This window comes from Perissodus microlepis, chromosome 1, assembly GCF_051167445.1.
Source record: "Perissodus microlepis isolate ML-2025 ecotype Zambia chromosome 1, ASM5116744v1, whole genome shotgun sequence".
Classification (NCBI taxonomy): domain Eukaryota; kingdom Metazoa; phylum Chordata; class Actinopteri; order Cichliformes; family Cichlidae; genus Perissodus; species Perissodus microlepis.
In genome coordinates, this window is record NC_140461.1 from 9,571,495 (window position 1) to 9,795,304 (window position 223,810).

The 223,810-nt window shown below is 40.9% G+C and overlaps 2 protein-coding genes across 4 annotated transcripts; one reads left to right on the forward strand and one right to left on the reverse strand.

The window, feature by feature from the left end:
- The first annotated feature begins 56,438 nt into the window (after positions 1-56,438).
- fto (FTO alpha-ketoglutarate dependent dioxygenase) lies at positions 56,439-170,161 on the forward strand. 3 transcript variants are annotated; one of them, XM_084929311.1, is made up of 11 exons: positions 56,444-56,674; positions 76,877-76,954; positions 77,157-78,192; positions 80,693-80,818; positions 84,351-84,430; positions 86,139-86,282; positions 92,385-92,504; positions 108,466-108,590; positions 112,984-113,070; positions 167,962-168,102; positions 168,718-170,161. In XM_084929311.1, exons 1-11 carry the CDS (start codon positions 56,555-56,557, stop codon positions 168,722-168,724), a joined length of 2,064 nt encoding a protein of 687 aa, XP_084785437.1. In that variant the 5' UTR covers positions 56,444-56,554; the 3' UTR covers positions 168,725-170,161. The 3 variants fall into 3 exon arrangements, with proteins under 3 accessions (XP_084785429.1, XP_084785437.1, XP_084785448.1); XM_084929322.1 differs by lacking the exon at positions 112,984-113,070 and having other exon boundaries at positions 56,448-56,674; XM_084929303.1 differs by lacking the exons at positions 112,984-113,070; positions 167,962-168,102; positions 168,718-170,161 and adding an exon at positions 147,749-148,103 and having other exon boundaries at positions 56,439-56,674.
- Positions 170,162-209,230: 39,069 nt separating this feature from the next.
- On the reverse strand, positions 209,231-214,667 carry irx3a (iroquois homeobox 3a). Its single transcript, XM_084929333.1, has 2 exons — positions 214,127-214,667; positions 209,231-213,563 (listed from the first exon to the last, which is right to left on the reverse strand). The coding sequence occupies exons 1-2, from the start codon at positions 214,343-214,345 to the stop codon at positions 212,514-212,516; spliced, it is 1,269 nt and encodes a 422-aa protein (XP_084785459.1). The 5' UTR covers positions 214,346-214,667; the 3' UTR covers positions 209,231-212,513.
- Between the last annotated feature and the right edge of the window lie 9,143 nt (positions 214,668-223,810).

Genomic DNA, 223,810 nt, shown 5'->3' on the forward strand with positions numbered 1-223,810 from the left:
ACAAATATTACAGTCTTCTATTTATGGTGACTTGAATTCAAAAAAGACATGATGAATTTCAGACAAATACTGCAATGTGAAGAAAATGAAATAAGTTTAATTTAAACATTTGCGAATAATACATCTTAAAAGTCATTGTCTGTAATGTGGATGATAATTTATGTGATAATTTCTGTACTCTAAGTAAAAAAATAAAATTATATATATATATATATATATATATATATATATATATATATGTGTGTGTGTGTGTGTGTGTGTGTGTGTGTGTGTGTGTGTGTGTGTGTGTGTTTTATTTACAAAAAAAGCATGTAAAACAGGCACTTTTATGATAGAGACATTGTAATTTATTTTGTGAATAACTTGTTGGATGAAAACATTTGTTTTCCAACCCGTCTTCTCATAATTTTTGGTAAGTGTCATATAAATAAGGTGAAATGGACCAATTGGAAGCCAAACTCTGTTATATTTTCAACTGACATCAACGAGTTTTCTCATTCAGTTGAAAAATAAGAAGCAGCAAATAGCCTAACATTATCTAATACATATACAATTACTGACTAATGTCAACCTCTATCACCCCATGTTTCAATTTATCTTCTTCTTCATCTCTCAGTGTTATGTTTTAAGAAAGTGTTATGTTTTATTCCGCCCACATTTTACCTTTTTACTGTAAGTCTGTTCATATACTGTTAATATTATTGTTATGTGAGGAAAAAGTAGATGCTGATGGAATCAGGTTATTAGACGTTAAACACTTTTTGAATCATATACAGTGGAAACAGTAAAGCAGTGATTATTCAGGGGTTACATGTTGCAGAATTTTGAAATGATTTACCTTTTTTTGATATGAATTTTTCCTGCAATAAACTATGTATGATTATTTTTCTTTTATTATTTAAGAGTATATGTTCCAACTCCCATTTTAAACTTTTAAGAACAAATCCCCAAGATTTTTACTTTATATATAATTTTCCATATTAAAGAGGTTAAATGAACCTCTGATAGAGGTTCAGCTCTTTTAAAAAACAATGTTTGTATGTGCGTCTAATAGCCAACTTTCTAATGACTATTTTCTCCCTACCTATTTCTTTTTTGTGTATGACATTTAAAGTTTTAACATATTTTTCACTTTGAATAAGCTACCTTTTAGATTAAACAAATATTAGTGGATCCATGGATCTAGCATTTTAAATAAACATCAAAATACACACTGCGCTGTTGCATTACTTTAACCTTTCGGTGTACTGCATAACAAATTCCCCTGGAGGCAAGATGGATCCAAGCCATGTGTCACACATTTTTTAAACTTTTGACCATGCTTCATTGACAGTTTACTCTCTTGATTGATTGATTTCTTAATAATTACCGCTAATTATTTTTCTGGGTGAGAGGGGGGAAAAAACTAATTTAATGCATGGGTGATTGCACTAATTGGGAGAAATGACATTGTCCAAGTTTCAGAGTAAATACAAATTATTGACTCTGTTATTGTTATCTGATTGTATATTGTCCCAAGTACACTTCACTGTCAAAGGTAATTAGTGTACTGCTTCTTTATGGGGCAGCCAACAAGGCAAGGTCACAATCACTACTTTGGCATGTACAAATCAAAGACCACCTCAAAACAAATAAGTTTATGCCTGCTTTGCCTTCATTGACATTGGGATAAACTGTGTGACCCCAACAAGGGTGCAAATATCCACACCACTGCTCCTGTAATGAGTTTTTTGTCTTTGCCATTGATTCTTTATCTAATCAATTATTGTGACCTTGTTTGGTCAAACAAATATACTAATGAATGTAATTAAAATGAGGAGATTGGATTACCTAATTAAATATGTGACCTGTTGGAGCTGGATTTGCTTTTATATTGAAATTTTTTGTTTAGCTGAAATGGCCAGAGTCAAATAGCATACCCTCAGTAGCATTCACTTTTTTTTCCTTAAGATATATTTGAGCAGGCACTTAAACAGATTCTAAGTTTGCCAGGAGATATACAGCAAATCTGGAGCGTGCATTTGAATAGGAAGCATCATATTGGCATCAGATCCCTTTATATACATTTGCCAAGTAGATCAGTGATGTAATGGGATATTTCTCTGTCTGATTGTTCCTGTCTAAAAGATTTATATAGTATATAGTGGTTTCAGCAGAATTTTCCAGCTGTGCACTTTTAGATGGAGCCAGAATTTAAATTTAAGATGAAATATGTTCCCTTCTGTCAGTCCATATCTTTAGAGAATTTTAGGCCCGCTGATTCAGATCTACAATTTAGTTTAAATGACAGTTAAAAATTACAATTGGCAGTCCCTAGTGAAACCTGACTTGACAGCACATAGATAAAAAAAAGTGAAAACAGATGACTCCACATCCAGATAATATGTAATAACAATGTTAGTTTGAATAAAGAAAGCCAAATCTAGATTCAAATGTAATATTCATTTTAGAAATATGAACGACTGGGGAGTAAAGGTTAAAAAAAAGAAAAAAAAAAGACAACATCAACCAAATCCTTCATATAGCAATAGTCTTTCCTTATCCCTGAGGCTATGGCCTGGCTAAAACCTCAATGCAGCAATTATTTGCTGTAATGACTGCAGTTGAAATAAGCCTGGAGATTTTATTAAACCAAATGAGAGAATCATCTGTGTATTATCACCTTGTGATTGACAGTGACAAGTGTTGGGCAGGCTCGGATGTGAGCATGATGAAGAAGCTCTCGGCAAAGCTCTCGATAATGTTACCCCTGATAAAGTTGCCTGGAAAACCTCAGCCAACATACGGGGAGGGAAAGCTCCACGCATATTAATTCCAATTGTCAGATCCCTCCAGTATGTGCGGGGGGGGTTCTAGTCTGGCTGGCAGCCCTGGCTGCCCCTCTATTCACTGACTGGCATTTTACACAACTAATGAAAAAGAAATCCATTGTGCTGATCATATGCATAGATTTCATTCTATAATAATGATGAAATAGAAATATTCATAATAAAAGTAAAGGTCACTCACTGCTGTGGCTAAGCTTCCTAAGCTGCAACCTTTGCAAGAGCAGTTGTTAGGTTCCAGTGATAAAATAGGAAAGAAAATGGAGAGACGTCAAGTTTTAACCATACAGAAGCCAATATGTGAAACCCTGTGACCAATCCAATCTGCTGCGAACTGTACCACTACTGTACCATGTGTTTATCTCTCTCTCCAAAACAACACTGCTGATGTCTTCGGATTGAACTAACAGGCCTGTTTCTTCAGTGTCCAGTGGCAAGGTTAAAAGTCAGATGCACAGTTCTGATTTACATTGTTCTCTCTCTGGAGTGAAGTTTGACAGCTAGTGTATACACACTGCGGATTTGTCTGTCTAGTTAATAAAACACAGGGAAATATTAACAGCCACCTTTCCTCTCTGCAGTACACTCATCCTCCATATGTAGGTCATCTGAGCTCCTACAGGTATATGAGCAGTGGAGCACAGGGGTGGAAGACAAGCATGTCTCTCCTGTGAAGGACATTCACAAGATTATTATCACCCGCTACCACTTCCTCGCTGAGCCTGTCTTCATATGCATCATACATTGGCATTTATTAGTGCCATGCTCTAAGTACAGGCCATGTTATTGAATTTGAATATCAGCTCCTAGCCACATTCACAGGCCTTGGAAATATATTATATTAAGATGAAGCAATCTCATTTAATAACACACAACTAATAAAAGGAGAACAGATTGGAAATTAAATTTATGAATATTGCTTGGCAGCAGGAGAGATAAAAAAAAAAGCCAAGTTGGTCTGTCATATGCAGATATTTCTTTAGCTGTAAGCACAGGTATTGGAAATTTTCTGAGACACCCCCCCCCCCCCCCCCCCCGCCCCCTCCCCACAACCCATGAGTAACATGTTGAGAAGCCAGCAGCCATTGTATATGAACATGTTTTCTGTTCTTCAGTTTTTGTCTTTGTTTAAAAGTAGAACTACAGGCTACCTTGACCTAACTGGATGGAAGAAGTTTGGACAAATTTTGCCGGATGGTGTGTTACACGTGATCTTGTGTAGCATTAAGTCTCCTAAGTTTTGGTTATCATTATTTTTACCCTTGTTAAATTGTGTGAGCATCTTATGGTTAAAGAGGATTCTTTTAAGCCAGTGACAAAATGTATAAAAAAGGACATGGCCAGCAAGTACAAAAGCCTTTTTCCCTTTTTTCTCTAAAATGTTGAAAAACTGTCTTTCTTCCAAGAGCAGTCGTATCAGTCTGTGCCAGAGCCTGGTAGCTCAAATTATAAAATGTCAGTTCTTCACTTTAAAGACTGCGCTTCAAATGAGCCCATAATTTTTTCCCTCTTCTGTCATTTATGGGCAACATTCTGTTGGTCAGTGTTTCAGTGCTGCGTATGTGTGCACGTGCATATATCCAGCAGCATTTTGCCAAGACATCCGACAAGCCCGGTCCATCTGTGTGTAAATGTTGACTCCCAGCGGAGCTGTGACTGTCACTTTTGTCAGCCTAGTGCCAGGCATTGATCGCTACATATATCTTGCTCTGTAGGCTACTTCCAAAACTTCATCAACAGATGCAGCTGCAGAATTGATTAGCAGCGAGTCAATGACCAAATCTCTTAGAAAACATTTTTATTTATGTGTGTGTTTATGTGGATAGCTTAGAGGGCCATTAGTGGGATTACCTTTGAGGCTTGGCTGAACAACAGATGTTCAAGGATAACTCAATCAATTTGACTTACAAGAGGCCGCAGTTGCCGGAAACAAGTGATAGGATTTTGTGTGTGTGTGTGTGTTGGGGGGGAACTTGGGGTGAGCAAAAACAGTTCACTGTGGTAATGAGCAGGTGCAGTACGCCCATTTTTGAGAGTGAGATCATTGACAGGTTTTCTAAGATTACAGCACAAACTTACCAAAATGAATACCTCGCTAAAAATCTTACAAAAGGTTATTTCTTAAACAAGCTCTGTCTTCTTTGACTGCATGCTGTTATTTATAGATATAGGTAAATACACAAATAAATATAAATTCCTAATTTTTATTAAAGTAAGTAAATGTTTAAGACAATAATGTGTTTGGCTTTATGCTAAAAAAAAAAACCTTATTATTGCTGTCATTTATTATAAGAAATATATAAAGTACAAAATATATGTATTAATTAAATATGAGCCCAAACAAAACTATAAATAAGTAAAACATTTTCAATATAAGGAGCACCAGCCTCCAGGAAGTTTTAATTTGTGTGGAATATTGCATATAATTATACGAGCATCTATACCGAATTCAAATGAATGTTTGATATGGATATTTCTTATTATATTTAAATAATCTCAGTTCGGCACAAAATTGATTATTTCTCAGAGAAGATCGGGTTCTTTCATTCTTTTCAATTTTCCCGTTTCCTCTCATGAATCAAATGGTGAATAAATGTGTTGCAGAGACTCACGATCTGCCTTTCAAGTCCATGCTTATGCTTCCTTATCTGCAAACTTATTAAAATTAAGTCGGAACACAAAATGGTATTTAAAAAGTTTAAGTGAAACAATTTGCATTGGGAGTGTGTGAAAATGCTAATGCATTCTTTCACTAAGCCTCACAATCACTGTCATCCACTTTGAGCTCTGATTGTTTTCCACATGGATGGCTTCATTCATTATTGCAAAATTATAAACATAAAGAATATCTCTGTATTAATATTTCTGCTTTTTGTAAAAGCTCAATCAACCATAATGTCCTCATTTTTTCTCTGTGAACCTCATTTTATATTATCTCACTACTCAAGGAATGGATGTCCCAAAAGGGATTTATTTCATTTATCAGGATTATTGAATTAAATTAAACGAGACACTTACCCCAAGCCAAACAGTGGTACCTTATCCACTTAAAAGGTAGGCCTGCTCTTCACTGCTATTTAGGCAAACACATTAGGCAGCAAATACCTTTTGTTGGCTTAGCTTATGTTACTGCATAATTCATTTGTTCATTAAGCAAAAGTGTTGAAAGTGCTTGAGGTAAGTGGAAATGGTCTAGTATTGAATGGATCTTTAATTAAGGTACTCTACAATGACAGCTACACAACTGACGACATATGCATCATACTTGTTTACAAGCAGAATTAGTAGGGAAACAGACAATAACTTTAAAACAATGGAAAAGAGTTAGATGGGCTGAATAGGTAAATACACATGTTAACTTTAAAAGAGTATTGATCTGTGCATATGGACAGTATAAGGTGCATGTGCGTCTAGATCAATTTCACAAGCTATCGTTTAATTTTTTAAAAGCTTTTTTGTGTCATTTTTATTACAAAATATTTACCTCAGAAAGGCAAATATCTAAAAGCTGAAGAGTCTGGAGAGGCGTTCAAGAAGCCTCCTGTCATACTTGTGTTCAGCAGCAGATGGCAGGCTGTTTCCACTGATGGACTAGATCCTGACGCGAGCACATGCTGAACTTGTGTACCCTGCTGTTGGTTTCCCAGACCTCACTGCTCTTGCCTGTGAAATGCATTCCCATTAAAAAGGCATTTCTAAAGCCAACGCCAGTGCTATAACAATCATCTCCCCAAAGCCAAACCTCCACACCCGGGAGCACGGCACTGCCACACAGGCAGACATGTGGCGGCTGCCACAAACAAAGGCCCTTGCTCTCCTCCCTATTCCTCTTCCCTAAGTCTCCACATGGTTACAGGCCGGCCTGCCAGGGCCAATTACACCCACAGCCCAGTGTGTGAGGTCTCACAGAGACCCCAATCACCACTAACAAGATCAAGGCTAACTCTCTATCACATCACACACACTACAAACACATACACCTGCATATGTGTGTGCAAACACTCTGACGCCTTCGCCTAACCCAGCCTCTCCCTCATTCTCTTCTCTCTTTGGCATGGTCTGAAATTATAACACATTTTGAGTGGCTGTGGAAAGTATATAGCTTTTTTTTTAAGAGCAACAGAAATAACAGGGTGACAATCACTGTGTCAGACGTGGCTGTCTCATTTTACTGTATGTCACCAAGTTCAAGACTTTGTCTTGGTGTCAGTGTAGCATAAATACATCGACATGCTCCACTACACATATCCAGTGCATGAAACATTTGCAATATATTAAGACTCAAATGGTTAGCTAAAACCAGAAATAGTCAACCAAAGTCATGCATACACAGTAGACCTTAATTTTAGATATGTTTGCTCCCGTAGAAGTTTTCTTTTGTCTTTTTTTGTTTTTTAAATGCACCACATTTCTCCTTTGTACTATTTCTGTTGGGTCTGTGTCACATTTTCCTCAAACAGGACTGATATCTGATATTGTTTTGTCACTGTTGATTACAAGGGCATACATTTTACCCTTCTTATCAGACCTGGCGGATGTGGACAGGGTGGATGGGTGACAGAGAGAGAAACTGTGGCCCTGTACCCTGATACAGCCATCAATACCCATGAGGCCGTGTGTCATGCAGCAAGCTGCCTGAACAAAGGTTCACATACCTCCTATGATAGGCTATCTTAGTGAGAGCCCATGCTTCGTGTCCTCACACCAAGCACTGATGTGGCAGCTTGCTAAATAATTTGTGCTTCTTTACCGGGGTCATTGGATAGAGAATCTGGCTCTTGAATAATTAATTGAGACATAGTCTAAGCGGCCGACTTCTGTTTCTTCCTAGTTTCAGCCAGATTGTCTGCCACTGTCTCTGCATTCGTACTGACTTGCTGTCTAATTCATCTGGATCGAAACCTCCATCATAATCATGCTGTAGGCAGACTGGTGTCAGGAGTATCTTGTCCTGAGCATGACCCATTCTTGAAAAAGAAAGCCACACACAGCCGCAGAATCTATTTTAATTTTGTGGATAAAAATAAAACAACAGCCTATTACCACCACAGCTTTGTTTAGCTGCATAATTGCTTTTCATTATTCAATGCACAATTGATACCCACAGCGTAGGTTGAAAGAGGCACAGTTGTTGGAGTAAGGCTGGAAATTAGATCTTTTATTGATACCGCTGTGTCTCAGATCTGATTCTTACAAATGCTGAGTGATAAAACTGGAGCCTGATTGTCTGTCTGTCTTTGTGAATACTAATGACACTCTTCGGGCAGACTGATAGTAGCCTAGAGGGTGGTGAAGCTGGCGTGTTACTGGACAGCTCTCAATCAAGTGAGATGTCATAAAGGGTAAACTGCTACAGAAATGATAGCTCTCATTTTAAGGGAGGTTTTAACATTTTGGGGAAATAAGCTTGTTTGCTTTTCTGCAAAAAAAAAAAAAAATTATGACTCATGTCTGTAAGAAAATATAAGATGACTACAGCAGCCATTTAATTAAGATTAACACAAGGACTGGAAACAAAAGGGGAATGAGTTGAACTGGCTCTGTGAAGTAGTTGCTGGCCCCAGTAACTCATAGTTTTTAACTCATAAATGTAAAGTGCCAAAGATAAAAATACATACAAAAGGAAGAAAACCATAACAAATGTATTTGCAGCATAAAAGTGAAAGCACTCCGTATATACAAACAAAATACTCTGTAATTATTCGATTTTTTAGTAGAATTACTAAATTTAATAAGTTCACAAAATACCTCCGTTTTCAAATTTTCACACATTTTAGTAAGGCACACACAACACAATAATGAACGAATAAATAAATAACTTTTGTCACCACTGAAGTTTCCTCAAAAAAGGAATTAATGTTTGCAGATAACAGTTTTTCTTTGAATAAATAATGCAGTGTGACTAAAAAAAATAAAAATTAGACAGCTTTTTAAAAAATGCTCCAAAATGCCCCGAGGGTATCAGCATTGAGCGTGCCTGACCCCAGCGAGAATCTCACTTCGAAATCAGAAATTTCATTCGCATACTGGGAGTGTCATTATTGGGAAATCAGACACCAATGAGGCATAGCTTCACTATTTTGACCTCCAGAACCAAGAGTCTTGTGCATGGATTCCTGAAATACTTTCCCATCACAGCAAATCACACTTAGCTACTCTATCTGTTACTGTGCTCATCACTAATAGTGTCCCATATATATATGTATATATATATATATATATATATATATATATATACTTATAAATTGTCTTTGATTTACTTTCATATATTGTCCTTTTTCTGTTGTTTTGTGGTGTATGACCAAGGCTTGTACCTCGGGATAATTCCACAACACGGCTGTCATGGTGTGTGTCCTTCCAGAGCAAGCATGAGAGATAGGGCTATAAGTCTAAGATGTACGGTAAAAAGGACAGTAAGAGATAGAGCTCTTTAGAAAAATACACCAAGACAGGAAGAATGACACTTAGCCCTTAATCATCTCTGTGTCTGCAGGGATTCCCTGTACTTTTGTGTCTATTGCAGATAATGGTCTTTCCTTACTTGACAGCATGTCTTTGCCGAGCTGGAGCTCTGTAACCAATGCTTAAGTGTATCAGGGTGACAAAGCGTTGCTAGATTCGGTGGTGTCACAGCTCATCATGTAGTGACATTGCTGACAGCTGTGGTGTTAAGACAGGGAGGCTGTTGAATGGAGTTAGAATAGATTCTAGTGTACTAGACCCAACTTCCATAACAATGCCTTCCCCAAGGATCATGCTGCAATATGCAGTCCAACAACACCAGCTGGAACCACTGGAAGACAGGGAGGGGAAGTAATGGAAATCTGGGAGTGCAAACCGAAATGCTGCTTCAGTTATTGGAACACATGGGTGCTTGTGTTTCAGGATAAAAACCAGAGGCAAAAAGAGTACAAGAATGACAATGTTTTTTGTGGGATTGAGCTCTCACGCGCTAGAGTGGCTAGAGGGCTGTCCAAATATACTGGCTCCTTCCTCCGAAAAACTAAGGAAATAGTCTTAGCCTTCAGATATAACCACACCATCTTGAACGTGTCCAATCCCATCAGTTCTTTTCTATGAGACTGTCAGAGAAGACAAGTCCTTGCCAGGTTCTCTGCTAGTTTTAAGCGACTTCCTGTTTGCTGAAAACGGTACCGACAAATTGTATAATGACAAATGGTGGCCCAAACGTCGTGGGAGCATGTCGTCTCGGGACCTCAAACTCAGTTGCAACTAATTTTGCCTCAACCCCAAAACAAGCAGAACAACATGACAATGATCAGGCTTTGTCTGTTTCTATGCAAAAATGGTCTGTGAGGTTTGGCTTGAAGTGAAGAGAGCTATACTTAGACTTATCCGCTTTCAGCTGGACTGTGAAAAGTTTTTTTGAATAAGTGTGTTCAACATTACACACGAAAAAGTGCATTTTCTTCTGTCTTTTTACATGTAGCTCATTTTACCCAAGTTGCAGGCCGAGTGTTCAGTTTAGTACCATGATGCGCTTGAGAGACTTTCCTTCTAACTGGATTTCAGTGTTTAGGCTGCTGATCGAGACCCTGGATTAGATTACTGTCATCCTCTATCAGATGTTAAAACTGAAAGAATCCAAATGTTATAGAGTCATGTTGTGAGTCATCTTTATGTCCACACTTATTAAACTATATAGTCCCGCCTGTGATTTAGGATATGCTGGTGTCTTTCACCTCCTTGTGTCTGGTTATCCTGCCTCTTAAAAATGTAAGAATGGGGGAAATAAAGCTCTAGTAAGTGTTGGGGGAAAGGCTTTACAAAAGGTATCTTTATGCAATAATCACCTGATCTTATTTCATGCACAAAGTAGAACTAAAACTCTGGTTATGTTGCTGAGATACAAAGAGTTAATGCCTCCTGCTTCCAACTTAATTAGCGTTGGGTTTTAATGCATCACTTTGTAACTTTTTACAGTAATAACTGATAACCTTTTCACTTAAGTGCTGTCTTGCTAGGTTGCTGAGTATTGAGATCAGTCTTGTTTCCCTGTTTTTAGAGGACATTGTCATTAATTGTTAACTAATCAGAGTGAAGATGATGTCCCAGATTTTCAGATTTATCATATGTTGTATTTTGTCTTGCTTGCTGACTTGTTAACAATGATGCACACTCAAGAATCATCTTGTTTTGTAGAACAGAACTTTAGTGGTACTCCTTATACCACCTCATCACATATGAGAGGTAGTATCTATCATAGCATAACTTCAACTTAAATGTTGCCTCATCAACAGCCCTTTTCATTTTTATCGCTCTTTGTTGAATTACTTCCTTCATTCTTATAAAGCAGCAATACAACACTATTTAGCTCACAGCACAAAGTCCTTCATATCACCAAATGGCCATCTTTAGAAGCTGCAATTGTTTAAATGAGGATCTGTAATGCTGACCGTGTGCTTATGTTTGGCTGCTCACAGTGCCACTGAACTGTAATAAATGTTGTGGTAATCTATTTCATCCCCTGACCATTAGCAGGCTGTGAACACTCTCTAATACCAGTCTAGGCCTCATTTTCCAGGCCTCTGATCGCACCAAGTAGTGGGCACTTAATTCCCTCAATGAAATGGGGCTAGTGATTACCCAGGCAGAGATTTAATATATCACAGAAAATTAGGTTGATTTTAATAAATTACCCATCCCACAGAATAGCAACATATGCTCCCAGCAGAGAGGTGGAGAGGTGAAGGGAGGGTGGCGGTTCTCTGGTGCCAGAGCCAGTTGTTTTAACAGTTAACATGTATTAAAGAATAGCAGAGGAGGAGATGGGTGGGTCAGCTATGGGGTGTCCCATACCTAAATAAGGGATGTTAGCACTTCCTAGTTGCTTCATGACTTTGGAGTCCTTGTAAACAAGGCCAATTAAAGCTTCTGGTTTTATCTTCAGGCTTCTCATTGGACTCCATCAACCTCCAGATCTAAACGATCTATATTTATAGCTTCCTGGACCTCCCAAAAAGCCACTGGCCCTTCCATTGGCAAACAGCAACTTGTCACACAATGCCTGAGTAAATAAAATATGACTTAGTACATTTTCACCATGTAGCACAGGGTGTATTTTACTTTTATGGCAGCATATTTTGCTCATGATGGAGGGTGAGCGCGAGAGAAGTCGAAATGCCTCTATAAATCATTCCTTGCGTTCTACCTCAAAAATAGTGCTCACATGATGAATGCGAGTTTACTGGAAGCATTTTAACTTTGAACAATGAGTCTGTGTGTGTGCGTCTGTGTGTGACAAATCTGGAAGCATTTTATGGTCAGCCGCAGAGGCCTCTGTGATTGGACAAGATATGTCACTCCTGGTCTTAAAAGGCTTTGCACAACTGCGAGGGCATCCGCGAGTCATCCCGACATTTGTGGGATGAGAAATTCCACGGATTCACCACACAGTTCATTTCTATCCAAACTGCTTATTCTATCCGCAGGCCCTTACAGGCACATGATTCAGCTCGGTAATTTGTGAATGTGGTACATAATCAATATCCTTGGATTTCTGAAGCTTCATACTGACTAATCTTAAAATGGATTTGTCATTGTTACTGGAAGATATTGTAGCTCTGAATCACATCACTAACTCTCTAATGTGTGTATGTTATTGTGAGCCAGGCACTCAGGGAACTACAGCTTCTCAACGGTGAACCTCATCATTTCGCTGTCTGAATGAACTGAACAGGATAGAATATTTTCTTGTGGCATATTTTGTGCTTTCACTAGTCCATTTATTCATTATGTTTTGTAAAGACTTTGATTTTACCTCTAGTGGCCATTTATCTACACTTTTAAGGTCAGTGCTTTCCCTTTTGCTCTCTCTTCTACTCATCTAGGATGACTCACGGGTTGTGCTTATGGTATTTGCTTCTTTTGTCTCCTCAAGAAAAACGTAATTTTGATATATATAAATTAGCAACTTAAATGGCCAACTTCACAGTTAATTCATGGGGCAACATTAACATTTATTTGACTATATATCTTGAATACATGTAATATGTGTTGACATATGTGTTGCTATTTGATGAATTCAAGATCAGCAAACCAATTTCTGGCTCTTACAAGACAAATTAGCTTGTTGCTAATTGTATTTGGCTATTGTTGACAATATGACTTTCCTGTTTCTTATGTGAGGGCATGAAATGAAAGTTTTGGACCAAAACAATAACACAGTTTCTTTGTAAGAAATACCTTTTTACATTGCTTATGATCCATCCATAAATCCTTCCATCCATCCATCCATCCAGCAAAAGGTGGAGTAGACAGGTCAAATCTATCAAAGTGCTAACACAGACAGACAGAAAACTCTTCATAATCTGCATGTATCCAACGGTGTTAATTAACCATTGCACCACCATGTTGTCCTTGTTAACATAATGATATATAAAATATATTAATTAAACAGCTGTTAAACAGTATTCCAGTGTCCAGGGATGTTGTTGGGGCAAAGGTATATGCTTAAACGTTTGTTAACATATTGGAGTAAGGCTTAGTGTAATATACTAAAACGAGTACAGCAAGAGGACATGAGGAAAATACCAAAGATATCATAGCGCTGTAAGATGAATTTTACACATTTAATTCAAAATTGTAGAAACATATTATGAATTGAAGACATGATGAATTATAGATGTGAAAATGACATCAAACAAGTTTCATTTCTTAAATTAAAACTCACTCGCTAGTAATATATTTACACATTCTTGCTAGTGGATGTTTGGGTTTTGTCATAAGCTCTGTGAAACGCAGGGCTTCCAGAATTCGTCATATCACCACATTGCTGCTTCTGTATTTCTCAAACCCATTCCAAACACTCCCCCACTTCCCATTCAAGATAAATATGAAACCAAAAGGAGAAATTCATGCTTGGAGCAAGAGAACTAATCTCCCTCCTGCCTGTTTCACTTCTCTGTGTTTAATTGATAGAAATTGCATGCATCAAAGAAAACGCACACTGAGATTTAATGGGCATAAAATGGACATTAGCATTTTAAAGAGATGGATTAACACATTAATCCGGGCAATTTTCATCCAGCACTTCCAATGAGATCGTCACAGCACACAGGCTCCTAATGGGGCTTAACTGGCTTTTTGCTTTAGTGCTGCTCTTAGGGATAACACCAAAACTTTTAGTTTTTGGAGAAGGGGGAACTGAAGGGGCTTAATTTGTGTGACGGATCTTTCAGAAGTGAGCTTTTACTTCTAAGCGAACAGACGTCCGCATGACACATTACACAAGTTGCAACAGTGCCATGGGTGCACTCTTGTTGTGCGAGGGGAGACGAGAGACGTGAGTTTTAGATGGGGAAATTGCCCGTGCCTAAAAAGCAGTCATCAAAGGACTTGCTGTTGGATGAACATCATGGAGTTGACTTTTCATCCATGCTGAACATATGTGGTTTCGGTCAGGGAGGCACACTGGATTGTTTAGCACAACAACTATACGTACAATAGAAATAAGTATATGATTTTGCCACTATGTGGTCTTGTTTTATGATCAAACGATGTACAATGTGTGCAACATCCAGCCATATGAAACATATTTGGGATGATTTTCTGTGAATCATATCTACAGATGTGCAATGATTGGAAGTTCTCACACCCGACCCCAAAGGTAGAAGCTGTACTTTACAGCCACGGATTGTTTTTGACATGCAGCTTGTCAAACCATGTGGCTGCTAGCTGGCCCCAAAGGAGTGCTGGCTAGGTTTCACGTGCGAGGGGACAAACTTGTAAAGGATGATGAGTGCACGTGTCCCAAGCTTTTCCTTCACACACATGAATATGAAACATGTTGACACACACGTTGCACCAACACAAGCCATCATCAGTGGCACAAATCTTCCGTGGTGGTGTTTAGACTACACCAAGCTCTCTTGATGCAGTGTGTCCTCTACAGTGCTACGTGCTTTCATTTCCATCCCCATACGGCTGCTCCACCCTTTTGTTCAAGTCATTTACACCACAGTTTATGCACACAGAACATGTAAGCCCGCTGTACCTTCATGCAAAGAGAATGTAATGTAGGTCATCAAACAGAGCCGAGTGGGAGACAGTTGTTGTTTGTGAGCAGTGAGGAAGCCTCCAGAGTAAAGAACTGATGTGAAAGGAAGGGTGTAAAAAAAAAAAAACAAGCCAAAAGAGAAAAATACAATGAAGCAAACAAAAGCTTCTTCGACAAACTGTTAAAATGTAGAGTGCATCTGTTTTGGGTGTTGTCACTAGTGGATAGAGGTATGGAAATGCAGGAACACTGCTTTCTCTCATTCGCTTTCCACCTGTCTCATGCTCTCTGGTGAATAGTTTATGCTACGCACCTTCTATCCACCTCTCCTGTACTTTCCGTCCCATTATCACTCTAACATGAGATTGCACTCAACACAATGTTGGAATTTTTGATAACATGAATAGTGAAACTGAAACACTGTTCTGAATTAATAAACAACACAGTCTGGAGCTTTTAGAGAGGAATCTACCCTTTTCCTGCCTTTTTGCTATGTTATTAATAAAATAACTTTTTCATTCCCTGCCTGTTATCCAGTACCATCTGAGTACTATTAGAGAAAGCTCTCAGCTTCCTGGACGGGAATCAGGGATGGGTGTTTCCTAAAACATGCCCTGACAGGATGCTGTGATTTGAGTAACCCCTGAGTCCGCAACACAGATAACACGGAAAAGACAGACTACCCTCACTCAAGGCAATGTCTTCCCCGTTCTCTCAGCTACCTTTGTGCAAAAGTCTGCACGCACAAGTGCTGTCCTATGAATGTTTGAATTGCACTCTGGCCTATACTGGGACCAGAGAAGATAGATGGCACTCTCATCTAGTGAGAAATCATTTACATGCAATGAACACATACAGAATCCCATAAGTGTATGGCAGGTCTATAGAGCTTTTATCCATAATTTCTCAGTTTCCCAAATACACTTAATTTCATCCACCTTTCATTTCCCCCACATGTTTAGCAGAGACCCCTTTGACCTCCTCTGTGAAAGATAATGCGCACATTCCTGTGGCTACCACTCTGTCACAGTTGGCAGTTTCTTGCCAGACAATAAAACACACAAATATTGTATCCAACATGTCAACAACACCATAAACTCCGATAACCTTTTAACCTCACTCACAATAAGCTATTTTTGTTATCACCTTTTCCAAGCACTCATCAAGGACTCCTGTTATGCAACCCCAATAACATTTAAACCTCAAAATGGAAATGTTTCACATAGGAAGAGGCCTACATGGATTTGATCGCTGAGAGAAAGAACACTCATAAATATACAGCAAAATGGTCACCCAGGGGCAAAATACAGGCTGCGTTTGAAACGCAATCAGAGAAATCTTCTTCTCTCTGTCCTTTGAGAATAATTACACTTACTGTATCTGCTGCTCAGTCTGATTCGTGTTAGCAGTTTGAAAGACAGCCAAGGCACTTGGATGAAAAGGACAGAAATTTATTGCACAATGCTTGTCTTTTCATTTGCCTTGGCCAGGCTTTCGACAGCCTCAAAAAGCTGGTAAGCTTGGATACTTTGAACAGCGTGATAAGGATCAGCTCAAGCGAGACAGACGTTAGACTAAGAAGAATCCAATTTTACATAAGGACTTTCAAAGAAGTGCGACATCTGTAATTGAAAATAGAGTACCCCGATAAAGTGATCAAAGAGGAGCACTTGCAAAGTTAATAAAAATAAATAAAGCTTAAAGTGCATTTCTCTTTACTGACAGAAAGGGTTTAAAGATGATGCTGTTTCATCCGTAACGCTGAGACCTGCTTTTTAATAAGGATCATAATGAGGGGTTCCCTATCTCAAAAAAAAAAAAGGAAAAAAAAGACCAGGAACAGGACAGAATTTGTTTAGGACATCCGCTCTGTTCGATGTGTACGTGTTCACGTGTATGGCTGTGAGTGCACGGAATAGATCCATTCATTCCTGATGTGGCTCTCAGCAGTTGACAGCTCTGCCAACCGTTGTCATTTTCTGGCAGGCAGATTACTCTTGGGGTGGCATTTTCACAGTTGTCAAGTGAGGATTTAATGGCCAATTATCCTCAGATAAATATATCTCTGCTGAGGAGAGGGAGCCATCGTGTGAGTGGGAGACTATTGCTTCTAATTGTGAGCTAAAGAAAGACGAAAACATGTCTGGTCAAAGCCTCCGGAGACTGGCCGACATCCTATATCCCCGCACTGCCACTTCATCATTACCCAAGATGGCAGTTGGATCCCTTAAAATAAAATCCACTGTACTGTAAATCATGTGTTATGCTTACAGCACAAAGTACACTGTCGTTGTTAAACAGGGTGTCGCCATCCTCACTTTGACCACAGCCTCGCTGTCGATTGCTTTTTCGTTTTTTTTGTCACACTGGTGTTCAAGACAGAGAAGGAAATTGCTCACTGAGGATACTGCTCAGGGCAGGATGATGACTGAAAAATGGGAATGATGGGTTTATAGAAGGAAAACATAGGAAATCAAATTTAGCACCTTACTGCTGAGATGCAGAGGCAACATTGAGGGAAACACCAAGCAGATTTTTCTAAAACATCAAAGTGAGATTGACGGGGGTTTTTTACATCATGCTATGTTTTTATTAAGAAACCAAACCCTGTTTAGACTAATATACTTTTAATTCTTTGTGAGAATTTTGTTTTTGGGACCATTTTAAGACAAGAATGTGTAGTTATTGGCTAGCACTGGCAAGCTCGGCTAGAAAAGCGCATCAGGCAGGCAGAGATGGCTGCTAATTAGTGTTAAGTGACCTGCTAAATCGCTTTTCCAACTTTATTATTTCTTAGTTAGCTGCTTTCCTTTGTAACAGCGTGTGGAATTCTGGGTAACACTGGGAATTTTGGAGCCAGTCTCCTTTGGAGGGACTGCAACTTTTTGGGCATTTCTACTTAGCCTAATCAGCCCTTGAGGTTGCCACCTGGTAGGACTTAGTCTCTGTAGTCAGTAAGTGTAGCTAATTAGCATATTTGACAAAGTGTTTCCTACCAATGAAATAAAACTTTAGGCACTTACAGGCCTTTTAAAAAGAACTTTGGCAGGTGACTGGATGAAGCCTTTTTAATGCCACACATTTGCAGTCAGTAGTCTGCTGATTGGTCTAAACCAGTTATGGCTTGGCTACAAGGACAGTTTGAGCCTGTCAAGATCGATCACCTTCTGATAATAATACCATAAATCTTGCAAGAATCTAGCTGCCAGGCAAGGTAAGGTCAAAGCACCCTAACAATAATTTTAAAGCCATTTAGTGGAACCAAAATAAAAGACATAAGACTTGTAACTTTCTTAATCCCATTCTTCACTGAGATCTGCATCAGTGACTCCGAAAGGGTCATGCTTATATTGGTTTTGACTTATGAACTGAGAAAAGTTTTTTCTTCTTTCTTTTTTTTTTTTTGAGAGAGAGGTGGCAGTGACAGAAACAGGCTGGTTGCAGGCTCCAGTATTACACAGACACAAGTCTCTGTTGCTGGCAGGTTAGCGGCGTGTGGATGTCAATGGGGATCGTGGCTAACAGGCTGAGAGGCCTGCACTGACGCCACCTCAGGTTAATGACGGTGACAGTCTCAATCGCCAGGCTGGTGGAGAAGATTTAATGCTTCCCCTTTGGCACCAGGAAGTGCTGATAATGATGGTGGGTGGCATGGAGCGTGTCCCTTCTGACACCAGCAATGATTTAAACTTCAGCAGTTGTGAGCAAGTTCGTATTCACACATACACACTCATAGAAACAGAAGGACTTCCAGTTATTCTGTCCAAACTATGCCCCACCTAACCTATTGTCATTTTTTATCATTAGAAAGAAAATCCTTGACAACTGATTAATTAATCAGGTCTGAATTAACATCATAAGTCAGGTCTTGGAACTTTGGTCAGTTGGGTGAAACCTGTAACAAAATATATTAACTGTGTAAGACCACGTACTCTTTTCTTTCTTATGCACCATGTTCTTTAAACATACTATCTGTACGAATGCCTTATTGAATGGTTCTGCAACATAAAACTAGATTGTACACACTGGCACTGTAGAGAACCAACAGCAACAATATCCCAGATTCTATTGTGACGGCTCTTTTGTATAGATTTAATAGGAGTAACTGGCTTTGTGACAGCAGTCTTGAATTTTTGTGCAGCCTTTTGGTGGTAACAAGCTACATTGCTAACCAGCTATCAGATACAACCATGTGCAGTGACCTGTGCTACACATGTCACAATCTAAGCTTGTCAAACCAGGAACCAGACATATTCTATGCATATAGCTCATTATTTTTGGATTGTTACATGCAATTCAGTGGTGTTTAAAAAAAAAAGGCTAATTACAAGTCATCTTTAGGTTGTCACATTGCATGTCAATATAAAGTAAAATTTGACTTATTAAGGGACTTTTCTGTCAATTATTGAACATTGCCTGGCACTGTTATGCTAACATTAGCTAAAGGTACTGTCATTCATTAAGCATGATATTTTGAACTCTCAGTGGTGTGATCGATCCTAATGGCCACTCCCAAAACACTCCCAGAGAAAGCACACTCAAGAAAAGATAAATAGTATTTCTATGAACGTGACATCATGCAATGATGACATATTTACCTCTAAAAGTATCACCCAGCCTGAAACACTCTGGCACAGGTGATGTGTGAGCTCATCCTACCTGCTGATGCAAAGTAACCAGAGTGCAAATGATCAAAATTAAACTGAACGTTTTCCCTCTCTGTTGCTACATTGTTCACACTTACCATCACTACTTCAGCTCTTTAAATCGAGCCTTTCCTTGTCGTTCCCTGCTATTCTCCGTTTCCTCATCTTTCCTGCCTCCACTCTTTATATTTACATTATCGTCATTGACATTGTAATGATTGGTGTGATTATGCATGCAGACGGGGCTGTGAACGGGTGTGTTGACACGGTGTTGACAGGCTGGCACGGTCACATCTCTCCCACTGTCTCAGGTGGGAGCTCTGGTTATGCACAGTCTTCATTTAGATTCGATTACAGTGATGCACGCCTTATGGGTGTCACTTCTCTTCCGCTTCACAATTTAAGGAGAGAGAATGGGCAGTAATTGTGCTACCTGGGTGCTGAAGCCCTGGTGGCAAATCAAGCAGCGGGTGCGTAGTGGCATATTGTCTGGCTGCTGTTCCCCAGCTCATTTATTTGCCTCCAGTTGTCAACGTGGGAATATCACTGTGTGCAAATTAGCTAGCTGGGCCTTCAAGGAGCCACACTCCCTCATCCCGCCCACTCTGCCCGAGTGATGCCTGTTATGTCCAATTACACACTCAGTAGCCATGATTAGCGCATTTAACTAGCAGCACCAGCTTGAGCACCCATGCACACGCACTCATAAAGGAAACGTACGCGTATGGCACAAACTGACACGCAAAAGATACACAGCCTCATTCGCATCTGCTTCATTACCCACAATCCCGCTCACAGCAAGTATGGTGTAGTGTCTCCTCTGGGTTTTCATCTTCCTTAAGCTTCCTAGGGGCCCTCATGATGTGCACCACAAAGCTGAGAGAAGCTATCCACTCATAAGTGAAAAGCTATATAGATAAAATACATTTTACATACCTTGTCATGCACATTTGCTTATCTTAAAGGCAATGCAGATGAGCACAGATGTCACACTTACAAACAATACTATTATGTGACACATGCCACTTTGACACATATTCCCAAAGTAAGGGAATCTGCTGGGAACATAAAGATCACAGTTTATTCTCTAGTCAACAGAGTGAATTCTCATCTTACCTTCTCCAAAGCCTTTGGGTATTGCATATTGCAAATAGCCTACAGCAGTGCAGTTATGTGGAACAGAATAGAAAAGCACGCTGGTTTTGGTTGGTTAAAAATGAAACGTGAGCTCTGTAGCGTTTACTGTCGTACAGTTGTTGTTATTTCAGTCTGTAGATATTTGCGGCACATCCCTCGACATGGTCCGACCAAAGAAGCAGCATTACTCAGGCTCTGGCCACATGTGAGCCGCACATTACGACAAGCTACGCTGGCCTCTGACCACCCCTGCTCTTAAACTGCGCTGAAAACAAAAGGAGATGGAGGGTTCAAAGTGGTGTCTGTTTTGTGTGTAGTCATGGTGGCCATGGTTGGATGCTTTCATCATATCTCTCAGTGATGCCACAGTGCCTGGAGGGGGTGATGTCACCACAAGGTCAATGTCAAATATGAAAGAGGTAGTCACGGCTGCCAAGGACTTGTGGGGAGAGACAAATTTAACCAGAAGTGTCCTGAGATTGGAGGGAACCAGGCACCATGTGGCACATTTGCCTATGCGCCTCCACATCAGGCCTGCATACTGTCAGCCAACTGTAGGCCTCAAGGTCTGGGGATGCAGATAGTCAACCACATGCTTCCGTTTATGTCTCTGTCACTCTTTGTCTCTTCTCTCGGTCTATCTGGAACGCAGTCAAATGGACAAAGCGCGCTGCGAACAAAGAGAGCATTGGTATCCTCAGTACGACGCTTACTGCTCGGAGCAGCTGTGGAAATGTCAAACAGGGCTGAGATGAGAGAAGTGTTGCGAGTGGGATGAAACTGCTGACACCTCATTTCCTTTCATTCCCAGTTCTGAAGCTACTTTTGTCACAGAATGTTTTATATATGTGTAGGCCCTATCTCTCGTCACTTGTGCTTTTCACCCGACATCAACCATAGAAACACAACACATGCTATCACGCGAACGGCTCCTTGTGAGCCATTTGTTCTGCCGTGGCAGCGTGCTCTTTGTTTGAACCTATACCGTCTGTTTCTCTCAAAATTTACTTTTCAGAGGGAGTACAGAGGGAGACGCTGTTATTCAGACTGGCTGAAGGTTTTTCTGCGCAAGTGTGTTGTGATTGCTGTCTCTACTATCACTATTCTTTTCTTCCTGAAATGTAAATCTCATGTTTTAAAGATTCCTTTAATGGGAATCAAAGTCTAAATATTTCAATACAGCTATTTTATTATTCAGGAGACTCATAGGCATTTCCAGCCATCTGACTGTGAGAAATCCATGTGCCTCACGTCTTAGCGGTGCAGGTACATGGCTTCAGCTGGCAATATTACAAGGATTAGCATGACATATGAAATATTTAGTGGATTTCTTCTCCCCTCCCTCTAAAACCTAATAAATCAAATGACTGCCAAATGTCATTAAAGTGATGGTCTTTGACTGGGTAGGAGTGAGTCCCTTTTCATATTCAAATTTGGGGTGGAAGAAATGAAAGAGCAGAAAGGTTACTTGGCTTTAGCTGACAACCCCCAGTGCCCCTGATGCTGGTGGGTGAAGACTTGAAGAAGGGCAGATGGAAGGAGGAAGACGGAGTTGCGGGGCACTGTGACAGAGAAAGTATTGTCTGATGTGCCAGCCGGGCGTCATTGTGGCATTGGTCTCCTGTTGGTGCAGGCAGGGTGTCTGGCCTGCTGTTTTGATTAGTCTGAGATTTTCTTTTTTTTCCCACTTTCCTTCTCTTTTTTTGGGCGAGGTGTCACCTCGCAGCGGATCACAGGCAGGGGCTAGTGAGACAACCAGCTGTCTCTGTCACCAACTGTCACTGGCATTGTCTGTCCTTCCTTACTGGCTGAACAGATGACGGACATTTGAATGGCAGGCACCATTCTGCTCCCCCTCACATCTTCCCCAAACCCAGCATACAGAGGAATCATCGATATTCATCCCCTCGCCCACTCTCAGCCTCCCTTTCTGTGTTTTCAGTCATTCATATGTAAACTCGGAGATAAAACATATGGTGCTAATTTGCAACAAATCAACAGTGACCCAGGCTGACTCTGTACTCCGGATATTCAGTGAGAGTTACTAGACGCCCAGCACCTGTCTGTGTTTGAAGCTTTGCCTTATTCATTACCAAAGTGTGTTGGCAAAGAGTGTCAACAAAGGCACAGCAGGCCTATAATGTGTATTCTTCCCACAAGGTGACATCATGATGTAAATTATCAAAGAAAACTGATTTTGTGTAACACGCCGAGGCTGTCGTAATTCCATTGGCACTGGTCTCACGAGACGATTTGAAAAGAAAATTATAATAGATACACAAGACACAGTTTGTTATCTTAACTCCAAAGGGAAATCAGCTTCAAAATCAACGTGAACTCAATGAATGGCAGCTGTCCTCACGTCGACACCTAATCAGGAATGACAACACTGATCTAAGATGGATACAACGAGCCAAACAAACTTTGATTTCATTCTGCTTACATCACTGGAACCACTCGTAAGGTCACAACATAAGGTATCAGATTGGGAGACATCATGAAAAACACAGCTATGTTAAAAGGAAACAGCGTTGACAAAGTTAATATCCATTATGCATCAAATTGATAATGTTAATTTTGAATAAGTCAGAGGTGTGAAATATTCATGTGGAGCTGTCCAAAGTTTTTTTAAGTTCCTTTTCTCTCCTCCTTCTTCTTCTCTTCATGTTGACTTGACTTTCTTCTCCATTAATTATCATGCCCAGGAGGTTTTTCAGTGAGAGGAGCAGCCATCAGGCTGAATCATCTTGACAAGGCGGCATGGCCCAATTACACCAGTGCTCCGCAGGGCTTTGATGTGGCGGAAAAGCAGAGAGATAGGGGCAAATTGCACAGCCATATTATGGTAATGATCTGATTTAATCCTGCCACTAAACTTTATGTAGCTTGTTTAAAGAAGATGCTAACGCTAATTACAGAGGTGCACAGAGGTGCAGGGTGGGATCGGGTGGAGAAGGCTGAGCCGAGGGGCTTGTGGCTGTGGTGCTGCTGCCGGGGCTGGTGGGAGTTTTCCGTCTACAAAGTGCAGCTCATAAATGTTGTAAATGAAAATGAGACAAAGTAGACTTATTTCTGTTTAATTATAGATCCAGCACAGGTGAAAAGGTCAGGAGTACAGGGGGGCATGTGTGTAAGCTCGAAACCTGTTGGGCTACTGTTGTTAATTAACACATCTGAGGATGGGAGGTAGAGTAGTTTTGAGAGAACGGGAAAGAGAATGAGACAAGAGGAAAGGAGGAAAAGGGGAGGGGGTTGTAGAGGGGTGTTACAAGGAACGCACGATAATATCAGCCTGTAATTAACTTGTCAGTTCAATTACAGCCCTTCAGATTGGAATTGTCTTGGGTTATGGCGCCGGGCCCTGTCTGTATGGTTAATTAGTCTGACGAGTAGCCACCGTGCTCCTCTCCGCTCTCCGCACTGTCACGCCTGCAGCAACTTGGTTTATTGTTCCTGATGATTGACTAGCATGGAGCGAAGAGGGGATCAAACTTAAGAGAAGGAGCATGACTGATCAGCAGTCAGAGGTAAGCAGACTCTATACTTTCCCCTATTATATTTTAATGGCTGCTCTTACTTTAAACTCTTTGCTTTCTTTTTTTCATCAGTTATTAATGTCTGCGGAAAATGTATTATGACTCAGAATGTATCTGAAATAAGCTCAAGTTGATGTTATCTTCAAACAGGGGGAGAGACATGAGCGGCAGCATCACTGCTGGCTGGTTAAACCTCACCACCGCTGGCTTGTCCAATAGAAAAGGTTTGACTAACCTTTATGTGAACTCACCTGTAAACCACCCACAAATGCAGATGACATTAAAGGAAAAACTATAAAAAAAATCAAATCAAAAGAAAAATAAAGCATTACTAATGGAGCCATATTGAAGTTTTCTTAAGATGTTTTTCTTATTTGTCAGACCACAAGCCATTAGTGCCAGTGGAGATATGAAAGCGAATAAAAATATCACACTGACAAATTGCAGACTAGAGAGCAGCCACAAAGCATCCTTGTAGGAACACACTTATCTTTGATACTGTCTGTTATATTCATAAGGTAAACCATGTATATATCAATAGCCAGAAAAAAGTAAACATAATTATCTGTTTGCATTATACTGAGAGGGGGGATCAAAGATATTTGGCATTCTTAGATACGTTTTTAAACTTTTTAAATCCAAGTGAAGTGCTATAAATATACATTAGAAAAGATAGTTCCAGTGTCTGGTTTGGTTTGTCCTCTGTGTTACCTCTCCTTCTCAGAAAAGATGAGGACATCTCCTGGGATGCTGAAGGCCTCTTTGTAAAGATTCATCACTTACACAGGCAGTTGTGTGTACTATCACAGCTCATGGTGTAACTCTTTGAAATCTCAATCTTATGCAGAACTTGCACTTGTGAAGGACTTGTGAAGATGTGTCAGGCATTTTGACACAGGTATAATCCGCACTGGGCCAGAGTGGATTGGTGTATTTTGTCAGAGTCTCAGAGGAAACTTTGACAGTTTTTCCTCCACAAGATACTAAATGCATTCATTTATTTCAAGAAACATATCCACAAAGATGCTTAAATTACAGTGCTCAAATAGTCAAATTCAATTACTGTGCATTTGTGTCTATTTGATTAGCCATTTAGCTGTGTAGTGGGATTCATTTTTAGCAGACGTGCTAATGTGCATTCCACCGCACGATGGTATGCATAGACCAAATGCCAACTGGGTGAGAAGTGGGGCTGATCGAGAAAGGGAGCAGTGTGCAAAATCATCAACGGTGACAAAGGTTTTCATTGTTATAAACACTCAGTTTTAACAGCTGTACAAGCAAGTAGCGTAAAGATCAGCTGTTCTACATATATTTTTTTTAATTTTCCCTGGTAACAGTAAACAGCTACAACATTTAGATGATGGTCTGCAACACTGTGTATAGGCTCAACATAAGATCAACTCCATGCAAATGTCTTTCTTAGTAAAGCAACAATAATTTCACAGGTATCTTTTTTAAACATATTGAATAATGGAAATGAATTCTTACTGTTTTGCAATAACAACAAATTACTACCTTTAACTTGAATGCCCAGTGGCATAAAGCCCATGGTGGCTGTAGCTCAGGAGGAACATCAAGGTTGCTGGTTCTCTGGCTGCTCCTCTTTAAACTAACAAAGTGACAAACAAACTCCGCTGTCAACAAGTGGCATGTTGACAGAGTAATGCAGACACACCAGGGCACGAGTATGAGTGTAGACCAGGGGTCCCCAATCCCAGTCCACGAGGGCCGGTGTCCCTGCAGGTTTTAGATGTGTCCTTGATCCATCACAGCTGATTTAAATGGATAAATTACCTTCTCAACATGTCTTGAAGTTCTCCAGAGGCCTGGTAATGAACTAATCATGTGATTCAGGTGTGTTAATTCAGGGTGAGATCTAAAACCTGCAGGGACACCGGCCCTCGTGGACTGGGATTGGGGACCCCTGGTGTAGACAATGGCATAGGCCAGGGGTAGGCGACTCCATATCTCGAGTGCCGGTGTCCTGCAGGTTTCAGATGTGTCCTTGATCAATCACAGCTGATTTAAATGGCTAAATGACCTCCTCGGCATTTCTTGAAGTTCTCCAGAGGCCTGGTAATAAAGTAATCATTTGATTCAGGTGTGTAACCCAGGGTGAGATCTAAAAGCTGCAGGATGCTGGCACTCGAGGCCTGGAGTTGCCTACACCTGGCATAGGCTATGCCATAAGCTCTGCAGAGATTTAGCACCAGGCCTAAATCAAGCTTAAGAGTATGATGTTGTCAGGGCTCTTTGGAGGCCATACCATCTGCTATAATGCTTTTTTTATCTTGTTGCTCAAGCTGCTTCTTTGTAACTCTACTTGTGTGACTGTATATCTGTGTCTACGGTGCCGCTGCAGGGGAGGCGCACCTGAGCAGCATCCGCAATCACGCCTTACCAGCTTAAAGTTTGAGCTAGCTCCTGAGCTCTTGTTATTGTTGTAGAAGTGTTCAGCTGCCAGCTGTAAAGCTGCAGCTGTGCGTGTAACGTGACAGGAACCGGTAAATAAAAGAATAAAGATGTTGGAATGCATGGAAATGTCATTCGGTCTGCCGTGGTTCTAATATAATCTGGAATCAATGGATAAGGAAATAAAAAAAAATTTAAGTGCCAAAAAACTTTGTGCACTGTATATATTTTAGACTAATAAATTCAACAAAAAGAACAGTGACTGACAAAGATACTGCATTCAAGAATTATACTCTGAACTGCGGTAAATCAAATATGTCTTTATAATACAAATTTGGAGTGACCTTGATATGTATATGTAAGAGCCTGTTCTGAAGTATTGGTAGCATGACTAAAATGACCATTAAAGGGAGAACATTAGTTCTTAAATCCAATTCAAACAGCTGACACATGATTACACATTTCACCATACTTCATCAGTTTGAACTCTCTGCAAAAGATTTACAGATTAATAGACTGCAGTCACTGTGGAGTTGCTGGTGATAAAAAAATAGCAGTTACACCCTTGTACAAAAACATTGTTTTTCTGTGAGCATCTGCCATAAGAATATGTCATCCGCTTGAGGTTATGCTGTCCCAGTCACTGAAGAAGTCTTGGCGATGAGGGGCAGGGGTGGTGGTTGCAGAAAGTCATGATGAGGCTTCCTCTCTGCCTTGTTCTCCTACATGTATCTGTCAGCTTGTGGCCTTCAGAAGTCAAGCCCAGAAGGCCCTCTGGGGCTCGTTCTATCTGACACTGTCATTACTGGACAACATACAAATGTTGTGGTTTACAAGACTGAAAACAAAAAGGAATTGTGTTTCTTTTTCTCATTTCAGAGCGGCAGAGAGTGTGATTGTGCACATAAGAGAAGTGATCCATTAAAAAATGGCTGACCTATTAATCAAATCTGGCAACAGCGAGTGAATGAAGAAAGGCTTGTTGAGTCTCAAATCCAAGAAAGGATTTATGATTTTACTGCCTGCCATTGCACAGTATGTTTAAAGAGTTCATGGTTTTTCTTTTTGACGATTCTTTTCTACTTTTTTGTTTTATTTGTTTATATCTGTCTCTGCCTTACATTAAAAAAAAAAAAAAAAGCAAGATCGATTTGATAGAGTGATGATAATCAGATTGGTCTGGTTCTGATATAGTAGCATTCATCCATATGAATCCACCTCACCATAAATGACATCACCAATGTGGAATGCACATTTCATGGATAAGTTGGCATGCAAAACCTCTGTTGCAAGAAGGCTAAATTCAAATGAGCTCTGTTATCAAGCTTCTCCATGGTGACTTGCCACTGGCTGTACTGCTAGCATGGCCATTATCCAATAGTGCAAAGCCTTTGATCAGTTATAACCAATACTGTGGCAGCATCACGGGCCAAACTGAGGTTTGTACCATTCTTTTCCATTTTGCAACTTGTTTACAAGATACCGAGGAGCCTCTTCCCTCTTTGTAGCTGTCAGTCTGTTTAATTATCATTGACAGCACAGTTTGGCCCACAACACTTGGGACATGTCTTCAAAATGTGATGAAGACAACACATTGGAAAATTCTGAAACTGCAAGGGGCTGGGTTAAAAGCCAAAATTAGTCTGACAATTACTTTGTGTTACAGTGCTGTTAAGCCCACGCACAAAAACAAAAGGTACTCAACTGATTAAAGTATTACCCTTTTTTCTACTCCCTGGAAGGATCAAACATAGACGTTCAGCCAGTTTCTTTTAGTGCTGCCATAAAAGTGTCCATTCCCACAAAGACATGTGAGGGGATGATGTGAGAGCTGGAGAAGCACAGTCCCTCATACTGTTTGAAGACCACAGCATCATTATGTGCATGAACCAAATGTGAGCTGCACATGAAATAGTCAATGGCATTTGACCCCCTTTCCATTGGTCCAGTACCTTTAGACGTATTGTCTCGATTAGGACTTGAATGCATTGCTTTTAAATAAAATATTACAATACAAATAGTTAAGGAATGAATCTGGATAAAAATCTTGTTCAAAGATAAGTCTGTTCTCATGTCTTGCTCGTGTAATAGTGTAGTGTACTCATATCAAAAAGTTATCCTAAAGAGAGTAAAAGACAATCATAAAGTTGTCACAGTTCACAAACTGTGCAGAGCTTCTTTATGAGATGACGCCACAAATACCAAATCTGTCTGTTATTGCAAGTGACATTGTCATTATGCACTGACACAGCATCCCTGCTCTAGTGGGGCATAAAAATGTCCTACTAAACCAGCAACATAAACATGCTGATAAATTACATTTATATGCCATCAAGCTGCGACATTTGCTGACACCAAAAATGTTTCTCCAGATCTGCAGAGGCGATGGTTCTCATTATCCAGCTGAGGAGTGAGCACCGCTGAGTTGTTAATGAAAAATACACAGACAGTGACCTTTGTAAAGTCTCCCTGCAAATGACAGAGTTAACAAACTCCAGTCAGGGAGCAGTGAAAACTAGAAGCAGAAGGAGATGGCCTTGCTGCTCAGGATATACTGAAAGAATTCAACATTTAATCTGTCTGAATCGTCAGGTTATCGTGTTGGATGGACGATGATGGGGTCAGAAAGGTCACAGTGGTTGCTAACTCATGTGTCTGCTCCAGAAATCACAGCTGCAGAGGGGAAAGAAAAAAACAACAAAAAGAAAAAAAACCCTCAGGCCTGAGTTCTGCCCAGGCACCGGGGGAGTTGGAACAAGTCAAAAGACGACAGTTTGATTCCACAACGAGTGTGCAGGAATTTCTATAATAGCTAATGTCTTAATTAGCCCATAAGAAATAATAGAGCCCAGGACTAAAACGCAGCCCGCCAAATCATGACAAAATGGCAGTAATGGTTCACTTGGATTCCTAAAAAACATGCAACTCATTAAGCATTAGGGTAACAGGCTAATTTCCTATTTTGCAGACAAGGTTTTATAGGGCAAAATCAAATGCAAAATGTTATTAAACATAGGTGTGTCCAGCAGACAGCACATAAAAATGATATTTTGTTTCCTTTTATGTATCCAGATATGCAAGCTAGTATTCTTGTGGTATTATTGTACAACTGTAAAGGCGCATTGGAAAACAATTAGAGGATTTACTGCCAAGTATCAAATTAAACCGCCTGTGACCTCTGGGTTCACTCAGTCGTTTTCATAAATCCTTGCTTGGACTGATTTATTGAAAGACCTTAAGACGGGTTACCAGACGAACTGTGAATTTGCTGAGTTGATGATGGCACTGTGTTTTATATACCCCAGCCTATTAGGCTCCTTTGGAGCTTAGCTGATCACTGCTGATGAAAGGGTCAACACAATGACAGTTGCAATATGAGATGCAATCAGCCTTGGGGCCATTAATGCTGAGGTAATCATCCTTTATAGTGGTACCAGTTTATAAAAGATGAACACAGCATTGCCAGCAGACGGTGAAAAAGGATTATTTTGAATGCACTCAACTCTAACAAGACATGGGTGGAACTCACAATACCAGAATAGTATGGATCATGTCAGATGTGTCCTTAATCGCATACAGTACCCTAAAATTGCTTTAAAGCTGTCTTTGTGCTGTCTAGTTTTAATCAAATCCATCCATCTGAAGAACCGAGACACTTCAATAAAACGCTAAACATTATTTTTAAATCCTAGCTGACACATCCTGAGCACCAGTACTGCCTCAGAAAGTTTCACTTTGTTGAGTTGTTCTTTGCTTCACGGCAGGTGCCCTTTCTCACGCTCTTACTGAGACCATATGGGCCGTCCAGCCTCAGCCTCAGCCTGCAACAGGCTCACTGTTTGCCAAAGCCCTGTCACACCTGAGTACAGAAGATCAAAGAGCCCTGCAGTGCCTACAACCACACAGCTGCTGCACGTGCCAAACTTCCTTCTCTGCTCCACCAGCTTTGCTTTCAGCACATGTGTTTTCAAGGTTGACCACTAATCCTCCATTTATGTGCATTATTCAGTCTCTAGAATTTACTGGAGTGACAGCTCTGGAAACTCTCACTTATGTCATTGTGTCTTCGCTGGTGTTATCCCCTCATGTCAGTTTAATTTTCAGGCTCTTTGTCTGTTTGTTTTTGTTTGTTTGTTTCGCCTTAACTGTGGAAAGCCACATTTTGGGAGTACCATTGAAGCGAGAGCTTCTGCCATCTCCCTCGGCCAAACCATAACCAGTAAGGCATAATTGTCGTTGGGGTTTCCACTTGTAAAACAATGGCTTTGGCCTGTGATAGAGGCAGTTTTTCATACCAGCCAGCTGCAGAGAAGAGTGTTTTCTGTTTAGCACTGAATTAAAACTCCAAATTGGGACTGTCATTAGAGAATTCCACAGGGACTGCTAACGATGCAAAATGCTTACTTAAACCAAAGTGAGAGGAACCTCGGGGCCAAATAAATATTCTAGATACAGCCTCGTATCTGAGCAACAAACAAACAAATTAAAAATATCACCATCTGATTAAAAAGAAAGGGAAAGGATATTGATTAGCACTTGGCTTGCAGACTTTTTTTTTTAATTATGTCTAACACGTATGGAGGGACAACTTGAAAATAAGCTCATATTTTCTGTCCTCATCCAGCAAACAGTTTTTATGTGATCTTATTGACTTCTGCAGATGCAGGCAATCCCAGTTTACTTTTTTGTTGCCAGGACTGATTTGGAGAAAAAAACAATCACCAGATGTCCCTTTAATGCTCTAAGCCACATTAATTTCCACTGGGAAATCCTTCTTTGTCCTTTTACATCAAGTGAAATGGGGATTTATTTGTACTTTTCTATCCCCTAAATGAAACTAGCCCAAAAGAATATTATCAACTGTGTATGTAGCTCTAAATTAAGCATACTGTGCTTTGTCTTATGTTGTAGTAATGTGAGAGTAGTTTACATTGCAGTGTTTCTACTAGAAGGAATAGATACCTGATAACAGTGTGAAGATTGGATGCTAGCATTTTAAACATTTTTGACATCTGCACTTAAACACAGCAAAAATATATCCTCATATATCCTAAGGACATGAGATAATCAGCTTCATGTATTCATGTACAGACACTCTAAAGAAATGAACTTTTTCATATAATCCAAACATATTCATTGCAGTGGCAATGGTAAGACTGTTTATGTAACTGTGTAACGGAGAAATACTCCAACTACAACAATAGTGTACTTATTGTCACATGTAAAATGTGGAAACAATGACAATCCTCACTCGATCTGTGCCCAGTATTTTTTATCAGATGCGGATGTACGTTTTGAATAAACTACGGTTCACTGAAAAAAGCCGCTTGCTCGAATAACTGATATTCACTGTACCATTACCGAGATGCAAGCAAGGCCACGCTTTTATTTTATGATGCAGATGTTTATCAGAAATGAGTCACAGCTCCTTGGCACTAAAAAGCTGCACTGTGATGTACCGCCGTTATTGTCTGACTGCCAGATGCGGCAGTCTCAATTTAATGATTTCATGACAACTGTTAAATCTCGGTGAAGCCGCAGTGTTAGCATATCCCCGAGGTCAGACGTGGACCACCGCTCCAGAGTTTTCCGTAAAAAGTCGCATTCAAGATGTTGCAGTTTACTCTTGAAACAAGATATCTACTATTTGAATGAAATAATGCCTAACTGTGATTTACTTGCCCACAGCCCTGACAGTAGGATGTTTAGGATGGACTGATTTGGAAAAGGACTGGTTGTGGAGAAAGTAATAGACTATATGGTATGAATGCCATTCTTTGGATTAAAATTAAAAACTTCAGGTTAGACTAAGTGTCACAGCAGTATTGCCTTTTTTAAAACAATTTAATTATCTTGCCCTTACTTGTAAGAAAACCCAGTTGAAAACATATGCTCCTCACCGACTTACAGCTGATCACTTAAAGGCTTCAAAGAATAGTTCTTCAACAGTTTTGAAAAATAACTAAAAAGCAGCATGGTCACTTTTCCGGGCCATTATTGGCAAGCCGTGCTGAGCCTGCTAAATCAAATGATGTACTATAAATCTGTGGGGTGCATATATTCTAGAGCACGTATCAATTCAAATACCACAAACCTGGCTGACAGATAGTGTTTAAAAAAATTAATGCTGCTTGTAAAACATGGAGATGAAAAATGAGCATATGGTATGTTTTTTGTGGCGTCTTAATTAAACATTCTTGACCCAAACCCGAAGAGAGAAAAAAAGATTTAAATCTCTTGTTGCTTTAATTTAAAGACATGTAATGCAGTAATTTTAACCGTGGATTTTACATTCCCAAAACGAGCCTTTATTGCCCTTTTTTATGAAAATAATGTTCAGATACATTGCAATATCTGGAACCACAAGCAGGCCTTCAAATACTGGATGGGTGTCAGCCCAACAAAATTCCAAACTAGTATTCTTACAGCGCTGTTTTCCATCAAAAACTCATGCAGATGTTTAGAGTGAAAAGCAACTTTTTCAAGAACTGAGGATAAGTAAGCAAAACCAGTGCTGCTGAGAATGTTAGCGGACATGAATTGTATGTGTTATCAAATGACATACTGCTTGTGTTCCTAAGAGATGTGGCTTGTCAGCTAAGCTGTGAAAGGGTGGGAAGGGATGTACCAATAGGAACCAGAAGGTTTAGGGGTCATTTGTAAAGTAGTGACAACACGCCACTCACCAAATCAGCTTTAGTCTCTCTAATGTAAAAATTAACCATTCTCTTTATGCCGACCACAGCGGATTTGAGAGTTGCTGGGCTACACGGCTGTGCGCTGCTTCCTTCATAATTCAATAAAGATCAGTTTCACTACAGAGAGCACTGGCGTCAAGGAAGGGAAATCTTTAGAGCGAATACAAAGCAGAATGAAGTGCAAATGCTGAAGCTCGCCGAAAGGTTTCGATTTTGGTTGTCATGCGCTCCGTGTTAGGCTGGGGTTGCGAGCATTTGGTCCGTCGCCTAATGTGTTCGTGTTGGCACTCTTCTTCTCACCCGAATGGGTGCCAGATGTCTTTTTTTCTGATCTGAAGGGCTTGAATCACAGTGGTTCGGCAGGCCCTTACGCTGCTCCAGCAACCACCAGCAATGTACACGCTAACTGGCACCATTTAATGAGTCACAATTGCTTCAAAGTGAAATTACATCCATTTAAACCTGTCTTACACATCACACAAAGAAAAAAGTGTCTACCTTCAATTTATAGCTGAATGAAAACCACAAAGACAAAAATGGGACATGTGCTAGTTATTATGGATCCATTCTATTCTCAATGATGAGAGCAGCATGTACAAAATGGGAGAGGGAGGGGTGGCATAATCTCTGCCCGACATATTTGTATGATACCAGACTTTGAAATGGAAAAATCAAAGCAAAGCTTTTTGGAACAAAAGTGAACTCTCTTGCTGTCTCTTCACGACCAGGCATGGACTATAATCATCATTTTAGCTATTGGTTCAGGCCATCAAAGGCTGTGTGCTCCATTACTATATCATAGGTGATCATAGGAAAGTTAGAAGACATGTTCGGTGAATAAAAGCAGGCTAGGAAAAAGTACAGTCTGAGCTGCTGACAGAGTACAAAGAGGGCAGATTGTTTTGGCATGTAAAACCTAGGTTCACATATAAGTGAATATAGGGCTATAAAGACTTAATACAACACTGGGGAGTTATGGAAAAAGTCGGTGCACGGCCTATACTTTGAGACGCAGGGCTACCATGTCCCAACAGCTGTCCACAGCTGTGTGGGTGGCTGAAACAGTGGCAATGGCACTCACACTGACATTGGATTTATCCAGCGTGCTTGTCGGAGCCAGAACACAGAAATATACAGCTATGGTACTGTCAATGGCCAACATGCTTGGGTGTGTGTGCGGTGGCAGGCCATTGAGCCAGTGTCAAAGACATTTCCCAGAGGCAGACAACAACACGCTATGAGAATTTCTATTATTAACAACACCAGAGCTAACATGTGAGGAGACCAGCTGGTTCAGGGAGAACCAATGAAATAATTCAATAAACACCAAAATGCATCGTAAAAATGAAACAAAAAGACTCAACAGTGTCTATCTTTAGCCATCTAATTTTGGTGCCCCCACCAACAATGTACGGCTTTGACACAAATAACATTTCGTGCTCTCAACAAAGCTATCTCAGTTCAGTTTGACCATGTGGCTCCTCTCTGACAAAGGAAACAGGCTAATAAATGTGCTGCTATGCCTTTGATACGACTTATGGTTTCTTAAGTCTTGCCGCACTCTCATGTCAAGCAGTTTGGCAAATGAGCTGACTCGAAGTCTGTAGCTGAACCTTAATGTCTTCCACCCCTCTAGTGTGCAGTGCGGCCTCAAACACCCTGGAAAAGAAGAGAAAGAGCAGGGGGAAGTAACACCTGGTTCCCTGGAGCCCCATTGAGGAAGTTGGATGGGAATAGTCTGTGCGGTGCCACCCCGAATGGCCCGTGTGCCGCTCGGCTGCAGGATGAGGGATGTTGAAGTGTGTTACCAGAACAACCAGCTGAGCAGATGATCTGAGGCAAGAAGCACTTAGCACTGACATTTAAACATCTAGGTGAGAGGTGGGGTAACATGGGGGAATGGGTTTGTGTGTGTCTGAAAGACTGTGTTTTGATTGTGTGTCAGGACTAGCAGGGTGAAATCAGGTAACCTGTCACTAATAAATCGTTGCGTCCCAAGCATATGCTTTACAGACAGCCCATCTTTCTCTGGCAGTTGTTGTAAAACTATCAGCCACAAGAAGAAAAGTCCAGCCAACACGTTTTCTGAAACACACGCATATGACATGCAAGTTGAAATATTTGATCATGAAGGTGGTACCATTACACACACATGGAAGCACACGCTGGACTTGGCGCATCAACTTCACAAGACGTGCTCCTCTCCCACTGCGTTAAAAGTGGAACCACACAGAGCTGCGGCCCCTATCTGCACATCTGGAGGCGCTGCTGCAGGAGGCCGCGGTCTCCTCCTCCTGCACAGTCCTCATAATCCTCAACCCTTATTATGAATCCCATCTCACTGTGTCCGTAATTATTCCACACATGCTTATGCAACAAAGCAGTAGCCAAGCCAAATGACAAACAGACCAAAGCTATAAATTAAGACCTATTTCTTATTTTAATGGCTTGAACTCTCATAATGTTTGCCACTAATTCTGTGCTGCAAAAAGTGGCAACAGTGCACTTTTCTCTGTGCATCACTCATTAACACGAAGTATCTAAGCAACACAGCAAATATAGCGTGCGGTGAGAATGGAAGAAAAAAAAAACATTAGTTGCCCCTTTGTGAATCAATTTCTCCAGGCTTTAAAGTCACAGCAATATTGTTTTAATTAGTGTCGTGAATCTTCATGCACAGAATCAGTCATCTCACTTAAGACCAAAATTTAGAATATGAGCCAAAAGAAAAACATTTCTTTGGGTAAGTGGCACTATAAATCCCTATCAAGTGTCAAGCACTTTCTCAATTATGTTCAATCACAGAACACCACATAAATCCTCCAAATCTCTCTATTATACCAGCTCAGTTCATGGTATCATGCATAGATTCTGCTGTAAAAAGGAGAATTTACCCTGTCAGATAAGAATGTTGTAAGTCTAAACCTATCTTTCTTTAAAAAAAAGAAAAAGAAACAAAGAAAGAAATCACTTGAAAATCTGTACCAGTTTATCTCTTTATAACAAAAACGTGAGAAAAGTTCTTTCCCAGCCCAAGGCTTGCCATTGAGCCATACCTTGCACTCACTTAATCAAGCAGGCATGTGGCATGATGTGGCAACTGCCTGGGTGTATAAGTACATGTCTTGTGGTTTACTCTGGTTTAAGACAGGATGGATGTGGCACTAGTGGCAGCCTGTCTCAACTTGTTCCTGGTTTGTTTGTTTTGACAGTCAGCTAAGACCCCATGGGCAGGCCCTCTCATTGCCTGGGTTGATCCAAAAACATAAAACATTGATTTTATTATTTTAGAGAAAGAAATAGAGGCCACATTATCCTCATATGGAATCCTTAATATGGAAAGATGTTGCCCAGAGAAATGTATTTCAAAAAATGTCATTTAATTTGTTTTACTTTTTTTTTATCCCCATCCTTCTGGCTTTTTAGAAAAGAACCGAGACACTTCACGGCACACCATATGTATGAGCATTAATCAAATGTTCATGGGCCTTGCCTTTAGTACCCATTTCACAATATAACAAATGTTCCTCCGAGCAGCACATCTGTAGAGGATGTCAATAAAGGACTTTGAAATGTACACCAACGCCAACACTCAGTAGACAAGAAAAGGGGGCTTTGAAACAGCTCCTACTTGAGGTGCTCACTGAAAGGAAGACCAGCGGGGTATTGAAAAGGCGTCCGTTTCCCCAACTTTTTTCTATATGTAAATCCACATTCCCCTCGGGTTCCGTTTCTCAGCGAGGTATCTATATATGGAGCCACTTTATTATGGACAAATCCTCTTTAATGTTCTTGTCGGTGGAAGAACAGCTGGAGCAGAGATAAAAATGAGGAAGCAATCTGCACCAGCTGTTGAAGTATTAATACAAAAATTAACTACTGTGTGTTGGTTAATTGCTTTCTGCTTAATGTGCTTTCAAAAGCCTTGATTCCTCTTTTCTGTTACACAATTGCAACTGCGGCGGGATATCAAGAGGCCTGTGAAATTAAAGATTCCATTTAAAGGAGCAGCCCTCCTTACCCCCATTCTTCTCACGGCTCAGCGGTCATAATGGACTCATGTGTTGAATAACCAAAATGGTCACATTAGACACCTGCTACTGTGGTCTTGGTAGATACAGATAGGGAACTCTTTCAGACTGCAGCAAACACAAGTGCCGCTCATCCGTCAAGAGCTCATGCAAACATTTCCATAAGTGAGACTGTAAGTTTATCATGCTCCACTCTGTCCCATTCCAGCAATCACACGCCCACACAGCCGGCTGAGTGACGACGAGTGATTTCAAACAGCACAGCTGGTATATTCGCTTTAACTGCCATGCGTTTTATTTGCATTATTATCTGTTGCCACCTCACTCCTCAGATCCACACTGACTGAGGCCACATGGAAGCAATTTAGAACGACGTGTCCCTTTACAGAAAACAAAGGGAATTTTTTTTTTCTCGGTTTAAGGAGTCACAGCTCTCCTCCTCTGGGGCCCATACATGCACGGGTCGTCTCTCCAGCACATTTAATTCCATGCTGTAAAAACATTAATCAGAGCCAGATGAAGTGGGGAGAAATCTAAAGTGTTACGGTTTTATGGATAATTTGAGGTTATTTATGCAGGATAAATAAGAAAATAATGAGCCCCAGTCAGAAGTGCAGAGGACAGTGTTTGTTGTTTGGACATTCATTTGCTACAATTACTCCACTAATTAATTAGTCTGATAGATAGATAGATAGATAGATAGATAGATAGATAGATAGATAGATAGATAGATAGATAGATAGATAGATAGATAGATAGATAGATAGATAGATAGATAGATAGATAGATAGATAGATAGATAGATAGATAGATAGATAGATAGATAGAGATTTTGACAAATAGAAAACTATCTTAACTCAATTTCTTTTCCCGTTGTTGTCCATTAGATGGCTTACTTGTACCACAAACTCCCAGCATATCTGAGGGGCTCATAGTTCATGATTAGGCTGACGTGGTCCACGTCTTCCAGGAAAACAATGTTGGATTACAGAGCAGTGTGACATATGAGAGGTCAGAAAGAGGGCTGCCGCTGCAGAGCAAGAAGCCAACAGACAATGAAGTGGCAAGCCAATTTAATACACATTATTTCACTTCCAAACCCCAATATCTAAAAAAAAATCAGAAAGCACAATTAATGAACAGCTCTTATGCTTTGAAACATTTGTTAATACATGCGAGGATGTGCAGCAATCAATAAAAAAGTACTGTTTTTACCATTTTCACTTGGAATAAAAATTTGCAAAGAAGAAAAGACAAATAAGATTTTTTAAAAGTGCATTAAGCAATATTAAAGAATGCGAGTTCAGGTATGGGACAATCCATGAGTAGTCCTGTTGGAAGGATACAGGAACATAGAAGAGGAAGGCAGGGGTAGATAAATAAACTGAATAAAAATCAATTTTGTATATTCATCCCAATAGGATGATTATAGAGATGATAAGAGAGCACAGAAGCATAACCTCATCATCCAGCCAAAGTTATATATGGAAAATTCCCCTCCTCCTCTCTGCTTTGATATTGCATGTGTTGTGAACATGGAGTCTGTTTCTCTGTTCAAGCAGCACCACCTCGAACTGTCATTAAAGCGCATGTCCTCAGGTGGAAAATGACTTCTGTGGGGGAGCTTCTCCAATGATAACATGGATTTGCTCTAAAATACGTTGCTTTTCTCAGAGCATCATGAATAAGTAAACGTTTACGAAAAACCTTTTGCATTTTCACCATCGTTCTTAATGCTTTTGCTTTCAAGATGCATATTGGGGCATGCATAAAACATCCTCCTCCTCCCCCCTTTTGCTGCCACAATGAACGATGGAAGAAACTTGTGCACACCAAAACCTCTTCATCGCAAAAAGAAAACAGATGAACAAACACAACAAGTAAGTCTAAAAGTGTCCTAGGCGTAACGCCTAGGCCAAAAATTACATGTCTCTACCTTTCCATTTAGCCATGCGTGCATGGCTACGGGGCTTCAGTAGAGTTTACTTTGGTTAAATGAACTTCATGTGATCTTTCAATTCATCCGGTTGTCACTGTTGCGTTGGAAAACAGGCTTTAATTTTGGCTCTGGCATTGATAAGTTTTTCACTTAGCATTGAGAGGATTAAATCAATTATGTTGATTCTGTATTTACTGCTTGCATGCCCACAGTCGTTTGTAATTAGCTTATTGCTTTTGATCTGATGTAATGTGATGAAATGCCTGGAAGCAGCTCTGGGAGCCTGCTTGGCTGGAGCGACTGGGGTGGGCGCCACTTCCAGGTCCCCACTGAAGCACATCCGATTGTCAAGGCAAGCAGGGAGGTGGGGACTGGGGGACCTGGGCGACTCGCGTGAGCAGCCGCAGACAGAGAGGCAGGGGGATCGGTGTCTGAGAGGAGGGAGGGACCACCCGCTGAGAAGGCAGCATCCTCCAACCCTCATTACCCTCAGAGGCCTTTCCTTCACATGCATGTGTAATTACACCCCACCCTGCCCCACCCCACTCCCACGAAACCTCTCACAACACCTGATACCCACAGGTAGAGCACCACAGGGGGGCCTTTGCAATGATAGGCCTCCAAGGCCTGAGGGCCCGCTTAGAGTGACTACCATTCAAGTCTGGCCACCCACATCAATCAAAGACCCATAACACAGAGACTGATCATCTGTTTTGGAAAGAAAGGGCTGTTTATTCATGGAAAGCTAATTGTTGTTTCTAGCCACTGTAGTGCATCCAAGACTGTGCTACAAAGCACAAAGGATGCAGGATTGGATTTTAAAAAGTCCAATATATTTGAAGTTGCCTGAAGGATTGGATGTTGCCTGACAGTTTAGTAACAGGCAATCCTTTTTAAGATAATTCTGTCAACCTTCTGGTGAGCAGACGGATGAAGTCTTTGGCTTAAATAATACAAGAATAGGCTGGACCGCAGTTAAATGCAGTTTCAAGTGCTGCCCATCTTTCCTCAAAAGAGAACAGCTCCAACATGACTTCCATTCAAAGTACCCCGATAGAACCCCTCCTAAAGCTCCCCTTCACTTCCCCCTTTTCTTTCTTTTTTTTTTCAGAAACTGGTAAAACAGAGCAATGGTGCTCTGCAGACTGTTCTGTTTATGAAAGAGGTCAGGGTGCCACATATGGCCAGCGTGTTAAAATACACATGGCTCCTGCCGCGGCTGCTAAAAATGTATTGCGGCTGTCTGTACATGCAGGAATAAAATAAACTCTGAATGTTTCAGCAAGCAGTGCTGAGAATTTAATGATTGAGTATTTGAAACTATGGTCAGATTTGTACATGAAAAAGCAGGGAAAAAAACACACGTCCAAAGATATTGGGTTAGACGTCAGCAATATACAGAGTTGTTTGACTTGGCAGGAGGGGACGCACAGATTTGCCTGGGATAAGTGTGTGTCACACGCCATCTGAGAGGATAGCAGGGCCGCAGTAAGCCGTAGGAAACTAGCGGTGAAACTAAACACATGCAATGACAGCCACAGGCAGTTAATGTGAGCCAAGGAGTCTTAACTCCCAAAAGACTGGCCTGAGGCGAGAGAGAGCAGGGCTACTGATAAGTGGAATAAAGAGCAGAAAATATGAATACCATCTCCTTCAAAGCAAACCATTATACACCACTAAATTCTGATTATTTTCAGGAGGATTCTGGTGCTTATTTCTCTTGGCTGCATGAAGCTCTTCTTTGGCTCTGCAACAGATTTGTGGCTCTATATTTCACCTCACCAGCAAATATACTCTGTGCTAAATAAGACAGAGGTTAGCGAATACGCTGCAGATTGTGTGAGCATTAAAAGCAATGCTTCTTGTGGGTTTTGGGATCATCACACCATCAATAAAGCCTACTCTGGCACCAAAGGCAAACTGTCTAAAACAGAAGTGTACAACTTCTGCAGGCGCCAGCAAATGTGGAGAGAAGGTCATCAAGAGATCATGGCATGTTGCGGGGTGTTGTTCTTGTTTTTATGGCAATAACTCCTTGAGAGTGGGTGCAACATTTGAAATTTGTTAGATAGCTAGTTTGATTCCAGCAACAGGCAATTTATTTGTCACTGAAGACATGCAGTGAGCACCTACCTGCTCCAGCTGGCAGCCACTTCCAGAACACCAAATACATATTCCTAATGAGATTATGCGATTAAAGTGTTCATTATTTTATAAAAATATTAAACCAGTAAAACTGCGCAGACAGAAAAAAACAAAGGCTCTGACAGTATTTGAGGCGCCACTAAGTGTGAGCAGAAGTTCAAGGGGGCATCGCTGGGTGCAGTGCTGGGTGTTGCTCCCTGACGCCCTGTCTTTACGAGATCAAGTCTGGTTTTGCGTAATCTGCTGTGACCTGTGGCAGGATGACTGTGTCCATCTCTCAGCGCTGTGATCCTTCCTTACACCTAGCAGTTGTGGGCAATAACCAACTATAATTCCATCTCCTGCTGGGCAATGAAAAACCTCCCCCACTGCTCTTTGTTTTTTTCCAGTTGCAAGGTCATGTGCTAAGCAAAGCATTGTGGGAAGAGAGGGGTGACCGAGGTGGTGGAGGAGGAGGAAAAGTTTAGGGGTGTGGGGGCTTGCTCATAAAAAAAAGAATAAAAACATGTGTAATGAGAAAACATGTGGTGTGTAACTATTGGAAGTCATCAACAACAGAAAATACTAATTAAAGTGCAGGATGAGGAAAAAAAAACTGAAGCTGTCTTTTCGTGGCTGGGAGACCACTGTCATCATGTCTCAGGAATTAGGCAAACATATGCTGGTCTGCTGCTGTTGAAACCGAGGCGCCTCGCTCAGGCTGCGGTTTGGGAACATGAAAGGCTTTGTGGGATGAGCAGGAGGACTGGCCCTAATTCAGGGCCTCATTGCCAGGGAAGCTGGCAGCAAACTCCGATTGTGGGACAGGGAAAAGAATTTGGTTACATATTCCAGCAAGGACCGCAGCTCCAAACAAACCGAAGCAACAGGCTGCTGAGCAAACCATTCTGTCCACATTCGAACCCCCTTTCTTTCTGCTGCTCTGGGGGGCGGGGGGGGGGGGGGGGGGGGGGGGACTCTCTCCCACCTGACTGAACCTCAGAGGAAGCTGAGGAGGTCAAACGTGGAGAACAGGAATGTATTAGGTCAGGCCCAAAGCTGAACTTGAAGCTCTGCTGTCCTGCTGAGATCCAGTCCCATGCAGGGTTCAGGATGCTGGCAGCAGACTCTCTTATTTGGATTGAGTGTTTGGAAAACAAAGCTGCCTTTGTGCTGTTTTATTGCAACCAATTAACTCCTAAACTCGATAGCTATCTCTCAGAGGATGCACAGAGGTCAGCCTGACATGTGCACGGGAAGCAGTGAAAGGGCAACAGTTAACAGGTCCTAATAATCCCCCGACTGCAGCTTTCACTGGCTTGAACGCAGCATGCCTTCAGTGTAACCTGATCATTTTAGCAAATTGGATAAAACACTTTTGCTTCTATCTTTTCACAGCCGTTGCAGTGTGTATCCACAGGGCAAGCCCATCTTGATTGCTTTCCAATAAGGAGACATTTTCTGGCATTTTCAGACAGGCAGGGATTAGATTAATCATGTCTCCGTTCAGGGTACATATGATTATGGTTGACTGTTTACAAGTTTTCTCAGATGTGCTCTCTGTGCCAGGACATGGTGGTAGAGCCTGAAACTCATTCACGCATGTGGTGGTCTTGTTTTAGACCGAGCAGCAGTGAAAAATCATTCACTTTTTGACAGTGGAAAATACAGATGTGAGGCAACATTGGATTTGCACCTCCTTGTTAGAATTTATTTAACTTCTTGGAGTTCCAGCTGGTATGTTAAAGTGATTTATTACCAAGCGGTGATTTGAAATGTTATTGGTTAAGTCCAAGCAGGTTAACGCAAATGCAAAAATAGATTGCTTTCATCGACGTCTACGTTCTTTTGCTTGCCAAGAGAGCACGCTTTAGTGACAATATCATGCCCAACCAGTGGGAGGCAGCACAGACTGGAGGATAATGCGCACGCACGCGCACACGCACGCACGCACGGGCATACACACATGGGCACACATGCACTGACTTGCATGCATGTGTACAGAGAGAGTGAGTCACTGTCACTGGAGCTTTTGAAGGTGACCATATCACACATCTGGGCTGCAGCCCCAAATGGCCGGTGGCGGAGGAGAGGACCAGGATCGTGGCCAGAGCCAGAAGAGCAGTGACATGTGGCATGCAGAGGGGAGAGCAGACCGCATTCAATTTCTGCCTGTAATCCTCCGCCTGGGAGAAATGTTTGGTTATGGTTAAAGGCACTGTTGTTCCACATTTTCATCCACTTCTAATTACAACATAGCTGAGGCTCAGTGGCAGCCAGCGTAACTGTTATTGTTGTTGTTCCTGTTTGTTGACATTACATACTCCTCCTCCACAACATGCTTGTCACACACACACATTCAGTCACATGCGATCGTGACCAAGTCATTTACACCCATGTGTAACACCACTGCATGTGCACGCACACACACGCGCGCACACGCAGGAGCACCCGTGCTGTATTTACAGACTCTAAAACTCTCAGACACAAACACACATGCTACACATGCAGATTTCACAGACACACACACAAAGAAACACACATCCGTCCACAAAGTTATCAACATAGCTGAGTGGTAACCATTGCTGAGCCCAATATAGAGACACAAATCTGTTTGGTGCCACTGGGAGATTAGTAGAAACCACACCAAAAACCAAAAAACACTATGTAGACATTTTGGTGGACAGGGTATCACAACTTGTACATGTGTGAGAGAAGTTCAGTGTGGTCAAAGGACGTGTGAGTCAGTTATATGCCACATACTAACTGTACAATACAAATGAGTTACCGCCAACTAATATGCAACAGATACAAAGGAAGCTGAGTGGTTTAGTGTGATAATTTAACAATATTACACACATAAAATCTTCCGTATGAAGATTTCTTAAAAACTGCTTGAACCACTTTAAAAACATTTGGTTTAACAGTAACAGAAAAAGAGTAAAAAAAAAAAATGTGAATATGGCCAAAATAATTGGAAAGTGTTGCCTAAGTGTATCCATTATACACATTATACGCAACAACAAATCGATGTCTTGATGACGCTGACATGACAAAAGCTGTGAGCTAAATACACACTGCACAGTACACACCACAATTTCTCAGCCTGTAATTTAATGTTTGCAATTAAAAACTCCTGTGCTGTCTCTCATAATGCATTGCCTTTAAATCAAGAGTTTCCTTCTGCGACAGACTTGTGTCTCCCAGAGCAATTTGCCATTCCAAACCACAGTCTGCAATCCCCACGTTGTTTTCACTCCCAATCACACGCTTTATCTCCAATTGCTGACTAATTACCAAGAGCTGAGGGTTATGGGAAAGGCCCCAAGAATGACAGCCTGATGCTTTTGTGGTTCAGCATTTTGTATTGCTCTTCTTTTTCTTTTTACTGTCTGTCAATTTATCGTGTGTGAAACTGGGGTCAGACATCAGATAGGTCAAGTTGGGGTCAATTTAGTGTCATTTTAATCATAAGTAATTGTAAATGTGCAAAAAACCCTGAAATATTTACAAAATGTACAAATGCAAAAATCTGTAGAGTCTGAAAAAAAAATCATTTAACGCTGCATATTAGTAGCTGGTTTTATATGATATTATTAACTCCAAAATTTGGTCTCACTGTCAAGGACACGTAAGCACAGCATTATTCATTTCCATCAGTAGAGGCAATCTTAAATCAAATCATTCACAGTGGTGAAAGTTAGCTCACAAAAAATTCATTGTTAATTTAAAACACTTGTAAATTTGTCTAAATGTGGGCACTGGTGGTCAGATTGTGCTTTTAGCTTGACTCGTAGTGCTTTATTTTGTAAGATAGCCAATGCAATAATGTAGCAATGAGTCAAAATGTGGCATACACATGTACAGTTAAGCAGTTTTCCACAAGAACTGCATTCTTGTCAGGGTGGAGATCGCTTCCGTTTTAACTCAGAAACAAGGAATCTCTTAAAAATGAAACAGATGAGGTGAAGCGTCATTGATTGGCATTATAAATCATTCTTTTTTTCTCTGCAATGGCGTGGATAAAGTAATCTGATGACATGCCACGCTGACGTTGATGTGCGTGCGAAACACCTGAGGTGACTGACTCATATAGAGACACTGTGCAGTGTGACATGTACGATTCTCCGGAGAGGAAGGAGAAGAAAAAAAGAGGGGGCGCTTAATGCCTCTGTTCACTATGAAGCAGTGAATTATGGAGACAGGGTGTGTCATCTCATTCTCTGCTCCTTTCATCATAATCACCCCCACTATGTTCAGAGAAAAGCTCACTGGAGGCCATCAGCCCTGAACCGCAGCTCAGAACATCACACAAAGATCTACCTACAGTGTGTGCTATTTTAGCGATTCACTATAAAGTCAGCTTAGCTAACATCTTAAAGTTGGAGGAATGTACAGTGACTAAAATGTACGGTAGAAGTGGCTGCATTAACGTACACGTGTGAGTTTCTGACCACTGAAGTAGAGACGTGCCTCCTCTGCCGTGCAGCTGTTATTTTCTGCACTAACTGAAGACTGACAGGCAGTGCACAAAAACACACACTAAAATGCTAAAAACACACATCAAAGAAAAGTGTGAGAACTACCTCACATTTTTGGAAATATATAATAATTAAAAGCATTAACGTAGATGTAAGTTAAATGTAAAAATGCTTGGTGTAAAGAATTTTTTCAAAATCTGATCAAAAGTGAAATGAAAATTAAAGTAATGCTCTTAGAGTACTGTTTTTTTTTAAAGCATTGTGTTAAGAGGAAGTGTGCAGCTTTACATTTGAAAATAATACCATTCAAAATACAACAATAACAGAAGATTACGTTTTTAGGTTGTGTCACTATTTTTTTGAAAATATATCCAAAATGCATGGATAGGTACAGTGTTTATGCATTAAAAGATATTGATAATTAGAAGCAAAAATATGGTACTCAAAATGCAGTAGAATGACTTGGGTCAAGTGGACAGTATTAAATACAACAGCGTTATTACTGAAAAAAGTGTGAATTTATTTTTCAAGTTTGCAAGGTGGAGCTAATTTCTAAATGCTATAAATGTTGTTAATTTTATAACAGAATCCAAGTGTTTGTTGTAAGACACGCATCTTAAATGTAACTAGTAAGTTCAGACTGCAGATAAATGCAGGGTACGTATAGTCGTGGATTGAAGCATATAAGTAGCAGAAGGGACAAAGTAAATATTGTAAAGAGAACTGTACTGCTCCGATCCAGCCATCAAGTAAAGACTGTTTTTCCAATTTTCTGTGTGTGGCACTACCCTTATCAGCAAGTTCTGCCCAAAACTTGGCTACCGTCCCTTACAAAATTGTTGCCTGCTTTTAACATAATTATATTTCTGTTGCTTTGATTCTAGTCCGACGTAATAAAACACTTCTAACCCAAACCCCAAAATCTATCCTCAACTACAATTAAAGTTAAAAGTGCAGTTGTTTTATGATAAGAGCTGCAGGGTCTGTAGCCACCAAGCCTTATACCACCTGCTTCTGATTGGCTAGTGGCATGTTATTTTCCCCTCACACATAACCCAGCATGCACAGGGGTTTATTTATTAGGAATAAAAAAAAAAGAAGTCACTAATCTGTGCTCGGTTCAGACAGCGGCCTTCCCCTACACACCAACGCACACACATCTGTGTACCAGCTGAGCAGGGAGCAGTCCCACTGTTAGGCTTTCACATATCAAAGAGCCTGGGGTACTTTGGCACTGCCGGGATAGTTGTTCTTTTTTACAAAAGACAAACAAGCAAAGAGCTTGGGATGCGGTCCAGAGCCGCCTTTGACACAGTGTTGAAATGGGGATTTGGCTCAGTGACACGTATGATCTAAACGTGTAAAAAAGCTGCGGCCTTCTTTTTTTTAGCATTACCATTTGCATGTCCGCAGCCTATAGCAAGGCACCGTACGTTCTTTATTAATCTGCTTTAACCATACACCACAAAACAACATAATTTGCAGATTTCTTCAATGACTTTAAACTTCGGCCTGAGGCTGATTTGTGTTAGAGGTGCATGGAAAGTATTACCTCAACTTGTTGAGCAGAGCGTGTGTGTTTCTTCTGTAATGCGTGCTAAACAGATTTTCAGAAGTCAGGACATCACCCCTAACACTGTGACATCATCAAAGCATCTGTAACTATACATGCAGTGCAAGATGATCATTTGACAGGCGCTCTAAATTATTCCAGATTCATTAGAAGTGCCCCGAGATACTAAGGTTCCAAAAAATACTTTTTTCTTGAAGTATTTCATCAGCGAAAACATGGTGGCAGTAATGAAAATTAGAATATAAACAGCGATGATGAAGCTGAAGGCAATCTTTTTTCCTGTTAAAATGATCTTGAAAGACATCATGTGTAACACTTAGAAACAAATCACAGACATACAATCCGTGTACCGCAGCACAAATACAGAACACTACTTTCAGCAAATGGAAATGAGGTCCATTTGGGATCAAAGCCTCTAATGGGTTTTGGATAACCAGAAGCTGCTGTCAGTTTCTGGCCAAACCAAACAGACATGCAAACACATGTGGCACTGCATCCAAAAGACTTTCAATACTGCTCAGCGTATTATAGCTACATTAGTCTAATCTGCATCTTTCCCCTCCACAAACTTACAAACCTACTGATGAACATCTCTGTCAGAACAGTTGACTTCATGGAAAAAGGACAGCTTTCAGTCTTTTTTAAATTGCTTTACTGAGTGTAAGCAGTATTTTAACAGTTTGTGTATTTTGTGGACATGCTAGCTTTTTTAGGACATACATACAGCTCAGTGTGTCTTGATCTCTGCACGTTTCGCCATGATATATAAAAATACAAGACAAAAACTAAAGGAGAAGCAATCTGCAAAAGGCAAAACATAAAATATACCAAATTCTCCATTTAATCCTTGAAGGCAGTCTCGGGAAAGAAATATAAACTGCATGTGTTCTACCATAAACCACCTTGTCATTCATTTTGATGTGCAGTAATTAAACATGAAGGCGACCTAAGAAGCTCTGTATAAAGAAGGTTGGGTGTGATTTAAACTTTTCAACAGTGTTAAATGTACCTGTCAGCATCAGCACGCTCCATATTTTAGAAACCAGGAGAAATGTGCGTGGATAAATAAACACGTTTCACTGTTCATATCAGTGGTCAGGCTTGTGGGGTTGGGTATCCTTTGGGCTGTCAGATGAATACTTGATTACTTGAATCAGTCTCACATTCATCAGTGTCACATTTATTAGTAACAAATGGTTGGAATAATTCAATGAAAACAGAGTACAATACAATAGATCTTTATTAACCCACAAGGAATTTTGATTTACACATGAAAAGACCCTTAGCTGCAATATGTGTGCTGAGTGCGTTTTAACGAACGCTGTCGTATGTGCACCGTATGTGCGTCCTGTACTGAATCCAGAGACCAGTCACAGAACGAGACCTAAACCTGGTAACACTGACTCAAGGGGAAAACATGCACATTAAAGACCAGAAAAGCCCTAATAAAAAGCCTCTAATATAAAACAGTCCCCATCAAAGAGAGCTCTCTCAATATTTGTTGAACTCTTACATATCATATTAATGCCATTTCAGCCATTGTTCACCCTGGCTGTGTTTGATCTGCAGGGCTGCTATAACTCTGGGCTAAGTGGAGTGCTAATGAGAGGAGTTGGCACTTTATAAACACTGTCAAGAGCAGGTGGAGCAAAGGGGTCATGCTGGGCCATTGCGTCCACCTCAGCTGGTCCTACTCAGAGCGACTTATTTTTGTAGGTCTTGGAGCATTTTGACAAATCAGCATATTTCAGGCAGATGTCTTTGTTAAAAGTTAAGTCCAGTGTGGGTCATTGTATCATCATGAACAAATGTGGGATTAATCTACAGAATGGTACTGAGCTATAGGCCAGAGGCTTCTCCAGGGGACAGGTTATGTCTCCAGCTACAAAAGAGATTCCCTCCTGGTGATACGTGAGGCAAGGACACACACAGAGGATGTATGCTTCCGTATAGGGTTTTTATAACATCTTTCAGCTTGACAATGTGCGTGAGATTTAAACAGGGGCTCTTTTGTATGTCAAAACCTCATTTTTAATGGGGTTCTTATAAAAGTGCTCAGTGATCATGGTATTCAAATCACAGCAATAGAAAAGCGCTTCCTCATTTTGGGGTCTGGAAGAGATCCCAGGCAAGGAGGTGTACCACATCTTAAACTAGAGCTGCACGCTCTTTGTGTTTGCTAACCAAAGGGCTCTTTCCTGTGGTGCTGTATGATCATTTATTGAGGCTTAATCAACATGTATTGAATGGTGTATGTACTTTTTGAACCATTTTAAAATCCCCTCTGTGCACTTTAAGCCTCGGCCACAGGGTTGCAAGGGTTTTAACGATTCCTGTCGGTCAAGAAAAGTTCCTGCACTGCTTTTCATACTGGAAACATTGCTCTATTTTCTTTGGAAAGTTAGCTATAGCATATTAACCAAACAGCAGGTGGTACGTAAGTAATTCTGTACCTTTAAGTTTTGCTTTAAACTTCACATATTTTACATCAATGGCTTGCTTCAGGCATTACAATACTTTTTATTATTTTACTTTAATAAGTAAAGAACAGAAAATCATGAAATCAAAAGTGAAAAAAATAACAAGTACAAGTAAAATAATTATATTTCAACAAATTAAAAAAAATAAGCACAGTGCAGCTTACTAACCTTATTTTTTAATCGTTTCAGACAATATGATCTTTCTACAATCAGTGGCCACCACATTACTTACATGGTGCTAGTGCAAACTTGAACTCCTTTTTGAACCCCCTTCAAACCATCCATAGATTCAGTAAGGTGCTTGGAACATTCCTCCCAGATTTTGGTCCATGCTGGCATGATAGCATCATGCAGTTGCTCCAGATTTGTCAATTATTCCACCACACTCCAAAGGTACTGTATTATATTGAGATTTTGGTGGTTTCATGTTGTTTACACCAAATTCCGACAGGCAACATTTTCCAATCTTCTTTTGTCCACTTTTGCTGAGCCTGTACAAATTGTAGCCTGAGTTTCTTGCTCCTAGCTGAAAGGAGTGGCCTTTTACTACTATAGTCTCCTTTAAGGTTTTATGTGCTGTACATGCTAAGATGTCCTTATGCACAGCTTTTTTGAAGGGAATGGTTATTTGAGATACTATTGCCCTCCTATCATCTCAAAGCAGTCTAGCCATTCTTCTCTGACCTCTGATATCAACAAGGCTTTTTCTCCCAGAGAACTACCACTCACTGGATATTTTTTTTTAAATCTTTTTTGGACCCTTCTCTGTAAACCGTAGAGATGGTTGTCTTGAAAACATCCAAATCAGCAGCTCATGAAACACTCAGACAAGCTTGTGTGGCACTAACAAATATGTTACATTTAAAGTCACTTAAATCACCTTTCTTGCCCATTCGATTGCTCAGTTTGAGCAGGTCATCTTGACCATGTCTACATGCCTAAATGCATTTACTTGCGGGCAAGTGACTGGCTAATTAGATATTTGCATTAATGAGCAGTTGACTAGATAAACCAGCTGGTGTACGTGCAAAATGCTCTGGCTTCAGACTGCTCTAAACACTAGATTTCTGAGTGGCTTTTTTTCTTCTCTTACATCTTCAAAATGTCAAAGAAAGGGAATATCCTTAATCGGATCGCCCCTTCGCACATTTGTTGTTGAAACATTCTCTTTGCAAAGGGGTAGTCAATCAGAAAAAAGCTGTCTTAAAGAAAAGGAAGTATAAAGAGATGGGTCACAGTATGTGGTTTATTTCAAATGCTGAATAATTCAAAGTCCAGGAACAAACATATACAGCTGACCCCTATTTACATACTAATCTGGCAACTATCTTAAAACTTGACAATGGCAATTGCCAACGTGGCCCTTTTTACAGTGTGAACATTTAAAGTTTTTATTTTTATTTTTTTTTATACAAGACAAATAACAGAACCATTAGTATAAGAATGAATGGTGGCTCTGGTGGAAATGTAACCACTGCACATTACAGACTTTGGAAAATCTACACAGAATTTTTCCCTTGCTATTTAGAGACACTTTTTATGTCCTGTAACTAATAGGCCACCGGGTGTTAGCCACACAGGTACCCTGGTGCTACAAAGAGACTGTACAGGAGTGATGTGGGGGTGGTTCAAAGAAACCAGTCAAAAGCGGTGGAGTATCTGGAATGGAAAAAGTCAGCAAAAAAAAAAGAAGAAAAAAAATGCCCTACTCAGAACAAGGATATAATCATTTGTAGGAATCCAGCACATAACCTAAATAATACATTTCAGGTTTTGATATAACTATTACTGCCTGTGAAAAGCTCTTTGATGTAAATTGAAACCACTGGGCAGCAATCTGCTTTACAGCACTGACAAATAACAGTTTCCTAAGGCTAAGGTTAGCAAGCGGAGAAGGCACATATTTGCTCCATATGTTCATTCGATATAAATAAAAATCAAAAATGAGCTTGTCTTCATGGAGGCAGAACAATGCTGAGGACAGTCCCTAGTTGAAGTTGTGGTGAGTGAAAAATGTTGTTTACAATTTTTAAAAGTACCTTCAGCAGAGGTCCTGTGTGGTGCAGGACAATGCTTGACTGTGTTGTTTTCATTTTTTCCAGTAGTTTGCTTCCTCTCTTTCACACAGTAACCACAACTTGATAACGCAATAATAAAATCTAGGCGGGCCATCAAATCTCCTGCAACGGAAAAATATTATTACTCAGAAAGAGGCATGTCCATTGTATTTCTGATTTTTTCAGGGCATACAATAGTTTGAAGTCAGGGGAAGAGATGATTGCAGGGCTGTGGGCTCTGGTTTTAATACAGGCCCACCACAATAGTCTCTGTCTTTAGTACATTCTGGCATTGCATTGTCCTCATCGTTTATTCATCCTCAGCTTTTTTAGATGTTAGTTTTATCACAAAGAGAAAAGCTTGTTGAAGGGTCATCCGGAGCTGATGCAATGCATAATAACAGAAAACATACCCCCATTGTGAGTGCAAACACATTGGCCAGATCAGTAAAGAGGGGTATATGATGATAGAAGAAGTTCAAAGCGTTTTCCCCCCTTCATTCCACATGATACCACATCAAAGAGTGTACAGTGGTGATCTTGCCTTATGTTGAACCCCACAGGTCAGACATAAGTGGAGGGGTGTCTGCTTTAGAGCCTGATTCTTTGTAGAACAAATGACAGGCATTGTTGAGGAAGGTAATTGGCTTGTCTTTTTGTTAAGAGTCTGTACATTATGATTGCTCACAGATCCTAAAACCTGACCACCAAACTAAAAAAGCCAGAGAAATTTCCACTCTGTCTAAATCACAACGACTGATATTGAGAACATGTGAATGATAGTAAAGACATGTCCTGGTCCAGAACAACTGAAGGTACGTCCAAATTAGTGTGAATGCCCTGAGGTGGACACCAAAAAGTGATCTTCATTCAACAAAAAAATATTCATCACTTATGTTTTGAAAGTGAACAGTGCCAGTAAGAGACATTTTTTAAGTGTACAAAAATATGACATTATGTAATGTTTGCATGTCCTTTCTAGCCGTGATCTGCTATTAAACTACATGCTCAGAAATGAAAACCTCAACTATTTAGATGAGTTGAGTATTTATTGAGTTACACCTGCACATGCTCTTATTTACAAAGGGCACTTGTTAAACTTGCCGACCATGAGATAGCGGTTAGTCAGGATATCAGCTAAAATTGAAACTGTAAGGCTAACTTTGGGCAGAATCCTTATAAACAGATTTGCTGCTGATACGGTTACTGTTGTTTCCATGTTCTGCCTTGGCCTCTGTAACTATACAGGTTATTGTGCAGCCAGTATTTGACTTTAACCTCTTCAGCCATTTTCAAATATTCTTGCAGTGATAATTGGTCATTGGTAGAGTACAGTCGCTGTTTGAGCCATCTAACAGTCAGTAATCAAAGAATTATATTATTATTTGTGTTGGGGTGACAATAAACACCTATGAGTCCGAGGCCTGGTTCTTGGCTGGAAAGGTTTGGATTGCCAACTCCATGCTGGGGAGAGGTCACTGCCCCAAGTGGAGGCTTTCAGATATGTCAGAAAACTGTGTTTGAGTTATGGGAGAGTTGAGTGAGAGATTGGCAGCTGGATTGACGCTGAATTTGCAGATGCTATTCCACTCTATCATCGTGAGGAGAGATGATCAATCTACATTTTTACCCTCACCTATAGCCATAAATGATGGGCAATCACAAAAAAATAAGATCACATAGTCAAGTGGCTTCCTGTGAATAATGTCTAGGTGATAAGTTTAGTCACTCTTCTACATGGAAAGGAACCAGTTGAGGTTGTTTGGGCATCTGACAAGAAAGCCTTTTGGACGTCTCCTAGGCGAGTTGTTTTGTGCATGTTCAATGTAGGGCAAACGTAGAACACGCTGGAGAGATTATGTAATTTGGCTGGCTTGGAAATGCCTCAGTAGCCCCCTGTAAAAGCTGGATGCAGTGGCTATGAAGAGGGAGGTCTGGGCATCTCTCCTTGGATTGCTGCCTTCAATATTCAGATCCAGATGGATGGAAAAAAACAAACACAAATGCATTTTATGTTCACTTGTGCAGGAGTCACCTGAAATCAGTGTGTCCAGAAGGAAAGACAAAAATGGCAGAGCAGAGTACGTTTTGAGTACTGGAAAAATGCATACTACTTTGAATGTGTTGCAAGTTGAGTAAGTATGGTATCAAGTATTGCTAAGCATTTGCAAAGGCATGTTACTATAAAGCTAGTAGTAAAAGCCCCAAAATGCTTAATGGGACTACATGTTGCCCCCACTTAAATGGACAAAGTTGGATATTTAATGTTACAGAAACCCAGAGATGAATCGGTTCCTTGTATCTTACATAGCAAAGTTTAGATTACTTTTTTCTTTGGGATGGTTTTTGTTAACTTTGGTGCTATCTTTGTGATATTACTTAAGTAGCAAAACAAAGATCTTCTGTATATCCTCATTAAGAACTCTGAGAAGTGTGGTAAGGACTTAAATTGCAAGTCACAAATGCATAACAACAGTAGTACAGATTGCAACTTTCAGAGTGTTACTAATGTTTACATGCACTGATGCCATCTTGGATTGTTAAGTCAGGGTTAGTGGGGAGAGTCTACCTTTCCAAGACACGATGAGCCATTCCAGGAAGTAGGGAATTCTGATTTTTGATGTCAATTTGAACAATTCCACAGTTTTGAGACTAAAAGTCATATCTGTCTTTTATATACAGTCTTTGGGCCCCCCCTCAACTACAAAACTGCAGCCTATTGTGTTCAGAAATTGGTAGAAACAAGACATAAGGTGTTTATTTGTGATTTTCGCACTCACTGACAGGCAGAACTTTAAGAGCAAGCTACTCCTGACCCTAGGTGTCAACACAGTGGATCTCACCATATGATATACCTTTAATAAACAACTTGATAGGGTGCACCATACGCATGGAGTATAATTCTTGAGTCACAATGAATTTGTGAAGCCAACAGTAACAAAAAAAGCTTCTCTGGGAATTATTGGGCAAGGCATGGGGGTCTGTCTGCCATTAATAGCCCTATACATTATGTTCATTCAAAGAGCCAAAAGAGCTGACAAAGTGAGCCAAAAATGTCAAGCAGAAAAGCTTTACTTTTTTAAAATGTAAACCATAAAGATGACTGACAGTGGGAATTAGTGAATGATAGTTTGACACATAAAAGGGACATAGTTTAATGATGGAATGGGGTGATGGAGGTTGGATGTAGGCAGGTTTTGACATTGTAAGATCTAAAAGAAATTATTTACAGTGCCGTAAGATTTTTTTTTCCATGCAAGTAGCTATAAAAAAAACAAAAGACTCTAGTCTGACATATCATATACATGCATGCACATGGATCTAGTTTTCGCAAAATGGTTCCAAGGATATTTTTCAGACATTTTCCCCATTACAGGACCAGGCCATAGAAGAGGAAATGTAGGTTATAAATAGGAATCAAAAGAACTCCCCCACCGATTATTAGTAAGGGATGCCAGAGAGTGTGGCATCTTTGAAAGTGGGAGAGCTTTTGAGTATTTTACAAGACAGGTGAAAGAAACATGTGTGTTAAATCATCGTACCCGGTTCACTTGGGTCAGCTCTACCATAAAAGAAAAGAGATTACAAAGGAAACTAATGAAGACACTGATCAAAGTCTGTAATGGTAATATGTAGCAGGTGTTTCAGACCTTTGCAATCCGCCCCTGCACTGCCCTCCCGCCGCCAAAGCCACTTCATCCGTGAAACTTTCTCATGTATTTCACGTGTGCTTTGATAGGAACAATGGACAGAACATATTTCAGCACTATTCAAACTATGTTACGAGAAATCTGGTTCAACTCTTGAAAGGCAACTGTGGGTGATATACAAAGGCAGCCACACAGACGCTGTGCGTTTACGGTGCACTTTCATGATTGCTGGCGAGTTGAAAAGGGCTGACGTGGTAAAAGGCCCCCACCGGCAGGAAAGAAAGCACCTGGATTTGAGACGCATGCAAGAGTTGAAAGAAAGTTGGCTAGACTTGAAGTGGAGCCCGTTCAAAGCATGATTGCTATTTTTACACGTATCGACGATGAAAGTGGCACTGTGCTTGATTCAAAAAATGAGGAAAGTACATGCAATAGCCTTAATAAAGACCTTAAGATTCTGTTGAGACTTTTAAATAATGATATCAATAATAGAAAAAACTCGGTAAGCAATAAATTCATTAAAAACGACATTTCGACGCTAGTGCAAGCAATACTACTACTAAAAATTGCCGAATAGGTCTGTGACTTTTGCTTTCGCTTTAAATTATGTCTCTCACATTTTTCCTCTAAATGCCACAGCCATTTTAGGGGCTTAAAACACCGATTTAAAAGCCATACTGACCGACCTATGTGCAATATATAGATCTGTACCTGCGCCACACCTGCGTAGTGCAAAGTCTTGAGCGTGCCGAATCTACTTCCGCCGCAAGCTCACGCTCGAGCTGGGAATTGTAGTTCTAAATGTTACGCTTTTAAAATCTCCCCCAACAATTTCTCCATGGAAACTCATTTTAAACTGGAGAAATTGAAGACTGGCGTCTCGTAGAAATGAAATACACGGCTTCACTTGCAGACGCTCTTCCTGGCACGAAAATAGCGGGATATGCAGTTTATTCGTGCACTACAACGACCGACGTCGCCCCTAATGAAAGCGAGGCAGTGTAAACACAACTCCAGGAACATGAAAAGATCGGGTGACAGTGAGGGGGAGAAGAGAAGAAAGGTATTGATAGCGTTTTTCTCCGTTAGGTCTGGCATATTTCTAAGCCCTGTCGCTCTTTGAATATCTAATGCTCCGTATGTGATGCTGCTGGCTGCATTTTGAAGGCTAGAAAGCCGGGAATGTCAGCGCATACTTCACCTTGCCTGTTTCCTTTATTGTGTTTTCCATTTTTTTCCCCCACCAGTCTGCCACAATGAAGAATTACAGTTACGTTAAAATGGTGTTTTGCCACGTAGAGACACTGCCGATGAGAAAATAGAGGTTGCAGAGTAACGCCTCGACAGCATCCTACATCAAGTTGAAATACGATATGAATTACAGCAGGCTACACAATTATGAAAAAATAGTGGACATTGCAACTAGTTTAATGCATAGATATCTTTTTTTTTTAAATTAAAACAAACAAAAGACAGAGTCGAGGCTCAAGTTGGGATGTTATTCTGGTGTGAAGAATAAACAATGAATCACTTGTATGGCAGCAGCAGCTGTGCAGCTCAGTGTAACAGTAAAAACAAAAGGTAAAGTTAGTGTGAAGTGTAGCCGGGATTTGGCATGCTGCCAGGCCAGCAGTCTCCAGCTGCTTCAGGCTTTACTACAGATGCAGTGGATAATGGTTTGTGCTCTGACATACAGTAGAAATGATAACCTATTGGCTAATGTTGCCACTGCTGTTGTGAAAGAACAACCTGTGCTAATGTGCCAGCTGTAGAACCTGATACTGAAAAAAATAGGATTTAAATAAGGGTCACATGATGTGAGCAGAGATGGGTACCTATGTGTTGTGTGTGCTGATGTGTCGAGCTTTGTAAAAGCTGGAACTTTGCAGTTTGTGGACACTCTAATGGAAGAGAGGAAACTGCTGTGCACTAGGCATCCAGGGCTGCTTCATCACAGTCATTTCTCTTAGCATCTGCCTATCTGCCTGTCTGTTTCTTCTCATATCTCCAGACTTGGACGCCGTCTGCTGTGGCGCATGTGTTTGGATCATGTTAGACAGCAGTGAAACTATGTAGGACGTGGTTCCTCCTGTTTATGAAAGCAGCCATGGCAGCCAGATGAGCGGCTCAGAGAGAGAACTCATTCTAGTTGGCCCTCAGGCAGTCAGGCAGTACTGCACAGACCTAATGGCTTAGCTGTCTTTCTCCTTAGATAAATAAAAGGATGAGTGAGAGAATTAGTAACTGCAAAATTTCTTTAAAACTGTACAGCGGCCAAAGCGAAAGCTGCGTGCGTTTTGAACGGTTTTCACAATATCACTGGTTGTATAAAGACACAGTTATTATGTTAACTAATACCTTGGATATGATGGTTGTCTTATCTAGTAAATGAGTGTGTCTGCAATGGTGCCCAAAGTGAGAGATGCACTGTGATGGGTGCACTGTTATTCCGAGTTGTGGAATGCAAGCCCCAACAGATTAGTGCCAAATGAATACACAGTCTCCTCAGAAAATCCCATCACAACAAGTCAGTATAGCATAGACAGGTGGGTTGCCATGGCTTCTTTCTATATATCTTTTTTTAAATGAAAGAGAACATTTGTCTGAGTCCCCGAGGGGAATTAACCCCACCTAGTCACACCAATTCACATTTATGTCATTTATTTAGGTTTTTCATCATTCAGGCTAGTGAACACACTCACTCATCAGATTTCATTTTGTTTGTATCAGAATTTTTTTTTTTATAGATTTGTACTTTGTCTTAGGTTGTCAAGTAGCTACAATTTCTTGAATTTTCTCGTTATACTAATGTTTAACCTCTAGTACGCTAATGAATTTAAAACTTTTAAGTATGTTTTATCAGTGTTGTCATCACAGGATAAATTTCCACTCATGCCCTGGCAAGTGTGAAAACAGCACCGACCCTGTCCCTTAACCCGATGTTCTAATGTTGTCTTTGATGCAAGCTTGCCATTTGGACAGCGATGACAAGTATTAAGTGCTGTGGTGAAACAGGAAGTGTGTCTGTGTGCGTGAGCAGCAGGCTAAGTAATGTTCACACAGGGTCACCAGATGTTGTGAGGTCCTGGGCTCAAACCAGCCCATTGCTTAGATCAGCCTCATTGGTTTGTTCTGGTTGTGGCACCTAGTGCAAGCTGTTTAGGGTATTTAATTTCTAAACACCCATTAAAATGGTTTGTGTTTCCCTTGGCGATTCTGTTAAATTAACATCTACTGAAGTAAAAGCTGATTATGTGGCCACACATCCAGACATGGTTAATCAATTTTCCCCCACAAAATGTTAGCTGGTGAATTAGTGTAAAGGAAACGATTTATGGCAACTAATGCCGACGTCCTGTCATGTCAAGCCTGGTGTTTTAGCAAGAGGGGGTGTCAGATTCAGCGCATTCAGCAGCTTTGCGCTCTGCCGGCCATCTTTTTCTCCCTCTAAACCCAAGCTACATGCTGCTTGCTCTATTAATGAGCCAATAATGGAGAAATAGTGTTAGGTACTGACATAAAACATGGGTATGGATACCTAAGGCAGGGTAGCACATAAGCTCCAGCAGAGCTAGATTTACACCTAGGTCCTGTGTAGAATGGTAGAAAGGGGAACACTCAGTATGGGGGCTCTCACTGCTTCATCAGACCCCCGCTGGTCGAGCTGTGGAAAAGCCAAGGCCCAGAAAAATACGGCTGTGGCAGATAATGATACCATTACACTAATGGAGCTGGCAAATGAAGGAGAACCCAGATGCCTGCTTTATTACCAGAGGGGGTCATTTCCTCCCTGCATTCCTAATGGCCTGAGCACACAGTATTGATCAGGCTATCATGCCGCTAATCCCCTACAGAATTACTTATCGCTGGCTAGGTGTCGATCTGCCACATGCCCTGTGCTGGCCTTGCCGTTGGGCGGCTGCTGCATGTCCAGCAGGGACCCACTGGACCGTTCACCCAATCATGATTTAGGGGCAAGTAGGGATGGCGTCTGGGAGGTCTTCAACGATGGACTGGTTAATTCAATGTGTGTAAAAAAGAGGCAAATGAACCTAACAGCTTTCGTTTAATTAAGGAGCAGGCAGTGATGTGGCTCCACCCTCTTTATGGCCCCACTGGACACTGTGTAAAGCTGTAAGGTTGGGTGTTGTTCTCAGTAATTTGGTTGTGCAGTAAATAAAAACAGGGCTGCAGCAGCAGCAGGATATGTTCGCCTGGTTTGATTATAAAGATGTCTGCGTACTTAACTTTGTTTTAAGAAGTCTGTGTGCAAATGTGTTTCATTTGGCCAAAGACTTTCCGACTTCTGGTTCTGATTAGTGTGAAAAAAGAAATTTCAATTATTAATGACATTCATTGGTCGAATATGACTGCGAATGGTGAAGCCAGGGTCCATAAACATCAGAAATAAATAGGATGGTCAGGGCTCTTTGCCCAGAGCTTGACCTGTCATATACACGGTCTCTTTATCAGGGCCCTGTGTGTGTTAACATCCTCAGGCCATTGTAAGTGTGGCATCCTAGCATTAGCAGACCCCTCTTGTCACCTCTGGCCTTGGCTAATCAAAGTGTTTACCTTAAGGGTGCGCATTTAGCATTGCTCGTTAGGACTTCTCCAGTAGCCATAAAGAGGTATTTATATATTTCCATCTAGAATAACCTGTCGTAGCTAGGGAAACTAGCTATTGATCCAGGTATTTAGTCATTTCTTTCTGCGTGCCCCATCAATATTGTGCAAACATTCATCCAGGCGTCCATTTGAGAGTTGACCTAAGCCCTGGCCTCCATATTTTGCTCCCATTGGAGTTCAGTGATATACTATTATGAAAAGTAAAATCAATGAATGAATATGAAGTTTGGTGTGTAATATAGCGCAGGCTGGCGGCCCCAGGTCTTTCATTGATCAACTGCGTGAGTGTTGGAGGGGTCTGATTAGACTGCTGCTGAGCTTTTCTTCTACATGTCTTTACACTGTTTTGCCTATTTGATCTTTGCTCATATATTTGTTTGGAGATGTTACAGATCATCATTTTTTTTATTTTTATTAAATCAGCCCACATAGAACTGTTCCAAGGATTTATGTCATTATGTGTACTAAAGTTAACCTAAGATAACACACAAATTAAAAATATTGCTGTTGTGTTATTGATTTAGTTTAAATATTGTTTCACTTTAGTCAATTTAACAAATCATTTTTGAGCTTATTTGCTACTTTCTTATTGTTATTGATGACGATTATGACCACAGTAATGTGTATGTGGTAGAATGTTAGATTTTACAGATTGTGCATGAATGCTTACAAGTGCAGATATTCTAAGAATGGCTTAACAAGTTTCTGTTTATTACAAATGAAAAAGTTGATTAGCATATCATGATCATCGTGAAAAACCCTGATTAATTTTACTTCATTTCACCTTTCATCCATTCTATAATAGTAGTCTTTGTTGAATAAACAGCATGATGATGCATGATGTCTACATTTGGCTTGCATGTGGAAGGATATCAGCTTTTATGGTCCACCGGTACTGTGCCAAGGTATGTGTTTAAATGACTTGATGGGGACTCCTATATATGGTAGAAATTACAGTTTGGTGTTGCTTGAAATTGCAATCCTGCAGTCATACTGAAAGAAGCATTTGCAGAGGTTTCTTCTAACCACTAGCTGCAACCTGCTCATCCAGATTAGTTAGTTGCTACTTGCTGCTAGGTGGTCATAATGTTGTTGTCCTGAACTGTGTACTTCTTTTACATGTGGTTCTAATCAAAATTAATAGAACAGTTAATAGTCCACAACTAAGTTTTCTTATAAGATGTATAAATCAAAACCAAAAGCTTCTTCAATAGCAAGAACAGACTAGACAAATGTTGAAAAGAGGCTTGCATTATAATGACTTATAGTGACCGACCAAAAGAAGAACTTTATCTGGAGTTTGGAAGGTTTTTGGTTTAAAAAAATGTGACTTTCTTGCTGTCATTTCTGGGTGTGCTGCTTCTTTGCTTTTGTCTTCTCACCCTTTATGAGAATAGTATGATAGGAATGATGTCAGGCTTAGGGGTTCTGTTTTCTGTCTTGTTAAATTAACAAAGATTTTTACACTGGCAAATAGCGGGCTCAGATTTATCCTTCCAGCAACTGGGAACCAAGCAGAGGGGTGATGATTGAGGATTATGCAAGGCTAATAGGTGTTTTTCCAACGACAGAATATTTTGTGCCCCAAAGTTTGGAACAACAAGTCAAAATTGAACTTTTTTTTTAAAAAGCCCAACTTCGCAGCTCTGCTGTGGGAACATTAATGGGAGTGAGCCATATGTTGACTATATTTAAATGGCCTAAAAGTATAATAGGCAGCCTATTAAGACATGAGGACTCTTTACAGCATTGCACAAAATATTTATTTCTTCTTAACAGAACAGGAGAATATTTTATGTATTGACTTGGTTGTGTGTTTTTATTTTATCCCTATTTCATGATGACATTTGGATGTTTTTATATTCTATAAAGCTTTGACAGAAGCCACTGTTTTAACTATAGTACTGTATACCTATATATTGACTCAGTCATTAGGAAAAGAAAACTGTTAGACTGTTAGAACTGAAAAAAATGTAATGGTGTATTACAGCTATTTGTCATACATATTGTTTGGAAAGTTGATGAGCTGATGTGTTACACCCATATGTATATATACCAATGCTTTGCTTGCTCTGCTATCTTTAGCATTTATAACGTAGACGTTTTTTTTCTCCTATGGATCCTGTAAGTAGGATTGTCCAAACAGCTCACAACAACTTTGGTGCCTGTCACCCCCTACCGATCACCTCATATTAGTGTTGAGGCATTAGCCAAAGATGTCATCATATTCGAAAACAAGGCTGAGATGTGGATCATGCAAACTGGCCGACTTGGTCAGCCGTCAGTTTCAATGAGATTACATCAACTGTGACCTGCACAAGTAGGGTTCACCTGTCAAGCATGTGGCCTGTCACAAAAGAGACATAGAATAATCAGTTCAATCAATAGATGTTGGAGGCTCATCGGGCTGATGCTGAATAAACATGGGGATGACCCTCTCAACTCATACACAGAGGCTAGAGCCTCCTGGGGGTTCATTAGCCACCCGAGGCTATGATCCAAGTGAGTTGTTATTCTTTGTTTCTGTTTGTTTGGCATTCTGGTGTGTGTGTGTTTGTGCACTTGTACGAATGTGCACTAGGTGTGGGTAGGTGGTTTGGGGTTGGGCGTATCTTTGAATAAATATTGTCTAATAATCATCTCTGTGTGTCGTGGCTGCCCTTGGTGTAACTGCTCGGAGAACATAAGACACAAGGAATCAATAAGCACCATGGAGGCTGGAAAGATTAGCAATTGCGAATATAATAATGCCTCCTTCTGTCTGCACTTATTCAGTCTTCAGTGAAAAACATGAGTAATAATCAATGTTACCCAGAATACGTCCTATTGGTACTGGGTGTTACTAACTTTAGCTAACGCCATTAAAAACTGTTTCCCTGTGCAACGCCACCTGCATAGGACAGAGCAGTCTTCATGCTGTTTATTTGTGAATTTATTTTCCTTTACAGTGACTCACCTTTCCAATAAAGTACAAGTACCTACTGCTGGAGTGGTTGCACCACATCTGGTTTCAATGGAAAGTCCAAAACCCTTCATTCACAAAAGCTGCAGGAGACCAGGTTCACAAGGTGCTGTAAATACTAACTGTTAATTTGTACATCATAAGTTCTTTTCCATAAACGTGAGCAATGAAAGTGTGTTAAAATACCTGGCATTTCGCTTGTTTCTTTGTAGAAGCTCAACATAGGAAGTGCCTCCTACAACTAAAGGCAGATTTCAGCTTTATTCATGTAGTCAGCTGGAGCTGCAGTTAGTCTCCTCTGCTAACCATCTTAAATGGAATACCCTTAGTTATTTTCTGCTTGTACCCAACATAATGATATGTAGTCATTTAGTGTTACTATGGGAAGAGTTTGATGGGAACGATGTCAGGCTTAGGCGTTCTGTTTTCTGTCTTGTTAAATTATCAGACGGTGATAATTTTACGGTGGCAGTTAAAAGTTAAAACAGAAAAAGACAAATTAATTTTTGTGAAAACACACAAATGGCTTTAAAAAGAACTTTTCCATCCTTAGTACATTAGGTTTAGCGCTTCCACCAGAGGATGTTAGTAACTAGAGCAACTTGCAGTCTGGAGTAGCTGTCTGAGTTATCCTGCATTTGCTTTCATGGAGCACTTTGTATTGGTCATTCCAGCATTTACTTGGCATCAAGTCTTTGAGAAGTGTTTGCTCACTTCAGGTGGTCTGTTCATGTCTCAGTGATTCTTTCTCTGAACCCCCGTGTGTTTTTTCTTCATCAGTCTAACTTTTCCTTGCATATGCGAGGGAGCCAACGACAGCTTGACTGGCATGCTGTCAGGCAGGTGATGCCTTTCCAATGGTGGAGCATCAGCCCTTTACTGAGTGCTTGTATGCGTGAGTGTGTGTGTGTGTAGAAAAAGCGGGGGTGTTGTCAGGACGTGACCGGCACACTTTGCATGTTCTTCTCGAGACAGGTGCTTCTGGGCGAGCACTGGTGCATGACAGTTGCCTTTCATCGCTGTCTTCTCTACACTTAACCCCTGACCGGCCCTCCCTTCTTCCTCTAGCTCCTCATCCTCTTCTCTTCTTTCCTCCCTCCCTCTCTCCACCACGTCTGACCTCTTCTCACGGCGCCTCCCTCGGCCGTCCTGAGTGATGGACTGCGAAGGCTAGTAGGCGGCTTGCGCTTTGCATGTGGTGGTGGTGGTGTGCTGCGGCAGGCTTATCACAAGCCTAACACTGTCAGGCCTCGGAAATCCAGCTGTCCAGACCAAACTGCGCACACTCATTTCCACACACTTACACCCACACCGCAACTTTTTGTTCAACAGTCTGTAATTCCATCCACTGGTGCTGTCAAGCACTTGATCAAACGTGCATAAAGAAAGGAGCCCCTTGGCTGAATCCCATCCTATCTCTTCCTATCATAATGTAGGCAGATCTTCCCTCCTCTGCCTGTTTCTTCAACTCTGTTTATTCAGATGAGCCTGACTGGGGGGCAGCGGGTCACATCCACTTGGCTGGCTAAAATGGTCCTGAATCGAGAGTTGTCTCCAGTGAGATGAAGGGAGAAAAAAAACACAAGAAGGGGTTAGGGAGGGCTGCCGAGCGGTCATGTCAGGGCTGTTTTCGGGGTTGTTTGTGTGTGTGCGTGTGCGTGCATGTGTGTGTGCATGTGGCATGGCAGAAGTAGGGGTTAGGGAGTTTGAGGGTTCAGTTGTCAACCCCTGTGTCATGCTTGCCCTGGCCCTGTTATGTAGAGGGCATCTACTGTCATTTGTTTCAGGACTGTCTGAAGTGGAGTGAGCCGCAGAAGCATAAAAAGTAGTCAGCAGAGTGTAAGCTCTCAGGTGCCTCGACGTACCACACTTTAATTTAAAAGTACAAACTCAAACACTGTAGGTGCTAATCCCTTATTAATTTGACATGCCAAAGTTTGTCTTATCCAGTTTGTCTTTTAGAGATTTGTTTTGGGGTTGCACTTTGAACCTCTGTTATTCCTGCATACATTGAAGATGGGGACTGATCCTGATGTTTTCTGTAGCACATAGTTACTGTTATATATATTTTTTTGTCTCTTTGTTCTTTGAGCTTTATCATGTTAAGTGAAGTAGGTGGATTAAAGTCATTCTCAAAGCCAACTTTGGAGACGACATACACTAGAAAGACTTTCGTTTTTGTTTTGTTTTTTAACAGTTATTTTGTACTTACAAGTTTTTGAAGTTCATCCCAGTGAGTGCGTGTGTGTATGTGTGTGTGTGCTTGTGTATCTGTGTTTGCATTTTAGGTGCATGTGTGCGTTTCATCTGACATGCATCTCCCACATTCTTCCCACTATGGGGAAAAAAGCAAATGGTTAAGACTCTTTAAATTTGTTGTTTGAGTGTCAGCGAAGACATGAGCACTGCGCACGCCATGAGCTTAATCCAACAACAGCCTGCCTGCCATACTGTACACCCGCTATCTGCGAGTGAGTGGACCCCTTCCGCGCAACCATTGTCATATATAGGGGGCATTGTCACATATGAGATGGACTCATGTAAATGTGGTGACAAGCTAGTGTCTCGGCTGACTGACAGCACAGAGGGATTGGGCTAATCTGAGTGACTGATTTGAGGCATGCGGCAGCTCGGCTGTCCCCATAACTCCTGAGAAATAGACAGCTTCAGCAGAGTTATCTGTGTTTGTAAGTCCTTCTGCTGCACTGGGATGACAATAGGGATTAGTGCCAAGGTTCTTTAAACTGTTTTTTTTTTTTTCTTTTTTCTTTTTTGTGTGTGGGGGGGGGCTCTTATCGGTGTCTCGGCAGGATGCTGCCGCAGCCAGTTTTCCTTGACTGTCAATTAAAGAGGGGATCATTAACTTCAAGGGTATAAATGTTCTAACACTGGTATTACGTTGGAAAGCTAAGTCGCTGACAGATGTTCCAACTTTAATTCTCCACTTGTTTTTTTGTCCTTTAATTAATTTATGTATCACTATTCGGGTTTTAAATATTTTTTCTCCCTGTCTGCTCTTTGTTAGCCTGTAATCTCAGTTACCATGGTAGCCGCAAAGACGATTGGGCCTTGTCACTCGCCTGTGTTTCTTATGAGGTTCAATCGGCTAATGTATTCAATATCATCCAAACTGAAAGGTAAACAGTATCTAATGGTGCATGTGTTCCTGCACTGCCTCAATACAACCTGAAGTCGCTGGGGGGGAGGAGAACGGTACGTCTGTGCCTAGTTCTCAGGCTTTTCAGGAGGACCCAACTATTTAGAATGGTGCTCGATTAAAAACAAGAAGATCACATCCTGTATCTCTGTACATGTGCGGTTCTTTGGGAGGTAAAGGAAAGCAGTGTAATACTTTGGGGTTATCTTTTGGAGGCTTTTATGGCATTTTTGAATCATGAGTACGACAGCTGTGGTTGAGATTTTCAGCCAATGCGCTGCAGTGGGATGTAGTGAAGGTATATTGTAGGTTGCTGCATGGAGGAAGAAAGAAAACTAGGGGATACGTTAAGGGAAATGGGAAAGAGAGAGGTGACAGAGACTGCTAATGGGCAAACTCTCTTTATCCACTGCCAGTGCCATCACCGGCACTACCCTGTTCTTTTATGACAGCTCTTTTCCTTTGTTCTCCACGTCGGCCCACTCACTGCTGGGGATTCATGACAAGTTTTCACGGGCTGATCAAACGCTGCGGTGACACCTGATTAGGATATAGCGCGTGTTTACAGTCGTGCATGGCGAGGACACCCCCAGCCCCCACCCCCGTTCTCAGACAACAACGGAGACTTCACCTTGACTAATTAAATTTGCACCTGCAATGCCAGCTGTGACAGCCACTGGAGGGCTACATTTATTTATGTCACTCCTTGCATACTTCCTGTGACGTTTAGGAGGCTGAGTTTGCACTAGCTCCTCTGTTGACTTGCACTGTGGTTTACTTCAATAGCCATCTTTATTGTGGCTGTATCTGCCCAGATGTTTGGTAAGGCGGGTTTGTCCTCCGTTTTGGAGGATAGGCGATTGTACCTGGAGCTGTGGCTAGTGGAGATGTGGGGGTGAAATGTGTAAAGTCATAAAATGTTAACGTATGCAAAGGTGTGAAATCCCTCTGACATATAATAATAATAAAAAAAATACTTGCACATTTTGGCAGCATTATTTTAACATTAACAACTTCCAGATATATTTCTGTAAATTTAGATACCACGTTTAATCATGTGGCAAAACAAATATATGGCAGTGTCATGTAGTGTTTGCTGGCATTCTGTGATTTTCTAATTTTAAAAAGACTGAGTGCTGCCTGGTAATTGAATCTGTTTTGTCTCTTCTGTTCCTTATATCTCATTTTAAATGGTTTTTGGGTGGCTTGTTTAAAGTAATGTGATTTGTGTGTTCCTGGATGAAAAAATACTTATTTAATCATGCAGCAGTGTGCATACATACCATATGTGTGCCTGTAGTGATGATCTGAGTGCGTGCGTGTTTATCTATCTAAATCAGTGTTGAGAGTGCAAAAGGCCACAGCTGAAGTGAGCAGAACATCAGTCACCCAGTAGCAGGAGACAGGAGGCTGATAATGTGTGGCTTTGCCCCCTCCTCTCTCCCTTTCTCTCTGTCTCTCTTTATTTCACCCCCCACAACTCTATTCTGCCTCCCCAGCCTCAAATTGACCAGGCTCGACTGCTGGTCATGCTGTATTACATGGGTTAGATGAAGTAATTATTTCTAGGCCACTGACTACAAGCAAGATTAATAGTTTTTGAAACGGCCATAATGGAGGGCTGACCTGCCATGACATAAGCATTATTTCAAGCTCACCTCCACTCTCATCCCTCTCACCTCTGGGCACCGGCAGAGTGTGATTTATACCTGGGCTAATGAGGGGAGGGAACCTTGGAGCCCGGAGCCAACGGCCTACTAGTGTAGTGTTAAGGCATGTTCCCCCAAATGTATGGGCAGTGTGGTCATCTGAGGAAGGGTGGAACAGTGATTGGTTTTTCAACAAATTAAACCATGTGATTAAAATACACTTTTTGCATTCAATTATTTCTTTTATTTTATTTTTTCATGAAACTTTAATAATTTGGGTTGTTCTCTGGAAAGCATTGGGCCTCACTGAGATCTTAATTAAAGAACAAATTATTTGCTATTGATGCTGAAGCCCTTTGACCTGTGATTAATTGGTGTGTCCCCCCCCAACTCTTGATGATCAGCAGCCTGAAAGATCACAGAACCTGGAAAGTTGTCACTAGGTGGCAGTTGGACATCATATTATCAGATGCACTCTCCTCTTCCTTCCACCACCCTCTTCCTCCCTCACTTCCTCCCTCCCCTCTGGGCTAAGTACACCTCAGATGTCAGGGTGTTTTATTTTTATTGGATGAGGGCAGTGTGTAATGCATTCACCTCCGTTCCAGCCAGCTGTTAAATGCCCCGGAACATGGTCTGTTCAGGCTCCGCCCCGTTAACCCCTCTGATTGCCTGTAATAATTAGCAGAAGTGAACAGTAACTATGACACCTAGTGAGGGTTTGGAACAGCTTGTGACTCCTTGATAGAATAGAATTCAACTTTATTGTCATTGCACATGTCACAGGTACAAGGCAACGAAATGCAGTTTGCATCCATCCAGAAGTGCTTTAGCCATGATATAGATGTATTACAAATATATATTAGCAATAATATAGATATGTGAGTATATTACAGAAATGGGTCTATTATGGTATGTTATAATGTACTATAATACACACGTGAAAAGGCTTCAGTGACTTGGGTCTGGCCCAGCGTGCCAACATCCCTTTCGACTTGGTGTGTGTGTCTTTTAAGCTTTAATATTAACCCTTAACTTTAAACACATGCATGCAGTGTGGCATCAGCAATTACATTTTCAAATGGCTGGGTTTGTAAACCTCCAGGATGTTAATCTGTCACTATTCAGGCTACTGGGAAGAGTGAAAAGAGGATTAAGCTATTCAATTCCTGGTAGAATATTTTCCTTTGTTCAGAATGAGTGAAAGAAAAATAAATAAAGAAATAAGGTGGTTTCTCAAGCAAGACAAGTGCTGTCTGCTACATTTCAGGATTTGGCTAATGCCATTATAGCAAACTTATCTGTCCCAGCATTCCAGGAAGACCGACAGACTGTTGTGTAAACAGCCACAAATGATATTCAGCCCATAATTCAATATTAATCTGATAATGCCAGTTTATCTGGGTCAGAAAGTACATTAGAAAGAATTAGACCTGTCCTAGATGTTCTGGTCACATCTGTTTAGAGGCATATGTTTTTCTAGTGGCTTAGATGGTTGTCAGGATTTAAACTTGGGTCATGCGCCTAGCTTGTTAATAATACCGTAATAAAAAATCTGTATTAACATATAGGTCACCGAATAATTGTTAAGGTTATCCTAGTTTTGTTGCATATATATGATAGTGGAAAGATGTTTTCCAGTTATTGATGTGTTGCGTGTGAACATGGCATACAGCTAAGTTGGAATAATAATCTTGAGTTGTTTTTGTCAACCAGCATACTGTATTAAATCTTATGGTTAGCATAAGGTTATAATATACCACATCATAATTGTCACAGCTGTCAACCGATCAGGCACAGCACCCCAGTCTTAGCCCCTCGTTTACCCTTTACTTCCTGCCTCTTGGGTCTTATTGCACATCATCTTTATCCCAGATGAAGTACTAGACTCCGTAGTGTCAGGAGATGATCTAATATGGAACCAAAAGGACACAGAGCTGGGAAATCATCGTCATTTGAAGAGGTTGCTTGTCACAGGATGGGTTTGATCAGCCCGTGCTGCGGTACACAGAGCCGGGTCTTTGCACTGTCTAACAGTGGTACTGGATTAGAGACACAAGCCACTTCGACTGTGATCAGTCACTCACACATGAAGACACGCGGCAGGACTGAAATCCTCCTCGCACACTTCATCCAGATCATGTACAGGCTTCTTCGTCAAGCCTACTGTGTGGAAATGAGAAGCACTGCTGTTGACAGTGATGGTACATGTCTGTTTTTGTAAAAATACATTTTTGGTGGCTTCATTTTACAACTAATGTTATCTACATTAATAAAGGTACTTCCGCAGAGAGGGAGCTACAACACCAGGTTGTGTTTGTCTATGCAGCTGCCTGACCTGCCTGAATCCTACTGAGGTGATGCTAGTGTGTGTGAAGAGTCTGGGTTTACACCCTTTAGACACTGTGTATTGCTAAGTGCTATTGAATTGTTTACTGTCACAAATCACAAACCTTTCAATGACCAGGTGCGTCCACCGTCCACCCACTCATCTGTCCATCAGCTGCTCCGCCCTGAGCGATGTGTTGGTCTGCTGGGCTCTGAGGACCGTAGCACTGGTCTTTGGAGCTGGGGATTTTAAACGCTCCACCTGATTATTGATTCTTCTGCCTCGCCGAGCCAGCCAAGCTTGAGAGAAATGTAGAGAAAGAAAGAAAGCAAGCAAGCTGCAAAGGGGAAGGGCAGTCTGGTGGCCTTGGTCCTTTGGTCTTCAGGTCTGTCCTTGACACTGCCTATGGGACAGGCCTGGAGGACACCTCTTGTCCTCACTGTAAGCCCCTACCAGCCCCTCCAGCTAACTGGCCCTCCCTGTGGGGCATGCTGCACTTTGCACAGCCATATTGACTTTTTGGAAGGGAAGGAAAAGTGTGGTTGGATGGTGAGAGTGTAAGAGGGAGGGAGGGGGAAATGGGAAAATCGAGGGAGCTTTCTAAAGCAGTGACTTCTCCTTGACTGCACCTCTAGACGCGACAACCCTGTTAGAACAACTCAGTGGCCCTGGTGCCCCGCTGAAAACTGCTAATCACAGTCTTTCAATCAATGCTCTCCTGCCTCTCTTCTCTTCCTCCCTCCATCCCTCTCCCTTCCTCATTTTCTCACTCTTTCCCCTGACTTTCCCTTGACTGAACTGGACCCAGCCTGAATACCGAGGGACTGTGTCTGCATTAAAACTGGCCATTCCACATGGAAAACAGCTGACCTCATGAAAGCATGTTGTAATTTGAAGGTGAAAACTAAAAAGCTTTCTCGATCGACATAATCTTAATGGAAACATTAAGGCCCAGCCACAAACCAACAATGAAGGCAAAAAGGCAAATGGCCCTCGCGTACCGGTGGAGCTAGCCAATTCATAGACATGGCACATGGTCTCTTTTGACTGTAAGGCTGCTAGTTAGAATCCTGGTGAGTGTTTAAAACTGAAAATGCCCTTGAACCAGACTTTTTTTTTAAACCCTCAGTTACCCCAGTGGGAGAACAGAGAAACTGTTTTATTGTCTACCAGAAAACTTTAGATGTACTGAGCAGCTCCTCTGTGTAAAAATCTGTGGGTATGCAAGTGTGAAGCAGCTAGTATGTTTCTGATAAAGAGCATGCTCAGTCAATCTTTCCCGGACAAATAAAAAAAGGTTATGTAAGGCATGCATCGACAGATCTCTTAAATCCCCATCCTCTCTTTCTCTTCTTCCCTCTCCTCTCCTCTCCAGATCTGACACTTGCTAAAGGTCACAGAAACATCTTTTTTCCCCTTTGAGGTGTAGATAAGTGTGAAATAGATGTTGACACCACAGACACATTGAAAAGCACTTAAACAGAGTGGCTATGTGCCAACCTTTCTAAGTCTGGCTTTGTGCATTTGTAAATACTTTTGAATGATTGATCTCTGACACACGTGTACGCATACTCTCCACCTGAAAGAATTACACGTACCTTGGGATCTTTGGAAGAGTAACTTTAGGTAAGTATGTGAGTGTGAAAGTATACACATGGCTTGCACAGTTAGCCTAGAACAGGACTTTTGATGTTAAATGTTTATACCTAGTGTGTGTTGCTGTACCTTATCTCATACATGTGGCATTTTTCAAATGTGACTGGGTTCCAGTAGAGGTGGTCATATTGTGTGTGTGTGTGTGTGTGTGTGTGTGTGTGTGTGTGTGTGTGTGTGTGTGTGTAAGTGTGTACATCTAATTAATGACTGGCAGTGGTCCCCCACAGCTCTGGTAATGTGCTTAGATCAGTGTTATAAACAGGGCGTGAAAGGTCTGCCCAGCGCCAGCCTTTTAAATGACTGGCCTCTTGTTCAGGTAGATGGATGGAAATGTTCTAATATTAATGATCACGTCCCCTGCTGACCTGTCGCGAGGTGAAATGATCAACGCAGCCTTCAGCTTCCAACGGCAATTAATGGGCCAGAGCCGATCTGTCTGCCATTTGTCATCACTTACTCCACCTGTGCACCCCCGCCGAACACGTGCTAAACATGTCTGTCAATATATACAGAATGTTCACTTCACTGATTTGAAAAAATATGCAATGGTTAATGACATAGCATTTGTTCTCAGTTATTTCTGGACCATTATTTTTCTTCTCCTTAATTTGTTTCTAACCAGAAATGAGAAAACAAAACCAGAAAAAAAAACCCCCAAAAGAAGTCTGATGACTTCAGCATGTCTCAATCCTTTGTTGTGTATCACTGATTATGTTCTTAATAAGTTACTTTGAAGAGACTGTCTTGCATAAAACATGATTTGCAAACGTAAGCTAGACCCACATGTCAAACTGAATCTGTAAACGCATCTCAGGATAATACACATTACCCAGTAAAATTTACATATTAACAAGAAAGTAGCTGAAAGTCTGTTTATTTGAGATATTTCTGGCAGCATCCTTCTTACTGACCTTTAACTCTCACAGTCCAATTCATATTCATAGGCCAGTCCTCAGCAGGAGTATGGAGACAAGGGGTTACACATTACCAATGCCCTCGCTCTGAGGTCAGCTCCCACACATTCCAGTTACCCATTTACCAGTCTGCCCAGTTAGCCATCACATTAAGTCACCAAACTTCGAGCTGGTGTTCATAAAATAAATGAATACCACAAGTGGCTGTAAACAAAATGTCAGAATGGGGGGGATTTTTTTTCCCCCTGAATTTTGTTTTTATAGCATGCATGATGAAAACAAGAGATGAAAACAAGAGAGGTCATTTTTGTCGCTGTAACTGCTGATGGAGCTTCTTTTTTCATTAATGTATTTGCAGCATGGACTTTTTTAAAATAGACATTGTCTTAAAAAGGCATAAAATATGCTTAAACTGAAATAATAAACTATAGCCAGAAGCACAAAAATAGAACCTCTGTGTTTATGTGTGTGTGTGCATCACCTCGAAAATTCTTACCTGTCAGTGACTCATTTTTTTTGTGATGGCACCTAGGTGGCATGTTAGATTTAGTCACTATCACATATCTAAAGATGGTGTAGTCCCTGACCTGCACAGAGCTTTGTTAAACAAACTGTGCTACAATTAGCCAAAAGGTCCTTTTTGATTGTATTCAACAGTTACAATTATCTGTATATTTGTGCTTAAGCTTTGCCAATTCAAAGCTTTACTAAAGACCTCTACAGCTTTTATATGCATCACACATGCAAACACAAATGTCTTGGTGGAGTAGGCACTCCCTGGCCTTCTCTGTGCCCTGTGTCGCTTCACACGAGCTCCCTACATTCTTCGATCCGGTGCCAAATGGATCTGGGCGGAAACGCCTTTCATGTACATGGGTAGGCTGTCTGTTTGAGTCTGACGTTTTATAGCCGACTTGTCAAAGTTGTTGATTCACCATCACTTTTGCAGAAAGGGAACAGTTCTGAAATGGGTGTCTCACAAGTACCGGGAGAACACTGTCTAAACACAGTGCTCTATTATAGAGCTATCTCTCATCACGTCATCCTTGGGTTGCAGAAGGATTGCTTGAGATCCATGGTTTTCTGTTTTAATATTGAAATTCGTGCATTGATAGTAGTACTGCCCTCCTTTGGCTGGTATTAAAGAGTTTGCATATGTTCTTACTGTGCCTGCACCGATTCTTTGTGGTACATGTATGCTAGGTTATCTGGTGATCTATACTGGCTCTACACATGAACGTTAGCCTGAATAGTTGACTGTTACGCTGTGTTAGCCCAGTGATAAACTAGCAACCTGACCTGGGTGAACCCTTCGTCTTGTCCTTTTATAGCTGAGATAGACACCAGTTCACTGTAACTGTAAATTTGATAAGTAGCTGAGAAAATAGATGAATGGATAGAGCCAAGAAGAATTTCTGTGAACATATCTCAAACAGGGGGACACATACTGGAACATTTTACTAAACACTGGTGCTTTTACATATCTGTAGTTTATGATGCATCAGCCAAATCTAGACAAGCCCAGTGGAACTCATCTGCCCTCTGTCAGCATTTGTAGATACAGTGCTTTCCAGTGGACCATCGGGGACAGAAAAGAGGCTGGAGGTGTTTTTATCCTTGCAGCAGTGGAGTTATCTCACTATTTTGAGCTATTGATGCTAAGCGCTGGACATTAATCTACTCTGTGAAGATCGCTTTGAAGAAAGTGTCCGTTGAAGTGTCACAGATGGGAAATAAATGAAATTAATAAATATATGGTACACAGTTTGATATCTCTTATAGGCCAAGATCAAAGCAAACCAATTGAGTTCTATTCTACCTAATATGTTTTGCTGTGATAAACAGTCCGGCTGAGGGAATAATCCCATCAAGGAAGGGAGAGATTAAAAAAAGGAAAGAAAAAAAAATCAGATATATCACTCAGTACAGACGGTTGGCACGGCTACCGTGAAGCATCCGTGTTATTATGGAATTGGTAATCTCGTTTCTTGGGTCTGAGTGGAAACGCAGACCTTTTTTTCCCGTGATTTTCCTTCTTGAATCAGGTGCAGACACAGAAAAGGGAAGACAGACACAGCGGTTCTCTGATACTGTGAGAGTCCATCTGCTTCAGAGGGCTCTGGTAACTTCTTGTCTTTCGTTTTTTCTCTGGAATTTCTGAGTATCTTGATGTATTTGACACGTGTGTGACAGACCTGGTTATGTGTGATTGGGCTTGAGGCATGGTGCTCACTACCACAGCTACATGTTTTTCAGAAAAGGCCATGCGCTGTGTGTGTATAAGAGCCACTTTTGCACTTGTGTACACATTGGTGGTTTTGCACTATGAATGAAGCAAAGTGTAATGTATTACTTACATGCGCACATATAAAACAGACGGATGCCACTATATGGATGTGTACAGTAGAGTCTCACAGCAGCAGTCAAATAAATACACACACACAGGTACACAGCGGCATCCGCACACAACAATAGCCCAGAGCCTCACCTTGATATCTTCAGTTTCTGTCATAAGTTAGAATTTGACACCAATGAATGTGTGTCAGGTTGTCAATTTCTTCCAGCAGCCTTTGAATGCAGTCTGGCCATGAATAGTGCATGTTGTTTTGTTTTTTACATTCCAACTGTCTGCAAGTCTGTTTTTGTTTGTTCCAGAATAACTTGGAAGGCCTGTACACTCATGCGCATCCTTTAAGAAAACTTTCAGCAGGTGTTGTGTTGTTTAGCCTTAGGTAAAGTTTCAGCCCTGAAGGTAAATTCACCAAACTGCGTTAGATCAGATGCCCTCCCATTTCTTCCACCTCTGTGATTGTGTTCTGTTTCCTCCCTGCTGTCTTTAATACGCATTCTTCTTCCACTTGACCTCCTTATGATCCATACCCTTTTTGAGTCTGGACATAAATCTTTTTATAACTGCAGTTTATTGTTATGACTGGGACATTTTATTTAGCTCTAAAAGTCAGGGCAAGTTTCTGTTTTTTACGTCAGTACCTGTGTTCCTTATAAAGTCTTTGGCATTAGTAGTGGAGAAGTAATGTGAGACTCGTGCTGTAAATGTCTCAGAAATATACACCTGGCTGGTTTTTCAACAATTACAACTGCTTGGTTGTTGATGCACAAGTCATTCATGCAAAGGTTTGAAAGATGTAAAAAAGACAATAGCATGATGGGTACATTTCAGCTTCCTGCTGCAGAGAAGCCATATAGAGACTGTGTGTGTGTGTGTGTGTGTGTGTGTGTGTGTGTGTGTACATGGATGCACCTGCGGGGAATGAATGATGATGTACTGTGCACGCATGCAGGTACACGTACCTTCAAACAAGCGCATATGGAAGCAGAAGAAGAGGCAGGTTGGGGAGACTGTTGTGAAATTTATTTGGGTGTATATTTTTTATAAGAGTTGCCATTGGATTTACAGGTCAGAATGGAATGTGGCCCAATGAAAGGTACTTTGATCCATCCTCCGAGCTGACTGTTTTATTGGAGGAGCTCTGTATGGCGCAGGACATCTTTTATAAGGTTGTGAGGAACCCACCGGCAGCCTTCGCAAAATCATAAAAATGTGAGAAGTCAATGAAAATAACCGGTGACCGGTCATACCTCAGCCAGTTTTGAAAGGATCATTTGTTCAAATGCATTAATTAAAATGGGCTGCATAGCTTGTGGTTTGGTTTGAAGTGATCATGATTAGATTTTGGTTTCCTATTACCTTATACTGTATATCTAAATGATGGATTTGTTAGATTTGCTGATTTATAGTTTTTAGTTTTATGTGTTTATCGCTTATTTTATTTGTGTAAATTTTTGTCCTCAAACGACGTGCAAGCTGTCTCAGAAAAGCTGCATGCTGAGTATATTTGAAGGTTCAGGCCGCTTAGACATTAAATATAAAAATGACAGCAAAACAAAATGAGGCAACCATACTTGCAGCTACTTATCAGTCTGTTTTACTGTGTTGTTTTTTTACAGAGGCGGAGGCTACTGCAGGAGTTGGGAGACCAGAAGATCCCCTTTCTGGCACCCTCAGATCGAGGTTTTCAGCAGCTGGTAAGGCCTACTTCTAGATACTGTTAATGATATTTAGACCTTAACTTTAGCAGGACTGCAAAAACATGTCTTCTAACTGCTGCTCTCAAAGTTATTTTTTTTTCTCAGACAAACATGCTTGAAATATAATTCTATTTTTATGTCGTATGTTTCTGCATGTCATGGTCAGCATGTTATGACAACACTGAATTGTGTTTCCTAGTGGGACACCAGTTACTCTGGTCTCGTGCTAAGGAAATCATGCTCACTGCCTGCTGAGCTCCATAGCCGGGTGCAGGCAGCTCTGCTCACCCTCAGAAGGAAGGGATGCCTCCTAAAGGATCTGGTTCGTGTTCGTGACCGAGATGTGTTCACCGCTGTGTCACGTGCCCTGCTGGGCGAACCGGGCCATACATATCGCTATCTGGACACACGGCTCTTTGCCATCCCCTGGCACAGTGAGGACATAGATGTCAAAGGACAAAACTGTTGTGACCCAGATCTGAGAGCTGCCTGCAAGGCATTGTGGGAACTTAACACCTTTTTCTGCACTGATGTGTCTCAGCTGAAAGAAGGAGACAGGCTAACACAATGGGCGAAGGGAGAGGCAGAAGCCAAACAAGGTGAAGAGGGGGACACAGAGTCTAAACACAGTGAAGACTCTAAAAATAGTGAAGGAGGGGACTCAGAGTCCAGGCAGAGTGAGGAGGGGGACACAGAATCCAAGCACAGCGAAGAGTGGGACATTGAGTCAAAACACAGTGAGGAAGGCTGCTCTGGGTCTAAACAGGAAGGGGAGTGGGAGACTGAGTTCAAACACAGCACCGAGGAGGGAGAGTCTTCCCAAGTAAAGCCAGGTGAAACCAGTTTTGCAGCAGCTTCAGAGCATGCTGAAGGAAAATGTCCTGACTGGGGAGTGAAGGCCAGTGGTGGCACAGAGACTGAACCTGTGGGACTAAAGGCCCAGGAGAAACCTGTGGCCGAACTAAAGCACAGCCTATCAGATTACCACATTCAGGACAGAGAGGAGCACGAGAGTGGCCAGGGCTGTTCTCAACCTAGTCCTCCACAGGTATGCAGCGGTCCAGTAAAGTTCAATGTCACCTTACTCAATTACATGGACCCAGCCGCAATGAGCCAACTCAAAGAGGAGCCGTACTATGGCATGGGGAAAATGGCAGTAGGGTGGCACCACGATGAGAACCTGATCACTCATTCGCCAGTGGCTGTTTACAGCTATAGCTGTCATGATGACAAAGGTAAGGATCAAAGTTAAAATGGTATTTGTCATAACTGTGCTCAGTGGCTTGAACTGCAGTTCAGATTTATAAAATTAACACTTCAGAGGCTTTTACTTAATACTTCAAAACTCTTATCCAAAGTTATCACGATAATCTTTCACATTTTTGGCTTAAAATTAAGATTCCTTTTTCTCTTTCACTTCAATATCCATCTCATTACTTTATCTCAGTTGCTTTATGGTGGATCAGATGCAGCTAACCTTGTGTGTTATGGCCCTACAGCAGCACTGTAGCAGCTGTAGACATGGCCTCTGGTGAAGCAACCATCAGATCCATCTATGCGATAGTGTCAGAGCATTATCAAATGTCATCACCAGTTCACTGCTGACAGCCTTATCACCGACAGTGCATCGGGAGATCACAGACGTTTGGATCCGAGCTCTTAAACGCATGCTCAATAGCTTAGTCAAACAAACAAGGCTTATCACATGTGCTGCATCTCATCTAAATCATTTCCTCAAGAAATGATCGATGTGCAATTATCTGATATGGAATAATGAGCCCTGCTTTGATAAGTGATAAGTGTTTCCTAGACTGTACTGTATGAATACGATGTCTCCTAATTATGGAATGCAAACCCTTTCAAGAGCTGATAGCGTTTGCTGGTGGAGTTGAAGGCAAATCTCATTGAGAAAAGAACTTTGCTTTCTAGTGTATGAATAAAAAATCAAACAAAAAAAAAAAAACCCATGGAAGGCAATAGTGAGTATTACTCCATATTTTATGTTTTTATAAGTACTTGTTTTCAGTTTTAAAATAGTTTTTTGTACATAATACAGTAAAATGCAAAATCCTTATTTTTTATCATATGGATCACATTAATGACTGATGTCTTTATTCATCTCACTTTTTAGAAACCCAACAAACCAGAAGAGTGCTTTTTAGCATAAATTATAAGTAGTGCAGTCAGTCATTAGATCATGACTTGCACTCTCTAAATAGTGGAATGAGAGCAAACTGTGTTTTCTTGTTGCAGATGGAGCTAAAGGTACAGCTGTAGTCCAGCAAAAAAAAAGTACTGTTGAAGGTGGGAGCTTTGCAGTTTTAAGAGCCTTTGTCTCTGTCTTAAAACTGTAATTTTAAAGTGTCACGCAGGTGCACTGCTAACTTCTCCCACCACACAGCTGGGCTTTCTTCATTGTTGTTTCTTAACCAGAAACACATGCTCAAGAGGTTGGTTTTAATGATATTTTTTTGGGCCATTTCAATTTTGACCTTGCGAACACAAGCTTGAAACACTGTGGCGCAACACCTTTCTGTGCTTGGCAGCTGTCTTTCTAGTTTCAAGTGACCCCCACATCTCCAGACTTAGAACTGAAAGGCTGATCATAGCTCTACAGATGTATTTTTAAGTGGATGGCTCTGAGAACTCCCAGAACCGGTGGATTAAAAAGGTACCTATTCCAGAGAAGACAGAAACGCGGCACATTAGGCAGCTTAGATGTACAGATATAAAACATTTTGCATGACGCATTCATTTTCTCACTTCAACTGCCTTTTTTTTTTTTGCTTGGACTAAAGAAATGTAGAGTTGGTCTTTTTATACCTGCACAGATCCAAAGGAATCTGCTACAATTGAGTGTTTTCCGGCACAGTGGATGATCTTCCACCATTCCTAAGGCCTTGGGGAGAGCTGTCATTAGCTGGCTCTCAGAGCACAATGGCTGGAAATTAAGTTACTATTTATCCGTGCTGAGCAAAGGAAAAGGCAGCTGTGGGGCAGAGAGGCCCAGAAAGAGTTTAGTATTGATTTTGCTGAAGGGTGTTGGCCAGCCAAGCCAAATCTTGTTTTCTTAGTATGCCATGTAAGAGTGGAAGGAGAGAGAGGGACAGGGGAGGCGCTTGCAGCGAATAGGTTCAGAAACAGGAATATCATAGGATACATACTGTCCAATAACACACTCACACACTCACTAAACAACATCAGGGGCTTTTATCCAACTATTTCCTCTTGCACAGCATAATGATAGCATAAAGAATTTGTGCTAACAGCCAATATGACCACAGCAACACGTATCATCTTTGCTTGGCTGCTAAGTGATTCTTACTTTCTGTAGACAAAGGCTTACATCTTATAGCCATTGTTTGGGTGGTATTGATTTAATCATTGCACTCTTTTTTAATGTGTTAAGCCTTTCTTTAATTTAATTTCATTTAATTTTATTTTCTGGCTACATCATTGGTGATAGATGGCCACTGCTGTAGTATGCTATAGCAGTTTTTCACTGCATTACCTGGATATACAGGCAAAGATGTGACAAAAGAGTTATATATTTTTTAAATAGCTTCATAACAAACATGTAATTCCATAAATATTTAAGAGATTTAAATTTAAGGATGCTGCAGTTTTACAATCACTTAAGTCACACTGGGTTAAACTGTCAACCCAAAGCCCCAAATGTGAATATAAATGCAAAATGCAAATGTTACAGTGTGCTGGGCTCTGTTTGACTGACAGGTGAGAGCAGTGAGGGAAGCAGCAGTGATAAGGCCTGCTGGAGGATTGGGCTCAAGGTAGCCTGGGACATCCACACACCTGGCCTGATGCTGCCGCTGGAGTCTGGAGACTGCTATTACATGAGAGGTACAGACGTTTGTACATAAACGCACTCGGAGCTACACACATGCACATGTAAACATGTTGCTCGCACAGCTTAACCGCATTCGCCACTATGTCTGACTTTGGAGGGAGGAACACTTTCATTACCCCATGTTTTAGTGTTACTTGTCCCCAATGACCCATACCAGCAGGATGCACTTCACTCTCACTTTCATGCTCTGTCCTTTTCTTCTAATTCTCTCTGCAGGAAAAACAGAGCTGAGACATGCGTGTTCATGCGTGTGTATGTGCAGAGAGGTTACTTGGCTTGAAAAGCGAGCTTTAAGGTTCCATGAAATTGTGTGCATTAGAGAGGTTAAGAAACCCAAATGTTATTTTTTGAAGTCCTGTGACCCATTCCTGACTATGTCTCTATGGGGAGAACAGACAGCAAGCCACAGGGGTGTAAATCATAGCTTAATGCTTTTGGCTGCAGCAGACACCTCCACCCTCCTCTTTTTGGTCCCACGGGTCTTTCCAAGCTTTCTCATATTTTCTGAGCTCAAGGACATTTATCCACATCACAACAGAGCTTGTGTTCAGCTGGACAAGAAGTTAGCGCCCCTTATAAAATGGCGGATTTATTATTTTATAGAGGCACTTTGCTTTCTTAAGTATATAAAGATACAGTTTTAAGGTGGTCCTTATTTCATCTGCATGATGTATTACCATACTTTGTGTATTTTAAATAAGTGACTAATTCATGTAGTTTGGAACTAAGAGTAGAGAAAATAAATAATTTACGGATATACATCAGAACATACTTAACTACAACACTGTGCTCAACATTTACATCAAATAAATATAGGTATTTAGATGCTGTCATTCACTCTTTTCTATATTTTTTTTAATACTTCACCAAATGTCTGGAAAAATTTTTTTGTTTTTTAATTGAAAGATTACCATCTCCCTACACCCGCAGAACAAGGTGGTATAAATAACTTACTTATGTACTGCACATATGTCACAAATCAGATTTACAACTAATTACAAACGAAGTAAAGCAGCTCTTACTTTTATGTTGTTGTTTTTTTTAAAACAGCGTGCTTTGATAATAATATTGTTGTTCGTAAGCCTTTAGGCCTCCAATTTCACAATTCTATAGTGGGGGTAAAAAAGGAAAAAGAAAAAGCACTGTAAAATATTTTCTCCAAACTGGTCAAGGCAGATGGCATTCCTCCCTGAGTCTGAGTTTTCTTCCTATTAAAAGGGAGTTTTTTTCTTCTCACTTTCACAAATACTTGCTCTAAGGGTGATGACAACTGTTGTGGATTGCTTTTATATAAATAAAATAAAAATCTAGTTTTTACTCTATCTGCCCCTTCACATCTTTATAAAACAACTGTTTCTAAAACAGGTGTTTTATAAACTAGTTATTCAGTGGTAAAGTGTAGTTACTGTTTGCCACTACCTTGATAATAGAAAGGTGTTTTCTATAGCTGCACGCACATATGTACCACATGTGTCTGATTTTCCAGTTTAAAGTTGAATCAGATTACCTGTCTACTGTATCAATGTAATTTTAGAACATCGTCAGTCTTTTCAAATGGACCACTAAAAAGTAAGCAATAGGAAGGTTTTAATGAATTCCTGACATTGACTCTTTGAAGATGCTATGTTTTCATCTGAGAGCAACGATGTCTGTACCTAATATTCAGTCTGACAGGGCTTGAAGCCGACCTCTTTTAGCTGGATAAGATTTACAATAGAACAGTCAGTTTCAGGCCAGCTATGATAATAGAGTGATGGGCTGTTGTGCAGACCATTCTAATGGGACTTGACTGTCGCGGATCAGTGGGGATTTATGCTCCACTTGGTGAGTACGCCCTTGAGAGGCCAACTGCTGCACGACGATAGCAGCTCACAGAGTCCTCGGCAGTCTGTGGCTTTGTCGGCCTACCTGATTTAAATGCTTGGCACAATGCACAAACACAGCCATATGGAGAAAAAACCCCAAACAAACTTAAAATTATTTCGTTCTTCAATAGAAAAGATTTGTTTTATATACAGTACACAATTTTGTGTCCTAAAATACTCATAGAAGTTTTCCTGCACAACATTATTTTTACATACTAAAATCCTAAAACTAAACCAATCGCGAGACAAACAAGTCTTGTAAGACATGCAACACACACACAAACTCTATATTTTGTCACAGAATCTTAAGTTTTTCATGATTTTTTTGGGTGGCAACCGACACATGTACGAATAAAAAACTGGATGTTTCACCTCACCATGTCAAGCACACTCGTGTACACACAGGCAGAGTGGCCAGTGTTAAACCAAGTGTTAAGATATATTGTACCAGTGTTTTGGTGACATACACCGTATGATAAGTAGTTTTGTGGTATTAAAAGAAAACTACAATGGTGTATAACCACAGACACCGTAATGTATTTTCAGCACCATTTGTCGGCGGCTGGCCCTTTTGAACTGCTAATGTCTGAGCTGCTGGAGGCAAATTGAATCACCATCATTTCCACCCAAATGGAATTTCAGTGGTTAAAAAAGAACAATGCAAGTCTTGACACCGGGCCTGTTCAATAATCTGATTTCCAGCTCCCAATGCACAGGGGGACTGGAGAAAAGACTTGACCCAATATATTTAAAAGCCTGCTTCCTGGAAAAGGAGGACAAGTGGCAGCAGGCACAGGGGTTGAAAGAAAGATAAATATTTATTACAGTTATTGAGTTTGCCTCTACTCCCTCCTGATCCCACTGACGCATCAGACGCGCCAAGAAAAGAGCAGATTGATGGAGATAATTTGTTATTGGATATAAACAGTTTTAAAGACGCAGAGTAATTCTGCCCAGAGACCTAATCCTTCACAATCTCATCAGGGTGAAGAAAACACCGGCAAGTTGTTTTGTTTGTCACCATCTTTTTTTTTCTCCCACCAAACAATAATATCTTCCTCCCAAAGCATTTGGCTGTTTGACTTTCAAATCACAGGCATTAGCCGGTGTACTCTTGCTCAAGGCGGGTGTAAATATGCACATGTGCTGTGAATGACAGCTCTGTCATGGCTAAATTAATTATTGTTATGAGGCAAATAATGGCAGAGCTGAGAAACATCTATACACACAAAGAAACACATGGAGGGATACACAAGAAACAGCAGTAAGGCCTCTTTGTAAAGCTTGTGTGATATTGGACAAATGTTTGTTGGTATGGCTCTTCCATCTTGACAGATTGAGCTCGATCTGGTTTTGTTTGGTAATTAAAATTATACTACAATGCTGCTCACTCTATTTGATTCGTCGGTACTGGACCAAGCGCAATCTGTCTGAGAGTATAAGATGATGTAGTTGTCATGTTTCTAACTCTCCTTCTTTCCTGTGTTTTCTGTCATAATCTTTTCCTTTTATGCTCCTTTCTATTCTTTATTTTAATTATTAAAAAACACAACATCAGTATGGGATGAAAATTCAGTTCCGGTGTGAGCTCTTGTTTACTCTTCGCTGCTCTTTTGATAACTGTGTGTTTTGATAGTTTTCTCTTAACTGTATTTACCAGATGACCTGAACAGTACCCACCAGCACTGTGTCCTAGCTGGAGACACGGCACGCTTCAGCTCCACACACAGAGTGGCTGAGGTGAGAAGTCAGAGAACAGATTAAACTCTGAATCGCTTCGTAAAATGCTGTATGGTCTACCGACAGCCTCCTTTGGAATTAATAAGGAATGCTGCTATGCTGTTTTATTGAAAGACTCTGTAAAAAGTTAATAAGTAAATAATATTCAACATTGTATGCTGAAGAACTTTGTTGTCCTCTTACGACCCTTTTACTGAGAAATAAAACAGAAAAACGAATGGTCTTTCTCTGCAGGGTATGACGATGTAAGTAAAGCCACTGCAATATATCCAAACATACTACAAAATGTTTTAAAAAAAAATTATCAGACTGCTAAGGAAAAATGTGCATTCCCTGGCTGGTTAGTGAGTGGTTGCTAGTAGTTACTAGTTGAAATTGGTCTCAAAGATGCAATGCTGCACCAAAAACCTTTATGCAATTCGTTGTTGTTTGCTGCAGTCCTGATTGGTGTGGAAACTTGGAAAAGTAGAAGGCAAAACAGAAAACACAGATTGTTTACTGCAATTACAACATTTCAAGTAGATCAAATTTACTTTGAAAGCAAATGGTCTTCGGTGCAACACCGTCTTTGAAACAGCCAGCAACCTTCTGTTACAGCCACAGTAGTGAAAACGGTGAATGTGGCGTGATAGGAATTATAGTTACAGTATTCAGTGAACTTGCAGGTGTTTTTTGCCATTTAAATGGTTGCTTCAAAGACAGGGATCAGGTCTGTGATTGCTTGCAATAAGTTACCATCTTCCAGGCAACTTTTGTGTGTCATGACTGATAAATTGGCAATACTCTGTCTGCTATCAGTCTGTCATCACTTTGCGAGTGAATGGGTTCACGTTACATGCAATCTGTTTGTGATAGCAAGGCGATTAACTGTGATTAAAACTGTGGCAAAAATAACAAATCTCTTACTGTCTGTTTCAAATCTGTCTACATGTGCAGAAATTAACATTAAAGAGAAATTCACAAGAACTACTTACAGTCCAGCCAAAGCCTTTTTAAACAGAAATTCTTCTGCAAATAGTGATGCAGTCGTGCAGGATGAGGTGGGGTGGTGAACATACATAAAATAATGTTAATTTCCTCTGATTCCACAGAGACGTTAGGCTAGTATGTTAGCATGTTAAACCACCTGCCTGACATTGTGTAGGTCCTACTCGTGCTGTCAAAGCACCTATTGCCCATTAGAGAACCAACATCTAGGAAACAGGTTTTCCTTGGCCCAGGATGCCCATAGGATATCCTTTGGGTTTTATAGGTTGGGGTCATGGAATGTGCATGTTCCAGCGAAGCCCATGGACTTACTTGTATTAGGATGTGATCAGTTTTTAGGTCATACCAATGCCTTGGGTTCTTACTGATGTTTCTCAAGCTGTTGAGCAATCCAGCTAGGGCAAATTGTCAAGCTGGGGGAGGCTGCATGCCATTAGAAAATGCCCTTGGCATTGGGATGTGTACTTGTTCTGCAACTCTCTGTAGGTGCTTCATTTAGAAGCAGTGTCCTTATGAATTTTCCCAACAGAACAGAACATTGCAAATAGTTTACCTGTTCTGTCTGTGGTTTTAATATTAGCAAGTAGACAGCTTATTAGTTGGGTAGTTTGACCAGTATATGCATATTTTCTAGGCATGCACCTAGGTTAAATGTATTGAATTTCTCACAAGCGCTGCATTTACGCTCTGTTTGTAACACAGTCTGTGTTGTTCCGATCAGTGTTCCAGTGGAACCCTGACCTACATCCAGTCACGTTGCCAGGAGGCCCTGTCCAACCTGCACACTGACCCCGACACAGGATCCCATAGGCTTGTGGCTCTGCTGCCGGCAACGCTACAGGACTGTGAGGAGATTCACAATGAGGTGGGGAGATGGTGGTGTGTGTTCACATGAATGTGCATATGTATGTACACGTGTGTCTGTGATATGTGTGTTATGCACATTGGACCATTCTTCGATTTTATTTGCGTTTTTTACATGTAGTTTTAATAGCATTGTTAAGCTAGTGTAGATGAGCTGTATGCACCACATCTGAATCAGTTTTATAAATCTGACTTCACTTTTAGGGCCTTCTGAGACTACTTAATGTGAATATTTGCCAAGAGTTTAGACAATAGGATTCCAGTCTTAAGTTTTAAAGACTATTCCTTTACTTTTTTTAAGAGTTCATGGCCCTCCTAGCACAATATGAATTGTTCCATCTGGTCACAAAAAAACAATTAAGAACCATCTGCAAATATGACAGGAATTTTCAAGACAGTATCACGGAAAGTATTGTGGAAATACAATGAAACCATTATTCATGATTAATAACAGTTTGTTTATTTATTTATTTTGCTTTTGCATTGTATAGACTTGTGCACCTGTGGATAGAGTCTGGTGAACATACATTTACTGAAGCCCTTTGGTTGACCTTGTGTTCTTTGATGGGACAATCACCCTACGTAACTTTACGGTATCAGTGCGTTATATCTTTCCATGTCAGTCTCCCAATGAGCCAAATGATGTCAAAAACATGACAACAAAAACTCTTAAAATCTGAAATGAAAAGCAAATATGACAAAGAGGAAAATCGTGTGCTTTAAACCTTTTTTAAACATTTTAATCCTGGTGGATTCTGGTTGATTCTATTTTATCTGCATTATGAGACTTGTGTACCATACTGGAAGTAATCTGATAGCAGGTTAAACATCTGTACATGGCAGGATGGACGCTTGCCAGCTTACCACCTTCTACGTACCTTGTTGTCTCTGCTCAGGGAAATGGTTGCAATATGAAATCCAGGTTGTTTTCATTTGTCCCGGCCTGTGATGGATCGTACAGCAATAGCCTCTCCATATGTTTTTCTAAAAGATGGAGTCAGGCCCCTCTCCACTCCTTAACCCCTTTTTATACAGAACAATGAGTGATGCTGGCTTGGGATATGGAGGGATAGAGGGAGGTCAAAAAAGAGGAACACGAGTGGCTGTCTGCAGAGCCACCAGCATACTGTGTTCACTTGCTGCAGGCCAGCAGTTAATATATCACTTCACGTCTCCCTCTTTACACCCTTTGGCCCAAAGTTCACATCCAAGCTGACACTAGCACCCAGACCCCTTAGCAGGATACCATGACAGATGAGTCTGACGTAAGGTTGTTTAAAGGTTGTAGACAATATTAATTATTCAGCAGAGCCAAACAATAGCGCTGTCTGGTTTGGGAGAACTGCTGTGCTAGTTGAGTTAGCAACTGCTAGTTTCTTGCTTGTGGCACAGGATTACTAAACATTGGTTTATTCAGGAAAACAGCGCACTATTTATAAAAGAGCAGGTGTGTGTGTGAGTATTTAAGTAAGGAGGGGTACTCTCGGGGGCTCAAGCCTACCCTACCTGGCATTCTCAATGATCGATGTGGCCATTTGTTTGGAGTTGCCCACGAGAGCAGAACACCCACTTAAATGATGTATTGTTGGTGGAGTTATTTATGATCGCGGCCCAGTTTGGCTCTTGGTGGGTGCATATTGCGCAGGTCGTGTTTGACATGGGCGACTGAGGAGTGAACAAGCCTGAGACACGCAGGCAGCCTGACCTGAGCTGTGCCTTATGGGCCTTTCCTTAAAAAGTGCTAAACAGCAAGCTAGCACTGGCTGACATTCCAGGGATATTGTGCAATGTGGTGCAAGGAGGTGGAGGTTGACATTTGTCACAGGGTGTGGGCCCGGTTTGACGAAGATGAAGTAGAGCATCTGCCATCGCTGTCAGCATTTGGGGGTCAGTCGGGATAGCTAATTGAAGTAAAAATTGAATGGAGACAGAGATGGAAATAAAGAAAAATTTCCCACCTGTGTGTTTGGTCCCTCTCACTGTCTCCTTTTAATCTCACCTCCTGTTTTAGGTGGCGGAGGTAGGCTAACACAGCATCACCGCACCTTCCCCATGTGCAGGTTTGGCTTTGAAATGCTAATCCCAGACGCAAATGTCTTGTCTCATTTAAAGCCACTGTGTCACTTCCCAGGTGGGTGTGTGACAGAGTGCCCTGAGGGACCCCCTCTAATGATGCTATTCCCCCCACAGTAAATATTGATGGGGGGTGGGGAGGTTCCCACAAGCTTTGGCAGAAAGTGAACTGTACGGAAGTAGTTGTGTGTGACCTTCTGATGTTCTGTTTTCATGGCCAAAATGTCTCCACAGGCTGCTTCAGTGTTGGCTTTACTTTGAAACACCTTTCTTAAAAGGGCTTACAATGAGAATGTCAAAGTAATCTTATTAATAAGTACTCAAATCATTTTTTTGTAACAGATCAGTTTATTGTGGTTTGTACTTTTTATCCCTGCTGTTATTTTTACTTGCATTACTGCTTGTTAACATTGTTTCTAATTATTCATCGTATTGGTTGATTTAATGGGTTTCTCTGTGCTTTGGTTTTATTAAAAAAATACTACATTGATAAAATAAATCTATCCATAAAAGGCAACATTTTTGACCATTTCTGAATTTTGCAATGCCATGATTTAGGCTTTAGCTTTTGTTTTATTTTTTGAGTATATCATGTATTCGTTTAAAACCCTGCTTTCAAAAAATTTGGGACAGTGTGTAAAATGTCAATTAAAAGAATCGTTTGTTAATTTAAGCCCCGTACTTAACTGAAAATTTACAAAGGTTTCAAACTGAATTTCTATGATCAAGTGTATTACGATTTACCAGGTTGGACAAATCGTCTCTTTCAGGCCTTCAAGTTGTACAAAAATGCTGCGACCAGACGATTAACATGAACAGATTTTAGGTTTTGAAGATGACTATTTCTTTTATCTTTAGTCTGAGAGGAAAAAAGTGACAAACACTATTTTGAAGATAGAATGTTATGAGAAAAAGCCTCTATAATTTATGAGTAGTCATTTTAGAAAACCTGACCATTCCTAAGGTTTTTTTTTTTCTACCTGTAGGGTGAAAGTAAAACATATATGGCAATCTGTCCGTTATAACCTAGATTGTGTGCGACTACTCTGGCAAATGTGTGATGAGTGTAAATTGCGTTCCTAGTTGCTCACCGGTAACCAGGCTTATATGTGAGGAGATCAGGAAAGGTAAACAGAGGACGGCAGAGTGGGATCGATCACACTCTCATCAGTTCTCACCTCAGGGCCCAGCCCAGAAATTGATTAGACCTGCTCAGGGACTACCGTGAAGGTGTGGAAAAAAAAATGTACCTCATTAAATCGGGGGGAAAAAGGGGCTACTTGGCTTTAACTCCAGAGTTGCCATGGTGGGAGGCCGGTCAACTAATGTGCAGCTAATGTGTAGTTGGTGTGTCCATCACCTGGACAGATGACAGCGACTGCCTCAGGGGAGTCACTAACTCCCCTCTCACTCCCCCACGCCATCTCATAGAAAAACTAGGCCTAACAACCACTCTCTCTTTCGCACACACTTTCGATCTGTCTACCTGAATAGGTGGCATTTAGTCATAGTTCCCTACTTGGTAACTCTCAGCTGGGTAGCTAGCCTCCAAATGCCACATAGCCAGCACTCCTCAGTAGCTTTAGATGGCGTGCTTTGTGGCTTCCACTGGCCTGCGCAGCGGGGGACTGGCTGCCATGTCAGCTCAAAGTGGAGACACAGGTTGGTTTCTTCTCACTAAAGGACAGGCAGACAATCAGAGGGATAGAAGGATGGACAGACTGTGTGAAAAGGACGTCCGATATCGGCTCGTGTGGCTTTGTTGTGTGTTTGAGCTGTAGTGATCGAAGGGGAGTGGATTTGGATTGTGTTGAAGGGACCATAAAGGATGACATTTCTTTGAAGGGTGGGTTGTATGGAGTGACTGAGAGGCTGCTGAGCAGTGCCACTGGCTGTGTATTCTCCCTGACATGCCCCAGTCCTTGCATGTCATCCCCACTGTGATCAGAGCCTTTTTCCAGGACAGAATCCTCTCAAGTTGTTTGTGTAAATAATTTTCGCCCTTTGTTTTTGGGCGACTGTATGGAAGATGTCTTGCCTCATTTTGCAGAGCAGTAACCACTAAAAAATGTCACCAATTGCAGGATGTTTTAAGTTCAGTGTTCAAACTTTTCAGTGGCTCTTATTAGAAGAGTTCAGGATATTGGGAACTTAATTTGAGTTCAAAACTATTAATTTTTTTTTGTTGTTGTAAAAACAAACTCAGTTTAGTGAAACATCCTTTAGAATCCATGTTAATGCTGCTACTGCTAATAAAGTTAGTTTAATGTAAGAGTCATGTGACTCTTGGTCACATGACTCTTACGAAGCTTCGTAATTTAAAGTGTTTGTTGAATTGCTGCACTCAAAGATGGGAAAATCTAAGAGTTTCAAGAGTGAAAAATTAGAACTAAAGATTGAAGATAATCAACGTTCCTTTTTCACGACAGCTGTAAATCCTTATATAAAGTTACTATAAATGTTGGATTGTGGAAGTTATATGGATTCCAACACTGTGAGGTGTGAAGACAGGACAGGGAAGTTCTTGCTGAATCTATACTTGCTTTTGCCTGTGATACACTTGCAGGTTTAACAATGCAGTACAAGTATAATTCATACTTCTTGATTCTAATTGCAAATATACTTTGAGACAAAACTTTATGCCATATTTTCTGACAGTCTTTTGCTCAGTTGCAGGCCTGTTCAAACTTTTGTGCTAGAGAGAAAGTTACAGTGGATGTTGCTCAAAATAAAACTCAAACTGAAGACGGGTCTCCGTGACTTTTTAGTCAGTGCAGCGTAGTTATATATATGAACGTAATTTGTCAAAGTTGGATGACAATTTTGGATCACCCAAATTATAGTTTTATTTCATGGGAGCGCTCCGCTGGAATAAATGTGTTTTAAACTTGTTTCGGTGACTGTTCATAGCTGTAAACGAGCTCTGCTTGCCTAATGCTCTGTTAGAAGAACAATAAACAAACTACTTTTCAGAAAAGGAACAATGGCTCTCGTCGTGCTATTTTATATGCGTTTCCATTGTATGAAACTACGTTTTGTGTTGTACAGTTGTCTACGTCAACATGAAATGGAGCTTGCATTGTTTTCAGTGGATGATGCTTTGTAGAATGTTTTGGGGGAGGGAAGCTCAGCGTCTCACATTTACGTTGGTGGCAGTTGGGGCAATCTTTGACATTCACATTTACGTTGGCGATTGTATACGCATTAACAAAGACGCTCACGCATTTATGCAGACAGATACTTGCAAGGGCACAAATGCATTGATGCGCATACAGTTCAGGTACGAACACACAAACACGGAAAGACACACTTGGAAATAGAAAGGCTACACCTGGCTACGTGAAGCATCCGTGCGAGGATTAAATCAGCACTTCAAAAGAGCAGGAAACAAAAACACTCCCAGCGGAGGAGAGGGGAGCGGCTTGGCAGTAAAGACTGTCATCTCCAGACGGAGCAGGAGAGGAGGGGATGGAGGGAAGAGAATGAGGAAAGGAAGGAGAGGGCGGAGTTTTCAGGTGTGCTCAATGGAAGGTGTGTGTGTGGGTGTGTGGGTGTGTGAGCAGACATACAGTAGGCTTGTTTGTGTCTAAATTGTTTTGAGGGTGTGATTGTACTTAAAGACATGACCAATGTTTGTACTATTTGTGGTAGGATGTTTATTTATCTACGTGTCAAAAATGAGTGAATGTGCTTTGAAACTATTTCGTGACAAACAGAATGTGCAACAATTCAAAGATGGAATTAGCAAGTATGATTTCAAGGGAATGTGTCATTTTCTTCCAGTGCAAAATCATGTCCAATTTATTTTCTTACAAGGGACTAAGAATTTTTTTTTGTATTTGTAAAAGCATTCATATAATTTCACACTCTGACAAGTAAATGTATCTAAACAGAAAAGTCAGTGTTCTACTTAGAGATGTACTTAGATTATATATGCATTCCTTTCCCTGTTCTTTTCACTATGTAAATATCAGATGAAAGTTGTCTCTCTGAACAACGTTTTTTGTTTTACGTGTATTTGTGTGTGAAGGTGGAGTTTGAGTGGCTGCGGCAGTACTGGTTTCAGGGCCAGCGTTATGCTCGGTTCTGCAGCTGGTGGACCAGACCGATGGAGCAGCTGGAGAAGGACTGGAAGCTCATGGAGACCATGGTGAGACTGCTCGGACACACTGCTAGTCACATGACAGCTTTGCTTTCTGGTTTCCCGACTTTTACTGCATTTGGCATCAACTCATTGTCACACAGATTACTTACTAAGACTTTGATGGTTATATAAAATCTATCTCAATTTAAGTTTGTAGGCTGTTTACCATAAAATCTTTTTGTGTGAGTTTAGCTTTCTAGGTTTTACACTCATGATATTTCTTTTCTGGGACATAGATGAAAACAGTTAGTAGGTTTAGTTTAAGTATTTCCCTTATATTAAAAATATGTTATAATGTATATTAAAACACTACTACTATTGCTTTATAGGTAATACCCTCAAAATATAGGAATACAAATAAAAATGAGAGCATTTATCCAAAATATGAGGAGTTTCTTTGCTAGTGTAGTAAGGCTGTCACACAAAAATAAGTCTTTCAACTAAATGCTCAACACGCCTCTACTTGTGCTTCTTACACAAACTACACAAGTGATCTGCTGTCCAATAATACCCCTCACCAGAGAGGGTGTGTTTAAAATTACATGGTATATTGTCTATCTTCTTACCATGCCACACTATTAAGGATGTGTCAAGTGTTTAATCGTAGCCTCACAGAATTTTTATGGGAGCGGAACGTGGGTGCGTAGCTATTAGTTAGACACCACTGTAAAGGAATCACTTAGTAATGTCAGACTCATAATTAAGTCACCTTAGTCACAGCTCTGTTCTGTAAATTCTCTGTGTGCCGCAGACATACTCACACTGTAGACACACAGCGCGGAAAGCCACACAGTCATATGCTTGGTCTCGCTTTTGGTATACCCCCACAAGTTCTATGCAGTCCCACTCTCATAGCTGGATTTCAAAGAGTGCGTGCACATGTATGTATATGTGTGTGTGTGTTTAACACCCAGACACCAGAAGCAGCAGGGGGCACTCTTGTATCACTGTAGCAGCATCGCAGGGAACGAGAGAGCTGTGCTCCTCTTTTCCTCTGTGCTCTCCCTCGCTCTCTGTCTCTTTATGTCTCTCACCCACTCCTGCTGTCTCTGGGAGCTCTCTGTCTCTGTCAGTGTCGAGCGCTGAGCAGTAATCACATCTAATGCTCAGGCGGGGATAAAGACTGGAGCTGGAGGAGAACAGTGCCGCTGCTGCTCAGCTCTAGTCATAGTCTCTCTTTCCTCCTCTCTCTCACACAGTTGAACAGCCTGGCAGAGGGTGGGTGGGGGTGTTAGTAGACAGGGGCTAAACTCATCTAGAGCTTTACCTCCGTGCCCAGATGAAGTGTGTGATTTGGACCTGTGTTTAGAAAAGGGCATCAGTGAAATGTGAGGTCTTTCTCCCTCTCTGTTCCTGTGTCTCTATGTCTCTCTAATGGGCAAGTGAACCATGTCCACTATGCATTTTAGAAAAAAATATGTGTGACCAAATATGGATTTCCGCCATGTCGTTGGAACTTAATGTCAGATTTTATGCAATGCGGGGAAAAAAAAAGTAAACCAGTTGTTTTTAGAAAAATATATAAAGCTAAATCAACAAAATGCAATAATTAAAATAAGGTAATAATACACGTGTAACAATAAATGCATGGGTATTTTAAATATCACAAATTACATTAACACGAGTTTATTAGAACATTAATTTTACAGATTAAATTCTTTGGCACCAAATTGAATTAATCACAGTGTCACATCACACAAAAGCAAGTATGTCTTCTGCAGGAATGCATATTGAACCCGTGCAAAAAATAATACACTAGTGAATGCATAAAGGTAATGATTCACTATTGTGATGAAAGACAACATTATTGCTCTTGCCAGCAATATTTACATACATGCATCGACCTCTGATATGCTGATGAAAAGCACTTTATAGATGTGACTTATAGATTTTCCTTTCGGTGGTTTTGAAAGCTGTGGCTTTTCTGCCATTAGATTAAAACACATTTCTCTAAATTACTTAGAGTTATTTAAATTATGTGGGTTCCCCTCACATTTCTTTATTGCATATATTTTACACTTTGAAGCTGGCAATTGACAGCATAGTATAATTTAGTGAAATACAAGTGACCTACTGTGTGCAGACGCTGTTTACCATGTATTTACTTAGATTTTTCTCTTGCCTGCAGAGTATATATTAATACAGGATTATTTTTGTCAAATTTGATATTACCATGGGTGTTTTAGAATAGCAAATATATGTCTCTTTAAATAGGGTTTATAAAATGACACTGTGTTGTTTTATACACTGTGCTGAGCAATAAAGCAGCGCATTGTTTTATCCTGCTAAAACAGCAATACAAACAGCCAGCCTTCCCCTCTTTATTGTCATATTTAGCACACACTGTCGTGGGATGCGCTGGGCTATGTATGTGTTTGTTAGTCTGTATGAAGAATATTGCAATATGGGGTGACTAGCTCCTGTTTATGGATACTGTCTCTCCCTGGGGCTCCCTCTCTGCTCCTCAGCCTGTTGTCATGCAAATGCTCATCCTTCCATTTGAATGACATTCTGATAAAATACATAAATAAATAAATAAAGACCCGAAACAAAACAAGTCCACTCTTTTTGGTGCCTCATGAATTCACGTGGTTCCTTGATAGAAACAAAGAATCCGCCTCTTCTAGCATGGCTATGTGAATGAACGGCAAAACTATATTATGTGTGTATGTTGGAAGGTGTGGCTGTACGTAAGGTAAAAGGTTGTTTCGGCAGCATGGAAGAAGGGCATTAACTTAAAGGTTTTACATTCCCCTGTGATCCAGGGTGCCGAAGTCCGTTTAGACCTGGCTCGCAGCCTTGTGTTCCCCCAGGACTCTGCTATCATGGCTATCATACAATAGTGACATTTCCTTAAACTAGCAACAATGAATAGCTTCCATCTGAGTGACAATAGACAGAGAGTCTTGGCTTTATGCAGAATATTTTAAATACCGGTGTGGTATTTTTTATCTTTTCTCTTTTCACTGTGGGGGAGAAGCGACAGCGAGCCCACGAGCATATCTTTTTTCCCTGTCCTGTGTGCGTGTGTGTGTGTGTGTGTGTGTGTGTGTGTGTTTGCGTGTATGTGTGAGCCATTGATGTTAATGTATGCACTCGGCATGACTTTAATTGATTTAGCAGCTCTGCTTGCACAGTACAGCTTTTTCCCTAATTTGTCACTTTCCTGACTTCTGTGGCTGCTCATCTCACAACTTCAAAAGCCACCGGATGCAAAGAGATTTCAATGCACTCCGTCTTTTTTCTCTCTCTCTCCCTTTCTTTCTTTCTCTTGTTCTCTCTCGCTCCCGCTACCTTGCTGTATTTCTCTCTTTCTCACACTTTCTCCCTCATTTGACAGAAGAACGAGCCTTGTAGATGGAAATCTTTTCAACACATATCAAGGAAATTAATCTGCTTTCATAATAAACGGGATCCATTCAGTTGAATACATTTGTATACTTCAAGATGTACAAAACAGGAAGTGGTATCGGGGCCATGTCTTCCTCTGCACCGTTCACCCAGCCTGTCAGTCCCTGTTTTTCAATGGTTTGGTCACACACATACAGTACGTGCATATATATATATACTCTCTTTTTTTCCCTCCCTGTGTCACAAAATTTGCTTTCTTTGATTTATAATGGAGGCTGGCTTTTGCATGCATGTGTATGCTTATGAGCTGAGATGCGCTTGGCGACCATTTCTTTTTCTCCCCTCACTGTAATAGCAGTCTTTGGAAACAATCTGGGCAGCCGAGGAGGGCTGCACTGCAATCATACAGAACCTGGCCTGGTCGCCATCAGTAGCTGATTAGGTTATTGAGCAAACGTGCTGAGGAGGGGTTGGAGAATGAGGGATGCGGGAGAGGGGGAGGTAGAAAAAAAAAACTGCTGGTAGTGTGTGTGCGTGCGGGGGGAGCAAGAGTGGAGGGGTCAATGTAAATGTTATTGCTGTGTGAGCTCATTTGATCAAAGTCCTGGAAAGGTTAAGCGAATCCAATCTGGTTTTGTATGGCAGAGTGGAGACACAGGCGCTAGGGAAGAAACCCCCAGGACGGAGAATGGATTATCATATTGGCGCTGAAGTAGCAGGGGCCTCCGACGGACAGTTTACTCTGCCCGTAATGCGTTTAGACAGCAATTGGCCTTAATAACCTTTATTGACTTCAGCGGGTCAGTGCCAAGAATCTAATTATCAAAGTGTATCAATTTCATTGGAGTTTAGAGTTGCACCGCTCAAAATAATTATTTTAAGGTCGGCCCGGGGCAATTAATCCCCTCTCCACTTATTTGATGGCTTTGTAAAACATTATAAATGTTATGGTTTCTGTTGTGCGTTACGCTGTAAATAATTTTAGGGAGCAATTTTTTGTAATGCATTATTTGGAGAGCTTGCCGTGTTGGTCCAGGTGAGAGAAAAAGGCAGTATATTTTAAAAAGCTAGGGGCTAAAGCTGAATCACGTTGCAGATGTTTACCAGCAGTAATTTTTCTCTTTTGCTTGCCGCTTAACTTGCACAGTTAGGCAGAGTTTTATATCCACTTTATATGCACACATGGAACCCAGATTAATTATAAGTGTGAACTAAGCAGTAAACTGCTTAAAGACCATTTTTATTGCTCATTATGAAGCCATTTATTATCTCTTACATTAAATCACACTGGGTTTATGCATCATATTGTTTTGCATTTAAAGCTCCACACTACGTAAATAGGCTTATACTTTTATTATATTCAATTCTGTGCGGTTCTTACGCACAGATAGAGCGTGTGCGAAATGTGTGTCTGCGTGTATGGCTTCAGATTTATTTGTATGTTTCTGTCCGCGTGTCTGTGTGTGTGGGGGGTGCAGTGTGGCCGCAGTGTGTGCGAAGGAAGTAAATGTGCAGCTGCACAGTAGTTTATCCTTCATTGACAGTCAATATGTGCTGTTACCTGGATAGTAGCAGCTGTTTCTCCTTATCGCACAACATAGAGTAGAGGCCTAATCCACACGTTCATAATTGCTTGGCGTTGTTTACCTGCAGCTGTATATAAGCTTGCTTGCTTTGCCCTATTTAAAATGGAGCTGTATAAAAAAGAAATTACTCAGAGATTATTGTTATTATTCATTTAAAGAGGAAATATATGGCTGATAATACATTTTACATCATGCAGCAGCTTGTGTTTGGAAATATAAAATGAAAAGAAGCAGGAAGACACACATGGAGAGAGTGAGGAAAAAGAGTGGGGAGAAATGTAGCGGTGGAAAGGTATTTTGCAATTCTCTTTGAAGTCCCTATTCAACAGGGTAAGCTGAATTTTCGGCAGTGCCTGATAGTGTTTCTGCGTAAATGCTTAAACCCCTTTAGAGAATTTTCATGGGCAGATACGCGGTGGCTTGAAGGGAGCGTTTATGTTACCTGGAGCCAATGCAGCCCGCAGCTTTGTACCTAAAGATGTACAGTAGTATTGAATGGAATCCCACAGAGGTTTGTCTATGACAGAATCTCGCTGCAGCATCGCTGTAAGCCGAAGCGGGGAAAAAAAGAGCTTTGAACAGGTTTAACCTTGTCAGTCTTTTGCTAGGCTCATACACTCGCATTTATATACATGAACACAGACACTGAAGGACAAAAAACACTAGGACAGACATTGATATACACACATACTTAACAATACGCCGGTGTCCATTTAGAAAAGTTTTAAAAAAGCTTTGTGGTGATATCCGAAATGGCGACTATTGCTACAGTTTTTTATTTTTTATTCCTGAATATATTTCAAAGTTGCTATTATTTAATGCAATATTCAGATATTTTTAATGTTATGTAGAAGAATAAAAGTGGCAAACACACAGGTGTGGTAAAATGTCTGCATGGAGCTGCAATCTTGTTGTCAAAGTTCATAGTGTTTCACAACATATTAGTGTGTGACAGCGAACCAAACCTGAATGCAGCTCACTGTTTGATGAATTCCAGTTTAAACTGATTATGAGTCCTCATTTATATGCGTAATTATTTCCCCAAAATAGGATATAGGTAGCTCATTGTAGTCTTCTTGAGGTGGGAAGAGGTGTTGCCTTTTCCTTCATAAAGCTGACCTGAGTAAACTTGCTTCAGGAATGTGGATGACTAAAATTGGAATTTATTACAAGGACTTGTACGTGACAATGTGGAAGCTGCACATGAAACAATGGCTTTTTTTTTTTTGGTCATTGTACCGTTGACTGTCAGCAACAGTATTGTGCACGCCCCATCTTTACAATGCGGGGATGGAGAGTTTTATTGACAGCAGTTTGGATAATTTATTTTGTTTGTCTGTGAATTGTGGTGTTGACAGTGTTTTTACTGTATCAGTGGGCTCTGAAGGCGGCTTGTCTCGTCTTCTTAGAAAACAAATGAGCACTTTACAGAGACTGATCTGCCTTATCCGCTTAGCAGCTCCCTCAATCCCCACATTTATTTATTTACTTATTTATTTACTTTCTTATTCATTTACTTACCTCTGTATGGATTTGGTTTGATTTCTCTCCTTCTACTCATAGCCACCCCCTCCTCTTCCTCTCTTCATCCTCGGCCCTGATCAGCAAGATAAGCCTTCAGAGGAGGGGAGATAACATCCATTAAAGTGGTAAAGAGGAATTATGGGGCAGCCCAGATTAATCACTGCTCAGCTTAATCGCATTCAGTGCGGACGCTGGGGTTGGCTGCAGGGCCCAGCTTCATGTGTCATACCAACAGAGCGAGAGAGAGGGCGAGGGAGAGATGCAGCGAGGGACTGTGTATTTGTTGAAAAGTGCCTTGATGGGAAAGAAAGTTTAAAAAGATGAAAGAGAGATTTCAGAGCATCTCACTGAAACCCCCAATCTGTTATAGACATCACTACTAACTAGGACCTGACATAAAATTATTGCACTTTGATCCAGGTGTAATTGTTTACTCTTGCAGGCAATCATGTCAAAATGGTTTAGTAAAAGATATTGGCACAAACACAAGAAAACACTCTGATTTGTAAAAAGCAAAGAAAAAAAATTGTTCAATTTATGTCGTTTTAGGAAAATATTAATCTTTTTGAATATTGAATATATGAAGACAGCTTGTACAATCTTCGCCGCACTCAGAAATAGCAGTATGCATATTGCAATGTGGCGCCGAGCTCTGTAAGCCGCAGAGAACAAAAATAGAGTTCTCATACTCTGAACTTTGTGCACACACTTTTAATAAAATCATTTAAATCTTAATCTAGATCCTCATCAGGTCATGTGGTTGATATCCTTATTATTGTTTATCTACACGTCAGCTCAAATTCATTTCACATTTATTTGTACAGTCTCTAATCAGAGTCTCAGGGGGCTTTATATCGCCCACACATTGTGAAACAATAAATGAAACCAATTAATGAAAATGAAAATGGCCCACCCCAACTATGGATCCTCAATGTGAACAATGAAAAAAAATCCCCTAATACCCTAACTAAGAACAAAAATGGAAACTAAAGTCTTTAGGTTATGACATAGCAGTCTGTTATTTGTTATTATGACACACAAGCGGGGTCAAAAACTACGGAATTAAGCTGATATACACTGTTCATGCAATAAATTTAAAAAGTTTCAGATAACAGTATTTTTTTTCATCTCCAAAGCAAGCTTAAATGTAAAGGATCAGAGGTGGTGGAAATTTAATCCATGATCACTTCCTTTGTTTAAGTGTGCAACTACTACAGGAAGATAACAAGTATTTAATACCTTGGTACCTTGCTAATTCTTCAAAATCACTGGAGCAGCCATCATGTTTGGAGCAGCAATCTGGGTTTTAAAATACACAGTCCTGTTTAAAAACAATATGTGTGGAGAGGGTGGAGAGAATGATATGATTCTGGTGGGAAGACGCTGTAAAATTGCCTGATTCGCTTGAAGAAACGCAAAGAAAAGGAGAAAAGATGGGAAAAGATTGTGGATGATAATTGTATAATTTTTTGGGGGGGAGTGAAGATGGAGGTGGTTTAGGGAAGTGGAACAAGGGGGAAAAATAAGACAGGTTGGTTGTGACTTTTCCTGATGTCTGAGGAAGAAAGTTATAAAGGTAAACAGTGAAGTTGGTATCAGGATCTGTGATTTAAAGTAAATCAGACAAATGAAAAGCTGATGCTGGAAACTGGAAAAGGCCACGTATGTCCTGGGAGCATTTTGGGAAGTGCTTTACTGTGCACCTTTCAAAACTGCCATGTTCAGTATGAAGAGGATATCCTAGTAGAGAAAACCTGAGATGTGTGTTTTTGTATTAAACAGCCTAAAAGTGTACTGGTGGTAACAGGTAGCTTTTTTTAATGTGATTTAACTATCGATCCTGTTTTACATTCATTGGCCATCCTCTTAGGTAACACTAATCTTCCACCCTGCTACCCTTCCCTTGCAGATAGAGTGATCTGATGGGTGGTGTTAAATGGGTGAGATGTAGGACAGTGTAATTAAAGCTAGTCCTTTAGTAGGCCCTGCCTCGCTCTGCTGGGAGTGCCCGATATAGCACTCATTAATTCCTATTTGTGTGTAATGAGAGGGTCATGTTGGATGTAATAAATGGCTCTTTTATTTGGGTGAGAGCGGCAGGGTGGCATCTCCTCCCGGCTAACTGTCTCATAAACACCCTTTAGCCACTCTAATCAGCCTCCCTGGGTGAGGAGTAATCACACATACACATACACGCATAACACAATGGGAGGGAAGATATACTAAATATGCAAAAAAAGAAAATTAAGCATGTTTAGAATGTATTTTTTAAAATGCATATTAGAAGTAATTTTTGCATATTCATTTTCCAAAACAAAAAATAATAGCGCAATTTAAACATTGTAGAAGTTTGGCAGTTTTAAAAGGACTTCTTTAGCTATAAATGACCATAGCAATAATCAGAAAAAACACATATTAGATCCAGTCTGTATTTTTTTTTTCCCTTTTCACTGCTGCCAGCTGATGGCAATGCATTTGAAAGAACAGATTGTTTTAAAAAGTCCTCTGGGGCTGTTTTCAAATGCTGATCAAAAGGTTCAACACACAACATGTGCAGTAATGGTTGGCCGCTGATCAGCGAGGGCCACTTTGTTGAAAGATTAAACCAAAAATACAACCAAAAAGCAAACACAAATGTCATAAAAAAGAAGTTTGAACTTGACTGCCTTTTGATATCTGAATACAATGTAAAATAGATTTTCGATTCATGGCAATAATTAGGAACACGATAGGTGCATTTTTAATTCCCTTTACTTAATTAGATGATATCAGTGTAGTCCACAGTTTTTAAGAGCATAGGTGCTTTATTGAACATAAATTGTTGAATGTAAAAGCTCCTACGGTGTCTTTGACTTCCCTGCCAGCTTGAAGTAGACAGAATCTTATAGAGTATGCAAGTCCATAATCTACTTATATGTCGCTGCTCTATGTGTTTGGCATTTTCGATTACTGTATAGCCATGTGGTATGTATAGAATTGTTTAAGGCATGTGCAGTACCACTCTTATGTATAAGAATGAAGCAGAATACATACAGACAGGTTATTTACAGACAGTGATGCAAAAGTGAATTTATTGATTACCCATTACTTTGAAGAAAAAAAAAAAAACTGGCATGTGTAAAACTAACTTTCCTTCATGGCTGATACTATACAGACCTAACACTTAAATTGTATTTTATGGCCTATAATTTTGTAGATCTTAATCTGTTCTACTTAAGATACAGTCATTGTTTCACTATACATCTACCAGTAATTCAAATTTGATGTCAGACTGGACATATAAGAAGCCCTGTCAGGCAGATTCAGAAACTGAAGAATCACTAGTGTTCAGACTTCTCTTACTCAATCAAAACTTTGTTAGCAGAACATTTCAGCCCCTGCAGGCATATCCCCCCTCTCAAACAAAATTCTTCTATGTGAGCGTGTTTAGATGGATGGAAATCCTTTTTATTGGTTTAGCATTTTTGAAGACTTGAAGTATGGTGCTGTGTGTAACGCTGTTACTTCAGGGCTTAGAAAGGCTGGCTTTGGCCCCAGTCAGCAAAAAGCTTTTTACTGGCAGGAGAGTGAGGTGCCGATCACAATCTGCTATCTAGCTAGAATCTAGACTCAGCTTTCATATACTGAAAGAGAGAAAGGGGGTTTCAACAGAACAGAAGGTGCTTGAGTGTCACGCTCATCGCAAATATCTCTGTCCAGCTCTGTCTTCATTGTCCTGAATTAGTCAAAGCGCCTCTCAAAGCTTTCTTGTGATGGATGGATTATGCGTTCTAGCCAGGCCGCTGTGCCGTTTTCACAAGTGCGTGTGTAGCCCCTGCCACAGTGTGCTGGAGAGCTCATTCAGACTAAGAACTATGTGGTTTAGCCATTAAGGCCAACTGGACGGACACTCCTTACCATGGGTCAAAGACAAAAGCCTTGCAAAAAAAACCCCCCAAAAAACAGGCCGGTGAATTTTTATGTGATATTTGTGGGCCCATTGGGCTACAACTTGACAACAGATTTGCTTTTCTTCTTGCCACCAAAAGAGATCTCCACAAAAGCCCGAGAGTTCTGCTTCATTTGACCCTGTGCAAAGCATATGTCCTTCCATCCTGCTTGTATTCTGTCCATAAGATGGACTGCCGTGGGCCCATAGAAAGCATCCCTGCCCACTTGACTGTGTTACAATGCCTTCAAACAAAACCACTTGTCAGGGGTCTTCCCTTTTTGGGACTGTCTCTATTCCCACTCACCCTTTGTCACTTCAGACATGCTACTCTGATGTTTCAGACACATTTTTCTAATGTTTTACACTCCATATAATCTGCTGTGTGTAGCAAACCCCATTTTACTGGCTGCTATAATTGATGGTAGCTGCGACCTTGCAAAGGTCAATCTGGCAGAAAGGCCTAGGTTTCTGTCACCACGGAGATTGCGAGAACACACACACACAAAGCGGGAAATATCTTGTTTTATCAAAAAAATAAATCTTGTTAAGGTTTCAATTGAATGTTTTAGAGATCTTGGCATAGAAAATAAATTGCAGTAGTCATAATGTGTACTGTATAGAAAACAAAAGGTGCAATATATCAGTCTTTTTATTGTTATAGGTCTGCAAAAGGATTTAAAATAATTTATTGGGAGTAAATTTAAAGCCTTGAATCTGCCAGTGTGAATGTTTCAATTGTATAAACTGTTAACAGTTGCTCAGATGATTTAAAAAGACATAAATATACAAAATAAAGATTTCCTTAAATTATTCTTGAGTGAACATTTTCATAAAGCATTTCTCATTTTATTCACTAGCAACCCCGATCAACAGTGTTGACACCCTTCATTCTTCTCTCTCACTCTCACACAAGCGCGCACGCACACACACACACACACACACACACACACACACACACACACACACACACACACAGACACACACTATCAACCAATCTTATGTAATGGAAACTGAGTAAATTTCATTTCAGGTATGCCTCAATTTTGAGCCATCTGTAATCGTGTGATGGTAGGCACAAACCAAGGAAAAAAAACATACACACACATACTAACGCACACACACACACACAGTTTTTATGACTTTGAATGTGATGTCACAGGAAAGTGAATGTGGTCTGGGCTTATTTCTTCCTTGGCTAATATAATTTTTCCACCGGTGGAGAGTCCCCTCCAGTGCAAAGTAACTCGCTGGTGGCATGCAGCAAACATACACAGATCCCTTGTCCAGACTGGAGCGAGCCCTACCAGGATCACAGCTCCCCAGTTGTTTACATCTGAGACCAGAAACTATCCATTCCTGTGAGCAAGGTGCTCAATGCCTTTTTCCACCAGCGGTCAAAGTGATATTGGTTTCTTGTATTAGAGTAGGGAGGGAGATGAAAGCAGCTAAGGGTCTGTCATACTCTCATTGCTAGGGCCTATGAAATCAGGTGTCAGAGCAGCTGAACTTAAACTGTCACAAAAGTCCATGGAGTGTCTGGAGATGTGGAGAAAAGGGTTGAATCTTAAAACCTGATATATTTGCTAATGTGTTAACCATGCAACGGGAGTGCTACGCTGGATTTGGTGGGGGAAGGGGACAGTAAAAATTAAACAGCTGAGCGAAAAGGAAGTGTGTGTGTGTGTGTGTGTGTGCTTGTGTGAGCCCTTGATGTTAATGCATTTTTTAAAATAACTTGCGTCAAAGTGATGAGGCTTGCAAGAGAAACTGACAATAAAAAAAAGAAACACCTTTTTATGAACAAGGGAAGAGGACAATATCTGAAAGAAGACAAATGAGTGAGAACAGAAGAGAACACGTAACATACAGCCGCGAGAAGGAGAAATGTTGGCATATAGCAACATTTATATTATGAATTTTGACTTTAAACTTTCTTGTTGTTGTGTGTGTGTGTGTGAAAAGGTAGATCTTTGTCCTTTATACAATATTAGTATGTTTCTCAAGTATATTCCCCTGGCACTATTATCAGTTGTAAGTCAGTTGTTTTCAGAATTAAAACTAGCAGACCTCTGACTCATTGTCCTGTTGAACAGAAACATTTAGCTTTGCAAGAGTTTCACAACTTTCTGTTAATTATCAATAAAAATATTACTTTTTTTCACCCAGCCATACTCTTCCTCTTATCAAATTTAGTGTTATTAATACCTATGGCCAATTTAGAATTGACAATAACCTATCCTAATCTTGTACCCGGAGAGAACCCGGAATACCAACAGTAGGAACATGCAAACTCCACCAGCCAGGCGTTGGATTCAAACCCAGACTGCACCGCCTTTATTTTTTCATTATTTTCCTAATTTTCACGTGGAGTATTCAAATATTAGTCACTCAATAAAAAAGCCTTTGAAATGATAGAAATACTATTTAATAGAGACTGGATCTTGTTTAAAGTCCACAGTGATGGCTTAACAGTCACAACCAGTAGGATTACTAGTTATCTCCATTCTTGCCTCCATATGGGCACAGTGAGATGTTGGCAAACAGAAACACTGGGGAGTCTGCTGGCTTTTTGCTGGGCTGTTACACATGCTAGTGGCAAGGAGACCTATGGGGAGGTTGCCAGTATGACAGAGGTGCAGTTAGGCTGGGAGGCACTGTTGTGGCAAATTAACACCAGCCAACAGCCAAATTTCTGGAATGTTTAGTGTTACTTGTGAGTTTGTTTACCTCCTTCCTATTTTAGGTATCTAGTCATCATCTAGATGGTGTTCTCGTCTAGAATTCACCTCTGTCTTTTAAACAAGTTAATAAGGGAGCTCATTTTGGAATTGAAGCATTTGTGGCCTGCAGACATGAAAGGTTCCCTAAAAGAGAGTGCCAGTGAGCTTAAGAGTACTTGGCGTACCCGGAAAGTCCTGGGATAAAGTCAGCTAAGGCATTTTCATTGGGTGTTAAGAGTTTCTCAGACACTCTGGTGGTCAGCTAGTAGGTCTGGTTTATGGAGTGCAAACTTTCAGTTGTGCATGCATCTTTTTTTTTAACCTTCTTGCCTTTCAGCTTCTTAGCTCTTATGTGACCACTCACAGCTCCTCTGTTGCATTATAAAGGATCTAAATCATATTGCTCTATGTGCAGCAACAATCTTCCTATTGTATTATTCTATGTTGAATGAGTGACATGCCCTTATGTGATAGACTAGACAGATGCTTGTTGGTGTTAAGATACAGTCCTGGCTCGAGGTGTTAGTGAGCTGCCCCAGGCTGCCCTCCAGCCAGCCTTCGCTTGGAACACTATCATCACTCTAGCTCTCCACTAACCAAAATATCACCTCAGCTTGGCTGCATGTTTGTTTATCTTCCCCACCTCTGCACAGGCCCGGAAATGTTTATGCCTAACTTTAGTAAAATAGACAGGGTTGAATATGGGGTCTGGGGACCAATGAAAAGAGTACCAAGGAACGTCTTGTCCTCTCATTCACCTTGTAATGTGGCCTGGGTCAGGGGGACATCTGTGGTCAGCGTCAGGCTGAGAGAGGTGTAGACTGAGGACAGCTACTGTCATCGAGGGGTAAATACAAGAAAAGAGGGGGCTGATTAGTCCTAACACAGACCCAGAGATAAAGGACTGTGATCTGGCTGAGTCTGACTGAGGTTGGGCTTGACCAGTAAACAACCAGCAGGGTGTCTAAATGGCCCGGGGATCAGCCTGGGGCTAAACCTGAAGGCCTCTCTCAGCACTGGGTCTTCTAAACACTAGATCATACATGCACACAGTTATCCATGCAAACAGACACTCACCGATTTTTGTGGGGAAGAGGCTTGTTAACACAGATTTAAATTATAAGAGGGACACCTCTACTCACAAAAATCTACACTGTACTCACAAAAATTTGTAGAGAACAAATGGAAGCTTTCGATACACACTCATAAATATATACACACCCCAACTAAAGCAGAGGTTGTTTAGGTAGTGTTTAGTGGAATTATTGAGTTGGGTGAAAAAAACAAAGATTCACTTGAGTAAAGTGTATGCAACATAATTTAGCATTTTGAAAATAATGTGGCTACGATAGGCTGGACTTGTCCAGGGTGTACCCTGCCTGTGGCCCTATGAAAGCTCCAACCCCTGGCAGTTGGAAGCAGAAAAGGATGGATGGATGTGCAGTCTTTCCCTGTTATTCATTTTGATCCAAAGTCAGCTTTGGGAAGAGTTGAAGCAAGCTTAGAAGCACCTTAGAGCAAGTTTCAGATCAACTGTGAATCACTTCTCTTCAGCGTTGTGCTACACGGCCAGCATGGCAATGTGATGTCTACCAGCTGAGATGGTGATACAGTCTGAATACACTTTCTGGCACTTTCTTAGCCTGTCACTCATCCCAGGAGGACAGGGTTTGATCCAAACTGAAAGGCACAGTTTCCATAGGGAGTACAGCCGGCCCTGCCTCCTCCTGGTCACCTTAATCTTTGGTGTCTCCTCCGAGTCAGGTATAATCAGTCACACACCACCACATGTTTTGACACCTGTCCTGTGTGCTGTAGAGAAAGTAAGCATATTACTGCTCTCCTTTGGAAACACACACACACAGAGACAATCAAACGTATCTTCACATGAATTAAGACAGACAGGTGTATTGTCAGAAAGGGATTAAAAAACAGGGTGAGGGGAAGAAATGAAGGTTCCCTTACATAGTGGGTTTTTTGAAAAGAAGGTTGGATGACTGGGGAAGCGAGTGACTGTTAATGGGAAGAAATGAACGTGCTTGACTGGTGGATGTGACAGGAAGAGACTGTTCTTAACAAGGCGTCAGAGTCAGTCAGAGTTACAGATCCATCACTTCTCAGAGGCTTGGCAAAGGAGGGGGGAGACATTTAAGGATATTCAGAGAGGGAGAGAGTCTGTGAAGGGTAGAGAAGAAGAGGGAGACGGTGAGGGGAAAGAGGGATTTGAGTGTGGCTGACAGCACTGCATTTAATTTGGGCTGCCAGATCCTTTTTCATTTGACTCCTTCTCAACCAGCTTAGAGGCTGCGGAGGACTTGGAGGCGAAGGTTTGCAGGGATGTCTCCGATTAGCACTGATGTGCCACGTCACACTTTAAGCCAGCCTGTAATTCATGTTCAACAGGGGGATACTCACACATTACACTGTGCTGTGCAGGACGTGATTAATTGACTCACACTCTAATATTGGGTGTAATTTGCCCATCCTCTGATGTGAAACTGACTTTATACTAGACTTACTGCATGCTGTCATCCTAGGGATGGTATAATTGAGTCTTGGCTCAGAGCTGTGCAATTTCTAAACTAAGGATAGAAGCACAAGCATGCCAGGATTCACTTCAGGTCTTTCTACCCAATTTTGCAGTTTTCTGTTTAGTATTTAGGGTAGAATTTAATAGAGTAAATCACTGTAGTGGGGTTTAAACAACCACTGTTATTTAAGGCACTTTTTAATGGTGCTTCTCTACCTGTCCACTTTCTACTGAAGTTTTCACATTTCTACTGAAGTTTCACATATTTCCATTCAGTTCTATTTTGAACCACCTATTTCCACTTCTGCTGCTGTTTTTTATCCAGACTATGCTTTTCCTGGCTGCAGTGGAGGAGGAAGACCAAGCAGAAGAAGGAAGGAGGGAGATGGCAGAGATCCTGCTGTCTGCTTTGACAGACAGACACCAGCAAAGACAGACATGGAGAGACAGGTAACGCAATATACCACCAACTTTGTTACTTCCATTGATCTTCAAAAAAACAAACATCTGTTGATATGTAGTCTATCAGTTATGAGTCCCTATTTAAAATGGAAATGCCATCACACTCCAATAATAAAGTTTATTCATTTTCTAAACTGATTTGATCAAATATAAGTAATGCATGCATGTTGCTGTGATTTCCTCAAGATTACACAAACCAAGGTAGAAACCAAACATAATATCTCATTTCACCTCATTTCACTTGCAAACCCTGAGCTATTATTATAGCTCGTGTAGTGTTGTTGCAGTAGTAAAATGTGTCAATATCTAGTTCTCAGTTAAGAGATTTATTAACTGTGATCACATCATCAAACAAAATAAAAACGAGTTGCAAAAGGTGACACATCAGGCCTACATTGCTTCAATGTGCATTGATCATTCATTTTCAGTGAATCGGTGTGAATTCCAGAGATATGCAATGGTGTGGTTGGTGTTGGTTTGAGGTCCTCGGGCCTGGCAGTTATCACAGTTATCACAATGACACATGTGTCTTGGATAGACCCAATCACTTCCTTCCCTCCAGATAAAGAAGGAGAGCACAGGGGTTAGAACGTTGGTCATCCATTCAGATAAAGAAGGGCCTCACACATGCATCAGTGTTGTTTTAGCTGTTTGTTTTAGCCATTTATTCTCTCCGCCAGCACATACACAGACACATACAAACACTACATATACACACGACCGCTACATTCACATTTGCTATACTCTTTATTGTCTCTTTCAATAGTTTTGACCTCAGAGTTGCATGCGGACAAGAACCCATATGTGAGAATAGACATTTCACTAAACCTTAGAGAAAGCAAAGCGGCAGGAAGATAATTCAAAGGCTACAAATCCATTTTCTTTTGAAAACTTCATGTTAAATTCCTGCTGTTCTTACGCCCTCATATTTCTAAGGCACTCTATTCTTCTATTCTATGTTTTGCATTGTCCCCTCTAGTTGACCCTTAGATTTGTCCCATCCAGATGAGTCTTGTAAACAGGCTGTTTCCACACACCTTGCTTTGCTGTGTCAACGCCCAGTGCCTCACAACTCTGATGTAGGGCCTGCTCTGATAGTGCATTCCAGCAGCATGTGCTGAAAGCTAGAAACCATCTCGCCACCCCCACCCTCAAGTGAACATCAGAACTGTCCCCTACCATCGCAGTTCTCCCGCACCACCCACAATGTGATGTTACCACCAGCTAACAATGTCTGACCCTACATTTTGCTCAGCCCACCCTAAGATGCTGACAACCAGCATCACTGGCTGAGACAGGAAATGCTCAGCCCTTGTCGGCAGAGCAGACAGACGTTTACTCTATCAGCAGTGAAAGACTGATTAGATTAGTTTTGGTGGAAGGCACATGTCCCACACAATATGTTTGAACTCCAGCTGCTCCTGATACCTCTTCTTCCCCTTACACACATTCTATGTCTATCCCTAAACTACACCACCCTCTCTTACAAAAAAGCCAGGGGTCATGCTGTCAAGTGGCTGTCAACAGATAGCATTTTCACAAAACTAAACACATAGCTATGCGCAATGTTAAGTGGGAAGTACTGGTATTGATAAGCAATTTGATGAGGGTCGGGGATTGTTAGACTTTGTTGAGCATGAAAAAGTTTTAATTTCTTTATGCATACTACTAAGAGGCAAAGTCGTTATTTTGAATTAAAGAAGCACTTTATTACAGAAGACGCAGAGTGAGGGAATTGTAGTGCACTCCAGTCAGATGTATTCAAACCATCATTTATTTTCATAAAAGCATTCACTAAAATAGGACTAAAATTAATTTGCTGATTCATTTTGTTGCTTTTTTATATTTAGCATTCTAATTAGGTTTCCACACAATATTCAACAGGCAAGCTTTCATCATAACACTGCCTTTTGTTTCCATGGTTTCCATTCAGCACATAATACTTGCAAAAAATATAATGGAAAAAGGAACAAAAAAAAAAAATCATGATTGATGACTTTTGCTAGAGGCCCATAAACATAAACAAGCAGCGCTGATTGATTAAGTTTCTCACTGACTTTTGTTTCTAAAACACCAGTTAAAGTAGCATTCTTTGCTGTGGAACTTCGGCCTACCAGCTGCCATTGTCTGCCTGCGAGCCATTTTTAGTACAAGCAAGAAGGAAAGAAAGAGGAATTGGAGCCGGTGACCAGTGGTTCTTCACCATTGACTTATAGGCACTCAGAGTGAGTGATGCCTGCTCTCACCGTGCTAGTGGAAGCAGTCCATTCATTCACTCTGAGCCAACGAAGTTATGAGAGCTTTTTTATTCTTATGAGCTTTTCTGGTAACTGGGTTTTCCTGATGCACATGGTGAATTCTTTGATAGATGCTGCCCTCCATGTCCCTTTGGTAAATGCCCCGTGAGTACCCTGGAAATAGATGGATTATTATATGGGTGGGTGACTGTGCCGCAGAGCAGTTCAGTATGCCACACAGGAAGTGCAGATTGAAGAGCAAGACGCAACCTCTAGGGAGCAGCTCCATTAGGATAGAAAATGGCACATCCCAGTGGCACCAGGAAGGTTTTTGGTTTAACAAAGGTAATGAAGTATCCACACTGGAAGTACATACACAGAAAATTCTTCAGCCTGCAGTCTTCTGCAGTATATTTAGAGAATTGTTTTGTTTTATCTTGCTGTCAATGCTCATGCTGCATTTTTAGACGCTGTCTTCAGTCTGTGTGCTTACAGTGTGGCTACTGTTGAATATCCTGGATGAGGTGACCTCATGCTGACCTTGCAAAACCTAGAGGTCACTGCTCTGGGCATTAGAAAAAATAACAACAACAACAACAAAAAGCTTTGTCACAGCCAGCAAGAAAATACTGAAGGGAACAGCTGCGAGTTTTGTACTGACCATGCAAACTGCTGTAGGCTTTGTAAGGTCATTATATGATAATGAAAATCATTACAGAATTACATGGGGGTTTAGGACATGAGAGCAGTAGGGAGGGGAGGGGAGGGCCACATTGGGTTTGATAAATGGACTGTGAAGGTGCCCATCTGGCCCTCTCTATGGCTTTTTCTTCCTGCTCTTTTATCCATTCTTATCCTTTACTACCCCTCTTTCATTCCCCTTCTATGTTCTCCAGTGGGCCAATGTAAAAGCGAGAAGGCCTGAAGTGAAAGATTAACAGAGTGAAAACCTAACTCACCTCTGTGGAGTAGAAAAGAGGAGGGTAGACAGACGGAGGTGTTTATGATCCAAAGCAGGGTTTGTGCCTGACTTGGCAACCCTGTCTTCCCATCTCTGAGTGTGGGCCAGTAGGAGAGTAGGCAGTCATTGACCTTTGGCACTGGAAACAGTTGGACAGCTCAGGATGTGTGAACAGGGTGTAGTTTGGAGGCACTGGGGTGGTAATACATTACAAGGTTTAAAATAGGCCTCTTTATTTATGCTACAGTTGCTGTTCTCCTCGGATTATAGAATGGAGGACTACAAAGACTGAACAAATTTGTTACTGAATCCTTGAAACTGCTGCAAATTAGCAGCATTTTGGATTCATACCAAATGAGAATAAGCAATGACGGACATACACTATCTTACACTGCAAAGATTGCTGTGATAATGGACTACATAAATAAATGCGTACAACTAGGTTTTCTCTCTTTTAAACAATAGATTTTTTTATGTTAAAGTTAGAGAATATCTAGTTTCTTGTATGTTTAGTAACGTTCTTTATATTTAGTTTCTACCTTAGTTCAAAAATAAACTAATTCACAGTTTAAAAATAATTTTTGTCCTGTTGTAATTGTGTTCTAGTGACCTCTTGAAAAGGAGCTTATAACACTGTACAGGTTGGGATGGATGTCATTATCATAGCTGTACAATCAGAATTTGTGGCGTAATACATCTGTAGTCCGTGTTTACTACTTTTCTCCAGTGTGCTGAAAGTTAGTGAGGTCTTTATCCTAAGACAAAGGAAACATCAGCTGACATGGCAAGCAGAGTTAAAAGGGCAGAGAAGGAGGTCCACGTGTTCACAGCTGCACTCATCACTCAGCTGTCCAGTTTGACCCATGACCCCGTAGGGTTGTCTCCCAGCCTCTATCGGCTTTATGTTTCCTGCCATTGTCATCCACTGTTGTCCTCACCTGGACAGGCCGCTTCTGCACAAAAGGTCCAGTCTGTCATCAAACCCACGGGTCACTCAGGGCCAGCAGGGGCTAGAGAGCTGAAGTTGAAGCTGTGCCCAGCCAGGGATGACCCCAACAGTCTTGTCAGCTACCAGTTGCACCCCTGTAGAGATGCATAGTGACACAGAGAAAGGAGAGAGACCTTCCTCGGCTGGCACTTCATTCTCAGAGTGGTGACATTTCTTTTGTGTTGTCTCTGACAGACCCCGCCCTGATTCCCGTGCTGGGGCGAGAGAGGGAGCTCGGAGACAATGGAGGTCCCTTTGTACCAGATGGGAGTTGGAAAGATTGTCAGTATCGTGTCCATGATAAAGACAAACAGGTCTACTAAAAGTTTTAGAAGTGGTGGCACCACACTGGGATTGCTCATGACATAGATAACTCACTCAAGTGTTTACAGACACAAATTCCCATCCATCTATCAAATCTGCCATGTGTCCATGTGTTATTGTTCTAAAAAATTTGTCATTACATGACTTTTTCATTTGACTTCACAGCCACATGTCTATGATGTGCATGATTTTGGAAAACAGAGATTGTAGGGTGCAGTGCAGAAAAGGTGGCATCAGATCTTAAATAAATAGGTTTAATTAGCGGTGCGGTGGTGATGTTTCTACTGGCATTAAACCAGTGGTCTGGTTTGGGGCAGGTCAGCCCGGGCATGTTGTCAACTGTGCCTGCGTGATGTAAGTTGCAACTCGAGGTGACAGGTTAATCAGATCTCCCAGACAACAGCCCCACATTTACATCTTCATCACTCTCACAACAGTGGTCCTGTTTTGCAAACAGAACAGACAGGGCTGGCCCAGTTTGTTTTCCTTGGCACGTGTTACAAGCCAGTAGTTTTGCTGGGTGCATACTTGTATCTCCTTACCCTAAGGGTTTCTTTCCTGCAGTGGTGGGTAAACACCTGTGTGTGGTGGGCTGAACTCCCAACCCGCAGCCGTGTTCTGTACCTTTGTCTGTGTGCCTTTTTCTTTGTACCACCTACTTTTGCCGTCATCTACATCGCTGTGTTTACTTTATTCTGGGCACTGAGGGAGAAAACAAATAAGGACATGTCATCTGCCTCTTTTATCGCCGGCCAGCCTGTAATTAGCGCAAGCGCAGTGGTTTGCCTAAGACTCTGTCATCTAATTTGTCTGTCTTTATCTAAAACATGTCTGTGTGGTCCCTTAGACCAGTTACGTTCGTGCAGCGAGATTGTCTGCGGCCTGGGTGTTTGTGAGGTGTGTGTTTGTGTGCGCTTGATTGTAAATTATGAGTTCTTCTCTCATGCACCCACCCCTGTTAAGCAATCAGTCAGTTATGCATGACATGTCCTGACCTCAGCAGAACCTCACAGCTGCTGTTTCCGTAGTAATCGTCCTCCCATCTTAGTTTGCTCCCAGGCTAGAAAGTACATCAGAGTATGCCTTATTCTTGCATTAATTTGTTTTGAACGAGATGACAGGTGATTGTATTTATTTACCTTCTACTTACGGCATAAACAAATTTTACCCATGTAAATATGCACTTATCTCTATGCTGCCTGTTTCTCATGCGAGTTAGTAATTAGTTGTTAAGGTACATGCTTTCACTCGTTCTGTGGTTTGCTGTGGGAACAGAAGGCTCACATCAGCAGCAGTCAGTATCGCACTCATACTCTCTTTTGTTAAATTTCTCTGCTTATCCTTGACTTGATTCACAAATGAAAACAGTATTTTCATAATTATGCCTTTCACAGTACGAACTTGGCAAAGAAATGCGGCATAGAAAGCGGGAAAGAGAGAGTTGAAAATGTCATTAAAAGTCCCACAGCCATTTAAACACACTTGTTGCACAGACAGCTGCCCATTAAAAGCTGCCTTTTTAATATGGAAACAAGATTTGTGTTTGGAATAGACAGTGTGGTAAGGGGTGGGGTAGTTTTGGGCCTGTTTTACTGGTAGTCAGGAAAACCAGGACATTCTTTCTGGTCAAACCCAACATCCCATAGAGCTGATAGAGCATGATTGGGTGAGGATGTGTGGCATGCATGTGAAACAAACATTGAGAACATAACATTATGAGAAGATGGAAGTTGTGCTCACAGAAATCACAGTTTTTACTGTGTATCTGCTCTAAATCGAGTTTGTTTTTGAGTACTGTGAAGGTGCTTATTTGGCCCTCTGTACGAACCAGTTTTATTTAAATCAATACGTTAGTTGAAACTGTACCACTGGGAACCATGATAAAGAATAATGGGATGTGGAGGCCTCATTTAACACACAGACAATCTGTTTAACAGATGCTTCTAAGATTTCATTGTGTTTTGGATTTTGTTTATTACAGGCACTTTTTTTTGGGAGGTTAATTACTTTTGTGCTGCTGTTTAATGCTGGAGTCACAGAGCTAACTGCAGCAATGTATGCAGTATTTAAATACACACATATGTAGATTTTACATGTGTGCACACCACATGCTCCATCCTTTCCCTTTTTCCCTGATCCCATCTACCATAACCACCCCACCTGGGGAGCCCTCCAGCCCTCCCACTCCTTATACACACATCTTTCTCCCCTTCTCTGTTAATTATAACCTACACTGCTGGAACACTTCATTTCATAGCAAGCATATTGTCTCTTCAAGGCTGGCAGGCAGGTCATAAATTATCCTGAAGGTGAGGATGGAAGTTGGAGGAGATAGTTATGAAAATTTCATCTGTCTGCCGTAGCGGCCGCAGCTGCTCCTGTCACTAGCCGTGTGCTGGAGGAATTACACCGGGTCAGCTTGTGTGTGTGTATGTGTGTTGGTGTGTTCTTCAGTTTGTGCATATGCATAGGAACATTACCACGTGTGAGCAGTTACAACGTGCACATATATATATGGCACTAATGCATGCACGTCTTTGTCCCTGTGTTTGTGTGTGTGTGTTGCGTGGCAAATGTGTACAGCAGGTTGGCCAGGTAGGACCTGCCTGTCAGTGAGTGGAACATCTCTGGCGTTTCTGTCACCCCAGGGCCCCCAGCTTTGCCCCGAAGCAGGGAGGCTAGAAGGGGGGACAAGCCAGGAGGGCCGTCCCCAAGCTGTCTGTGTTCATTACTGCTACAAAGACGGGACGTGGCCGGCAGGTGGCCAGACCTTTAGTCCTTACCTACTGTGATCATCTGCTGCTCCACTTTTTTGCATGTCTAGGTGGGTGGGTGTGCAAGCCACTATGCATGCTTGAATGAAAAGATTCAGAAGAAACCTGTAACTTGTGAATTCGATTAGAGATGTGCATTTTGTGTTTGACCTATGAAATTGTGTTTGTGTATCTGTGAAAGCACATGGCTAAATGCACGTGCTTACGTATCTACACGTGTACATAAATCGTGCTTACATATCTACAAGTGTACATAAATCATGCTTCTGGAAAATGGGAAGCTGTGCTGCTTTGACACTTTCTTTACGCAGCATAGAGCGCCTCTCTCTCGACAGACAGCGTCTCAAAGTGGCAATTAGTAAGAAAAGAAAAGAAAAACACTGTACAATCCCCTCCATCCCCGCCTATGTCAATCTGCAGTTTCCTGCAAAAATTCTATTAGGGCCAAAGTCCATAGCTGTTAATTACAATTCTAACTAGCTTGCCTCCTGACGAATGGAAGGCTTCAGCAGTGATGTTGGATAAAAGGGATATCAGCGATTTCACTTCCCTGTACAAAGGCAGCTTCTGAAATGGGTCATCAATCCCATAGTGATAAATGTCTTGTGGAGTAATGGCTCTCTTATCAGCTGCGGATTACTGGAGATATTTGTAATTAGTGTAGCCACACAAGTCCCCAACAGATGTTTTTGAGGGGGCACAATATTAAAGCCTTGGTTTAGTGCTAAATGGGAACTTTCTGAAAATAATAGGGATAGTTAGAGCTATTGTATTGTAGCAGGCATAGGTGATTCTCAAGAACTGAGTCAGTGGGAATCTGTGTATGTGCTCTGCTGCACAAAGACATACATTACACACAAATGTGTGAAACCACGTGTATACACATTCACGCACACACTCATGAGCTGTTAAGTACACAGCCTGGGGTCCATCCTTCAGATACTGTGCTCAGTAGTCACATGACTGTGGGAGCCACAGGGCTCCTCTTCTCCTCCTGTTCCTCCTCCTTCTCCTCCAGCCCTAGAGGTAGCCACTGCTACGCCAGGGGGAGTGAACGATTCACTTTTAACTTCCATTTCTCCTGTTTTGGGTCGAGATTCACTTGCTGCCCTGAAGTTTTTTTTCTTCTTCCTCCTCTTCCAGCTCTCATGAAATCACAATGTGATGTATTCAGCCTGAGGTGTAGCTCTATTCACAATGCAGTTTGACACTACCAAGCCTTGCTCCCTTCTGTTTTCACAATGTATGTGTACAGATGGCCTACTGACAAGTCTGTACCACTAATAAAACTGTCCTCGCTGTAGTTGACAGATACTCTAGAAAGCCTTTTAATATACACTTGAAAGAAAGGACTCCTGTATTTTGTAGTTATCTGTCTCCTCCTTCTGTCTGTATATTAAAATATAGACATTATAGAGAGCCCGTACAAGTACAGCAACCGTTCAGGCCTGTTTTCTGTTGCCAAAATATATCCTTATGAACCCAGCCACAGACCTATACACACACATATACAGCCTGCACGCCACTGACAGACGTGTAAGCAGATGCAGCCAGAACTGGTAATGGCAGGTGATTATAAGTGGCACACGTGCCAAACTAATTAAACCCCTGGGTTGACAGCAGCATTTGGTAGCACTAGCATTCTGGCATGCTGGCATTAGAATAATTGTAGCAGCAGCACATTTCACCTGCGAGACTGCAGCTAACAGCATCATTTATTTTACAGCAGCCTGCACCGGATGTTTCAACAGAGGCTCGAGTTTCCCTGCTTTACGTTTGACATGTATGGCAACCCCTGCTGCAGATGGGACAGCTTTTCTTAATGCTAGTTGGAGCATATTTGCTCAAGGGTATATGGTATTTATATTTTACATAGTCTTTAAGTGCAAAACAGAAATGAATGAGATGCAAGTACGTCAACACATATTAGAGATGGTATGAATGAAATCAAACTTGGCCCTTAACTACAGCATCTATGGCCTGTCACATATTTTTTTACTTCTTTTTTTTTTTTTTTACCATATGCATTTATTTGGAATAGGCAGCACAACTGTATAACTGCACAGATGAGGCCTACACTTACTTGTTTTTTAGGTTTCAAACAGAGAACAGAGTGAAATATAGGCATATATAGGCAAGCTATATCTGTGGATCAAAACTGTTAATGGCACTTCTCGTGCTAAACACACCCTCATGTACCACAATGCTGAACTGACGTCACACCATTTACCCATAAGGTCATCCTTCTTATAGGGAAACACAAGGTCCATAACAGAAAAAATACTTCTCCTCAGTTTTCAGTTTCTCTTATGAGTTAAGCAAGAGCCCAACACATGTTTTTACATGTGAAGAAAAAATACTCAATTCAAAAAATCTGTGTTAAATTACGGGAATCTTTATTAAATGCTTCAGAGCCCTGACTCTCAGTGGTACCTGTAACAAAAAGATGTCAGACATACATGTATTAATTTGGTTATCAAAGGAGTTGTAAGGGGTAAAAGACATCAAATGAAAAAGTTTTAAAATATCAAGCTAAGAAATATAGAAGTGATTTGAAAGACGGCAAATTTGTCCAGTCAGGCAGGCTGACCTACCTCTGCATGTCTCCCATTCAAGACACACTACAGCAGGCAGGCAGGAAGGAGACAAGGACAGGAGGATGAATGTCTTAGATTGTTGGGTTCTCAGGTCATCACTTCTCCAGCTGGAGGGCTGGAGCTGTAAGTCTTTCTCACAGAGGTCAGGGCTGTGTCAGGAGGCCAGAAACCGCAACAGGAGGCACACCTGCACACGCTCTGTGCATCTCTGTGTGTACATTTCTGTCTCGCAGGCACATACCTGAATAGTTGAGTAAGAATTTAAGAATACTTTCAGTTCTGTGGAAACTGCGCTGTGTGTTAATGAATTGACTGATTCATCTGACCGCCTTGTTGAGCAGGTGTGGCTAGGCCAGGTGTATACTGCATCACCAGGTGTCTGTGTGTGTTTACGCTCAAGGTGAGAGGTAAACTGATATTGTAACGGTTAGCGTACTTTAGCGAGTTGGGTTATGCAAGGTATTTAAGCATGTATTGTTCGATTTATGGTTTGCAGAGTTGCATATCACAGACTTTCATCTCTACCAAGCCCACATCCAGCTATGCACTAATATTTGCATGTTGTAAATCGCAATGGTGACAAATAGGGTGCATTCCGCTCCTACGCATTTTCCCCAGAGGTTTTGCTGTCGTGTCCACTTGCACGTAATTGCTTCTTTGCCTTACTGCACATATATCACTTGCTGAAACATCACTTACTTTTTTCAGGTTTTATTGCAGCGCCCAGACTGTGTTCACTCTCGAAAGCTACTGTGTTAAGCTTGTTGTAGAAGAAGTGAAAAATCAGCTCTTTGAAGGCACAACGAAGTGGCCGATGGCAGCTGATAGCTGGAGCTTAGTGGATCCTCATTATGTGCTGTAGCAAGCTGATTAAAACATTTGATTTGTTCTTAGTGTGTGTGTAAGTGTGAACTCAGATGCCTGTGTGCATCTCGTGCATGAGCAAGTGTGTTTGTGCGTGCGCGTGCGTGGAAGTGTAGCCCTTCAGGCTGCTGCGGTGTGTTATCTGTTTTTTCAACCTTGTCATACTAATTACAATCCATATTTACTTACATTCTCTTTTTGTTTTCTGCCCTTGATAGGCATCTGTGAGTGCCTCTTTCTAGGCTGTTCTCATTAACAAACTGATGATGTGTGAAAGGTCTATCTTGTGATGATAGAGGGAGCTTTTCCCAAAAAAAAGGTCATGATACGAATGTTGTCAGCTTTTCGCAATCACAATGAATAATTTCCTATTATCAGCGATGTTGTGTGGTTTTGCCAGTGAATTTTGGTTGGGGAATACATTGCAAAGTCTATTTTTAAAAATAATTTTAATACAAGGTTCCTGATCTGGAGATTGCTATCTAAAGTCTTGTATATGTTTTTATTTTTTATTTATTTTTTCGTCTTGGGCTGTTGAGAGATTCAAAATGACGCACTCAGAGAATTTGAACATTACTCTCGGCTTATATGGTTTCTGCTGCTCTGTCTAAATACATTTTCTGAGCTGCAATATTTGCACTGGCTTTCAATAAACTAGGGGATTAGCAGAATAGCAGAATGCGTTACTTAAATTAAAGAAGTATTTCTGCTCTTTTGTTTCTCACCTGTGTCGACCCTTGTCAACTTACTGATCACATTCACTGCATGGGTCGCTCACTGCACATCACCCTAAACCTGTCTTCATAGAAACACTGTTTCTGATTAACCAGACCCTTTAGTTAACTAAACTGGCTACAACAAAATAAAGAACATCATTATGCAAGTGTGCAGTGAGTGTGTTAGAGCGACACAGACAAACTTACAATAGGATTTGTAAATGGTTAAACGGGACAGGATGCTGTGTGAGTATGCATGATGGGGTAAGCAGGGTAAATGGCCGACATCTGAGTTTTATATGGCAGAGGTGGGTGGTATGTTTTTGTGTGAGTGTATGTGGGGGTGCGGGATGAATGGTTTTATATAAGTGTGAGTGACTGATTTCCAGACACAGAGCACAGTGCATCCTGAATGGTTAAATGGCATTTATTCAGCCGGTTAGTCTGGGAAAACATATGGTGCCATTTGGAGGCCCAGACTGGTGCACGCTGTTCTCCTGTAATTAGACTGGCCCAGCAGAGCAGCTACATAACTGCTTCATGATAACCACCCTACTGTAGCCTACAGTGCTGCTGCCACCCAGCCCTGGCTGCAGTACAGGAGCAGCACACCACATTACACATCCTGTTAACACAGTGTTCAACACCAGTGACACCACAGCTTTGGCAGCTGGACATTTATGCTGAGGGCCAGATTTACTGTACATATGTTGGCAAACAAAAATGTGTACTGCACCTTTCATTATGTTTGTGTGCATGAAATTTGATTGTGTTCTGCTCTTTGGTTGCATTCTTGATACATTTAGGATTTCAGTAAATACATCATATGTAGCAACGTCTATTACTAATAGTTTTAGTTCTATTGAAAGGTTGAAATAGGGTTAAATAAATGAACTTATAAATAAAAAAGTTGTATTCACATGAAAACTATTGCTTATAAAACCTTAAGTCACTGTATGTATAAATATCAAATCCATTTGCATGGTCAAACATTTGTATGAGCTCCAATTGAACATTACTCTCCTAGTCAAGTAAATATAGCAGAATCTGCAGTACACCATCTACTGAACCTTTGGCCTACACTTTGTTTGTCATTGTCATTTTGTGGCATACCTGAGTAGAGGATTCCCTATTTCTATATTGTCTTGTTCTTCTTCTTCTTTTTTTTTTTTTTTTTTTAATTATTCCCCATCCTACAAGGTCTTGGGAGCAGATTGTGGGTGTGGGGTGTGTTGGCAGAGCTCTTGGGTGTCAGCTGGACTGTTGTCACGTTAGGGGGGACAGCCTGACAGCCCAGTGGGAAGGCTCTTTTAAAGATACACTGCTGGGAATCGAACTGAGCCAGTGCCTGGTCCAAAACATGAACACACACACATCAACACACACTGAGGAGGTTAGTAAGGAAAATGAACGCGTGTGGAGGGGGGCATCCAAACCTGGGATAATGACGTTTCTTCCCTCATTTATAATATCTGACACCACCAGTCTGTCCTTTCGTCTGCTCACATCAGCATCCTTTCATAAAGACCAGACACATGGATAATTACACATGCAGGGAAAAGGAGCAGTCGATCTGCAGTTAATCTGATGACTACTAGAAACTCCCAAAAAAGTTCATATTAAAGAAGGAATATTTTACAATGTGTGTTTGTTTCGTCTCGGCTATAATCAAGCCTCTTTGGCTAAAAGTAGCATTTTTGACATGACACATCTTTAGAAATTGGGGTGCAGCTTCACAGAAACTACTAGTTTTTCACATCAGTATTTACATGATACTTTGTGGCATTATAGGACATTTGAGAAGAATTACCAATACCCTACTTTACACATTTAAAATCCGCTGTCAAATATGAAACTAGCTCCCATGCAACAAGAACACATATTCCAATTACATACTGTACTGCGTAATGTCTGTGTCCAGATTGGGCTGTCTGTGGCATGCTATTCCCTTGCTCTCTGTTTAGCAAGTGCCACATGTGAGAGGACTGTCGAATTTGCATATGCCGCCATGTTTATTTCAGTAGCGTTTAACACACATCACCGCCAGTGAATTATGCATAGGGCTGGTACAGTGAAGATGCTTGTTTTATGCACTTGTGAAGGAAAATTGAACTGTGTTTTCTTCTGCTCATGACACTCAAGGCCCAGGGCCCATTAAAGTACACAGAGAAGGCAGCATGTAAATGGACTGGTGGTGTACATCCTATTCCCTCAAACAAAAGGGGCCTGGCATCGGGAAAGGCATCCGACAGGTTCTGACGGCTAGTTAATAGGATTCTCACCTCTCAAAGGGACTGACTGAGGTACTGTTGTAGTATTCTTGTAGACCAATGCTTTTCTTTTTATATATGAATGTGCATATGTGTTTGTTAAATGCGGTGCTGTGGTAGAGATGAGTGACTGAATAATTCAAAACTGGCATGTCTCACAAAATGATGCAAACCTGTGCATGGATTGTCAGTGGGTGGAATAGAGTGTTGCAGTAAACACAGCCTAAAAGGGTCTTATGCATTATAGACAAGCCTTTTGAAACTGTTTTCTCATATGCAAATGGAACACAAACAGCTGCAAAGGCTTAATATGAATCTCTCACATCAAATCCAAATGAGGCATAGGGCTGTTTATGTTTATATTGTGTATGCTACTACTAGAAAAGGATGGAGGATGTTTGTCGAAGCACATGAAAGATATAATAAAAGACTCGATGCCACTGCTATCAGTGTTTACTTTAAAGAATGGGTGGTTAGAGCTGTATCTTTTCTACCACACAATAGTTGTTTTCTCATAAGCCTTTTCTGGACTGGTGAATAGACTGCAGAGGATGAGCTTCATTAGACATGTCATTTAAGACACCTATGCTCTCCCACTGCTCTATATTTATCCACTTGCAGGTTTCTAACAGGCCCTCAGGTCAACAAATTGTGTCCCTACCTGTCAGCTCAGCAGTGGACGGGACATATGTGGTGGATCGAGACAATATGAAGCCACCTGCTAGTCACCCTTCCTTCTTCTCTCCTTTCCTCTCTAGTTTTCCCCCCTCTGTTCTACTTCTTTTTGTCATACCTTGCCACTGCATGCAGTCGTGGCTTTCATATTACTCTATTTAGCTAAACAAGGGTCTGATAGTGGCCTTGGCTGAGTACCAATGAATCAACTGTTTATTTTTAGTTAGTTCAATTTTACCCACTGCTGTGTGGTAAATGATAGGCCTAGCCTGTAATAAACAATCTCGTAAACAGCTCTGCAGCTCAGCCCCTAATCGCCTTAGGGGCTTGTAAGAGCTTTATAACACATTTATTACCCCTTATAACATGTAGGAGCATCAGGCCTTAACTTAAGCTACATTAATTGCATTTCTTGACATATATTGACTTTATCTTTAAATTTGTGTTTTGGTCATTCTCATGAAATATCTTGAACATCTTGAAAAGCCAAACTCTATATCATTCACCTTATTTAACTCTCATATTTTATTTTCTGATTTGTGGCTACCAAAAGACAATAATAACCTGATGTTGTAACATTAAAACCAGAAGAGAAGGGAATAACATTGATTATCTAATTAGCTTGCACTGGTCTGCCTGGAAGCCTTAGGTCCTCACATTCATGTGTATTTTACGTTGATGAGCAGTAATCATTACTGCAGACCAACAGATTCTTCCAATGGCAAAGCACCTGATCCCACCAGCCTCCTTAAGCATGACAGTGTACCCTGCCACACAAACTGCTCTAGGAACACAATAAAGAACCCTCCACATTGAATTGGCCTCCACACTGCCTAGGTCCTAAGAAGAACCAAAGATAATTAGCTTAATTATTGTTGTTATTATTGCTGAAAAAAATAGATAAAAATCTTGTAAATATTGTATTATATATGTATTATTATTATTATTATTTTAATGTTGTTTGTTTTATTATCTGAGACCAATTTGTCCTTATTCAATAGAAGAGTCCCTTTAGGGTTCTGCTTGATGCATTGTGAAACCAGAGAAAACTGTATTCAATACATTCCTCAATTATATTGCCACTTGGTATTCCGAGTCTGGTAAGAGAAAAGGAGAAACCATTACTTTGTTAGCCAAAAGCACACATCCACTCAGAACAGACGAAAGGGCCAGCATGGGGAATAGAGATATTTGATGTTGAATCTCCCCCTATTTACAGTAGGATGCCTGAATAAACGTGTTCAGAAGCTGGAAAGCAGCATTATGACCCATAACCCCAAGGTATTTGAAATGGAACAGCAGGACTTACTTTGAAAAAGAATAGGAGATGTGCTCTGGGCTCACTGTTTATACCTTGATATGATTTGGACTGAAATATAAAAAAAAGCCTGTTTATCTGTTCTTTCCCTTTCGTCCATTGTTGAAAATTGCAGGGTTTTGGAAGGGGAGGCTATTCAGATGCGGCACACTACTGGCAGTGGTTTAAGCTGGTAAAATTGATTCAATAAGTATAATTTTAAATGTTCATGTTGCTTTTCCTGTCATCCATAATCACTATTTAAACCAGACGTGTCAGTGCTGTCCACGTAATCATTGCATTTTATTTGAAGGATGTATTAGATAGACCTGGGCCTTGTTGCAAGGTCCACATTTTCCATCACATGTGTTCTTTGTGCAGCATTTTCCCATTACAGTTCATAAAACTAATTCTGGGGCTTGGGTATCTACTTTTGGTTTTAGTGGGTTTTTTTTTTTCTACAAATACCAGTTTCAGCCATTCTTCATTTATGCTTTTGTCTGAAAAGAGGTAGGGTATCAGTTTAGGGTATCAGGGTATGTTTTGGAAAGTCTGATGAGTGTTATTTGCATGGACCTCCTGCATGACGGAGATTTTGGAGATGGCGTGGGGAGAGAAATACAAAATTGCAGAGTAAACCAATACCAGGCTAGTAATGTTGGGAGGATCCCCTTTCAAAGAGTAGAGTTGAATGTGTGCGCCTTATGTTTTTGATCTCTTACTGTACTCATTCCATTCCAGGCACAGTTGTTATCATAGTTGCTGTTGTTTGTATGTTATTTTAGCTTCTTTCCCAAGTAGCTATTTTGCAATTTGGGCAAAAATACAATTAAAGCTCCATCTGTTTTCAATGGTGCTAACGTCACACAGATGGGGTTGTCTATTGAAGCCATACCAGGATCCTGGCAGGTCAGATACTTCAGTAATGAACATGCTAAATATGCGACCAGTCTGATTTCATCATAACAATCCTGCATGGTGCTTGAATGTATAAATATAGTTTTACATTAAGTTAAGCTGTTGCACTTTAGCCTTGGCAGTGGTCTAAAAGAATAACAGGACTTATCCCCTAGTGCTTTAAGTTTCACTTGCAATTGGGACTTGTCTCATTCATGCTATGCCTATATTTCATGAGAGTGGTGCAGTTACGGTGTTATTGTTGACAAACCAAGATTTATATATGCCCAGAGAAAAATGTCTAGTATTCCTTGTGACAATTTGTCATGCTGAAGCAAAGCAATAAAGGTCTTGAGCATGCATGCATATGCAATAACATAGTATTTTTGCTAATATTCCTTTAGCTCATCCAAGCAAATTATATCATATATTTTGTTTGTTTAGTCTAACACCTCAATCAAATGACAAGGGACGTGCTTTCAATAAAAAAATACCCCTTTTCTGATTGAGTCACTAACATTGCATCACTGAAAAGGCCACAGTACTTTAGAGCAGCGGTCCCCAACTCCCGGGCCTTGGACCGGTACCGGTCCGTGAGTCGTTTGGTACCGGGCCGCGAGAGTTGAGGCTCAGGTGTGAAATGTATAGTTTTCAGGGTTTTTATCGGTTTTCAGCATTATTTTGTTATCGTTTTTATCATTTACTCGGTTTTCCTTGGTCTTTTCACGTGTGTTATGAATAAATTTTCTTTTTTCCGGTACCGGTACTAGTTTTATTTTGTTGTATTTATCCGCGACACCTTAAAGGCCGGTCCGTGAAAATATTGTCGGGCATAAACCGGTCCGTGGCGCAAAAAAGGTTGGGGACCACTGCTTTAGAGGCCACTGCAGCTTTGAGAAACTGTGGGATTTATCACATGCTTTCATGTTCACACTCCCTGCATTAGACTAGGATAGAAGGGAAAAAAACAACAACAACAAAAATGCTGACACATCGATCAGCATCGATCCCTTAAGCTGTTATAGGACTATATCCTTTAGTTAGAGAGTTATATACTGCTTCTTCGAGGTTGTTTCTTGTTGAGCTCTTACAATAACAATAATGAGTAGGAACAAAGGAGATTGTTTTTTGTAGTTGTTAGTTCCTACTAAACATTCAGAACAGTAAACAATGTAATAGATAAGTGTGAGACACTATGGACGGCTTTTGTAAACTATACCACCAGATGCATGTCTTTGGGAGACAGTTATGCATCTGGTCAGATCACTGATTACTTCTTAACTGCAAGGACCTATCTACTTCTTGTGCTTTCCAAGTATGCAAGCACTAACATTTCTAACACAGTTATTTTACCCTGAAAGAAGCCTGAGGGCTCTGACCAAAACTTGTCTAATATAGGAAAATTGAGCAGCTTTGAACCTTTCTGTTTTTGATAACTACTTGGTATGCTTCCTGGAGGACAACCTGTGGGTTTGGTTTCCCAAGGTTTAATTCCTTTGATTAAATGCCAGGGCAAGATAGCTTGGCACTCAATAGGCCCTTTACCTTCCTCATATCCTCAGTTTCTTGGGCTTAAAAGTACCAATGCTCTCACCCCCCCTATGCTGATTGTTGTTTTCCAAGTTTACACCAATAACCTCCTTCCTGTACTTTCCCTCGTCCCTCATCCTGTTTTAGGTCAAGATGTCCTCTGTTCCTTTGCTCCGTTTATGCATTATGATTCATAACACAAGCGTGTACGTGGTACAGTACTGCGCCTCCCTCCCTTTCAGTGACCGTATGAAACTGACGGCAGGATCACAGCCTCCACAGATTAGCAATGCTCAGAGGGGGAACACAGTTGCTAGGGTAATTATGATGAGTGTTGGGCTGCCAAATACAGGATAATGCTTGGTCCTTATTATTATACTAGTGGATCAGCTCTACAAAATTGCAGCTAATTAAGGACAGGGTTCTTAGGCTGGCTCATTCAAAACACTTAAATGACCACCATCTACAGTTAAGGTCATGATTGTCTTAGCACTTTAGGCATTTAGACATCTAAGGAGATGATTTAAAAACTGGACACTGAACTTAGTAATATGTTGTTAGAGCATTTTACTACTTTTTATTAACTTAAGGCTATTTGAACATGTTTATCTAGCTCAAAACTGGAACATCGCATAATGGTTTATTGTGTCAGGCACTTTTCTACTGAACTGAATTTGAGAACATTGAATTTCGTGCGGTGATGGCAATGGATAGTTGCTAAATATGTTGTCTTAATTTATATGACCCTGATTGGTGTCAGTCTCAGTCAGACCCCACAGGTTTAGTTCTTGCATAGCTAAAGCATAACTGTTTAGGTCTTCTGTGTGTTTTCCTTAAATATTTGAAATGTATCATGATCTGGGTCCAAAAAACCCTCAATTTTCAAATAACTGTCTCATATTGGCTGCATCTAGGTCCCGATGCCTGCATTGACTGGCTCTGTGTTTCTCAAAAGCTTTTGTTATGTATTTCAATTCAGCTGCCCAAAGACAACCGCTGGATTTTGATGGAGATAGAAAACAAGACACCCTCTAAAATTGGCTGACCCCTCCCAGGACTCTGTACCCTCTCTGCCCTCAGCACAGAGATATGAGGGCACTCTGACATACTTCTGAGGCATCTTTTGTTGTTGTTTCTCATGGGTAAAATCTGCCCACTGCTATTCCATGAGAACCCTCCCTGTGCTCACACATGCACACACACACATACACAGAGCCAAAATCAGTCCTCTGCAAAATATAGAGCGTTGCAGTTTTCTTTCACACAAATCAAATCCTGTTTACTACTGTCTGAATATCACAGCTCTGATCAGATTAGGATCTTTGCTTACAATTACAAATTTATCACAGTACCTTCATGTTTTGTTTTCAAACGGTTGACCTTACTAACTTTCATGTTGCTTTTCAGGTTAAATATATTGATTCCCACTTCATGCTGTAGGTAAGAGTCAGAGAGGAAATAAGAATTATTGTAGAGCTGCTGTTTACAGCAACATATGTTAGTGAGAAAATAATTCTGTGCAAGTACCATATGACAGAAATAGATTTGGCCTTGGGTTGGGGTTTTTTTCAGTTGCATTTTAAGTTGCAACACTCAGTTTACTCATGATATAGGTTAAGTTCTAGCAAAATATTATTGAACACTACTGTAGCTTATGTCTATTTTAACTTTGGCAAACTATCTAGCCAATGACATGTGAGTAATGGTAAAAAAAAGTCCCTTTTCACTATGTTCATATGCATTTAAGGATAAATGGATTAAGCAGCAGTTCAGAAATACCCACGATTGTAAGTTTCCAACCACACTAGCTCATAAATGCAAATAGGGCAAAAATAGGTGTTGTTGGTCACATGTAAGTTGTCCTGTTTGGTTAATCAGTAACTTAACTAGAAGAGTGACCAGACCACCTTTGAGAATCCTAAAAAGAACTTCCTGCTGGACATTTCAGTTTTTTTCAAATGCTTATCGACAACCAGATTATTTAAAAACCTTAAGTCACACGTAGCCTCACAGTAGTTTCCTCTATATGGCAGTTATCCAGTGCCATGCCATGACTCCCTAACACCAAAGCAATGTCCTATGGCATTTGAACAATGTAGAAGGTTGAGTCGTCCATCATGGTAGATAGCTGCGTGACTGCATTCATGTGCTCGTTTGCATATACGCCTGTGTACATAAATATGTGCAGTACTCAAGATGGGCTCCATTACTTTTGCAGCAGGGTATCTCTTAACTCCTATCTTTTTAATTATTTATTTCACGAACAGTATATATATTTTGTTAGGGGTTATTGGGGCATGAATAAGCGTGTGTCACAGCCTTTTCACAATCCCTTATGAGCAAATCCCACCCCCATCCCTGACTTGCCTCCAGCAGGCCCAGCTCAGAGTTCTTCTGATAGCCATGAAGGGATTTGGGCTGGATGGGCAGACCCTGACTGGGCTGATTGCTTTGAATGGCACTGGCTAAGGCTGCCTTTGAAAGCAGGGGTGTTGATGAGCGCCTTCTCAGAAGAGCCTGTGTAGTCACTGCCTCTGGGAGGGACCCTCACTAATACCCCAGCATAAGATATACAGGAAGAGGCAAGGATCACCAGTCACCCCCAGCCATACGCACACACACACACTCACACGTAGAAATGCACATACCCACTTGCTTAGACAACAACAGAAAAGTACTTTCAGTGAACTTTTTGACTTTTACTTATGTTGCCTACTAGTTGATGGATCTGTAAGTCATTCAAACTAGACGATTCAGTAACTAATTTCATACACCCAAGTTACAGCAGAGTGAAGTTCTTGATATTATTTAAGTCCTTACTCGGTTTGATGGGCAGCATGCTTGACATCATTGTATACGTGTTGAATTTTGAAACCATGCTCCAAGCAGCTTGAAGTGTTGGCAAGAAAGAATTTCCGGAAGGTGTATGTGGGCTCACTTGTTTTGTTCGCTGTTTCACCTTGTCCTTTGGCTCTCATAAAACACCTTGAACATGAGAGAAGACAAATTACAGCTTCAAATGCAGGTGTCCAAGTGCTTTTTTATCTCTTAGCAGACCCTGAGGGAACATTACCTATGTTCCACAGGGCTGGCTGTGACATGGGAGCTGTCACCTGTGAGGCCCAGGCTATTGCTCTGAACAGGGTGGCCTTCTTTCTTTGATTGCCCTGTGCCTTCGAGCAAAGAGCTCTGAACTTTGGTTTGGTCTGGACCCAACACCCCTAACCCCAGTTACCCCTTGACTTTCACCTTATTAGTAACAGGAATGTGTAGAATAAGCATACTGATAATTAACATGAAAATGCAGTATAAAGAGAGTCACGCTCATTAGGATGATTGGTGCAGGCTAGGGCATGAAGACGTATGTGCTTTTGACTACTCCTCTTTACTGAGCTCATATATATATATGGAAAAAATCCTAGGTAACGCTTGTTGATGTCAGTAAACCGTGTGTCAGAGTCAGAGTTCAGGATATGTGCTTGTCTTTCACGGCAGTTGAATGGCTTCAGGCGAAACAAGCTCATTTTGTGTGAAAGAGAGAAAGAGAAAGAAGGGGAAAAAGAAGTAGCAGTAAATTACTGATAAGTGACAGAGAGCAGAGCTTATCTTGTGACAGCATCAGAGTGGAATGAAGGTCTGGTGTGTGTAAGTTAACCCTTTGACACATCTTATGGTGAGGCTGAAGGTGAGTGAAACACAGACTTAAAGATGAATAACCATGAAAAAGCATAGAGGGAAATGGGAAAGATGGCAAGAGGGGAGTGGGTGGTGCCCGCAGCACGCCTGGTTTTATTTTCAATTGCAGTTTACGATTTTTCATGGTCATGTCTCCCCTGCCTTTTCAAAATAATCGGCTGTTGGTTTTTGCAAGTCTGGCCGCCTTTCATTTTAGAGGTTTGTTTTTGAAAATAGCTAAATGGTTTCTCTGCTTCTCTAAACACGGCAAGGCATTAGGCTGGGCTCCGGTTTCAGGGCCTGGCTCTTAATGAGAGACCCAATCACACAGAGGGAAAACACGGATCAGCCCTGCTACACCAGACCGAACCTGTGGTTTACCTCTTGAAACATAACCACACTCCTCTGCTCTGTTTTTCCCCCTTTCTTTTTTCTTCCACCGTCGTTCCCTTCACCTCCTGTCATGATTCTTCTCTTTTACAACCGAACATGATCAAAGTTGATTGTGCAGCTGCAAAAGTCAACACAGATGTGAAAATAAATAGATTAACACAATGGCCCAAACTTGGGCCGACAGTTAGCATTTAGCCTTCCCTCATATGGAAAGAGAGATTTGTGCAACTTCCAAAGAAGGCCTGAAATGTCATGTAAATATTGGTATAATATTTAGCTACAAATAGAACATGTCTGTCTGTCTGATGCTAATTTGCTCTGAATTTTTCACAAGTATCGGGTGCAGTTCCCTTCATGCTTCAGGGAGAAATACTGGTCTCTTGTTCTCACTGTCTGTGTTTATACTCACCTATTATATAAGTTCAGGTTATGATTTCTATTACACATTCCATCCTGATGTCACAAAAATGTGCTGGAAAATTATTTCTTAAAAAGTAGCAATGCTACTTCTTCGCAATGCTTTAGAGCTTGTGTGATGCAGGTTTCCTGTGCTAAACTTAGAAACTGCAAGCAATCTACTAGATTTGGGTGTGCAGATGCTTCTTAGGACAGCAGGGTTAGGTGCAAAGGTAAGGATGCTGCTCTGTGGTCTATATGTTGTCTTTTGCTAGCCACATAAATTGTTTGAATGTAAATGCATTTTGTGGAATCTTATACTTATTACTTATACTGTTATTTGCATAATTTAACAAATATTGAGAACCCTATGGCTCGCCTCAACTCTTACTTGAGTGTACACAGAACTCTGCTGTATTTGCTGTTGAAGTTGTGTGTTCTGTGCTATCGACTCAGAAGACCCTGTCACTTTTCTACTGTAGCTGTGACTCCTGTAAAGCTATAGTGGAAAAGACGATGGAGAAGAAGAAGAAGAAGAAGAGGCAGTCAGCAGTATGCATAGTCTTCTGTCACTCTGACACTCTTCAGTCTCCTTGCAGTGGGGGCTATGATTTATGGACGAGTCTCCATGTTGTAAGAACCTGAGCAGGATCACTCACTTCTCCAAGAAGAGAGATGGGAGAGAGCAGTCTCCTCTGTCCCTGGTGCTCCTTTTACACACCTATCTTAGCTCTTCTTATTTCAGTTTCTGTTTATAGTTTTGATGGATTATAAAAAAGCAATGCCAATACCTCTTCTTTTTTCTTCTTCTTCTGTTCTCTTCCCTTTTTTCAAAGTGAGTGATTGTTAAACAGTTTATGTATTCTCTTTCTGCCTGTATGTTTATTGGAGGTAGTGAATTAGGTTTGAAACCATCACCGGAGGTTGTTTGAGAAACTTGAAAGGAAGCCCCCATAGCACAGTCCCCCTCCCTCTTTTCTCATCCCCCACCTTCACTCGCTCTCTCTTTCTCTTTCTTTTTCTGCCTCTCACTCTCTAGCACACAACCTCACACTCTCAGCACAGTTGTCACACAGTGGCGCCGCTATCTGCACATTATTAGTTATTACTTTATCGGCTCCCAAAGCTGTCAGAAGACACCCTCCTGGAATATACAGCAGGCATAAGCCATCAGTCCTCATTACGCTAGACCCGTGTGCAATTTACACCCAGCTGCCTCTCACACACCCATGTCAACATGCTAATGTGTATGTGTTTTGTGTGTGTGTGTGTGTGCACTTCTATGCAGATGACAGGGCTGCACACATATGATATGAGCACACCTTTGAGGGAATGCACTCACATGTACGAATGGAGCAAAGCTAATGTGCAACATGATAAAAGCATCCGCCGAGGCCTTTAAGTACGCGTTTGAAGAGAGCTCGGGCTTATGTTTTTTCAAGTTTAGTGCTGCTTCTTTAAACCACAAGGAGGCAGGGACAACATTGAAAAATGCCGCTCAGGACAGCTCAAGCCCTGTTGAACACGCAGGTGTGCGGTAAAACCCCTGGAGGCACCTGGGACAGAACAGGGCCCAGCAAGTCAGACTGGGTGAGTTACTGCATACCCAAGCAATACGCTGGAAACCAACACAAACGTCATATCACCTGAATAAAGAATCACTTGTGTGTGTGTGTGTGTGTGTGTGTGTGTGTGTGTGTGTAGAAGGTCGAGTTGGGGGGTTGTTAAGATAAAAACGCATCATATCAACATAATGAATTATGTTCTGATTCAGCCCTTGCATATTTTGCCTGAGGTGGTTGTCATGAACAGATGTACAAGTCAGTTTCTCATCATTACTGTTAGTGCTTGAGTATGAAGATTGTGCAAATCAGACCTCCTGCGCCGACATGCCATTGGATGCTTATTACACAGTCCTGTTGCCAGTGAATAATCTCTCTATCGTTTGATCTAGCAAAGTGCCCACATTAGCACTCACTAATTCCCTTGGCTGTGGGTTTGGAGACAGCACACGTTCCTGAGGCTTGCCGTCTCTCTGTAATTGTAAAGGTTGGGCCTCTGGATCCTTTTTTATTCCCTCATTGTTTTCCAAAGAGGCATCATTGGGGCACACATACCTATCAGTATTTCAGTAGTCACTTTTATTCTGTTAAGATATATGTTGGGAGTAATGGAGTTGGTAGATATTGTGTAGTGACTGCTTAAGCAGTACTTTCCACAGCTGTCATCAAAGCGTGGTAGCCTAGCATCTTATTGAGACACTTTATGTTGGTCGTTCCTTAAACTTTATGCGCAAGAGAAAATTGATCTTATATCCTATATCTCTGTTACGATTGTTTGTTTTAGCTTTTGGAAAGTATATATGGTGATGTAATTAATAAATAATGAATAGTTTTTTGTTTTTGTTTTTTTTAAATTAATCTAGGCAATTGTATTTGGTTATTCGTGGATATACATATTTTGTATAGCCAGAGAATCTGTGTAGCATATTTATTTAGGAAACTTTTTGTGCATTTGTTATAAAAAATTATAGAGGACGCACTTTTAAGAAGGTCATGAATAGTAATTTTCCAGCATGCAAGCCTTTGAAGCAACGCTTTCTCCAAATTGGATATTGTGAGAGAGAGACATGTCCCTATTTGTCTACTACTGCATTATCAAGAGAATACAGGAGTATGGATGGCCAGCAGCAACAGGAAGGATTTGCTAAGTTGCTTTTGGATAGTCGAGTCTCCATCCCACATAATGCTAAACACAATTATGCAAACAGTTTTTTCATTGAGAACAACGGAAAATAATGGCTTTAATATATGCCCTTACCTCCAGCGAGTGTTTTGTATGCAAATTAGGTGTGATTTCAGGGATGGAGAGGCGGAGTGTCTCTTGCATCCATCTTTTGTTGCCGGGTGGATTAAAGGAGATCTGTTATGGTTTGTTAACATGAGAGCTTTTGATTCGGATTGAAACGAAACCATGTGTAGAATTAGATTAAAGACAATGTGTAGTGAGTGGCGACTCAGGCATGTACTGGACCTCACCCACCCGTACGCCAGCGCTCACCACTGTGGTCCCATTGTTTGGCCCGGCTTCTGTTGTGAAGTGGGTTTTTGTCCTGTTTTTGTTCTGTAATGGGCTATAATAACTTATATAAATCACAGTGACTGAGCCGGAGCTCCTCGTTTTGGGCTTGGCATTGATGGAAGGTCTGGTTCTCCAGAGGACTAGTGAGCAGTAAGTCTTGTGTATGGTAAGGGAAAGTTTGAAAGTCAGCAGGCTTTAGGTTTGACAGTGTTGTTTTGTTGTGAAGGGAATCAACCTGAGGTTTTCTTCTGAGAAGGAAGGTCAAATAAAGAAAGAGGAAAGCTTTGATAGTGATCTACAAACAGTGTGTTAGACCAGGACAGGTGAAGATAAAAAAAAAAAATATATATATATATATATAAAATAAAAGGAGTCGAATTTGTGTGAAATTCTTCCCTGTCTTTTGCCTCGCCTGAAGGGCTTTATTTTGACACCAAAAAGAAAGCGAGAAAAATATTGCTGCATTACAAAATCAGGCTGTTCTTATTAAAAAGAGTTCAGTAACATTATCAAAAGGAAAGAACATAAATTATATTGTTTTAAAAACTGTTCTCAAGTGGAAATGAGTGTGTTTTATGTTGTTAACTGACCTTGGTGAAGGTGTGTGTTTGTGATAATGTGTAGAGATGATAAATGAAGGAATGGAGAATTAGTTAGATCCCTCAGTGTGTTCATTACTAGTCAGTGATGTTTTGTCAATAGGAGGACGCACATCGTCTTGTAAGCTTTGGGCGGTGCATTTACTTGCACTGCTGGGAATTGTCTGTAACCCTGTTTTACATTGAAAATAGCCCAGAGGAAAAGGGGTAAGAGGAGAGAGAGGGGGGGTGCAAAGAGTAACCACTGATTAATTATGCACATCCCTGATTGTGACATGCTATCTGCTGCTATTAATGGCCAAGGATAATCACTCTGGATTGTAATTGCAGCCTTTGACTTCAGAACTGTACTGTGTCCAACATCAATCTTCATGTGAAACCCCACAATTTGGTGAAGAACTTCATTTGAGACTGTTGTTGGGTCTCCAACTTATTTTCAGGAAGAGAAGTGAAGTGTTAAGGAGAAGAGGGGGCAAAAGGGTGGAGGTTGCTTTAAACGGTGTCAGCCATAGACAGGCAAGTTAGAACAGGGCGCTGTGATATTACTGTACACTGCTTGAGGTTATGAAAAATAATTAGAGATCTGTGTGGTAGAAAAAAATGTGTTTTGAGGTATATGAAAGTTTTCACAGCCTTCATTGTTTGAACTTTTAATTCAGCTCCAAATGAGTGTCATTATTCTCTCTCACACATGGTATTATTGTGGAGGAAACTATATGAGAACTTGGGGGGAAAATATCACATTAAAATGTTAAGTATGAGTTAATGAGAAAATACTACTCACCAAAGGATTTCGAGGCATCATCAGAACTGCCACAGAAGCGTTTTAGGTACAGTATTTGCTATGAAATGTATATCTTTAAATGTAAATGACTGTTGTAAGTCATATTCGTAATAACTCTGCCTATTAGTGGGAAAACATAAATAAGATAAATGGAGAGTTTATTCCCCATTTTATAGAATTTCAGCAGGTTTTTTTCATTACAGACTTAAATCTTGTAAAAAAAAAAAAATAACAAAGTGAAGTTGAGGCTATTTTTTTTCTGCCTTGTCCAAAAGCTTCTTTGGCAGTTTGTCTAAAAGCTGAAATGAAACATAGAATGTAATTAGAGGGAAGGGAAACTTTTAAGGGGAATTTCAGGATGCCGAGCAATCGGAGCCATAAAAGCAGATTTTGCTCCCCCATCATAGAGCCTCCTGTCCAGCCAGACAGTATCGGTACACAGTGTGTAATGGGCCTCTTTTCCACCGAAATACACGTTTTAGTTTATGTGTGTGTGTGTGCTTTGCTACTGTCACACCTCTGTTATATTAACCTCCTAGTGTGTGTTCCAGATCCAAGGAGAAACCACAATATACAGGCTTTCTTCTTCCAGAAAGACAGAAAAGAGAGCTTGGTGGTGAAGATTTTGCATGGTTTGTGTGCACAAAAATAACAGGTAGAAAAACAGATGTGGGGGAAGACCAGGTATGAGGATGAGGGAGAGTGGACGAGCGAAATGCATGAAAAATAGCATGAAAAAGTCTGTCCTTTGGTTCTTTCAGGCCCACTGGCGAGGCTAAACAAACAGCGAATGCTTTGGAGAGACACATTAACTGTAACTGCCCTTGATCTGGCAGTGTTTAGAGTGCTGTCGGCACGGCTAATAAACACTTCATTTAGTTTTAATGGTGCCGGCGCCTCTACGCAGCCTTCAAAAGTACCCTTTGTTTGGGTCATTTACGGCTCTTCCTCGAGGAGCACCCAAGGGACGGCAGATCCAGTCCACATCACTGTCTACTGGAGCACTCCAGGCCTGGGGAAAATTAATAGGGCTATCTGGGAAAAATAAATAAGTGATGGGCTTTACCACTGCCAAACAGCCCAGAGAGCTTATTAAGGCAAAGTGAAGTGAGATCGGGCAGTAGAAGAAGAAATTTTAATATGAATTTTTCACCTTTTTATGTAGGGCAGAGCTAGTTGTTTTCTCAGTTTCATCCTTTTCCCCCTCTTTTATTCCATTTCCTTGTTCACTCTCTCTCCTGTCTTCTTCATGTCTCTGTGTTCTTCTTCGACAGTAATTGTAAACACAGCAATTATGGATTGTGCGAGACTTAATTATAGCTTGTGCAGAGCCCTGGGGGGGCTCTGGCGGAATGTTGCAGCTGATAAAAACGCCAGCTCATCAGCACCCCTCCAATGGTGGCAAGCCCCAGTGAGAGTGGACCAAAGGGAGCCGTTCCCCCAGGGCCCTCCCAGTCGAAGGACCAATTAGTATTAGGCGGGAATTAATCTTAACGGGACACAACCACTCAAACAGGTCCTCCCAAGGTGAGGAGGAATTAATGTGGTTGCCTTATTGGTTATTACTGCTGTTGTCGTTTAAGTCGTTCCCCACTCAGCGTATGAGCTTAGAAGTCTCGATAGACCAGATCGCCCTGTAGCAGACGTGTTCTTCTTCATGTGCCATACCAGGACACGAGTTGGAGGAAGCAGCTAGATTCAAAAACAAAGCAAATCAAATCAGAGGAGAAAATGTGTCATCTAATTTTTTGCTTTTCATCTTTGCTGCAGTTCCATTTATCTTTTTCTGGAAATTCTTTTTGAGGATGGAAAATTTGACACATCAAAATTCTAGTAACTGCATCTTGTATTTAGACATCCAAAACTCAGCCCTGTTGTCAGAATTCATCAGGAGGGGGGCACGTATTGTGATCTATGCCCTGTTTCAGTATTGATTTCTGGGAAGCATGGCTCCATTAAGGTCCTGCCCGGGGGTGTGGAAGGGTCAGCAGGGGAAGTTGTGGGCTGCCGTGACCTCAGCTGTAGTTTACAATCGATTAACTCTGACTGGGAAGGGAGAAGGTCCTAGGGAAGTAAGCACAGGGCCCCACACGCGATTAGGCTACATTAGCCCTCTGGTCAGAGCTGTTCCAGAGGTTGCAGTAAGTTAATTAGCACTTTCTTATGATATCAATGATGACAGGGGTAGAGCAGCTAGCATTGATTTAGCTTTACTCTGTTTCAACCTTGGAGACTAAGCACCAAGGTACCGGATACTCCAGTCCTTCCTTTTTTTAATCCAACACAACTGGCCATGTCACTACCAGGAAGCCGTTTGTAAACAACAATCTCTTATAACCACTAATATACTACTAGTAAGGGATTTTGATAGTTTGAAACTTATACATGCTAACTAAGAGGACTAGTAGGTTTTTCACCATAACACATTATAATGAATGCATGGAATTACATTTATGGTTTTTGAGAGTTTGCCAGGTTTTGTTTTTTTTACAATAGCCATGCAATGACTGGACTGCATGTGACAAATAAATCTTGAGAAAGAGGTTTTCCACTTTCCACCCCCACACATCTTCCTCATAATGTGTGTGTTTTCATCTGTGACTGTTTATTGTCTGCCCCATCTTTGTCAAAAGAGAGCAAAAAGAGCCATCACTAATTTCTTGTTTTGTCAATTAAAGTGTAAAGGTGTCAGAAGATGATCGTCTTTGTCTCTCTCACTTACCACATAACAAACATCTCCCTGTCTCATCATGTCTCTCCAGTAATCCCTTTGTTGTTTGCCAGCCATTTTCTTTATTTGGCCTCCTACGTTGTTCTTGTCATTCTTCTTTACCGCTCCATCATTCCTTCTTTCTTGCACTGCGTCTTTCACTCTCAGCTGCTGGTCTCACAGTACTCCCTTTGTTAAATGAAAGGTTTGCCAATAGATCAATCAAAGTCTTTGTTCTTCCTCCTTTACAGTACACTGCTCTCAATATTGTTTGTTTTACCAGCAGCTAAACTGCGTTACACCTTCTTTTTCTCTTTGTCTGTAATGCTCCATCTCCGCCTGTCTGTTTTTGCTCGAGGCCCAGCCAGGCAAGTGAACAGCGACAGATGAAGAACCTTTTCTGTCAGCAGTGTTGGAGGGAATTAATCATGATTCAGTAAGTGCTCTGATGAGGATTCAAAAATCCTTGTTAGAGATAGAGCCATCAGGTGTGCCTGATCCGTCATATACTGACAGCAGCCTCAGGGGGGACAACGAGCCAAGTTTTAAACCCTATTTAGGACCCAGTCCTGCATTCAAGTGCTAGTGGTCATGAGAACATGACTTAGAATGCACCAAAAGCCAACCCACCAAACATGGAAAATGTACATTTGGAATCTAGTTGCAATTTTCAGCATTAACCAGCACAGAGTACCAACTGTGCTCAGGCTGCGTCCGGTCAATGTTGTTTTATTTTTTTTATATGTGACTTTTCTAAAGCCTATGTTGGAAGATTGGCATTGCACAAAAATGCAGCCATGTGATTTGACATTGACAGCTCAATTTATTGCTTAGTACACTTTGGGAATTTGCTCAACACGTTGTCTAAGCGTAATTAGAATAAGAAGGATTCCTCTATCTGCAGTAACAGCCTCTCCTTTGTTGATTTTACAGTATGTACTTTGCTACAGTCAGAAAAACTTGTCTGATGAATTTAAAAACCTTAAAGTGGCACTGTAATGCGCACACACTTAAAAATGCACATTTACGTACATAAACCATTATTAAAGTTAATGTACAATGTCACTGAGAGACTGACAGACGCTAAACAGTGGAATTCCCATGCAGATTAGCGACTGTACTATTTGTTCATGTCTTCGTGTGTCAAGGAAGTGGTTCTTCTTCTTTGTGAATACATAGCAATGTTACGGCTTTGTGAAAAATCTCTGACATGACACACTAATTAGATAGGTGCTTAACCCTGAGGCCACAAAAGGCCAATGGGACAATAGAACGTGCTGATATAAATAATAAATATGTTTGAAATGTTGCAAATTATAAGTGGTCTGTTATTGAGGGAGTGTAAGTGAGGTGCTCTTTTTGTATGCACTCAGTTGAAAATTCCTCAGGATGATTTACAACACAGCTGCAAACAGCTTGTTTAATTTGGAAGTCCAAATGAAAGCGTTTGCGGCATATTGGCATATTTTTCTTGTTAAGCAATGTTTAAGGTAGAGATAGACATTGCAGTAATTGCAGGTTTGACTGAGGGTAGGAGTGGAGTTAGCAGACATCAACACTCCCCCTGCTCTGGGAAGAAAATGAGAATAAAAAGATAATGCTGCAGATAAAGCATGAGACTGGTATGTCATTCGGTTAACTATTTCACTGTTGGGGGATTCACATGGATCCGGCTGAAGATACAAAGTAGACTCAAAGTGCAATGGGAAACATTTGAGCAGAAGATAAACAAGAACGCGAAAGAAAAAAAAAGTAACTGGGACAGAAATTAAGAATGAGGACACATCAGCTCATAATAGCGGTAGCATAACAAACACAAGCCAAAATTAGTCTCCCACAATAAACTGACAGGGATATAAAAACAAGCCTGCGTACATGTTGTGAGATTATAATGAGGCATTGATTGTTTGTCCTCAATTTCCATTTCAGTTCCCTCTCAAATTGAAGGCAGACACTTGTAAACATCCATACCTATGTCTTTGTTGTTCTCATTATCCTTTCTTTTTACTTTTCCCAAACATGATTGAACTAGAAGATCTAGATTAGAGGGCCAGTGTGACTTCCTGTTTGCAAAAGTACTTCCTGTTTTTTTGACCATGTTCTAGTCGTCTTTGCTCAGGCTGCTGTTTATCGCCTGTGTGTATGCAACCATCTGAATGTTGGAGCTGAGGTCTTCTGGGATGTTTGTTTGTGCTGTCTTTTATTGTGCCATTTTTTTAACTGCCATTGTGGCAAGACAGGAATGTGCCATTGCTTGTTGTAGGCTGCTAGAGGGAGAAGGCCCAATTACCTGGGGTCCCAGTGCCTGGCTGCAGTTGTAGTCGGGCTGTGTGCGCGTTGGGTTTGTTCTGGTGTGAGCAGCTGTCCTGGGCCCCACTGGCAGTGATGGCAGGGGATGGTTACGGCTACGGCAGTGACAGCGAGAAAAAGGAAAAAGCAGACAGGCTCGTGCGCTGCCTCCTTGGTACTACTCAGCGGCAAGCACTCCCTGTCTGGCTCCTCACCACTTTTAACGGCTGTCTGATGTTGTAAAATCTTGAATGTGATGCTGCGATTGAAGTAGTATGCATTTCTCCCAGTTTACACAGTATGTGTGGCCAATTAGAGCTGGGGTTATGAGGCTGATGTATGGATTATAGTCTATTATTTCTTCTTCCCTAATGTTGACCATTAACTGCTGTGTCATTAGTTACTTTACCAACTGTGGTGGCAGTCCAGGAAGGCACACAGTCTGTCACACATATTATAATGTGGGTACATGGAATGGGATACAGGAATGTGCTTGCAAAATGGTGACAGTATTCTGAGGGATTTTGGAAAAACCAGAAACCGCATTAAATGACTGGAAAGCATAATAGCTAGTGCATCGATTATGTGATTAAACTAACTACGTGTCTCTTAAAACCGTGCTTTGAATTTGTTGAGGATTGCAGAGACGCTCAGTTTAACCATGAAACAAATGTATGAATTGTGAGGTTTTCTTAGAGCAGCTGCAGCCTGTACAATAGCATCTTGTGTTGTTTCACTGTGACCAGTATTGTGTGTGACGCAGCACTGACTTGCTGTCTGTCTGTCTCATATCCAGTGTGGCGGGCATAGTGAGCAGTGTCTAATGGAGCCTCTGATGAATAATGAGTCCATACACTGGTAATGTTCTGTGCCGAGTAACGGCTGCATTGGTTTCTGTCCTGTTAACTCCACTGGTGTAAGATTGATTGTGCTGTGCTCTGCAGTCATACAAAGACACTTCATTGCTTGGCAATGAAAATAAAGCTTCTCCCACTGAAATGAAGAGCAATGGGACTAGGGCCACAGAGGCAGACCTAGAAACAACTACAGCCCCATGTCACTAGCATGAGTGAGTGACACACCATGAAATAGGCATCGCTCCAATAAGACTAATTTGTTTACACATTGCTTTCTGCTAATTGAGGTGTGGCAGAATTTATTTTTGCCTCAGTTGAAATGAACCTAAGTCACCCTGATTAGGCCACTCACTGTACTTAGAGATCCTCCACCAAGACTCTCCTTCAAATTACACTTGACACTGTGAAGAAACATCTAATAGAAGTGTGTAATGGGCTCTGATGACAAACTACACGGTTGGAAGACCATGTAATCTCCCCGCAATTAATTAAAGTGCGGCCTGTGTATGTGTGTGTTAGCAGTTTTCTTTTTTTTAATGTTCCCTTTCTCTCACACCCAACCTAACCAGATGCCACCAAATAACTAAAATAACACTGCCTGTCAACAGTAAAAAATGAAGACCCATACCCTAACAAAGAAAGGTACTTAGAGCTGGCAGGGAGAGGCAGATGCAGGGTTATTTGTGCTCCAGTGCTTCTCAGTGTCCCGGTAAGGGTCCTCCACAGCTCAACATCTGTACCTCCACCCGCCTAATTACCCACAGCACCCCTGCCCCACCGCTTTCTAGTCTGTCACTAACGCAAAGCTCACTGGAGAGGAGGAGGAAAAGAAGAAGGTGAAAATAGCTGGTCTTGCTGGTCTCCAGTGTACATTTACATTGTACAATATTTCGTTTATTCCAGTTTTTTAGCATTAAAGACAGTTGGCTATTATTTTTCACTTTGCTACTTTTTTTCCTTTAACAGCTGTATCCATTCTCTTACCTTTAACTGAGCTGTTATCTCATGCTAGTGACCGGAAAAGATTTTTCTCTCAAAGAAGAAATTTGTTCACTCATTCTTTGCTCTCACGTTTTACTTTTCTAATTTATCTTTTTCTTTATTTATTTCCCGCCACAGTATTGATTTAAAGGCAGAGAACAATTAGGTCCATTTTGGGGATAATTCCTCAGTCTTCACTTATTTTTATCAGTAAATGAGAAATTTGCCATGCTTTTTGTAAGTTTTGATGGGAGCTATCAGTTTGGAGTTACTTGTGCCATTGATTTGATTAAAGGCATTACGCATTGTCTAATGAGTTTTACACATGGCTGAGTGGTGAATAATCACCCAGTGATTTCTGACCCAGAACTCCTCTTCACACCTCCTCCTTCCCTCATTTTTCTCACTTTCTCTCTTTCTCACTCCCTTGGAGCAGAGGACCAGACACTTGGTAGTTCACAGAAGAGGTAACGGAAATCAATTGAGACCGTGATTTGAAGAGTTTTCTTTCTGTTTTTTTCTCTTTCCCCCTCCTCTCAAGTCAAATTGATTCCTTTGCTTGCTTGCTTTAATATTCATTTTAGCTAAGTGTTCAGTAAATGTGCAGAGAATATGAATATTAGGTGTCAAGACTTTTTGCATGAGATCAGTTTTGAAAACTATAAATTTCACCCAGCTGAAAATTGTCTGGCAATTAAAGTGTATTGTGTGTAATAAGCAGTGTCTCTATTGGGTGTTTAGCTTTATCGAGCCTGTCTAGAGATGGAACTCATACCTGCTGCTCTGTGAATTGCAGCACATAAAAGATGGACTGAATATGTTCCTGGGGAATATTGCCCTCTCCAAAAGACCAATCCGTCTTGCTTAGGGAGGCAATCTTAGGTGCGGTAGATAAACTAATATTTGTGTATAACCTCAGTCAGACAATACAAATGATCGGATGATTTTTCATCTCCTTATGCATACAGGGAAATATGAAAAATTGAGGTTTAGGAATATTTGCAGGGTCTGTGAGGCGGCTGACTGGGCCGCTGAGTGCCCTGGGCCACGCTCCTCACCAACAACTGCAGAGTGAAGAGTGATGAGAATATTATGCCCGTCTGTTTCCCGTCACTCCCCATCCTCCCCTCCCACCTTCTTCATTCTCTCCTCTCACCACACTAATTCACATGGCCACAAGATGGAGAGAGAGGGAGCGAGCAAAGCAAAATGAGAGATAAGGCAATAGGCTGGCCGCCCCTCTGGCTCGCCGTCTTCGACTTTTGCTGTCTGTCCATCATTCATGATTGACAGTCATACTGACATAGCTCTCTTGGTCCTCTTGCTCTTCTTTATTGTCCCCCCACCCTAAACCGACCTCCCAGCACCACTGCCAGCTCAACCATAGAAACCGTTTCTTCATTTTCTGGGCCTCAGCTCTCCTGCTGCTACAAACACTTCTTATTGGGTTAATTTGCGAATGTTACTGGGCCAAGAGTTCATTATTTTGGGGAGCTGGTGTGCAGATAGGGGCAGAGAAGCATTCCTGGTGTTGACGTTTCGTCGTAAAAAAAGGTCATGTTTGAGGTTGAGGGAAGATGCAGGGTCTTTATCTGTGGTAGAGATGTTCTTAAGTCATTAACCATTCAAAAATCCTCCAAACTAAACTTTAATTTATATTAGATTTATTAAATGCATACATTGAACAAGTACATGCAACAACCAGCTTCCTTTTATACACGTTTGTTTTTATAATGAGCAGCCGTTGAGAGCAGAGCAAAAGATGTTTTACCAGTGTCAGTCAAGAAAAGGGCATGTTTTGCTAAGAGACAGGGTGCATTTGGATCCCTTCAAATATAACATCCCAGTGTCTCTCTCTGTACTTTCCCTGCCTTGAAAAATATGCTGAATCCCTAAGAATCCACATGTCAAGTGCAATTCCCCTCACCACCACTCCCTGACATGGAGATGGTGACATTTACCCCAACGCTTCCCTCTCCTCCTCTTCAGGTTTTGAGAGTTTTTATTTTTAGTTTATTGCGTTGCCTCACGCCAAAGCCTCCATGTTTTCCCTTGAAATCCTTTCTGTTTGCTCTCTATATTTCTGCATTATTTGCCTGTGCCCTCTGCTTTTCAATATGTCTTTTTTTTCTCCCCCTTTTTATTTCATTTTCTCCCACCCTCCCACTTTATCCTCTTCCATCCTCCTTCCCTCTATTTTAGCTTTACTGCGGTGAGGAACTTATACCCTCCCCTGTTCATGATAAATCAGGGGTGTGAGCGGCGGTGCTCAGTTGGAGGCATCAGTCGCGAGGCTGATGAGATAAGCGGTGCTCATCTCGTGGCCCTGTATGGAGATTTATTGGGTTGGGATAAGCAACAAGCTAGCCATCACTCTCAGCCAAATAGACTCCCCGCCTGCATGTGTTTATTCTTATTGCACTGCCACGACCACTGCCACTGTCAGGGGTGGAGTAGCCCCCGGAGGCCTGCTCTGTGGTAAAGGAAGCCTAGCTCTGCTCTCTGGATCATTACCTTCTATTAGATCACAAAAACAAGGCTCCACACTGGGACTCTGAGTGACACTGATGGCCCAATTTTTCTCTATCGCCAAAGACCACATACAGTAGGCATATATAAAATAAGGTTATAGTCTATATTGGCTCATCATATCTGAGTGCTAATGGTGTTGTCATCTTTTTCTTTTGGATTTCTAAGCTCTTCTTTTGATGCGCTTAAGAATTCCTAATGAGGCAATTCCATCTGCCTCAGACAAAAATATATATTAGGTGCTGGGGCAGTTGTCAAGGGGTTGTCAAAGCTTGATGGATGCACACATTCTCTTTTCACCAACAATTGTGTTATCTTTAAATTTTTGGGACAGTTTACTAAACTGACTGGCTTTATATGGGCCACTTGTCCACTTTATGCTAAGTCTAATGCATACCTGTGTACGTATAACCAAACTATTTGACCTTTGCACCAAAGAAACCATATAATATTCCTTTTTCCAAAAAGATTTTCAGTTTATAACCAAACAAATCCATCCATATGGAAATAACACTATTAGTATTCTTGTCGTTAGAACGTTACTTGGCTGTCATGGTATTAGTGTTGCTCATGGTAACAAATGCTATCTAACATTAGTAAAAAATTGGCTGGATGCCTCCTTATTTTTGCTATTTTCACACACAGCATTTTCTACACATTATCTGTATGTAAGAGCCAAAGAAACCTAGTGCAGTTGGGTTAGATGTTAAACAGTAGTCTTTAACAGTGACACCCACTGAAAGTCTGTGTGATGTGCCATTTCTCCTGAAAACAACATCTCATATTACAAATCACAACTTAGATGGAAAAACAAACAGTAAAAAGGCCCGCTGTGACACTGTACTGACTTCAGAGCAGTGGATTCAAGAGAATACTGAAAGTCATTAATCTGTAGTTGCCACATGTGGCCACAGTACCACTGTGTAGCTTAATCACCATCATCTCACTTTAACTCCAGCTGCTGATGACAGCATTAATTTCAGTGGACGAGAAATCTAACACAACCGTTGCCTAGCTGGTGTCAGGGAGCCTCAGGCCAGAAGGTGCACATCAAGCATCTTCTTCCTCTCTCCACTTCCCCCTCCCTGCCACAAAAACATACACTCCACTCACCCAACAAGTTCTCCACAAATTGCTTTTGCCCTCCTCACCCCACAAGTGTACACATGAACACACAAATACACGCACAAACTTAGGCCTGGGCAGGGTAGTGGGGGTTAGTTTTTCAGCACTCAGGTTATATTTAATCATGGCTGGCGGATGATGAGGCTTTTCTCTTTATGAAAGGTATTAGAGCAGCACTGTGTTTTCACTCAGCTTTACACTCTGCCCCCATGCTTTTCTTCCCCTGACCTGTGTTACCATGTGCCAGGGAAGAATTTGATAAAGTGACACCAGGCTCCCACTATCTCTACCTTTCTCTCCATCTCCCATCTCTGTCTCACATTCTAATAGTTCGTCTGGCAGGTCTGGACTGTCTCTCATCTCATCAGTGGGGTCACACCTCTGGGCTGCCCTTTTCCCTCTTCACCAGCACTTGCCTTGTCATTTATTTTGCTGCTGAAATGGCCAGCAAACCGGCAGGTCTGATTCAATCTCTTACATCCTCAGGCTGATGTACCGGACAGAGTGCGATAGTGCTCGCAGAAATGAAGAGGGGCAGGGTTTAACAGTAGGAACATCAGGCTGTGGTGTCCTGCAACTTTCTGCACTCTGCTCATCCTTTGCTCTTTCCTCACTAACAACAACCTTCAGGGAGTGTTTTCTTGCACTATTCATTGTTAAAACACACACTCCTTGGCCAGGGAATTGCACTCTGACAGAATACTCTAGTATTCAACTTCCCCTTCGCATCCTTGCGTATGTGACTTTCCTCAACCCTAGTTGATCTGTACTACTTCTATTTAAGGGCCCTATTCTCTTTGATCGAACTAAAGTTACAGAGAAAAGTGAGAAGCATTGGGGAAGCTCCAGCAGGAGGGTTTACATACCCTTTCAACACTTTGAGAAGAGGGGATGCTCTACATTCTGCTTCATGTTGCACCCAGAGACTCTCCCCACTTCACTAGCATGCATCAGCAGACACTTGGTCATTAGGTAGATTGACAGTGATTGTCTGGCCTGCAGAGCTGAGGCAGCCTCTGCTCGGCTCAGATGCCTTCTTTGAAATGCACACATATAGATTTTGTGTGAGTGAACAGAATTAACAGAAAATGTTACAAGCTCAGGTAATCGATAAAGTGTGAAAAATGCGGCGGACAGTGTGGAAATCACATTTTGGACAGGTTACTACTTCATAATTGATTTGGCTTTAAGCAGCTACCTTTTTTACTTTAAAGCTGGTGGTTAGTGTCTCAGTGCTCCTTTTTCCCTGCACTAAAACGGCAAAAGGTGAAAGGTATGCTGTAGGATGTGATTTTTATGCCCAAAGAGAGGTGTGATCAGAGTGTGGTGTTCTGTCTTACAGAACTTTGCCAATTGCTCTTTTCTTTTCAGTTTCTTAGATAGGGTGCAGAGACTAGTTTCCTCCTTTGTGTTCTGTGAGAGTTGGGCACATCAAACTAAACGCTCTAGCATCTTATATCTGTCCTGTTGGATTAAGCTGTTTAGTAGCTGTTTTGACAACTGAGCTTGAACTCAGATTGATTTCTATTTTTCCATTAGTTTATCCCTTTTTTCCATATCAGTTTTCATGTGAGTTTCTTTCTGTTTGCACATTCAGAAACAAATCTTCAGGAGGTTGGGACTGTCCTCTATTATTCATCGGTGGTAATGATGGAGAGGAGCTGGCAGGATCTGTGGGCTTATTGATCCTGTCCTCTGGTTTCGTGCCTTACCTCCTGTGGGGGTGGAGGAAAGGAGGTGAGCTCAGCCCAGATGCACATCTCTTCTCAGGAGCCGAGATCTGGCAAGCCCTATGTTTCTCTTCCCAGGCACTGAGACCTTGGTGCGTCATTTTTGTCTTGAGAGCCCTGTGTTGCTGTGATTTAGAGATACTGAAGTTTTGTCATGTTATCTGTTATTTCGAAAGGTCTGCTTTCTGTTGCTGGTGTTAATGGATTATTAAACATAAAGCGATTCCCTTTTTTCTATTTGTAAAATATTACGCTTTGATTTATGAATTAAAGCCCATAACCCCACAGATAACAGTCATTCAGAAACTGTACAGTTTTTAATGCTCTCATGAATTGTGTGAGTTTGGGGTATTTTACTGTCTTAATGTGAATTCTTGAATGCATTATATTGGGGCCTTGCAGAGATTTTTGTGTCCTTGTATTCCGCTGTCCATGTCTATGTATTTCTTCACTAAACCCACTGCCCCAGTATACAATGCAAGCAAGCTAAATTAGGCCAACCTCCTTTTAATACCGTGGAGAGGGGAGAAGCAGCCATTATGAATTATCCTTAATTACAGCCATTTCCTAAACTAATAAAGCTGCTGAATCTTTACTGCAAAGGTTAGTTTACCCAGCATGCATAAAAACCACTTCGTGTGTGTGGGTTCATGTCTGTGTGTGCGTGTATGGGTGCGGGAGAGCTGGATGGCTGGCTGGCAGCACCCATAGTCCCATTAATTTCACGTGGGTTCCCTATCACCAGCCACAGATGCCTATAGACACGTAAATGAGTCTCCAGCGAGTGGCGGGCTGCCTCCGCCAGCCAGCTCGGGCCTAATGGTCTGGAAAGCCAGCTTATGTGACGGAAGGAGATGAGGGCCTTATTTACACTGGCACACATTAGTGGATGGATGCTGATTCACTGATTAACACGTCAGCCTTTCCCACATCCCCCCCTCTCATGCCTCCCTCAGTTCACCTCTTTCCTCTGTACCTTCAAACCTTTATGCTCATAGTTACACACAATAATCTGACTATACAAAAAAATGACTTGCATAGCCTTTTTTTCTTTTTGTTTTTCTTCTTCTTGAAATTTACTACACCATTCACAAGCTCATACCGGTAGGCATCTAGTGCATACACTAAAATACACACACACACACACAACATTGCCACTCTTGGAAATGCATGGTGGCAGGCTGCTGAGAACAGGGAAGCCATCTGTGAATGATGGCTCCTATGGAAAGATAATGTTTCCCATGCAGCACCGAGTGAGGCGCTGATGGAAGAAGATGACTTTTTGAATGGTTAAGTGGGTAAACGTTAGATCATGGCCACAGTGCTCCCATTTGCCTCACTCACCATCAATCCCTCCCTCTCCCCCTTGCTCTGCCTTTCTCTCTTTTTTCCCGTCTACTAGATTGTTTATTGAAAAAGCACGAGGAGGCCGCCGATAAGAGAGGCAAGGCTAATGCCGTGATTTGTGTCAGTCACGCCGTACAATTTGTTACAATCGCAACACTTATCACAATATAATATGTTTATTCTGGTCAATTAAGTGGCACAGGAAGGCTCCTGCATTTGAAGTGTCACATGCAAGATGGGACGGGGTGAGGGCGATCAAAGGAAATGGAACTAATCTAATTGTACAGCATCTCAAGCTGCTGCCACCTCCGTAGCCCTTGCCATCGCTGTTCGGCTTATAAACTGATGCATTTTGAAGAAAAGAAGGAGACACAACTACAGGTTTACAGAAACAGAGGTGGCTAGGTGCTGATCTGTATCTAATGTGTTTGTTGAACAGATAAAGGCAGGTGCTGCACATGTATATAATCAAACAAAGCAATCTGTTTTGTTTTGGGGGGTTTTTATGTCAGTTTTTAGCTTCACATATATGCACTTGCTTAGGTGTCATCAAACGTATTTAGACATTCAGTTCAGCACATACAGAGAGACAATGCTTGAAAAGCAAGATTGTAGTGCTTACCATACATATGCTCCGTAAACACAAGAAAGTGCTTGAACTTAGAGCATTTGCATTCAAACACAATCGTACACATCCCTCAGCAAAGAATAGGACATAGATGACATAAATGCAAAGAGTAAAAGTGCAATAAATACCCAAATAATTGTGCTATTACAAAGATTTACATTTGCAAACAAATATAGATATATACAAGCACTGTTAATTTAAAATGCAAATACACTCAAAGAATAAATGGTTTATCAGCAGACTTTTTTCCAGTTATACAACATCATGCATGCACGGTCACACACACAAACACACACACACCTGGACATGTGTTGGCCTAGTCCAACATGGATCCCAAAAGAGTCACAGTATACATAAAAACAGGCCAGGCAGTGAAGGCGGACTGTGTAGCAGACCAGTGCTTCCATCGATCTGAGAGGGTTCATTAGGTAAGTGCTGACATCACAGATTGATGTCTCTTTAAACCAGTGCCTGCTGAGGAGCTGACAAGGAAAATCACCACTATTGACTCCCTTAGTGGTATTTGTGTGTGTGTATGCGTGTGCCTTCAACGTATTGTGTGATATGTACACGTGCCAGTAAAATGACCATGTGCGTACTAACATTTGGCACACAGCTGTATCTGTTTGTGCCTGTGTGTGAGTGCACAAGTGTGTTTTCCTAGAAGCCACATTACATATCCTTGTCTTTGATGGGCTCCTTGGGTGTAGGTGTTCACCAGTGTTGCCAGTTATACAACCAGCCATGCAGCTAAGGAGCCTGTCAGCCTGTTTCTGCTTTTACGCCACCATGCATCCATTTGCTATCACAGAGTAGGAAAGAGATGGAGTGGAAAATGGAGATAAAGAGGAAAGGAAAGAACGTTGCGTGGAGGAGTCATAGAGGGACTGAACAGAATCTCTCCCCATCTATATTTCATCAGCACGTTTAGAAACTCTGTTTGGTAATTATGTTGTGCAAGTTTCTGACTAATTTGCAATCCAGTGAAAACCCTGACATGGGGCAGCTTACATTCCATATGAGAGCTAAATGCTGTTTAGTTCAAATTTAGGATTTTGGTTTTTAAATTCTTGTCGAGGAACCAAAAAGTTATCTCTATATGTGACCCCAGTTCCCCGAGCCTCTACTTGTCGATTGATTTGAGATGTCGTTTGTATCTGATGCTTTTCTCTAATTAAGATCAGGCTAGAATCGGTGGCATTGAGCGTCTCCACAAACCTATTGATCGGAATGGGGAAGGAGTCGGTGTTTGTGAGGACACAAGTGACAGGAGTGAAACTGCTGGAAACAGCCAGAGCATTAGACACACCAGATCGAGGAGACCGATGATCCACAGTTTCCCCACTGCTGGTCTTTTTTAGATCACCTCTAGTTCAACTTAAAGTTGAAGTTTTCAAGAAATGTCTGGTGACATGCTGACGAAGCACAGACAGTAGAATTTTGGTTATGCAACCACAACAGTGAACTTCTACTAATGGAATCATTTTTGACAGCATCAGGCTGATCATCATTTTCAAATTTAATGTTGCATTTCCAACACAGAATGATCTGTTAAGTGATTTCTTTTAAGTATCGATCTGCATCTGTTGTGGTACATCAATACTTTGTGGTGAAATGTTAAAGTGGCATTGATGCCTGGATCTCAGTGTCACCTACTCAGCAGTCTTAAGCTCTGATGACGATACAATAAGCATTACCTCCAATAAACACCACGGTACCACATCTTGTAGCTTTAAATGAGCAATTGATTAGTTCCTTTGAAGAATGATGTAATCTCAGTGTTCTCATGTCCATTTAAAATGTGTTTAAGTGATATATAGTTGAGGAGAAACAAAAGAAAATCACTTTATCTGGCATTAATAGTATCAATACACAACACGGTGTCTTGAAGGAAGCAAGAAAAAGTGAAACAACTAGAAAAGTTTTCTTGTACTTTATTTTATCATGAGCTGAGCATAATGCAAAGTGTTAGGATTGAAAAATGTGCAGAACTGAAGGCAAGATTCCCTTCTAGGCCATCACCACCAGAGGCACATCGCTATTGGCTGCCTCCAGGAGATTAAAGAGAATAATTGCCAGCTGATTGGCTGTTTAATATTTCATGGACCTTTGATGCACTGGGTGTTTGTATTACCTTTATCAGCAGGCATAATAATAGGATAGGCTTTGACTCACTTAAGTAAAACAGGCTTTTTCACAGTACAGGAATTGCTACTCTTCTTTTGAGCAAAAATGAACACAATAGACTGTCAGTATATTTTTATGGGCTATACAATATGATATATGATCATTTGAACTGATCAGTACTATTGGTATCACAGAAAGATATATATATATATATACATCTGTCGGCGCATAGGTGTGTGTTTCATATAATTTGTTGATTACACTTTCTAATAAGTACTGAAGATGCAGTGATGGATTTCATCTTACATTGTAACTGCGTATAATATTTATATTTTTCAGTGCCGAATACATAATAAACTGAATAATAATAACCGAATACAAAATAAACCTCCAGTGTAATTTATTGCCAATATATAACGTCTATAACTACTACAACTATAGCAATTGTGGTACTGCTGTTGAGAGCACACAAGCTGCAACAACAGTAGAACATTTATAGTACTACTACTGTTTATTTCAGGACTGTTCATATTTTCAACAATTTAAAATTTGGGAAATCTTTCTGTCTTAACACTAGACAGTAAAACTACTGTGTTTTACTGGCACTTGCATGAGTATGAGCGTATATGAGAGAGTATATGAGCTAGCTGTGCTAGCTCCTCCCAGATCAGGGACAGCTGCCATTGACGGTCCCATGTTCGTACCTCTGCCTGATGACACTAATCTCTTTCTGTAGGTGACCTACCTCCTCTTTCCAAATCTGTCGGCGCATAGGTGTGTATGTGTGTGTTTGTGTTGTGTGATGGTTGCCGCGGATGTCTCCTCTGTGGTTCCGCTTCGGAGGTCCAGGAATGGTGAGCTTCTCATGGTTGTCACTTTGAGGTGTGAGAGCAATCATTTCCTTGGACAACAGTCCCATCCTCATCCCTGCTTCCCGCCTGCTCGGATTAGTTCCTCTTGCTAAGAAAATTTGCATCCAGAATATTTTCTCCTAATTTATTTTTTCACTATATTTCCAGTTTTCTTTTCTTTCTTTTTTTTTTCTTCCATCTGTGTCTCTTTCACTGCCCTTCTCTGTTTCCTTTCTCCTTGTTTTCCCCTGGACGCTGTAGAGCATTTTATTACAGTTGTCAGAAGGAGTAACAATTCTATTGTGGGGTGATTACAACAGGGTGTTTTACCCACAGATCACCAGAGCAATTAAAATCTGTAAATAAGGCTACCCATGATGCCTCAGTCCAAACAATGGGGTCCCATAGGAAGTGTTTGTTTGAAGGAGAACAGTGGAAGTGAGTTTCTCTTGCTTTTACTCTCACTCTCTCTCTCTCTGTTTCTCTCCCTCATTAATTAGGATATGCTCCTTCAACCCAACATGACTGTGTCGATGGGCAGCTCTGCACAATCAGTGTGACACATATTTCAGACACAAGATGAAGTTGTTTACTTTTGTGTCAGACCATGCATTGCGCCACTACACTTTTGTTTTGCAGAATGGAAGAGACAATGCAGGCCTAATTGTGCCAGTTACCGCTGTTGGGGAGAGGAAAGAGAAAGACTTGTGCCAGCTACCGTGAAAAGGAAAGTAGGGACTCTCTTGTGCATCTGTGTCTGACACCCGTGCAAACAACACTTACGATAAGGATGTTTTAATGATAACTCTCACAAACTTTTGTTGTATGTTGGTTTTGAGCACTATTTACGTAATCTGAGAAAATACCAATTGGCAAAAAAAGAATCAGTCTGACTATGACTCTTAAGTTGAAAGTCCCTTAACTCCTGTCATGTCATTTGGCCTGTATTTCTTCCAATCACTTGGCAGTGTATCACAATTGTGCCCTGCCATAGTCAAAGGACAGTTCTGCCAGGTAATGTCATATTATTTCAGTGAACAGTTGCATTAGGAATCAAGCTATCCATCAGCACAGAGGGATACTGTAATTCTAGTTTAGCCTTTAAACCTGGGTTGTTGTTAACTACCTGGTTCACAGCAGTGCATAAAGTGATGCAAGCACTCTAAATTACTTCTTAATGTTTCTTTTCTTTGTAGAGACAAAAGAGCTCTTTGTAGTTTTGTGGGAAGACATGTGGAACATGTCATGTATTTCGTGTCAGGATGTGTGTGTATCGCTTCCGCAACCGCCCCCACCCCACTTCATAAATTACTCACGATTGGAGTTTGGGCAGGTTGGTAAAGGAACCAGATAGATAGAAAGAGGACGACCGTGGGAGTATTGCAGCTCAACACAGCACCATGATGATGCCAGACTCCAGGGGCCTAACCAGAGGCTATATGCCTTATCAAGATCCTGTTTACAGTCAGCCAAAGAAGCTACCAGCCACCCATTTCCATAATGCTGCCTGCGGTCCTCCGCGGAAACTAATTTATCTGTGCCGGAGATGCACCATGATGTTGCCTGTTCTGCACCTCTCTCACTTTGTATTCTGTATGTTGTGTTTCTTTCTTTTGTTTCTATCTGGGTTTTTTTCCCCTTTCTCATCTTATCCTCACTCCTTATTTACTGTTTCTTTTTCTTCTAACTCTTGATGAACTACTTTTTTCTTGCCTTTCTTCGAGCCACAACCCCTTAATTCTGTCTTTTTCTATCTATTTGAACCACTTATTGCTACCCAACACAGTATATATAACACATCAGCTTAATTTTTGATAAGGATGGGCGAAGAATTGAAAGCAAAATCAATAAATAAAAAGAGAGTTGCTGCTTAGAGAGATCCAACAGTCAGTAATTAAACCCATACAAAATTTAACTGAATGGAACTAAATATATGGCACTGCCCGCTTGTGTATTTGTGATCTTGTTTTTACACTCTTGTTATACCCATCTCTGTGTGAGTCTGCCATCTTCAGCTTTCCTCCTTGTACTTTTTTATCATATGTTTGTGCCGATTTTTTTCAGCTTGAGCCACTTGTGTAGTTGCCATGTTCCTGTGCCTGTACATCAGTGAGCATCTGCTCTTTCAACAAGGTCCCTATGGCCTCAAATGTCAGACCAAGCAGCTGCCAGACAAGTGCATTGTGCAGCAGGCTTGTGTTTTGCCTCCTCCCATCCCTTCACTTCATGTTCTGTGATGTTAACTGTGATTGAAAGTAAGTAGGCAGCAGCAACTGGAGGAGGAATGATGAGAAAGGTCTCTGTTTTTAAAGAATTCTGTTCTTGCAGTACTGGACGGCTGTTCTCCGGGGCTTTTGGCCAGGTGGGAGTAGGCGTTATGTTGTGCATTAGGAACAGCTTCCTCTGCCCCCTTGTGTGAAAGACCACTGCAATGGAAAGCCATTTGTAGTTCATCAATGCTGAGGTCCATGTACTATAGATTATCAGGGGACAAACAGCATGTGCACTTGAATCTCATGTGTGCACATGTTTGAATATGGTTCTGTATGCTCTTGTACACAGATTGTTGATTCCCTGCTGTTTATCATAGTATGGATAGTGCAATAATATGTCACTGGATGCCCGTTTCAGAGTATACATTGTTTTGCGTATTTCTTTGTGTGATCAAGTAGTCACAGGGTGTGAGAACTGATGCGGAAGAGATGGAGGGTGAAGAGACAAGCAGGTACCCCCCTGGAGGGACCTTGGGGGCAGCAGGCCAGGGGTAGCCCCTCTAGCTCCCTCACAGCACACTCTGGTTTGCTCTCAGACACTGCTATTGATTTGTCCACTAGATAAGACCACAGGTTAGCTGCTCTACTAAGTATTGCTCTTTTCACCTCCCTTTGGCTGCAAACAAATCCTGGAGACTGGTTCCATTTGATGTTAGCTGATGTTCCTTTAAACTTATTTTTTCTACCAACACTACTTAACCATGGCATAAAGCAGGTATAAGCCATCACAGGGCACTGTGAGACTCACTCTTGCCCCATAAATGACCCAACCCTAAACTAGCATACTTCTCTATTGTCTTATCCTGAAGCTGTAGGAAGCCATGAGTTCAATTCTGTGGCAGGTCTACAAGCTGTGAGAAAAGGGACTTTAGCTGTCAATCAATCCGCCTTCATTTCAGGATGCCAGAAAGTACAAATTCTGTGTTAATTCAAGCCTAAAGTAGATTAGTCCAAACCGTAAGTTGAAATTGTGCCTGTACTTTGGTATATGTGATCAACATGTGCAGCAAAGTGTAAGGTTTGAACCTGACAGATTTAGATGGGAGCCAAGGCAACTCTTGATCAGCCTGAGACAGTTCATCTCATTGCCAAGTTCTTATGTGATCGGAAGTCAGTCGGCAGCACCTCAGTGCTCACTGACAGATGGATGAATCAAGTCTTCAAAAGGCTTCATCGATGACACATTAACATGAGCCGAGCTTCCTAGAGGACTCTGAATTCTGAGCTGTCACAGGTGGCAGATGAGATAAAGCTACTATGCTGCTCTGCTTGTTTCGTAACATAACCTAACTCATGTTGAGAAAAAAAAGTTGGCACCTGCTTGACATCAATTAAAAAGCAGTTTGAGATGTGAGGGATGGCTGTTGTAGCATGTCTTGTATTTTTAATTAAAACAACCTCCTCTGAGTCATCATCAGCTTTTCACGTGTCCGAAGTCAGAACAGGTGTGAAGGTAAAACAAAGAACAGTGAAGAAAAGGAACACCACAAGGGTGTGGGTGTAACATAACTTCCCACGCATCGTAAGCCAGTATATCCTTACAAGACATTGCAACATGCTTTATCATTGTTAATCAGAAAACTGCAGTGTAGGACAACAAAATACCAGCTTGTCATATTGTTTGTTTTTCTTTTGCTCATAGTTACGTGTCATTTATCATGGCAGAGAGCCAAAACTGTTAGTGTGTGGTAAACTGGTTCTCTCTTGGATGAGAAATTGAGGCTGTTACCAGCAATGTCAGTAGCTGAGGGTTGCATGCAAAATTTAACTGAATGGAACAGGCATCATGAAGGATATCAATAATTTTGAATGGTAAATTTTTAGACTACGAGATATTTTCTGGTGCAGTGGCATAGTTAGAAATGTACTGCCTTTTTCACTCCAATGCATTGCAGCAATTTGTCAAGACATAACAAAAGCTGCCAAAAGTAACAGCTCAGATGCTGTAGTTTGAACACAATTAAAATAATAAAATAATAATGTGACCAGTAGAACCATAAAGTATTTTACTAACCTTTGATCCAATTTTTACTGGACTCTTATTAAATCAGAATCGGAATACTTTATTAATCGTTGAGGAAATTATGTAACAACTGAAACAGAATGCATGCCGATTGACTCATGCGCACAACAAAACTGTTGCACAAAAGATAATGGAGAAGCACCGAAACTCATAATAGTTTGAATCAAAACTAGAAGCATTTTATACATGACAACCCAAAGTGTCCAAAATTCCAGTACGTCTTAAAAAGCAGCAAACACAAAACAGAAAACATGGAAGGTATTAAAAAGAAAGAGTTACATCAGTCACTGATACTAACACTACCTAAAATGTGTAATTAATATGATAATTAAATGCAGTCAAAGGATCATGGCAAGTACTGCTGCTAAAAATCATGCCACCCTGCTCGACCCTTTTGTTTAAAGTGTTATCATATCTACCATCTGCATAGAAATTGGTTGATATATTAATCTTCTCTAAAACTGTAGAGATGCTACTTATTGAAATATGGAGAATGCTTTTGACCTGCACTCAAAAAACTCTGTTTTAACCTTCCACTTTATATGAGGCTCTTAGCTACTCATAGCTGCAACTTTTTATCTACTTATCAATAGCACTTACCTGCAACATGAATGGGGAGGACAGGGACTAATTGCAGGGACAAATGTTCCTGACTGTGGGGTTTGTAGTTGTCTGGGCCTAGTCCAGGCCCTGTTTATTTCAACCTCTGTTGGCAGTCATACACACACCACACGCACTATGCTCTGATTTAACCAGAGGCAAAGCCCTCGCAAACCCTCACTCTTTCTCATCAAAGATTCATAAAGGCAAGGTTCTCAATGATTTTCTGTCTCTTCCCGTATTCACAGCTTGTTGTCCTCACCCTCCCTGTCTCCTGCCAGTCAGACAGCGGAAGTCAGATGGAATTACAGCTGAAGTGGCCGCTGGCTCCGTGTGCGTGTGTATGTGTGTATACGTGAATGTTGGTTTCTGTGGGTTTATGGCATGTGTGCTTGCACTGGTAGGCGTTAGGTGGAGAAACGGGGTAGCACATGGTCACAAAGGCAAGGACACGGATGGACAGTGCCATGTTGATGTTGTACTAAAAATGTTAGTAGCCCCCATGTGGGGAAAAGAGTTAGTCCCCACCCTCTCTTCTCTTCCCCTCATTCACTCCTTCCGCTGTTCTTTGTCTTCCTTTCCAACCCCTGAGCCCTGTGTGCTGTGGCAGCTTCCACACTGGATCTAAAACTAGCTCAATCAGAGCCCCACTCACCATGCCCAGGGCACACCATCTGTAGCCCTCTGAGTCCTTCCGTGTGTGTGTGTGTGACTATGTCAGTGTGTGTTTACCTCCCTATTTATGTGTGTGTCCATTTGTGCGCAAGCTTAGAAGCATGAGTGTGAGTATGTGTGTCTGCAAACCCAAAGCACCGTGCCTCAGCCTGTTAGTCTTGGTACTTACCAGGCTTAGCCAGATGAGGGCCACTCAGCCTGGATCTAATTCCTCCGACTCTGGCAGCACTTCACTCCTGGCTCTTTTTGCCTCTCAAGTGTGCATCTGTGACCTTGGCTGACATCAGCGAGGGTTAAACTGTGGACTTGGAGATGTGGCCACAGTGATTGAGCTGTAAGCTAGTTTCTGGATCAGAGCTTCCGAACAGCCATCTGGGTGTCTGTGGGGCTCAGAAAGAGGTTATCCCTCTCTTACACCCCACAGCTGACCCTGGATCAGCTGTGACAGCAGAGAATTTAGTATGAAGCATCCTCGCTGGGATAGGTGGTACACAGTGGGGATGTTTGTGGAGTGAAAAAAATCATTAAGAGGGGAAACTAATAAAGTTGATCTCTGTTACCATGTTAGCCGTAATCCCTGTGCTTTTATTATGAAGAAGTCTGCTCATCACCTTTGATGCCTTTGTGGCAGATAGCCCAACCTGTATTGGCTTCAGCTTTTATTTTTTCTTTGTAACTGCTTGAACAATGAACATCAAATGCATATTTCTTTTTTCACACACCAATAAAAGTATGACTAAGGGTTAGGTTCTATGAAACACAGTCCTCAGTTTTGCCAGTGTGGTAGTTATTACACTGTGTACCGATATTGTCAATACAAACAGAATATAATTAAGTACCTGTTAGACCACAAAGCACTTCTTTTTCAACACCCAGAACACATTTCAATGAGTGATTCACACCATCATGCATCAACTTATCTACATAGACAGGTACTTGAATAGTGCCACCCAGACACATGCACACCATTGTATTGCACTGTGTGAACCTTTTGCATCCTGTTCTGTGCAGTGCCTCAGGGCCTAGCCTGGCTGGTCTTCTAAACAAATTGCTGGCTGTTCACAACGTTTTAAATGCTGAGTCCCTCTAATCACACTATTTACTTAATAGGGTGAAACAAAACTCGTGTTCACGCAGCAGGAGTACCAGGTGATGCAGAAGTTCAAACACCTGGCGAAAAGCACTCCTCTGGCACGGATGCACAGTATACACATGTGCATGCATGAATGCACACACACACTCACATACTGTGATGCAAATACTAGAGGTTTCTTTCATGGTTGGATTAGACACTTTACCAACTTTTGGAATTTTTTTTTTTTGTTCATACTTTCTTGTTTACTGTGGGAAAAGGCATCTGGAAAAGTGTAGCTCATTAGTTACTGTATACCCAGTCTGACATTTTTGGAATTAGTTCTTCCTCTACTGTAAACAGAGTGAGTAATGCCCATATGGGAATGTGTGCATCATCTCCTACTTTGTGCTACTCCTTTGTTTGTTCATTTTAAAGGTTACACAAAAATGGCAGATATGTTTACCAAATATAAAAAAAATCCTGTTTTTAATGCTGTATGCATACAGCATTAAAAACAAGCATTTTGCTGTTTGTTTTTGTAGGAACTTTCAATGATTGTCACATTATAGCCTATTCCTGGACTAGACTAGTTTATGAGTTTGAAGATTTATGACTGTTTCAGTGGGGCGTGTTTACGATCACTGGTTTGCTGTGCCTATTATGTGATCTCATTATGACAAGCTGTGTCAACATTGATGTGACAGTTTGCATGCAGTTTTAACAAAATGTAATATTTATCCAAATATGTTTCCTGCGCTTGAAAAGTTGCTCGTTTGTTCCCATGCTTTGTTTAAAGAGGATAGCAAAGTCACTTTCTTTTTTTAAAGAACTGGAATATACCCATTTATGAAACCCAATATCTGTTGTGCAACTGTTTGAAAACTTCTATCTCACAGTTGTGCTTTAAACAAAGACTCCAAAACTTAACAACACATCCCCTTGAGAAAGAAGGATGACTTGTATCTAGGCAATTTAGGTTACAATACACTATAATTAGCTTTGCTAAGTTGACCCTGCCATTGTCACCTGAAGACAGGTGGGAATTGTGCCTAGGCTGAAACAAACTTATCATATGACTGGGGTCAGGTATTGTCCAGTGGCTCAGTTGTATTGCTTTTGAGGCAAGCCTCATTCGTCATCAGCTTTATTGCACCATTCAGATGATGCCCACAAGGCACTAACACTTGGCCAAGAGGGAGGGAGCATACAGTGCAGGGTAGGGAGGGATAAGGGTTAAAAATGATTGTTTTACAAGATCACTTTCCGCACAACAAGTTTTCACAGCAATGGTATGCCATTTCTCTGAAAAGCTAAGAGTTACCGCTCCCAATGCCACATTAACCATCTTCCATATTCCATGACAGCAGATTTATAGCCTTCTGACGGCGAGCTGCGAAAAAGTGCAATTGCTCGCAGGCTTGTAACCTCTTTACCCTCGTCATCAAGTCCCCTTGTTGCTCCATTTTCTCTCCCGGGCTTCATAAATAAACAGCATCATCAAGAAAAACTTTTAGTGTCTTTTCACAACCATCTCTAATTGGTTTTGCATGTATACATAGAAATGTTTCAACCTGGTATTTAGCCACGTGTAACTGATTTTGGTCCATGTGTTCAGCTAGGCCAGCATCCCTGCATAGTGTTAGCTTCGTGGTATTACTAAAAGTGATCAGAATGAACTTTTTTTCTTTGATTTGCTTTGTATTTTTTACTTTTCTTCCTGTTGAACAATTTTGTATCCTGGTACAAGTAGGCCACAGCTCCTCTCATTCCTCTCTGGACAACCAGTCAACGTGGAGCATGCAAAACAGATATATAACCTTTTATTTTCCTGTTGCTGTCTCTCTAGCTCTCTCTCTCTCACACACTCACACACACACACACACACATTTTCTCTCTGTGAGGTTCTCTCACAGACATTGACACACAAATGCACACAGCCTTAAGTGGTGATCTGTCTCTTCAACCCTTGCCGGAAAAGAAACGGCCAGGAGGATCCTTTCTGTTTGTCCTAAAACTCCCTCTTTTTTTATTGGAACCTGTTTGCATTTGAACAATAGTTGTCTCCTCATAAATTTTGCGCCTGTGTTGACATTAGACCACATTCCATCCCATTGCCTGAGGAGGAGAAAGAGCAGGCCAGCGTGTTTGGTAATTTGTTACACTGTTAAGCACCTAATGGACATCCACCTGGTTTTTGAGAGTAGTAGCTGTAGTTCAGGGGCTTGCCTCTGTTGTACCTCAAGACTGCAATAGTATTTTATTGCTGCCAATTATGAAGTCTGTTTAGAGGCTACCTAACTCTCTGTGCGTTTTTCTGTTACATCTGGTTCTCCCTGCTCTAAATGGGGCAGCCAGCCAAACCACATCAAACAATTAGGGTGTGAAGCAGGTACAGACTGTGCAGGTATAACAAAACTTCCCTGTTTCTGTTGTTGACTTCAAGTAACTCTACTAAAAGTACATGGGCCGATGAAAGCTCATGGTCCTGTGTTTCCAACTGGCTGGTGATACCAGTAATGAGCCTTATTTGTTTCATGTGGTTTAATGAACAGTCCAGACTGCAGCTGGCAAGAGGGAGACCTCACAGAGTTTGAGGAAGGTACCCGTGTTCCCTGGCAGAATCATTGTTCCCAGCACCAGCAGAGCCATTGTGGCACGTGAGTGGGTGGGTGTGTTGAAAGGGCCACGCGGCACCCACTTTATCTCTTGCCCCTCCTTCTTGCTCATGCAATTTTGCGTGGTTTCTGCAACCATTAATTAAAGGGGAAAGGAGTGCATCAGATGTTAGTTTTATTAGCCTAGGCTCCTTAGAGGGAATCAAAATGAAAGGAACATATGTCATGCATTTGATGATGCCCCTCCCTCTCCATTTCTCTCCCCACAATTGCCCACCTCACACAATCACAAAGTGTACAGTCAGCAGCTGTCTGCAGACACAATAGCATTTGATTGATCCTGAGGAAACGGTTAAGACGCTGCCCTACCCACGCTTTCTTTCTGGCTGGCTGGCTCACATTTTGCACCACTTTACATTTAACGCTGAATGTGGCAGTGATTGGGATAATAGGATGGTGGTTAGGGATCTAAGGCACTGTTCAGGCTCTAATGAGGACAGTCCTCAGAGCACCCAGGACCTTGGAGTCCTGGGTGGTGTATGTTGAGATCTAAAGCCTGACACTTAACAGGTTGGACGTTGTTCTGAAAATTATGCCCCTGTTATACTGGCCTCTACACAACATCATTAACAGAAAATTTCCAAGAAAAAGTTTGTGCACCCTTTGCATTTTCCAGTTAATTACTTGTAACCTTAATCTGATCTTAATCTAAGCAATCTTAATGTAATATGTAAACCACTGTGCCAGTAACTTTTCAAAAGCTACTTTGAGCCACTTGTTACAATTAAAGAAATGTGATTGATAATATTAGTTGCAGACATGTCCTTCTCTATACAATACATATGGAAAGTTTTCCACATTTTGTTATATTTCAGGATTTAAGAATCTTTTTGACATGGATTCGTTTTTTATTCATTAGTTTACCAACAGTGTTCCACAATTACATCACAAAAATAAGGTTTTTGTAATATTTTACTAATTTGCTAAAATGAGAGGCTGAAATATCCCATTTCCATTATTAGTACTTGGATAAAGTACTTTTGGTGGTAGCAGCGTCGAGTCTCCTTGCACATTAAGCTGCAAGCTTAGCAAACCTTTTGTTGGAGGTTTCCACCAATTTTTCTTGAAAGAATTTCTGTAACCAAATTTGATAACATGTTGATTCACAGCCATTCTCAGGTCTCCTCAGAAATATTCCTTTGAGTTCAAGTCCAGTGTTTGGCTTAGACGCCCCAAGACTACTGCAAAGCTTTGTTTATGGAAGACAGTCTTTAGATTTCAACAAGGTTACTCCTGGGGAATAATCTTGTTCATTTTTTCATCCTTGTCTCATTAATAGGTTTACTTAAATCTTGATTCAGGATAAGATTCATACCAAAAAAAAGATTGATGTCAGTGGAAAGACAGCAGTGAAAGAAACCACAAAAAAGGTTAGAACCACTGCATCACAGCTCAGGTTTGTGCAAGATTGCCTTGATCTTCTAGGGAAATGTGCTGACTGCAGATGAAAAAAAAAATGTTGGATTTTGTTTTTCTTTTTTGTTAGAAAAATGCAGGTACATTCAGATTTTCATTTACCTTTAACAGCCTGTTCCATAACCGATTGCTCAATATGTTTAATAGAAACATGAAAGGTACAACAGCGTGTTATTAGTTTAGTCAGATCTTCTATAATTAGGATTTGGAAGATCACATCACTGTTGATGAGAAATTCTCTTAATTCCAAAGATTTCACTGTCTGTTGCCCTTGCAGCTTGCAAAACACAGCACGTGAATAAATACTGTCTGCCCATATCTCTTAGCCATTATACCGTATCAAATCACATACAAAGACAGATGTGCTTAATCACTCATTTCTTACACAATATTGTATATATAGAATGTAGATGGATAATATACTTCTTTCTTCTCACTCCTTGGGACTTGATTGCATGCCTTACCTTCAGGGGCAGGCTGATTTATGAGACACATGCCTGTTTTTTCATGACTTGTTTGATTGCATTCTCAGCTATCGGGCACATAGGCTGCCAAAACCATAAAAATTCACACCTGCACAGAACTCCTAGTCAGATGAACATCAGGCAAAGCATGGGGAAGCAGGTGATCTGAGGTATGCTGTTTCCCTTGATCATAATCACAATGACATGATTGATTAATGTTCATTGTATCTTTGCAAAAGCCTTATTTTTAGGTCCAGTTTGAACGTTGCGTAGGGCTTGGCACACGCTTTGGTCGTGAATCTCTGTACACCACCCATTCTAATACTGTTCTCTAAGCTTGTGTTTTTCTTTTAGTTGCTAATGATACAAATATGAAAAGTAGGAAAAATATAACTTCAAGTTCTCACAAGTTTTAAAAAGATATCTGCCATTGCCTAATCATGTCCTGAATGTACCGAATCAAACAGCCCAAGCTGTCTATTCCCATGTCATTACAAATGACCTTCTGTAGAAATAATGCAATAAGTGTTGTCTCCTATCTACATTCTCTGGGTACTTTTTCACTTGGCCTGACACAATTGTGCATTTATCAGTGTAATTGCATGAGTCGGAAGCACTGATGTTGTCTATTAGGCGGATTTCCATCCTGTTAAGAGCAGAGGGCCTTTTAATGTATGGCCCTGGTTGAGTGTACTGCTACACAATTACACACTGGCCAGAGATTGAGTGGGCTGATGATGCTGTTGATTGGGATGGTGCTGATGGCAGTGATGATATTGGACCACCCTGCACTCTTCTAACAAGCCTTTCAGAGAGCATCTAAGAGGGAAACAACAAAGTGAAACCGAGGTTAATCATTTTATTTACTCCCTTTTTCTCTCCCTCTCGTTCCCCTACCTCTCCTTCTGCCTTTCCTTTCTTTAACCAAGTGATGGAGCTCGGACCATGGAGTGGGGGGGAGGAAATCGATGGGGAGCGCATTACAGTAAAACGTATTGATTAGGAGACCTGCGAGCAGTGTGTTGGTCGCAGAGATGGTGGAATGATGCAATGCTTAAAGGAATTTATCCTTTGACTTTTACATTAACCTTTTATTGACTGCTTTGCCTGTCCATAATTAACACTCACTTTAGCTAAAGTGGTTAGTTTGAGCGCAAAGGGGGCTCCAGCCCTTATTGCCGTGGCCGTGGCGCTCCCACCCCAGCCGCAGTTGAAGTGCACTGTGCTGCATGGAGGGAAAGGCCTCTGAAGAATTGAGGCGATAGAATGCTAGATACCTTTCACATTAGCATACCATTTTAGCGGGGGCCTGCTAGGCTATAAGGTTTCAGGGCAAATTGAAATGAGTGATTGTATTGCCAATCTCTCTTGACCGAGCGCCAGATGGGATAGTTAGGCCCATATCTGTCTGGGGTTAATCCATTGGAACAGCCTGGACTCACAAACACAACCTCTCCCTCCTCCACCCACACCCTCACACGCACATACACACCTCTTTGTCTTTGACCTTAAGTTTAAGGTGGACTGTTCTGCCATGGGAAAGTCTTTTGGTGAGCCTTGTTTGTACGCCACTGTGGCTTAGACAGAATTTCTAGCAAGAGCCCATGAGAGCTTAAAGCACCTCGCTTGATATTGACTTTTTGTTTGGTTCCATTTTAGCAGTCAGGGGACGGTACTCTGTGAACAGTGATAGACTGTGTAAAAGTGCGTGCTGAATTACCTACACTATATTATCTTTGATAGTCTTCCAGTCTCGATATCTTTTATATCTCTGGTAAACCTGGCACCTTCTATTTGCAAGCTAATGCTGCAAGATCTGTTGTCAAATAAATGCAGTATCTCTGTTGAAGTGAGCTACTCAGTTTTTTTTATTGTATGTAGCCTTTCATTATGAGTCAGGGAAGTAGAGAAGAAGCAAGTGTTTTCTCTCATAGCTCTGGAGTATGAATACTTAATCACACCAAATCAAAAGCCTGGGTTCCCTTGGTCTATGGTGTCCTCAAGCTGATGTCAGCAGAACCACAGTTTGTGTGTGTGTATGCGCGTGTGTGCATGCTGTCTGGGTCAGTTTGCACTTGCACACTCTGTAGATACGTATGCCAGCCATGTCCCCCTCCTCCTCCTCCTCCTTCTCTGAAGTGGTGCTTCCTTTAATTCGCACCCTAAATAAATGATGAGAACATTTAAACACACGGCTCGTCGCAAAGCCCCAAGGTCGCCTAATCATATTATTTATGAAGTGATGTGCTACATAATGGTACTTAGTGCATGTTAACAGATGCTATTATCAGGCCCTGATCCAGAGCACAGAAGATATATTGGACAGTGGATGTTAATGCTGCTCCTCACCACCATAATGCAGGAGATCCTTAAAGGGCTAACCGCACCAAAATGCAGCACTTAGGCAGAGGGCCAGTTAAACATTAAGTGGCTCATGTGAATATATATAACCACAAATTGTGGCAGCCCTCAGTTGTCCCCTAACACTTGAACATTCCCTCATCCCATCCACAACCGATCCTCATATCCTGCTGTTCAGCTCTCTGTGGCCCCTCCTTCAGTCACTAGCCACAAGGTGGTGGTGACTGTGTGCATTTGTCTGTGTTATGGGTTTGTTCGGGGGGTTTTAGGGTGTGCATAGGGTAAAGAGATATGACAAGACAGACCCTGGCATAATGATTGAATGGAAAATATAACTGACCCCGTTTCTGTAGATAGGAAATCTTAGGTCACTATTCACAAGCACACAAGGACACACTACACACGCAACATACAAATGCCATCCTCCATCTCTCCCTCTTGCACCTCCAGGTCAGAGGTCACCCTCATCTGTCAAGAAGCAGAGGGAGGGTAGATTTACAATGACAGCAGAGAGCAACACAGAGTCACAGCAGTAAATATTTACACAGGTCTAACAAAAGATGTGGCTAAGGTCTGTAGGGGTTCCAAGCACTGTAGAAATTACAACTAACCTCAGATTGTTAATCATACAAAAATCACGCAGTGACTTGAAGAGGCAGGATTTCTCACTGCTCTGTCATTATTGCAACAAGAGAGAGTGATGTTCTTGTGAAAGCATCCTGCAGTGTGTGCCTGTATGTTTGTAAGATGAATGGGGCATTAATCATCATCATGATACATGATATCATGGTTTCCCATCACCTTAATGCTGTTGCAACACTTCACTGATGTGTCACATCTCTGTTTTTCTCATCTCCATTCAGTTCAAGTTTTACTGGCTTGGGAGTTTCCAAGTATTTCAGTAGTTTCAAACCAAATTGCATACAGATACATCATTTAAATGCCCTCAACAATATCTAGTGAAGAGAAAAACATTTCTTTGTTTATTTGTAATAAAACTGCATGCTGTTTCTTTTGTGAATCATACAGAGACAAACTTACTCTCCTGTCCTGCTGGTTCTACCTGGACAAAGTATTACTGTGAGTCATGAAAACAAAAGGAGGCAGAAAACTGTTAAAAAACTTGCCTACTGGTCAAACTCACAATAGAGATTTTGGCTTTTAAAACAAGTTTAAACACACACATGCTCACACACAGACATCATTGCCTAAACAACTTGACTTTTTTGGAAATTACGCCCTTAAATTGCTCTTCATTGACTAGATAAAAACACGATAGAAAGATCTCTGTTTATCTTTGTCTACTAGAGTTCCACCATCATTGACAAGTATTAGTTAGTGTTAGTATTTACTTGTAAACACATCTCATAACACTTTCAGGTGAAAGCCTGGTTTTGGCAAGCTGTAGTAGGATGCAAATATAAATATAAAAAATAAAAACATGAAGAAAGTTTTGTGAGTGGGATGAGACGTGGCCTTTTGGTGATGAGTCTCTACCTACTTGTGCTTTAACGGGAGGGAGGAGTAAATGGGATTTTTTTGTTTCCTGTGTTCTGTCGCCTCAGGTGCCACTCAAGTCTGGCCCAGACATTGCCCCCTGAGGAGGCCCCAGTGGACCGGCCCTTCTGGGGTGTGGATGACCCCAGCATGCCTCTGCCCTTTGATCTGGCTGACATCATTAACAGAGTGGAGTCACTGCTCTGGAGGTGAGTCTAAGATTTGACATGTTGAAATGTGTTTATGTACACACTGAATACATGTATCTATCTCATGCAGCATAGATGTAGTCGCAGAGGATTCACTTATTCATTCATTACCCAGCTGTGGTCATCTGTGAACAATACTGTTGTTGTTATTTAATATAAGTTAAATTGTCCAAATGATTAAGTAAACCAAATGACAACATTAAAATAAATAAATAATTCTAATTGGCGTTGACAGACTCTGGTATTTTGGTTTCAGTTTTAAGCTTTGGAATCTCATGCTTTTAAAATGGTATGGATTTGTCACTTCGTGCACAACTAGACACCTTACATGTTGTCATACTTTAAATATGCGCACCTAAGTCGTGTCATAGACCCTTGTAAAAATTGTGAGGAATTTCTTGGAGTTGCTATTTGCAATGGCAAATACATGACATTGGGTGTAATTGGTCTTCCTGTTGGCATGAATCCTAGGTCCTGCTGATTTTGCATGGAGACATTTATAGTCTTTTGTTGACCTGCATCTAAAACACAAGTTAACTTCACATGAGATCTTACGTTCAGTCACAATATCTGATCAAATTTGACCTCTGTCCATTTCTTCTCTTTCTCTGACAGGATGTAAAGATGGATAGAGGAAACAAGGAAGCAAGAAAAAAATGACCCACCAGCTTTTCTGAATGATCCCCACATTAGCTGAGGGGACAGACCAGATTGATTTCCTTTTGATTAGGCCATCTACATCACCCCCGACTCCACCCTCCACTACCCCAGCTGACCCCAGCATCTCAGTCACCTCAACTTGGATTGGCTGGAAGGAAACCAACACAAGAATAGTGCTTCAGTAACATGCTAACAAACGCAATGCTTAGTACCAAGCCACTAGTGTCACAACGGTCTAACAAAACATATATGGAACCCGCATTTCAGTGTTAACATACAACATTGTGTTACTATTTATTATTTCAGTGTACTTTGTTACCTAATCTCATGTAACCCAGACATGCTTTTATCAGTGGATTGTTCTCATTCTCAGTAGTCATAGTACAGTACATACATATATGCTTTCTACTTGTCACACAGTGTTATAATACAGTATAGAATGGTAAGAAAACTCACTTTGCTCACAGGCTATTGCATTCTTCACTTGTGTATAGTGTAACCCTTTTATTGTGTTAAGAAGTGAAATGAGCCAGAAAAGACCAAAGAACGATTATAAGAGGATGGCTATGAATGTCATCCAATGGAGTACATGAAGAATGTGTTGTTAAGTGTTTATGGTGCAGTGGTGTGCTTGTGCCATATTAATGTGTAACTGTGTGTGTGTGTGTGTGTGTGTGTGTGTGTGTGTGTGTGTGTGCGTGCGTGCATAAGAGCGTTCACTCTCCCAAATGTCTACATGAAGGTGTGTGTGTACGAATGTGATAGTGTGTGAGCCTGTAGGCAGCCTGCCAGTTGTTTGTTCTTGAAGATGTGCATATGGAGAAACAGAGACTAGCAGCAGGGCCCCTCTGCTACTGCTCTGATGAAAGGCAGCATTGATAGAATGACCCGGAACACAACCGCCGTTTCTCATAATTACAGCTGTTCAATCGCTTTTAATTACTCTTAAAGTGTGTAGAGCACCACATTCCCCTGTAATGCTGCAGGCCATCTAGAGAGTGAGAGAAAGATCCGGCACTTCTGACAAAATCCACATTCAAAAAAGCTAAAAAGGGTGGAAAAGGGGGCCGACGTCAAAGCAGTGTAGCAGCCCTCCTCGTTTGATTTCTTTCTCTATCTAGTTCATGATGAAGTAGAGATGCTGTTTACTATTAAAAATGCAGAATGCACTCCTTTTTTTACTTCTGAAGTTTTTTCCAAGATGTTAATGGTTGCCAAACGCTGTTCTTCTTGCTTCTTCTTTTGCTGCGCCTTTGTTGTTTGTTGTTGTCAGAGAGATTTGTTTGTAGATTGGCAGTAGCTTTGACTTGTTTGAATCACTCTGTGCTCCCTGCGCCACAGCTTGTCTGTCTGAAGCAATAGGAATGGCAGTAAATAAAAAAAACAGTGTTTTATCCAATGATCTCCATTCTTCTCATTTTTTTAAATTGCAAATGGACAACAAATATGGTGCACATGTTTCTTCATTCGTGTGTGTGAGGTTCAAATGTCGATCGACTGTAGTTTTACTAATATTTTTGACCTTTAAACCAATCCAATCCATGCAGGCATGTGTGTCAATGCCTTCCCACTGGGTTGAAGGTGAGTTACTGAGCTTTGAAGCAGCCACTTTCTAAATACTCAGGATTCCACAAGACAAATAAGGCAGCAATGAGAGAGATCCATAGTGTAATGGTGAAGCTCACTGACAGGAGCATGCACGTTATATGCACAGTTGTCCTACCAGTATTTCCTGATAAGTAAGAAGTTAAAAAATCATATTGAAGATGCTTAGAGTGTGAAAAAAGTCCCATTTAGTTTCAGCACAGCACTGTATCCAGAACCTTAAATATAATAAAAACATTTGAATAACAAGATAATAAGCCCAATAATTCTCTACAGACAAAAAAAGGAAGCATTTGTGTCGGGTATTTTTATCTGTTTTCCTCTGACTCAGACCTCAAAGGAAACGGTTTGAGTAGCAGTGCAAACATCTTCTACAACAGATTGATTGATGGATTAATTGATTGATTGAGTGATGTCATTCCCTGCAACAAAGTGATGGCTAATATTCTGTATTCCACTCTGAAACCTCAACTCCACACCTTTTACAAGCCGCCATCCCAAAGGTTGCTTATGTTAACTACTTCCTGTAGTGGCTGAGTGACTGAGTGATGGATGAGTGTGGAGCGTTCTCCCCTCAGGGGTCGACTGAAAAAGGTCACCACTTGAAGAGACAATTACACAGCACTGGTAAGAGCCACAGGTATGCATTGTTCTGACCGGGGTCAGCCGCCAGCCAAGCAGCCAAGCCACCGTCAATTAGGCCAACAATAGGCGCAGGGAAAGATAAAATAACCAGGTGTGTGGTTGGGAAAGGTATCAGTTTGGGGTCATATCTCAGTCAAATGTTTCAGTGTGTGGCTTGAATGGCTGGGACTGATTGTGGTGTAGTTGAATGATTTAAGGGAATGGGTTTGAATTCAAATTTAAAGATGTCTCTATATCCAATTATATAGACATATAGACACACACACATATATTTCTATATGTGTATAAGTGAGAAATTATTCTACCAATGTCTGCGAAGGACTGTTTCTATTAAGAACTAAGGAAGTCTGACCTTAACCATGATCTGTTTAGATTACCCTCCGAACAAGTCACAGTCTGTTTGGATGAGGCTTTGTGCATTATCAATACATGTGCAATGCATGCTAAAAATGTATGTTCAAGAATGAATACATGCGTAAAAATGACTGAACATTAGCCTGTACAAAGAAATATATGTGTGTAATGTATCTGACCCAGTGTGTTTGTGTGTGTGTCCAAGGTTCCAGGGTGCTGGCTGTGGTTGGAAGCCCTGGGGCCAGAGAAGCAGTAGTAATTGTAGAAGCAGGCTGAAGATAGTATCGCAGCTCTGGGGCGGCTGTCAGCAGTGGGAAGGGCCATGCTCATTTGTCACCAACACGGACAAACACCACTCAACACCGACAAAACACTGACTTGATTGACTACATGTGAAGCAACACAAGCCCTAATGTTTTGCAACTGTTAATTGCACTAAAGGTCATAAAAAAGGCAGGCTGGAGAAGATTCACATCAGCATAAATACAAGGCAGCACATGAAAAGACTGTCACTGTAAATTATGACTTTGACTTTATCACCCTCTATTATTTTCCTGATTATATCCATCTTATTTAGATTTATCAATGAGCATTTCTTGATGGAATTTATATGTTACATGTTACAAAATGTTACTCAATAAGGTCAAGATAAAATACTAGTGTAAAGTCCCTACTGATGTTCAATTTATATAGCTGGGTCTGTGAAAGAGTGAAAGTACTAAAGTGTAAATGTATTAATTTTTAAAGTCTCCTTTCCTTTCTTCTCTCTCCTTTCAGGTCGTGACCAGACCAAACCCAGGCAAAGTGGAGCTGCTAAAATCCGAAGCATCTGATCCTGCAAAGCACCTGTCCTCTCTTTTAGAAGTCTCATCACCACTGACGTCTTCCCAGGCCACAGTTCACTTAGTGTTAGAATGAGAGTGAAGTGATGGGTATGCCATGATGCTGATGTTGATGTAGTCGGGGGCCTGGCAGCTGAGCAGCTCTGATGAACAGAGGGTATGTCATGATGAATGTGTGTGTATTTATCTGTGTGTAGATGAAAAGTGCAGAGGCAGTCTTGAGGGAGAGAGAGAGGCCTCGCAGATCAAACAGCAGTCTGATCTAATGTAGAGCATGTTTGTGGGTCGTTGCTGTGGCCCTGGCTCTAGTGACCAGCAGCCCCCCAAATCATCTGTCCTGCAGGACCACAATCTCTTTAGTTCTTCCACTCTCATTTTCAATCTGAAGTGGATGACCCATTTTTTCCTTTCATGCCTCATCTTTACCCGAGTCTTCCTGTACACCTCTGCTTAAGTTTTTCACTCACTGTTCAAAGTTATAGTATCACTCAAGAAGCAAGAAGATCAAAAGTATTTATAGACTAAAGTGCCTGTTCCGCTATGCGATGCATTTATTTGAAATCACCTGGATTCTTTTAGGGCACCAGTCCAGAGCTGTTTTGGTTGTCAGTGCTCAGCTTTATCTCTTGAATGGTAGTATCATTTCAGCTTCACCTTTAGCTAACTTAAGTTCTTGTTAGTGGTTATTGCGGAAAGAACCTAGTGACAAATATTATGTTTGGTATAAACGAAAATATTGCACGTAGCATCATTGCAGACACATCATCCCCCTCCTCACTGTCTCACCGTAGCACGCACTGAGGCCTGTTTCTCCAGAGTGGTACCAAAGCGTCTCCACTCATACCTGTCTCCCTCTCTTGTCGTTGTGAGCCCTGTTAGCACCATGCCATTCATATCAGTGGGATTAAATAGATCGTTTTCCAGCGTTAGCAGCTTCTCCGCCAAGTGGTCTTGATGTCAGGCCAAGTATAATTGAGTCATCTGCATCTCATCTAAAATGGATGAAAGGACTTTTTGATATCGCACTCCCTCTCCCACTCATACACACACATGCAAACACACACACGAACACATACACGGTTTTTTTTTCTTTCTTTCTTTTCGGGGGTTTAGAGCAAGCAGCAAGCAGCTCCTGTGCACCATCATTTTATAACTATTAATTTTCACAACGTCCTCTGAGTCACTGTACTCTGTATTACAAAGAACCTTGTAATACACAGCTTTGGCCCGAACTACTAATATAGATTGTTTGAAGCTGTTTGCGCAAATGACCAGTGATATTGTTTTTCTAGAGAGGGTAGTTTCATTTACATGAAAACACAAGATGAAAAGAACCACAACTGGCAATAAATACCTTACAAGAGATGCATTATACTTCGAGGCAGTTGAGGACAAATATGTCATATTGACAATTTTTAAGTTAATTCAGTCTATTTTCAAATACTGCCATGTATTGCAGCTTTTGTCATATTTAAGATATAGACCATAACAAAACAACAAGCAAATGTCAGACAAATATGTAGATTTTAAAAAAAGATGAAAGAAAAATATTGATGATGATGAAGAAGAGAATAGTCAAAGTCAATAATAGCAGGGTTAAAAAAAATAGAAGTAGGAGCACACTGGCCTTCAAACTTAATTTTTCTATTTCAATTCTGTCATTCTGATTAATGTTTCTCGAGGAGGCAGACAAGACAAAACTGCAAATATTAGGTCATTAGATGTACAAGAGGTGAGAGATTGGAATAAGGAGGGACGAGGAATAGTTAAAAAGGGTAGTAAAGGAAGCAGGAAGGTGTGATGTATTTGACAGGAGAGATGCTCACCTTATCTGTTCCAACCTTGAGAATGAATTGCTGGCCAGCTTCTTTAAACACACACTCAAACACTCAGTGGCACACACACATACACACATATCCCCAACGCCAACATTGCTGCCCCTTGATTGACAGCCCTTCAAATGAGTGTCTGAGTAGCACTATGCTCTGGCCTTCCAAGTAAGTGGGCCGTCAAATTACATCCAGGGGACTGGCTGGCCCCCTCTCCCGTGGCAGAGGAGATCTATTTGTTTGTGTGTTTATTTGCTTGGTTTAAATATTTGGTGGGGGAAAAATATTGAATTTTTGTCCCCCGGTCAAAGTCCCCTCATATTTAGTTAATAAAGAGCAGAGGAGGTTGTTTGCCCAGAAAAGTGCAGGATGGGGGACTTTATTTAAGGGAGTCCTCAGAGAGAGCTGGTGACCTTCTTCTCTTGGAGGAGAGGGCTGTGTACACTGTGCTGAGATTCACTCTCTCTGCCTCCACCAGCCATTCTCCAGTCTAGCTGTGTACTCAGACATGTTTTCTTCCCTTACTTTTTCCTGCTCTCTGTCAATTTCCATCCATTCCTTCCCTTCTCGCAGGATCTTTGTCTTCTATTTCTCACACATTCTTACCTCACTTTTCCCTCTGCCTGCCTGTCTTTCTGTGGAGTCTTGCTCTATTCGAGTGGAGTCTCTCTCTGGATTCCCCAGGCTGCATCCAGGTTAAACTCTTAATTGCCTCGGCAGTAGGTGGTTTAAGGCGCTGGCTCACTACAGCTCAGCCAGTCCCTGTGCAGGGGGCTGCGGGGTGACTGGGGAGGGGTGAGTTGTTCTGTGTTCAATTGTGGTTGGTGTGTGCTGGCAGACAGTGCAGGTAGATGATAAAGACTTATTAATATAGATGATGGAGAGATGATGGAGATGACCTCTGACAGGAGTTCTACAGAGAGCTTTAGCTTCATGTCAGACATAAGACTGACTATCTATCTATCTATCTATCTATCTATCTATCTATCTATCTATCTATCTATCTATCTATCTATCTATCTATCTATCTATCTATCTATCTATCTATCTATCTATCTATCTATCTATCTATCTATCTATCTATCTTCCTTCATTCCTTTATTCATCCCCCTCCATGCTCATCTTGCTAGGTGCTAATGCTTTTTTGTCATTAAAATAAAATCTGCAACATACATGCTCAGCTCAATGCTGCATATCCACTTATAAATATGTTGACAGCAGTCAGTTCACAAATAAAGATGTCTTTTTGCTATTACAAACACAGGACTCGGTATACTGTACTGTCTGAGGGCTTCGTAGAGTGAGAAAGCCTCTGAAGTCAGGCCTGGCTCATTTCATAAGGCTATATTAGCGAGTTAATGCCCCCCATCTCAGGGCTCCACCCCTGCCATTGATTCCTGTTTAAAAGGCTATGGGTAGTCAATACCACCTCCTCATCACCATCTGTCTCTATTTACTAATAAATAAAGTGGAGAGCATTGAGTGTTTTGGCCAGGCCTGTAAAAGCATGCATGCTAATGAGCGCTGGGCCTCTGCGACCAAAAGAGGAGGGAGAAGGTGGGGATACTCTGCCTCTCCGCTAACTCTGTCTTCCTGTCTTTGTCTTGATGGCTTTCACAAGGCACAGCACTCCAATCATGGTAATTGCCCGCCGGTCCAGTTGTTGTTTAACATCGCTCATCAGACGAAATGCTGTTTCACTTCAGCTGCATAGATTTTTCTCCTAGGCTTGCTTGTATGTTCATTCGTGCCCCCCCCTCCAAGTAGTGTGTAGGTCAGCTCTTAAGGTCGTGTCTAGTCATTTGTCAGATGTGGCCAATGAGCACTGCCACACCACACTCTGTCAAACTGATCAATTGCAAATGATACAGATTGGCTAGTTTGGTTGGCCCCCTGTGACTGATTTATTCTAAAAGGCGCTCAGTCTTTTCTATCCATCTTCTCCTTCTTAGTCCTCTACTTTTTGTAATGTCTACATAGGGAAATGTAATGTTTTGTTAATAAAGAAATGTGAAGGAGGGAAACAATCAATATTTGGAATGAAAGAAATTCCTCATGCTAAGACAGGGCTAGCTCAATATACTTCAGTGACTCACACTGCCAATAAAAAATAACATTTTAACAGCAATTTTAATAATTATAATATATTAATATACTACTATTGCTCCTACCACTGTTGCTGCTTCTGATACTGCTACTGCTACCACTGTTTACGTTATTAATATTTTTAGAAGAAGAAAAATAAGTCATACAAGCATACACATTTACACAAACAGCTTTACAATCCATTTGGTTTGACACAGATTTCCTGAGTGAAGGAGCGGTGCTGATGTGTGGAGGCTCTCATAGCTCAGCATAACACAGTACTGCTGTGTCAACTGTGACCCCAGTGACCCTGCAGGAGCCAGAGAATGGGTTGCAGTGTCAGTCCGCGACACAGGTGAAATGAGGGGTCAAATGTCAGCTGTCCAGTGTGTCAAGCTTGCTGATCAGGAAGTGTAGCCTCTCGCTTCAGGGAGTACACAGGGAGTGTCATGTTTTGGACACATACTCGCACTCTGACATAAATCTTCCATGCTTACATGCCATGAAACTCACTGTTAAATGAATGTGCAGAAGAAAAATGGTAGGAAATGCCAGAATCTTTGTTTCCTAGCTGCACAAAGTAACCGTACGAAAGCTGATTACTAGCACTCGGTTAAAGGTTTGAATTAATGTCACTAATGCAAATTAAAAATGTACCAATTAAATTAAATTTATTTAAAGGTTGCTTTCATAAACAACTGGCTAAAGTAATCTTGCGCAATCTACTAGTGTTACTGATTTGATAAAAGTGTTGCATATTTGGAGTAAATTATCATAACATAGAAAATATTGCGCATTTTTATGAAGCAAAACTTTTGCTTTCTTCCGCTCCAATCAGTTTCATCTAATTGTAGTTCTCACTTCAAAAATCTTTCATTGGAACTTAAAAGCACTTATACTTAAAGTATTCCAATACTTTTCCTCTCACCTGCGGGGCTATCAAACAGAGTCAAAGAGTGCAAAGGTTCATGTTTGTTTGTCCCAACCTTTGCTCTCTATCTGCAGCTCCCTCCCGTTGTAGACACATCCAAATGGGCCCCCTACCTCCGCACCACTGAGGCAGTTCTTCCTTCCATCCTTAACCCAAAGTCTTGGGTTAGAGAGCTCACTGTTGTTCTGAGCCACCCCAGCATCCTGGTATTGCTATGAAGGGAAAACAGCAACGCCACAGTAGAGTTTCCTTCCCTTGTCTCATCTGAAGCAGGCTCTGTTGGCTGTCCGGATCAAACTGGCCCACAGTGTGGTGCCGAATCCTCTCTGCAAACAAGAGGAGGCCCCTGCATTAAAGACTCGCCACGGGAGCACCCATCCTAGAAGTTTTACTTTTCAAACGCCTCAGAGAGAGTAAAATTACAAGGAGAGTTTGTGTGTTCAAATGTGTGTTCACGTATGGTTCAGGCTCTGTTATTTCCTTTACAAAATATATTTATATTTATATTTTTTGTATTAGATATCTGACAAATTTTATACTGTTTATCTGCTGAAGACACAATAAATATAATTTATTCTGCAAAACTGTTTTGATTTGACTTTTTTGTCACGTGTCATTTAAAAGAAAAAGGAATGTCACCCTTGCGTTTTATTTTGGATTTGCCGTCTTAACTTTGATATTACACAGTAATGCAACAATATTCATCTTTAAGTGCGGAAGTCTCAGGTGATCCTCGTTCACTGATGTTCACCCCTGCTTTTGACAAAAAACAAGACAGACACTTTTCACTCTTCCATTTCTTTCTTCTTGCTCTTTACCCCTCTCCGCTCTTTACCTTCTCCAACCACTAACTCTGTCCAGGGAGTCATTATTGCTTTGGTAAATATTTCATAGGCCCCAATACCTTTGCACACATCAACCACCTGCCAGCCACTTTTCTCCTCACACACAAACTATGGATAGACAGACCAAAATGAAAGGCAAGGCAAGTTTATTTATATAGCACAATTCAACAGCAAGGTGATTCAAAGTGCTTTACAGATACATTAAAAAACAAAAACAAATAAAAAGCAAAAGAAAGTGAAGTGAACACAGATGAGGCAGAGCTAGAATGAGAGAAAAGGAGGATTGTGCTCTTTTTTTCCTGGCTTGTGTGCATTTACATTTTGAGTGAGCTGAGTTATCTGCTCTGTATCCTGGCTTCATAACAGACTGAGTCCTGTCAGAAGATAGAAAGATTCCCTGGATGTTGTCAAATCTATGCCCAACAACGTTTTGTTTTCTGAGGTCCTATTTTTTGCCCTAAGCATTATTTTTCACTTGGCACACCAAAAAGTTTATTTTTTATTTTTTATCTGAGATGCTTGTGCTAGAAAAGGAGGGAGATAGAGAAAAGGCAAGAAACAAAAGAATGAGCTGGTGCACACCCAAGAAAAGACACAGAGAGAGAGAGAGAATACTAAGCTTCTCCTTCTGCTGACCTTGAGGAGGCCTGTAAGCTGCACTCATACTCCCTCCCATCTCTCCCTCCTCCTCTCACTTTTCCAGCCCCACCTGTTTACCTTGACTGGGTTAGATAGGGGTCTTGCATCACCTGCAGTGTCCTCTCTTTTCTTTTCTTCTCTTGCCTGTCCTGTGTTGTTCTCCTCACTTTTATGTAAAAAAAAAAGGCTCAAAAGAAGTAGAGATTCAGAGATGAAATATTCAGCTTGGATATAAGCACTTTAAGTTGTTTCAGAGTGGATACCTTGTTGCCACAGAGCTTTGACTTCATAAATAAATGGTCAACAGTGGCTTCTAAGACTGCCCTGTCTCCTGTATATATATGGCTGACTTGTTCATGCGCCCGGGGCTAAGCCCTGCCAGCGAGTTCCAGACCTTAAATATGGATAAGCTATGAAACGCCTCTGGACACACACCTATGTAGTCAGTATACTACTGAATAAAGTTCAGCAGTACACGTGGCAAGAGAACTGGAACAGAAAATGCAGAATCTTCGTTCCATCTTGGGAAAAGCAAGGCTGCTAGTTGTATGGTGGCTGTGCGGAGAATTAAAACTTTCAGTGTGCTTTACATTCAGATTGTATATTTATATATAGTTCCAACAGGAAGATTTAACGTCCATTCTAATTTCTGCACAGATGGTTGTTGATGGATACGCTGACTCATCAAGTGAATAGATCAAGAAAATTCTGGGCCTTCCTTTGTCACCCCAATTTTGTTAAGTGACCGTGCTTTCTGCAAAAGCTCCAAAGCTGATCTTGTTTCTGTTAAGGAAAAAAAGCTTGATGCTTGGTTCTCTTTGAGCTTTCCTATGTAAAAGCTTGTTCTCACATTTGCCTTGCAGTGTTGGATGCGTCTACCAGGAAATGAAATGAGTCCGTAACAAATATTTTGGCTTCTGTTTAACTCTTTGGCAAACAGCAGCTTGCCAACTGCAGCAGTGTTTTTGCTTTCCCAGAAGCCCCCTGGGATGGTGACTCCCAGAGCTTCCGGATAAAGGGTGAACAGTTTGTCTTTCTGATTTAACAAAAAGAAAAGAAAAGAAAAGAAAAAGTATTAAAGAAATGTTTTACAGAGTAGCATAGGTATTAGGATAAGAGGGGCTGAAATAAAGATTTTTCCTTTGTAGATATATATAAGTCCATTCGTATTTCATTTGTGTGACTAGAGATATGGTCTCTGTCTAGCCAGACCATTTAGTCTTGCACCCTAATCTGCAGGTGAAAAGGGGTCTTTTAGCACGATAAAGACGCCCTTGAAGACAAATTTGGCCTCTGGTGGAGCAAGTTGAGCTCAGGTCATGAACAATTTGTGCCTCATTGATTTTGTGTGTGCCTAAGTGTGTGCGTGTGCACATGTCTGAGAGAATATGCAGTGTGCTAACACCCATGAGCCTTGTAACCATAAATCAGCAATAGGAAGTAGTGTGACACAGGCTGCAGGGCCTTGCTGATATGGACTGGAGCTATAATGGACCCCGTTTCAGGTGGAGGAAGACATCAGCTGCACTGATCTTTACTTCCCTGCAGAGCTCTGGAGATTATTACTGTACAAGTAGAAACACTATTCAGGTCACTCAGATGGCAAAAACTTTTCCGTTGGCATTTTCCCCGTACACACACGTCTCTGTACAGTATGCTTGGGCTTGACAGTACTGTACCACTGCATGAATGATGAACTGTATTCATGGTTTGTTCAATGTGTGCAAACAGACAACGGTGCTTGTTATTCTGTCTGTTTGTTGCAGATAGAGCCAGGCTCTTGTTAGCTGTCAGGCCAAGCATCCACAAAGCTGTTCTCTCACTTATTGATGGGGATCCACTAAATTACAGGCTTGAAAAAGGGAGGCAGCATGAAAAAAAAAGTTTCCTACAAGCCCCTTATATTTCAGCATTGTGTGTTTGTAAACAAAGAAAAAAGAGAATGAATGTCAAGAAGATCCCAAATGCATTTTTCTTTATTTCACTTTCTTTTTTCTTCTGGCTGTCATTCTTTGGTCAGGCCCTGTCTGGTCTTGCTATTATCCCGAGGCGTTATCACTGTGTAGCTGCCTCTTCAGATCAGGCTTGTGATAAGGGCTAAATAAATGGGATGCTTGGCTAGTGGACATAGGTCAAGCCTTGTTTCGCTCCCTTTTTTTTCATGTGTTGTTGTGTTTGTCTGCAGGGGAAGTTGAGGGTGCAGCACGAACGGGCTCTGCAGTCTAATGAACTTATTGATTTCAATTTCAGGGCTGTTCTCTCCCTGCCTGATGTTTTCAAGCTTTCATCCTTTGCTGGACATAAATTAGTAACTCTGTCTCTTGTTTTTTTTTTTTTTCCCCGTTTGCTTAGGCTCAGAGGCAGGTTGCTATCTTAGAAATGCTGTTTTTAAACGTGTTAAAAGCTTCTGTGGTTAGATGGATGCTGTCTCTGTGTGGGTGTTTTCTGTGTGGCTTAGCATACACCTGTTTCTGACAGCGATGGAGCTAAGGAAATGACATAGCTGTGTGCGTGTGTGTCGGTTATTGGGGGTTATTGAAGACGTTGAGTGACTTCTTCCCAGGGGGATCAGGGAGCAGCTGACTACGTCTCTGTGTACGGCATCTACTTGTGTACGTATGTGTGTCCATGTATACATATGAATCTACTAATCCATATCATGTATCACATGCACAACATGTTTTCCTATGAATTTGTGCACACCTCCAAAGACAGAAGTCCATGCCAACATAAGTGAGCGCAGCACATTCCCAAAAGAAGCCCCGCTCATGGAAAATGAGAGGCCACCGGTGCTGAGACAGGAAGCCTTCTCGACCCAGCAGTAACAAGCACTGTGGGATCCTCCACTCTGGACTCAGTACATCCGATATCCCCCATGATGTCCAAAGGCTAAACAGTTAAAAGGTCCGGTTGCTATATGTAGATGCTCAACACCCTCCACCCCCCACCCCCTGTTCTGAATCTGATACTCTGGGAATCACAATAACAAGGCTGTGAGCTCTGGTCAGTTTTCCAGCGCTACCAATTGGCCTTCTAATAACAGGCGCTAGCTGTGGAGACCCAGAGTGAGACAGATAGAGAGCGTGTGAAAGCGAATTGATGCTGAGTAGCACAGGTTTTAATAGGGCTGTCAGAGTCATATTGTTTATGTCGTGTTCCAGATTAATCCATTCTTTCTTTATGAGCCACTGCAGCCACCATAAATTGCAAGCACGAAGCCGGTCCACTGTTGAGTTACGCCTCGGGGATCAGTGCCACACATGGGCGGAAAATAAATCATTTCCCCTGGATTTAACGCTGGGCAATACCTGGGTCCTTTGTAAATAAAACCATAGATGTTTTTACACCCCCCTGTTTTCTCTCTCCTGCCTCCAGGGCTCTTATTGAATCTCAAAAGGAGAGGGAGGGTGAGACAGAGAGAGAAACATGAGAGAATAAGAGAGAGCAGAGTTGAAGGGGAACCGGGGGAGAAAAAGGGAGGCAAGAGAGAGGGAGTAAAGCAGAGGGGAAAGTCAGGAAAGAGATTCCAAGTGGGGAAGGATGAAGAGACACAAATCCAGATAGCTCCACAAAACAGACAAGCAGAGAGAGAGAGGATGTAGCTCTTGGCTGGGGGTGATATATGCGTATAGCGCTGATTCCCCGGGTTCTTGGGGTGTGCAGGTTGAGATCTGTCAGACTGTCTAAACACAAGGCCGACTGTAATGCACTGCTCTGGAGCAACGGGCACAGAGCAGACAGCCAGCTTCACCAGCACAACCAGCAGGGTGACCCAGCTCAGTTCCAGCACTGGACATGGGTGTAGCCCATGCTGCCTGTCTTCTTATAGCCTGCTGATATCCTCATACCCGCCAGCCCAGGAGAACAGTGCCAAAACCTGGAGAGACAGAAAGAAGAGAAAGACAGACAGAAAGAAAGACAGAGCAACTTGTTCACCCTGGCCTGTGCAGTCTGCCAGTCGGAGGCAGCCAATGAGAATGGGGAATGTGTGCACTGCTCTGTCAGGGCTTCATGAGTTATACATGATGCGCTATGTGAAAATGCTTCCTGTGTACTGTGTGCATCTCTCTTTATCTTTTCTTTTTGCTTTTTTCTTCTTTAACTCCTTTCTTTCCTCATTCACACCATCTTTCTCTACTGTGCTTTCAAGACCTCAAAGTTTGCTTTTCTTTTCAGTGACAAAGTATTCCCTGGTTGTTAAATGTTAATCAATGGCAGGCAGCAGGCTGACATGAGAGGTTCCAGCTTTTGGTGGGGATACTTTGGGACAGCTTGATATCACCTGGGGTAATCCTAAGATCCTCTAGATGTACATGGACCACAGTATGATCAGACCTTCACTGGATCTTAATATGATGTTGTCTTTGTTTCCTTTGATAGCATCAGAATCAGATAATTGCATAAATACAGCCATGGAACAGACCCTATACTAATTCATTCTTAACACAAGCATTTAACCTATCCATTATTCATATCTCCAACAACGCCAGAGGGCAAAAATCAGTGCTCCCATGTATATGCCCAGCTAGAGAAAGGTTGATGCATTATTCAGGGTGTGCCAGGCTAAAGACTGTTCTTCCTGTTCTCAACTGCTGGAAGCAACAATCTTCCCACTAGGACACTGTTCTCTGTCTGTAACTCTGTCCTCTCCTTTGCCTATCTCCATCTTGGTAATATTTTATCCTTGGTGTTTATCATCCACATTCCCTGTGGAATTGCTTTCTTCATTGCTCTGCCCTACACAGAACATGGAGTACATGTTCCTTGGGCCTGTTGTCTTCTCGGTCTCTGTTCTGACTCAGAGAAAAAAAAATTAAAATCTCAGCAGAGAAAGAAGGTGAAGAGCCAGGACCAGCCCGGGGGTCCCGGTGAGCTGCTGCACATTGTCCTGGAAAACAGGACTTGGACTAATAAGTTATGAAGACTCTAGAGTGCTTTTCCAGGAAAAGAAGTTACACCTAGTTCTTCTTGGTGTGCTTTTGAATGCAGCTAGGTACATCTAACAAAGAAATACAATGAAAAAAGAAACAGTCCATATTTTCTTTCAACTCAGATCCACAGTAGTCAAGATCAAATGCTAACTTCTGACTTAAAATTAAAGAGTTTAGGTCACTTTGCACAAACTATGAGATTTTGATTCTCTGTAAAATGAGCATGCTGACTTTTTTCAGAAACCCAAAGAGACAAAGTATAAATCAAAATAAAGCAGTTACTTTGTGGGTAAAGGGACAAGGTTGGTCTCATTTCTTATTTAAAATCTGCTCTATAATTTCATCTTTGTAAAACTTAAGTTGCTGCAGGTGTTAGGCAGGAGGAATGATAGCCTTAGGGCTTGGAGCTATTGTGAGGCCCCGCTGAGATTTTCCATCATCCCTACAGTCTGGCAGCAGCTTTTCAAACAGCGCCCCTTCTGAAGTTGCCCTTGGTTCTACATGTGTAGCAGTAATTATGAATGAGGGGGACTAAGATCTGTACAAAACCATCAAACATTTTACAGCTTGCTGCTATTGTAATAAAGATCAATAGACACAGTATCAGTCCTGGTTTTGAAGGAGAGGTGGTGCTGTACATTTTTCCTCACATACTTCCTCTCTTTCTTTCTTTCTGTCTCTCTCACTCCCCTCCCCTCCAATTTCTCTTTTCTTTCTCTCTCTTCTCTCTCTCCCCATGCAGAGTTAGTGTTGCACATCCGTTTTAATTGCCGTTTGTATGGTTCTGTGATGTGAGCTGCTAAAAGACACACGTCCTGTAAAAGAGCAGGAGATGGAGTTGAAAAGAGGAAGTTAAACATATTCAGTTCACTGCTGGCTGTTTGTATAACAAAGGCCACGGCCAAACTTCAAACTTTAAGCACAGCATCTCTCTCTCTCTCTCGTTCACCTGCCTATTCATCTATCCATCAATCCATTTGTGTGTATGCCAGCATATATGTAACCCAATTGCAATACACGGATAACATAACATAATTAATAAAAGTAAATCATGTGTATATGGATAGATTTGTTCCCATGCGTGTATATATTATATTGTAAATTTAAACCATACACTCTAAGCAAGAAAACCTCATACGCTTAAGAATATTATCACACTTTCAGCAAACCTGGAAGTCGTAGGACAGTAAAAGCAGATTCTGTGAGTTGGCTAAGGTTATTTGACCAGAGACAGAAGACATGGAGAAGCTACAGATCAAACAGTATTCTGTCTGACAGGAGGAGATAAAGAGACTGTCAGCCGTGCCTCAGATCAAAACAACCCCTCACCTCCCTGGCCCACAGCAGCTTCCTGACGTCCAGTGATGCAATTGTAAATCAAAAAGTGGGCAAACTAAGACAAACACAATACCAACACACACCAATATATAAAATGCATAGTTACTCATTGGGTTTTGTTTGTCTGTGCTGTATATGCTTTTATATATGTATATGCTTTTATAGCATAAAATTGTTTTTGAAAAATAGCAGTGATGATAATCCAATTCAATTCAATTCATACAGCGCAAAATCACAACATCAGTCACCTCAAGGCGCTTTATATTGTAAGGTAGACCCTACAATCACATGGCCCCCTATGAGCAAGCACTTTGGCGCCAGTGGGAAGGCAAAAATCCCTTTTAACAGGAAGAAACCTCCGGCAGAACCAGGCTGAGGGAGGGGCGGCTATCTGCCGCGACCAGTCTGGGCGAGAGAAGGCAAACAGGATAAAAGACATGCTGTATGCATGATGACGACGATGAGGATTATTATTTTCTGAATATTATTTATGCACGTGTGTCTAAATGTCTTTTTCATTCTCCATGCACATGAGTAAATGTTGGAAATCAGTGCAAGCTTTTGCTGGCGCTGCAAGGTTATCAAGTATATGTTTGGATCAGGGCTGTTTAAAATTCAGTGTTCTTTCTCAAAGGTAAACTACATTACAAATAAAGCGGATGTTTATTTTAGGTCAGGGGAATGTGGACCAGGAGCTTCAAACCCAGGACTCTTAGAAGGCAGGAGACTTCCTTGATTACTTTGAGGCTGGTCCTATAGTGATTTGAACAGAGAATTTAAAGTTATATATTTCCATCATGAAGTACCAGAAAGGGAACTGTTTTTTGGAATGGTCTAAAAAATAGTACCAATCCACCAGTCCGCAAATGAGATTGTATTAAAACATGGTTGTATTGTACTGGAACCCATTTCTTAAGGCAAAGTAATTAACACATTTTTGACACATTTGTGAGGAGTGATACTGGTTAGGGTTAGGCACAGTGATATCTAATCAAAGGTCTGCTCAGCTGGGCTAAAATCACATCATCTCCAAACACTATAGGTAATAGCTTCCCTGTAACTCCTGTGTTTACTTGTTTTCCTCTAGTGCCAGCTGATGGTCACTCTGAACTTGCATGACTGAGCATGGTCATGGTCCAGTACAACTTCTGTCAATTGCCAAAATGAAAGCGCATTGTGCCTTGTTGATCTCTAGAACACATTACAGAGGCTGCTCATGTATTGAGACTTTGTGTGATGCTTTTCAGCTGTGATCGGCTGTCGCACAGCACTAGTCTGACTGATGAGACTTTATCTATGATGCCTCTTTTAGTGTGGAGTTACATTTGCTGCCTTGTCAGTAAGTGATTAATGGATTTAAAAAGACATGATGGCTGGGATATCAAACTGTGTACTGTACAGAGAATATAGATTTTCTGCTGAGCCTGAATGTGTCTGTTTTTGTTGATAAAGACTAAAACATAATCTGCCTCTTATTATAAGGATATTTCACTTCCTTTGAAGGGAGCTAAGGATGATTGCTTTGCAGTTTCACTCATTCAAATAATCCTCTACAATTATTGTCCTTGATACTGCACAGCTTTGAGCCACCATTGCATGGAACAAAGGGAATAACAAAAGCAACATACACACAAATATCGAGTTTGTCAGTCAACAAAAACTACATACCATCTAGAATAAATGCACTTTCCAGAATTCTTTTTTACATTTAGCATGGGGAATAAGTTGGGAGCAGCTGTGGCAATCAATAAGGTATGGCATTTAACTGTAAACTTTAAAAGACCCATAATCTGGCAGCATTGTTTTTAATGGCAACATAAACTACTTTCGAGGATAATCATTTTATCTGATAAATTAGGATTTCAAACACTCTTATCAGCTGTGCACTTGCAGTTGTTTTTTTAATCCTTCCATTCTGTCTCATTCTTTTTAATTGATTCTGCAGCACAGAGGCTTTCTTGCAGAGATAATGCACTTATGAGAACAGGTCATGATCCTTAAATGAAGGAATTTCGCTCCTGTGTATTTGCCACGGCGTATTTGCAAGCATCTCCAAACTGCTGGAAAGTACAGATTGACTTTGTTTTTCTACACTTCCACAGCTACATTTCTCACTGCTCCCATGCGAATGGCCTCAGCGAAGAGCTAGTGGCAATGATGCTTATTTGGAAATGCTTCCATGTATATTCCACCTCAAGGCTTGAACCAAATCTTGTGAATTAGGATCAAAACAGTGTCTACTCCTTTCCCTGTGTCTTTACATAATTTTGTAATGTGAGCTCAGCCAAGCATTGAAAGTGGACCATTCCGATTATCCAGCAATGTTGCAACAGAAGACGTAAAAAAATAAAATAAAAACAAGAAGGGTTCCAGTTTCTGGGCTGTGTTGCACTGTGATAACAGCTCATCCAATAAGACCTCCACTCACCTTTTCCTGAGCTTCACAAATACACCACCAGTTCAGCTCTAGGGCCCTCAGAGGAAAGCTGTTTATTCCACATGCTGCTTAAGTAGAGGTCTTGGGGTTGGGGTGGCTATGTAGCGCATGGTGAAGACAAACTATTTAGTCTGGTGGGGAAAACCATGGTAAACAGCATAGAATGGAAACAGGTGGTGATTTTTTTATGGCTTATTCTTTCTTTGAAAGAGTCCTGTTTGTACACCATCAGTTTAATCATGTAACAGATTTTTGGTTAACAACTTATGCACAACACAGGCTCTTTTCATTCTGGTCATGGAGGATATTACAATCAAGGCATTTTTTTCAAACTTCTGTCTGTACACACAGTTGTGTACAGTAATTACCATAATATATAGTGACAGAACAGCTGTTTGTGCTCGAGCTATACCTTGTGTAAACTCTGGATGCAGAAATACACAAAATGGTTCCAGCTGGGTAACAATCATGATCACATGACCAATATGTTTAGGATCAATAAATTTAGTTTTCAGTAGACATCGATGTATTGTTTACACGTTTTATTAGTCATACTGGCCAGAAATGTTGCTTGTAAATTATTTTCCAGACAAGAACAAAGCTGACTTATATAAAAGCCCTAAACAAAGTTAAGTTGTTGATGAATGATACCAAAGAATGATATTAATGTGCCTTGAGGTGGCTGCTGTTGTGATTTGGTGCTCTATAATAAAACTGAATGGAAATTCAATTGAAACACTATGTTGGTCCTTGTGTTTAGCACATATATTAAAGAGCACAACAACCTGTAAAGTTAAATACATATTCAAAAGTTTTAAATAGAGTTTTAATAGCTGTAAACAATGAAATATTCAAAGAGAAATTTGTATCAAATTCAAAAAGCTGATACTTACAAAAAATAAGTTTTGGTAATTCCCATACATGCAATGCATTTTTTGGAGTATTTGGACTATGCACATGCTTTCATGTGTCATTACAAAGTGGAAATTCCTCTGGAGTGGTATGGGGAATCTCTGTCAGCCATTAGGCCCTTGAATCCCACTTGTTATGGTGACATGAACTCTCTCCTATCCTTCCCACAGGCACCTGTCTAGAGGTCAGGGGTCATCCTGTTAGGGGTAATCCCCACAGTAACCTGACCAGGCCAGTGGGTAATGGCAACCAAACATGTAATAGTGGACCAGACTGCCCTCCTAATACTCCCACTAATCACATTTTAATTGAATTCCAGTGAACATGTAAAAACCTGGTTCAGTTTTGTTTTTTCATTTTCCTAACAGATGTCCCTGTGATCCCTGTAAAGTGATCTGTGGTGGTGACGTCTTCTGTTTGGTAACACATGAATTGGCTGATCTGGAACAGAGAAAACAGAACCATGTGCTTCTCCTTAGGATGGATCCCATTAGGACTGAGGAGTGGGTGTGTGATTCATGCAGAGCAGAGTTGTGAGAGTTATGATATGTGGAATTTCATTGGAATCCCACATATCTTTTGTCACTTATTATGATTCCAAAAGCCTCAAAGTATCATTATCAAATGAGTTTTGTCCTACTGGAAATATATGTTTTCAGCCTTACATTAAACTGGGTACAATCTCAACATGATCTTTCAGCATGTGCCCACAGCATTTTTTGATCGAGTTTAAACTGTTTGCAGCTACTGATTGATGCATACACTTGTTTTTGTACATGTAGGAATTTGAGTTTCCATTGTGGAGACAAGCAGACCATGAGGCAAACCATAAAGTCAATGTAAATTTTGGCATCACTGTGAATTCCTTTAAACAATGCCAGTCATTTAGAGTCATTTAAATAAAACTAAAATCAAGACTTTTGCTGCCCCACTCTAGAAAATGCTTTTCTGACTTACAAATCTAATTACAGGATTCCAGTGATTAAAACTACTAGTCATATAAAGCCAAAGCCAGTCAACAAAAAGGAGTTCTTTGGAGCAATGTCTGCATGTTATCTATTGTTACAGGAGTCTTTGTGGATGTGCACATAAGTGGGCAAGGCCTGGTTTTACAGCCCTGCAGAGCTCTTTGGTTGACTTTACCATAGAAGTCACCCATACAAACTTTCCAGCATATGTACACTACTTGCATATGCGGCTCCTTGTCTGCTATATAGACTTTGGTACAGCATTTCAAAATCAGGAGGGGAACTGATGGTGAGGTCTTGAGAAAATGTCAATAGACTATGTGCACGTTAGCATATGCTACTTCCGGTGCGGAAACTCCTGTGGGGAGCTTTGTTTCCGGTGTCCTATTCGCGCCCTGTTTACGGTCCAAAACAAGTTAAGCAAATGAATGAATCAAGCGGCGATTTACATTTCTATAGATGTCTTGGCCATTTACCCAATATATCTGTAAATGATGTTCATCGACTTGTCGATATTTTTTCCCCTGCGCCTCAGAGCAAAAGAGAAAAGGGATTCAAATGTTATATTTCTCAGTATCTGTAAACAGCGGTCCCTCGTTTATCGCGGGTGTTATGTTCTAAAAATAACCAGCGATAGGTGAAATCATGTAGCCAATTTTATTTTTTGACGGTGCAAAACGTTTGGTGGACATCGTGGACATACAGTACTGCACTTCAGAGTCACACTGCTAGCGATCAATGCAGCGATTCTGTACTGTACCGGAGAGACGTCACGGAGGAGATCGTCTGCAGCGATCAGGACGCAGGACACAATGTGAAGTAAAAAAAATCATGCAAACTTGCACTAAAAAATCTGCGAAACAGCGAGGTGAAAGGTGAACCGCGTTATAGCGAGGTACCACTGTAATTTTGAAGGTAAGTCACAACACACCCTTCGTAAATACTAATGTATAGAAACCCTTACCAGCAATCGTTCATTTTTTGTGTGGCTTTTTTTTTCACGGTTTGTTAACATGCTGTGTAGGTGTGTACCTGACTAGCTGATATCGACATAACGGGGAAACATCTGGTTTGACTATTGTTCACCTGTAGTTTGAATGCTGAACATTTGCCTGTTTAAATCATAATAACTGTCACTATACAGAGATGTGCTTCTGAATGTGGACGATGTGTCTTCTGATTCTGTAATGCAGTTCTGCTTGTGTTGAGTGATGTAAACAACTGATCGATCTAAATTCTTTAAACGTCAAAACTGATCATTAGATTTTTTATGACACAACAGTGGTGAGTGTTCCCACCTTCTCCTCTTTGTAACCTAACGCGATCTTTCCGTTTTCGAGTTTTGGACATGATTTTAGAGTATATCTTCGCAGTAGTGATTGACCGCAAAGTAAAGCTACCGGAAATGTACAACCCCACATCTGGTCTCTACGCTGGCCCCTAGAGACAAAGCACGTACAAACTCCAAAACACTTGCAAACTCCAAAACACTTGCAAAATCCAAAACACATGCAAACTCCAAAACACTTGCAAAATCCAAAACACTTGCAAACTCCAAAACACTTGCAAAATCCAAAACACATGCAAATTCCAAAACACAACGGAAGTGCTCCAGGACGCTAGGGGCAGTGTTGAGCTCGATTTGAAAAATAAACGTCAAGTTTGTCTGTATGGGACGGTCTAGTCTCTGTCGCGCTTCCCAGGTTGCCTAGCAACCATGATACTAACCGCTGGAAACGTGTCATACAACTTTGTTTGACAGAAATGAAGGAGAACATATTTTGTTCATTTGTTTGTTTGTTTCTACATGAGCTTTGTGTGATTTGATAAGTATCTGAGGCTGAGACCACAGGACAGTAAAACATGATTTTTGGGCTTCATTTCTGTACTGAACAGTCATTTAAGATTAGTTAGTAAATAACAATTAGCTAATGTTGTTCATGAGACTAAAGTCATATCACTTTGGTAATGTAAATATAATATGGCCAATATTATAGTTATTACATTAATCATTATTAGCTATTACAGCAGTGAACATGAACTCTGTGTCAAATACTGAGCTTCAGTACAGATTCAAGTTGCAGTTATTTATGTTATTTATGTATGATATGTCTTATCACCTTAAATCTTCACTCAAAGACAAGTATCTTTGACAGTGTATATATAGGTGTATTATATATAAGAGACAAATGTTGTTCCTTCAGTATGTTGGCATTACTAAATTTGGCTCATTGCTTACATATATTTATAAAAAGAAAATGTACAAGCTGTGATAACTGTTTCTGATAAAATGAAGAGTAGACTGATATATTAAATATTCCTTTATTGGGTGAGAAAATCAGACCATGTCATAACTGCTTTAAGTCATACAGAATAGATATCAGAGCCTTAAACAGGCTGACTTCTGCTAAATGGGTCAAACTGGGCAGAAAGTATACAAACACATAACATCCTTATAGAATATGATGTAACACTATAGATCAACTTACCTCAGAATATATAAAGCATATAAACAATTACAGCAATATGATGCAACAAACACAGCAGTACTACTAATCCAAAATACTCAAAGCTTCATAGAACTGAAACAAACATTTATTTTTAGGTCCATTCTGCTGCTGATACATACTTTAGGTTTCTGAATATTAAACTTGTTGCTGCCTTTCATAGTGTGTAACTTGAAGGCCCTGAGTACTTTCTCCCACACTGAAAACACTGGAATAATAAAATTATTTGAACATTACCTAATAAGACTGATTCAGGACAGACAATTAGTTATGTTAAACTTTCCTAGCAGTCCTTCAAAAACAGGGAACAGTCTGTCTATTCTCTCCATCTGTCAGCTGCTGCTGGCTCTTCCTCCTCCTCTTCCTCACACACTGCTGAGTTTGTCCTGGTGGATCATCAGGGGTGCAAAGCCTCACAGATGATGTGCAGCAGTGGGTCCCTCAGTCTGTCCTCACTCTGGACACTTGCAGTTGTCACACATGGAAATCAAATGTGTGATAAGCTGCAGGATTCAAACACAAGTGTAACTTATAAATACATGTTCATACTTTTATTACACAATCAAGAAAGAAAGAAAAAGAGAGAGAGTGTAGGACAGACAGACAGGTGACAGTCTCAGGTGTACACACTGCTACAAAACAGCACAAGAGAAGGAGGATTTAGTGTTTGTGTTATTACGAAACAAGAAGAGTTCCCAGATGGTACAGTGGACACATGTGTGACTCCTGTGATTAAAGCATCTTTCTTTCAGCTTAAGGAGTGAACCGTCAGCTCGTTCAAACACACGTTAAAGTCCGTTTGGCTCGACACCACCGAACAGAGGCAGCAATATAACATAGCTAACATTAACAGTGCAGTGAATCCTGCTTGTGCCGTGATATTCAGGACTGCAAACCGGGCAGCATCACTGACTTTCAGCTTGTTGTGTTTGTGGATATATGACTGACTTTAATTATCCATAAAATCATCACATTCTCTGTAAGATTAAAGTCAACTATTGAACGGCATATATTTTGAAGTAAAGGCTTTAAAACCAAGTTAGTACAAACATCGCTAATGTCACATAACTTTCCCGACATGTGGCCAACAGTAATGTTTTAATGTTCTTCATTATAAAAACATTCGCGCATAAATAAGTGGCATAATATTCAGTACTTACTTCTGAAAGTTTACTCTTCGGCGGCTCCGCTTCCACCGTTTTTTTTGGCAAAATTATCCACACCACCACCACGCTATGAAATCTGGCATATGTTGGGCCATGAAGGCTACACCGACCCATCCTTAAAATTCAGGGAAATTAAGGACGCATTTGAGGGCCGCATTTCGAGCAGCCTTTGAATTAGGACAGCCTTCCTCATGTCGCTGTGACATAATCGGCCTTAAAATGCGGCCTTTAAGGCTGCAGACCCTGAATTGGGATACAGTCCAAATCCGGTCATTGGTACTTCCTGGCTTGTGTAGTTACTAGGTAACAAAAGCTCAACACTGCCCCTAGCGTCCTGGAACACTTCCGTTGTGTTTTGGAATTTGCATGTGTTTTGGGGTTTGCATGTGTTTTGGATTTTGCAAGTGTTTTGGGGTTTGCATGTGTTTTGGAATTTGCATGTGTTTTGGGGTTTGCATGTGTTTTGGAGTTTGCATGTGTTTTGGATTTTGCATGTGTTTTGGAGTTTGCAAGTGTTTTGTATTTTGCAAGTGTTTTGGAGTTTGCAAGTGTTTTGGAGTTTGCAAGTGTTTTGGAGTTTGTACGTGCTTTGTCTCTAGGGGCCACCGTAGGGTCTCAAACCAGGAAGTTAACATTTTCTCGTGCACAGGGTCTATTGAAGAAGATCCATTATTCCAACATATTGTGGGCACAGGAAATTTATTTTAAATCATAGTGCCAATAGATAATCTGAATTTTCAGATCTATTATCAAAGCACCAAATGTAGAAGCAGGCAATGATTTCATTCTAACACAGCAATTTTGCCAAAGCTTTGAGGCACCTTTCTAACTTTTGTCTTCTTTGCACTTCTATGCAAGAAGCACCCTGGGTAGCTGCAATGTGCTCTGTGAATTTGTCAGCCATGTGCATACAAACCCACTGCATTTTTCATATGTAATCAAAAATGATTACATATCATCAGTTTTGTGATAACCACTTCTTTTTTTTTTCAATTCACAAGTGAGAGCTATTCAAGTGTTCTATTTTGGTTTACAAAGCATACTGTAAAAGTGGACATTTTCAGGGATCAAAATGCTTTTTCTATTAGCTTCTACCCACATCACAAAACCAGCAGCCTCATGCTAAAAAAGGGGGATCCACCAACAGCTCCAGCTCTGATTAACTACCACAACCAGAATAAGTTTTATGTCTGCAGCCCACTTGTCTGTTACTGAGAGCTAAATCGAAAGCCTGCTCTGTTATTAGAGCCAATGTGCTTTTGAGGAAAACAAAATCTGACTGTGAGCTTAAAAAGAGGTTGTCTCATTTGATCATTTATTACACATTTTAAGTGGTTTGGAAATAACCGAGGCCAGCATGGTCTACATCTCTAATTGGTGCTCTTTTTCTCCCATTAGTACATCCAGACTTGTGATCCCACTAAAACAGGCAAGAGAAGAAAAAAAATCGTTTCCCCAAACAAAGCGTTTGTCATCAGTTTGCAGTTGCTCTGTTTGCAAGCATGGTTCAGATTTGCTTCTATGTGCAGCTGTCACTGAGCCTGTTGGATGTCCTGGACCCCAAACACACAAACCAGAAGAGATTAGTGTGCCATGTCAACCCACTGCTTCTGCAGATGGCACGGATGCTTTTAGCCTACTCCCTGTAGACAGCCACTCATTGATCTTTCATACTAAACTCCCCACAGCAGGACTCTTGATACTGTTTTATTTATCATTCTGGCATTTACTATCAGGGCCAATAAAGTTTGACATGTGTGGATTTTAACAGTAGGGGGCACTGCGGTTTCTGTACAACATGCTGGGGGTGTGTGTGGGGGGGTAGATTTATAGCCTGGTAGCCAAACCTGTCACCTACAGTAATACCTCCCATGTCTGTCTTTCTTTCCGTCTGCCTATAGACTCAATTCCCCAGGTCCAAATCTAACCTATAATTCACTAGTGTTGTCTCTCACCTTGACGTACACCTAGTAAACTTGTAAAACATTCCAGTGGGATTTGCTCCAATTTTAATAACTGAACATTTCAGGCCATGTGGGGGGGAAAGGAGATATCAGTTACTGGTTTTTTAAGGGCCCTGGCACAGGCTCCAGGAACCCTTAAGCTCCAGCCAAGAGACCTCATCCAAAACCAACACAAGGGACAAGAAGGCAATTCTGAAAATGCAGTTTTCAGTTTCTGCACATATTTTCCACGGGTGACACAGTGAAGCTGACCATGATGAAATTTGGTTCTGGCTCCACTCCAGGACATTACCTGCGTGAGTGTCAGGTGATAGCCTCCCTAATTACGCTGGAAGGGAAACAAGAGAATCCTTTTCGTTGAGATTTCACAGAGCCCCCAGCACTAGTAAATGTGTTGCTCCTGTGGTAAAATGTGATCTTTCGGCTAATGAAGGACACGCTTCATTTCCTTAATGGAATCACCTTCTAGTTCTGGCCTCTAGGGGGAGCTTAGCCACTTTTTTCTTGTTTTTACTGCATTGGGCACTGGCAAGAGTTTAGGCGAACCTTTGTGAGCAAGTACTGATTTATGGCCCAGGCTTGAGGTGTGCATCTCTCTAGGGGTAATCAGCCTGCCCGGACAGAAGTTTGTGTGAACAGTGGCTCTAAGACATCACTGACACTCTGTCCAACCACTGGACCAAGAACCACTGATTGGAGTCTGCGGTCTGTGGTGTGTGAGTCTCATAGACACACCACAGCAGACTAAAGCTCTTAATCACTGGGTCTTGGTCCAGTCCATGCCCCCATGTTCTAGAGTTGAGTGACGCGCTGCCTGCAGAGCACTCATTAGAATCTATGTTTCACAAGCAGAGCAGGGATAGTAAATCGTTCAGGCCTCAATGTTGTTATAGCTGGCCCTAACAAGCCACTCTCTGTCTACTTTATTTGAGTTAAAAAGTGGATTTCATGTAGGCTTTGGCAACTTTGAGAAATTATGACAAACAATGGAAACTATTGCTGTAAGGGACAAGACCACAACATGATGAAAACTTGTTCAATATATCAAAGATGCCCTTTATGTTTTTGAGCCCTGTCCTACTTAGAGACTGACAGAAACATCATTTGACAACAAAAACATCCCATTTATGTTTTCAATAACATCAGAAAGAGGAAGTGCACTGTGGGAATACTTTGTACTTTTGGGAGGGTGACATGTGATCACTCATCACATGGTCAAGGGCCCTACTCCAGTACTGGGTTAACGGAATTCTCCCTATGGCCCTGCTCTTAAATCAGATCTGCTTTAAGAAAATGCTACATCTAAGGGACTTTATCCCATGTCTAACTACCTGGTCTTTTGTTTGCTCATGTTTTCCTTTTCCTCTGTGGTATGGCTGGCTCTGACCGTGTAATAGAGTGCATATTGGCCAAGTGAGGCAGCCTGCTGTGACCAGATCAGATGTGTGCTCCTGATTATGAAACTCCCTTTTAGGCACTGACAGACATGGTAATAAATGTGTCCATAAATTGAATTTGGGGCTTTCGAAAAGGGGCAGGAATATCTAAGGAGCATTTCAGCTGATTGTCTCCAGCCGACATGGCAGCGCTTCAGTGGGATTCTGGGGGGAAAACTGATCCTGCTGTGGTGCAGTTGGAGGGCTGGGTGTGGGGGGGTGGTGGCGCAAGGGGGTGCGGGATGGATGTCCAGCCAAGCAAAATAAAGACTGCTTTATTGCTATTCAGAAAATCATTTGATTGAGTTTGCACAGAGAGGAAGACGCAGAAGGGTCTGCAGGAGTGTATATGTATTTTTAAGGTTGTGTGTGTTTCAGTGTTATTGTATTCATATGTGTGTGTTTGTAGTTCCTTTCCTTCTGAACAAGTTTCCAAGTTATTCCACAAGCTTTAAAGGGATGTATGGCAAACCTAATGTTTCTTAAATGCTACTGTTTACCAAAAAAAACTAGTGACACTGAGTGAAGTGGTGTTGACAGGAGAAGTAGGTTAGGGTTCGGACAGAGTCTTTTAAATTTCATTCCTTTCCATCAGTACATCAGTATCTAGCATTCTGCCAAGAACAGTGCAAGCTTGTGGGTCAAAAATGAATGGATCCAGTGAGGGAGAAAGTTACCTAACAACATAATACAATGTATACATAGGTTTTATACAGCATTTATGTTTCTCATTAAAAAAGCATGACAATTAAAATCAATGCAAGGAAGCTGAAAGAGAATCAGTAGGCTTTTGATGCAAGTGCAAACTGTTCTGTTAGATATTGAGGAGGCTCCTTTCGATGTGGAGGAACAGTGGCTCTACTCTGAGCCCCTCCCAGATGACTAAACTTCTCACCCTATCTCTAAGGAAGAGGCCAGGGACCCTTCGGAGGAAGCTCATTTCTGCCCCAAGAGCACCAGCAAATCTGAAACAGAATGGCTAAAAAAAGAAGAAGAAAATAATCAAGGTTTTCCAATAGCCAAGTCAAAGTCCAGACCTCAAGCCAGTTGAAATCCTGTGGCAGGACCTTAAAAGAGTTGTATATATACCTACAAACCTCAAAGATCTTAAGTAACATTGTAAAGCAGAGTAGACCAAAATTCCCCCACAAAGATATGAGAGCCTAAAGTCATAGTAAAAAAAGATTACTTTAAGTTCTTGAAGTTTTTGCTTCTGGTTCTGTAAGCTACTGAATCATAGCGTGTACTTATTTTTTTCACTTACTGCTTTTGCATTTTGGCTTGTTTTTTGTTAAATAAATAATGACTAAATAATGTATTTACCTAATTTTGAGACCCGGTGAGAATAAGGCACTGTGTCAGTGGCTGCTGAAATGCATATATTTAGCCTGGACAGTCATGAGGGAGGGACGCAACTTCTCAGAGTAGTGTGACACACGTAACTCAGCCACCAAGAGTCACACATCCCTATGTGTTTGCCAGGCCTATCCTTTTGGGCTTGATTTTCAGGGAGATGTGAAGTTACGGGTCTGAAAGGTTCTCTTGGGGCAGAGGGCACCTAAGTCCTAGCCAGAGAACACATAGAAGAAGTCAGAGCCCCATGTTAGTTTGCCAGTCCACTGGCAGTCTAACATGTTGTTGTGAAACTGTTATCCTTCATTATTTATTCACTATAGACATCTGTATTGGTAAAGGAAAGGAGATTTAGGGTGTGATTTTTATCTCAGCCCTCTCACCTTCCCTTTGCTTCTCACTCTACTTCTTTCCCCCCTGACCGTCTAATTTTCCTTTATCTATCTGTCAGTCACTTAGTCTGTCCCATTTCGTCTTGTTCCATCTCTTTCATTCTTCCTCCATCTGTCTATCCTGCCTTTCTTTGAAATGTTATGATTCACTGGCTGTGATCTCTGTGAGCTGTCTCCTTGAAGTCTGTGTGTCTCCTGAGTGCAACCACAGAATGGTACATCACTTATATTCCATGTAATTTCCTGGGTTTTATAAGGTACATTTACTTACCCTACAATGGTGAGGACTGTTCTTTTCTACAGAGTTCAGAGTGTCTGTCTCTTACACCAAGGCCTTGTTCATGGAAACCATTATCTGGTATGGAAATGTGCCAAGATTAGGCTACAAAGTTTGTCTCTTGGCAACGTTTTTAAACTTGGATAAATACAAAGAAAAAAAATCACAGAGTTTGAATTATAACATGTCACGATAAAACAAACGTATCATACTTACTTTTTCCAGAAGATAAACTCCAGCATGGTAGTAGCACAAAGGTACAGAGAAATAAACTGATATTTTCTTGTAATGAAAAATACATATTTTAAAGATGCTTTAATAAAAGTATCACATCCAAGCTAATAACTTTACTAAAGAAATCAAGGAATGTGCACTGATAAGCTACAGGAAATCCTGTTAGACAACAAAAGGTTGGTTTTTTTTTTTCCATAATTCTCCATTAAAACCTAAACCCATTAAAATACCTCCACCTATGTTACCTTTGCTCTTTGCAACATTGCAGATGGGCTCAATTACACTGTTATTCTTACTTATGCTTCTCTCTCATTCTCTCGCAAGCCCCCTCAATAAAAAGAGGCCAATAAATCACTTAGCTGTCTCTGTGGGTTTGGGGTATTGGTGTTGGAGTGAGCTGTCCTACCAGTCCAGCTGAACAGACATGACTCTCAAAGCACCAAAAACCCCTTCCCCACTCCCCTTGCTCAAAAAAACCAACATGGTGAAAATTACATTTTGGTCGAAGTGTCTAATAAATCTTGGCCGAACGGGGCTGCAGAAGTGGAAAAAGGCCTTCCATGGCGGCTACCCTCTCAGTGATGTGGATCCTGTGCTGAGGGAAAGGGGAAGCCACATAAGAGGAGGTTTGTGTTAGCACAGGGTAGATGAGGTGCAAAGGGAGTCAGTGGGAGGATACAAGGCCTAAAGGTTCTTTTGGATTATAGGGAGTGATAACTCTAATGTTGAATGTGTGCGTGTAAGGCGAGCAGCTCTTGAGATTTGTGTTCAGATAACAGAGGCCTATTATGATCTATAATTTCAAAGGCAATGTGGATGTGTTACTTTCAGAGAAGACGAGAGTCCCAAGTTGTTTCTCATGAAGAAAGTATGATGATTTAATCTTGTAACTTAAGAAAACAATTAAGAAGTTTTCCTTTTAAATCAACAGTCTTATGAACTTGCTCGTATTCTTAAGAACCACATATTGTTTTGAGGGTAACCTTTAAGAGTGACCCCATTAACAACCTCTTTAGGCAGCTGCTCTGGTGTACATCGTTCATATAGTTGCTGGGTATTGCCATTACCTTGCGGCTTATTTCAAATTACTGCAGCAAGCACACATGGTTGATCTCTGCTGGTTTTCCATTTCTGGGGCCTGTTTGATGGGAACAACTTCTGTAATGCCATCAGCAGCCTGTCAAGGCTAATTAAAACACACATCTACAAATCTGCCAGCAATTACTACACTCAGAAACATTTGGTGCCAGTCACAAATTTTAGGTAGAAAAGACTGTGTTTACCATGATAGCTTTTCATTTCACAGAGCATTCCCACAAAAACAAACACTGGTTACAGCTTTGTTTGATACAGCAGTGTTCATATTTATTTTGCCATTTAAATGTTATAAAAATGTAGGCATTGGGAGACATGATAATGGAATCCAGGTTCTGGCTTTATTTAATTTGTAGCTCTGCTGAGAGTCATCTTATTTTAGATTATAGCCCTGTGTAAACTGTGCTGCTTGTGTTTCTCTGAGTTATATTGTGTAAGAGTGTTGTGTCCCTGTCATCTGGATGTGCTTTGCTGTCCTCAACAGAGCATACTCCTTATCTGAATCACTCCCAACCCACAATCTCATGATCATGCGGTTCATCTACTTTGCCCAATGACAAAAACAGCAAACTGGGTCATTTGTATGCAAATGTAGATATGTAATTTGAAGTTCCCTGTCTTTTGCATACTGTTGATAGCACAGGTGGAAGTGCATCCATGCAAAACTATTTCATATTTCAGATTCATCAGTTGTCATTTAAACTGTGATCACAATAGGCTCTCGTAGGCAGGATTCACTGTATTATTATGGTGAAAGTGTGCTGAGTATTGCTGTACATCGCGGCCAACAAGCACAGACCCACAAGCAAATAAATGTAAATATATGGACACTACCAATAGTTATAACTGACAATTTTGATTTCCTTGATTAGCTTTGCACATTGCAACAAAAGGTTATCACCAAAATGTTTCACTGGTGAATTTTAAGTGTTACTCCTCATGCTTTTTGGTGAAAAATGCATTTTACTGCTGAAAATTCTAGATGCCCAGGCTTATACTAATTTATACAATTTTTCCATGCTTGTGCCTTAACTTACTTTTGTGATACAAGAGGGACATTTGAGTTTCTTTTTCTAGACATTCCAAATTCCAGGCACTTTTAGATAAAACACTTCCAGCTTATAAATTATGTCCCAACATATTTGCATTTTCCATTCCTTTAAAATACATTCACTTATTTCTCTACATCACAGTAGTAGGTATTCACTGCCATTGATGGCTAAAGTAGGTACTTTTGTTATTGGTCACATACTGCGTTACATTTTAGCAGTCTTTTTTGTGCATTTTCCAGCATTATTAGTTCTAAGTAAGTCCCCAGTCCCAGGTGATGGCTGGTTACCAGCCATTAGCTCATCAGGTAGCTCACATGGTCACTTGGTTCAACAAGAGATCTTTAGCATGCAGCTAGCATTCTTGCCATTCTAAATGGTTACAAACCAGCCGTGCTCAGTTCCATACCGTAATGTCAGTTATTCTTACTCTCTGAGGTGGAAAGTGTAGTTACCTCACAGTAGTTACCTCCTATAAAACTTAGTTAGCAGGAGTTATGGGAATTTTTTGATAATTACTGCATTTATTTACTGATTTATCTAAATCCATGTGTCTAGTTGAAGAAATTTTGATTTGTGTAGGTACTGGCTGGTTTTTCAAAATGAGCAGTTGTAGATTAGTCACAAATAAATTATTTGACAATGGTATATATATTAAATGGCTGCCTTATTTCAAGATGTATTTTTTCCTTTTTTGATTTGGTGAAATATAATATTATCTGTCAGCTATCATCACCGATTAAAATATTTTAAAGTATGGGGGCCTAACTCATTTTGAATTTGAAATATAGCCCAATGAAACCCATAAATTACAAGAACAAATTTAAGGCATATGTGATATTTTAACAGTCTCAATACCTCTACATTACAAAATTTCATCCCAGATCAATGTGGGTGCATAATTGTGTTGTTAGTGTAATAAAACAGAATTGTATTAGTTTAAGACATAATTCATATGTATATTGATCAAATGGTAATTCTTTTAAATTCATAAATATAACTCACTTGATAATTCCTGATTCTGAAACTGGACAGAAAGGCCAGTTGCTATTTTTAGGGAACAGTGGAAGCCTGAAGATTATCTCTGGCTGCCACAGGGCAGAGAGGGAGGAACTGGATTATTCTGGCTGTTGAGGAACACCTGTCTGTCACTGGTGGATCTCCTCCTACTAAACCTCAGATGGGTTTTGGGTATAGAAGGCCTTTGTCATTCTCTCCATTAAGTCTAATGCTTTTTTTTTTTTTCTATCTTAACCATTTCCCCCATATTCCCTTACCCTGCATGTCTGGCATTCTTTAGGGGTGGCTGGGTGGTGCTGGAGTGGGAGGGTTCAGAAGGGGAAAAGGTACTCGAACAGTTTAGTTGGATGGCCAGCTGTGTACCAGCTGTGTGCCAGTGGAACGCTGAGCAGCGTGGAGAAAGGCCTATTATCTCCCACACGCACACACTCTCTCTCGCCTTTCACATCCTCAAACCGAGGCCCACCGAAATCAGGCAGACAGATTCTGCTAAAACCATCACTCATCCTTATATATGCATGTGGTCTCCTCCTGCACACACCCACTCAAACCCATTTATTCCAAGTAATGTGCACAGAGTTATTTTTCCTTGTCTTTCACTGTTTTTAAACACACGCACACACACACGCACACACACACACACACACACACACACACACACACACACACACACACACACACACACACAAAGAAGACCCAAGAGCTTCTGTGCCATGTGTCACTGCTTCAGGACTAAACAAGTCATTAGACCATGGGTCGAATCATCCGTACACGTGGTCTTATCTGTCGGCTCTCAGTCAGCCAGTCTATTGCACAGCGGCTGGACGCCTCTCACTGCTGGTAGGATATGAGCAATTAGCAAGAAAGACCTTTTAGTTCTGCCAGCTGATTTGTGGCCAGCTTTTGCATATGCCTGTAATTCACTCTGACATTTCATCTCCTCACTTGTCACAGTCTTTATTGTGTATAACCACAATATAAACAATAATGATGAAGTAATAATCAAATCGGAGGCAATATAATCATTTTGTTTTCCCCTGCGCCAATGTCCACTGGTTGAACCTGTGGGAGACAGCTGATAAGTGAACGTTCTTGAGGGGAGTGGAGGTCTCAGGAGAGCAAGTAGAGGCAGTCGGGGGAGTCTTCCCAAGTCAGCCCAGGGGAAATGGATGACAGTTACACTACCCTCTGGCCAATTAACTGTCATTCTAGCTGTTGGTTTAACTTGCTGACCTTACCTCTTCTCTTCTGTTTGTCTTATCATTTCCGGAAAAAAGGGCCTCATCTGTGTATGTAAAGTGGACTGGTGACCTTCAGGGAAGGGGAACAAAGGTCACAGTTCATCCACTGTATATTTCTTTCAAGTGAATGCAAATATGCTGAGAAGTCTTCTGGGAAATTGGGGGTGTAGGAAGAAAGAAGTCCTTTGGGACTGAAAGAGAGCTATCTGTTATTACTTCCAATTACTTCCCAATCTCCTGCTCTATCTACCTGTAAAATGACATTAGATATGCCTGTTCTCGTGGTCTTTTTACAGATGAAGTCTGTGCTTCTCAGTGATGAGACTCATGGGAACTCAAGGTCCATATTAGTTGCCCTTAAAATCATCAGCTGGCTGAACATATTCACAGATCTGAGGAACCAGAGTTAATTTCCTCAAGAATTGCATGGGTTTTGTCTTTCAGAGGAAGTGTTGACATTAGTAGGGGAAAACTGAATGCGGCTACCACGTTTGTCTCTGAGTGAGCGTGGGTTTGAGTCTGATGTATGAATAGGGGTACAGTTCCAGTGAGCGCTGCTGTCTTAGCATGACAACAGAAGGAGGCGGGTCATGCTGGGCCTTCTAGAAGGGAAGACAGTGACAAGGTGCCCACCCCTCTCTATTTGTGAGAGCGCCCCTTCATTGTGTCCAGTTCCAGCCAAGGGACAAAACTTAAGAATCTACACAGCTGGGGGTGGCATGGAGCATTCATACTTCACTGAATACTTGACTTGTTCAGACACTTTTCTACCCTGTATCTCACAAGAACCTGCTTCCTACTTCCCATTCTAACTCTAAAAAGAGGGTAAAATTAGGTAGACAGTTTTAGTTTTTATTTCCTAAATTAGGTCTTTAAAGGATTGCTGGAGGAACTCATGTAATTCTTAATTATTAAATGAATACAGCAAGAAATATTCCTCATCACATGTTCATTGGTTGGCTGTAATTATGTGATGTATTTTGTGACTTTAAATGCACAGTTCAGTATCTATATGATGTTTAGCACTGCCTCTTAACACTGTGTGTAAAGTCATTTTGTCTTGTGAAGGCGTGACTCCTTAATCGAAATTATTTCAGTAACAGGAGGAAATCTTAGTTATTATTCTACTTGGCAATTTAGGCGACTCTGGTTGTGACAAACCATCATCTTTAATTTGTCTCTATGATATCTTAAGGCAACTTGTTTTAAATACATGAGGGAGATTTCTCAGAAGTACATGAGAGAGCTGACTGAGAACAGAATTTGGCTCAAGAATCCTCCTTCAATATGCATTTCGTTACTGTGTCAAAAACAAGGCACCAATCTGTCCACATGGCACAGCTGAATCACTCTTTCATTTGCTAGTAAATGCTAACGAAACAGCTGCAAACAGGAAGGCACACAAACACACATGTGCATGCGTGCATGCATGCACATGCACAAACACATGTCGTAGCATAGTTCTTCCCACTGCTAATTTGCATGGTAGTGCCATTATCTGGCTGTGAGGTGTCACGCTGGACTGGCTGACAATGCACATAACAACAAGTTTATCTAAGCACAAAGAAAGTTGAGAAGAATAGAGTACTTTCTCTGTCTCTTCTTTTCCTCTGCCTTTAGCACATATATTTCAAACTCCCTACGGAGTACGAGGAAGCATGTCACACAGCCTTAAACTGCATGATAGACTGGCAAATCCATTATTTATACCCCTACTAAAACCCACTGTAAACACTCTCTATAAACATATATTTACTGTTTTAGCACTGTGCCTTTCTTAGTCTGTCTCCCGTGTCTCTCATTCTCTGCCTTGTTCACTGACTTTCTGTTTTCATTTTTTCTTAATATAAAATGTGTTTATTTTTACTAAATTTGTTCTAAATTACTGTAACCAAATGTACGACTGCGGTCTTGGCCAGGTCTTCCTTGGAAACAAGATCTGCGCTCTCAGTGGGACTTACTTGGTTAAGTCAAAATAAAATACAAAGGTTGAGCTGCTTGTCAGAATTCATTAATAGTAACGGATATTGGATTCTATGCAGACACATTACTGCAGACTTTCAAGCGTGGTAGATTGTGGAGCGTATCGGTTGAGCTGAAGAGAATCAATACCGGGGTTTACAACTTAGACACTGGTAGGCATCATCATTACACAGTGAAGCCCTCTCACCTGCTATTATCGACCTCCCTCTCAGGTTTACATGGCTTGTCTGGTGATGTCATATATGACTGTGTAGGTGTGTCTGGTTTGTAGCAGCAAAGCAAACAGAATCTGTCTGGGTCATGCAGTAATGTGCTGGGATGTGAATAGGCCTATCTGTGATATCCGTGCTTGGATAAATCACTTGTGGTGGGATATTGCAAAATACAGCATGGTGATAAGTTGGAGCAGTCGTGTCCAGTGCTGGTAAAGTCTCTCTTGTTCCTGTGTTGTGCTGATAAGTAGGCTCAGCTCTGGGTGGCTAAATAATTTCCTGTACACCCTTTACCCCCTTCCCTAACACCTAACACTAGTTCTCCAGAGCAATGATTAACCAGCAAGCTGTTTGATACACATACCTACCACATGCAAGCTTAGACTTACCCAAACACACGTTTATGTAGTAGTTTCTTTATATTGAATATTTTGTGTGTTTTTTTATTCATTATGTATATTAAAAGTACAGGAAAGGCAAAGCACAAGATGGTCAGGTATCGTGGTACCTTGGTTTCAGAGTGATCATGTAAGTCACCCTGGTGAGAAAAAAAAGGAGAGAACAATTTCTTCTTTTTATTATTATTATTATACATAGAAAATTACAAATTCCTATCATCATATCGCATAAACTAGGTGCAGAATAAAGCAGTCATCACTTAATTTCTGATATACAGTCTGTTAAAGATCTTCCATGAATAATCAGTCAATTTCATTTAGCTGTAAACTGTTAGCAGGAATCCAAATCAATCCAGCTTCTCATATTACCCAGGAGAGATGTATTAAAGAGGCTCATATTGGCAGGCACAAAGGTGAAAACAGTATATAAAAAGAAGCTCATATCTGCAGTGTGGGGCTCTGATACGGAGGTGATGGATATATTCAGTTTGAGGTTGTGAAAATGAACTCAAACTAAAGGGGATGTGGATCAAAGAGAGGGACAGCACCAGTGATCATCGTTAGACTTCCTGCACACCCCCGCCCCCTCCTCGCCTTCCTTTACATTACCATTATTAAAAAGGAGAGGACTCTCTTAATAAAGTCTATTAATCACACCAGGGGAGTCGGTTCATCGGTTCACCCTCTCGCGAGGGTCTCTAATCAATCAAGCTTGCTGGTAATGTATTCATGGGAGATGTAAGAAAGGACTTGTTTGACAGTGTTCCAAGGAGGAAGAATTTATTAAGTTCCCTTCAGCAGTCAACCAATCCTAAGGACTCATGAATACACCCCTACCTTACCCCACCCTTGTCTTCTTCGCCTGGTACTGTGAATAAAAGAGCCTTCATAATGTATGAAGTCTGTACAAATATTGGAAACGTCCAAAATATGTCCTCTCATTAACAGTGATGAGTGAAAGCTGGAGTATTGGCATTTGTCAGATACCCTCAGAGTGTAAAGGCACTGTTGTACAAGGCCTCTGCTGTGTCGGGTGATGTAGAGACATCACTCTTATGCGATCCTCTCAAAAGCTGGAGAAAATGTGTCTTATTAGTTCACATGAGGTGGTGAAATTCTGTGCTACACCGCTGACTAATGTACAAAGCTAGGAAAGGACAGGGCTGATGGTTTGCTGGGCCTCTGTTAGTGACGTGTGAGTGGAGAAGGTGTGGAGTGGGGACATCAGGCTGGTAAAATTGTGCAGCTGTTGGAAGCAGCTTTGAGGCCTGGCCTTTTTTTTCAAGCCCACCCCTTTGCTTATCTCCTTGGCCAAGGCTTTACTGGCAGATTAACAGAGTGAAGAAATGTTGGAGTACACATTTTCCCCAGAAACTTAAAATAAATTCCTTTAATAATTCAGTAAAAACACTGCTCCTGCAATTTCTTTTTACACAGTTATATAAAGAGTATTCACAAATGTTGGCACATACTACGTTTTTTGTGACACTGAAAAAAAAAGGTTAGGAATATGTACTTACTCGGGCTGAAACATGATTTATAGAAGAGGGGGCATAAAAAAGCCCTTGCTGCTTTTGCTTTGTCCTGAGGAAGAAGTGCAGGAAGGCTATGCTTGGCTTCAAAGCTGCATTTCCATAATTGCCCTGTAACTCGGGCCTGTATGAGGATCTGAAAGGGGCTGAGAAAAGCACAATCTTTCAGCTGGGTGAACGGCAAAAGCCCCGTCGCCTCTCCCTCTGGCCAGTCGCCCTGTTAGCCCCTTCCCCACTTGTTGCCTTTCGGATTCAGTGAAAGAATTCCTCTCTCTAACCTCGATCAACAAAAGGCATGAAATCAGTGCCCTCCCTCTCTCCCGCTTCGGGCCTAGAGAATGTCACTCCGTCTGGGCCTTTTGTCCTTTGCACAACCAAGGGAAACACAACAACCCCTCTCTCCCTGCTCCCTGGCTATTCTTTAACATGTTGCTGTGCACTTTCACTTAGATTCTCAATAATGAATGTGCCATAAAACATGCAGGAGACACAGAAGTCGCATATCATTGAAAGGGCTAAAATTGAGCTCTCCACGTTCTCTCCTCTCAGCTCTAGAGTGCAATTTCTTTTACAAGTTGCTATGGTGTGTTGTGGACTGTAGGCTTGTATGTGAAGGCATGTGGTGTGTGGAACATGTGTTCCTGAGAGCAGATCACCGCTCCTCCTGCAGTCAGCTCAGCGTTTGCAAAAGGGCAGCCCCTCTCATAGACTGGGCAAGCACTGGGTGTGGGCGCGGTCGACAGTGGCTCATAAAAGGATTAGGCCGCCACACAAAGATAGTGGGCTGCTTCTAACCCTGACTAGGTCTACAAAGGAGGTGACATTTGTATGTCTCTGTGGCAGGAGGGGGTGTGGCAGAATGGTCCAGGCTGGGGCTTGAAGGAGGAGGAGGTGGCACTGGTGGTGGAGTTACAATGACAGAAGGGTTGGATGAGGTGAAAACACAAGAGTGACCCTCTTTATTCGCAGCGGCCTCTTCTTTCACATGGCACCTCTGGTCCCCTCCAATGGGTTGCTCTAGTGTTTATTTACTCCATGGTTTCTCCCTATTCACATGCGGCCCTCTGATGGCTCCATTGGCCAGACCCTTTCAGCGTGCACCTTTCCCCAGATCAATGAATGCTTCGAAAGACAGATTAGATTTCCTTTTAATGATTCCATCTTTCTCAGATTTTTTTCCCCACTCTAAATGGCTGTTCGAGAGTGCATTACTTGTCTCCTCATGTATGTAGTCCTGTCTTAGCATATCGAGGGCAAAAGCGAGCAGCACTCAGCAGCGAACAATGTAAGCAATTAGATGGGAAATGAAATACAATTTATTTTCACTGTGTCAAATGCATATGTGTTTCCCCGTCTTTATAATATTTATCAGTTAGTGTATGATTACAAGACAGAGAGCATAATTAAGACAATATTGCCTTATAATATGGGAAATCTCAAATCAGGTTAAGTATTTTTTTTTATCTATATGCAGCCTAATTACACAAATTTGCCTAAAGAGATCATTTATAATACAAGTTTCTTTAGACCCCTGATTTTGAAAAAAAAAATCAATGATGTCATATTTGCTTCTACTTTTTCTTTTTCAATTATAACTTCTTGGCTTTTCTTACAGCCTTTTGTTGAGTAGATTAGCCTGCGTTTTGTTGGGGAGTTCAGTACTGCAGAGCTACAGTGTGCCTCACACCCTCTGAGCATTTAACACAGCATGGACCTTAGAAATAAGAAGAGGAGTCAGTGTTGATTATTGCTCATTAGCCAAGAGAACATCCACTTAATGTGCAAGGAAACGAGTGACACACCATGCCCCACTGGAAATGGTCCCTGTGTAGCTCTGCACAAAATGTTAGCTAATGCATTCCATTTGCTCTTTGTTACCAGGAGCAGGTTGGACACCTTTGGTGACATAAGCAGGCATGATTACTTTGTTTCTGCATAGGCATTTTAATCCCTAATTTCATGCACTGATCAGAGGAGAGGCCCTGAGCTCTAGACATGATCACTGGCCATTCAGTAGCATTTCAGCTGAATTCTCATGATCAAGAGGAGTCTAGTCATGGGCCCTTAGGAGGAAACATCCTGTGAACTGTGAGGAAATAAGCATCGTTTTTTATGATAAGGTTCAATGCGTTTACATGGAGCTAGCTGTCTTTGCAGGAAGCCATTTATTTGTGTACTCTTTTTTAAATATATAAACTGATGCAGATCTTCAACAATCGTTTAATTAAATGTATTTTATTCATGGACATTCATTGTCAGGCTTTTTAAAGGTTTAGTTGTTTTTCATTGTAATATCTTGGAGCATTTAAAAAAACAAAGTTATCCTAGTATTATATAATCATGAACTTTCAGTCTGAGTGCGATGACGATTTCTTTAATTAAAAAACGAGAAATAAGATTTTTTTTTTTAAAGAGATTACATCAATGAGCTGGCTGATGCCTCTTATGAATATGCATGGCGTGGTTAGATGTGGCTCTCAAGAAAGATAATTGATTACACAGGAAGGCAACATGGTGAGAAGGGTTCCAGAGCTGCTAAAGGCTCCGGAGCCTTTCTCTTGGCTAAGTTGTGGTTTGTTTAAAGCACATCCCAAACCTAGAGAGGATACGGCTCGAGCGAATCAGCGCTTTTCGTCTGCTTTTCCTGCCCTGAATGGAATTGAAAGGGTGCATTAAACGGTTAGACTCTGACTGGCCAGCTGAATCTGCTATGTGTTAAAAATCTAAAAATATAAACGCAATAATAAATAAAATCCCTTTTAAATGTCAGCATTTGTATTATTTTATTATTAACTGGGATAGTGTGACAGTCTACGCCGATCTCATAAAATAAACTTTAAAAAATTAGTTTGAAATAAATAATGCAAAATCTTCCTTCCTTAGACTTTCAGAACTTAACAACAATTTGGAGGAAATTGAATAGGTTAATAAAATATATTTTCATTCGTGTGTGTGTGTTTTCTTTCTTCATGTTTAACTAAAAAAAAAATCTGTTTACATTTAAAACCAACATCGTAACAAACTAAAACAAAAAACGGAAAAACAAGCAAAAAATAAATAGCTACAAACAAACAGACAACAAAAAAACGAATGGAATTTGTTATAAACCGCATCTCACATATCGCGAAATACTTAAATTGAGGCTATGGCAGTCGTAAAGGGTTAAAAAAACAAACAAACAAGCAAAATCAAATAAAAAAGGAAGAATTTGATCTATATGCCATCCGTAACTGTTTTGTTTATTGCACTTTAAATATATGGCTCGTGCACGAAAAGGTGCTGTTTGTCACCTCAAATGGAAATGCCCTTTTTGTTTCATTAAATAATTTGGAACGTTTAGGGCAAAAATTGAATTTGTACATAAAAAGTCACACACACACGTTAAAATATTAAAAACAAATGCAGCGCACTCTGAGGAACTGCTGCAAATGGACGTTCTAAAAATAATACAAAGACTTCAAAACGGGTCTGAAAGGTATTTTCTTGTGACAGGATTATAACTGAAAAATGTTGCTATCGAATTTTAAATCGAACTGATGGATTAATTAGAAATTGATATAAAAAAAAGTGAGCAGTTTAGCTGAATGAGTGTCAGTGCATCAGAACACTGGCGACTGCAAGTGACTGTAGAGGGAGCTCCAACACTAAGTTTACATAAACTTCCTCTGATAAGGGCTCACACATGCAAATGATCACATCACGGGCAAACAAAATAAATGATGTTATTATTAGTCATACGGCCACGATATATTACAATTATACCATAGAGCAGCATAAGCTGTGGAAAATGTATGATATATGCGAAGAGCAAAATCATTACAAATTGAGCATGATGAGATCTGGGAGTTGCACTGCCAAGCCAAAATCCACCTTCAGGATCAATTGAGCCATTATGACCAAGTACCAGCGATGCTTTAACAGTCGTTCATTACTTAAAGTCTCTCGATAGACGATAATTTCTGGTGAAAATGAATGAAAGAATAATTCGAAATATTAATGCGCCCGCTACAGCTCTATAGGGATAATCTCACAACATTAATATCCAAATCTATGCCGCAATACTGGCTAATTAGCCTTAAGTCCCGCCACTATATAAAGTGTGATAAATCCCTCTCGAATATATACTTATCACAGCCACGGAGGATGAAGTCTGTGCCCCGGGCTGTCCACTAACACACATACAAAAAACCAAAGCAATGCATTTCAACATGCAATGCACAGTAACAGCCACCATCAAAAGCAGCTGTCAAAATACCTCGGCCAAGAAAAAAAAAACAATCTTATTGTTTGTTTTTTTTTGTTGTTGTTTTTTTTTTTAAGTTGCAGCAGTTCATTTATTAGCCAAAATATAGACTTTCTTGTACAATTTGGTTCACAAGTATGTACATATTCTTAACTTTATATACAAAACATTTCAACATCAAATCCTCACAGAACTTACAAAAAGAAAGAAAGAAAAAAACTCACAGACTACAGGTTCATAGATTATTACATTAGCAGTTTTACACAGGACATGCTTACAATGTAAGTATACAGAGATGTATTATTCTTATATTACATTCCATATTCAAATTAAAATTAAAGAAGAAAGAGGGTGGGTGAGGGTTTATGGAAAGAGCCAAAAGAACCGTGGCTGGTTCTGAGGTCTAGTTGGTTCTGAGGCCTGAAATACACAGGGGTACAACAAAATGTAACAAAAAATGTAGAAGAAAAAACAACAACACTAATAATAGTCTCACGAAGAGTGAAAACATAAAGTGATATAAAAGTGACAATTGCCTTTCAAAAACGAACCTGGAGTGAATTTGCATTGAGCTCATTTGCATGACTGAACAAGTTAGTGTAACATAGGCCTTGAAGAAATAACCCAAGCGCACACAGACGCAGAAAAAAATGAAACAAAGCTAATTTGGGTAAATGTGGCATTTTAAACTAAAATGTGATATTGCATTAAATGAAAATTCCCAAATGTCATTAACTGACAGCCTCGTTATCTTTGAACTGCGTGGAAAGCTGTTAAAAACAGCTTTTTCTCTGCATCCAAGGCACTAGATCTCTCTGAAGCTGCAGCAAAGAAAATCAAAATGTGTTAATTGAACTTCCTTTGATCAGAGCTCATCCTGGGTTTATGGGAATATAATGTTAAAACGACGTGATTTAATGGGTTGAGGACTTAATGTAAACCATAATACAGGCGCATGGACCTCAAAATAAAGTAGACGACGTAACAGCAACTCAAGAAATAAAGGGGGCATCTAGTTAAGAAGAGTTTTCGCCAATTTCAATGTTTGTTTTTTTTCCTTAAACACTTCCTGATGAGGTTTTTTCTTAACCCTTCTGGACAAGCTGTTACACACACACAGGCACACATCGCACACACTGTATTCTGCTGTAACATTAACACTGGTTATCTGCGTGGCCTAGGCAGAAAAAATATCCATGAACAGGCAAAGAAGGCAAAAGAAGGTCTAAAATAAAATAAATGAAATTAACTAGTGTCTTTGTTTTGTAGTTATTTATACATGCGCGTCTCAGTGACGAGGACATGTACCTGTGACTGAAGTCTCTGAACTATGACTCTTGTCCTCCGTTTGCCTGCTGCTGTAGAGGGCCAGGCCGGTGGCAGTGGCCTGGTTCGCCAGTCCCAGATAATGATTTGAGTTCAGTAAAGCCAGCTGGTGGGCCGAAAAGGCTCGGTTCGTCCAGTTCTGGATTTTCCCAACCGGACAAGAAGAGATGAGTCTGTGAGGAGCGATTATGGTCTGAGCGGCCGGCCCTGCGGAGTTGCTGCCGTTCATTTGCGGCGATTTACGTGGATTGTCTGGGGCCGTCGCTGTCTCTGCCAAAGACCAGATTTTTGGTTTTTGGGCTGGGACGGGGTTGTTTTCTGAGGGCGGTGAGCTCACGGATACAGAGTTCAGTTTGAGCTGTTCCCCGTTTGGCTGGGACGTTTTCATGTCCAAAGAGTGGTGACGGTGATTGTGGAAATGCTCTGCTCCTCTCTGTACGTCTTTTCCCTCCTTCCCCACAGCCTTTAGAAACCTCTGGTCGGGCCCTTGTAAATCCTCATAGCCGTCAGAAATCTCAGAGTCACTCCTCCCGTCGAGTTTAATATCTGAATGCAGGTCGTCCTGGTCGTCCAAGTCGTCCTTGTTCTCAATATTTTCCGTGTCGATGTTCTCCAAGTCGATCTCCTCCTCATCCTCTCTCTTGTCCCCCTCCCCCCCTTCGTGATCGCTGGTGTAAACATTTCCTTCTTCATCCGTGCGGTTCCGGGGGGTCCAGGTCATCTTGTTCTCCTTCTTTAGCCTCCTCCGGGCGTTGGCAAACCAGGTGGACACCTGGGTGAGGGTCATTTTGGTGATAATGGCCAGCATGATCTTCTCACCCTTGGTTGGGTAGGGGTTCTTGCGGTGCTCACTCAGCCAGGCCTTCAGGGTGCTGGTGCTCTCCCTGGTGGCGTTTTTGGGTCTGGATGGGTCACCGAATTGATATTGGCCATATGGGTAAAAGGCAGGGTGATGGTGAGCAAACCCGGGGTGCTGGACACCGGGACTGTCTTTCAGTTCATACTGAGCACCCTGTAAAAACAAAGAATCGACGCGTAAGAGGGATTAGACATATTATATCAATACCATCAAGTAGTTTGTGTGGAAATGTTTACATTCCGCAAAATCCTCTCTAGCTATCAAGAAATAAAGACAAAAGTGGGATTCTTAATAAAGTGTAAACAAACTAAAAGATTCAAGTGTTTTTGCAGTGGAATTAAATCACCAAGCGCAGATGAAAGGGGAAAAGTAATTTCTTAGTTTAACAAACACTTCCGAAGTGAAACATTTACTATTACACACTATTCTCCACCTTTACCTGTAACCTCCCACATTACATTGCATCATTTTTTTTTCGTTACTATCAGTTTCCGGAATTTATGTGCGAAATGCGCATAAAAGGCTCAAAGCGCACTGTTAATGTGTCACTTTGTATCCACTTTTAACCATATTTTACAAACTACTCAGTTACAAAGTTCAACGCAACGTTCTGAAACTTTAAACTTAAAAGGAATAAAGTTATCCCAGTGTCATGTGTAGCTTACGTTTCGACAAAAAAGTTTTTAGATAACTTAAGCGAAAGGAGAACAACTCACCAACTGATTGAAAATTGATATATCGTTTGTGTAGGGGAGAAACGCTCCATAGCCCTGCGCTGCTGCGGCGAAAGGAGATCCATACATAGTCGAGAGGACGTTGGAAAGTGCCCCGGACGGACTGAGCTCTGTCCCGGCTCGGGCATTGCTGGCGATCCCCTGGCGCTCCGGCGGGTATATCGGTCGGATGTACTGATATCCCAGCTGAGGGAAAGACATGGTGGTAGGAAAAGGGAAAAAGGTCTGCTGCAATCACACAAAGCAATGGAATTGCCTCGATATCCACTTTTACAGTGTGAGCATGTGAGCAACAAAAGGTGCAAGCAAGGGAAGTCTATATTTCCTCGGGAACAGCCAGTGTAAACGATCCGGTTGCGCCCCTTATTTCTTCCTCCTCTTCTTCTTTCCACCCTCACTTCCCTATTGATCTGGATGGACTAAGGTCAGGTCCTTACAGATTGCTTTAGATTATTGGGACTCCCTTTCTCAGATTGACATTTTTAGTCGTTTAGAAGCCCCTCCTATTTCTCAAATCTCACCCCACTCATACAAACCACACACCAAACACACTCTCTCTCTCCCTCCCTCCCTCTCTCCCTCTGTGTCTCTCTCCCTCTCTTTCGGATAAGTGCACTGACGTCGCGAGCTCTTATTTGAATGGGGTTTCAAATCTCATTTTATGGCTCGCCAATCTATTTCATTTGCTATTTGTTCGCGTCTGGCCTAAACCGCAATTTTTGTATTAATTCACACAATTTGACCACGCGGATACACGTAAGCAGTTTGCTGATTAACTTTTTTTGGGCTACAATTTGCTTTTAATATAAAATCACAGAAGAAAGTTTTCTCTGGAGACTCAAACTTGGAGACTCAGCTACGAAAGAGTATCGGTAAAAACTCTAAAATCAGAACGTAAAATTAAGTTTATAACCACTTTTAAGTCGTTTTTTCATTTTTCTTTTTCCTTTTGAATTGCCATACACTAAAAAATACAATAACCAATGCAAGGCAGCTAATAACAAGTAGAAAAAATAGTACTTATTAATAACGAATGCCTGTCGGACTAGGGTTCGAGCAATGTGTTTCCAATTACCGGCTTCAAATGCCCCCGGATCACAGGTTACGCACACTTTTTTATTTATCGCTTCATCGCTGCATGCAAGCTGTGTTTTCTTACACCGATTTGAGGTGTTATGTTCTCTTGGTGGCATGAGACTCGGCGTAAAGTAATTCTTTAATCTGAGACATCAAACGAGTCGCATGAAACTACTTGACATCAAAAGAGACGCTGATGATGGGCGCATTATGCTGTTAATGAAGACCAAGTGTAAAGTAACAACAGTCATAACAAACATTAGAGTGGATTCGGCTGGAAAGATGTTTATTCTGGGACACGACACTACACGAGAGGGAAATAAATGAAATATATATTTTTTTTAAAAAGAGCTAAAAACAAGACCGAATTATTAACAAACAACAACAACAAAACTAATAATATTAATAATCAAAATCAAAATAACAACAATAATAATAATTTTGAACATGATGAGATTGAGTGACTATTCAGTGGTTTTAAATAAACACTTTTAATCCACTAAAACGCAAAACGGTCATCCGGCCATACTGCACCTTAAAGTAATCCATTTGATAATTTTCATACGACCGGATGTTTCTTGTTACTCGTGCGGATTAAAACAAAACAAGAGAGTCAGAATTGAAATTCCATGAATCAATAAATAAAATGTGTAAGGGGCAACCCTAATCGCCTTTCAATCCGCCTTTGTACCAGCATCTGTTTTGTTAATCATTTGCAAAACAACTACAAAAAGTTGAATTATTATTTCAAACACTTTATTTAAATATGGTATAAATCTTTATGTATTATTGACAGCGAGATAAAATCCCATCAATCTCTTCAGTTTTGATAATGCGATCCGGGTTTCCAAGAACTCTGAACTTGTATAAACCTTTAATCTTCTTTGGAAGCAGATAGTTATCATTGTCTGGGAGGGATAATAACAGCTATAATTTCTTATATAGAGCTACCCATAAGGATACGCCTTGTTTCTGTTAAACTCTGTCCTGAATCTGTGTGTGTTCTTCGCCGACATCCACCACAACCCGGATTATGGGGTTATTAATTACAACGGCTTTCTGGTGCCATCCGACTGGAATGGTAATCACTACATAGCAGTCAATAGCACGTTCACACTTAACACACACACTCGTGCGCGCAGACACACATCACATCGACCTGCAAACTGAGGGGTCTAGACAGTGAAGTGAGGGCAAAGATAAGTGGAAGGTATAAGGAATACTTTGACGCACAACGGTGTAACAGCACGAATAAGGTAAAGCTTAAAAATGAAAAAAAAAAAAAGCAAGTTCAAACACCATATTGCAGAATGAAAACCATGTGTGTGCGCGGGCGTGTGTGTATGACTAAATGAGAGCGAGCGAGCGACAGAGGAAGGGAGAGAGAGAGCCAGCGAGAGAGAGACAGTCGTAATAGCTGAACGTTAGAAGTGAGGATATAAATCCGGAAAGTCCAGCGAGGTGTCTGTCTCCTGCTGTCCGCTAAGCAGCACCCAGAGTCCGGATGGACACGTGTCTCATCCCCGGACTACTTTAACTCGAACCCCCCCTTCCCCCTCATCCCTCCACTCACCCGCCACACACACACACACACACACACACACACACACACACACACACACACACACACACCGAGGGCTGTGATTTATTGCCTCAAATCAAACACCACGCACTAACTTAACACTTTCTCACCGACCTGGGAAACTGGCGTAGCCATAAAAGCATTAAGACGCTGCTCCCTTCTCTCCTAAAAAAACAGAGAGAGTCTTGCTAAACAGTAAACTAACCTCTGCTTGACTTCCGTCTAAACACAAGCAAACACGCGTACTAGGCCAAAGCACAGCGATATACCTGTAAAAGCAGATAATTTTATGCATAATAATAATGTCAGTGTCAATAATAATAATAATAATAATAATAATAATAATTGTTTATTTTAAATGCTTTAATACTTGGGGAAGAATGCCGGGAACGCGCTAGAGCCAATTTAATTTGTAAGTGCTGTAAAAAGAGGGCAATCATACACAAGCGACTTGAGGGCTGTTTAGTAGAGAGCTCTTTGACGGTAATTATGCAGATGACACAATTTCACATTCTCATAAGCAAACATACACAGCCTATCGCTCAACAGTAGTTCCTCATGCAATACACAGAGTACCAGCGACACGTCGCAAATGACGAACCGAGGCTCTGCAAAACAGGCGAGATCAAAGGCTTCAAACAGAGGCACTTCAAATTACACATTTGGATCTTTTCCATAACGCCTGGTTGACAGAAAAAAAAGAAGAAGAAAACTCTTATTGCACATGGAATCAATTTTAAGGGACCCCTTGCTGATCATTCTTTTAATTAGGGTGACGATTGACGATTTTAAAAGAAAATGTAATTAATGAATTAATGACCCTCGGATCATTGTGGTAGTTGAGGAGTGTGTGTGTGTGTGTGTGTGTGTGTGTATTGTGTTTGTTTGTGTGAGAGGCAGAGTTGAGATTTTTTCAGTTGCTTGACAAACCAGTTCCTATCTTGACAAGCATTTCTTGGGGTGTCAACTTCCTCTGGAGTTTCCAGAGTTTGTGAGGACTGACCGGAATTTCACATCTTTGCATGCACAAGTTTTTTTTTTTTTTTTTTTTTTACTGAACCTGTATACTGTAAATGCAGTATAGGATGCAGTGCAGTGTGGAGATTTATAGCTTTTCTAAAATCACCAATGAAAGCTACTGAGGATATATGCTTGAGTATATGTGACATTATATCAGAATTATGAAAATTAGTGGCAAATATAGGAAGTAAGTGTCAGTGTAACTCATAAAAGTGAGTACTGCTATTATCCTACCTTATTACAAAGCAATTATTTTTAGCTGTTGGGAACATAGCGGTTGTTAATCGAAAATTTTCCTCAATGGATTCAGACCTAAATTTGTTGGTAACCTAAAAAATAACAGAGCAACACATTCAGTCTCCAAATATACTCTTTCAAACTCATGTCCCATTAGGGTGAATAAAGGCCCAATAAATCTTACAGTGTTTAAAGAACAGTGAAGCTTAATCCAATAAATGAATTAGTTTCTAAAATTAATTGTTCTTAGCAGCAGAAGCAAGTGTACTTTGAAAATACATTTAAAGTTTAATTTTTTTTACTGTTAGGATAATTTAAATAGTAGGATTTTAATTACATTACACCAAGCAATCATGCATATTAAATAGATAGCCTAACTTTGATTTGCATTACTGGCAAAGTAAAGCATTTTGGAACCATTCCTTCTGCTCACACCATTTGGAAACAAATTAATAGTCAATGGAGTGCAACTTATTAAACTGGGTTATGACAGCAGATCAAAGAGTGAATTAATGCATTACCTTGCAAATGTTTTACATCAAGTTGTTAACTTTAGGTTGTAGACTACTGCTAAATTTAAACAGTCATTCAGGCTAAGCACCTGGATTGAGTGAGAGATCCATTTTAGATTCAGGCCCCGAACAGAGCTTTGGACAAGCAGCCAGCAGCTTATAGGGTTTATAAAATGCACAATGTACATAGTCGTATGAGCTTAAATATATAAGCTTGTGTAGGGTTCTGAGTACCACACGGACTGCTTGGATTATAGGTTGAGTGTAAATGTTTCAAAATACTGTATCAGTACTTGTCTTGGTGTTTTTATGGCACTTTTATATAAATAATGAATGTTTTTCCTACTAGTATATATATTGACTTTGATAATGAATCAGTAACACTATCTTCCACTTATTAAATTTTTATTGTAATATTTTTAATAATAATTGAATATAGTTTATACTTTACTTATGATGCACACATATCTCTCCAAATTCTCTTTCTGTTTTGTTGGTTTATTTGAGTAGAGACTCAAAATAAAGCAACATGAAGAGGGACAAAACTGTGAGCCTGGGACAAAACTTCATTTTTGTTTTATGTTGATTTGGCTGGACAGTTTAAATGAGCTTTACCTTTCTTTTTCTCTTCTCTTTTTTTAACTTTACTTCCATTGCTTTCCTATAGACATAGCCAGCTACATTGCAGGCTTTTAACTTTCAGCATTTAGGTAACAAATGCATCTCCACTTATTCCATAAATCTGGAAGGAACTCAGCATTTTTTTTCCAACATTATTTGTGTCCAGAAAGCATTAACACTATGAAGTAATCCAATCTCAGAAAAAGGGCTACACTTTCCCATTGAAAATCCAGGCAGCGCATATGGCCCCTAATATAAAAAACCCAAAATGCTATCAGCTGAATATGGATATGCTATCACTCTTTATGTATCATTCCTATTATTACTCCGACATTGAACCTTAGCAGGGAATTTTGGCTTGAACTACTGTATCATAACACAATATTCACACAACAGAGATTCGATATGCTTTGAGCTCCTTTAACAATACTGCACTGAAGGTGAGTTGTAGCTTATTTTTTTTGTTTCCTCCTTGCCCACTCACTCTCACTCCATCTGCTGCAGTTTCCCCCTGTATCAGTAACACAAGGCATTGATTTTACGGTAAAGTCACTTTGTAAAAGGAATGAGTAACTCTGGGCCCCACTATCACTGTATTACACGGGTATGGCCCACGTAACAAGATGAACATTGATTCAGCATTACGGATGATCGATAATGAAATAAGTAACTTCAGGGCCAAATTAAAATGCAAGCTGGCTTGATGCTGCCAGACTCTGTGAGAGGTGACAGCAGGAGAGAGGAAAGTAGAGGGAGGGAGAGGGAAAGGCAGAGAGTCGGAGAGGGGAAAGAAAGACTACAAGCTTGTAGCAAATGAGAGTTCCCTGTATATTGTAATGATGATGTTTTGAAGATGTTAACAGTTATCAAGGCAATGACAATAACCTTGATGCTGCAGTAGCTAATGGTTATTACAAATAGACTTATCTGATAATACTTTTTTGTTTCTTTATTCACAATTATAAGAAAATTACATTTCAATTTTAACAACACACTCGCACCAAGACTGTATAATGTAATTTTTTTCTTTGGGTTTTGTTCAATATCTAGAGCCTTAATTTAAACATCTCTTTATGGTTTTATTATTTATATTATTTATAAATTAATTCTAGCTTTACTTTACATTTCTGAAGTCGATGAACCAATCTGTGAATTTGTTGGCTTGTTAATTTGAAACACTGAAATATTTGAGAGCCTGTGGATATGTGGCTTAATATTGACCCGGGCATCAGAGAACACTGATGGATAAAATGATCTGTTGCATCTAGCTGATGGTGCTAATTTGAAGACATTCATTTTAATATTTCTTTAATTAGTGTATTTGTCAGACAGTGCCATTTATTCAAAAAAAGTGCCCTTGTCAGCCTGGAAAGTATCTTAATAAAAACACTTTTAGCTCATCATTCCAGCACTTTTCTTGATCCCTTGATTTTTATAATGCTTTCATAGGGGTCGTACAAAAGATGCATTTTCTCTTAGCTGAAAATTATACAATTTTCCAGAACAATGTTCTGCTTCTCTACTTTTGCAGATTTGGTCTCACGGTCTGTGGAGACAAACCATCATCCATTCATTCACAAAGTGTATATCAACACCAACTATTTACCAAGACTATCCGACAAAAGCACTTATGCAACCCATGCTCTGTCTGTTTCATGAAAGCATAACGTGGTTAGTCTTGATCCAGTGGTAGCCAATGATGCCCTTTTATGGCACCACAGCTCGACACTGTGGCTGGGCTAATATCAGTTTCTCAGCACTTTTGGCCTACTGAGTCAGACAAAGCCACAGTCTTTCCAGCTGTTGCTGCTGCCGGCTGGGGCTGGAGAAGAGGCAGCTGTACCAACATGGGTCAGAGGAGCCTCCTCATCATTGTGGTGGCCTGGACCTTGCAGGGGGTATATGATAGATAGTAGATGGCAAGGTGAAGGAACTAAAAGAGGATTTAAAATCCTGATATTACTGCCATGTAACCGAATCTCACCATGATGCAGCAGTGACCGTGTCTAATCAAAGATGGATAGTTGTAGAAGACGCTGAAGTGCCTTTGTGATGATAATACAAGTCTGGAAAAGTTGACCAGTCAGTATCAACCATGCTGATATTGGTCAAATGCCAACATTTACATAAGTAAGCCATGATGAAAGACTAAGTGTTCAAGGTTACAGGAAGTTGTTTTTTTTTTTTGTCTTTTGCCTGTACCATGCACCTGATCATCTAAAGGTGCATGGTGCATCTAAAAATTACTTGTCCCAGCATAGTAAAATTATGAATTACCATTCTGATCCAGTCATTCTATTTGGGAAATATCATTAAAGAGCCTTATTTATAAAGGTGTTTGACAATTAGCTAATTTGTCTGGAGGGTAAAACTTATTGACCCCTCGTATCAAAATTTACAAGCACTGAACACAAGAGAACCATAAGACTTTTGAGATAAATGGTCATGTTTGAGTTAACTGTATCATGATATTACCCCAGTGAAAACTTTCAACTCATTTGTCTTTGTTTTATAATTAGCAGTTCCTTATTAATTATTTACCAAGTGTAGCAGAATTTTCCATTTTGTTCTTTTTAAGATTCAAATAGGATTCAGTCACCAAGGGAGAACTACAAGGTTATGACAAATTCTTCATCCCATCTAGCAAAAAAAAAAAAAAGTTACTGTTGGGGTTTTAATTTAAGAAAGAAGATGTTACTGGTGATGGAAAAATGACAAGGTTACCTGGAAAGGTTATTTTGTTACAAATGAGCAGCATAAACAGCATGAGAAAATACGTCTGTGAAGGTTCTCAGTCTACGTTGACCATGAGAAAATACCTTGTGCTCTCCTTGGCATCTTGGTCCACCATTTAGCAATCCATTTTCCATGAAGTAACATTAGGATGTATGAGAACAAATACTGTAATGGTATGATGGTATGTTATGAAGGTTGGCGGGTGTGTGGACCTTTTATAATCTGTCCTATTGAGTGGCTCAACATGCCAAACGACTGAGGTCAAAGGAGACTTATCCTCAGCAGTCTAGCCCAGATAAAGATTCACAGACCTAAACCAAAGTACTTGTTCTGGGACTTTAAAAAGATATCATTGTGACCCACTGTGTTTAGAACACCAGCTAGGTCTAAGGGAGAACTTGATTTGCATTGTTCTGTTTTAATCAGTGTTGGGGAGTAACAGAATACATGTACCACCGTTACATATTTAAAATACAAAATATAAGTAACTGTATTCCGTTACAGTCACCGTTTAAAAAGGTGGTATTCAGAATACAGTTACTTTGTTGAAATGAATGGATTACACGGCGGTATTTTCCTGTTTCATAAGGCTATGCCTTCTTTTTTTTTGGTTTCCACGCTGGTGGAAACCAAAAATACGAGTACGAGTGACAACTCATACAAGTACGAGTTTTCACCGAGCAGAAACGGGAGATGGAAGCGTGTAAATATAATAATAACCACTGCAGCCAAGAAGAGTGCCTGATGAGCACAGTTGTAAGTAAGCTTAAGACTCGACTGTACACTGTGTTCGTGTTTTCTTCCGAAACAATAAGTTCCTTTGGAGCAGCTTTTCAACGCTTCTCTCTGTCTCTCGCTAGCAAAGTTAACCCAGACAACAAAGTAAAGCTAGTTTTGCTATGGCTAATAACCTTCAGTAAAAGTAATAAATCACACAGCAATAGTACATTCATGTAGTTGTAAAAAGCATGATAATATATTAAGTAATCGTAAATGTATTCAGAATACGTTACTCTCATTGAGTAACGTAACGGAATACGTTTCAAAATACATTTTGGGGCATGTATTCTGTAATCTGTAGTGGAATACATTTTAAAAGTAACCTTCCCAACACTGGTTTTAATGCACAATCAAAACTGCTTATAGTTTTGTTAATTTCTAGTTTACAACTCAAAAAGATTAAAGGCTGCCAATTGTATGTAGTATTTAAAATCTTTACAGACTGGTACACTTTAGCTCTGTACATTACCTCTAGTGGTGGCCCAGAGAAATATATTGAATTCTCTATGATATGAATTGAACATTGGTTAATCATAGTTCCTTCAGGATCAGAACTGGATATTTGTGCTCAAAGTATTTTTTAGCGCTTTCATTTTGAGGTGCCTAACCCTGGCTGGTATCAAGTTACCCACAAAGGTATGCCAAAAACAAATGTTTGGATTTCCACTTCAATTTGCTGTTGATATTCACAGCATCAATAGGATCAATACATACATTTTGGATGATCCCTGATTTTTTAAATGTTTCTTTTTTCTTTCTTTTTCTTTTTCTTTTCTTTTTCCTTTTTCCTTTTTTTTTTGCCAAAATCTCACCCGAAATTTTCATACAAGCTTATTCATGAAATTATGTCATCAAATTTCAAAGGAAATCCATGCCCATAAATTGTTTTGATTTTCAGCATCCCCTTTGCCTTGCCTTCACTACACTCTGGCCTACCACTGGCATGAAAACTCTAAAAATATCTGTGTTGTCAGTATGTTGTTCACCCAGGCCAACAGTTTCATATTAAGGTGTAATGAACAGTATATTCTCCAAGGTATGCCCAACAAACAAGACCAACAATCCCAAACAAACATGTCTTTTACTCATATTTGGGTTTAG

Excerpts from the sequence above, each read along its gene's own strand:
- fto (XM_084929303.1), top strand. The coding sequence starts at position 56,555 with ATGCAGTTTATTCGTGCACTACAACGACCGACGTCGCCCCTAATGAAA. Across the intron at positions 80,819-84,350 it reads AGACTGCTATTACATGAGAG|ATGACCTGAACAGTACCCAC; the intron begins GTACAGACGTTT and ends TGTATTTACCAG. Across the intron at positions 86,283-92,384 it reads GTGAGGAGATTCACAATGAG|GTGGAGTTTGAGTGGCTGCG; the intron begins GTGGGGAGATGG and ends TTGTGTGTGAAG.
- irx3a (XM_084929333.1), bottom strand. The coding sequence starts at position 214,345 with ATGTCTTTCCCTCAGCTGGGATATCAGTACATCCGACCGATATACCCG. Across the intron at positions 213,564-214,126 it reads TATCAATTTTCAATCAGTTG|GGTGCTCAGTATGAACTGAA; the intron begins GTGAGTTGTTCT and ends TTGTTTTTACAG.